The sequence below is a fragment of the Tamandua tetradactyla genome, chromosome 5 (genome assembly GCF_023851605.1).
Source record: "Tamandua tetradactyla isolate mTamTet1 chromosome 5, mTamTet1.pri, whole genome shotgun sequence".
NCBI classification, from domain to species: domain Eukaryota; kingdom Metazoa; phylum Chordata; class Mammalia; order Pilosa; family Myrmecophagidae; genus Tamandua; species Tamandua tetradactyla.
Window position 1 is genome coordinate 170,516,830 of NC_135331.1, and position 288,358 is coordinate 170,805,187.

The 288,358-nt window shown below is 41.7% G+C and overlaps 1 protein-coding gene and 2 pseudogenes across 7 annotated transcripts; 1 reads left to right on the forward strand and 2 right to left on the reverse strand.

The window, feature by feature from the left end:
- Positions 1-1,350: 1,350 nt before the first annotated feature.
- On the reverse strand, positions 1,351-217,575 carry FYN (FYN proto-oncogene, Src family tyrosine kinase). 7 transcript variants are annotated; one of them, XM_077162687.1, is made up of 14 exons: positions 217,460-217,575; positions 191,325-191,364; positions 130,635-130,704; positions 62,994-63,251; positions 59,439-59,535; positions 53,160-53,258; positions 50,319-50,422; positions 49,206-49,355; positions 45,754-45,909; positions 43,110-43,289; positions 41,411-41,487; positions 41,160-41,313; positions 18,818-18,949; positions 1,351-2,022 (listed from the first exon to the last, which is right to left on the reverse strand). In XM_077162687.1, exons 4-14 carry the CDS (start codon positions 63,238-63,240, stop codon positions 1,814-1,816), a joined length of 1,605 nt encoding a protein of 534 aa, XP_077018802.1. In that variant the 5' UTR covers positions 63,241-63,251; positions 130,635-130,704; positions 191,325-191,364; positions 217,460-217,575; the 3' UTR covers positions 1,351-1,813. The 7 variants fall into 7 exon arrangements, with proteins under 7 accessions (XP_077018802.1, XP_077018797.1, XP_077018801.1 ...); XM_077162682.1 differs by lacking the exon at positions 45,754-45,909 and adding an exon at positions 46,316-46,480 and having other exon boundaries at positions 217,460-217,574; XM_077162686.1 differs by lacking the exons at positions 45,754-45,909; positions 130,635-130,704 and adding an exon at positions 46,316-46,480.
- A 32,025-nt stretch (positions 217,576-249,600) lies between these two features.
- On the reverse strand, positions 249,601-250,210 carry LOC143683382 (UPF0696 protein C11orf68 pseudogene; annotated as a pseudogene).
- On the forward strand, positions 250,209-251,588 carry LOC143683383 (inverted formin-2 pseudogene; annotated as a pseudogene).
- The last annotated feature ends 36,770 nt before the right edge of the window (positions 251,589-288,358 follow it).

Here is a 288,358-nt window from a genome sequence, read left to right on the forward strand (position 1 = left end):
CCCTCTACCACCCAGCTGCCTCTCTGCCTGCCCACTTCATGAAAGTCCTGGAGGGACCCTGGGAGACACACAGGTTGCAGGACAAGAAAGGTGCGCCTTGAAATTCTCTCTTTCTCCTGCAAGTGGGACACAGCCATCTCAGTTAGAGGAAACTTTTGATAAACTAAGACGTTAAGAAATGCCTAGTTTTGCTTTATCAATTCTCTGAATTAGCTAGACAATAGCCCAACCTTTCTGGATGTTTGGAATATTTCTGTCATTCGGAAATCGCCGTGTAATGGCCAAATTCGCAGGTGAGTCTTTGCCATCTGGTGTGGGATGGATATGTCACAGAACTACTTAGAGTACTTTCCAGGAGTTAAACAAACGAACAAAAAAAAAAAATCCAAACGTAAAATGCTCTCTTTTTAATTACTAAATTGAGAAAGTTAAACAATTTAAAAATGTAAACTCACAAATAAATCATGACAAAAAAAAGAATTAAGACTTCAGAGTTGCTACTCGGTATTAAAAACTCAATAGAAATAGGATTTTGATCTGTTGTTAAACATAGGTAATTCAAGCTTGGTACAAACAGCAGCTAAAAATGAAATATTTTTTGTGCATCCCCATGAAATGTAAAGTAGTGCATAGTTATTCCATTGGAGAAACTCTTGGACATATAGAAAATCATTTCATTAGCAGTACAGGACATTTAAAACACTTATTTTACAATGGGAAATGTACAACCCTCCCACCCTTACCTTCCCCATAAAATTTTAGTTGTATGAGAAAATTTAGCAGGTCGCCGTGACTACAATGCGACGGGTTTTACACCATTTAAAATGTGGTTACAGGGTTTATTAAATTAAAAAAAAAAGTCTGAAACATTTCAGCATTCGTATTTTTATGCAAGAAGTTTGTGTGGCTTCCGTCTTCCAGTTCCCTCTGGCGTACTGCCCGCGTGCTCGCTCACATAGCCTCACTTTTAAGTTTTAAGAACATATCACAGGAAGGCAGAACAAATATTGGAAACAGAACGTGTGAATTCAGCTTGGAGTTCCTGAAGAGAGTCTGTGACAATCAGCTACAGGTACGGTCATGAACTGAAGAAGTACAATCCAAACAAACAAACAAAAAGAATCATGCTTGGCAAAAGCCAAAAATGGAGGTCACTGGCCTTGAGAGTGACACCAGTGCTTTTATGTGGACTTTGCGGTAAAACCCTCACCGTGGGCCCTGCAGCTTTGAGGCCCAGGCTGGCCACGGTCTCCACCTTAGCACCCACAAGGTGTATGTACAGGGACGTAGATATTATATATATATATATTCCTATTTTTAAAAAAGCAAAAAAACAAACACCTGTCCTGATTGGTTTTTGTTAAAACATGAAAAAAAATTTTATTGTTTTAGACAAAGAGGCCACTTTTGGAAAATAATACTTTTTTTTTTTTTTTTTAGTTGAATCAGGTGAAGACAGAGTTAAAATCACATAGGATTTGCATTTTAAAAAAAGGAAAGCACTAGGGTCGTTGGCACTGGAGTAACTATTTACACTGAACAGAGGTTTGGCCTTTTACATAACATCGATACAATGCATTTTCCAAAGTCTGAGAAATAACAAGGTTCTGTCTCATATGCTTCACAGAGGAGGTTCGGATTTGGGGACAAGTGTCATTAATGAGGGCCGTGGAAGTTCGTCAGCTTCAGAGTCACATGCAATCTGATCCTGGACAGTTCTCGCTGCTGGGAGCAGCTGGCTACGGAACTGAAAGCTAATGGGGAGGGGTTGGGGAAGCCTCTCGGTCAAGGCCTCTCTCTGTAGATCCAGGTCTTACAGGTTTTCGCCAGGCTGATACTGGGGCTCTGTCGCGGTGAAGTAGTCTTCCAGGAAGCCCTGCAAGTACTCAAAGGTGGGACGTTCTTCGGGGTCCTTTTTCCAGCAGTGGATCATGAGCTCGTGCAGAGAGATGGGGCAGTCCTGGGGACAGGGCATCCTGTAGCCACGCTCCACCTGCTCCAGTACCTCCCGGTTGTTCATGCCTACAAAGACAGGGGCAGTGAGCACAGGCACCTCCGGCCGGCTGCAGCCCGGCCCTCTCCCCCCAAACCCCTCTCTCTTCTGCGCTGGGTCTGCAGATGGTAAATGCAGACGCTGAGAGCTCCCACCTCCCTCAGGAGGCAAACTCTGCCTTGGATGCTACGGATTGAGTTGTGTCCCCTGCGAAGAGACATTCAAGTCCTAACCCTGGTCCTGTGGATGGGAGCTGATTTGTTAGGCTCTGAAGATGTTTTTAGCTAAGGTGCGGCCAAACTGAATCAGGGTGGGTCTCAATTCAAATGTCTGGAGTCCTTATAAGTAGAGGGACTGTGACAGAGGAGACAGAAGGCCAGGAGATAGAGGCTGATTGCCCGCAAGCCAGAACCCCCCGGACTGCAGAGAAAGTGTACTCCTGCTGACACACAGAGTTTGGACTTTCAGCCTCCAAAACTGTAAGACAGTAAATTCCTGTCTTTTAATCTGACAGTCTATGGTATTTGTCATATCGCCCCTGGTAAACTAAGACAGCATAGCACTCAGAAATAAAAAACAGAATGTACTTCTGACCCATGCAAAAACAAGGAAGAGGCACGCCTAAGAGTCACCTCCAGAGGACCTCTTTTATTGCTCAGATGTGGCCTACCTCTCTGTGAGCCCAACTCTGCAAGTGAAATCATTGCCCTTCCCGCTAAGTGGGACATGACATCCAGGGGTGAAAGTCTCCCTGGTGGCGTGGGACTCCCAGGGATGACTGTGACCCAGGCACCATGGGATCAACAATGCCATCCTGATCAACAGGGAAAAGAAGTATAAGAATAAGGTATCAGTGTCTGAGAGAGTTCAAATAGAGTGGAGAGGCTACTCTGGAGGTCACTCTTATGCAAGCTTCAGTTAGACATTGCTACCTATCATAACTTGCCAAACTCCAAACAATACCATCCCTGCCAATCCCAAAGAACAATACATAAGATTCTACAAAGGTTCCAGGGACTAGGGTAACTTTCCAGAAACCTACAACATCCAGATGGGTCCCCGGACCAGATAAGTCCTGAAATGGAGAGGGGCCAGCCTCTCCAGAACATCACCTAGTTCCATTCCCATCCCATATTATCCACAGCCCCTTCCAACATGAAAAAGTTAGAATGGGCATAGCCCAAAAAGCCCTAAAGACTGGGAGAAAGGTCAAAAGTGATGGTGGAGTAATACAGAGAAGGTCAGGTTTAACAAATAAGTATAACTGCTGAATCATTACACTGATATTTCTTTTAGTCCCCAGTACCTTAGAGCAGCTAGAAGTAAAACCCTAAAATTGTAGAAACTCTGAAATCTGTTCTACAACTAATTGTTACAATGTACTTTGAAATTTATTGCTTTTTTGTATGTATGTTATTTTTCACAGAAAAGAAAAGAAAAGAGAAGGAAGAGTATAGTGGCGAAGATAGGATTTAACAAATGAGTATGACTGCTGAATCATTATATTGATATTTCTTTTGGTCTCCAGTGTCTTGGAACAGCGAGAAGGAAAAATGAAAAATTGCAAACTGTAACCCATACCAAACTTTAAAATCTGCTGTGTAACTACTTGTTACAACACTTGGAAATGTATTACTTTTTTGCATATATATTTCACAATAAAAAAGTTAAAACAATACAAAACAAAACAAGGAAAAGGGGCCACAAAAGCACCATTAAGTGAAAAAAAGCCAGATACACAAGACAACATACTGCATGGCTTCATTTATGTGAAATTCTAGAAGAGACAAAACTGCAGTGCTAGGATGCAGGCGGCGGCCAGGGCTGGGGATGGGGCGGCCTGCAAAGGGGCCGGAGGAAACCCTGAGGCGCCCTGGAAAAGCTCTACCTTGGGGGTAGGCAAACTTCTTCTGTAGAGGGCCTGTCAGTAAACATTTTAAGCTTCTCAGGCCGCATATGGTCTGCCACCTGCTCTTCTTAACTTTTCTTTTAAACAACCCTATAAAAAATATTTGAAAGAAAAACAGGCGGGGGGCTAGATCTGGCCTATGCACTGCAGTCTCTCAACCCCTGTTCCATGTCATGAATTGGGGGTCGGGGGTGGGGTGGGGGGAGGTAGGGAACAGCCTGACTGTTTATGTCTGTCAGAGCTCAATTAATTTTATTGTATGTAAATTATACTTCAATTAAGCTGATTAAAAAAAAAAAAAAGCAGACCAGAAAAAAAAAATGGCTTTTTCATGAAATGAAAAGCATATTGTCTTGTTTACTGCATCTATAAGCTCCATATATGAACTTCATAGATTCCTTTCTTCCTGCCTGGGCGAGCTCTTGGTGCCCCATTCTTCCAGATGTGCCATCACACCACCACAGCTGGGGACTGTCCGGCCTGGTGATCCCACAGTGACCGAGGTTTGGCCACCTGGATGTGGAGACAGGTGGTCCCCCGGAGCCTGTGTTCACTAATGACCTCTGCCAGGCCATCTATCATTTGAGACCTTCCTGCCTCTGGGGGAGCTGCCTAATCTTGAAATGTCAGGCTGGGCAGTGCTAACAGACTGCTAACCCTTTAGAGGCGGCAGCTTTACTGCACACTGGCCTTCTGGACAGCACAGGAAATTCCACACTCACTGTGAGGCAATGCCTTGCCTCTTTTCCCCACCACTGCCAGGCACACGTTTCTAGATTTCCTTTGCTTTTCCACTATGTCGCCTTCTTCCATATTTTGGCTACTCCTTAGCCCTGAGCCTGTGATCTGGAATCCTCCCCAATTTCTGATGCGACTAATTTTTAAAAATAAGAAGCTGGTTTCCAGCCAGTTAGAAATAGACATCTTCCCCTATCTCTCAGGGATATAACCGGCAGGAGAAAGCAGCATATGCACACAGCTCCATTTAGTTCTGGAGAAGGCAGGGACTGCTTCTGGAACCCTGTAAGGCCAACTCAGAGCGCAGCACTATCCCCTGTGGAACGGGACACCCAGGCTAGTGGATCTGTTGTCAATTCTCTTTGTTTTGTTGTTACTTGGGGAGCTGGGCGGATGCTGGCTCTTTCTATCAGCCACAACCCTGCTAGTCCCCTATTTGTCCAAACCCTTTAAAAAAACGTTTTTTTAAAAAAAATTTTATTAATAAAACCAAACAACATACAAACATGAACATTCTTAACATACGAACATTCTATATTTGGTGTGCAATCAATGGCTCACAATATCATCACATAGTTTGTGTAATCATCACCATGATCATTTCTCAGAACATTTACATCACTCCAGAAAAAGAAATAAAAAGAATAAAGAAAAAACTCATGTATACCATTATCCCTTACCCCTCCTCTCATTGACCACTAGTATTTTCCTCCACCCTATTTATTTTAACATTTGTTCCCATATCAATAATATTAATAAATATTATTTATTTTTGACTCATAGTTTTTGCTCATCTGTTCACACCGTAGATAAAAGGAGCATCAGACACAAGGTTTTCACAATCACACAGTCACTTTGTGAAAGCTGTATCATTATACAATCATGTCCAAGAAACATGGCTACTGGAACAGAGCTACAGTTTCAGGCACTTTCCTCCAAACTCTCTAATATACCTTAAACTAAAAAGGGATAGCTGTATAATGTGTAAGAATAACCTCCAGGATAACCTCTTGACTCTGTTTGAAATCACTCAGCCACTGACACTTTGTCTCACTTCTCTCTTCCCCATTTTGGTCGAGAAGGTTTTCTCAATTTCTTGATGCTGAGTCTCAGCTCATTCTAGGATTTCTGTCCCACGTTGCCAGGGAGGTCCACATCCCTGGGCCAAACCCTCTTTGATTCATCACTCTTTGCCATTACAATTTCTTGACGTGGTAATGTCCATATAATATCCTCTCTACGTGGATGTAGGTCTTCAATTTGATTACTCTAAAATAACTTGCTCACATTTCAGAGGGTGACTCCTTATTTTAGTGAGAGGTTTGGTGAACAGGTCTGGGTTCCCCCATATCCACCCCCTCCTTGTATGTTACAGGTGCCTTTTCCCCTTGGGTGTCAGATGGGAGAAACATCAACTCTGTGGTTAATTAGTTTAAATCCTCCTCCAAATGCTGAAAACTTATTTTTAAAACTCAGGCTCTGCAGAAGGGAGCTAGAAGCAAGCAGAGGAACCTGGAGCTGAATGAAAAGATCTTTCCTACGGGCTCTAAACGAGCTGGGGAAGGACAGGTCTCTATTCCCTTATCTGCGATTCCAAAATCTAACAAGCTCTGAAAACCTTAAGTTTTTGTAACTCACCTGGCAGCAGAAGTGATCTGAGCTGACCTCATCTGGCCACAAATCCTGACTTGAACTGACATGAGGCCATTTACTGTTTTTATTTATTCACACTTACTGTTGCACAAGGACTAATGTGCTTGAATACTGATGGCTGCCCCAGACTCCCGGGGTGTTACATAATATATGGTTTATGCACTGCATGGACTGTCTAAAAAACAATAGAAAACAAAACAAAAAACTGATACTGAAGCACATCTGGCCACCACCACATCCCAGACAGCTCAAAAAGGCTAGGGAGAGAATTTAATCATATGTCAGGACTGGGATTCTCTAAAGCATTTGCTTTGCCACATATTTTAGTACAGTTCTCTTTTCATAGTATTTCAGAAACCACATAGCCTGAACCTGCAGGAATTTCCCATGTCCCCACTCCCCGCCCCCTCCAGGAGACTACACCAACTGGAGTGTGATGGATTGGTTCATGGCTCCCAGGAAAGACATGTTCTTAATCTTAATCCATGTTCCTGCGGATTTGAACCCATTGGTGATGGTTAATTTTGTGTGCCAACTTGACTAGGCTATGGAATCCAGTTGTCTGGTCAAAGAAGTACTGCCTTATTGTTATTCTGAGGGTATTTCATGGACTTAAATCATTGGTCAGTTGGTTTCATCTATGGCTGATCACATCTACAATCGGCCAACGAGCTTTTCTTCTCAGCGAGAGATGTCTCCTCATCCAATCAGTTGAAGGTTTTAAAAGGAATACTGAGGATTTCTGTGGTCAGAAAGAAGAATTTCTATCTACTTCAGCCAGCCAGCTTCTTCTGGGGAGTTTGTCATCAGGGTTCCCAATTTATAGCTTCTTCTAGGGATTCCATGCCGCTGTCAAGTTCCCGACTTGTGGCTTGTTCTATGGAATCTAGGTTTGCCAATCCCCATAGTGGTGTGAGTCAATAAATCTCTTCACATTTACACACACACACACACACACAACTCTCTGCCAATTTTGCTTCTCTGGAGAACTCTGAGCAATAAATATACTATTGTAAATAGTTATCTTTGAATATCTTAAGATGAGTGAGGGTGTGGATTCATTTGTGGGTAGGATCTTTGAAGGTCTTATTTAGATGTGGCCACCTGAATCAGGATGTGCCTTATAAAGACAACCCAGAAGTCACAGAAGTCAGGAAGCAGAGGACATTGGCATGTGATGGGAGGCAGAGATATAAGCCAACAATGCCCAAGGACTGCTGGCAGCCAGCACAGAATGGTACAGGTTCCAGAAGAAAACAAGCCCTGCTAATAGTTTGATTTTGGATGACGTCTAGCCTCAAAGCCATGAGCCAATAAGTTCCTGCTGTTAAGCCAAACCAGTTTGTGCTTTTCTGGAAACAGCTCTGGCAAACTAAGACACGGAGGAAAGACGGGCGGAAGGTCTGAATCCCAGGAAGTATGACTGGCCCCTCTCGAGGTGGTGACAACCCCCAGAAAATGAATTCTAATGTTCACTGTAGAGCCAAGATTCCCCATCCAAAATGGCACCACGGAGTTTAATTAACAATTTTCCTATTACTCTATGAAGCTTATGCCAGTAAATGTTTTATTATATTAAAAAAAAAAATCAACCTACTCACATGGAAATATTTTATTCTATTTTTTCTAACTTTCAAATTCATTTTCCACCATTGGAAAGTTTCATTGGCCACTTGGGTCAAGCCTATTTTTTTCAGTCAAGCCTGGGAACAGCAGATACAGCACATAAACCTCAATGTGGGACATCTCCTGAGGCAACCAGCCCACGCAGGTCCCTGGCAAGTCTGCACTGTCAGCTCCTCTGCAGGCTCCTTTGTCCTCCGTCTTCTTTTCTCTCTGAATTCCTCTTCCCCACTCCCCCTCTTCTTTCTCTTCTCAGGCTGCCTTCTCTCTAGGCCTTCTTCCCCAGAAGGGCATACTTAACAAATTCCATGCAATGGGCCAAGTAGAAACATACAATGACAGCTTTGCTAGAAAAGTGGGATGTAAGGCAATATATGTGGCTGGCAGTGACACTCTGAAGCTCACAGGGACTCGCTCTTTTCTAACCATCCATCTGCCAGGGTCCTAGGGCTGACCTGAGGTCACCACATACCTCTCCGATAATGGCTGTGCAATCAAGCTAGGCCCACTTTGCAAGGCTTAGGTCAGTTTTTAACTTTACAAACAGTAGCTAAAATAAATAGAACATGTTGATATTTTTAAAAACAGCATTCTCAGCTATTAGAACTTTGAAAATCACATTTATTTCAAGAATTAATTTTTCAGCAAAATGGGGTTTACTCTGTGCACTACTATAAAAAGGGTCTATTTCATTTTTTTTTCCTTTTTAGATAGTTTCAAATTTTTGTTACAAAGAAAATGGTTATTTTCTCTATTTTAGCCAGACATTGACTTTGTCTAATCCCTGGGAAGTGAAGAGCAAGGAATGGAAAGCGAATATATATGAGCTGGAGCGCCAGCAGAGAAGATGGAGGGACATGGGGACACTAGCAGGGAAGAATCCTTTTATTGTATTTCCAGGTTAGGAAGGGGGCAGATAGAGAGGAGAGGGCCTGGGAATGTCCTTCTTTTTCTCCTTTCTCAGTGAGGGAAAAGGCAAGGAGAGAAGAGACAGATACTTTAAAACAGGATGTATGGTAATGTTTCAAGGAAACACTGTCATAGACCGTTTGGGCCTCCAGATATCCTAGCAGGACTGCTGATAAAGACCATTTTCCAACAGGAGGGGTGGTCCCCACCAGCCAGTGGGGTGTGGCTGTGGGAAATGCCATATTCACAAAGTGTGGACCCATTTCCCAAACTCCAAGTCTGAGAAGAGGCTCAGGGCCGGGCAGCCAGGAACCCCAGTGATCACCCAGGCGCACCCCACCAATCTCCTCCTCTGCCCTCCCAGCCCCACGGGGGCAACCCGGACACCCCACTCTCTCACCAGAGTCACCTCCAGTAACGTGGCCACTTCAGCGGGTCAAATTTGACGGTAACTCAGTTCATTAAAAAAACGAAGCAGGAGAAGGGTTTGCTTGTAGGACTTGCCTTCAGATTTCTCCTCCCTGAATTCCCCAAGGGGGGCTCCTTTCACCTTGGATTTTCAGTTTTCAAACATGGTCACTGATAGCATTGTTTCCAGTCCATCTGTCCCAAACACTGTAGCTCAGATTTTCCAGCCAAGTGGACTGGACTCATTTCCTGCCTTTATTATGACATTATGCTTTCTAAATCATCCTGCGAGCTTCCTCTTGGTTTTCGAATGAAGGTCAAGTTTCCTACTTTCTCTTTCAAACCTTTCCTCTGCATGGTTACCAACAGTGCCTCTTCTTAGATATGTGTGTACGTGTGTGTGTGTGTGCACACGCGTGCACTTTCTTTCCCTTTCTCTCCTTTTGGCGTTTCCCTTCCTTTTCTGTTAAACTTTCCTATCCCTTTTCTTTGAGCTATATAGTAATGCAACAGAGCCTCCCCTCTTTTCTTTTAGATCACTTTCAGTGGTAGAGCGTGAGACTCGATGCCACTTTTCTACTTCCAGCTTTGCATCTCTGTGTGTGTCTCTCAGTATGTGGCTGGATGTCCCTTGGCCTCGGTTTCTCTACTTGTCAACACAATACCTCAGCACTCATTGTGCTTTCAGCTATTTGAAAAAAATGCATATGAAAGATGAGCATTTGTGCTTTATAGCTTTACATTTGTGCAGTTTCCCAATATAGATCTCAGAGCGGCCGTATCTGCACAAACAGGGATTTTAACTGTTATCTGTTCAGGTTTGCATGTGCATTTGACTATGGGCTGCAAGACCCTTGATTTTTGTGCCCTATGAATAATTAAGAGCTGTAATAAGGGGAATGACACTCAGGTTATCAGATCTCCAAATACTTTTGCAAACCATGCTTTCTATTCAAAGGAAATTATACACCATTGTGCACAAGGCCTTCCGTCAGAGGCTCCCCCTTCCCTCTTCGCATAAATCCTGCAAAAAGCCCCTTGTGTTTATTCTGCTGTTACGCAGCACCCCGCTAAAGCTGGGAGGCAGGAGGGGGTGAATTAAGGGGGCTTGCTCAGCATGAGCCTAAGCCATTGCTATGGGATTATCATGTGCTCTCGTGACCTTGTTGGGCAAAGGGCAGGAAGTTCCAAGTTAGGTTTTGGTACAGGATCAAGGTAAGAGAGATGCTGAATAAGGAGAATGGATGAAAATAAAAGACTGATTTCAACAAGGCATAGTAATGATTCGTTTTGTTTCTCTTTCCCCATTTAACCGGGATAACCTCAGCACAGCTGTTTTATTAAACCCACTGCATTAATAAATACAGAAATGATGATTAGTCAGGTACCATAATGCACAAAAGTTACTGAGAGTTGATATACCATAAAGAGTTCCTTTCTCCCAGAAAAGGGAAGTGAAAGAAGTTGAGGGTGCCTATGAAGGAAGCCAATAAAAGGCAGTGGGATAAAGGAGCAGCAGAAGGCAGGACTCGGCATGCAGGACTTGGAAGCAGGATTTGGAATACAACATCCCTCTCCAGCAGCCCTTCCCTGCCGCCCATCCTCCTCCTCTTATGGGGCCACAGTGGCCAAGACCAGCCTTGGAGGGGGAGGCGACATGACCACTGGGCATTCCAGGCAGGGTTCCCTCTCTGAGAGTGAATGATGAATGGAAAGGAAAAGTCCCAGGAGGAGAGGAAGGGGCGGGGAAGGCCCAGGGTGATGCACTCTGGACTGAAGTTAAGGTTTCTTCAGCTTCCCAGTCTCCGCTTGGCTGGAGAGTCCTGAACTTCGCAGGAGAATACCGCTCCTGCCCGTGAGGCACAACACGGACAAGCACGCAGGGGACGACAGGGCTGCTGAACCCAGAAGATGTCCAGGGGGCCAGGTCCTGCAGAAGCATCTGGGTGGGAAGAGGGAAGACAGGGGTGCGGGGGTCTAACGCTTTAAGGGAGGTGCTCCTACTTTCAATAATTTCCCTCACTGCTTCTATTCACTGGCAAGAAAATACATATATTCAAGAAAGTCAAGCAGCTGTTACTTGCTGAAAGAGTGAAAGTGCTTCCAATGCATGAAAAAATGAGATTTGCTTAAGAGAATGGGCCTGCTCTGCCAGAGCCTGCTGATTTCACAGGGCAGGTGCTCAGTTACGAGCCAGGACACGGAACGGCTGGGACAGTCTGCCCAGAACGTTACTGGAGAGTGGCGTCTGAACTGACCACAGGGTCAATTTTCTGGAACAACTTTAAGGACAGAAGCTATCTTGTGGCTGGGAAGAAGAAACTCCTACTGATACTGATGAAGCAAAACTGACAAGCTTTGCAAGCTGTAGTTCAGATTTTAAAAACTTGCTTCAAAAACCTCATAGGAATACATTTTTTTTTCTGTCTTTTCCTTCTTTTCTTCCTTCCTCCCTCTGTCCCTTCCTTCTACCTTCTCTCCCTCCCTCCTTTCCACTTGCTAACACTTATTGAGAGTCTAGTGTGGGGCAGACACTGTACTGGGCACTGGGAGTACATTAAAAGAAATCCTTCCTCTCAAAGAGTGCAGGGCTCATGGGAAATGCAGACACAAAGGCTCTTCAGCAGAGATGGAAGCAAGCAGAAGGGACGCCCATTTGGTTTGGACTTGGGGAAGGCTTCGTGATGGAGGTGACATTTTGGTTGGGCTTGAAGGGTTCTCAGGCAGAGAAGCAGAGAAGAAAGACCTGCGTGCTCCAGTCTCCTGGTGAGTCTGGGATGGTGGGGTGGTGACAGAGAGATCCTAAAACAGACTATGTCACTCTCCCACTCAAAGGCCCCCCGTGGCCCCCCCCCACCCCATCTCACTAAGAACAAAAGCAGAAGTCCTAACAAGGACCTAGGAAGGTCCTTTCTGGTCCATCCCTGGGGGTCCCTGGGACCTCCCCTTGGCTCTGCTCCATCCACGCTGGGTTCCGTGAGGCTCCTGAGGGCCTTTGCCCTCTGCACCCGCTGCTCCCTTTGTAGGAAGGTCCTCCCCCAGACCCCCCCCCTGGATTGCGACTTGCTTCCTTCAGGTCTTTGTTCTGTTGTCACCTTCCCAGTGAGGCCCTCCCTTGTCCCTTCTCCTGACACCCCCTACACCTTTCCCTGTTTTATTTTTCTCCCTTCCAGTTACCAACAACCAACATTCAACGTATTTTGTTCATTTATCTTTCTTTATTGTCTGTCTCTCCAAGAAGAACAAAAGTTCCACAAGGGCTGGTTTTGTTTTTTGCTTTTTAAAATTTAAGTCTCTTAGTTCACTGCTGTATCCCTGGTGCCTGCAATACTACCTGGAATATAGTAGCTGCTCAATAAATACGTGTGGAATGACTGAATGGAAGCATTATGAAGGTCTCTGCAAAACTAAGGCTTTTGGAGTCATCTTGAAGGCAAAAGGAAGTCAGGGACAAAAACATTTTTAAGTAGCAAAGTGAGATAACCAGGTCTGTGTTTTCTAGGATAATAACTCTGGTGGCGATGATGATGGAATAGTAGTGGTAGGTGGAGGCGGGGACAGACAGGAAACAGAAAGTCCCATTAAGAGGCCATTCCACAGGCACGTAACAGGCTGATATGGGCAGTGACCATGGAAGTGGAGAAGACAACAATTTGAGGAGGGTTTGAAGGTGAATCACAAGTTAAAATGCTTAACTCTGATTTTATACGTTGATCCCAGAAAACTGTTTTACTTAAGTGCTTTACTTTTCCTCTATACACAGCAATCCATGAGTATAAAATCAGTTCTAATCTTCATAAAAGGAGGGTTTTGCTCCTGTCTTACAGAAGAACAAGCTAGAAGGCCATGCTGAGAATGTATTCAGGGCAGGCCGCTAGCAGGGACGTTATAAAACGGAGCTATTCTTTGGAACCCACCATTTTCATCTGGTTAAGGTGGCGGGACTCCTTTCCACTACGTTCCTGTTTATTTTAGCATTCCGTTTCAGTTTCTCTTCCTCAGTTTGCAGGTTTTCATTCAATTTGAGATTGTCCTTCTTTCCCTCCTTTCTATCCATTTCTCTCACAAGACTTGCTAACTAACCAATCAATTCAACCTTTTATTGTCCCCTTGTTGGGGACTTAACCGTGTCCCCCACAAAGACCACATTCAGGTCTCACACTGCATTCTGTGGGTGCGAAGCCATTTGTCAACGCGACCTGTGAATAGGTTACCAGTTAAGACGTGGCCAACCTGAATGAGGGTGAACTTTCCTCCAACATAGCTCAAGTAAGCCAAGGAAACTGGTCATGGAAGTAGAAACCAGAAGTCTGCGGAAACCAGAGGAGCAGACACAAAGAGAGCTAGAGAGCGACTGCCAAGTGATGCGGGACTGCTGGATGCAGACTCCGGAAGAAAGCAAGCCCTGCCCGTGGGCTCGATGGTGGGCTTCTTTTAGGCTCCCAAATCATAAGACAATAAGTCCCTGTTGCTTAAGCCAACCAGTCTGTGGTACCTGTCACAGCAGCCCTGGCCAACGACATATCCCTCATTCCTTTTGTCTCTCATTCTGGCCACACCTCACACACTCCCATTCTAAGTTCCTTTTCTGAGTCTTATCTCTGGCCCTTCTTTCATGCTAGGGAAAAAATGCCTGGGAAACCTTTGTAAAACCTATTTATGCATCCCCTCCACTTTCCCCCACCTCTTGTCCTCACCCACCAGCCAAAGTACCTTTCCTAGAGGCAACAGAAGGCCATTCTCAAATATCAAAGAATTCGGAAAAATATTCTGCCAGCTTTCGACTTTAAAAAAGAATTACTTGAAAATATGCTCTAGCCCCCAACTGAGAAATTAAGCACATTAAAATGTAAGAACTGGAGTGTGACGTAAACGGACCGGGAATCTGTGCCAGGCTATTTCCAACAGGCCAGGGAGACTAGAGGCGGGACAGCAGGGTCCGAGCCGCCGGCTGTCCACACACGCTGCCTGACGGGGCCACACAGCCACGGCGGCAAGGCGGAGGGAAGGGCCTTTCTTTCTCAGCGGCGTCTGGATGAAGCATAATGAAATTGTTTGTTCCTTAGGAATTGTTATCCTTCATTAAGGTAATAATCTTATAATTGGAACTCCTCTGTAAAAGCTGTTCCCTCAAGAAGAGTTTATTGTGAGATTCAAAAGTCCAATTAAATAAGATTACAGCTATGTCAAAAGAAGAACAAAAACAAAGACAAAAAGTACCCATGCCTAGGAACAGGCCTGGGGACAAGTTTCTGTGGCTTTCTGTGGGTGAAGAGCAGCCCAGGTGACGCAGCTCTCGGGATGCTACTGCTCACTGCGTGACCCCCAGGCCTCCCTCAGCCCGACGGGGCCCCCCCCCCGGCCTGGCCTACCTTCCCAGCTGCACCTCCAAGCCCTTCGCCTCTCATGCCTTCTCAGACTCAGTCTCCTGCAGCTCCTCTCCGGGCCTTGTGCCTTCCATGTGCCTGCCCTTGTCTGGAATGCTTTCTCCTCTTCCTCTACTTGACAAAAACCCTACCCGGCTGATTTATTAGCCTTCTCCACGAAGCCTCCCAGAGCCAACACCCCTTCTCCGCCTTCTCCAAAGGGCAAGGGACGGTTTTCAAAACGACACTGCATATCCACAGTGGCTCACAGTATATGACTGTGCATATTAAACCAGATTTAATTCTCACTTCAAATTCTTTTGCCATGCTTATGAGATTCTGAGTGAAAGACCCCTGTTGGTCCCTGTTGCATGGAGATGCCTGAATCAGGAGCCCGTGGCCCCCCTCCCCACTATCAGAATTAAGATCCGGGGTCCACAATGTTTATAGCAGTATTATTTACAATTGCCAGGAGATGGAAACAGCCCAAATGTCCATCAACAGACAAATGGCTAAACAAGCTGTGGTATATACATACGATGGAACACTACGCAGATGCAAGACAGAATAAAGTTATGAAGTATGTAACAACATGGATGGACCTTAAGGACATTATGGTGAGTGAGATTAGCCAGAAACAAAAGGACAAATACTGTATGGTCTCACTGATGTGAACTGACATGAATGAATGAACTTGGAGAATTTCAGTTAAGAACAGAGACCATCAGGAGGTAGAAATAGGGCCATTATTGGGTAATTGGAACTGAAGGGATACAGATTACGCAATGGAACTGATTGTAAAAATTCAGAATTGGATAGCACAATACTACCTAGCTGTACTACAATAATGTTAGAGCACTGAATGAAGCTGAATGTGAGAATGATAAAGGGAAGAGGTCTGGGGGCACAAATGAAATCAGAAGGAAAGAGACAATAAAGCCTGAGATGGTATAATCTAGGAATGCCTAGAGTGTATAATGATAAGTGACTAAACGTACAAATTTAAAAATGTTTTGCATGAGGAAGAACAAAGGAATGCCAATAATGTAGGGTGTTGAAAATAGATGGTAATATTTTAAAACTTTAACTTATGGGTGAGACTAAAGCAAAAATGTTTATTTGATACAATATTTATATTTCCACTAGTGCATTTCCTAATATAATTTATGTGGACAGCTTAACTGAACACCATAAGTACAAAGAACCTTGAGTAGGGCATGAGATTTTGTAAGTTTGTCCAGAGTAATGCCTCAATAAATCCCAGAAAAATTTGAACAGTGAATAAAAAAATATTTGCAAAGTTCCCTTGGGGGAATGGTGAGCAAAGGGGAAAATTCAACCTCCCCAAGTAGAGAATTCTTGATATGTTCACAAGCAGTGGGGACAACCAAAGCAATAAGCTGAGCCCACAGTCTTGGGGTTTGTTCATATGAACTTAACCCCACAAAGGATAGGTCAAGCCTACTTAAAATTAGGCCTAAGAGTCACCCCCACGAAAATCTCTTTTGTTGCTCAGTTGTGGCCTCTCTCTCTCAGCCAACAGGACAAGCAAACTCACTGCCCTCATCCTCTCTATGTGGGACATGTCTCCCAAGGGTGTGGACCTTCCTGGCAATGTAGGACAAAAATCCTAGAATAAGCTGGGACTCAGCACAAGGGATTGAGAAAATTTTCTTGACCAAAAGGGGGAAGTGAGAAATGAGACAAAATAAAGTGTCAATGGCTGAGAGATTCCAAACAGAGTCGAGAGGTTATCCTGGAGGTTATTCTTACGCATTAAATAAATATCACCTTTTTAGTTAAGGCATAACAGAGAGGCTGGAGGGAACTGCTTGAAAATGCAGAGCTGTGTTCCAGTAGACACGTTTCCTGAAGATGATTGTATGATGATATAGCTTTCACAGTGTGAATGCGTGATTGTGAAAACCTTGTGTCTGATGTTTCTTTTATCTACCTTATGGACAGATGAGCAAAACATATGGATTAAAAATAAATAAATAAAGGGGGAACAAATGTTAAAATAAATTTAGTAGATTGAAATGCTAGTGATCAATGAAAGGGAGGGGTAAGGGGTATGGTATGTATGAATTTTTTCTGTTTTCTTTTTCTGAATCGATGTAAATGTTCTAAGAAATGATCATGATGATGAATATACAACTATGTGATTAAAAAAAGAATGTTCATATTGTATGTTGGTTGGTTTTATTAATAACAATAAAAGATCCGGGGTCCACAGGGGTAAATTCAAATTCTTCACCCCCTCAGACATGCTCAGAGGATGATTTCCTCTCTAAATAAATGAACAGATAGAGAAATAGATAAGTAAGATAGATAGATAAATAAGTAAGGAAACAAATAAATAGCAGATAAGGCCTATTTCTTTCAGGATTAGAAGCTTACTCCGTGATACAGGGGCTACGTTTATCTGTTCACTGTTGTATTCCCAGCATTGAAAACCGCCTGGCCCTGGCACGCTCCATCAACGGTTGTCGGGAGTATGAGTGCCTTATTTGCAGTTATTTTCCTGGTAGAGCACAAGACCGGGCACAGATCATACTACCTGAATGAATGAATCCTAACCTAGGATGTGAAATGAGGCCATTTCCTTTATACTAAAACCACCAAACTTGACAAAAGACTCCCCTGCAAAGAACACACCCGCCTTCCTTCCCCTACCCCCACCCCTTCGCCTTGGTTTCTGTGTGCGACCCCAAGAAACAAAAAACAGCTCTGCATTACGGGAAGGGAAGACTAGGCACACAAAAAACGGCAAAACAACATTAACCTTCTTTCCCCAATTGCATTTAACACAGCGGGTGATTATAAACCTGGGGGACCGAGGAAGAAATCGGTTCAACATTCAGACAATGAGAGGGGCCTTCACATCTTCAAAATCCTGAGCCACGTAGGCCGCCCCCCTGGAGAAGCAATTCAGAGGCGCCCCACGGTGCCCGGCCCCCCCCCCCCCCCCCGGCCGCCCTTCCCCGCCCCCCGCGGGCCGCGGTCCCGGCGCCCGCCCACTAGCGCGTGCAGCCGCTGCCGCAGCAATAAAACTCGCGCCCGCCCGCGCCGCCTCTGAACGTCCCTGCGGGCCCCTCCCAGACCCGGGGTTTGTCAGTTTTGCCTCTGCGCCAACCTGACTCTCCTAGGAGTCTCCTAGCCTCCTGGGGGCTACCCCCTCCTGGAAAGAGAAATTCCTTACCTGCGCTTCTCTGTGTTCTTGGAAGAGGACCAGAAACAATCATAAAAAATGAACAAAGGATTACAAATTAATCTGCCCTCGCTGGTTCCTCTGACTGCAGAGATCCGATTACAAACCTAGGATCCGCAAGAGACCTAAATTCCTCATTAATCTTCACTATCCTTCCTATCCCTGCTTTTTTTTTTTTTAAGCTCCTTTCCTAGGCAGGGAATGTGGGGGAGCTATGTTCTTTCTTCACCCAGCAGTAACTGAAAAATATGTCCTTAACATTTTACAAAGCAGATCGTCCCTGTGTTATAACCGCTTAAGCGTGGAGGTGAAATGGCACTAGTGTCCTTTTATCACCATCTGTCTAAATGAATGAATTTAAGCATGAAAAACCTAACCTGTGGTTTCTTTGAAGAGCATGAATCTGATAATCCAAAAAAATTCCAGGGCCTAGGAATCTCCAATTTCTTTGCATTATAACTTGCTTTTGTATAGCATATTTCAGCTGTTCAGAAACAGGGAGCAAATGGCCTATAAATCGTGTTTTGTTTGTGCCTCTGCTCTCTCTGGCCATCTGGAGCCGGGGCCAGCAGAGAGTGCTGGTCCTTGCATTTCTGCTGGGCTGACTCCATGGGTTACTGCTACATTGGAATCAAAAGGCCATGGGGACCTTTCTTTACCTCCCAGACATGCTGCAAACACCATCTGGGCAGAGGCGCTAGCAAGTGACATTTCTGCTTGGGGAGCTACGGATGTACATTTCCATCAAGAGAAGCATATTCCACGAAGCAGCGTGGACTCAAGTATCCACACCAGCTGCTAATGACATTAAACCTGGCCCACAATTCATGGTGGCCACTCGTTTATGTACTGCGGTAGCATCCAGTTTGTTCTGCTTTTCTCTAAATACCTGATGCTGCTCCGAAAGCTGAGAATGGGGCTTAGAAGACGAACTGGGTGGGTCTTCTGAGAATGGTGGCTAAACAGCATCCCATCAGAAGCCCACTCTTGCCGGGCCCTGCTCTTACCTGGGTATGGCACTCTTCCTTTGGTGACCAGCTCTGTGAGTAAGATTCCAAAAGACCACACATCCGACTTGATGGTGAACCTCCCGTACAGGGCTGCTTCGGGGGCCGTCCACTTGATGGGGAACTTTGCACCTGCAGAACCAACACCTGGTTAGTCATTGGGTAGAGACGGCACATGGTGCCAGAGCACCGGTACAAGGAAGGAGGTGACAAGCAGGATGGCCTGGGATCGAGAAGATGTGGGTTCTAGCCTTGGTTTTGTGGTTGCGAGCCAGCTTAATTTTCCTATCAAAGGGTTAGACTTCAAAGTCCCTCCAAGCTCTGTCTTCTGACTCGAGTCTATGACTACACCAAATGCCCCAGGTTTGGCCTGGATGTAGGCTAACCTGTGATTCCAGAAACTAATTTATGTCTGTTTCCCTCTGCTCTGAAGCACTGTAGTTTAATAAATATATATACAGGATTAAATTATAACGTTACCCTCATGAGTCACGTGTACAGCAAAACCCTAATTTGGTCTTATGAGGTCCACAAAACCCAAATCAAATCACGATGCTTTTCCCAGGGGAGACGATTTGCTGCAGCCCACGTGCTCTGCTGAAACGGAACTACAGTTTCCCATGGCCACCCCACACCCACGGAGAGGTGATTCTGCCTCTGGCTACTTCCCCCCATCACTCTCTTTCCTCCCTTATCTCTTTAGAATGGCCATTTTTACTCCTGGGGTAGTTTTTTCCTTCTGCACTGTTGGATCCCTTTACCTCCTTGCCTTTCTCCTACTGGGCAGAGAGAGTGCTGTTAAATATTTGCTTGCATTTTAAGGAGTAGTCTTCCTCGATGATTTGTCTTACGGTCTCTGACTTCTCAAGATCAAGGAGCGAGCTCCTGGCCAAGACAGATGTAGTATCTTTTCTTTTCATTTTCTTTGATTAATCAAAGAATCCTGTTTCCTACACAAAGGGAAGGGTGGGGTCCACTTTGCACTTACAATGCTAGCTTTGTGTACTGGGAATTAAAACTGATTCAGCAGCCTGTGCTCTCACACATTAGGCTCAGCAATGATAAAGTAGTTCATTGAACAAACTAAAAGAAAAGCACAAAGAATTTTTATTACTGATGTAAATATAATTATGTTTAAAGTATGTTAATTCTATTTAGGTGCTTCTAAAAAAAAAATCATACAAAAAAGGCTGACAAAATCAGGAATTTCCATGGTATCTTCTATGAAAAGTGACTATGCACAGAAGTGGCAAACAATTAAAAGTTTTAAATTAGCACAGTTTTAATAACCAGAGGTATGATATATTGTGGCAATTATATTTTTGTTTTAAATACAGTACATGATAACATCCTTAGCAAATCCACCCTGGCATTTCCTTGAAATATAATTTTCCTCTCCATCTCTTCTTTGCCAGGGTGAAATAAAATAATCATAAAAAATCCTACTATTTCATTATGTGACACCTCACATTAATATCCAAGTACAAAAGTTATTCTACAGCTTTCTTCTCCTTTTGAGCACTGAGTTATTTTTTAATCAGCTGTTTTTCTTAGGCATAATTATTTTTATCTTTCCTTAAATGTTGGATGGGTCCACCTAAGACCTGGTATTCTCTGAACAGACATTTTGCTTTTTAAATTTCAAAGCATTCTTCTCACATCTCCTATCCTGGAGCGTTCTGTTCACGCAGTGCTGGACTCTGAGCCCTTGGGGTTAATGTGATAGATTTTCTTCACGTGGGGAGCAGACTGTACCTTGGACCAGAACTCAGCTCGAACTTTCTCACTTCGAGGAGAATCAAAGGTATATTAAATTCATTCCTATTTAAACCACTCTGAGCCAAATGGCTTGGAAATCTGTGTCTATCTCTGAAGCAAACAGAACATAGCTCTCTACTGTGCACAAAAAATCCTGTAAATAAAATGAGAAACAAAAGGAACTTTTTTTCCCCTTCCAGTCATTTGGCATTGGTGAAGGTGTGTGCTACTGAAAGTAAATTAGTTGAAATTTGCATGTCATTTTGAATTTTCCAAGAGTAGATTTCATAATTTCATATATATTTTAAAAACAAATGTCAACATATATTCAGTTGTGCCAGGCTGCTTTCTTATTTTCTAGTTTTATAACCTACAACAAGGATTATAATCTATAAATCTTCAACAGAATAAATGAAGACAAAAACTGCATAATGCAATGGATCTTTGATAGGAAATCATTTGTAGATACGCACTTTGACTTATTAGCAGGGGCTTACTTAAATATATTTATTTTGCATTAGTTTTCTTCCTAAGACAAGCAATGATTTTGCACCTGATACATTTGGAGGGGAAAAATGGAGACTTTTTGTCTTTTTTTTTTGGCATGGACAGGCACCGGGAATTGAACCCTGGGCCTCCAGCATGGCAGTTGACAACTCTGCCATTGAGCCATCGTGGCCCACTCTAGTTCTTTTTTTCTGTTTTAAATAGCAGACACTGAAACTTCTCTAAAGGTAACTCATTTTCTTCTTTTCAAGAAAGGCAAGGTTTTATTAAAGCAGTGATAAACTGGTAATTATTAACTGAGGTTTCAACTGAAAAGCACTAATCAATTCTCACTTTTTTACTCAGTCCATTCTCTCTTTCCCCTCCACTTGGTTTTTTTCCATTACGGAGGATACAAAGCTATTGGTCCTGAAATGTAGTTCCATATGGGAGAGGGTTAACCAGTGGTTTGGGTCCAGGGTCTTTGCAATGGCCGTGCAGGCTGCACACTGTAAAACCACAGTCTATGAAAAGGCGTCCCTGGGGTTGCCCGGAGTGTGACCTCCATAGGCCCACAGATGGCCTGGCTTGGGGCTAGGAGGGGCTCTCTCCTTGAAGTTATGGAAGCAGAGAAACTTGGAAGGAAGTTCTGCCCCCTCAGATTTTTTTTTCACGGATATCAGGCAAGCATGAAGTCAGGATCAAGTTATCTTCTAAGCAGTACAGATTTGAAGAAGAGAAAAAAATATGTCAAAAGACCTCTGTTACTATTAACTTGGTATTGTTACATAACTCCCAGAATCACTCTGAAATTCTCCTGTTTGGGAGCAGGATTCATATGCCAGCATAATTATATCTCTCTGCATTATAATGGAGAAAGTATATCAAATCATGCAGGTAAGGATGTGTATCACTGATATCATGAGCTTTTAGAGGACTCAGTATTTTTATTCAATGTTTAGACGATTTAAAAAATTATCATAACTATTTTCATTTCTTACTGAATTACTTTCATGGATTAGAATTCTTTTAAGCCAATACACGAAGCCCATACACAATATGTATGTACATATCTATATCTATATCTATATCTATATATGCACTTGAAAGTATCTTTTCCACTGAATGTTTTCCAGGTAGTATTTGCAAATTTTACCAGTCTCCAAAAGTCAGGTCATTGCTGAAAGTAAAAGAAAAGAAAAAAAAAAAGACTTTATACTTTAGTCATTTAACAACCTGAAACAGCATAGAAGACCAATTAGCCTTAGGCTGAGTTATATTCTGTGGTGAATAAGTATACTAGTGCTTTAAATAAAAACATCTTATATACATCTTAATCTTATTTCTCTAAATTCTTTTAAAAGAGGCTTGAAATGAGCAGCCAGAACTCTGTGCAACAACAGGAGCTCCTATTTGCTCCCGTGGCTGACACAACTGGCTTGACTCCAATGGCACATGTATCACATCGCCAGATGGGTCCTCTCTCTTGAGTTTCTCACCTGGAATGTCCAGTTCTCTCCTCATTGTCTCCATTGGGATGTTTCAAAAGGTCCCACAAATACAACATGCAAAATGATATTCCCCACAATTCTACCCCCCTTTCCGTCTTTGCTGCCATTGTAAACCAACCACCTGATAATGCCAGAATCCAAGAATCACCCTAATCTGAATACTGTGTTTATTTTTTCATTACTGTGCACTTGCCAGAAACAGTGCCTTGCATTTGGAAGGAGCTCAGTAATGAATATCTTTGCCCTTCCCTCATCTTACTTTGTCACTCTTCACACTGAGTCCACTCTTCAAATCCCACTGATTTCAACCTTCAGCTGTGTTAAGGCTTCTCCAGCCTCACTATCCTCTCTCTAGTCCAAGACCCTCATCACCTGCCTGGACTTCTGCAATGCCTTTGAACTGGACCTACATGCATAAACTGGCCCCTACCTTCTTCTCCAGCCTCTTCGTGATATCCCAGACCTCTTCCTAATCCCCAGCTTCTCCACTGAACTGCTTTGCTTTGCCAATGCCAAACTCCTACCTGATTCAGGGCCAAAAGGACAGGCTGTTGCCTTTGCTAAAAATCCCCACACCATGGTTAACGCTTACCCCTCCTTTGTTTTCAGCCTAAGAGATACTTTGCCTGACCGGACTGGTCTGTGCTGCCAGAACATGATGTTCTTTTATGTAGCTGATACTAATAAAGTGCAATGAATGCATTAATTGTTTGAAATGTGTCTCTCTGAATAGGTGGTACAATCCTTGGGGTCAGGCCATGTCTTCCTTGATGATTCACCATATTTCCACTTCTGAGTCCATGGCCTGGTGGACAGAAGGCACAGATAAACTACTGTTGAGGGAAGAAGCAAGTGAATGGACAGCAGATGAGCCCTTCTACTCTTTTCAGCTGAGTAACCATGGATCCTTAGGGGCCTTAATTACCAGCCCTCCCTGCTGTCTCTGCATTCTCTCCTTGTCCTTGGTGACCAGTGTCACTGTCTGGGTGCCCTTCTACGGTTCTAACAACTCGCAAGTAAAATGGAAAAGCATCTCTTCATGAATTAATGAAATTTAAAGCCACCTGGAAAACCCTGTATTTTTAGTGCCAAATGAAATGTGTTCAGACCCCCTTTGGGTCTGAAAGGATCTGTCTGAGCTGGAGCCTGGGGCCCAGTTCACTGGGGCTGCAGCTGGAGATAGTGTTTATATCGCAGAAAGACAGGGTGTCAAGAGGTTTGGGAGTGTTCACTGCAAGAGAAAGCAGAAAACTTTTCCTAATAGATTGTGATGACAGCAGGTCGCTACACAGCAGACACTTCAACTTCACAGGGCTCTGGACTTTCTCATTTAAAATAAGATAACCATTCATGCTTCAAGTAAGAGAAGGAAGAGGGGTCTGGAATTATTGTTATCAAAGCGTTTCCACAAAACGACAATTAAATCCTCCCACTTGCCACCACCACTGGGCTGCAATTTGCCCTCATCCTCTTCCTACCTCTTCCTACATGTCTAGTAGTGTACTTGATGCCAGGGATACAACAGGGCACAACATCTTCTGTTCTTACAGGGTTTGTGCTTTAGTTTGGGAAGGAGCTGCAATAAAGGTATGGCTCATATATATGTTAGACAATAAGTGTGATAAAGAAAAATAAAATGGGTTACCAGGACAGATTTTGTGGCTCTCCATAAGCTACAGTAAGGACTTTGGGCTCCGCCCTAATAGTGATGAGAGGCCACTGCAGCATGTGAAAAAAAGGAGAGGGGAAATGATGTCCCACTTCATTCTTTCTCCTTGCCTTTAAAGCATGGACGATGATACCTCATTACCCAGAGAATGATCTCATTCTGTTAAGAAAGAATGTGAAAAGCATTTTAACCTTTCAAAATTCCTAAAAAGCATCATGACATCTCAAGGCCCCTGGATGTCTATTAGCAATCGGGCAGCTTATGCTTCCATTGTCACTTCTGTCATCACCTGCTTAACTAGTAGCTCTAGCCACATGTGGGCTATTTTGGCACACTTCTGCCATTTGAATAATATGAATAATCTCAGGAAAAAAGAAGTAAAACTCAGCATACGCCAATACTTTGTAAAGCTCAAACATTTCTGAGAAATAAGTGATCTGAGTTTATTCTGAATTTATTCTTCCTTCACTCTCCATTTATTCTCATGAGGAATATACCCTTTCTAATAACTAATCCTGTCCACCATCTCCATATGAATGAAGCTAGATACATACTCAGACTTTGTCTCTTAGCTAAAGCCGTGGTTCTTTATTTCCAAATGTTTGTGGGATAAAGCTCCTAGGTGTCCCACCTTTATTTCAAATGTGGCAACTTCAAATCTAAATTATTTTTTTCACCACATCATCTTACTATGAGTAGACACTTCATAAAGGAGATTCTTACATGAGGTGGAAAAGTACACTAAATAAAAGTTCACTCTCATTTTAGTATTCTAAGATACAAATGGATTCCCATTTTTTTTCTTTCCCTTTTCTGGGAAGTGGGTCACTATTTCTCCAGGCTTCAAGTTATAAAACCTGAACGCCATTTGGAACTCCTTCCTCTCCTTAGAACTCCTTCCTCTCCTCTCAGATCTAATCCATCATCAAGGTCATGCTGCAGAACCTTGGAGAAAGCAAGCCCTGGCAATACCCTAATGTTAAATTTCTAGCCTCCGAAAGCATGAGATAATCAGTTCCTGTTGTTAGGCCAACCCATTGTGCAGTATTTGTCTTGGCAGCTCTAGCAAACTAAGACAACACGTCTCTAAAATTTATCCTTTCCTCTGTTTATGCTCTCTGCCAAGGGAGGGAGTTTATGAAGGTGAGACTTAACTGATTAGTTGGAAGGACAATGAGCTGTGTGCTCTGCCTATGGCTCTTTGTCCTTCCACCGAATCACATGAAGCCTCACCTTCAGAGAGTCCCACCCTCCCTAACCGCACAGTGATTCCCAATTGCACTAAGTTAAAATTTCCCACTTAACCTTCAAGGACCTGTGTATCCATTCGGTTTTTGCTACCTAAACACCTAGTTAATCTAGTCTAGTTTGCCTGCCATAACCTGTCCCTTTCACCTGGCAGGGTCATGCTTGGTTGAAACACCTTCTCTTTTTCCACCTGCTTAGCTAAGGCCTACTTATCTCACCTTCCGCCACTTCTAGGAGGTCTTGGAAGTCATCTTGGATTACTCCAGCCTTCACTGATTATCCAACTGCACTTAGAGACAATGCTATAAACAACTTAATGCTTGATAACAGTAGCTACAGTAACAGCTAAGCACATATCGTTTGCTAAGTAGTAAGCATCATGCAAAGTGCTTTACATCTATAAGGTAGCTACTAATAATAACCTTGCTTTATAGGTAAGAAAACCCAATGCTGAGAGGTAAAGCGACCTGTCACAGGATACCTGTAAATGAACTGGGATCTGAACCTAGGAATCTGGCTTCAGAGCCCAAAGGCTTAAACACTACACTCTGCTGCTATGTCAGTGTTTTCTCTGCATCTTCTTACTAGTTCTACACTTAAGTAAAATGTAAATCCTTTGAAGTTAGAGACCATGTTTTATAGTATACACACATATTCCTCCACCATACCTTGCCTTATTCCGGTTAAATAGCAACTGCTCCATAAATGCTTGTTGATTGGCTAATAGGTCAACCTAGGCTGTAATTTACCCAACACCCTGATGGCCAAAGAAATTTATTCTTGATAGATCCTTTCACCCTTTACACAGATTTAATCAAACCAAATACAAAGAAAAAAGTGACATTATAGTGGTGTAATAAAGTAGTAGTTATTATTATTATTTTTTTTACCCTTAGAATTATAGCAATAAAAATTACTCTTACCATCCTTTAAAACAGCCTGACTGGATGCTCTCAGTTTTTAAGTGAAAATGGGAATGGTTAAATTCAATGCCAGGATGGCCTGTCCCAATCCCCAGGTCACATTCCTGTGAATGAGGTCCCTCCATCCCTCGTGATCAGGCAATACGCTTTTCATTTCTGCTTCAAATAGAAACAGTACTCTATGAGTCTTCTGCATTATGATGATGGCATTGGCACTTCAAATGTGCAGATGAAGGCCACAGGTACATCTGCTTCAAGTTCCTACACTAACTGTAAGTAAGCTGGCCAGGAAACAGGGAGTACAATTTTTTTGTGTGTCACTCTTTGGTGACAATGCAAAGAGTTCCAGCTGTGAACTGGGCTGGATCGAGCAGTCATTTATGGAAGACAGAATTAGGCAGTCGTTTAGGAAAGGGGCTTCCCAACATTGGCTTTGGACACTGGTTTTAAAATGGAGTGACAATTTAAAACCTTCTCAAGTTTCGGTCTCCTTGTCTATAAATTTGATAAATTTCGTAAGGTCATGGTGATAATTATAATAGATAAAAAAATGCTCAGCACAGTTTCAGGTGAAAATGGTTAAATAAATTCCAGCTATGATTTTATTTGTTTAATAATGCGCCTAGATAATGCACTCAATCTGAAGTCTAAGCTCATTTTAATAAGGTGCTGAGCTGTACTGGCAAAGCCACCAGTTTAGTCAAAGCTTTCCAAACTTTGAGAGGGAAAGAGGAGGAATAAAACCCAATGCCCTAATCAATCGTTGAGAATTTAACTGAGTGTCTTTTAAGTCTCCAGCACAGTGCTAGCAACTCCTGAGAAATCCAAGTGCAAGTTACCTCCTGCCCCCAAGACTTTCCAGGCAGCTGGGGGGAGACAGCACTCACACATGGCATGGGCCTTAGGAAGGAAAGGGCTCAGAGGAGAGAGAAACAGATGGAGTGAATAGGGAACGGGCACTCCCAGGATAGATGGCCACACCAAAACGATGCAGTGGGACCCTCGGTTTTCCCTGGGGCGGGTCTGGGGGCTCCAGCTCACATCACTGGCTCTGGAAGAGAGCTGGGCTGTCAAGCCCTCTTTTTTTTTTTTTTTGCCCTGCAACCAGGCCAAATCTACAGCCCTGACTCAGAAACTACCCTCTTTGGTTGAAAACTGGGCCAAGATGAAGAAAGTGAAGCCGGTGCCGACTAAAAGACGCCGAGTTCTTCCTACAGAGAACAGAAGCCCTAATCCAACAGCATTTTCAAGGAGGAAAGGCATTGGCTTCAACAACAGACACTGTTGTTTTTGAACCAAAGACCCATCCAGAGCCTTCTTTAATTATGAAGCCACAAACTCTGCAAATGATTACATTCAATATTAAATAATGCGCAGTACTTCAACTTGAATGTTACTCTGGGGAGTAGAAGAAAAGGACTCAGGAACTATACAAGTAACAGGAAGCCTATTACACTGGGGGAGGTGACAAGGCAGGACACAGGACAGGATATCCTGAGAAAAAGGCAGAATCAAAGCTGACCTGACCTGGAACTTTGTGGTTATTCAAACAAAGCAGTGGTTTCAAACCCAGTAAAACTTGGCAAAGCAAAACTCTGACTTTTCACACTAGGTCACATGTTTCTGAAGTAATACAAATGTGTATATTTTCCAGCTATTCCGGGTGACATAAAGTTCCACTTTTAACGTCATGAAGTTTTAGCACCACATTTGTTAAATAAGCATAAATGAAAAATAAATGGTACAATGGATTGAGACATTGTTCCATATGAAAGTCATAATGGCAGGGGGAGGGCAGGGAGTCTGAGAGGAAAGGAGACAGGAAGCAAGAAGGAGGGATATCCCACCGGGGACTTGGGGCAGAAGGGACACGTAGGCCAGGGAAGATTAGAACCAAGGACCAAAACTTGGGCCTGAAAATACTGCAAAGAGAAGGGTTGATTAACTAGGCACATATCCAAAGTCTGGTTGGGTTGAATCCATGGAAGGAATAGTCAAGCTGAAAGTGGTGAGCAAACTTCTAAAGAGAGTACAAAATTGAGATAGATAGACGAGGGGTAGAAGGTCCATCAATGGATGATAAAAATCTAGTCCAGGACACTTGGAGGACAGAGGGAGCAAAGTCAGCCATGAGGGAGAATGGGGGCCCAAGGCCAGAGCCGAGACACTGATTGTGGTGTCTTGAAATCAAGGAAGGATAGGCATGAAGATGTGCTGTGGAAGGGCATTAGATCCTTACATGAAGGATAACAGAAAGCAGCCTGTGACATGTGCATCAAATATGAAGAAGCCAGAGGGGAGGGGAGGAAGGTCCGGGCTGTCTTTCTTCATTGCCCTCCTCCAGATAGTGACCAGTAAAACTGTGGCCAGTCAGTCCAGAGCAGTCCTACTGACAGCACAGAGGTAAAGAATGAAATGAATGAGCATATTCAGAAATTCTGGATATTTGGTCTCTTTACTCTCGGGAAGGAAATCTAAGAACAACCAAGGGTAGGTTCTTCCCTGAAGGTCAATGATGTTTCCTCAGTGCAGCCTGTGTTGGGGAGCTTGTTTACATGGTGGTTTACGTTGTAAATGTAATGGTTTACACTGGGTGGAATTGAGAAACAGAGGAACCCTACCTGCTGTTTCTACCGAATTGAAAGTGTTGTGTACCCCAGGAAAGCCATGTCTTTTAATCCTAATTCAATATTGTAAGATGGAAACCTTTGTTAGATTCCATGGAGACGCGGCACATTCAATTGTGGGTGTGGCCTTTTGAGTAGATGAAGGTATGACTTTGCCCATTTAAGGTGGGTCTTGATTAGTTTATCAGAGTACTTTTAAAGGAGAAACACTGTTGCTTCAGAATCAACAGAGACGCAGACAATTGAAGATGCCTGAAGTGCCAACAAAGAGAGCAGATGCCTAGACATGAACGTTTGGAGATGAAGTGCCCAGGAGACATCACCATGTACCTTCCCATGAGATGCTAAGCAAGCCATAACCCAGAGTTGTGTCCTGGAGGAGCTAAGTGAAGGCCCACAGGTGCTAAGAGAGGAAACTGCTGGCATCAGAACCTGGAAGCAATGGAATAGAGAACAAGGACCAGCAGACGCCAGTCAAGTGCCTTCCCATGTGACAGACATCAACCTTCCCTAAGTTAAGGTATATTTTTCTCGGGATGCCTTAGTCTGGACATTTTTATGGCCTTAGAATTCTAAATTTGTAACTTAATAAATTATCTTTTTAAAAGCTGTTCCATTTCTGGTATATTGCATTCCAGCAGCATTTAGCAAACTAATACACTGCTCTATAATATCAAGGTTCTGAATAATTCTAGTTATCCTTCCAGCTTTCCAAGGGCCAAAAATGAAGTAGCAGAATAAAAATTCCGACTCAGGGCCCCAGTAGGATGGACACTACATCTCTGGATTCTCTAGAACAAAAGTCAGGAAAGCTGCGTGTAGCTCTCTCTAACCATCCGTATGCTACTGCTCACTGTAGTAAGCAGAACCCAGGCGGAAGTAATTAATTTACGTCTGGGATTTAGTTCAACACAGAAATTATTCCAAGAATCCAGTCACCCCCAGGAGGGCCAGTGGGCCTGGGGCAGCTCGACACTGTGCCACCCGGTGGGTGAGGCAGCCTGGACAGCTTTGGGTTTGGGGATAATGCTGGGGGAGAGTTGCAGATCGTGCTGGGGGTTTGCTTGGCAATAAGGAAGGAACTGAAGGAACAGACTGTACAGGGAGGATGATCCCACTTGGGTGTTTTCTGAAGCACCCTCCCATTTCTGGGGCATCTGTGGGGGAGACCAGGTCGCTGATGCTGAGTACTTCCTTGGGCTGGAGGAGAGAGAGAGAGGCTCTAAAATGCCAGGCAGCTTTCCCACGCAATGCCTTTCTCCGATTATCCAGATGAGATGCAGGAGTTCCTTTTGCCAGCAAAGCAAGACAAGGAAGCCAAATGACATTTTCGATGCTTGATGGCAGTCTGCAGTTCCTATTTACACACTTAAAAATCACAGTGTGACCATCTGCTTCCTTCTTGACGATTACTAAGAAACGTGGGATCTACAGACCAAGGACTTGCTCTTGACCATTCATAAACAACCGCCAAATTGCTCTGCCCAAAACAGCACAAAGGAGAAGCACCCACAGCGAATAGCAAATGGGACTGCCCAGAGCAGACAGAGCGGAGAGGCATCACGACGCCAGTTCTGAGTGACCAGAGCTTTTATGTACCCATCTGTTTCCTGTGGACAGGCAGAAAGCCGCCCAAGGAAGGAGATGGAAGACACATCTGCCTCCTTCCAGCAAACAGTTCTAATCTAGCAGAGACCAGGGAAGGAAAGGGTGATTTCAAGCCTCTGTTCTTTTAGCTTTCATCTGTGGCTCTCCACGTATCCTTCCTTTGAGGGACATAGGTGATTGGCACAATTCATTTTCATTTCCCTGCCAATGCGACCCGCTCCTCCTGACTATTAATCTGGTCGCCCCCCACCCCCTGGCTCCACGGTGGCTCAGCAGATAAACAAAGCAGCCCCGCAGAGGAGCCGGTGGAGGGGGCGCCTTAGGCGGCGGGAATGCACACGAACGTGCCTGTCTGCCTGGGGACTGGAGTGGACCAAACGTGGGAGCTGGGAAGGCTTGATCACAAACAGGCATGGTTCAGGCATGTGACTCCTTAACACGATCTCTCCTCTCCTAGGGGGTTCTGCGGGGGAAATTGACCCTGGAGCCTCTCCCCAGACATTCCCTGGGGGTGATAAGGTCTGGCCGTGGGCACGGGGGCGAGGCTTGTGGTCACCACATGGCGGCAACGCTCTAGTTAGAACAGAGGCGCTTCCAGCTCGCCACTTAGAACAATGGCTGCGTTTGAAAGGGTTTGCTTTTCATCAAAGGACAGTTTGTTTCTCTAGCATGGGAAGCGTGAGATTAAATTCAATAATTACAAGGTTTTTTTCCCTTCCCTGACATTTGCTGCTCAGGCCACAGCACGCTGTGCAGGAACTGCAATCCGCTGTTGACAGAGAACAAGAAATGCATGTGCAGACAGGGGTGGGGGCGGGTACGGCACTGTGAGACCAGCCTTGCTCAGCCCCCAGATCACGGGCTGCTGATTCATAATTCCGCAGGAGCCCCCCGAGCCTGCAAAGCTGGCCTTCTGAGACTCAAAATGCCCTGTCGCGATAATACAAGGGAAGGACAGCAAATGAATTCATGATTTTGAATTGTGAAATTCAAAATTTGAAAGAAACTGGGATCCGTTTCTCCCTGATGGTGTTTGTCAACCTCACTGCCTGCTTGTTTGTGTTCAATGACTACTGTGCTTTTTGAATCCAAAATCTGATTACATTTAATTAGTACAGGCATCTGGGATTCCTAATACACAAAGAGTTATTAAAGTAACAAATCTTTCTAAAATATGTTCTCCAAGAAAGAATGTGTTAATTTATGCAGCAACAATTTTTAACATGAAATAATTAACATGAAAACTGCAACAATTATGAATTCTTCCTAGTCTAATTTATATGTGAATTTTCCTCCAGACAATAATCCATTCAACTTAAACCCTCAATACTGGGACTATTTGAGCAGACACATCTTTCTTCTTCAGTACAAATCTAAACTTACAGCAATCTTACACAAAGTTCAGGATGTCCCTGTTTCTACATACATTACAAAGATCAAATATTAAACTGCCTTGACATTCGTTTCCTCAGAAACAATCCTGTTATTAATTTGGAATTTAAGAAAAAATCCATCACCAAAAACCCGAAAAACAACTCTAAGTTCCATCTTCCATGATGATTCAAATTAGAAGAGGAGAGTTCTATAGGCAGGGCCTCCAAAAGGGAGGAACCCTGATGGGAGGGGATTAAAAAGGCCCAGTGTGTCCAAAGGGTCTCTAGAATGGCCTTTGTGAACACTCATATCCCTGGGAGGTGAAAAGCACAGCCATTACTGCCCATTGGATATTACTAATGATAATATTAGTGCTACTACGGACAATTATCAGCTCAGTCTTTGCTTTAAACTGGGTGATTTATCGTGATTTATCTATGTTCTCATGAAGTCATACAAAAATTCTGTGATGTAGATAACTATCATAATCCCTGCTTTCAGAAGATGAAACAGAGGGCCAGAGTGGTTAAGAGACTTGTCCAAAGTCTCACAGTTAATTAATGACAGTGCCTATATTTAAACCGAGATAAATTTGATTTCCTGGCTCCTGCTCATAATCAACATAATGCCTGCAATGTATTTTGGGGAGGGGGAGAGAGGTAGAGGGAAGAAGGGAAGGTATCTGGCTATTCCAAAAGACATCAAGTAGAGTGTTGCCAGGAGTGGGTGGGAATGAGTAAATAAAATCACTGCCTTACTGACTATCTTTAATGTTTCCAACCACCGTAAAGGAAGCAAATATACCAGCCCTACTTTACGGATGAGGAAGCGGAGGCGCTGAGAGAATAGAGCTTACGTAAAGTACATGGCCTGGAAAAGGCAGTCAAAATTGAAACACAACAGACTTATCAAGCTCTAAGGCTCCCATGCTTCCCATTACTCCAAAGACAATCTTGCAGTGTACAGGGAACACTATGTAACAAACAATCCTTTCTGGAGGTTTTCGCAGTCACAACAGTACTTGAGTCCCAGAGAGAGGAGTGCATGTTGCTCAGAGAGTGTGGAGAGGTGACAGTGACCTCAGCTATTTCCATTCTGGTAAACAAGTATTTATTAAATCTCTAGGCCAGATCATCCCTACAGAGGAGTAGCATGACTGTTCCCACAGATTCTCAGGGGATCCACGCTCCTGCAGTTTCTTCTGACGTGTGCGTATTTATGCATGCACACACATCACTGAAACCACTGAGAATATGATCTCAGAGTGGACAAGATCCCAGACAATGGCCGTAGTATGGAGGCAGGACTTGTTTTCGGCAGAGAAGAAGGAAGGTGAGTGGACAGCTGCTCCTGGCTGTGCTCAGGGTGGAGGGCCCTTGGGGCCAGCAGGTAATGTCAAAGTGGTGACTGTAAAATAATGAAATGGTATTTTTCTGCTCTTTAAAGATCGATTCTTCTCTATTGATTACTAAGAGATTTTTCAAAAAAGATTTTTTTGGTCAGAAAATAAACGCACCTTTCAAGGAAAATATATACCAAAAACAGAAAGATCAGGTTATAAAAATGATTTTATATTTTATAATCCTCAAAGAGCTTTCATGAACAGCCCATTTAATTCTCACATTAATTATGTGGGTAATTATTTTTATTATCTCCATTTTACAGATGATAAAAATGAGTCCCACTCTATGTAATACAAAATAAGCCAGAAACAAAAGAGCAAATATTTTATGGTTTTCATTTAAAAATACTTATAAGAAAACTGGAGCCTAGATTGTAAGCTCTTACAGCAGTCACATTTAGTCTGGAGTGGTAAATGTTATTCTAGGTTTCGAGAGGCTGTGCTATATAGGTATAAACTGGTATTTCCCTGGAACTTTGGGTACCACTGTGACACATAAGACTCCGAGTAGGAGCTCTGCAGGTCTGAAGGTCAGTATTGCCACATGCAACAACTGTTAAAGAAACTGAAAAAGAGATCAGGCTTCAATTAGAGATATGAAAATAGCTGATCGGTAGAGACTAAGGTAAATCAGAATACAGGGGTAAGGGGGACATTATCTCTATTTTAGAACTTCACCTGCTTTGTGAGACAAAAGGCACAGAGGTTTGTCTAAAACCTAAATTTTCTGTAGCGCATAATCTACTCAACCTGTCTGTCTAGACCATTTAAACCCCTAAACACAGGGAACCCAGAATGGGAATGAGGGCTTGTAATTCTGCACAGCTTAATGTAACGCTTGGATACATCCCAGAGTATATTGAACAGATAATTAAAATATATCGGCTCAAAAAAAAAGGGTGGGCAACGGTGGCTCAGTGGCAGAGTTCTTGCCTGCCATGCTGGAGACCCAGGTTCGATTCCCAGTGCCTGCTCATGTCAAAAAAAAAAAAAAGTATTGGCAAAGTCCCCTGAGAGATGGGAGAAAAAAAATATGGAACTATTAAACGATACCACTGGGGAAACCCTTGATACTTTCTCAAACATTAGGGACTCCTAAGTCAGTAGGCCAGGCCTTTGATCTTGAGGCTTCCTCTTGCAAAGCTTATTTATGTAGCCGAGAAGCTTAGCCTACCTATAAGCTTAGACTAAGAGTACTTCAAGAGGACCCCTTTTTGTTGCTCAGATGTGACCTCTTTTTCTCTAAGCCCTAATCTTGCAAGTAAAATCATCATCCTCCCCCCTATGTAGGACATGACATCCAGGGATGAAAGTCTCCCTGGCAATGTGAGATACGACTCCCAGGAACGAGCCTGCCTTGGCACATGGGATCAGCAATGCCTTCCTGTTTATAAGGGTGAAAAGAAGTGTAACAGATAAGATATCAGTGGCTGAAAGAGTTCAAATAGAGTCGAGAGGCTACTCTCGAGGCTACTCTTGATCAAGCTTCAGCTAGATATTGCTATTTATCATGGTTTAACAAATCCTAACCAAAACTATTCCTGCCAACCCTAAAGAACACCTAGGGCATTATCTGAGATTCGACAGAGGTTCCATGCACTATGACTACTTTCCAGAAACCTGTGACTTCCAGATGGGTTCCTAGGTCAGATAAGTGCTGAAACCTAGAGGGATGAGCCTCTCCAGAACATCCCCCTATCCCATATTATTGACAGCCCTTCCAACATGAAAGAGTTGAATGGACGTAGTCCAAATACCCCTAAAGACTGGGAAAAAGATCAAAGGAGAAGGTGGAGTTATACAGGGAAGATAGGATTTAACAAATGAATATGATTGCTGAACCATTATATTAATAATTCTTTCCTTCTCCAGTGTGTTAGAGCAGATAGAAGGAGAAACCTAAAATTGTGGAACTGTAACCTGTACCAATCTCTGAAATCTGTTCTATAACTGATTATTGAGGTGTGCTTTGAAATTTATTTTTTTTGTATATATCTTATTTTTCACAATTAAAAAATAGCAATAATTAAAAATTTTTCATACAAAAAAATGAATCCCAGACAAAGTTAAGTGATTTGCCTGGGGACACCAAGCTTCTAAGTGATAGAGCTGATTCGCCTCCAGGGCTTTTAACTTCCAACCTCAAGTTCCTCAGTGCCAGGGGGCAGCCTCGACAGTCTGTAAGGGACATACAAATCTATCTGGAGTATGGGTAAATCACAGAGGAACTGCGTATCTATTTTAAAATTATATCCACAAAATCTGTAAGGCAGTATCTCCAAATGTTAACCATAGGCTTGTCCTGCAACCAGCAACCAGCAATAATGCTCTTTGCAATAATATACCCAAAAGAAATGGAGGCCTCTGTCTATCATATTAGCAGCTTCAATCTAGCCCCAAATTGGCAATAACCCCCAATGCCCATTGTGCCAGTCTGAAGCTATTATGTATCCCAGAAAAGCCATGTTCTTTAATCCTCATTCAATATTGCAGGGTATGATCTTTCTGATTGTTTCCATGGAAAAGTGACCCACCCAATTGTTGTTTCCTTTTGATTAGATGGTTTCCTTGGATTATCTATATCCATTTAAGGTAGGCTTGTTTATTGGAGCCCTTCAAGAGGGAACCATTTTGGAAAGAGCAAGCACACACCTTTGGAGACGCATAAAGAAGGTGCCCCAGGGAAAGCTGTTGAAGAAGCCTGGAGAGAAAGTTAGCAGACTTCGCCATGTGACTTTCCAGTTAACAGAGAAACCTTGAACATCATCAGCCTTCTTGAGCCAGGGTATCTTTTACTGGAAGCCTTAAGGACATTTTTATAGGCTTGCCTTAATTTGGACATTTTCATGGCCTTAGAACTGTAAACTTGCAACTTAATAAATTCTCCTTCCATTTTGGTATATTGCATTCTAGTAGCTTTTACAAACGAATATACTCATCAACAGTAGAATGGATAAACTGTGATATAGACACACAGTGGAATACTACTCAGCAATGAAAAAGAAATAACTACGGTCACACACAGTAACATGGATGAATTTCCCAGTCATAATTCTGGGAAGGAAGGCAGACACAAAAGAGTCATGCTATTTGATTCATTTATGTGAAATTCAATTACAGGTAAAACTAATCTGAGGTTATACAGATAAAAATATTGGCTACTTCCAGGAGGTTACTGATTGGGAGGGAGCATGAAAGAGACTTCTGGGGTGCTGGAAATGTTGTATGTCTTCATCTGTGGGCTTGGTTCATGGGTATTAACGTATGCAAGAATGCACCGAGTTGTACATTTAAGATTTGCTCATTTTAGTGTATACAGTGTAACAAAAAAATAAAATCGCACAAACAAGTCATTCCTATACATAAACCAGGTCTATCAGAAGCCGTTAGGTTAAGTCAACATTTATCATCACTGAACTTCCTGAAAGTTTACAAAGAAAAAATGAGAGTCTGTGTAGAATTCTTCTACTGCTTCCCAACTGCTTGTGTGAGATTTGATGGAATTAACTGCTGGAGGGGCTGTAAGCTCTACAACAGCTGCCTGTGCTGGTGGCCATGGTAACCACGTATGGTTAGGCGACAGGGTAGACAGCAGATACCCGTGGCGCCCTGGTAGGGGTGGTGGGGGGGAAGTTTGGCTCTGGAAGGATGCTGGGGTAAAGGTGCAGTACTGGATAGGGAGGTGACTGTGAGCAGATCTTGGGGGAGGGTGCAGGGGAGATGCCAAGAGTCAGCTGTGGGGTCATGACATGGGTGGGGGAAGGCTTGGATTCTCTGCTTGGATATAACACCACAACTACCTCAAACTCAACAAATTCAAAACCAACCTGACCCTCTGTTTCTGAAAATAAGAGTTTCTTCCCAATTCACTCATTTCTGTTGCTGGTAACTCTCTTCTCAAAATTACTTACATCTGAATACTCAGGAATAATCTTTGATTCCAATTCTCTCCCCCTACCCCACATAGTGTTTCAGCTTTTTCATCATATCCATAATCCATTCATGTATTTGTATATTCCACAAGAACTTAGTCTTGTATAGGATGTAATGACAATAACATTGATTTACCACTTGCTATGTGCTGGACCCTGAGTTAAACACCTTATAAGCATAAGTTTACCTAATCTTCACAAAAACGCATGAAACAGGTACAGTTACTTCCCTTTTACAGATGAGGAAACCAAGGCACAGAAAAGCTAAATAACTTGCCTGAGGCCCCAGTGCTGCTAAGTGGTAGAGCTGGTGAATATCAAACCTGGTCCTGTCTGACTCCTCCTGCCAACTGGCCACCAAGCAGTCTTAGGCTCCTTTAAATCAGTAGCTTCTGGGAGAGTCATAGACAGGTACTCAAATACTTAATGTTGGCATTAGCTGGAGACCCTGAGTGGGTAGAATTTAGCAGAAAGTTTATGACTAAAGAAGAGTTATCTGCTACAATTAAGAGATGTAGCAGGGCTATGGAAAAATGAGATGAGGATTCCCAACTTTCTAGTGGTCTCCAGCACGCTGCTGGCAGAGAACCACCCTTCCAAGCTCTGGGCTAGGTGCTGATCTATTTATTCCTTGACATGGGGCTTCTGCTCTCAGTCTGCAGTAGAAGTGGGGTGGCGGGTGGCAGCAGGAAAGGAACCCAGGAAGGGCCGTTTAACCAGCTCTGAGTACCATTTCTGTCTGCACTCTGTGGTCTGTCAACTCATCCACCTGGGGAGTGAGGGGAGGGGAAAGACATTTCAGTGCATCCTTAGATAAGAAACTCACAACTGTGTTGAAAAGCAATTGTCATTCCTTCCCAGTCCTAAAATAGCTCTGCTTGGCACATGTGTCTGAACACAGCCTGTGCTGCTATAATCAGGGGTGCAGACTGGGCTTGGCCTGTGGGTACCATAAAGCCCGACTTGCAAATATTATTAGGCACATGGACCAGCTGTCCAGAGGTGCTGATTAATCCCCAGCAGGAACGTCACATGTGGCATGCAGGCCATCTGCAGAGGACACCAGCAGTTACATGCCAGGGCTTTTCTGCCTCATAAATGGGCTGGGGCTGGGCAGACCCTTGGGAGAAATTTTATGAATAGCTGGGCTGCCCAGAGCCTGAGAATGAAGGTCTTTCCCCTTTTCGCACATGCATATTAAAAGGTCCCCTGAAAAACTTTTCCATAAAATAAAGGGAAAAAAAGAACTACACCCAATCCTCTCTGTCTCTCCCCCACTCCCCCCCCCTTTTATAAATTGCTGTCTTGATGAGAAGCAGTTAGTACAGCTTAAGAGGGAAGACAGAATAGGGGCAGCCATACCTGGATTCAAATCCTGATCCTGAAATTTATGACTGTGTGACTTTGTATAAGTTACTTAACCCCTCTGAGTCTGTTTTTTTGTGGTATCCCTCCCCACTCCTCTCATTTACCCTCTCAGGCCTGGCATTTGGAAAATTTCTATGAATGCCCCAGCCCTCCCTTCCATCTCTTGCTCGAAAGTTCCCTGGGAATGTGGGGCTCTATAGAGTTCACCCCCACTCCCCAGTTCAGTTCTCCAGTTCATTTACTTCTCCTTACTTATCTTATCTCATGTTCGGCACAGGTTCAATCATATTTGGGAAAGGGAAGAGAGAGGGGAAAAAAATCTTCCAGAGGGAAGGGTCGACCCTTCTACTTAGAAATTAAGTAAAGGAAACATGGTACAAAGGGTTCAAGGCTGGCCCTTGGAAAGGGGTTCAGACAGTGGTGGTGGAGGTGATGGTGGAGGTGAGGATGCTGGCAGGCAGGCATTTGGGACAGCTAACCCGGGAGGGAGGAGGACCTGAAAGGTGAGGGATGAGGGCAGCAGCTCAGAGCAGCAGGGGGATGTGAGAGACCCAGTGAGGGGCCCCTTCACACCTCCACTGGGTGGCGATCACCCAGGACCACAGCATGATGGGTTCCACGCCAGGAACTCTCCGCAAACTAAATGCCCAGGCCCTGGCCACAGCACCTCTGCCGGCATCCTCACCTCCACCATCACCTCCTTTGCTTCTTGGCCTCGGAACCTCCTCATTTACTGTTGGTTTCTGCAGAGTCCAAAGTCCAGAAAAAAAGGGGAGAAATGGATCCCAAGTCACTCCTTCCAGCACTGGGACCCTATTTCCACCCAGAAGGATGCACACATCACACCCAAGATGCTAGCCTTTTCCCAAATCAAGCACTCACGCCTCCCAGCCTTCATCACTCTCTGCCTGTGCCCGAGGGTTTGGCACCTGACAGGTGTGTCCCGGGTATGCACCCTCATTTAGGACCAGCTCTCAGATCCAGTGGCACTTCAGACTCTCTCAGTTCACCTTGCCTCAAAATCACATCCGTGCTTCTCTCTGGAGCATTAGCGCCAATCACAGCAGTTATATGCCTTTGATTAGAGACACTGCGTGCCATCTGGCCCCACACTGTGGTGTGTGTGTGTGTGCAAAAAGCACAATTTGTAAGCGTGCTTGTTGTGTAGGCATTTGGCTCTACGACAAGAGCTGCCACGTGCTGGGAAAATACAAACAGCTGAGCTGTCTGACCTGCAGTATCTTTGCATTTGGGCAGTATCTGCACCAGCCAGGGTCTTAAATGAAACATTTTCCCTCATCGTCAGAGTCAAATGAAAGGAAGGGAGAATTGGCATGAAATGAAAAAATCCAAAAAAAAAAAAAAGGGAGGAAAAATTCCAGAGGCAGCCATTATAAAATCCAACAGAAAGCACCACCTCTAATATATTCCAGTCACTGTCCAGACTTGCTTGGAATAAGAATAGGCTTTGGTTAAAAACAATAGGAAAGTTACCTACATCCCCCAGATATGAGCATTACATTCCGCATGAGGAGCCTAGTTCATGTTTAATTCCACAGCATTTACCTGGTGACTGTTATGTGAACATCACAGGAAGAAAAAAAGTCCCAGGGAATTTCCTCCTCAGTATCTGGCGCTTTAAAAGCAGAGAAAATTGCCCCCCACTGGAGTGGCCGCCGGTTTGGGGATGTATTTTATCTACAGGCTAGCTTTCTATGAATTTGTCGTAGGAGTGGGGTGAAGGGAGATGATCAAGGGAAGAGAAGCTTTTCAAGAGACGGCCCCTGTTATCCTCCCTCGCACCTCTGGTTCCTCTCTCCGCCCTTCTTCTCTGGCTCTGGACGGAAACAGACTGAATCAGTGGGCTCCACCGACCTCCAGCTCTGGCTGGGTTCAGCAGGAGATCTCGGGCCTGCAGGCGAGTGCAGCGGGACTGTGTCGCCCGGAGCGCGCCCCCGGCCAGGTGTCTGCGAAGGGAGCCGCCCCGCACAGCCGCTGGTCCTCAGTCCGGGGCCGCTCCGCCCGCCACTGCTGCCGCCAGCTCCGGGCCAAGGCTTTCCCAAACCCCGCCCACACCCTTGCAAATAACGCCTTTTCAGGAAGTTCTCCAATTTGGGTGTACCTGCTGTTTTCCGCTGGTGATTTTGACTGGTGGAGTGACAGGCCCCTTGCCTTTCCACAGCCCTCGTTTTCCAAAGGCAAAGCGCCCCGGGCCTGGTCAGGACATGGCAGCTTTCACTCACAGCAAAGCAACGACAGAATCCGCCTACAGAACCCACCACAGCCTCCCACCTGCAGGGCTGTCAGATCCCTGCCTGATGAAGGAGAAGAAACCCAGCTGAGCAGACACTTGCAGGGTTTCCCGGAGGAGGGGGAAGGGCGGGTGTGTGTGGGGGGAGTTCTCGGACCGGCCCGCGCAGGCGCCCGCGCGCCCACCTTGTCTTGCCGTGTACTCGTTGTCTTCGATCAGTCGGGCCAGTCCAAAGTCAGCAATCTTGCATATGAGCCCGTTCCCCACCAGGATGTTTGCTGACCGCAGGTCTCTGTGGATATAATTCATGCGCTCGATGTAAGCCATCCCTGCAGCAACCTGTGGAGACCGGGAACAGGACACATGTCACCCCACGAGACGATGCACTTACCTGTCATTAACTCGAAGGCGTGAGTGAAGGCACTGCGGGGCCTACCTGCGCTGCCATGTCCACAAGATTTGGTAATTTCAGAGCTCTTCCTTCTCCATCTTTTAAGAAATCAAGTAAGCTTCCTACAAATGAGACATAAAACCATCTCAATTCACTTCGAAAGATCAAAATTCTCAGCACAGGGCTGTATTTGGTCTTCCTTAGAAGTTGAATAATTTGATAAAATACTGCCAGCAATGAAAGGAAAGGCTTATATAGAAAATGAGGGTAGAAAAAAGTCTTGAGCATTGAAGGGCAACAATTTTACCTCTTAAAAATGAATGATGTTGGGGCAGGCCAGGGTGGCTCAGCAGGCAGAGTTCTTGCCTGCTATACCACAGACCCCGGTTCGATTCCCGGTGCCTGCCCACGCAAAAAAAAAAAAAAAAGTTGTTGACTCCATTTCTAAGGACCATAACAAAAAAGTTGATGAAGCTCGAGGAGATGGGACTCAGTCTCCCTTTATGCCATAAAAAGGAATGTGTGAAGAATGACCACTTCCAACTCACTCCCAAATCAGCCCCATACAAAGGAGTGAGGTGGGAAAAATACAGCCCCTGACCAGCAATAATAGTGCCCCCTGGGAGCTTGTCAGAGAAGCAGGTTCTAGGACCCCACCCTACACCTAATCAGCCAGAAATTTTGGAGGTGGAGCCAAAAACCTGTGTTTTTAAGAAGCTCTCCAGGTGATTCTGATACATGGTAAAATTTGAGAACACTGGCCTAACTTATTTGTACATTTTATATCAAGAAAAAGAGTATTTGAGGAATACAGAGTAGGGGAGATACCTCCCCCTAATTAGATAACAACTTAACTCTTAAATCAGACTTCTGAAGCAAAACAGCTATAGCTTCAGAGTCATTATTATAACTTAGCCTGAGGAGGCTCAGAATTAACAGGAAGGCTGAAATGACCATTTGCAGAGGCTGAAGACTCACAATGGTCATGGGTAACTTTTTTCATGCTTTAATCACAAAGTTATTTACCAAATAGCCCTGGATACAAAGGACAAACAATCCTCCAAGAAAAAAAAATCCAAATATATTTTAAAGACAGCATGTGGAAAAGAGAAAGTACAGTGGCATCCTGTGACATACAAAACATTGCCTATTAAGGTTGTTCCTTTTGTGGCTCATCATTTTTCCAAGACAAAGTGATCTTTGGCCTTATCCCCAGCAATATTGCTTTGATTAGAGAGAAAGAGGACAGGGGAGGGATGAGAAAGGGAATGAAATGAGAATAAAATGTGCTCTTTTTAAAAAAGCATGCCATTGCTTCATCTGATGTTTGAGAAGAGAACTGACAAAAAATAAGATGTCAAAGTGATGGAAACTGAACTTAGCCCAGAGAACACTGCTGTTTACTGGTCCTGCAAAAAGGAAATGTAATACAAACTACTGCATTCAAAATACTAGTAAAGTATCATGGCCCTCTGCACCAGCCACCCCCTCCCCCAATTAAAAATGAGTATTTTATCTATGGAGAGGGGCTTGAATTCCTGACACAGGAATTGCAGCACACAATAGATACTAGTTTTGCAAGGATATGGAGTCTGTTTTTAAAATGTTTTCATTAATCAGCACACCATTGGTGCTTCCTGATGGGAATACTAGATTCCTGCAGAAGGTGGGGAAAAAGCAAGCAGGCAGCCCCATTCCTCTCCCCTTGCATTAGTCCCTGAGGTCGCGGGGAGTAGGGCCCAACCTTTGTTCATATACTCCGTGACGATGTAGATAGGCTCCTCGGACACCACCGCGTACAGCTGTACCAACTTGTCATGCTTCAACTTCTTCATGATCTGGGCTTCCTCGAGGAAGGATTCAGGGGACATTGTGCCTGGTTTGAGAGTCTTTATGGCTACTTTTGTGTTTCCATTCCAGGTACCTACAAATACCACACAACATTAAGTCAAATCTAAGATTCCCTGGTGACAGCAGAAAAGTTTTAACCAATAGCTATTTGCGTATGTTTAATTTTAAGTTAAAAAACAAACAATAATGTAGTTTTACTGAAGCAAGGAAAATCAATTAGTAAGGACTCTGTCAAGTATCTTCAAAGGAAAAAAAATACTTTACTTATAGGACAGTTTAGAATTCTTTTAATTTTTCCCCTTCTCTTCAATATATGCCATTCTCCTTTTTTGGTACAGACATGGGATTGCAAATTGATACCAAAACTCCCACCCTTTCTTCACAAAGCACAATGATGAAAGTCCAAGGGCTAGAAAAGTCTTGGTCATCCCACAGCCATTTCTCAGGTAGTAGAGTGAGCGTGGAAAGAAATTAGATTAAGTTCCGTTTTATGGGAGAATGCCATTTAAAAAATATATGGTGACACACCTGAGGATGTTTGGAAATTACCTGTAGACTTTGAATTGTAATGGATGAACTACTTGACAGGGTCCCTTTTAAGAGTTGAGTCAAGCATTCCCCCAGCACTGGCAAGAAGCTCACACTCTACTTGCCAATGCTACAACCAAGAAAGGGAAAATTCCTCAGGTTTACTGATGGTCAGCCACGATAAGAACAACTTCTATCAGCTAAGACTGGAAAAATTAAACAGCAGCTAAGAGGGAACGGAAATATTAACACTCAAAAAATGTCAAAAAATTTTAGTCTATCTTGGAGGCAAGGTCTGGTTTAATAGCATCATCAGTTACCTCATCTGTAAAATACAGGAATGAAAATGGATTATCTTCTGGGACTCTTAAAAAAAAGTATCTAGGTTTTATGTGTATTGTGTTATTAGTCGGATGACTTTGAAGTATAACTATTATTCATAAGGGGAAAAGAAAAAAAATCTGCTAAGTTAAATTATGCTATTTTCTATTTGAAAAAGAAGGCTGGTTTAAATTAAGATTTATTTATATATTTAATCAACTTTTGAATGAAAAAAATTCTCAAAATTGGAGCAGCTCTCTAATTACCCCATTAGATTACAACATGCGACCTACAAAAATAAAAATTATGAAAGAACAAGTAGATTAAAGAAGAGTTCATTTTAAATCTCTGAAAATATTTCACCATTAAATGTAAGTGGGAAATCTGACAATTGTAAGTGATCTTTTGCTGAGTGTTAGCTCCTCCAATTTTTACATACAGAAAGATCTTCCTATTTAATTTAAATAACCCTGTTAATTGCATGGTCATTGCACCCCAACTCTGAATACCACAAAATGATATTTTATGTTCAGTGAGAAACAAAATCTTACTGATACATGTAGAGATTAAAAACTGATAATAACCAAATGTGAAAATAAATGTTCCTTGAGGGTCCAGTTCTTTCTGAGAGGGTGTGGTTTGATTAAAAACTTTAGAACGCGGAGCTTCAACACTAAATTGGGTAGATGAGGGAGAGAAAGGCTGGACATACACATTTCACTATACTGGAGTTAAAGTCCAGAGAGAGATGGACACAATAATGTGGACTCAGAAAAATTACTACATGTCAGGTTCTGCTCTAAGTGTTTTGAATGTATTAACTCTGTTAATGCGAATCACACCCCAACACCCACACTCACATATTATAACCCGTACTCATCTAAATTGTTTTTAACGGGTTTGGAGGAAGGAGGATTCCACAAGCATTGCAATGAAATATTCTCTTACTGACAGACGTGTTTGGTTGGGGTCTAAACCCATGGATTATCTCTAAGCAAAGCTTCAACTGACCCAAAGGGTATTATAAAAGCACTGGGGAGAGCCCAGTGCAGACAACCAAATTAGAGTAGTGTGTGTCTAGTCAGCACCTATTATGTGTAAGGTACTTTTTTTTTTGCATGGGCAGGCACCAGGAATCTAACTCCAGTCTCCAGCATGGCAGGTGAGAACTCTGCCTGCTGAGCCACCGTGGTCCACCCTGTGCAAGGTACTTTAAACAAACTGACCCACGTAATCCTCAGAACAGCCCTATGATGGAGGTGTCATTCCAATTTTACAGATTAGGGAACTGGGACTCAAAGAGGTTAATAAGCCACTTGCCTATGGTTAATCAGCTAGTAAACATTCAAACTGAGGGCTGCTGGGCAAAGAGCCCATGGTTCTCCCTCCAGCATCTTACCATCCACAGCTTCTTACCTTTCCATCTCTTAGCAAGAGGAAACACCAGATTCATACTGTTTTGGTTTCCTGTTCTGTGGGTGCCTTAATTAGCCACATGAAGTAGGATGGAAGAGCACAGCAAGGAATCACCATATTTGAAAACCTTGATGGCCTATACCCATCTTCCTATCCAGGTTAAAGTCTTGGTCCCAAATGGCTGGGTATGGAGATTTGTGTGTTTTTGTTCAAAACCATCCTTTTAATTGGCTCTAAGATGCAGCCAAAACAAAATGTGCCCTCTGCCTTACCAAGCCACACTTCAGCGAAACACCCCTGACCCAGCTTCTTCTCCAGAAACAACGAATCACGGATAACTTCCCAGGCATCTTTAGCCAATCCAGAAGTTTGTGGGGTACAACTCGGTGCAATCACAGTTAAGTTAAAACACAAACCATCAGCTTTCTCTACAGGAAAGGGAATTAATAAAGAAAACACAGTCCTTATAATCAATAATCACGCATGCACTAGGAAAAGATGGAAGGTGACTCGACCATTGGGAAGACATTGAATTTATCAAAACATTTGCAGTTCAAAATGAAAGGCAAATCAATTTTATGCAGGTTGGGACATTTCTTATACATTTACTGGCTTATGAATTGAGGCTCAGGTAAGAGTACAATTTGAGCCAGCTAACTCTTTCCTAGAAATTCCAGAATTCCAAAATAAAAATAAAAATCATTATTTCCCACAGTTAGTGATTCAAACTCTCCCTTCCTAGTTAAAGTCTTTATCTTCACCTTCCATCTTTGACCTTTGGGACTTCCCAAACCAGGAAGCTCATAACAGAATAGTAATTGAGTCTCAGCATACCCATCCATACTTCCCCAAACTGCCCATTTCCCAGCCTCTTGATCAACTGCAGGGATTCTCGAGGGATCTCCCAGACATCTTTGGTTTTGACAGACAGATCGGTAAGCCTTGGCATCCCTTTGTGACAGGGAACTACCAGGCGGCAGCAGAGACCTGCAGCTCTCTCTGACGGAGCGGGGGTGGAGACAGCCAGCGGCAGCAGGGGAGAGAAGAGCAGAACACATGAAACAAAACACTCACAGGTACACGAACCCACACCAGCACACAGTGCTACTCAGAGCAGTGCTGCGTCAGCAGAGAACTACACACACCTTGCAAGATTAGACACCACACACTGAAACGTTTATTTGAGGTAGAACAGGAGACACTTTAAATATAGACTATTCTATACCCCCAGATGTAACAGAGTCTCTAGATTAGATACAGTCTGTTTTGGTTTCTGTACTAAGAAAAACATTTTTAGTTCATTGTGCTAATAACCTCTTCTGGAATTCTGAAAATGCCCCTAGTGATTTCAAAAGGTACATTTAGACTATAGAATGTCAGATGACTGTCCTTTCCCTTCCTCTAATACCTAGATTACCCAGGGGGCTGGGATCTCTTTATGAATGCATGGAAAATTATACAAGATTCTTCTAGAGGACACTAGATTGTTAAAAACTAGTAAAGCTGAAGATTATACTCGGCAGGGGAAAAAAGAGGTCACATTTTTCTAGCAATTTCTTTGGCATTCTAACTGACTCTCTATTCTGCCAGTCAGAGATACCCTCCCACTGCTTCTTTAATATTTCCCATTTTAAAAAAGATTTATAATAGCTTCTGACATATAATTTAGGAACCTGGTTTGAAAGGAGAAAGAATGGAAACAAAATTTTGCAGAAACTCAAGGATGTGAAAGAACTCCATTCTCTTTGAATAAAGAAGGAAAAAAGGAGTTATCACTTAGAGGTTATTTGGAGATTTTTGCTTTGTTCTGTTGTTTTTTGTTTTTGGGTGCATGGTCTGGGAACTGAACCCGGGTCTCTCACATGGAAGGTAGGCATCCTAACCACTGAACTACACATGCACCCCTTGTTCTGTTTTTTAAAATATGCTTTTTAGAATCTAATAGTGGCAAGCAGAAAATGCCTAAATGTCAAGTTGAAAATCAGCCAGGTGAGAAAAGCTAACAAAGAACAAGGAATCAGGGAAGTGACATCAGCTGCACAGAAGCCTGGGCTGGGGGGTGGGCAGACCCCCCTTCACTCCCCACCCCACTGGAAGCCTCCCAGGCCCAGGAAAAGCAAATGCAGTGCTGCCTTTTCTTCAGGAACTAGCTGTAACTTAACTTTTATTCCTTTCTTTTTGATGGAATCATCTTCTGAGATGTTTAGGCAGGGAATTATTTATGTGTCAATATTTCAAAGGCATTTTATTGTATGAGAGAGAGAGGGAAGAGGAAAAGCCAATATGAAAACAAATCTACTCAAGATGGATTTTTTTTTTTTTGAGATTAAAAAAATGTCTCTTGCTCTTCATATCCCTTCTCCCCTTCCAGCTTTATGATGTTATTAAGGTGCCCTTTCCCATACAATATTTTCAAATGACCCAAACTCTAGGGAACCTGCTGATGTTTGGCTGTAATGAAATATATTTCAGTGCTTGAAAAACCCCTACAACATGCAGTCATTTTGAGTATATCATTTAAGCTTGGGGAGATGCTCTGCTCCATTTCTTCAAAATACGTCAGAATCCACATAAACCAAAGCTACCCAATTTCCTGGTCAACGAATACTCCAAGTGTTATTAATTTTTTAAATTGCTAATTAGAGCCCAGCTCAATATACAGGCTTTTCTCATTGTCAAAAAGATGGCTTTTTTTGTGCATTTTAACATAAATGTGCATATGACAATAGTAGAGGTCAAGTTATGTACTATTTTGGGTGCTTGTCATTGTCCTGTAGAAGAAAAAAAATGCACCCATGGGTGGAACAAAAACTACTGGGCTTAATGGGAGAATCATCTATGTCTGTCTGTGTTTGCTTATATCCATATCCACATGTATATATGCAATATAAAGTAGGATATACGTTTTAATCTAGGAAAGAAAGCTATTATTTTAATGAATTGCACATAAAACCAAATTCTTTACTAATATATACAAATTGCATGTCTTAACATCTAATAATTTTATGTTCCCAGGAACAACAAAATAGTGGTGACATTTGTGTGTTAGGATAGAGACTGATTGATCTACTTTTTAAAGTTTAATTCGACATGACATAGCTGTAAAAGTTGTGGGTTGTGTAAGTAAGGAAACAGAGATATTGGTGGGTAAGTAGGACATAATTATAGAATGCAAAATTCATCGGGTCACGAGAAGGCAATGCATCTACAGCAATTCCTGCAACAGTGTTAAGAGTTATTATGGCAAAAACATAATATCCCCAGCAGAAATCCCACCCAAGTGCCCTCCTAGAGATGACTCTCCATATTCCTTTTTTTTTTTTTTATATGCTATATGGTGGGGGTCACATTTCATTCTTTCTCCATGGAGACTACCCCATTATAGCAGCACCATCTGTTGAATTTTTTTTTTTTTTATTAGAAATGCATTGGCCAGGGATTGAACCCAGGTCTCCTGCATGGCAGGCAAGAATTCTGCCACTGAACTATATCTTCCATCTTCCTTTCATGACTTCTGAATTATATAGTGCAGGTAAATGGGGAAAGATATTTGCAAGGCTAAATTTAAGCTACTGCTTTCTATTTGAACTGGATTGTCACAGAATCTACTGGCAAACATAATGGAACTAATAGTAACTTTGGTAGAACAGCAGCAAGAGAATTTATCCAGCCAAGTCCCTCACCAGTGTGTGAAAGGTCAGTAGCTAATGAGAATTAAAGTTACCTGAGTAATGCTGTACAAGCTGCTGAAGCGTTTCAAACTGGGCCCGGGTGGTTATATAGTAGCCACCATTGTCAAGTTTACGAATTTTATAATGTTTGACATGGTCTCCTTTCATATCGTCCCAATCACGGATGGAAAGTGAATAGGCACCTGGGTAAATATGTAAAGCATTAGCAGCTTCAATCATTTTGAGTACTGATTTATTTTTTAGGACTCATTTACTGAGTATTCTGATTACTAATTATCAAAGGGAGACACATGCATGTGTGCATGCACACGCGCGCACACACACACACACACACACACTCATCATTTCTACTCAGTACGTAGAAAGAAAACACCTCTTGCATTCCTGTAAATGTCAGAAGATATTAGCACTAAAATGATGTTACCCTTGAGACTAGGAAGCTGCTTGGATTTTTTATAAAATACTCTATTCAGTACACTTGTGTTGCCTATTATGGCACAGACCCAATTCTCCATGAGCAAGATCAAGGGAAACACAAAGATTCATGGCTGAGTTTGATTTTCTTGTCTCCTTTACCCATGGGAGATAGGGACAGCATGTACAGAAGAAATCTGAGGATTGTTTCTCTAGGTGAGCTTCAAATTTCTGCTTCACAATACTTCTTATAGGATCAGATAACCAGTGCCTGGCACATCAAGTGAGAAGGTCACCCCCCAACCCCTAGCCATCTCTTGTGGACTCTAATGAGTTGTTAAATACTGAAAAGGCCAACCGTTACAGGAAAAGAAGTAAGGTCCTCAGTTACTAAAAACAGAAACAAAACATAAACAAAAGAGTAACTAAGAGTTTCAGAAAATAATAATTTTAATGGATTTCTGAAAATTCTATGATCTACTTGCCCAGAGGAGTGAGGCTACCCAGTTCCTGTTTTGGAGGAATGCCTTGATTTTGAACTTCTGTAGTTTTTTTTGAACTGTCTGCAGTTCTAAAGCCTGGAGGGAAAGCTGCAAACAGGACTTCACTTGCAAGGTAGGGAGGATATGTGCCATTTTAAAATCCTGTACATTAAGTGATGAGCCTTTCATCTCCTCTGACTAATTCACAGATTTGAATGACAGGCCAACTTCTTCAACTCCTTATCTTACCTTTGGTGGTTTCACTCTCGCGGATAAGAAAGGTACCTCTTGGGTTTCCGAAGGACAAAAGCTGTCTCTCAGCATCTTTTCGGCCAAGTTTTCCAAAGTACCACCTTTAGATAAGATCAAGGAAAGGAAACATTTTGTCTCAATCATTTGAAAAACTGCAATAGAATTGGCCTTTTTGGCCATTAATACCCTCATTTCTGATTCTGTTCTTGGCCTTTTCCTACACATTTTTTTCTGAGTTCATCCAGTTTCCTTTCCATCTATTCCTGACTCTACCCTTAATCCATCTCTCTCATGCCTTAAAAATGCCAGATTTGAATTGTAGGCTATTTTATTTCCCTCTAGAGGCAGCAGGAACTGGTCTGTGATAAAACCACTATCTGCATGCATAAAAGCAGAAATCTAAGATCTTGTTTTGAAATGGAAACCACAAGAGACTCTTCCCATGCTCATCTACAAGATGATTTCTAAGCATAATTACAACTCCTGAGAAACAACACAATTCATTCTTAGTGAATATAAAGATCATTAATTAAGCCTTTTTTTTTTTAAATGCAAAGATCAGAATGGATAAAGAATAAATGCATATGATATTTTTTTTAGGAACTTTCTACCTTTAGGAACTCTGAAAGAAAAAAAAAAAAAGGTAAATACTACCCCTGATTTGCAATTACTGCTGTTCTTGGATGCTTGTTTCTATTTTTAATTCTTATCCGGCAGGTGTGAGGGCTTGGATAAATAAAAGGCATTTAGCAAGCATCTGGATTCTGATGTGCTGCATGGCATCTCTTTGGGCACAGCTGCAGGGACTGGTTACCGTGCACTTTTGATCTGTGCGGTCAATAAACACATCCTTTTAAAAATGCCCTGGCATTGTAGACATTTTAATATTCTCCGCAAACAAATTAACGACCCCCTTGTGCCACCTGAGCAGGCCTCCCACCAAGCCACCTCCTGACCTCTGTGATGTGCCTTTTCTCTCCCCATTTGCACCCTCAAGCCCTAACCTTTGTCTGGCAATGAGCTAACAGTCCAGCCCCAGGGGCTGAGTGAGCAGCAGGTCACTCAGCACCCAAGAGAGAACTTTGGGGCCCTCCCTTGGAACTTGCTCATAGGAACAATTTTTAGAATATTCCTTTATGAAAGGATACGGTTTCTAAAATGAAATTTCAGTTCATTATACATGAAACGTAGCTATTATGGGCTCATTGTCAAATCCTTTTGTGAATGAAAGAGCTTCACTGAAGATAAGAAAAGACACACCGCATGTTAACTCCTCGGTGTCTTTTAAGGGCATCAGACTGCGACAACCCCTTTTCTAACACTAGTTGGTATAAAGAGAATTACACCCATTATTTGTGAAAAATGACTTTCTTGGTTTGTATCAATAGCCCAATTAAAATGCTGTGTAATAAAAATTCTAACAGTGGATTGCACCAAAATAATAGTATTCTAAGATTAAATAATAGTATTCTAAGAATTAATTGCATATGTTAGATCACAGACAGCATTTTAAAAATATGATCTTTTATTCCTTAAAAGCAGAATGTTTATTTTTAAATTGACCATTCTAAATATAACTTAGATATATAGCCACAGGTTCCCAGTTACACAAAAGTTATGCTACATTTGGGGGGTTCCTTTTATCCTGAAAGAACAAAAAGATGTTTGCAAAGCCTGAAAAATCAATACAAATTCCTTTATTCACTGATGATTCCTTTATTCACTGATGATGAAACATCATAAGTAGGAGAAAAAAAGAGCTCACGACCACTGAATATTTGAGCATTGGAAATAAAACAGGGCTTCTTAGAAGAAGGGAATTAAAGACTGGAGAGTGATCCAACTGGGAGTTGGCCAGGGTGTGGAATCTAACCCTCCTGGTATCGCTTAAACACACCCATGGCAAAACTTGATATTGGAGCTAAAGGCTGGACTCAGTGACTGCTTCTCTCAACTCCTTTTCTGGTGAGGCAAGACCAGCCCTACCGAAGAGGAAAGGCAGCTTCCCTGGTGCCAGGGAAGAGGCCAGTTTCAGGGTTTGGGCCATGGATGCCAGCTCCCTCTCCCTCAGTTCAGAAGTAAGGGCGGACACAGGAGTTAGGCTGACGAGCTCAGTGCTGGAAGTGCCCGCGAATCCCCACGGTGGCAAGAAGGTTCCATGGTCTTCGAGGGCCCCTTGGCCTAGAGATCACCTACTGAAACTGCTGCCAGTGGAATCTTTGGGCCAATAACTGCTGGTCACTTTAATTCCAAAGAAACAGACTGAAAGCCCAAATCGAAATTCATCACCACAGTACTTCCCAAATTGTGGGACACACACCGTATCAGAGATACCTTTACCTGGGACATGGACAGGGCACTGGTGAGGAAGGTTTGCCTTTTCAGTGCTCTTTTAATACTTCTGATTCCATCACGGACAAATAGCTCCGTTTGCTCTTAACAATTACAAACTGCAGGGTTAGAAATTTGGGTTGGCAAGAATATACGCTCTCGTTAGAACTACATGTTCTCATGGTTACTTCCTACCTATGGCAAATAACACTGGGTTTTCATTTAGGGTACTGACATAAAGTTAACTTTCCATATGAACTAAAGTTTTAAGAAAGTAAAAGCAGATGTAAAGTGCAACACAAAGTGAACAGTAGTACTAGTATTAGATAGATACGGCAAAAAACAAGGCATAGAGGGGGGGGGGAACCACTGTTAACCTTATTCACTCAACCCTTAATCATGCTAATGAATCTATTCTCCCTCCTGCACACAGTTACTGGCCCTTTGTCCTTGCAACTAACTTTTAGAAGCAAGTAGTGTACTGAGAAACAATGAAACAAAACCTACTCTTCTGCCTGGATGGAGTCAACTGGAGCCACGTAATTGCTGGGAATGTATCCTGTCTCTCCAGTCGTCAAGGAGCGTGCTTCCCACCAATCTCCTTCCCTGCAGAGAAAAGAGATAAATAAGTAAGATGACGCCTTCTGTGTCATGGGTTTAATACGGTAAGCTGTAGATGGTTGCCGTCTAGTCATTCTACCAACTGATTGTCTCCAGCCTTGCTCCCTTTCTCTAAACCCTGACAGAACACCAGGGAAGGTCAGAGGGTTTACAATCTGAGTAAGCCACAAGTTGGACCCAGTTTTCTTTCTTGCCTTCTCTGTGAATTAAGATTGTAGAATCCTGGTCATGAGAGGACATTTTTTTTTCCTGGAGGGTGGACGCTCTATGCTTGGGAAGTTTCCCCAATTTGGATAGGGGGAAGGGATCCCAGCTTCAGTAAGAAAAGCTGTATACATGCAGATCTGACATGAAGCCTGTCAGGAGTCCCAGGAAGGGACTAGAGCATATTCTAAATACCTGCCTTACTTGTTTCCAGGAAATAGGGAAGATGCAACTTTCAGCAGGTAGAATGATAAAAATTATGACGGGTTAAACCTTCCTTAGACATTATTAACCTGTGGCTATCTCATGAGCTATTTATGGCACTGAGCTGAGTCTGATGGGTGGGAGTGGAGTCGTGTAAGTGTGGGTGGGTGTAGCAGTGGGTGTGCAAATACAGGGGAAGAAAAAAATGCATTTAGCTGTACTATCACATATTGCCAAATGCCCCTTGAAATAATAATAAGGTCTCAACTTGTGCAGCTCCCAGAGCTGTGGGTGGATGGATGGGCAAGGGGGGCTTACAACACCACTCTCAGTTTAAAACAAATTAGTCGATTAAATGGTTAAAGTTCACAGGCCCAGGTTCACATCGCATTATGTGTGACAAAGAGCAGGGAAGGAATGCGTGCTCTTCCTATCCACGATGGTTAGCAGACAGAGCTGGGGCCTGCAGCTCTGACATTGACTGAGGATCCCCAGAAGCCTTCCCCAGCCTCGGGTCGGGTGTGGGAGGGGAAGGTGAGGACACAATTGCCTTTGAAAAAAACTGGGATCTCTCAGATTTCTGATCAATAGTGCTGAACTACAGGGCCTAATAACCAGCGCCCTCTCTCCCACCTTTTTTGGTCCTTGGAGGCAGCAAGGGAAACCACAGGTCTTTTCTTTCTTCTACTTAAAAAAAAAAAAAAATCACTTTCTGGCTCGGCTCTGTGTCAAAGCTTTCAGCCAGGGAAGAAAATGTATTGGCTTTTTGCCCTAGTAAAGGTCCTCCCCAGACTGCTTTAATTAGGTGGAGAATAACCAGCCTCCAGCATTAAACTCAGGCCTCACTCCAGAGTCCCATTCTCTAAAGACATTCTCTAAAGACCGGTTCTCTCAGCGAGGCAACCAATGCACAGGAGTCCAAATAGGACCTCATAAGGCAGTGGAACAAATGGTGACAAGCTAACACGGGCTGTAGGTGCAGTTGTGGGAAAGTGCACTCTGAGTAAGTTAACAGAATAGCTCACAAGAAAACAGGGTGCTGGCAAAGGTTTTTAAAAACTTCTGTTTTAATTAGTTTCTTAAGCTCCCATTTTTCACCCAATTAAACAAATTTTAAACAGATAAATCATCAAAAGAAAAAAGTAATTGTTCTCATACCCAGAAAAGCCTTATACTTAGTTCATGTTTAGATTTTATTATGAAACATTTTATACATACAAAAGAATATGTGTATATGTGACTGACGAAATGAACACCTGTGAGTCCACCGCCAGCTTTAGAGTTAGCGCGTTACCAGCTGTGTGGAATCTACACCGCTACTCCCCATCTCATCCTTTCAGGTTCAGATTTCGTGAAATTAAACACGCTAATATTTTAACAGCTTAGTACTGGTCTTATTTCTATGCCCCACAAAAGAAATACATATGTTTGTAAGTATTTCATCTAAGCACATATGTGGAAGTTTTTTTCCTTCCTTTAAACCCTGAATGCTTAAGGAAAATGGCTTTGCAGACATGATCTTCACTCTAATATAGTGACAATGCTCACTACTGAGAAATACCACTAGATGGAGACATTTCATCATAAAAAATAGCAACACCCATCACACCCTTTCCCTCCTCCCCTCCCTGAGCTCACTTGTAAGTTCACACACACACACAACCCCTCCACACACACCACCTGGGAAATACTCCAAAACAGTGAGGAAAAAATTAAGTGTTTGTAGCAGAGGATTATTTTTTTAATGCAAGATAACCCTCATCAGGTTCATCCTAATTTATTTAAATTAAGAAAAAAAGAAAGGTTAACATCAATTTAAGAGAATGTGGGAATGCCAAATGGAGCATGGAGCCAACACATTTTGCTGCAGGCTGGCAGAAGCCAAGTCTTATTCAGGTGACTTGGCATTAACGAAGTAATTTCCAATTCAAATCCAGCATTGACGATTTCATTTTGGTCTAGGCACCTAAATAGTTTAGAACAGATTAGAATCCAACTATCAGCTCATTCTGAAGTCATGTTTCAAGAATTCATGATTATCTTGTAAATGACCCCATTAATCTCACAAGGGTTTTCAGTTACTCATGAGAAAGATAAAATACTTGATTTCTTCTCTAGGTCAGCCGGGGTCACTTTCTCCATCAAAGGAGACAGGAGGTGACAAGGACTCAATCTATTATGTAGTAAACTTCACACGCTGTGTCCCCAGAGGCTGGTACAGACTCAAATAATCCATCAAAAAAGTCTGTTGAGCAAATTAAGTATCTTTTTCAATACACTAGAAGCACCGATTTCACCTACAAAATGATACACTCTTTACAACTCATTCATGTTGAGACTACATTAGGAAAAAGAAATATCTTTTACATCCTTACTTGAGTTATTGTGGGTAAATGGCATTAAAGCTGCATTTCTTTGAACTGTTCTTATAGCTCAGATATTTCATTAACTGAGACTTGGTGAGATTTTCTTTAACCGTAATTAACCTGCTCTGACTCAAATACATGATTTAAGCCTGACTCTGGTTAGAACGGCTTTTAGATTTTTATAACAGTTCTCCTTGTTACTCTAATTAAAAGTCTTGTTAAAAGAGCCCGTCCTTAAATCCTTGGGTCCCCAATCCCCGGAGTTGCTCGCAGCGTTTGTGATCCAGCAGCTGGGGTCTCCAGCCTGGATGGAGCCAGGGAAGGTGCCTCTGCCAACACCAGGCAGCCTCCATCTGCCCTGCCACGGAGGACTTTTATTTCAAATGCTGGATTCTTTCTAAATTTGGCCAAACCCCACCTTACTTTTGGATCCATAACAACTGTATCAAATGTCTGAGTGAGGCTCCAAATTAGGATTTCTTTTCACAGGGAAAGCAGCCTTAAAGGAGTCACTGGCCCAGGCAATGACAACTACCCTGCTCTGCACAAAACACTTATTTTAGAGTCACTGTTTCTAGATGGCAACACTCTAGTCATGAGGTGTGAAAATAGGGAATAAAATGGATGACCAGAAACATTTCACACGATGGGCTCAAGCTGAATAATGCCCGGCCACGCAACCCTGAGCCTTTCCCACCGGCCTGGGCCTCTGTGAGCAACCACCCCCCCCTCCGTGTGCACACAGTCACGTGGTCGCCTCCGTGCTTTAAAACACAAAAGTCCGCCCCAGCTTCGGGCCCCCCCCCCCACACACCCATGGGAGGGGAGGGGGAGGCCGCAGGAGGAGGGGTGGCAGCTGCCCCAGCCCGAGCAGGGCCCCCTCCTCCCTCCCTCGCAGAGCCAGAGGCGAGGGGGGTGGGTGGGGGAAACACGCAGGCCATATGGTTCCTTATCATTGCTTTGTTTTCCCTTCCATGGTTTTCTCATCTCTGTTATTACCCTTGACTTCATGATATTGTATTCGTGATAAAAACCTTATTTTTTCCCCCATAACCTTGACAAAAGGCATTTAACTGGCACACAGGATGAGGAGTTCCACCACCAAGAACATCAAGTGGGGAAAAAAAAAAAGACCTTTGCAATATTTTCTTCTAAGAGAACAGGGTGAGAGGCTCAAAGCCCTCTGTGAGCGTCACAGGCCAAGCAAGCAAATCACAAAACGCAGACGGAGAGGGGTTAGATCTTCCCTAATGTTCCTCCCAAATTGTAACTGTACAACAGTGCTGTTCCCGTTCCGACTGACAGAGGAACTCGTGGATTTGACTTTGGTGAGGGTGGCTTTCCCGGTGCCCTACAACCTTCCCAGAGAGACACGTGCAGCGTGTGGAAAAGACCACAGAAGGGCTGCGTACGCTGCTTCCTACTGCTCCTTGGCGCTTACCTTTTGGAGTTTACACATGGTTTTCAAATTTCTAACCAATCTTGGCATTGAGGGAATATTGCATAAAACAGGGGATGGAAGTGGGATGTATTTCAGAATTTAGAGTTACTAGACTCTGACAAAAAGCATTCATTCGAGAACCAGACAATGAGAGATGCTTACAGCTAAGTGCTAACAATAAGGAATCATAAATCAGCATAACTCCAAGCCAAATTCCCTCCTTCTCCGTCTCCCAGTCCACCCCTCCAAGCCATCACGTGACTGGAACTGCTGGGGTCCCGCTGGCGGGGGGAGCTGGCCCTCCACCAGCCAAACCTGACAGTAGCCAGGGTTCTGTGTGCCCGCCTCAGCCTCGGCTCTGCCTCCTGCTGCACGTGGGTGGTTCCCTCACCTGAGCCTCTGGCTCCTCGGGTGTAAAATGATGACTGTGAGACGGACCTCGCACAGTTGTTTTGAAGAATAAATGGGAATACTTATAACTAGCACATGGCTGGCACATAAGGAGCCTTCCATAAATGGCAGCTGTCTTACTATTTAAAAAAATCCCTGCTGTGAAGAGGGCTGGGGGAGGGGAGGGCCCAGAATGCTCCCTTCCTGAGCTGGCTGCTGACTGCACAGGTGTGTTCAGTTTGTGACAAGTCAATTCAGCAAACCATACGCTTATGATATGTGCACTATTCTGCATGTATTTCAATAAAAGTTTAAAAAGAAAACCTACCCGCACCCCTGCCAATGATGACGATAATCATAATTTTAAAAAATCCCTGTGGCTATGTAGACAGCATCTTCAGATGTCCAGAAGAAAATTACTGGCCTCTTTGCGGAAGAGTTCAGTTCTTGCTGTTGAAAGCTGGCATATTTGCAGGGGATGGGTCTGGGAGCGGGAGGTGGGCAGGGAGCATCCCAGGGAAGGGGGGCACTTTCCAAGGAGGCAGTTTTCCGGGCCGGGGGGAGATCCCTGTTACAACAACCATTTCTCTCCCCTGGATGGGCAGTGTAAGCAAGGTGGCCTCTTGCTGCCCTTGCTTGCTTGCCTGGCCTCTTGGCAAAGCCGAAGAGCAGGCCGGAAATCTTACTGCCATCATGAAATCTAGTTTGCTCAGAGAGCAATTCAGACTTGGCTGCAGAGGAGAACTTCCCAGTGTGTCCCCAACCCCCAGGTGGCAATTTTTCCCAACAGCCAGGGGGTGCTCAGAAGGAAGAGTTGAGGGGCAGGGAGGAGGCCTGTGGCGCTGGCATGGGACCCCACCATTTTCTTCTACTCATGCTGCCTCCACCGACAGAGGCAATACGCTGACCCCACCGGGAAATCTGACCCAAGGGTAATCTTCTGAACAGAGGTGTTAAAAACAGGAGCTCTGAAAAGTGATTCTCATGGTTGAAATTTCCCCACTGCCTGTTTAATTGTGGTTTCTAATGTCCACATTTTAAATGCGCACGTTGCAGGCAATTTCCTTCACCTCACAAAGATTTTAGTCAGTCACAAATTTTCATAACGGGGAAACGCCTCCATAAACTTGGCCAAACCGAATGTTTAGTAGTATTGAAAACAGAAGGAATTTGTTGCTGGCCTTAAGTGAGGGCTTAGCTAGTGCAACATTTAAAATGTGAAAATACACTGTGAATAGCCAAGTTTTGTGCCAATCTTCTGAAATTGTAGGTTTGTGGAGGGGAATTCTAATGCTTTTACAAGTTTAAAAAAAAAAAACAAAAAACAACCAAAACCAAATTGATACTTGAAACCAAAAGATTTCCTGTGCATACAGTATCATTAAATAGTGCATTGGGCCATTGCCTCTTCTTTTCTCAAATGATACTGCTTTGAATGACCAAATTTAGCAAATGTTCTTTTAGTATGTCAGAGACAGAAATATATGCAGGCTGATAACAAAAGACTTCTTTCCCAAAATGAAAGGCACACATGCCTTCCTCCTCCCTCTCCGAACTTACGAGCTGTTCAATATTTGAAATTTTTCCCCTTTGTGAAAACTCAGGTCATCTTCTGTCCGTGCTTCATAGTCATAAAGGGCCACAAACAGGGTCACTCCTGACAAAACAAAAGAGGAGACACTATTACACAAAGGGAACTTAATCCCAAGAAATTAAAATTTCAAAATCTGTATCTTGCCAGAACCGATAACACGATGCAGTACTGTATAACTAATGTGTGTAAAACAGTGTCAGAGTTGTATCTATGCCTTGGTCTTTGTAGGGGAAGCGTTATTTGATTTGACTAAAACCTGGAATTGAAGAACTTCTATCTGTACACCTTTGAATGAGTCCTTGGGAAGAGGCAGCTATTAATATTTTGCCCCAAAGCAAAGGGCAGCAATTACAGACCCCTTTATCTGAGACACATTCTTCTCCCCTCAGGAGCCCATGTCAGGTTCCCAGCAAAATGGATCACTCTTTCCTCTGGCATAAAAGTAATGTGGAATATGATAGGAAACTCCTTTGGTAGCTTGGGGACTTGAGAACCTTTCCTGTAATGTTGGCATTTGCAGTTGTTTTTGCAGTGTCCAGCAGCTTGGTCCTTCTACTCAAAATGGACTCCCTCTCCCTTGCTCTCTTCTCCCTCGATCTCACCTACCCTCACGTTGTCTTGCAGTAATCATTCTTTCTCACACCTACCCAATGTCTTCTCATCTAGCTGATTCTCCAAAGGGGCTCTTCTTCCTTTGCAGTAGTTTGCCATCAACAGCAAAGAATGTCCAACTTCCCACTGGGCTTAGTATGGTTTGCTCCGTGTGCTGGGCAGTGTTCCAGTGGCCCTCACCCCCTGGTATGCACACCCTCGTGCAATCCTCTGTGAGTGGGGGCTGAACTGTGACTTGCTTCTCATGAACAGAACTTGGCAAACTTGATGGGATATCACGCCCATGAGAAGGCTACAAAAGATTGTGATTTCTGCCTTATTAGCTGACTCGATTTCTGTATCAGCTTGCACACTCTGATGAAGAGAGATGCATGTTGGAGAGGATTACATGACAAGGTGCCCTCAGTCCCACAGCCCACAAGGAACTGATCTTGCCAACATCACACGGGCTTGGAATGGATCCTTCTTAGTTGAACCTCAAGGTGACAAAAGCCCAGCCAATACATCTTGATTCCAGCCTGTGGTGGGGGAAGGGGGGACCCTGAAGTAAAGGACCCAGCTAAGTTATTCCTGGATTCCTGGTCCACAGAGACACTGATGTAATAAATGTGTATTATTTTAAGTTGTTAAGTTTTGTGATCATTTATTATACGGCATTTGATAAATAATATATCTCATTTCACTGCTCTGGCTTCTCATTTCTATCTCTACAACTTCGAAGTGTCTGGTATGGCCCAAAGAACTCAAAACAACATGGGGCCTGCTCTGTGAATAAGCTGCCATTTTGCTGGGCAGGTAGATCCAAGGGAAGAGATGTGTCTGCAGAACCAGAGAAGCTGGCCTTGTCTTTCCGCCGCTTCCCAAGTGGGATTTCCTGGGAGAAAGCTGGCTCTCAGAAAGCCTGACCACGCCAAAGCAGGGCTCATTTGGCAACTGTCCTCCTTTATTCAGATTTCTTTGAAAGGTTAGAAAAGAGACTGACTTAAAACAAAAACGTAGGAGCCTGTAAGGTCATGCTTATTCTCATTTAACACTCTATTAACACATTCCCTTCATTATATAACATAAAAACAAAACCGAGCCCTTGAAGACCTGTACTCCCACTTCCCTCTCTCTGCATGCATGGCTGACAAGTCCTCACTGAATGTCTTTATGTTCCAGGGATTGAGGGGTAAACCAAAGGACGTTACAGAGGAACACAGGCACTGTTTCTGGCCTGAAAGAACTGAAAGCAGAGAAAGAACGGGCATATACAATAGAGCCAACTAATATGAGGCAGAAGAATCCTCCAGCATTTGGGATTATTAACTGTGCTTTCACTTTCAAATTTTACATAGAATCAGATGGCTTCCTATACTCACAGTGCGCCTGCTGGCAGCAGTGCCAGGCAAGTAGCCCTCTTTGCTGACTGAATGACTGATACCTGCTGATCGGATTCATATCCAGCTTCATGAATGAATGAACAAAGATGAAGCTTGTGTCAGCAGAATAAAGAGTCTGGGCTGGCAGAGAACTCATGCTTCCCACAGCAGGGGTCGGGAGGAGGTAAAGGGGTTGCTAGATACCTTCTGGCTCTTTCTCTCTCCTGTATCTTTAAGAGACAGACTGCCCTACACTGCCTGTCGGCCTCTCTCATTCATCCCTCCATTCCAGGTGCCTTCTAGGGAGGCAGGAGGAATGGGTACGTGCACCTAGCATTCATTCATTCATCATGTAAGGGCTGAGTTAAAGGGAAAGCCAGGGCTACTGTAACCCAAAGATGAACACAGATGTTTTCTCTACTAGGCAGAGCTTGATGTCCTAGCTGAAAAGAAGTAGCTAATGCCAAAGGTGCAGGGTCTGGTCACTGGGCTATACCTCCACTGCCATGTGTTGAGTGCAGAGGGAGGAAAATCCCTGCTAATGCCTCAGCAGAGCCAACAACCCAGACAAAAAGGCCCAACGGGTCATGATATAGGACATCTGCTCCTGGATAAGCTCAGTGCTTAATGGTTGATGCCACATTCTTTTAAACTTCTGTAATAAACAAAACCATTTTGGAACAAATAATTCCAAATATCTAGTCAACATGGTTCATATTCTGGGAAAGGATTTGGAAGATGAGCGGTGCATGAGATAACTTACAAATATTTAGGAAAACATATGTCTGAGAATGTATGCCAGATTTTTTCCAAAGTATTAGCTAAGTCAGCAAAGGCGATGGCAGTAAACATAGCCTTGTGGTGTGAAAGAGAAGGAAACTTCAAAAAAAAAGAAGAGTCCCTTAAGGGTACCTGAAACTAGATTTTAAAATATATAAGACAAATGAAAATATTTGAGGGCTGATAACCTGACTTATATGGAAGCTGATGGGTAAAGAGAGACAGTGAGAACAAATGGCCAAAAATAATGCTGCCGCCCGCCAGCTGGGAAGTGAGAGGCAGGCTGAAGATGAGGAAGACAAGGGAAGAGTTACTATCCCCTTAAAGTGGTTCTTAAGATCTCTAGATTTTAATGCATAATATTATCTAGGGAACATTAATATCTTGGGAACTTAAAATCCAGAACCAGTCCTGGAGCTTCTGAGTCAACAGCTCTGGGAGGGGTCAGCCATCTGAGGTGTCCTGAGCCAACTGGCCCGGATTGAGAGTTCCTGGCCTAAAGCATCTCAGTGGAACACCGTGCCTCACTAACCCATGAACAATTTTCAAAGAATAGCCACTGGGGACCCCCAGCCCCCACATCCCTGCAGCCAGCATTTTGATTTGTACAGCAAAGCTCTGGCTTTTTTATGGGGATAGGTGGAGACAGATGAAAAGTGAAAATGCTAAATCCTTAGGAAAGGGAGCTGACAGTAGCACAGATGTTCAGGTGACCAAAAAAAAAAAAAGCGAAAAGCAGCTGCTCCCCTCCCCACTGCCAGGGCCTACCTGTTCCTCCTCTTGTCCGCAAGGTCCCAGTATGAGACGAAGAGTTCACACCCCCAAAGACGGTGAGCCCTTGGCCCCCGGCCGCGTGGAAGTTGTTGTAGTTGGGAATGGAGGTCACGCCGAAGCTGGGGTAGTGCTGAGGGGTGGGGTCCGTGCCATAGCGGTACCCGGAGCTCTGGGTCAGGCTGCCGTCCCGCTCCTCCGTCAGTTTTGTTGCTTCTTTGTCCTTACATTGCACACAGCCCATTATCTAAATTCCTGCAGGAAACGAAAAGAAGCCAAATGAACTTGGAGGTGCCCTCCTCGCTGGGCTGCTTTACTACTGAAGAGGAATCTCCAAAGCTCACCCGTGGGTATTTCAGGCCTTTGAGGGGCATGAGGAAAAGCAGGGTCTAGGGCTGATGGTTAAGGGGAATGCCTGTTTCTTAACTCGACAATCACATTTGTTCCCCATATGCTCAGGGAGATGGGATCAGCGTAGAGTAGAGCGTTCACGGTGCAACAGCTTTCCCCAGAGGAAGCCTGCCCCTGGATTATTCTGTAGCATCACCCCTGTCCTCAAACAGCCCAGTCAAACTAATTAGGCTTTTCTCTAGTTATCTCAAAATATAATGCACACTATAAAATGAGTCTCTAGCAACAGTAGAATAAAAACCTCCATCATGGCCAAGGAAATTTAAGAAGGAACACTGGAAGGCCAGATAGAGCCCCTAAACAACTCAGCATACTTCTTTCTGGCACAAATCTGGTGCATTTTAAGCAATGAAATGATGCTGGGCATCAAAGTTAATAAATAAAAGTTAAGATGCTAGGTAACAAAGTGATTTACTGGATGAAAAATAAAATTGGCAGGAACAAAAGGCCTGAGTATATTTGCAGGATGTCATGATAGTCTACAGAAACACAGTCATTTAAAGCTACTAATTAACTTTTCAAATGGTCATTAGCTTTTGCCATCTTTCAAAAACACTAAAAGAAACCATTCCCATGTTCTAGCATTGGTGGTAGATAAAAATTCGACTCACTGTCACCCACTCACCTCCAAATCCTGGGCTTCCCATTCTCAGTAAATGGCACCCCATGACCCAGGTGCTCAAGTCAGAATTCTGGGAAGCATCCTTATTTGCACCTCCTCCTTTACTTCTCGCCCTTCCTGACCATGCTCCATTATCCAAGCACGCTGGATTTTGTTTCTCACCTTCACGCCTTGGGACTTGGCCTTGAATGTTCTATCCCCCTTCTCTTTGGTGCACAGCCAATCTTTCATGTCCCGATTTTCTGGAAAGCCTTCTCTGACTCCCCTGGCCTCCCCTAGGCTGGGTAAGTTCTCTTCCTAAAGGAGCCCACGCACCTTGATTTCCCTCATCATGGCACAAGTGCACCATATTAAAATGTGACCTGTCCTGTTGCCTCATTGCCCAACAGACTGTGAGTTCCAAAAAAAAGCAGGGCCATGCGCATTTTCATCATGGCTATATTGCCAGCACCTCACACATAGCTGGTACTCAATAAATAACAGCTGAATGAGTGAAGATTCTTTAGCCTATGATGTTTCTCGATTGACCTTTCTCTCTGTATCAGAGCCATTGCTTTCCCCAGTCTTCCTTTAGTGACTTTATTTTTTATTTTTCCAGTGACTTTTATTGGCAGTATGTCTTGTATTTTTTTTTAAGGTAACATCATTTAATTAATGATTCCTCTATTTTGAACATTTCGGTTTTTGCAGTAAACATCTTCCTACATTCAATCTTTCCTTTCATTGATTTAAAAAAATGTGTATTGATAAAACATAAAAAACATATTACCATACAAACATTTCATACCTGGTGTACAATCAATGGCTCAAGTTGTGAATTCCTCACCACCATGATCATTTTTTAGAACATTTGCATTACTCCAGAAAAAGATATAAAGGGAAAACAGAAAATCTCATGCATACCATTAGCATTACCCTTCCCTCTCATTGATCACTAGTATTTCCATCTACCCAATATATTTTAATCTTTGTTCCCCTATTATCTGTGTATTTTTTATCTTTTTTTTTTTTTGCATGGGCAGGCACTGGGAATCGAACCCGGGTCGCTGGCGTGGCAGGTGAAAATTCTGCCACGGCCACTGTTGCACCACCCTTTATCCATATTTTTTTACTCATCTGTCCAGACTTTAGATAAAAGAAGCATCAGACACAAGGTTTTCACAGCTATACTGTCACACTGTAAAAGCTGTATCATTATACAATCATCTTTAAGAAACAAGGCTAGTGGAATATAGCTCTACAGTTTCAGGTACTTCCCTTTAGTCATGCAAATACACCATAAACTGAAAAGGGGTATCTATATAATGCGTAAGAATAACCTCCAGGATAACCTCTAGACTCTGAAATCTCTCAGATTTCTTTATTTTGTCTCATTTCTCTCTCCCTCTTTTTGGTCAAGAAGGTTTTCTCAATCCCTTGATGCTGGGTCCCAGCCCATCCTGAGACTTCTGTCCCACGTTGCCAGGGAGATTTATACCCCTGGGGGTCACATTGCATGTGGGGGGGAGGGATGCCCTGCATTTTTAAATTTGCCAGTGTATGTGAGAAGTGAAGATTCAGAGATACGGAGTGGCTGATCTACCCATTTTGGACTGTAATACCCTGTCAAGCTGATGGGGGAGGACATGTTATGGATGTTCCTGCCAAAACTCTGACAAACAGCCCCTTTGGGACCAGAGAACTGAATAGGAAACACATGACATCATGTGTAATTACATGTATTCACTAGGGAAGGCACAGCTGGCATTGTAGGGGAAGAGACTTGCGGCAGTGAAGGAGAACGAGAGAGTCAGTTTCTCTATATTATCTTGCAAACCAAAGTGGGGGTGCCACATCAGATAGGGTGTCTCCTGGGGGCATGGTTCTAAGCTCCACTAATCTGCTGGACCAGGTCATGGAAGCCACACCAGACTGCCCCCAAACCCTCTCACATTGTATGTTTCAAAAAACTTATTGAATTGAATGTCAGTTTCTGAGAATGGAAATGTTTGGAGATGAGCCGCCTACTGCTGGAGCTGAGATCACCAAATCTGGAACACATTTATATGTAAATCATTTGAGATTAATTTACAGTATACTGTGTCCAACATGCTTTCTAATTTACGGTAAACGAATAAGATTTTAACAAGTTTCCAATAGGAAATGCAAAATACCTCCAAGGCATGATTTACAGAAGGAATTTCATCATTTGTTGTTGGTGTTGCTCCATAAACCTGATAAATATCTTGCTCACTTTTTATTAACTCTTTCATGGCAGAAAGTTGTTCCAAGTTTCTATGAAGGCTGGATACAACATTTCTTGTCTCAGGTGCTTTTCTCAGGGATTTCACTGACCTACTGCAGTTAGAGGAGGTGAGCTCTGATGTACAGAACCGTATCACTGACACCAGTTGTTTTCAGCTGGGGGTGACTGCTCCACCCAGGGGACATAAGAGACAGCATCTGGAGTCATTTTTGGTTGTGACGACTCGGGGAGAAGTGCTGCTAAACATTCACCATTAGCAAGGTAGGACCTGGCCCCAAGTGTCAGTTGTTTTGAGGCTGGGAAATTCTGATTTATGCAAAGGAAACAGCCTAGATCTAGATCTCTGAAAAATATATAAAGATGGTCTCTCATTGTATATACATGATTAATATGCAATTCAGGGCGTTTTCCTTAGGAGTGTAGGCATGCTAGTTTGAAGAAGACAATGAAAAAATTGACAAGAAATGCTCTGATTTTTCTCTCAAAGCTTGTTCACTGTGACAGAGAAGTCGAAACTAAAAAACAGTGAGAACTCGTTACTAACCACTCTTCCAGCGCCAAAGAAACAAAACAAAACTACATTAAACTATCAAACTAAGAGAAAACAATCTTTCAAATTCCCACTAAAAAAAAGTAGCAGCATTGTCATGTATGACTAACAACTTAGAAAAGATTTTTATGAAATAATGCAGGAGAAAAAACGCTGCTCCTTGAGGGCGGGGATTATTTTTAGTTTGCCGTTTCACTACTGCATCTGTAGTATCCAGAACAGTACCTGGCACACAGTAGGTGCTCAATAATATTTGTTAAATGAATAATAAAAAAGAGAACCCAGCCAAAACTATTTTGGAGAAAACATATACTTTCCTAAAGGGACAGCTGTATCACCATCTCATGCATTTGCAACTTTGAATTAAGTAATGTTTCTGCAAGGGCCTTGCTTACTCTCTCTACTTTATTAAAAATGAGTTTAAAAGTTGAAAGACACAGAAATAAGCCCAGGGCATTGAAAGTAAATTACAATGAAAATATTTGTATAAGAACTTATGCTCTTCTTCCTCCCCCTTGGGGCAACGAGACTAGTCTTTCCCTGATGGAAGAGTCCAAAGCTGCTCAATGAATTGTCCCCATGTTCCATGGCATGAGATAATCTTCTGAGCATTCAGGTTAAAAGAAAAACATCCTGTTACATACTGTTACGTGGCTTTTATGTCCAATGCTGTGGGCCCAGCGTTAACACCATGCATGTAACAGATTTGCTCTCCAACTGCAGGACAATGAGAAACCTTGAATAATCACTCTCTGAAAGCGGGGCCCTGGGATTATTCTGATCAGTTAAAACATCACACCATGGACTCAGGGCCATTATCCTCTCCAAGACGCTGCGCCTCAAGAAACTGGCGAGGGGGCAAGCCACGGCTCAGCAGGCAGAGTTCTTGCCTGCCATGCTGGAGACCTGGGTTCGCTTCCCAGTTCCTGCCGGCAAAAAAAGAGAAAAGAAAAAAAACTGGCAAAAAAGCACTTTGCCCAATAGGATCCCGGCTGCACCTGGGGACGCGGTGTCCAGATTGCAACTGTGAAATCCCTAGTCTCCCATTCTTCTGTGAGCAGAGGGGGCCCTGCTTCCACCAAGCAAGTAAAACTCAGCTTACTTGAAACTTCCTTAGCACTGTGGGTCTTTTCAAATGTGCCAACAGCATTAAGCAACAGCGGGAGGAGTTGCCAAAAAGAATTCAAGGGCTGCCACACCCTGCTCCCAGGAGCATGGTGGGTGTTATCGATTGATGCCAGCATTTTCTGCTTCTGCATCATTGGGTGGTTTCACATCCTCCTACCCATGGCCCTCTAGCCATTGACTGAAGCTGACATGAAGGATGGAATCCATCCCTGAATCTGGGCATAGGATGCTTGGCTCCAAAATGAATCTGGCAGAACATACACTTCGTCCTCCTGATGCCACAGACCACGGTCCAGTTGGCCAGCTGTGCATTAAACGCAGCTGTGCCCACATTTACTCATGTGCCAATCAATAAAGCAACGCCAACGCACAGGGGTATGATGTCACAGTACTTATGAGAAGATTCCAGGTGTGTGCGGGAGCAACGTACCAGAAAGGGGCAAAGGCCACAGGGAGTCTTCTGTACAAGCAGATTACTTTCTCCTGAGACACACAAACTCCCAGGCAGAGGAGGGATGGAAGGAGGATGAAGGGTGAAAGTGACCACAGATAATTTTAGTTTCAGCAGTCTGAGCTCGTTTGGCTCCGAAACCAACCCAGGTAGGTGGGAGAAGTGAAAGCCCTTAGGTATAGCTCGCCGTCCTTGCTCCTGGTGGACCCAAGCTGACCACCGGGACTTCAGAGAGGGACAGTACAGCCACATTTGGCCCACATTCTGACATGGCCCCTTTCCAAGTGTATTATTCATTTCCTTTATCACCTGTCCCTGCTTTACCTGGGCAGGTATCATGAAAGTAAAAGAATAAGGAAGGGAACAGAACTAAGCATCGAGAAAGCAAACAAAAGCAATAGAGACGGGGACAGTTGAAAAGATAAAGTGGTTTGTGGCACCCCTGCACAGTGTCAGAGGCGTCTCTGAGGACAGCCCAAATTTGGAAAAAAGCTTAAAAGGAAAACCCTCGTTTTTGGTCTACTGTAATGACATGAGGAAAAAGGATAAGATATGACAGAGAACCATCAGATATTATTTGACTTCAGGGTCCAAGATTCACGGCAGGGGGCTCTTGATCTTTGAAAATTGGAAACACCCACAAGAAGCAACCTAAGGTATTTTGCTATATTCTCTGTGAAGAAAGCTAATTCCTGGAAAGTCTAGTTTTCATCAGTTCACTGCCAACAACCTGAATTTAGAGACGGATGAGTACCACATCAGTGGCAACGGTAACCAAGCCGCAGAACCTGCTACCTGATTTTCCAAATTTCCCGACACCCTTCAATCCTTTGCCATGGGGCTTCCCTTCTTTGTAGGACATTAGGTCAGATCCTGCCATCCCACAGGTGAGTGTCCCCTTCTGGGGACAGCCTGGACAGAAGGGCCAGGGCTGACTGGGGAGGCTGCAGAGAAGGCAGGACTGGGCAGAAAATGCCCCGACGCACAAATACTCCCCAAGGTCTCAGAGCAAGTGAAGAGGCTCAGCTGGGTGGGCACTCTGGAGATGTGCACAGTTGAAGGCCAAACCAGATATGGTCTTGCTGCTGGGTCCATCCACTGCCCCCACCCCAGCCCAGCTATATATAAAAAGAACACCCAGGATTCTGCTAATGTGGGAAAATTCTCTTTGTTGCCCCGTGGAGGGAAGGAGTAAAAATATCTGTCTTGCTAAAAAGGTGATGTGCTGGTCTGAAATGTCATGTGCCCCAGAAAAGCCATGTTCTGCTAATCCATTCTTGTAGGTGCAGGCCTATTGTTGGGTAGGGCCTTTTGATTAGATTGCTCCCATGGAAATATGACCCACCCAATTCAAGGTGGGTATTATTCCTTTACTCGAGTCCTTTATGAGAGGACACAGAAAGCTCAGAGCTCAGAGGCATCTGGAGACGGAGAAGGAAAACACCCTGGGAGAAGCAAAGAGACAAAGAAACGTCCAGAGACATTTTGGAGACAGCCATTGAAACCAGAAGCTAGGAGTGAAGGACCAGCAGATGTTGGCCACACGCCTTCCCAAACCCCGCACGCCACTGGCCTTTCTTTAGAGTCAGGGTCTCTTTCTCTGGATGCCTTATTTTGGACATTTTCATGGCCTTAGAACTGTACATCTGTAACCTAATAAATTCCCTTTGTAAAAGCCAATCCATTTCTGATATATTGCATTCTGTCTGCTTTAGCAAACTGAAACAGGTGGTGTGAGAGGCAGAATTCTAAGATGTCCCTCAGGATTCCTGTCCTGGTGTACATACCTTGGATAATCCTTGGTACAGGTCATTCCTGTGATTAGGTAAAATTAAATGGTACAGTTGACTTTAAGGAAAAGGAGATTATCTTGGGTGGATCTGGCCTAATAGGTGAGCCCTTAAAAGGGACGGAGCTCTTCTTGGAAAAGTAGATTCCAAATGTGACAAGGATTTGATTTGAGGGACAGCCTCTATTATTGGCATTGAAGATGGAGGGGGCCATGTGACAAGGAATGTGAGTGGCCTCTAGGAGAGGAGAACAGCCTCCAGCTGATAGCCAGCAGGGAAACAGAACTTCAGTCCTACAACCACAAGGAACTGTGTTCTGCCAACAGTCTGCATGAGCTTGGGAATGAATTCTTCCCTAGCGAAGCTCTCAGAAACAAGAATATGGCCAGCTGACACCTTGATTTCAGCCTTGCTGAGCAAATAATCCATCCATACCATGACTGAACACCTGATCCTCAGAACTAAGAACTAATAAATGGTAGATGGTATCAATGGTAGATTGGTACATTAAAAATAAATGTGTAGATTGGCCACAGTAAATTGGTAGAAATTTGGTAGCTGACAGTGGAAAGGAAAACAAATACATATTCTACTGGATGAGGTATCTGGAGTTGAAGGCAGTGATCCTGAAGTCTGTAGGTTTCACTTGGGCCAGGTAACTTGTGAAGGACTGGACATGGCATTTCACTGCTTCTCATGACAACCTGAAGGAGCAGGCACTGTTATCCCCCACCCCGTGGTACAGTAGAGGGATCTGAGGCCACAGAAGTTGGAAAATTTGCCCACAGCTATTTCAGAGGTGGTGATGGGACTTGAAGCCAGACAGCCAGAGGCCATGGCCAGTATACCGAATCTCTATACTAGAGCTGCCTCCTGTACCATGGAATCCTGGCCGTTCCATGCAAGGGAGGAGTATGAGAATGGGATCAGGGTGGGGGTTGCTGGTGAAGAGACCTGTGGGGAAAGGTCCCCCCTTCTGTAGAATCCAACTTCACATGCATGACTCATGGGGGCCCTAATTTCAGGGACTGGCCTCACTCTCCGACATTCACACTCCACCCATTCCCACCCCCTCCCCAAGACAGGGGACTCTGGAGAGATGCCAGGACCACACAAGGGGGTAGGTCACCAACCTCCCTGATGTGCTCTAGCATCTTACTCAACACTTGAATCAACGACCCAAAGCAACCGTTAATTTCCTCATCTTTCCTTGATGTGGCAGGGGTATTTACATGCACCATGAAGGATTCAGCACTGATTTTCTTGGTATAAAAGTGAGCTTTCTGACTGCATTTCAAAATGATTTGCTTTTCAGGCAAAACCTTCTGGGACATACTTATTGCATCAACTAAGGCATAACTGTAGTGTATCCCCCAACCACAAAATGACAGATTTTATGGTCTTGGTGGACTCTTGTAATGGAGATCCCCCCACTAAACATAAGTAATAAAATTCTGTTGTCTCTGAGATAAGAAGTCTGCTGTAAAAGTTATAGTATATACAATGCAGCCACAAGCCACATGCAACAATGGGAGAACAGAGCCTGTTTAAAAGTCAAATCTAAGCTTTGCTTCCAGAAACAAAAAGAAGTCAGGCCAATCTGATCACTTATGCACACCTTGGAAAGGCCGTGTGGATGGCTCTTACTCCATACCACACAGCAAGAGAACTCAACTAATATAAATCACTCTTAGAACCTTGCATTACATCAGGAAACAACCACATTCCTGCATCTAGAAAATATTGTGGATCCCCATCTCTGGCTAGTCTTGTTCAAATGACCCCCAGGCTAAGAAGCAGCAGCTCATCTTGGCAGTGTTTTTATTTTGTCTTTCGCTTCTGTATAGGTTTCCATTCTCTAATGCCTGGAGATTCAAAAGCACTTAATAAAAAGGAAATGGAAGCATTAGTCCCTGATGGTGAGATTCAACACTGCGGTCCACTAAATGCTGGAACCATTCCCAAACCCAAATGGCCAAATGAGGTTTTAACACCAAATTGTGGAAAGGTTCCAAAAGAAGGTAAGAACACTTTCTTCTTACATTTGTTTCACTTTGGATCTCAGTGTCAGGACAAGAGTAAAAATGGCAATGAAAGTAAAGATGATATGTTTGTGCCAAAGGGTTCAGAAGGAATTAGAGTACAGGTTGAAAAATTGTTCAAGCTTTCCCTTCCCAGCCCACTGCTTAGAAATGACCCACGTAGTTAAAATTTTAATTTTTATTGAGATATAATTCATATACCATAAAATGTTCCCTTTTAAAGTGTACACTTCAGCCGTTCTTAGTATACTCAAAAAGTTGTCCAATCATCATTGCTCCCTAATTTCAGAACATTTTTATCACTCCCAAAAGAAACCCATACTCACAGGCAGCCTCTCCCCATTCCCTGCCCACCCCTGCCGCTGATTATCACTGATCTAACTTATGTCCCTATGGATACACTGCCTGTTCCAGTCATTTCCTATTAACAGAATCATGCAGTATATGACCTTTTGTGACTGGCTCCATAGCATAATGTTTTCAAGGGTCATTCATGTTGTAGTATGTACCAATATTTCAATCCTTTTTATAGCTGAATAATATTCCATTGTAGGGATATCCCACCTGTTATTTACCATTCAGTAACTGGTGAACATTTGGGTTGTTTCTACCTTTTGGCTATTCTGAATAATGCTGCTATGAACATTAATGCACAGGTTTTTCCGTGGACATGTGTTTTCAATTTTCTTGGGTTAATGTTTTAATATATAAGGAACTTACACAGATAAGAAAAATTCTAAGAGTAGGTAAATGGGAAAGCATCTAAACTGGAAATTTGAAAAAGGAAACGACAATTTGTTAAACATATAAAAATATTTTCACTAATAATCAAAGAAACACAATTTAGATTGGTGAAAAGCTTTTACCTCTAAATTAGCAAAAAAAAGTTTTAAAAATGAGATTACCCAATAGGGATGAAGGCCCAATAAAAAATGAATATTTTTATATACAGCTGATGGAAGACTGCAAATTTGTATAACCTTTGGTAAACCAATGTGGCAATATTATTAAAAAAGCCTTAAAAATGGGAACATTCTTTGACTTGTGAATTTGTGTTAAAGAAGTACTTTTTTTTAAGTGACACATGAAGAGGTTCTATGAAGTGTTATTTATAATTTGAAAATTCAGAAAACCTCCTAATTGTTTAGCAACAGAGCACTGGTTAAATAAATGTTAAGGTATGCCCATAATGAAAAGTGAAGCAATAATTGAAACTATGTCTACAGAAAATTAGTGATAATATGGGAAATGGCTCATATCCTAAGGATCATACAATCACAACTATTTAAGAAATGCCTAGAAAATTCTGGACGGAAACATACCAAGATGCTTATGTAATAACACTGTGGATGACTCTTCTTTTATCACTGTGTCTGTGTTTCTCAAGTTTTTCTATACTGGGAAATGCACTGCTTTTTTTTTTGCATGGGCAGGCATGAAATGTACTACTTTTATAATGTGAATAAATCATCTTGATTTTTAAAATAAAAAGTCCCTTTAATTTTATCAGTTACAGATTTTATTCATACATAAGATGATAAACTTGCATTGATAAAGAGTGGCTTGAGAACTGAAAAATTAGAGAGCAAGAGGGCGAGGGATCCCAAAGCCTGTTAAGAGCAACCTCTGTCTCTGGAAGGCATGAACGTGAAAGGGGCTGGAGGACACTGAGGCTGTTCTGAGTGTGTCCTCACAGCACGTGTGCTCGCAGCGGGCTGCGAAGGAATGCACAAACCAACGGCAAAGCCACGTCCAACCAACTCAAGGGCTGTGCAGGCAGCAAGGAGCAGAATCAGGGATAACAACTGAGAGGGGGGTGGGTGGATTAGGTTTTTTTTTCCCCTCAATATTTTTATTGAGAAATATCCACACACGCACACTCCAACCATATTATACAATCAATGGTTCACAATATCATCTATGTGATAATATGATAAACAGTTGTGTATTTATCACCATGATCATTTTTAGAGCATTTGTATCACTCCAGAAAAAGAGATAAAACTCATACATCCCATACCCCTTACCCCTCCCTCTCATTGACCTGTAGTATTTCAATCTACCCAATTTTTTACCCTTTATGCTCCCCTATTAGTTATTTATTTTTATCCTTTTTAAAAAAATCCATCTGTCCATGCCCTGAATAAAAGAACCATCAGTCACAAGGTTTTCACAATCACACAGTCACACCATAAAAACTGTGTAGTTATACAGTCTTCTTCAAGAATCAGGGTTACTAGAACACAATTCAACAGTTTTAGGTATTTCTGTCCAGCCACTCCAATACACCATAAACTAAAAAAGCATATCTATATAATGCATAAACATAACCTCCAGGATAACCTCCCAACTCTATTTGAAATCTCTCAGCCACTGAGACTATTTTGCCTCATTTCTCTCTCTTCCCCCTTTTTGTCAAGAAGGCCTTCTCAACCCCATGATGCCAGCTTATCCCCTGGGGTTAGGTCCCATGTTGTCAGGGAGATTTACACCCCTGAGAGTCATATCCCATGTTGGGGGGAGGGTAGTGAGTTCACCTGACATGTTGGCTTAGAGAGAGAGGCCACATCTCAGCAACAAAAGGGGTTCTCTTGGGGTGACTCTTAGGAATAATTTTAAGTAGGCTTAGCCTCTCCTTTGCAGGAATAAGCTTCATAGGGGTGAGCCCCAAGATTGAGGGCTGAACCTATTGAATTGGTTGTCCCCGCTGCTTGTGAGAATATTAGGAATTCCCCAGATGGGGAAGTTGAAAATTTCCTCCTTTCTCCCCAGTTCTCCAAGGGGACTTTGCAAATGCTTTTTTATTCTGTGCCCAAATCACACCATAACATATTGAGGCATCACAGAAACCTATACAAACCAACAAGAGCTCACACAGATCAGGGTTTGTTATCTCTTTTGAGAATTTTGGGGTCCCAAGCCCTAGGTACCCAGGACACCCACCAACCTCAGAATGATAGCACTTGCTCAAGTCAACCTCTGAATCCAACCAAAGTGCTCTGATGATTTAGGTAACTGCAGGACCTCTGGGTGAGTAAGGATCTGAGGACCACATGTGGCACAGTTCTGAGAGGCTGGGGAGAATGAGGCAAAGCCCTTCTGTTCCTTGGATGCCTGTTGGTAGTAGACTGCTGGGCAGGGAAATTCTGCATTTTGCTCTCACTTTTCCTTTTGTTGCCTGCAGTCTTTCCTGTTGGGACATTCAGCCTGGCATTTTAATGCTTCAACTTTTCAGCCACTATCTCTAGAACTTGGGGGGTATCAAACAGGGAGCAGAACAGCAAGCAACACTGGTTTATATGACCGGAAATTTTTCATATACATAAAAGATCTATCCAAGATGTTTCTTCTTAATGTTTATATCCGGTCAAGCAGTTTTCTACCCTCCTTGCCCCTGCTCTGTAAAAACAACCAAGAAAAACAAAAATAAAAACAAAAGCATGGGCTCGATTCATGGACCAGGAAAGAGAAACAGGAAAGCCAGTGTCACATCTGGGCTGCAGTGGCAGAGATGGCTTTCTGGGCTGTGCCTGTTGAAGGAACAGTTGTAGCAGAACTGGCTGGAGGCCCAAGGGTCAGGGTATCACCTGGCAGAGTCACGGGAAAACACATTAGCACAAAGCAGCTGTTTGAGAAGGCATCGTCAACACCCCTGCCTGCCAATGCTGAGAATGAGAGCTGAGGAGGCTCTCTTTCGTGGACTGAACAAAAGCCTGCTTTGCCAATCTATCCATTCTCTATAGAGGGTCTTTGCCAGATGATTCTGTAAATTTGGCCTCATACTTTCAAAAACTGAATTCTTTTTTTTGTTTTTTTTCCCCTTAACTCGCCAGCTCCAGTCAAGAAGATCCAATTCCTTTAAAGAAATGGAATGGTTTTTGAGTGAAGAAATTTTACTTTTACTTTTTTTTTGTCACGCTCATAAGACTGCATTTGTGGTTTCTGCATCTCCCCTTTTCACTGTTCATCTGGCTATGAAGTCAGAGCCCACCAAAACACGCTGCCTGAGACATCTGGTTGGGAGGCCATTTGCACTGCGTTTTTGGAACAGAGGCTGACATCTTTACTTAAGAGAATGACATGAACCCCGGTCCCTCTGGGTCTGGATTTTCATGTTGGCACCTCATTCAAGTTACACGGAATCAGCAGCACTGGCAGTGGTAACTGTTGCATCCTTTGCAGTGGTTTAGAATTTCAAAGTTTCTTGGCAGCTGTTTTGGTGTGAATGCTGATAAAGCAGGCAGTCAGAAAGCACGACTCTCTCTAACCCCACAGTCTCTAGTAGGACAAGGAACAATGGTGGTGACTGGAGCAAAGCGAGCAGAATGGGCAGCTGACTGGCCAGCTTCCGCCTATATCCCCTCATCGCCTGAAGGAAATGACAACAGTCTCTGCTTTCCCCTTGAATTTAGTTTCCCTACCCCAGCTGAGCCCAGGTTGGTTGACTATGTGGCATCTGCCTCGGTGAAGCTTTTGGAAGAGGTCTACTGTCAGGAATGTAAGTCGAGTGTCAGCACAAGATGCAAGGCAATTAAATGAAGGGGGTGGTGTAAGAGGAAGAAAACACAGAACCCACTGAAGCCAGTCTGTGACGCATTCCCCAGTGGCACAGAAACAAACAAAAGTCACAAATAGTGGTTACTTCAGGTGGAAGGAACACAAGTCACGTGAGTTAGACCACTTGTTATTGACCTACTTCACGCCTGAGTGTTGTTTGGATTTGTTGCAAATCCAAAACAGAGATGATTTGGTTTGTATACTAGTAGTAGTTCCATTTTGTAGATTGTAAAGCAATTCAATATTAACTTTTGGTTTAGAGTGTTGTCTTGCAAGGTAATTAAACTTGAGGTTACTTCCTTAAAGAAAGCACAGCAGTTAATCTTCCGATTTTTCTTGGCATTTGCAGGATTCTGGTATCAGATAGGGTTGTGCTGGGCCTGAAAGGATACAGCTTTGACAGTTTGGGGCCCAAACTCACATCACTAAAAATAAGTGAGTAGGGGGAGGATGAAGGCAGGCGTGGGGTCGGCAGGCTGTGCACTGTTCCACCAAAATCATTTCCTTCTTTCATAGTTAGAGTGTTTCAGTTAGGCTTATGGCTATAGGCAGATGAAAACTACATTTTACAGACTTTTTACAAGTGGGCGTGGCCGTGTCATTTAATTTTGGCCAACTGGCTGTGAGTAAATGCGAATATATGCAACCAAAGGGTCATGATCCTTCAAAAGAGAGCTGGTTGCCCTCCATTCTTCTTCCCACTTCCTGTGGACTGCAAAGGGGATGTGGTGCTTGGAAAATGGCTTGAACCAGGCATAGGCTGGCCATCCAGCAGGGAACAGCACAGCAGGAGGCCAGAAGGAGTCACAGCTGCTCACCCACCCTAAAGCACCAATTCTTGACAATAACAGGTGAAAGGCACGAAGTCAATGTTGTGTGAGCCACCTTTTCTGGGAAGGGGGTAAGGCCTTTTTGGTACAGCAGGTAGTATGGACTCCAGCACAAGGAGGAAGTGAGTCTAATGCAGTGGTTAACCGACAGCTCTGCTGGTCAGGAGTTTTTCCCCTGCCTCTAAAACCAATATCTGTCCTCCTTTGAGGGCAAACAGCCAGTCCTGAACTAAGGCAGGGTGGTAGGATAACAAAACTAAGAACGAATAGGGACAACAGCTTCCAGTAACTGAGAACTTAGTTTCTATTTGGTACTTTACATGTGGTGAACTGTTTAATCCTCAGGACAACCTTGCCAAGCCAAGAAACCTTGGGCTTACAGAATTTAAACACCTCGCCCAGTGTGACCCAGCCAGTAGGGTCTGCTTTGAAACCATGTTTGATGGCAAGCCACATCCTCTTTCTACTACACCATGCTACTCTTTAAGAAGAAGGTTCTGCTTTTAGCCATCTTCTAGATATAACTCAGGATTGGTTCCTGAGCCTCCAAGACATCCTCATCCTGAAGCATCAGGTCTAGTTTGGAGATCTGGAAGTCACAGCACCAGGCTGGGCCAAGCTGCCAAGAAGCTATGTGACCCCAAACACGCCATGCAAACACTATTCTAGAGCCTGGTTTCCTCATGAATCCAGCACTGAGCTCTCCAGGGTTCCTTCCAACTCAGCATTCCTGTAGGAGACCTGCGCACTCTGTACATGCTCAAGCAGAGTCCCCTGGGCTCACAGACAGGCACAGCACAGCTTTTCATGTCCCTAGAGCCCTGGTCTAAACCTCACCAGTCATGAGGACTCACGGTCGAGTTTGCGTTTGTCTAGGCCAGAGCCTGACCATGGCATTTATGAGGGTTTTGATGATGGGATAAGCTGGGCTTGGCTCTGCCATAGTTTTATTTTAGTTTATATTTTGTCCTATCATTTAAAGTGCCCTTTCTTGTTAGGGTTTTAGAAGGCCTGACTATGCCCTCCACTTCCCTTTGTTGCTGAGATGAAGGACAACTTCTAGTCTGGCTCAACCAGCTCAGGCATGTGTGACACCCTCTGGTCTTGACACCTCCTTCCTCCTCCTGATTCTCTCTGCCTCTTCTCTAAGGTTGATGGGTATAGCTGTTTACCTCCTGAGCTGCTGGAGATGAAGAAGTTAAAATAAAAACAAGAACTAGTCATTTAGTTCTTATATATGAAAAAGTTTCTAAGACATCAGCATAGCAACAAATTACCAGTTTTCAACTATTTCTTTTTCCTTCCATCTTGTCTCTCTGCATTTATCCTTTTATTTACATTTAGCTCTGCCTCCAGCCTTCATTCTGCAAACATATTCTGATCCCTTTTATGTGACATGCATTGTGCAAAGCTTTGGCTGTGAATATAAAGCCAAGTAAACATGGCCCCTGCTCTCAAGGAGCTTATACACACTGAGGAAGGAGACAGACAAACAAATCAATGGACTCCGGTTGAGGAGAGCAGCAGGCCCTGAAGAGGAGCTAGGACAATATGAAGCATGCAAAGAACCATAAGTGGTTTATGGTTTAGCTTTTTAGATTGTTTTCAATATTTATAGAGCGCTCAAACATGTGCATATTGCATAGACATTCTGCAAGCCTCTGGACTAGAAGAGTAAAGAAGAAAGGACCCTTAAAAGGAGCTTGCATCAGAATTGTGATGCGCAGCTGGGAACGTAGCTGGAAATGAAGCTTGAGAAGCAGGGAGAAGCTAGATCATAAAGAACTGAGTGCCAGTTCTACTGAGTACTCACTACTTGCCTGACGCTTTGCTATGTACAATACGCACATTTTCTTCTCTGGTCCATCAATAGCATTGTGAGTTGGGTGTTATCATCAGCACTGGTTTACAGATGGGGAATGCCAGAAGGCAGGTGAAGTTCTTTGCTTAAGCCCGGTGACTAGAAAATAGTTGAGCTGGATTTGAACTCAGCCTGGTTGAATCCAAGCCCTATGCTCTTAACTGTGCGCTAACAAGCTAAGGCATCTGCATGGTATCCTATGAGTTATGAGGCACCGAAAGCTATAAATGATGGGAGCAGATCTGTGTTTTAGGAAGATCATTCTGGCAGCTACACAGAAGGCAGAGTGGGGTGTGGGGTGGAGTTGGGGAGACGGAAGGCAGTAACTCCAGAATAGAAGTCTGCTGCTGAGTAGACAGGTTTAGAGTGGCAGGCCTGGCGGTGCTTAGGACTGACTGGATATTGAGGGTAAGGAAGAGAGGCGTCCTGTGTTTCTGATTGGCTACCAGGAGGACCACAGCTCCCTCCACAAGGTAAGAGACCACACCTCATGCCGATTCCTGTAGGTGACACAGGCAGTTCTGGGTCAGCATGAATCACAGACTGAAGGCCAGTGCTCAGGCATCTGGGCCAAAGGCTGTAAGGGCAGACAGAGAAAGAGAAAGTTTAGTAAAAGTTCATCATCAGGGGAGAAATCCTTTGAAGGACATTAATGGGACAGGACAGATACACAACCCCAGGGGGCACCATTCACATAGAACACAATGTGATCAGCAATCTCTGGAGTTGGAGCAAGATAACAGCCCTGAAAGGAGGTCTTGTCGGTGAGCAGATGAGCTTGAACTGGGAGTGGGCACCAAAAGATCCATCTGATACAATTATTAAAAAGGAATGAAATTGGGCAGTGATACATACATGCTGAAACTGGGGAGAAAAGAGAGAAGTATAGGGGAGCCAGATGGAGAGGCCAAGGTAGCTGGACATAGATGAGCACTGAGAGGCATCTAGGTAAGATGTGATTCCTAAGCTGGACAAAAACTCTACCCATTCCAGCTACCTGTCCATGCATAAGTCACACCTTGTAAATCACCTCCAACTCTAGTTAGGCTGTAGCTTTTATTGCACGTAAGCATAAAGATCTGAAACCACACTGCTGCGGAGGTGATGTACTATAAGACTAAATAAATCATACTATTTGAGAACCCAGGCAGAGAAAGAGCCCCAAGACCTTTTGGGGCTGGTAGCAATGGTAGAAGGCAGTTTGTTGTACAACTGCATGGAGCTTCCCTAAACATGAGGACACACAGCAACAGAAATGGACAGACAGAAACTGCAAGGCAGGAATCCGAAGAAAGGCAACAAGCTGCCCACCCAAAAGGGCATGTAACAACTAACATGCAACAACAGACTCATGTCCACAGGGGAGCCTGAGAAAGTGGTGAGGGTCAGAGGACAGTCAACACGAAGTGAAGCGGGGGGCCAACTTTCCCCTCCGGCTGCAGAGAGTTGACTCCATCAAGTCACACAGGAGAGCCCTTCTCATGATGCAGAAGTGGCAGTTACACCTTGGGTTTGAGTGAATCACCTAACGGTAGTAAATTCTTTGGGCTAATGTCAGAAGAAGGCTTATTTTTCAGCCGCGACAGCTCTGTTGATATAGAGAGGCTCAGCATGGACAGAGATGGAACTGGCCCAACCAGCAGCAGGAGTCACCAACAGGCTCCTCTGAAGAGAGCACTTGGTCTCCGCACTAAGCAGGAAGGATGTGGTCTGAGGCTCATGCTGGGCTCCCGTGGAGCTGCCTTATAAGACTCCAGGCAAACAAGGACCTGAGTGTGGCTTCATGCTCTGCCCCAGTTCATGCTCAGTCCAGTCCAAATGGACTCAGTGAGGAAACCATACTACAAGTTTGGAATATGCCAGGCAACAGCTTTGCCATAATTCATTTTGACAAAGACTGACCCGACATTTTTACCTAGCTCAGGTTAAAAAAAAAAAAAATAAAGGTCCTGCATATAACTAGTGTAAGCAATCTTGGGATTCATTGTTGACCCAGGTTTCAGCTTTAATCTGGACTCACTTTTCTCGAATACACACTTCTCCACCTGCTTCATTTCCTAGCCAACTTGCTTTTCTCTTAAGATTTGCATTTTCTACATAGATTCCTTTGCTAAAATAAAAACATCGCTAAACATCGGTGGATCTATGTGGATTTTATAGAGCAGATTGTTTATTTATACCAATTTCTGCCTTTTCAAAACCCATGAAACTACTTACTTTTTCTTAACAATACTTAACTGTTAAAAATCTCTTTGTGTTCAAACAAGCTTGCTGGCGAATCTTCCTTTCATTCTTCTATTTCTTTTGTGCCTCAAATACATGACTTTTTTTTTTTTAGGTGAAAATAATGGCTCAAATTTCTCCTCTTTTTTTTTTTTCTTTTCTTGTACTTTTGACCCTTTTGCCCCATGGCAAAACAAACAAAAAAATAATTCTAGCATTCTTTTGGGTACCTGAGCATATTTTGCTTTCCTGTCTGGGCCAAGTGACAAAACTATCATTCACACTCAAGCGCACACACACACACACACACACACACACCACAAACAAAACAAACATAAAAAAAAACCAGAAGCACCCATCTAAAACTTTATCCTTTGCTTCTATATTGTAATTCCAATATACAGAAGCGATGCTACTGACAGAATTTCTAGCCTGACAATTCCAAGGACTGGTGAAATGTGAAACAAGAGAATTCAAATACACTGTCAGAGGCGAGTAAATCGGTACAACCATTTTGGAAAAACAATTTTACAATACTTAGTAAAGACGAAGGTGCACCTATCCTGCGAGCAGTAATTCCACTCCTAAGGCACACCCTAAAGAAACACACCCGTGGGCACCAGGGGGTACGTGTGTCCTGAAGGACGAGGCTGAGGCCCTGGGGTCTGCACTTCCGATGGCTGCACGGCTAGGCTGGGAGCCTCGCTGCCCTGCATGGGTCCGGCACTGAACATTTATAACTTTAACTCAAATTTGTCTTCGGAGCTGGTCCCCCAAGGTCCTGAGGGGGGAGAACAGGGAAAGGGACGTGAAGCCCATTGGTTGTGCACCTATTCTTGCGGGCGCTGATCCCTTGGGGGTGCTAGTCCCTTAGCTAGACTAAGAACTTGGGAAAATGTGGGTATCTCTGCCATTTCCTGGCCACCTACACCTCCTTTTTGTTCTCTGTCACCCGGCACCATCTGGGCCAGATGGGTGTTTCCTCCTTCAAACCCCACCTCATCTGTGGAGGGAGGTGGGTGAGAGGGGTCAGCGCAGCCTCATCTTCACCACAGAGCCCTAAAGTGCCTGCCCAGCTGGGGTGCTGGTCTGGACTCGGGGCTCCCTGCCCAGGTGGCCGGGCAGCCCTGGGAAAGGACTGTGGAGGTGGCTCTGTGGGGCTGCCGCCCTCGTGACATGGGCCTCCGTGCCTGTGATTCGTGGCATCCCAAGCCCAGTCAAGTACAATATCTGTATTTTTTTTTTCAGAATGCAGTTTTATGGAGATTTATTCACACACCATTCAGTCCATCCACAGTATACAATCAACGGCTCACAGTATCATCACATAGTTGTGCATTCATCACCACAATCAATTTTAGAACGTTTTCATGATTTCAGGAAGCAAAGAAGAAAAAACAAACAAACAAAACAAAAAAAGAGAAAACCCCAAACATCCTGTATTCCTTACTCCCACCTATGCAATTTGGTTTTTAATAAATACTTTCACATGATAATGAGCAGGGAGTGAGACATGGTCCTCTTTTTAGGGAACTGAAGAACACTCTGCCCTCCTGCGGGAGGTGGTCCAGGTGCCCGGCGCCCTGTCCTGCTAGGGAAAGCTGTAGGTGGAGGCCCTGCCACCCTCACGTGCCCTCGCTTCTCCTGGTGCCAGCCACAGTCTCATTCTTCCCTCCCTCCCCACCTCTAAGCCAACACTAGGGAAAGTGCGTGGACTGGCCCCACAGCCTCCCTCTCTCCAGTCCCACAGTTCTCCAACAATATCTTCGGGGCAAAGTACTGATTACCATACGGCCAGAGTTCCTTCCTGTTTTAAAATATCTTCAAGGTGTCAAAGCTGACAGATTCTACTGGGCCGCTGAAACCTGCCCTGCCTTTTTCAGCACCATAACATACTAAGAGTGGGAACAATTTGTAGTTTAAATTATCAGCCAGTACTAATGTGGGGTTCTGGTAAGGTGCACGTATGTGGGAAATGCTGGATTATGTTGAGAGAAAATCAGGAAGAAGAGATGATGTAAAAAGAAATGCAGTTTGAACTGGGTTCAAGGAAGCCCCAGGACTCATCTCGGCATGACTTGGCCTCGTTTCTGTGGCACGCCTGGCCCTTTCTGCCTTGGGTGCTGTGGTCCCTGCCGCCTGCCCAGCCCACCGTCTCCCAAGAGGCTCTGGCCAGGAAGTTGAGTATTTCAGGTGGTTATGTGGGAAAGAGATGAATCATTTTCTTTTAATGGTTTTAATGTCAGTCTGTTGGTCCTGAGATGAGTTTCCTTCCATTTCTCTCCTTGTCTTTCTTTCATTTCCTTTCTCATTCCCCCAGTGTCAGAAAGGGAGAAAGCCATGATCTAGGTGAAGGGCTTATATTTTGAGAGGGTGGCTAAAGCTATTCTGGTTACTTTCCTATAAAATGTGAATTATGCTAACTTTTATAGGAAGAGATATGTTTTCCTATTAATTACCGACAGGGTGATATGCAAACGTCTTTGACCTAAAAAAAGAGAGTAAGAAATGGCAAATTCATACAGTTCAAATGATTACAAAGCCTCTAGACCGTTGCTGACCACATGGTAGGTGCTCAGTAAACATAGTCAGTTCTTTATCCAAGGCAGGAATGAGGCCCAGTGACTTCCGGGCTGCCCAGGAGACAACCAGTCTGCCATCTCTGGCATCCAGCCACACGGCCAAATTAAGCTGTGTGGATTTGGGAGAGCATCTAAGGTGCTTAGCTGAGTAGACAATGAAATGAATTATCTTGATACACAAGAACACAAACTTGAACACAAACAAACAAAAAAAGGAAATGAAAACGAAGAAGAGAGAAGAAAGCTGCATTGCTGCCTAACTTTCATTTGGTTTCAACTTAAAAAAGCATCCACTACCTAAAATTTGCAAAAGGAACCACAGCCATCCTATAACCCTCATGTTTTTTACTGTATTAGTTGGAAGATGGGTGTGGAGGGTTCTTTACCAAAAACAAACAAAAGAGGACAAATTGAGCTTTTAGTACAATTTACAGACTAAAAATCTCAATCTGAATCACACCATAGAAAAGGCCAACCGAGGCACTCCTGTCAGTCAGCATTACTGTATGTACTGAGCATTAAAGTTTCAAACACAGACTTTTCAGGAATCCTATTCTGAAAAGTATAGCTGATAACACAGGGACAAGCTTATGGATCTCAGGGCAGAAGGGGTTATATTTAGCTCTACTTCCTCAAAGCCACGCAGGGACAGTTCTGAATACCCTAGCATTTTAGGCAGAATCCTTCTGCTTAGTCCAGTGTGATAGCAAATCAGGAAGTTTAAAGGGAAGAGAGAACACCCGAGTTTGGAGCAGACACCTTCAGATTCCTTATGGACCACGTCCATGGCTCTATGAGGTGTCCTCAGCCTCTCCCATCACACTGTTCCTGGGAGGGCCAGACCCTCCCGACTGCAGTTCCTCTCAACAATATTATGGGAGAAGTGGCTCCAGAGACCTTCACGGACCCGTGGAGCTGCTGGGTTCAATCAGCTACCTGATGTGATGAAAGGTCCACCATCTCAAGGTCATCTGAGCCAGTTCACACTGGGCCTTCTCCTTTTACCTACAGCTAAGGAAGAAACAGAAGACTCCTTCATCCAGATTTGACAATGACCCTTTGACCAGAATTGGATCAATTGGAGGGATGTGGGTTTGCAATTTTTTTATTTTTGTCTTTTTCTTTCTTTCTTTTCTTTTTTCCATAATTTATTTTATTTATAAAGACTCTGTAGTGACCTGATGTCAACTCCCTTTCCCTTATGTGCTGGTAACCTCTATCCTCTGCTCTGCAAATTTTCTATTTCTAGACACCTCTTATAAGTGATAGCAGACAATATTTGTCCTCATGGTTCCTGCTGATTTCACTGAGCATAATGTTTTCAAGGTTCTTCCATGTTGTGGTATGTCTCAGTGCTTCATTCTTTCTTACGGCTGAATAATAGTCCACCAAGTGTATGTATCACATTTTGTTTATCCATTCATTTTTTGATGGATACTTGGGTTGTTTCTACCTTTTGGCTATTGTGAATAACTCTGCTAATAAACATTGATATACAAATACCTGTTTCCCTTTCCTTTAGGTATGCACCTAGAAGCAGAATTTCCAGGTCACAGATTAATCCTACACTGAACTTTTTGAGGAACCACCATATTGTTTCCCACTGTGGCTGCACCATTGTACGCGCCTACCAACAATGCTCTAGAATTCCACTTTCTCTGTATTCTTTCCAACACTTATTTTCTGTTTTTTAATTAACAGCCACCCTTGCGTGTGTGAAGTGGTAGCTCAGTGTAGTCTGGGTTTGCATTTCCTATATGGTTAAGGAAGTTGTCTTGCACCTTTTTCTGATGGTAACAGTTTTTGCTAACCATCTGTCTACTGACCTCTAGGCCAACACCTACTTGTGTGCTGTAGATATGCTTACCAGATTCAGTTATAAAAAGGAGGAGGTGACAGAGCAGAAGGACAGTGCACCAAGCAGTGCCAAGAGAATCTCTGATGCACGGGCTGTGCCTCTGGCTCTGTGGGGTGTTGGCTGCCCAGTCCAGGGGCTGTGTGAAGAGGACACCTAGCTGTGGGATGAGGGTCCATGTAGCCAGGGTCCTGTGGGTGTACAAGCCTTGTGGCTGAGAGGTGGGAGGGCAGGGGCTCATAACCTAGGGATTCCTTCCTTGTCTTCAATTATTCACTGAAAGAAGACTATGATCCTCCTGATTTTGGGATGGAGACCAAATACAGGAATGGCTATAAATAGAAGGGAACCAAAATAAAGAATTCAAAGTCCATTTGGTTATTTGAAGAGTTTTCTTTTTTGGATGCCGGCCAATTTCCTTTTTCTGGTTAAAAAAAAAAAAGTTGATCTTCAAATTACCCAATCTCTAAAGTTTTAGATCCCCTTTTTTTTGAGAAGGTAGAGAGAATTAAAGGGTCTAAGCAGAATGGGGAGAATAACCAGCTGCTATGTAGACTATGAGATGTCAGATTAAGCCAGTTATACACCCAAGTTCATGGTGAATCCCACAAGGGAGCCATGTTGTAGAACCAGGAAGTACATATATGATCACTGTGTTAAGGTGAAAGGTGACAGAATGCAATATATCAGAAATGCAGTGACTTTTATAAAGGGGAGTTTAATAAGTTAGAAGTTTACAGTTCTAAGAAAGACACAGCACCCAAATGACCGTACCAACAAGGGGGTACCTTCACTCAAGAAAGGCCAATGGGTCAGGAACCCCTCTGTCAGCTGGGTGGTCATGTGGCTGCATCTGTTGGTCTCCTGATCCTGGGCTCTGGTGCTTTCAGCTTCTGTTCCTGTGGGGGATCCTCACTTTACTTCTTCAGGACTGGCTTTCATCTCTTGGCTTCCCTTGGCCCTCTCCTGGTTCTAGCTTGCTTAACATCTCATGGTGATGTCTGCTGGCTCCAAGCATCTCCAAATATCCTTGTCTCTGTTCTCTATGTGTCTGCATCTGTGTCAGCTCTGCTGTGAAGTTTCTGTCAGTTCTGAGGTTTCTGTCATTTCTGGCTCTCTCTAACATGTTTCCTCTTTTAAAAGATTCCAGTAAACTAATCAAGACCCACTTGGAGTGGGTGGGGTCACATCCCATCTAATCAAAGGTCACACCCACAGTTGGGCACACCACATCTCTGTAGAGATAATCTAATCAAAAGTTTCCAACAGAACTGAATTAGGATTAAAAGAAGCAGCTACTGCCACAAGATTGGATTAGGATTAAACCATGGCTTTTCTGGGGTACATAAAACTTCCAAACTAGCACAATCATAGCATAGGGAAAGTAAGTTGCTTCGGGTTACTGCCCACTTGCAAATCTGCAAATAAGACCCATCACCTGCTACATAGCTGCGTTCTAATGATTTGAGAATGAAGATGATAATGGAAATGTGTAGTGTTACTATGCAGCTAACATTTAAGTTAATGATGCAATTCTGTGACAGGAATAAGCAAAAAACCAGATGCAAAGCCAAGAGTCAAATCATTATTTTTAAAAATGTTTTTCCCATATAAAAGTACCAGGCTGGGAGTAGGGTGGGGCAAATGAGGCACTCACTCTGGCAGCAAAATGTAAGGAAGCAATCAAAATCTCAGTAATCAAGATGAAAATTATGGTATTAATATATTACTTACGGTGATTACTGAGTTTTTTGGGGGGTGCCTGAAATCATATGCCCCAGGAGAGTGCCTCACTGGCATTCCTCTGCTCTTAACCTGTTAAAAAAATCCATCAATGAAAGGCATTAAATGATTAGAGAACATCCAACTAAATAATTATGGCAAAACCAACTAAAAGCTTCAAGAATAAGTCTTCATTTGTGGCCTACTCTTGGCCAAGGACTCCCACTTCCAGGAATCATCCTAAGGAAATAATAAAGATGTGCACAAAAATTTAGAAACATTCATGCAATGTTATCCATGCTGATAAAACATTGGAAATAATCTAGGCGCTTATTCACAGGGAATTAACAAAAGGTATACCAGATTCCCAAGCTGTTAAAAATGATAATGTGGCAGAATATCAACAACCCTGAAAGTTGTTCATGATACGATTAAGGGAAACATGGAAGTTACAAAAGGCTGGATGAAAATATGATCCTACCTCTTCTGTCCATTCGTGTCCTCTATAATCCATTCTCTACATGGCAGTCAGAGCAATCTTGAAGTTACTCTTAGGCTTCAAATGGCTTCTAATGGTATTTAATATACATTTTTATCCTTAAGGCCTCTGCGCCTTTGCTTGAAATGCTCTTCCCCCAGATACTCACATGGCTGGGTCCTATCCAGGATTCAGGTCACCTTCTCAAAAAAGGATTTTCCTGGCATCAACCCTCCCTGTCAATATCACTCTGTTTTATTTGCCTCACAGCATGTAACACTTTTTAGAAATGATCTTACTTATTACCTCCTCCCATGAGAAGGGAAGCTCCAGGGTGGGGGTTTTGCCTGATCGTCCTTTGCATACCCACACTGTCCCCAAACTGCACCCAGCCCAGAGCAGACACTCAGCAGATCAATGCTGAAGGACGGGGTCAGCTGTTTAGATATGTATACTTACATTAATTAAACACACACATTCACATGAAAAAGGGACTGGAAGAACACAGCACAAAATAACACGGTTGGATACTGAAATTCTGTTTCTTCTTTTGTTTACATTCATTACTTTACAACAATAATGGATTACTTTTGAAATAATGAAAACAAAATGTTTTTCCTGTTTATTTTCTAAAGTCATACTAAGGAAACACTGCCACACTGGACTGAGACTAGCACCACAAAATTTTGGGATTGGAAGAGCTCACAGAGACCAAGCCTAACTCTCACTTCAGAGATGGGAAGCTAAAGCCCAGCATGGAGAATAAGTACTGGTTTACAATGGCCTAACATGCAAGAAATTAGTACAGAGTTCTTTTTACTAAATCAGTGGTTTTCAAACCTTAGTGTGCATGAGAATCACCTGGAAGTCTAGTGAAATAGATTGCCGGGCTCCATCCCCAGAGTTTCTGAGCCACTGGGCCTGGGGCAGGGCCAGTGAACCTGCATTTCAAATCCCCAGGTGAAGCTGATACTGCTGGTCCAGTGCCACAGTTTGAGAACCACTGGTCTATGTCACACGGCCTCCCACAGCTCCCCGAGTGCTAGCTGCCCTTTTTGTAGGAACGGTAGCGATTAAAACAATACCTCCAACCAAAGGATTCATAAAAAACCCCTCTAGATCCCCTCCCAGAATTTTCTACTGAAAGGAAGGAAAGTGGACAAGATAAACAATTTTTGAGAGCCTATATATACCGGGTGTTATACTGGATGGTCTACATTTCTTTGTTTGTTTAATTCTTTTGATTATAGAAAACCTAAAATCAGAGAGGTTAAGAAACTTGCCCTTAGGAATTCTTCTTAGGAAGTGGTGGAGCCAGATTTCAAATCCATGTCTGTTTGATTACAATGTCCACCCTCATTCTCCACCAAGCTGTCTCAGGGGGCATCCAGAAAGGCAAACTGGTCTCCTAATGTAGAAATCAACACCTCTAAGAAATAGTAATATGATGTCATGTTCTCGATGATGTCAAAGATGTACATACTAATAATAACATCCAACCTCTTCTCTGGGCCTGCAACCAGAGTTTACTCATTTACATGGTATTCAGCAACTTCTAAGAACCTAAGTGCTAAAGATGATCTGAATGATGCCTGGCTCACAGCATGTCATCTGTGAAATAAGTAGGAGAAAGAGAATTTATCACCGAGCTCAGCTTCCAGCAGAGGGAAGAACTCACACATGCCCTATGGGAAAGAACCAAATAGACTCAGTAACTGTGAAGAACTGGCCCATTATTTGAGAAATTAAATTTGAATCAAAAGACCAAAAGTCAAACACAAATAGGGGAATGCATTGTTTACCATTTGAGATAAAAATAAAAAATAGTAATTGCTTCCTTTTCATTTATAGATGAGAAAATTAAATTGAGGGCCGTGAAAGTTTAGGTAACAAACGTCACAGAACCTACCAACATTCACACAATCAACCTGTTAAAATTTGTCCCGGATTTCGGTTACATATGACCCAATTTTTTAAAAAATTTTTTATTAATTAAAAAAAAGTTACAAGAAACACAAACATTCCCAACACATACACTCAGCAATTCACAATATCATCACATAGTTGCATATTCATCATCATGATCATTTCCCAGAACATTGGCATCAATTCAGAAAAAAAAATTAAGACAACAGAAAAATATAACAGAGAAAAAAAAATTTATACATGCCATATCCCTTACTGATCCCTTTCATTGATCACTAGCATCTCAAACTAAATCTATTTTAACATTTGTTCCCCCTATTATTTATTTTTTATTCCATATGTTCCTCTCATCTGTTGACAAGATAGATAAAATCACACAGTCACATTGTGAAAACTATATTATACAATCATCATCAAGAAACATGGCTACCGGAACACAGCTCTACATTTTCAGGCAGTTCCCTCCAGCCTCTCCATTACATCTTAGATAACAAGGTGTATCTACTTTATGCATAAAAATAACCTCCAGGATAACCTCTCACTCTGTTTGGAATCTCTCAGCCATTGACACTTTGTCTCATTTCACTCTTTCCCCTTTTGGTCGAGAAGGTTTTCTCAATCCCTTGATGCTGGGTCTCAGCTCATTCTAGTGTTTTTCTCAATCCCTTGATGCTGAATCTCAGCTCATTCTGGGATTTCCGTCCCACGTTGCCAGGAAGATCTACACCCCTGGTAGTCATGTCCCACATAGTCAGGGGGAAGGTGGTGAGTCTGCTTGCTGTGTTGGTTGGAGAGAGAGGCCACATCTGAGCAACAAAAGAGGTTCTCTTGGGGGTGACTCAGGCTTAATTTTAAGTAGGCTTGACCTATTCCCTGTGGGGTTAAGTTTCATAAGAACAAACCCCAAGACTGGGGGCTCAGCCTATAGCTTTGGTGTCCACACAGCTTGTGAGAATATCAAGAATTCAACTTGGGGAAGTTGAGTTTTTCCCCGTTCTCACCATTCCCTGAGGGGGACTTTGCAAATACTTTTCCACTCACTGATCAAATCACTCTGGGATTCATCAGGGCATCACCTGGACAAACCAACAAAATCTCATGTTTTTTTTTTTTTGTTTGTTTTTTTAATACATATGACTCAATTTTGAGAAAGTTCTGTGAAGACTGTGATCGCAAACGGGGCTTGCTTGATGACGTTCTTTATCATGACAGTTTTAACCAGAATGTCCAAATTAAGAGCAAGTTAAATATTAGTGAGTTATCTAAGGAACACACACACACAAATGTGGTTTTCTGTATCTGCCTCTCTTTATTTCTTATTTTACTTCATGATTTTCCTCCACGGTTTTACGCCAGAGCCCTGAAGCAGCTACATAAGTGGATTTAACATGAAAATAAAGGGAAACACTTTCTATGTAATTGTGAAAAATGAGGGCTTCAACCTAAACAGCGCCTAAACTCCTTCCTGAGTCCTTTGCCAAGGGCCACTGGTGTCTCCTGTTTCACAAGCTCATTTTTCTAACTATGACCAGAGAAATGTCTGTACATTTTGGTTAGCAAAGACAGCTGGTGGAGGCCCTGAAAGGAAGACAGTGGGAAAGAGGAAACAGGGCAGAGTGAATGCAAACACAGGACAAGATTACAGGGATGGGCACCCAAGGGCCATTACAATTTGATTCCAAAGGAAATCAAATTGTTCTAAACACTTTGAATAGAGCGACTGATGTCCTCTGAGTAGAGAATCAGTAAGGTGGACCAGATACACAGTCCCTCATTCATTAATGTCTGAAAAGTTCTGGCTCTCTCACTCCCAATAACATGCATGGGATCGTATTTATTATAGACAAAAGCATGTGTGAATAATCTTGGGAGAACTCTGAGGCTCAAAGCCAATGAGCTATCACTGCGGTAGGCTTCAGAGTTAGGCATCTAATGGGGGACTGGGTTATGCAGTATTAAGAGGGAATAAGTTTTCTTTTTGTTTCCAACTCGTGCCTTTTATGAATAGTTGGAGAGGAGCCATCTTGCCTTCTCCAGAGGAACGATGCAGCTGCAGCTGCAAATATAGGTTCAGCAGCCATTATCCTACAGTTAAATGTTTGCTTTTAAATATTAGACTGGCCCGGCAAAAAATAGCTGTGTCGTTGCAAACACATTTACACGGTGACAAAGCCCCATATTTGCCTTGATACTCAAACCTGGATGCTAGAAGGGATTTTAGAAAAGGCGTTCTCAAATTTCCATCCTGTCTGTTGGAATGGGTGGTTACTTATTTCATAAATTTAAAATATATTTTTGCAGTCTGTGCCACTCTTGGTTCTCACAGGCTTCACAACCGCCTTCGGCCTGGGGTGGTTTCTGCTGAAGACAAAAGACCAGCTACTTGGCAGATGAGACTCCTCAGGCCTCAGGGAGGGCACTCAGCTGGAAAGATCTGTTTTCCTAAGAGATCGGAAGTGCTTTTCCAGCAATTATTTGATCTTTCCTGGGAACTTGTACTTTTGAACACTCTCCCAGTCTGGTGGGAGCACATGGACTTCTATTCTGGTCCCAGTATTATCACTAAGCAGACGTGTGACTTTGAGCGAATCATCTGGCCTTTACTTCACCTCCGTTTTCTCATTTCTCTGCTAGGAATAATTATCCCTCTCCTCCTTAATTCATGCATTTTTTGTGAAGACAAAATGAATTGGCATATGTGAAGAGATCTGGAAAACGTTAAAAAGAGCTAAATTATTGTTAAGTGATATTTGTATTATGCTCTTCATTTTGTCCCTGCCCTGGTTTGCATTCTCAGGGTCTGTTTTCATGTTCTTAGCTTAGGACTGGGTAGGAATTTCCTCATACAGGAAGAGAGGTAGAAAGTGCAATCCAGGCAGAAAGCATCGTTATGTTGTTGTTGTCACTTGGAAAAATAGAGCAAGGAAAGTAAGACCAAAACACTGGAGAACCTTATCCCAGAAAGTCTGCTTTTACTAGGAGCACAGGACATTATGGTCCTGATTTGTCTCCTCTACAGACATCTCACAAAGAAGCCTACTGCTGCAGGGTCGAACGAATGAATGAATTCATCTGTCCATCCACACTACATTCATAGGCCACTTCCTAAAAACCCAGCAGTGTGCACAGAATACAAAGATACAAGAAGCCCTAACTACCACTGAAGAGTGTGTGACCCCTTGGAGAAGGCCTACAAAGGAAGGACTCATCCTGCTCCAATGTGCTAAAATACACATGGTGGCGAGGGGGTCACTCCCACCCTGAGGAAGCTGGGAAAGGCTCTCAGAGGATGGGCTCCTGAGCTGGGCCTGAAGGAAGGACTGGTACAGGAGGTGGCCCAAGGGTCTGCCTGAGGAACAGCATTTTCGAAGGAACCGACTCAGGAAAGGGCATGCAGCACTCCAGAGAGCAGTTTTGTGGGTGTGACAAAAGACACGACAGTGCAGGCAGGTAACGGAGAGTCATGCAGGGACCTTGGCCATCAAGGTATCTGAGCAAGTGAGTTAGACAATAGAAAGATCATTTAGCAGGGAGGATAGATTGGAGAAAGGGGGCAAGGGGGTGAGAACAGATTTAAAATTTAATGTAAATACCTGCATTTCATAACGCCGGACACTTTACAAAAAGCCCTGCTTTAAGAGCATTCTCTTCTAAATTCTGAATGAATACAACCAACAAATTCATGGGTGAATATATGCATTCCAGAGAACATTCATCAAGCAATAGATTTCCTTTGCACAATTTATAAACACTGATTTTCCATATAACTTCTAGGATAATCGTTCATGAAAATTAAGACACTCTATGCTTCTAAGTGTGGTGGGTCATCTATACACTGCAGCACTAGGAGGAATCCAAAAGAAACTGGTGATCAGTGTACCACTGCAAGCCAAAAGGGAGCTACCAGACAGTTAACACTGAGTAAAATATCTCATAAATAAAAAAATAATTTCTGATAATTTAGGGAATTTAGCAAGACCTGTGGGTTTTTTAGGTTCCTTCCTCTTTTTTGGTAGTAACTTTTTTTCTTTTTTTACATTTAGTTATAATTTACATAGAGCGCAAAATGCACAGATTTTAAGTGTACCCAGTCCAATGATTTCTGACACATGTATTTACCTGTGTAATCAACACCCCTATCAAGATGTAGCTCATTTCCAGCACCCAGAAAGACCTTCAGTTCCCCTCTGTAGTCAACCCTTCCCTTCCCTACCCTCCCTGGCAACACAGGTCTGACTTCTATTACCATAGGTCAGTTTTGCCTGGTCCATGAAGGCCATATAAATGTAATCAAAATGTATTCTTTTGTGTCTACTTATTTCACTCAACATAATGTTTGTGAGATTTTACCATGATATTGCATGCTTCAGTTGATCACTCCTTTTTATTGCTGAACAGTATTGCATAGTTTGAATATGCCACAATTTGGCAGATTTGTGATAACTCACTAATTTGCTAAATAAAATATGCAACTGTCTACCCAAGGCAAAGCAAAAGAGAAAAGGCATGGGCAAATATGTTCAAGTAAGTGGCTGACTGTTCTCTATGCTCTCAGGCATTAATTCTTTTCTTTTTTTTTAACACCTTATTTTGAATTATGAAAACAATATAAACCTCAAATAGACAACTCCAACATAACCCTACATCCTGCAGATACCCAGACCCACCAATTTTAACATTTTGTGATATTTGCCATATCATTCTTATCCTTCCTTCCTTCCATCCATCCATCCCATTTTCTGAACAACTGAGTGTAGGTTTTATTTATCATTATCCTTGAACACTTAATACTGCCGTAAACATTTCCTAAGACCAAGGATATTCCCTTATGTAACAACCTTAAGAGCAGTTATCAAGTTTAAGAAATTCTCATTAATTTAAAGCTTACAGTCTATATTCCAAATTTTTCATATATCCCAGTAAAGGCACTTTGAACCTTTTCTCCTCCCTTGCTAGATCCCATCCAGGATCATGTATTACATTTAATTGTGCTTGTCTCTTTATGTGCTCTTTATTTCTTTATATTGTGGGAACATATACACAACATAAACTTTCCCATCTCAGCCTCTCCCAAGCATACCACTCAAGGTGATTAATTGCCTTTTTTTAATCACTTCACAATATTGCAGTACCCTTGCCACTTTCCATTACTGAAATTTTCCCCTCTCCCTAAACAGAGACCCCCATATGCATTATGAATTGACTCCCCATTTCCCTGGTCTCTGACCCCCAAAACCTGTATTCTAATTTCTATGTCCATGAGCCTGCATATTCTTGGTTATTTTCTTTATGGTTACCATGGGGCTTAAATTTAACATTCTAAATCTATAACAATCTTGTTTGCTTTGATACCAATTTAACCTCAATAGTAAACACAAACTATGTTCCCGTACCCCTTCTTTCCACCACCTTTATGTAGTTCGTGTCACAAATTACATATTTATACATTATGAGTCCAAAGATCATTGATTTGTCATTACATTTTATGCATTTGCCTTTTAGATCCTACAGGAAGCTAAAAATGGAGTTACAAAAATACAATCATACTGGCATTTGTATTTATCTGTGTCATTACCCTCATTGGAGAGCTTTATTTCTTCATGCAGCTCAATCTATTGTTTAGTATCCTTTCCTTTCCACCTGCACAACTGTCTTTAGCATCTCGTACGGTTGATCTAGTGGTGACAGACTCCTCCTGCTATTGTTTATCTGGGAATGTCTTAACCTCTCCCTCATTTTTGAAAGACAAGATACAGAATTCTTGGTTGGCAAAAATTTTATGCTTTCAGCACTTTAAATATGCCATTCCACTGCTTTCTTGACTACATGATTTCTGAGGAGAAATTGCCACTTAATTTCATTGAGGCTCCCTTGTACATGACATGTTGCCTCTCTTGTGGCTTTCAGAAATCTCTTACCTCTGGCATTCAACAGTTTGAATATAATACGCTATGGTTCGGGTCTATTTGGGTTTTTCCTGTGTAGAGTTCATTGAGCAGTTTGGATGTGTATACTTACATCTTTCGTTAAATTTGGGAAGTTTTCAACCACTAATCATTTGAATATTCCCTCTGTCCCTTTCTCTCTTTCTTTTCCTTTTGGAGCTCCAGAAGAAAATACACTGATGGTGCCCCACAGGTTTTTCAGGCTCTTCGCACTCTTCTTCCTTATTTTTTCTTACTGCTCCTCAGACTGGATAATTTCAATGATTTTATCTTCACGTTCATTGATTCTTTCTTCTGCCCACTCCAATCTGCTGCTGAACCATGTTATGGAATTTTAAATTTCTATTACTGGGGTCCTCAGCTCTGTTTGGTTCCTTTTCATAATTCTCTTCCCCCTACTGGAATTCTCTTTGTCTTCATCTACCGGTTCCCTGATTTCCTTTAGTTCTTTGCCCATGTTTTCCTTTAGATCTTTGAGCATATTTAGGACCAGTTTTCAAGTCTTTGTCTGGTATCTCCCAAGTTTCCTCTTCCTCATTATTGGTTTCTAATGCTTTAATTTTCTCCTTTATCAAGGCCATCAATCCCTGTTTCTCTCTATGCTTTGGAACCTTTTGTTGAAACTTGACATTTTGATATTTTAACGTGCTATTGATGGAATTTAGACTGTGGGGCTTCTGTTCCTCAATCCTGTATCCAGCTAGTGTTATGACAGAGCTTTCCTTGATTACCAGGAACAACAAAAAAGAAAAAAGGCAAAAAAAACATGAAAGAAAAAAAGAAAACACCTTTCTTAGGCTTTGCAGGTTATCTGTGTAAGCACTTTCCTTCAGGGACTATCCATACAATGAGTTTAGAAAATAGCTCCAGGGCAAAGTGTAGGGGCCTCCCTGGTCTTTTCTGCATACGCATTTTGTCTTGGACATGCATGTGTGGTCCTAAGAATTCCCTCATTTATGCAGTTATGTCCCCATTTCCCTAACAAAATTTTCTCATGGTCTGGGGCACTGTGACACTGTATGTCCTACGGTCAGCGATCCCTTGTCCCAGGAAGCATGACTGGACTATTATCACACAGCATTCTGTAGGAGAGTTCTGTGAGCCACCTTCTACATGTAGGGCAGGATCTGGGATAGTGAGCCCCTTAGGCTCACTCAGATAGAGTGAACCAGGCATACCAGCTTCCAGTATAGTATGAGAGTTACTCTGCTCCCTCCAGAACCAGGACCAGGAATCTGCAATGGGAGCATGCATGGGCTGACTCCGTGCAGAGCTGGTGAGGGTTAGGGGAGTGGCCTGCTAGAGTGCCATGGGATTCTACTGCTTTTAAGTAGCTCTTTTCTTGTTATTGCTCTGTTACTGAAGTCCCTTTTTTTTTTTTTTTTAAATATTTGGGAAAGAAGTTTCTACTGGTTTTTGCTGGTTGTTCAGAGGTTCTACAGGAGGTGGGGATGGGGATGGAGCTTAGAAGCCTCTCTCTCTGCCATCTTGATCAGGCACTAACTTTTTGAATGGACTTCATCTTCAGAATCTTCTACCAGCAGCAGAGACTAAAACCTCAGGTAAACTAGGACAAACAACAGAAAAACCAACCCCTTGCATTGTCTTACTGATAAATATTTGGATGACAGGAGCTGATGAAAAATGGCTACTGTGGGAGAAAATACCAACTTAATGGGAATTCTGGAACTCAGGGTGAATGGTCAAAAAAATAATTTAGAGTAAGTGATAGATTCATGAAAAAAATTAAAATGTGTCCCCAAAGACCTGCACATGACCTAGGATTTTATATTGTTCTTTCCCTAAGGGTCAATATTCTCCAATTATAAACAGTCCTTCAGTGAACAGACTTAATCAAGAAGAAAAAGGAAGTGAATCAAAAAGTATTTTAAGAATTCACCAGTTTTCTATGAAAGACTTGCACTCCTGAGTGCCAAGAACCTATTTGGGTGTGATTTTAGTTGTGTTCAACCAAGAGGTAATACCTGGAGCTCCAAGGACTTGCCCCAGCTGAGGCAAGAGGCAAACGCCAAGGGAAGAAGGCAGTATTCTAGATAATCTAAATGGGATGTTTGGCAGTCTCTAAACACATTGCTGAAATTGGCTGCCTCTTTTGTGATTTTGAAAGTCTTATATTCTAAAAACTCTGTTTTCTTTTCTTGTGGAAATGCTTAAAGAACCATCAAAAAAACCCCAAACGATCGATACCCAAAAAGCTTATTCTAATTCTGACCTCCCCTACACAGTTGTCAAAATTCACTACAAAAACCAGATATGATTATTTTCTATGAACATTTTTGATGACCTGAAACACATTATCTGGTGTTAGTGCCTCCCTCTGTCATTGCATTTTGCCTGGCCTTTCAATCAAACTAGCCATTTTGGCCCCAGCCATCCCATCATCATCGGAAGTGCTGCTGGTTTTCACTGTCCCAGTGAAGGCATATTGGAAACGTAGAGCGCTCAGCTCTGGTGGAGCCTGATTGGATTATATGAAGTATGTGACTACTATCCTAAAAACAAAAGAAACTAGTAGGCTTCCTTTCCATTTTTCAGACTAGCTATATCTTCTTGCTCTCTATTTGTCCACCCCATTTTTTCTGAAGTGGTTGCAAAATTAATAAGAGCTATCATTTTTGTTGAGCACTAACTATGTGTCAGATACTGTGCTTTATGTTTAACTCTGACAAATCTCTGAGGTAGTTTCTATTATTAACCTACCTCAGATATGAGGAAGACAGAACATAGCCTCAGCTTCTACAGTCGTTCATTATATTCCTTGTGTTGTTTTTGCCTAGCTGGTTGGGGGTGGGCAAGGGGTGGAGATGTGAAAGATGATGTGTGAACAAATAGAAAGCAAAATGACTTTCCTCTTTTATCTCGCTCCTTACATATTTTAACATTGCATTCTGTAATTAGGTCAAAGTGAGATATGGCACTGTTGCGAGTTGCTGCTAAAGTTTAGCAATTATTTCTTAAGAAGATGGTTAATTAGACTGATTTGGGATACAGACTTTGGAATACATATTCATTCTGTTAGCAGTTGTAGTATACAAGAACTCTCATAAATAAATAAAATCTCATTTGGAACATTATCCACAGGAAACAGCTGCAGCTGGAAAGGGAAATTTTGACATAAAGGAAACGTGGTACTTCATGGAATTACAGAAAGGCAGAAATAATTTACCACAGGATAACTCTATCTTTAGTAAGAGTTGGACCATGTTTTCAATAGATAATACTCATTTTATAGCAGTTCATGCTTGCTTAACTCTCTGAATCTTCAGGAGACAAGCATACCTATTAAGAGCAAAAATTAAATGCGAACTAGTGGTCAGAGACATTTATAATTTCAGGGATTAGGGGCCCGTAGTTTAACTCGCAAGCTTAAGTCTAATCAGCTTCAAAATGGTAAGCACTAACTACATGTGGCTGGTCCAAATGGAGATGTGATGTAAGTGTAAAATATATACTGGGTTTCTAAGACATACTATGAAAAAAAGTATGTAAAATATGTCATTAGCAAATTTTAAAATATTGACTATATGTAGAAATGATAACATTTTGGATGTACTGGCTTGAACTAAAAATTATTAAAATCAATTTAGCTGATTTTTTTAATGCGGCTACAAGAAAATTTAAAATTACATGTACTGTCTGCATTTGTGGCTTGTATTACATTTCCACTGGACAGTGATAGCATAGGTAATAATTGAAAAAATTAACTCAATTTTAAGATGTGGTGCATTTGATTAAAAATGGTGAAATATGTTCCCTCAGAGGCAAGCAAAATGACTGAAGCCCTTTTCTTGCAGATTGCCATTCTGCTCCAATCCAGTGGTGACCTAAGGCAAACCATTCATCCTTCCTGAGCCTCAGTCTCTATGATGGTTTACCCAGATAATCTTCAACATTTCTATTACTGCTAACATTTCCAGTCCGTGGCAAATTCTTAAGGGCTGGTAATTCATTGGGTGAAGGTAAAAAAATCCATACTTTCAGTATTTATAGTCCCAGATATTGCCTGCTGACCTCCTATATTTGATGTATCTTTGATTAAGTCCTTCTAGAGCAACCTCTAAATTTCAATCACAATAATCACGTTTATGATGCACAAGCTGGGGTACCCTAAAGAAAGGATATCATTTGCTCTCTGTAGCCAAATAAGTGAGTTCTATACAACAAGATTATACTTCAAACATGGAAAAATCTTAAGAGCTCCTCAATAATCCAACAAAAGTTTATTAAAAGGTAAAGCTGGAAAAAAAGGTAAAGCTGAAATATCCTAAAATACTTGGGAAAAAATGCAGAACCAGTTATTTCTCTGAGTCCAGGTTCTACCATGTTTCTTTTTATTTTCAAAGCATCTAATTATTTGTTGGAAGTTGTTCTGCATCACCCAGGTAAATTATACACTCTTCACATGTAGAATTTTTGTTTCTTTTTCTTTTAAAGGTAAAAAGTTTAAATTCAGATAATCCAGTAGTAACTAACACAGTAAAGTTTCAGTGTAATACTATATAAATAGTATTCTGCTCACAATCTGTGTGTGGAAACTAATGGAATGAAGAAATGCCCCACAAGATGGAAATCTTGCTTATTATAAAGATGTTATATCTACTTTAAATTCAATGATTTTATTCCTGGCCATAGACTGACAGCGTGCACAACTGCTGCTTGTCCATTGTGAAGTAGCCCTTGCTTTTATTTATTTGGCTCCAGATTTCTTGAATGACTTTCTGTTGCCTGACTATAAGATCACCAATGTTGATAAGTCTTGCTTGTACAGAAATAACCAAAGAAATACTCAGTGGGAAAATATATTTTAGACACGCAGTCCCTTCTCCTTTCCTCCCCTCCACTCGTTCTTGTATCACTTCCTTTCTTTTCTAGTCAATCCATGCACACTATGCCAACAAAATTCACGTCACTTTTTACTAATCTTGAAAGCAAGCTGGCAATTTTGACTGGATTGCTGAAACAAATGGCTTGTGTTTCAACCATTCCACACTTTGGGTCAGCTTGTTTTAAAAAGAAAGAAAGGGGCTTCAAAGTCACAGTGAAATAAAAGAAGCTGCCTTCACTTTTGAGATTGGTGGAGCAGAGTGGGTCAACACATGAATGGGAGCAAGTGTCAGCAGGTCTATTAGGCAAGATAACAGTTTTACTTGAGAATGGAAAAATGACCCTGCATTTCTTTCTCTTCGCCACTATCTGTGGAACCACATTTGAGAAAACCCTAAGAGAAGCAGATTAAAAAGAATTCCTTCTGACTGGTTTTTCCTCAGCATTTTATACCTTTGTTCTTCTCTGGTTGAGTCTCATTCCCAAATATTTCACTGTTTTGGGAGAACAGATGACCAGGTGACTGGGGAATACAACATATCAGACCATCCATTTTTTTCTATGAAATCTTTCTAGCTTCTTTGCATGGCAACAGGATGGATATGGGCTCCTTACCAGATTCAAATGAGGCAAATCAGCCCTTCTCAGGATGACAACATCATGCTTATGTCACACTGTAGCCTGAGAAAGAACCAGCCCATCCATCTACATGGGGTGATCATTTCATCCTACGGTTTAATCTCTATTTTAACATCAGGTCCCTAGCCCACCCCTCACTAAAAGGAACAAAACAAAACAAAGATAATATGTACAAAATTTCAAAAACCAACTGAAAACAAAATTGCTGGCACAGTATAACCCTAGTGCACTATAGTACTAAGGGGATTCTGATGTTCAGAATTGAGGAATACCAACATTTCCGATGTATTCACAGACGTTTTACATTGTGTTGGTCAAACGTTCAGAAATGGCAGTGTTGTCTTCTTTCAAATTATTTCTAAGGGTTGAAGAATGTGGTAGGGAAAGTCTACCATGCCTTCTTCCCAAACAAATATTCCTAAGCATGCAAAACTAGAAGGAATACATTTATAATGCTGCAAATAATCAAATAGGACAATTTTGGTCTAGCTCGTAGAACTGGATGTTTATTCCTAATGCTTCCATAAAAAGATTGAAGCAATCCATGGGAGAGAATGTGGAGTGGTGTTGAACAAATATATTACTGAATTCTGGAAATGACTCTATTATTGATTATATTAGTCCAAAGCTGTGGTCTTGGCAGGTTACTTATTCTCTCCTGAATCTCAAATCATCCATTCATCTAGTCAACAAATATATCCTCGCTCTCTATCAGGTACCCAGCCCTTGGTGGGCCAGGATTAATAAGCAATCACCCCAACTGTTAAGTACTTTTTGATAAAACAAATACACAAAATAAGTCTACAAAACTCGAGGGTCACTTGGAAGAGGCACAGCGCTGACAGGAGTTCAACAACAGAACAGATGATCTCCAATGGAGGGATCAGTCAAGGCTTGATGGAGGAGTAGCATTTAGTTTATTGCTTAAGGGAAGAACAAGATTTCTAAATCTAAGGGACATTAGACATATTTCTAAATCTAGGACATATTAGGGACATTCCTGGCCACGAGAACAGCTGGAATAAAGATGGGTATCAGGGGGTCAGGGAGGCATGGGAAATATTTAGAGGAGGTGATGAATGCACTAGGTGGTGGAGGGTCCGAGGAAGGTGGTAGCGGATCTTCTGAGCAGAGCTCTGACAGCTAGCCTCAGGAGTGGGACAGGACTTAATTCAACACACAGAGGGGCGTCCCTGAAGAGTTTTGATTAACTCTTGATCTTACAGCTCCATGCAGGACAGCTCAGCCAAGGCAACTCCTGGCTGATGGACAAACAATTAGGAAGTGGTTTAACGGTATAAACCAGAGTTAATGAAGTCTGATATGGGAAGGTGGTAGTGAAGATGGGATGGATGATAGACAGAGCTGTTGACTGGTAGAATAGGACTGGGGGATCTGATTTATCTCTAACGTTCTAGTTGAAAGACTTTAGTATTTGATAGCTTAGCATAAGTGAGGAAAACTGTTAAAGTGCAATGGCCACAAACAGGGATAAAAAGGTTTAGTGAAATTCAATCCCCTCCCTGTATGTAAAAATCTCAATGTTGGAAAAAGTGTCAAGGCATGCTAAATATATAAAGAAATATTTGAGTAATATTACAAAATTGTTTCAACATTTGGATGGGTCTCTCTTTTTTGGGAGTGGGTGCATGGTCTGGGAATTGAACCAGGTCTCCCGCATGGAAGGCGAGCATTCTACCACTGAACCACCCGGACCCTGGATGGGTCTCTTTTATAGGATGTTTTTACAGGAGGAATATTTAGCCCACTTTCTACTTAGACAGGGATCAAAGATATGTGGTCCTTTCTGGACTTCAGCAAGGCATCCAAAAAGGTCATGTATTATACCCGTGCGGCTAGGGTTAGAAAATATGCTGGAATACTAGGATAATGGAGTGAATGATATTTAAATGAACAGACGAGTGAGTTCACGTCCACCTAGAAGATGGATTCTAGAGGAATAAAACAAGGCCCTGAGCTTTCCCACAACTTTGCACAAACTTTTAGAGGAACAAGAAACACTGTACATGACAATCTCAAGACACAAACATATCTTGATAGGCTGAAGTAATAGACCACAACTGAGATGATAAAATTAGTAAAGGCAAATGTGAGGGCCTGGGCAAAAAAAAGTTGCATAAGTACAGGATGGGGGGGAGGGATGTGATAAAGCAGCAGCATGTGTGAAAAAATACAGGTGGTGGTTAGCTGAAAGTAATTTCAATTTGAGTCAACTATTTGACACAGTTTCTTAAAAGACAGTGTGATCTAGTGTGGTTTTTACTGAAATATAGCATTCGCTCCAGCCTCACTTAAATTAAGGCTCCAGAAACACTGCGACATATAGATGCTTTTCATGTCAACATGTTGGGTAAAGCTGCTTAACACATCTAGCTCAGCTTAACCAAGGGAAGAGGTTTCTCTGGTGGTCACGGAGGGCCTCTTCTGAAGCTCGGTCAGGCTGAGCTAAAGAGATTAATAGAAAAGATCACAATTCAGGATCTGCCAAATTAGAGGCTACACTTACCCATTCTAAGCAGGGTTTAGATTCTTTGAATTACAATGATATGGAAGTTTTAGTCACCAAGTGACAAAGACCAGTCAAAAGGGCAATATTGCCCCTTTATTCCTTATCAAATAAAATACACTGTCTGTCTGAAGGGGACCTCTTCCCCCTTCGGAAGAGTTGTGGCATACCAAAGCTGGGGTATATTTTTACCATGGTTGAAGAGTCTCAGGAGGTAGAGGCAGTGGAGCACCATGACTTAGTGCCAACTCCCTGCAACACAGCAGGCTACCCTTCCCATGGCATAAACTGTGGATTCCTAGAACTTCCTAACATAACATTTTCTTTATTTAGGTAATGATGGGCAAGTTTCTTCCTATTCTCTCTTTGAAATAAAGAAGGCAAGCCAGTATACTTTCCTAAACAAGGTGGGATTTTTTTTAGAAACAGGAAATTTGTGAAGTGCATTGTTTATTTTCTGGAGAAGGACCCCTGTGGATGCTGGCATACATGCCTACGAGCAACAGGGAACAGTCACACGTCTCTCATGCCCATCTGTGTCCCTCGGGAGAAAGAAATCATTACATGAAGGGGGCAGCTGGTTTTAGCCCTAATACAGCATATTTTCCTGACGGAAAAATTATCCAATAAGCATCCAATATAACTTCTCTTAAAACATATATGTGTGTGTGTGTGCATATGTGCATATGAGTTGACAGTCTCTCAAGCCATATATTCTATATAGAATCTGGACCTTGTTCGGAAAATGGTAATTAGGAAGTTGAAAGACCAGGAATTATGCTGGGAAAAACTAACTTGAAAATTTAAAATTGTTTTATTTAGAGAAGAAAACATTCAAGATATCTTAATAAAAAAACGGATGGACTGTTACATACAAGAATAATTCTCTTATAAACTCCAAAGGAAAAATGAGGAGAAGCCACGGGGAGATGTATCTGGCTCAAAATTTTAAAATGTTTCTAATAGTGAAAGCTTCTCAGAGATGGCAGAGAGTATTTTGACACTGGAGATGTTCTGGCAGAGTTTGGATGGACAGATGCTGGCTGGACTAGATGAACTTCAAGGTGCCTTCAAGTCCAGTAGCTCTACGATTGCATGTTACTTCATTTCCCCATTTCTGGAATAACCCACAGTGTTGAAACTAACAAGGCAATATGAAGATGAACGCATTTTGAGAATCTGAATTTATAGTTGTTTAGAAGCCAAAGGAAGGAATCCATGTTCTGTGAGGGATAATTTCAATTAAAAGTTCTTCAATACTCTTTCTAGGTCATGGAAGTAAAGTAAATAAAGAGAATTATCAGAATTATAAGGACACACTGATAAATACAGTGGGATATTTTGTTCATACCTCTTTTAGTGCTTGATGGATTAATACAAACATAGAAAATTTGAACAAAATTAAGAGATTTAATCTAATGGACATATTCAGAACTCTGTCTACCTAACCCTATCAAAGAATATGCATTGAAAATATATTTGTGGGATAATTTTTAAAATTTGAGACCTACTAGGTCATAAATTAAGTTTCAAAAAATATTGTGGAACAGATATTATACAGACAACATTCTCTGAGTATAACAGGTATTTTAAATTTTAGAAATCTGTAGCAAAATGATTACTAAAAGAAATTCATTCATTTGGGAATTAAAAATGACACTTTTAATAATTCATGAGTCAAAGAAGCAGCAATTATGGTAATGATAACATTCTTAGAACTAAGTGAAGATGAAAATAGTTCATATTAGAACTTGTCAAATGCAGCTAAAGTTGTGCTTAAAGGAAAATACATTAGAAAGGAAAAAGACTGAAAATTAATGAATACCCATTTTAAGAAATTAGAATATGAACAAGGGTAGATCCAAAGAAAGCAGAAAAAGGAAATAATGAGTAGAAATTCATAAATCAGAAAACAAAGATTTAATAGAGAACATTATTAAAGGCCCCAAAATACTTATTTGAAAAGATTTATAAAAGAGGCAAATAACCAAAAATAATCAAGAAAAACACAGATAGGGTACATGTAATAATATCATGGATGAAAGAAAGGACACAGATGCAGAGATTAAGACATAAGAGTATACATGAACAACTGTCTGCCATTAAGCATGAAAATTTTCAATAGAATGAAGTTCATAGGAGAATGTAACTTATTACTGAAACAAGAATAGACAGAAATAAGAAGTCTTATAACCATTAAAGAAATTGATTCAGCAATTAAAAATGTACTTGTCCAAACTCCCAAAGAAAACAAAACAATAAACATTAGGTTCAGATGGTTTTACAGAAGACACAGGCAATTCTAAGAGATAGAAAATGAAAAAACACTACTAAAACCTTAGTACCAAAATCAGGTAAAACAGCATGAAAAAGGAAAACTGTAGGCCAATCTTAGATATAAATATCAACGCAAAAATTCTAAATACTAGCAAACTGAACCCAACAGTGCATAAAATATATCATAACTAGTGTAGATTTTTTAAATCAATAATGAAAGGATGGTTTAACTTTAGAAAACTGATTAATTTCCCCACTAACAGATTAAAAGCAGAAAAACCCTATGAGCATGTCAATAGTTACAGAAAAAATGTTCAATAAAATTCAACACTCATTTTTGATTAAAAAATAGAAACTATTAGGATCAAAATGGAACTTTCTTAACCTAAGAAAAGTATTTTAGCAAAATCCAATAGTAAGCATCATACTCAATTCTGAAACGATAACTTCCCTTTCAGGTCAGGAACAAACTAAGGATGTCTGCTATTCCTGCTTCTCCTAAACATTAGTTTAAACATTGGTCCTAGACAGAGCAGTAAGACAAGAAAAGTAAATAAATAAAAGATTAAAAAGGAAGAAATAACAGAAAAAGAAATAAAACAATAATATTAAGAAAATCAAGTAACCTAATCATACTGTGAAACTCCGAGAGGCAATGAGCATAATTTTACGGGACGCTTATAAGATTCCTCTCTAATAAATGGTTACCACTGAAAAATTCCCCTTCAAAAAACAAGGTATTGTATGTTAAAATAAATTTAGTTTGAAATGCTAGTGATAAATGAAAGTGAGGGGTAAGGAGTATGGTATGTATAATCTTTTTTTTTCTATTATTGTTTTATTTCTTCTTCTGTTGTCTTTTTATTTCTTTTTCTGAATTGATGCAAATGTTCTAGGAAATGATGAATATGCAACTATGTGATGATATTGAGAATTACTGAATATATATGTAGAACGGAATTATATGTTAATGTTTGTTTGTTCTTAATTTTTTAAATTAATAAACACATTTGAAAAAAAATAAAATAAAAATGAGGTATTGTAAATGGGGTTATCTTGACCTGTGGTGAATCACAGCTACTGCTGGAAAAGAAACACAAACAGGAAGTTTCAGCCCTCTACAATTCAAACTCTGCCTCAAAGGAAAAATAAGGGTGATGCCCTCTGTTCCACACAGTTTATAATGAAGTAAGCCGGAAGTAGTCTTCCAATAGGTGCCCACATTGAGAAGAAAATGGGTGTCTTGAAAGGAGACACTGATCAAGTAGTAGGAAGAAGAGAAGTTTAAGAAAGTTCTTGAATGCTTTGCTCCTCATTTACATGATGATATATTGAGGATCTGAAATAGTGGAATGGTAACCCACAACAAACTCTGAAATCTGTTCTGTAACTGCTTATTGAAAGTGTTCTTTGAAAATTATTGCTTTTTCTTTCTTTTCTTTTTATATATGATATATTTCATAATAAAAACAATGAAAAATTAAAGAAAGATAATGAGGGGCACTTTAAAAGATATATTGACATTTCATTACAATGAAGAATGGGATAACATTTAAATTTTAAGAAGAAAAGAATATATAAAAACTACTTGATACAACTGAGACTTCTTACTCTATTTCACGCATATCCATCAGCATGAATTCTGGTCTCATGGTTCTTAGCATCTTAGGGAAGCATACTATGGCACCTATTATGTTTTTCCACTCAGGGAATGATTAATGGTCATTTTTGATGCGATGACAATAAAAAAAAAAGGATCCAATTTTGGGAAGAATTTCTTATATTCAATTGGATCTGACTGGGCAATATACTTAATGAAAACAAGGTTATCTGAAAATACTATATTATGGCGTTGCTTTTTAAATATGTTAAAAACCTAATTCACTGGAAACAATGCAAATGAGCAAAACATATGGAATTGGTTAAATTAATTATGGTACATTCTTATAATGGCATATTATATAGTACTAAAATCATACTGCATAAGAAATTTATTGACACTGGAAAACATTCATGGTACACTGTCAAGTTAAAAAAGAAGCATGATATAAAACATTATGCACAATTTGAAATCATTTTTTAAAATTTCTAAATTTTTTAAGGAAATAGAATTATATGAAATATTTACAATGTATGTGATGGGATAATAGGTGGCTTTTGTTTTTTCTTTTCTTCTTTTCTAGTATTTTACAACAGGAGCTTATATTACTGTAAATACTGTTTTTAAAAAGAACCATGCTTTATGCATGATTTTTTCTGTAAACCTGTCAATTCTCTAACTGGAAAAAAATATTTTTTTAAAGCAACCATGATGAAAACACCTAGAGTTCATATACCCATCCTGGAGGGCTCCCAAACATTCACAAATTTGGGAGCCCCATGGAGACCAATACACACCAGTCAAAATAAAGTTCCCCTACTGATAGTTATGCTGGAAGACAGTCTTACGACTGTTCTACCATGAGGCACTGGGCCTGGATTATACCAGTGCCTCCAGGAGACAGTGAAAAGGTTCAATCCCCACCCCAAGAAGTCACTTACCCCCTTGGCTTACTCTTGCACTGTCAGTGGGGGACAGTGCACAGCCCAGATCGGCATCTGAGACGGTAGATCATTAACAAGATTTCTGGGCATGAACAAAAATTCCATTTACACCTTCATACTGCCACTTCCTTGCTCAGAAACTTCTGGTTCTAAGCCTTAGAAGTCCTACACGCCAGGGTCCCTACACAGCATCCACCAATCTCCACTGCCCCCAGTATGTCTCCAGTCAGGATGGTACATATCTCCGTACAACTGTCCATGAACTTGCCACATTCCTGTCCATCTGCCAGGCTCCAAATAAGTCTTATCCTTCCAAGATGCCTTCCGTTCAGTTCCTCAGTTGCCCCTCTCTCAACGACTTGAGTGATGAGAGAATCACATTTCAGTTTCCTGTGTATGGCAGGGTCTAGTATTCTTTTGACTTTCTCCATTGCCTCCTCCCAAGCCCTAGAACAGGGTTGTAGTCATAGTGGGCTCTGAAATCCAGTAGACAGATCTTTTAAGGCAGGGTGACTTTGCTGGCACTTTTTCCAAAAGCAATTTTATGAGTGCTCTCTCCCTGTTTGTCTATCTCCCTCAATCCCTCCCTCCCTCTTTTTCTGCTGGTCACATTCGAAGAGAAGAGAATGGCATTTTCTCTGCTCACCCTTCTCAGCTTAAATCTATCCAGGTGGCTTCCTCTTATACATTCAATTCTCACTTAGCTGCACGAATGGACAGCAGATAGTGAGTGCAGACAATCTACAAAGGTGCCTGGTCCTTGCTTTCTTGCTCCCAGGCACTCAGAGGCTGCTGTTCTCTCAGCGCGGGGGATGTTCTCTGGTCTGCTGGCTGTGCCAGCTCCAGTACCTCCCTAAATCTTCTCCTTGCTTCTCAAGACTTTGGTAGGTGATTAATTTATTCACCAACTCATTCAACACCTAGCTCCTCAGAGCCTTCCATGTGTCAGGGGTTATCACGATGGTATGCCTTGTTTTCACAAAGGGATTGGAAGCTCCCTGATTGCAAAGCTTTTCTGCTACAATTATATAGCAATTAACAATCATCAGAGATTCCAGCCCTGTGCTCATAAAGTATTTGAAAAATACTTTAACTGATTGTCTGAAATGAGGAAGAGGAAAAGAACGGAGCAGAAGGCCATAGCTTTCTTTTGATTACTCTCCCCTTACTGATTTGACTGTAGAGATGTTATAAAAGACAAGGGGAAAAAAATGTATTCTAGTAGAGTGAGTATAACCATAATTTTTTTTCTGATCCTCTGCCCAGACCAAGAAGACATTAACATATGTGAAAGCACTCTAAAAGTTGCAGGATATTTTACAAATATGATATGTACCATCCATACCTCAGTGAGAAAAGTTTGATTCCAAACACTAAGCAATCAAGCCACCCCATTTGCAAGTTCCTGCAACCAACAGCAAAATACAGCCTGGAAAAATGCTGACAGCCTGATGAAACCCAAACGGAAAATAAAAATGAGCAAGAACAGCCACACACCCAAAGAGAGAAAACCAGCATTGCTTGGAGGAAGAAATCCTCTAATTGCCTCCACACTCCTCCTGTTCTCTTCCATCTGCTTGCATTTAAGGGGGTCCAACTCCTGGATCCCTTGCAGCCGTGGAGCAGGAAGGCCTGGGCAGCTGCTGCAGGCAGGAACCAGCAGAAAGCATGGAAAAGCCACAAGAAAGGGTAGACTGCAAAGCTGACTTAATGTATGTTACGTAAAACTCAGCAAATAGGCTCTCCAGGTTGAGAGCCCACACGAAGTTGTAATGGAAATCATTCTGGGGGGGGGGGGGGGACGGAGTGTGGGCAGGAACGCTGCAGAGCTTTCCTCATCCCGGGACACTGATGTGTATTTCCCTGCAGGAAGCCACAAGGGACCCAGCCTGCCATTATCTCTCCCTGTGGGGAAGGGACCTGAAACGCAGCACCCACAGTCCTTAGTATGGCAGAACTAAGCCTCCCCTGGGGCCCACCCACCCTTGGCTAAGTTACCCATGCAATCTTAGTTTTTAAAAATGAGATTTTTGATTTCTGCCTCACTTCGCTCATTTCTCCCCTGCTCTCCCCACCTTAATCTCAGCAATCCTGTCTTCAATCTGCTCCAGCCCTGACGCTTTGTGGCTGCCCATGACCCATGCTCTGGACCTTCCTGCACCTCCACAATTGGGGACTGTGGGGTGTGGTGGGGCTTGAGGACCAGGTAGGTAGTATATACATGTATTTTTAAATCATACATCTTGGAGAACCTGCAGTCCATTTTCAGATGAGGAAACTGTGATGCAAAGAGACAGTCCCAGCTAGTGTCAGGACTGAGGCCTGAAGGCAGGGCCTTCCCATTTTACCTATGACATATCACACACATGACAGAAAAAGGAAATAAGTGTTTCTTGTGGCACTTGCTATGAGCCACAGATTAGGCTTGGTGCCTTCACATGCTTTACCTGCATTTAAACCCCATGATGAGCCTGTGAATGGGGGTCAAAGAAGTTAATCAACTTTCCCCAAGTCTCATAGCCAGCTGGGATTAACACCCGGGGCTTAGGACAAAGCCTGCTCTTCCCTCCACTGTGTAGTGCTCAGGGGTTGCAGGATGAAGGCAGCTTGTGGAGCAGTGAAGGCACAAGAAGGGGATTTCTTCTGGCTTTAAACTCTGTTCAGTGTACGGCGAAAGGAGACCAGTATAACAGTGTGAACATCAGGGAGTTACAAGGGCCCCAGGATTCAGTGGGAATTCGGGAAGGGGTAGCTAGAAAAGCATCTGGAGAGGCTGTTCTCGGAAACACTGTTTTACAGTTTGGGGGGGCCCTGGAGGATTCCGGAGGGGTGGTTTTAGCATCAAGCAGGTCCCCCCTTCGTGGCAGTCTAGAGTAGAAGTGTCGAGCCTCCCTTGGGCCGGAAGCAGGGGTGGTGGGGTAGCATGGGTACAGTCAAACTGGGGAAGGAGAGCCATGGCGGCTGGGATACACAGGGCTCTCCAGGGAGCTGCAGAGGGGCGTGCTGGCTGTCCACCTGCATCTCCTCAGAAATCCCCTGAATAGGATACCTATAGCTCCAACCATCACAGCAGGCTCCGCTCGGCAGCTCCTGGCCAGGCCACTTACAATCCAAGTGAGACTGGAACCACATAATGGAGCTGAGTGGGTGGCTTTACATTTTTCATGCCATGGAAAAAAAATGATTATGCCCTTCCACGCAAAGGAACAGCTTCAACATGTAGGCTGTATGCACGCAAATGTCCCTTTGGGTCAACGATAAAAGATCAACAAAGAATCACACCTTAGTGGTCTGAACAGGGAGAAAGGAATTGTCGACCATTCTGCCCACTTGGCACTGGCTTTCGTGGAGCAGCAACAACAAGGAGGCGTCCTGAACTGTCGGCCACGGTTGAGGAGGCCGCCCGGAGAGGCTTTGCCGCTGCATCTGGTTGGCTGAGTTCTCTAAGACCTAACCAGTTAATATTGACTAGTTACAGGTCCAAGAAATATCTATCCCTTGCTTGCATGGTCCGGAAATTGAACCCAAGTTTCCCACGTGAAAGGCAAGCATTCTACCCGTGCACCCTTGCTTGCTATTTTTTAAGTTAAAATTCAACCAAGCCCTAAACCTGTCCGTTTGGAACAGATATCAACAGGACAGGCATCTGGAAATAGCTTGTAAAAAATCCAGCCACGGCTTCATGCTTAAGACAAAATTTGTTTCTGTTAGAACCCACCCCCATACTTTAATGTGAAAAATTTCCAACATAAAGTTTCAACAATTTTACCAGCAACGCCCATATACTCACCACTTAGCTTATAACATTAACATTCTACCATTATTTGCTTTATCGCATAGCTGTTCAAATAGCCATACTGTTGTACTTTTAACGGTTTATATATATATATATTTAATGGTCTTTATTTTTCTAAAGTGTAGCTTAGAGGGGAGAAGATGCATCTGGGACACTTTCTACCTGGAAGACTTAGAGCATGTGTGTAACTTCCTAGAGCTTCGGTTTCCAGAGTTACACGATGTAGGTACGAACACCTAGGGCCGTGAGCTTGGGAGATGGACAACAGTCTAAAGCCCCTGGCACACAGCAGAGGCAATTCGTGGTAGGGACATGTAACCTATTTATAGTTCACAGATTGTGCTCTCTCTTATCTACCAAACAAAACTGAATTAGTTAAATAAGTAAATAACAATAACCGAGGTATTGATGAACCTGTACCTATATTATTGGAGAATACCGATACTCATTGAAGGTGGGTGAGGGGTCTGTGGGAGTCCACGATGCCACACTGTTTACTTTCTACACATGTGAAAACTTTCCATAACAAAATATTTAAAAATTGAATTGATCATTGGATTTTGTTAGGTGAAAAAACTGTATCTTCAATGATGTTGTTGGGAGAGTAGAAGGATTTTCAAAAAAAGTTGTTACTGTGCAGGAAATGTACATTTGAAAAATTTCATAAGAAAACATCTGAGAAAATAATAAGCTAAGAAGTGAGGGCAGTAGTGCTAAGATTGCCAGGTTAGGGAGGGAAGGTGAAGACATCATCTCACTCCCATGGGTGTGTGGGGAGGGCAGAGACAGGGGCAGGGTGTTTTATAAAAGGTTCCCAGGTGATTTGGATCACTCTTCGGTGAGAACCTCTGTATTGGCAGAAGAGTGTGAAACCACACTTTCTAGCATATTAATTGTGAGAATAAACACTGTACATAATGCAAAGCTTGTGCCTCCTGCTAATTTGCAGGCAGATGACACAGTGTGGGGAGCCTCTGATTTGGCAGAATAAAAATGATTTGTAACTGAACAGTCTCCCTCTGTAAGTGAGGGGTGGGTTAATGGAGGACTCAATTAGACTGCTTTCTCCCACGTCATTTATCAACTGTCTACACTTGTAGAACTAAAGGGGCTCCCTTAGTGGCTTTCAGAATTGGGGACATGGAGAAATTTGGAGGAAAGAACCGGTGAACAATGTTAAAACACGAAAATAAAAGGGAAGGTTTCATTTCTTTCTTTTAAAACAAAAACGCCACCCTCCTGTTCCACTTTCCTAATTCCTTCCCTTCCCTGCTGTGGTTCATTCTCTCTTGTTCCCTTTCGCTGGCAGCTGGAGGCAGGGAGGCGGACGTGGTGGAATTGCTGCGTGGGACTGTATCTGTCCCTGGGAGTCTGCTTGGTGGGGATCGAAGCAGTGTCATTCACTGCTGGGCGGGATCACGCGGAGGCAGCTCGATTGGGCAGGCCAGGCTGGGCCACCGCAGGGTGGGTAAAGCCATTTGCGCTATTCTGTGGGTTTCCTGCATGCAGCCAGGAGGGAGAGGGACGTGGCACATGGGCACACACACGCACACACCCACACACATGCATGCACACACACCCGGAGGCTCTGATAGAATTTTTCTCACCCATGGCAAAAGCCTTTGCAATGACAGAAATGCCCACCTTGACAGTAACCTTTATCTGTGTGCCTGGCTCGAGTTATCTGTTATAGGAAATATTCAGTCCTTTTCTTCAGGTTTTTTTTTTTTTTAGCACTTGCAATGATAGAGACACAGTGTGGGGCGAAGAGGTGAGTTTTCCTGCTTAAAGGGCTAGGAAAGCAGGCATTTCAGATGAGCCTTGCAGTGGATTGGGTTGAGAGGTCCAAGGGGTGGGAAGAAAGCAAGTGCTGGAAACCCAAAGAGAGTCCAGTGACGGTTTGGTGATGTTACAGGATGCAGACAACGTGAGAGTTAGATGTTGTGGAAATGTGGGTTGGAGAGACAGGCCATAAAAGCCTTGATTGTCAGGTTAAACGTGCTTAAATCATAGTTAGTAGCTCCTTTGATCCTCAAACCAACTGCCATTTTGGAAATTGGAAAGTTGAGGTTCACAGAGGTTAAATGACTTGCCCAAGACCCCACAGGTGGTAAGTAATAGAGCTCAGATTCAAACCCATGCCCAACACCAAAGTCAGGGCCCTGTTCATTCTGCCATGTAATCCCCCAAGCGCAGCTATCACAAGATCACGTACTTTCCTTCTACCCAGAATGTCTTTTAGGAGTACATAGTGCTTGTAGGGTTGGGAAGCAGGCAGATGAATGGCAAAAATTTACATTACACAGGGCACCTCTAGAAATATCTTTTCGCCTTTTGAACAAAGCAATATGTGAGCTTTTTTGCTGTCCTTAAACATTCAGCATAGTTAAAAGGTCAAGCTAAAGTTTTTCCTTCTATATCCTGGAGCATCAAAGTAACCAAAACAATTGTAATTTGCACATAAGCTGCAAAAATGTGTAGGGAGGCCAGTTGCTCGGAGTGATCAGTATCAACTATACCCAGTTATCAACTACATTTTTCAATACTGGGTATATTTTCAACCTGAGAACTAGCTGTTCTCAATACTTTCTGCTCCCCAAATCCTGAAGGAGCAGCCAATATCCAGGAAAAAAACAACGCTGCCCTCTGTGTCTACACAAATACACTGTCTTAATAAGGAAAACCACAATCATGTGACCCTTGGTCCAGCTGCTCTTACAAAAGAATGGTAAAGAGTGAAAACTGAGCTAGAAAGAAGAACTAATACTCCTAAAATATAAAAATGAAATCATACCATGGTGTATATTCTCACATGTGCTCTCCTTCAAGGGCAAAGATTTTAGTGTTTTGGAGTCATTCCTTAACAGAAGTAATTTAGGTGCTATCTTGAAAATTCTGTGCAGTGGCATTGACTTTAACATACAATTGTGTTTAGCAGTATGAGGAGAGACAAAACTACTCAAAATATCAATTCAATTCATATACCTACTAAGTGTCAGGCAAGTGACTCCTGCTGGGACTGAACAGATCAAGATAAAAGAACCTAATCATCGAATCATCCTATCAAGGGTTGTTGATTCACCTTAACAAAACAAATGGTATCATAAAGCAAGTTTTTACTTTAGAATCAAATTGTGAGAGCCCTTCCTCAGAAATGCAGAATGTTTTCTAGTTCCATGCTTACTCATGCCTCAAGACTCATGTTCTGTGGCTTCTCCTCTGTGAAATCTTCCCAAACACTGCTTACTTTCTTCCACATTTGAGAAGGCAAAGGGGTAGAAGTGGGAGTGTGGGAGTGTGGAGGTAGGAGGCTTCTCCTTTCTCTGCGTTCCATAGCTACGTTCATACCAGACTTTTCAGACTGCACTGTAAGGGCAGGTACTACATGTGTCTCATTGTCCGTGTTTCCCCAGCAAGAACAGTGCCTACCACTGGCCCTTAAATGTTTACTAAGTGAAAGAAAGACTGTTCTGACTGCAAAAGTTTTATCTGCGCACTCCAGCACATTTGATAGTTAAAATATTCTCCATGGTGGTGGATGTCAAAAACTGTAAAAATTTTGATGCGTATAAACAGAATCCAGGACAACAGGTTTATTGAGGTAAATTTACATATATCAAATTCTCCTTAAGTTTGTTTATTTATTTTTATTTTTTTTTCCTCAAATTTTTACAAAGGGATGCAATGAATTAAGAGTAGGTGGTTTTTATACCCTTGCCTGGATCCCAACCCTGCAGGATTGTGACTGAGAGGCGGTGCCGTGGGGGCTTGGACACTGGGAACTGTAAAACTGCAGGCGATGCTCTGCCATCGTATTCCCTGTTCCTTTCCTTTGCTCTTCCCCAGTCTCACTCCTCACTCTCCAGCAGCAATTAGTATTGAAGATGAAACCAAAACATTTCCACTCGGCACCATACTTGGAAGCAAACCCTAGGTAGTCAGCCTCTTGGCTGTAGTCAACTATAATTTCTGGTTATTTAGCAGAAATATAAACACTAAACCACATTTTGAAATGAACATTAGATAGTCACTCAAAGAAATAAAAATGCCTTTGAATAAGAGTGAACAAAAGGCTGTGATTTTGGGGGCCCAAGGGAGCATTTCTGTAGGGGAGTGGATGGGTGAGAGAGGAAAACAGCCCTCATAACATATTGTTCTAGTTCAAAACATAACCCTAGACCTAGAGTTTCTGAAGTGACAGATTTCAGGGGTCTGTGACTAAGTAAGGCTGATTTCAAGTCAACATTTTAAGACCACAGCACTGCAGGAAACTAAGGAACATTCCCTTATCTCTTAGGTGAGGGGTTAGTGTTGAGGTGCCATCCTTCAATTGCTGGAGAAGACTACAGGATAGCAAAAGAGGTACCTTCTCTTATCTTCTTTTCAACATCTCTGGAAGACGTGATCGTCTGGATTCTAATTAAGAACATGGAACAATCTCTCCCCTATTCAAATTTCAATTCTTACTAATCAGAGTTTGTATTTGGGTAAAGTCCAACATATCACACTCCAGGAGCCTGTTGCCATTCTTTGCCATTTTTTTTTTTTCTGGGATAGTGACTATATAGTCTAAAACTTTGAGTAACTGGATCAATAGCCAGGGAATTGACATTTAATGGGAATGGAATCTGATCTTTACTGATGTTTCATTTGTGAATAATGCTTGACATGGGACTGAGATATTGGGGGAGTACTTGGCTAGTTAAAAAAAAAGATTCATTATTAATCAAAGCAGAGGTATATTTGGTGAAAAAAATAGATAAAAAATGTATAATGACTACGTGTTCTGCTGAAGTACTGGGGAGACTACCGATTAGTATGTATTTAAAAAAATTGATTAGGATAGGTCTTTTAAGAAAGAATGAATTAAAAAATCAAATCCTGGTTTTGAGAAAATGCCACTGAGATGCTTCTAAAAGAAAGAAAATTACGGAAATTCTGCTGTGGAGAAATTTGGAAGTATGCTTTACACTATCATTTACAAGGCAGTGTATGTTGGTCTTGCCAGCTGCCAGGACTGGTGGAAAACTGCTGAGCTAGAGGTTACAGCCAAACCAAGCATCTCCCTGTAATTAGAGTTAGCTGAGGAAAAAAGTGGCACAAAGAGGACAGAAATATGTAGCTTCAGATTAGGAAGAAGGCAAGAAAGCTGATTAAAAGTTGCTTTCAAGAGATCCAAATTATAGAACCTAGCTGGGTGTGACCTTGGACTCTGTCCTCTAGAGACTGCTGTGCTGTCCATTTTGTTAGCCACTAGCTACCATGGAATACTCGAAATGGGGCTAGCTGGAATTGAAATGTACTGTAAGTATAAAATACACATTGGATTTTGAAGACGTAGTACAAAAGAAGTAAGATATTTCAATCATATTTAATATTGACTTCATGCTGCAATGATAATATTGTGGATACATAATGGGTTAATAAAATAGTTGTGAAAACTAATTTCACCTATTTTTCTTTTCACTTTTGTTTTCCTCACATGGCCATATAATGTTTTAAAAGCAAACGTGTGATTTGTAGTCTATTTCTGCTGGACAGTGCTGGTTTAGACCTTCGCTTCTCTTGTTAACTGTGGCTTTTGTTGGCGACATGGTGGTGGAGGGACTGGAAGAAGAAACATTCTGGACAATGAGGAGGCATGCCAGGGTGAAGCAAGAGAGTCACCACTTGCTGACTGAAAACTTAGCTTTTGGGAGTGGGAGGAAAAATCACAGGAGATCCAGGCTAATTGCATCTGACCTGGACACCATTCAATCTCTCTGTGCTTCTGGCTGTTAATTTGTAAAATGGGAGGGTAGGACTAAATTCTTAACATGATGAAGTAAGACCAGAAAAGGTTTTTACCTGCAGCATCTCCCCAGCCCACCAACTAAAGAACAATTCTGCTAAAAACCACTAGAATTAACCTAACAGGTCTTTATCCTCAGCCAGTACTATAATAACCGAAGATCATCTTGAGAAGTACTGCTATTTATCTGTGTTCTGCTTCAGTTCCTCTGACGAGAAGAAACTTGTTAACACAGTTAAATATACACAAAGAACAAAGAGTGCATGATAGGTTAAATGGGGAGATTTCATGCCCCTGTTAAGAACTCAAAACAAATTGAAAAGGAAAAATCCTACTGATAATATTCAGAGGGAAACATATTTGCTTTCTTTCAAATCTACAGATGGAATAGCTGCTATTGAGAAGTTAACCCCACCAATTAGAAAATCCAGGATTTTATAAAATATCAGTTAATAATACTTCCATCAAGCTCACCTCTACCCCTTTTCAAAATCACATAGCCCCTAAATCAAAACAGTATTACACCTCAAGCATATTAATTTCTGTTGAAATGAGGATGCTAAAAGCAAATTCCATTTCTAACCAAAGCCCTGGCTGGTGCCAAAACTGGCAAGCCCTGTGGTTAATTTCAGAATATAAAAATTAGTAGTTGCCAAAATTAAAAGGTCGGGATAGCTAGCATAAATCAAGATTTCTGGTAGAAAAGGGCCCACGTTCATCTGAGGTTCAGCTGCCCCTTTTAGATGTGGGAGGCTTGTCTCTCCTGTTGCACAGCCCCCACCTGGGTTTTTTCCCTTTTGTGTGGACCTACATGGTCACATAGGCATTTGTAGCTTAAAGCGAGAAGGGTAAGGTGGGAGGCACAGTTGGAGAAGAGGATAGGAGGGGGCAGGAGGAGGTGAAAACCTTGGCTTTAATTCCAACAGATCTGGCTTGATCCTAGCTCCAGCATAGGAGTGGGTGACCTTGAGCAAGTTACCTTCCTAGTCTCAACTGTGGCATAGAAGTCAAACAAATTCTCCATATAAGGAGCTTGTGAGGTAGCTGGTGTGTTATAAATGCTCTGCTAAAGCTATTCCTTTTAATGCAAAGGCAAGAAAGAAAAATGTTTAGCATAATCAATAATCGTAGCAAAATCAAGCTTACCACCAATAGCTAAAAAAAAAAGTCATTGTAAACATCTGAGGCCTATACTATGAAGAATTCAGGAAGAGAAAGCAAAGGGCAAAAAACCAAACAATATCCTGATGCAGTAACTGATGCAGGCAAGGATCATCTGTGGATATTCAAATCTCTGGGTGAAAGGTACATGGGACAGGATGTTCACAACGGACCCAAGTACCAGCCCACATATGACTTACTAATTACACCGACAGCGGTGAGGCCTGGGTCTCCCTCTTACCCAAGAGATCAAATGAGAAACCACAGATGGTGGGACAATTTGGTATCATGTGCTTCCTGCTGAGATGCACTATCGTGCACACAAAATCACCCATGAAGTATTCTTGGCAAAAGATGTTTAATGTGAGTCTAGATCTAACTTCAAATTTTCAGTAGGACCAAGTTAAACAGATCATGAAGAACCACACAAGCACCGAGTGTAGACATTCCACACCACAGCCAACCTGGACTCTTCAAGATGTCATTAAGAAGAGCCACATAATGTTCTATACTGTAGAAGAAAAGCCATCAACCAAATAGGTTAAGAGAACCTCATCAGGTCCCGGAGTGTGGTGGTGGGGTGGAAGTGGCAGTTATAAAAGATATTTTGGGACAACTGGGGAAATTTAAATGTGGACTAGATACTAGATAATATTGTGGAACTACTATTAAATTCTTAGGTGTGATACCAATATATAGAAGAATGTTCTTATTCTTAGGAGATACATGTGAAGTATTTAGAAGTAAAGTGTCAAGATGTTTGCAAAATACTTTTGAATGGGTCAACAACATTTTTATGTAAGTATATTACATATATAATTGAAAGAGGGGAATAAAGGAAGTGCAGCAAATTTAGAACAATTGGTGAATCCAGGTAAAGGGTATACAGGTGTTGGTTTGTTCATTCTCCTGACAAGCAGGTTTGAAATATTTCAAATTAAAAGTTGAGGAAGTAACTGGAAAAGAAAGGAAAAAATAAAAAGGAAAGAAAAACAATATCTAGGAATACCATTACCTCCCCCTTTTAGAAACTCCTTGATATTTACATTTTGGTCAGCACTGCATGCCTTTTCATTCAATATTTTTTTGCCACATTAATAAATTTCATGTATGCTCATTAAAACCAAAGTTGTCACTGGCTCAGCTTCTTTGCTGGCTGATATCAAAACCAAACTTTAAACAAAGCTCCAACAGCAGGCTGTAGAAGCCCATTTTTCTACCAGGTAGGTATGATGCCTGAGATATCACATCAAAAACTCCTGAAATTGAAAGATAATTCTCTATCTGAATGGTTTTTAAGCTAGTAAGATCAGATCAAAGGCTGAGGATGGAATGCTTCCAGGCTCAGTATTCACTCTCCACCTGCCCTGGTCACTGACAGAACAGTGGCAGATACAAGTTGCTGGTCAGCGGCTGCTAAGGTTTCTGAGAAACTGCGTCCATGTAAAGCAGGCTGTGCTTGAGTTCTGGTGCATACACTAGCAACGGCATAACCCTGAGAACAGGTACTCTGAATTTAATTTTTATGTAGTGAGAGTTCCCAGTGAAGAGGGAATTGACTCTGTGATGCCTTAACATGGAGAGCAGTGTAAAGAAACTGGATTCAGACAGCATGGGTATAAGTCTTGGCTCTCGGTGGGGATGCTATCGATGCTGTGCCAGGGACAGCTCTTCACTGGGCAGGACGCTTGCCATCCCTGCACCATTCCCTACTCACCATATGCCAGCAGGCCCTCCCAGTGGAAGACAACAGCCATTATTCCCGGCCCGTCCTCCCCCCAACCTCAGTTCCAAACATCCGTGACTGGTCTACCACCAAAGAAGTGGTTTGGTAGGATCAAGTATACAGGATCTCACAAACCTAAAGGATCTATACAAGTGATGTAACATGCATCTATCTGCACAGGCTGCCTGCCGCGTGGAGCCAGGGCCGTGGGGTGGGTCCCCGGACACCTCCAAACCAGTCCAGGGCTACATTACACAGATCTGTCTCTCCAGCTCTTGTGGAATACACAATAGCTGCCAGAATAAGACAGTACAACTACCTGAAATACATCATGGAAGTAAGTGAGGAAGCAGATGGCCGGCCATACAATACTAATAATTCTTGATTATTTCAGAATTAAGAAAAAAGTAAAAAACACTCAAATTTACCGTAATGTGAAAGTGTTACATGAATACTGAGAATATTCTTACTTTGTATTTTTAAAACCTCAAATGAAATAAGTTAAATGCTTTAAATACATTCCTATCCCATCTTTTAATAGAAAAGCTGGTGTATTTTTAAAAATAACATTGCTTCTGATTGTAAAAGTGATATATACTCGTTGAAAAACACTATTGAATATTTTTAAAAAAGAAGAGAGCAGAAGAAAGATCACCTGTAATCCTACCATGCAAGGTAAACAATAATAATTTTTGGTGTCTATTCTTCTAGACTTTTTTTCTAAGTACATGCAAGTTCTTAAAACAAAATTGAGTTCAGGTTAAACACCCAACTGCAACCTCCATTTTTATTCAGCAGTAATATATCATGAGCATTTTTTTTCAAGTCTGAAAAACTCTTCACAAACAGAAAGCTAAACCTTTAAAGAGAAATGGGCAACTCATGAAAAATACGAAACATTCTTGTTTTAATTTCTACAAAGCAGCTGTTTTTTCATTGTCATCACTGTAATACAACTATAGAATACATCAAAATACATATTAAATAAAATATTTTAAAAATGAATGTCTCAAATAGAGTAGGACCTTACCAACAAAAAGAAAGTTATAATAAAATACCTTTGCAGAACTGATTATTTTTTTTACAATGCAAACCATTCTAAATTTCTAATTCATCAGTTTTACAAAGTTGTATTTTTCACACGTATAATTTCTTAAAACGGGGGTAGTAGGGCAATGTTGCAGAGTCCCAATAAATAAGAATGGACCTACAGATGACAGAAACCTCAAATAAGATCCAGCATAATAGAGGCAGGTGTAATATGGTTAACTCCTTAAAGGAACATCACCATAGCTATTTAAAAAAATATATATTTTATTGACAAATCTTCACACACATACAATCTATTTATGGTGTACAATCAATGGCTCACAATATCATCACTTAGTTGTTTATTCATCAACATGACCATTTTAGACCATCTGTATCAATCCACAAACAGAAATAAATAGAAAAAAGAAAAAAACAAACTCATACATCCCATACCCCTCACCCCTTCCTCTCACTGACACTAGTATTTCAATCTACCTAATTTATTTTACCCTTTATTTCCCCCTTTTATTTATTTATTTTTATCCACATTTTTTACTCAACTATCCATACCCTGGATAAAAGGAACATCAGATACAAGGTTTTTACAATCACACAGTCACACTGTAAAAGTTGTATCTTTACACAATCGTCTTCAAGAATTAAGGCTACTGGAACACAGCTCAACAGTTTGAAGTACTTCCCTCCAGCCACTGCAATATACCATAAACTAAAAAGGGATATATAATACATAAGAATAACCTCCAGGATAACCTCTCCACTCTGAAATCTCTCAGCCAGTAGAACTTTACTTTGTCTCATTTCTCTCTTCCCCCTTTTGGTCAAGGAGGCTTTCTTAATCCTATGACACCAGGTCCTGGTGAATCCAGGAGCTCTGTCCCATGTTGTCAGGGAAATTTATACCCCTAGGAGTCATGTCCCATGTAGGGGTGGAGGGCAGTGGGTTCACCTGCCAAACTGGCTTAGAGAGAAAGGTCACATCTGAACAACAAAAGAGGTTCTCTGGGGGTGACTCTAAGGTATAATTTTAAGTAGGCTTAGCTTCTCCTTTGCAGGAATAAGCTTCATAGGGCAAATCCCAAGATTAAGGGCTCATCCTATTGATTTGCTTGTCCCCACTGACCACAGCTATTTTTAAATCATGAGAACAAGTTAATATAAAAGACAGTTTAAATATGAATAATATTCCATAATAAAAAATGTCAAAAATATGAGTAATTAATGTAAAAAATTATAATTAAAAAAGGAGGGCTCAATTATCAGGACCAAATGAATCAGCAGTTAAGCTTAAGCAACAGAGTCATACTGAACAAAGAAAATTTTTAGAATACTGAAAGTACGATTTAGCTTTCAAACTAAGCAATGAACTCAAAATGCCCTAGAAAGGAATCTTACCCTTTGCCCATTCTGGTTACCCAGTGTACAAGTAACTTCCTGCTTTTTCTCTCTGCTTTTTATGGGACTTTATGAAGAGCAATGAATTTAAGACAACAAAAGATGTAGCAGAAGATAAATGCTTAATAATTTTTATAAAATTAAGTAACTACATAATACATTTTTTGAAACAAAATGCAGTTTAGGATTTAACTGAAATTTGAAGTTCCTAGTTAGAATTTACAAGTTTTGATGTTGTTATAATTTAAAGTAGTTTCTGTGCCTAAAGACACATGAAATGGGATACAAAAGTCTGTTATGTGGGGTGCACGGGTGGTTCAGTTGCTCACCTTTCATGTGGGAGACCAGGGTTTGATTCCCAGACGATGTAACCCCCTCCAAAAAAAGACTCGGTTATGTGGTTAAATAAATATCAACATTAAAAAAAATAGACTTAGAAATGAAGAGTGGTGGTTTTTATCTTTGGCTTACCCATGCATGGACTTGTGGGCCTTATTCTGAAAATTCCCTTAACAAATGGAAGATTTTAATTTCTTAACGTTGTTACAGGTAAAAGCATACCACAATGTAATTTTCAGGGTGGATGTACATGGCAAATACACAGCTTTAAATAATCTGGTTTAGGATGTCACTAAAACTAATGTGCAATGAAAACGATGCATCTCTTAGTGAGTGACAGAACTACTGCGGGAATTACTTGAAGGATCGGGATGACAAAGTAACGAAGAAGACCTTGATGCCTCACCCTCCTCTGCACAACACAACAAAGACCGGCATATCCAGGTCTGATTACTTTTAGAGATCTGTCTTTTCCCTTCTTGAGTGGTGCTCATGGAAGCGAACACTAAAGGCTGGGGCAGGGTTGCTGCACCCAACCAGAACCACGTAAATTGTCCAAACTCATGTGGAACTGTAAGCCTGGAACTAAAGCAGGGCATGGAGCAGGGATTCCTGGAGTTTAAAGTGCATAAGAACCACCTGGAGAGACTAAGAATGAAGACTCACACACTCTATGGCATTCTGATTCTGTCCCTCTAGGACGGGTCCAGGGATCTGTACCTTTAAACAGGCTCTTCAGGTGATTCTGATGCAGGGGTACTGCCTGGGAGACACTTGGGTATCTCTCCAGAGATTGCTCTGCTCAGGACCTTTGCCTTCAACTGTCTCATGGAACATTCTGAGTCTCATTTTATTGCCTTCAAGACTTTGCATTTGGGTAAAAGTCTTTCTCCTGCCCTTTGGTCTGGTTGGCTTCTAGGGTTACAAAATTGCTTTTTATTCTTTATCAATGTTCCTGGTCCCCTCCTCCCTCATCCTGTGAAAACACATGGTTAATTTTATTTTGGTAATCTAATTGCTCCATTATTTATTTATTCATTTTTTTGCATGGGCAGGCACCAGGAATCGAACCCGGGTCTCTGGCACAGGCGAGACCACTGCTTGCTGAGCCACCGTGGCCCACCCTCTCCTTTATTTTTAAATGAGAACTAGGAAACACTTGACTGGGCAGAAAATTCTGATTCCTTCTTTAAGGCCAAAGGCCCTAAGGTGTTAACAGGGAAGTGAAGGAGTCCACAAAGGCTGGGCCAAGGAAAAAGAGCAAATGAAGGTTCCTCAGAAAGTTAAAAATAGGATTGCCACATGACCTAGCAATTCTACTCATCAAAAAGAACTGAAAACAGAGACTCAAACAGATACTTGTACACCAATGCTCACAGAAGCATTATTCACAATAGCAAGGTGAAATACCCCAAATGCCCATAAACAAATAAATGAATGGATAAACAAAATGTGGAATATATATACAATGGAGTAATTTTCAGCCATAGAAAGAACTGAAGTTATGACGCATTCTACAACATGGATGAACCTCAAAAACATCATGCCAAGTAAAAGAAGCCAGATATAAAAGGACATACACTATATAAAGCCAGTTATAAGAAATATCTAGAATAAGTAGATTCATAGAGACAGAAAATACATTAGAGGTTACCAGGGGGTAGGGGAGCAAAGGAATGGAGGGATATTGCTTAACAGTACTCATTTCTGTTTGGGGTAAAAAAATTTGGAAATTTAGTGATGATGGTTGCATATAGCCTTGTGAAAGTTATTAATACCACTGCACTGTGCATTTAAAAATGGTTAAAATTGCAAATTTTACGTCATATATATTTTACCACAAGTTTTTTAAAAAAGTGACAATGAGTCTAGGACATGCCCATAAAAATGAAAATGGGCCATGAGAATTTTCCACAGGTTGGAGAGGGGGTGTGGGCGCTAAGTGGCTATACATGCAATAGTTTCTCACAGATAGATGCTTACATAAAAACATTTAGTTTTGCCAATGCAGTATTTTTATACTTCCACTCAACTCTGATTATTATTCAGGCTTGGTACATTCCTCTAAAATCCATTCATCTAAAAAATAGCAGACTGATAATGTAGAGTACCTAAATCTCTGGGCTTGGCCATCTGAAATGAGATCTTTTATCCTTCTCTTCTCTACCTTTCCAGAATGCATTTTTATAGCATTCTTGCCAGAGGCAAGATTACTAAAAAAAGAAAAATGACAGAGAATAAAGTCAAAAGAATATTATACCAAAGCTTTTGGTAAAAAATACTTATGTCTACAAACATACCACACCCTTTCTGGGAAGACATTATTGGCCTAGAAGCTTAGGTTAGTGCATCCCAAAATATATCTCACAAGAGGCACAGTTATCCTCCCAAAATAAACCCTATAATTAAGTAAAGTCTTTTCAAGTGGATTGCCCTATATCACAACTTGACATATGTTACTTTAATCGCCCAGCTTCTTTGGCAAATGTGCAAAAGCTCTCAACGACTCGCATTTAAACCAGATTGCGGTGGGACTAGCAAACAATACAAATAAACAGCCTTGTGTATCAAAATACTCAATCTCAATCATCTGTAATGAGATCTTTCTCCTCTGTAAGTACATTTTCATCACCCTAGAATCGCTACCCTTGATTCAAAAGGAAGGACTAGCCCAGATTGAAATAACATTTCACCCTAGAGGTCATCGGAAGACAAAAACATATGAAGAAGCTGGGGTTGAAATTTAAAACAGGAGACAACCTCTTTCGTGCGGATGCTGAAATCATGTTGTGTGAGTTTCGCTTTTATCTTTAGTTGACAGTCATTCAGTATAAGCTTCAGACGCCCATCTGTCTGTCTGAATTCATTTAGGTCATAATTTGGAGATGGGGTAATGGAAGACATGGCCTCTTAGGAATCCTTTAGACACTATGATTCTCTGAACAAACTTCTTTATGTTTTCTAGTTACATATTGGCATAATTAAATTTGAAAGTATTTAATATTTTAAGTCTTCAAAAATGATAAGTATTTCAGACATTTAAATTTCTTTATTACCTCCTTATCAGGATTTCTCAGCCTCAGCACATTTGGGACCAGATCATTTACAATAGCAGGGCAATCCTGTACGCTGCAGGATACTGAGCAATCAGTAGCATCTCCCCACCTCCAATCCCTGCAGACCTTTACAAGTAAAAAAATCTTCAGACAAGGCTGAATGTCCCCAGGAAGGTGGAGATATGGGGGACAAAAATCAAGTCTGACTGAGAACCACTGTTCTGTCTCTATTTATGTATTTATATATCTCCTCTTTGTATGACCAGGAAAAAAAAAATCTAGTCTTTTTTTAAGCCCACAATTTCTAAGAATTTCAAATATCCTGTGATTCATAATGAATTATCAGGATCTGTGGCACACTAGTACTCTAAGAGATTTATTAACAGTGCTACTTTTTTCTCAGGCTAAGGCTGTCGAGGTCTAGTTCCATTTCACTCGAGACACTTAAAGAGGATGGATTTGCTTCCACCCGATCTCTTGGACCTTTTAGGAGGCCCATTCTTAGAAGACTGCTCTTAGGGACTCCTTTGCCACCCATTACCAGACACTTAGTACTGATTGTGAAGGAAAAGGGTTAGGGTTACAAGTCTATTAACATCAAGTACAGCAGCAACCTTACTCCCAGGCCAGGGCCAGATCCCCTCCAGCGCAGCGTTTCCAGCCTGGCCCCTGGTATAAGGTTTGATAGAGCAGATGCTTCCTCAAGGGGAGGCACTGAGTGGAGGGGTGTGGTAGCTTGGAGGTATATACCCCCGAAAAACATGTTCTTAAACTTAACTCATTCCTCTGGATATCAATCTATTATAAATAGGATCTTTTCAAGAGGTTATTCAGTTAAGGTATGGCTTGTATTGATCAGGATGGCTCTTAATCCTTTATAAGCAGAATGAAATTCAGACACAGAGAGAGAGAGAGAGAGAAAGCCACAGTAACAGACTGGGAGTCAATGAACTGAGAAGCCAGGAGAAGCCACCATGCGCACTGCCATGTGACAGAAAAGCCAAGGGCCAAGGATCTACAGCAGCCAGCCCCACAAGGCCACCATCTTCAGAGAGAAAGCACTGCCTCGGTGACACTTTGATTCTGGACTTCTCCTAGCCTCAAAACCATGAGTCAATAAATTCCCCAGGTTTTAAGCCAACCCAATGCATGGTATTTGCTTTAGCAACCGAGAAACTAAAACAGTAGGGATGTGAAAAGAACATCAAAGGGCACAGAGCCCAAAGAACTGGAGATGGTAAGTTTGGCCTAGAAAAGAGAAGCTGAATGAGGAATGGGTGACATCTTCAAACACCTGGAAGGCTGATGTGTGGGAAAGTGAGTGGACGTGCTTCTCTTCACTTAGAAATGACTAGGAGCAGTGGTTATTTAATAATAATTGTCACATGTGCCAGGCACTGGGGATACAGGAAAGGGATAAGACCAAGTCCCTGGCTCATGGTGAGCATATTTCTGTTGAAGAAGGAATATACTGCTTTTCTTTTTTCCTATCCCTCCTCCCTCTCCTATCCTCTCTTTTTCTCTCCCTCTCCCTCCCCTTCTCTTCTCTTCCCCTTTTTCCTACCTCCCCTTTCTTTTTTCTCCTTCTTCTCTGCTTTCCTTCCCTCCCTCTTTCTTTTTAACAATTTGAGCTAATTGTCCCATTGTTTGTCTTTTTTTCCATTTTGAAAATTAATGCTTAATTTACATATAGCAAAACTCACCCTGACTAGTGTCCAGTAAGTAAGAAAACTTAGAGATAAGTTTTCACGAAAGCATGCAGTTACGTAAATACCACCGTAATTGAGGTATAGAATGGTTTTATCATCCCACAAAATTTCTCCATGGCCCTAATTGTCTTTTTTAATTGGAACAAGCTGCCTATGCAATACCTAGCTCTTCATCTCTGAGAGATTTTGAATTTCCCTCTATTAGGGATTCTGTAGAAGAGCTTTTTGCGGGGACTCAGTGGGCAGCTGGGTCAGCTAACCCGCAGGGCCATGCAGCTGGCCAGACAAACAACTAAACATCAGCCCATTTTTCACTCAAATTTTCCCCAACCAGAGTTAAAGGTCCTGCCTCAAAGCCAGATTCTTTTAGTCAGAGTTCAAAAATTTCAGTCCAATAACAGGGTCTCTGTGAAGGCTACAAAATAGGCATAGGAAAAAAAAGGCAAAAGAAATATTTAGAAATGAAAACCTAAACATCATAATTAAGGCTTAAACTGAGGATTTAATCTACCCCACCCTTTTTTTTCTTCTGGTTAATTTTGTTCAAAATTACATTAACTCCAAAACAGAACAAAGCTCAAAGTGATCTCACTTAGTATCCAATGTGGCAGGAAGGGAAGTTCAAGTAGCCAAACTTGTCTTAGAGTGGACTGCCAACGTTGGAGAATGAGGCAAGTCTCTGGGGTTCTCACAGTTCAGTATGGAGGAAATGTCAGAGGATGGATGTGTTGACCAGCGTGCCATCAAACAGGGTGTAACAACCCACCCAGCCCTCCTGCTGGAAGGTGCACACACCAATTTGGCGGTGTGATCTCCCTGGCAAATACCCAGTCTCCAAACAGGACACCTACTATGTGCCAGCATTATCTGGTTCATTACATTCTCACAAAAACCCTGTGAGGTAGGTAATATTACAAATATCATTTTATAGAGGAAGAAACAGAGATTCAGAGAGGTTAAGTGACAATCCATAACTGCCAAACTTAGATTTCAACCCAGGTCTCCTGAAGGCTGTACTCTTTCTTAGTGTGAGAAAGGTCTTTGGGGTGGCTGCTGAATTGGATGTTCTTGCTCTCACAGGCAGCTGTTACGCTGGGCTGTGTACCTATTCCCAGACACGCTGAATTCTTCACTCCCTCTAATTTCCCATTCCCCAAGCAGCTAGCTGCCTGCTTCTCTCTCATTTCAACATATAGACCACGAGGACTTCTCTGCATTGGAGACTTTTATTTTATTCCTTTGGTCTGCAAGTATATTATTCTTATCGTACATGGATGCATCAGAACATAAATTAAGTTGTCAAGGATAATCTTTACCCGTATCCAGAAGCTCTACTAAATCTCGATTTATTATAATCTTAGGAAAGCCTGTATTACTTTACATCAGCAATAACAAGAAAAAAAATCAGTCAGAAAACAGCAATTCAAGGTCACATTTAATTACAAAATTTGATTGTGTCTAAGTTTAGTGCAGATTTAAACAATGCACAGAGCCAGGCAACAGCTTTTCTTCATGAGCACCATTTTACAACAAAACATATTAGAGATAAATGCAGCAGCACTTACCAAAATTTCTCCCAACTATCACAAACTTTATATACACCACATGTCTTCTAAAACAGCTGTAGGACGGGTCCTGAAAAACAACATCACAGCAAAAACAAAAGATGCATCATTAAACAGAAATAATTTAATGTATATTGTGTTTTTTTTTCTGGAGGCAAACTCTTCCCTCTGTTTTGGGCACCCATCCATGTACCAAATCCCTACTACCAGATTTTTCTTTGTTTTTCACAGGAAGATGAAGCCAATTTACAAGTTACCTCAGTGCTCATTTATCAATTAAAAAAAAATATCTGGACAATGAAATAAACCAGTGCTACAGGGTGAACTGTGTTTCCCAAAAAGAAAGGTTGAAGTTCTAATCTTCAGTATCACAGAATGCGAGCTTATTTGGAAATAGGGTCATGACAGATGGCATTAGGCAAGTTAAAATAAGGTCATAGTAGAGTAGGGAGGGTCCTTAATCCAGTATGATTAGTGCCCTTATAAGAATTGAAGAGGGGGAACGGACAGACAGACAGACAGACAGCAGGGTGAACGCTATGTGACAGGAGTATGCCACGTGACAGCTGAGGGTGAGCCATGGACCATCAGCAAGTCATTGCCGGAAGTCAGGAGAGAGGCAAGGAGCAGATTCTTCCAGAGACTTCAGAGGAAGCACGGCCTTGACAAAACCTTGGCTTAGTACTTTTAGACTCCACAGCTGTGAGATAATAAATTTCTGTCACTTGAAGCCACCCAGTTTGTGGTATTTTGTTATGGCAGCCTTAGGGAACTAAGACAAGTAGAAACCATGTTTACATATAGCGTATGTGAATTTTTACCTCTTTTAAATAAGTGAAGACAAGAGAACAATGCAAACATTTAAAATAGAATTTATTCCTTCTCCAAACCAATTCCACTTCCTATTTCTTTCAATAACATCCTCCTTTCTCCCCAGCTAGCTGTGAGGGCTTGGTCGATTTCCCTGACCTTTCTTTTATAATTTTATTCCGTCACCTGCAAAATAGAGAATCTAACACTGACCTCACGGGGGTGTTGTGAGGATTAAATGATATGATGCACATAAAGGGTTAAGACCTGGCCCACACATGGTGGACACTCAACAGGCCTGAGCCATTATCATCGTGTCCGTGCCACCAGCTAGAAACCTTAACATAACCTTCTTCACCTTCCACTATGACCCTTGGCCCAAACCCACCCTTCTACTTCCACAGTGATCTGGAGCGCGCTGCCTTCTCGCCACTCCCATCACTACACTCAGGCTGGTGCATCCCTCCTTGTAGAAACCCTTCTCTTGGCCTCTAGCTTTTCCCCTTCCAATACGATTTTCACGATGCTGCAAAGAATCCTTCCTAAACACAACTTAAAGCTGGTCCTTTCCAAAGGAGACACCTTCCACAGCTTCCCAACACCCAAGAACTGATGGTGAGATTAAGTCAGCCTTGGATGCCAGCTCACCTCGGCTTTATTTCCATATCTTCTCATGAGGTGCAAGAGAGCCCAGGCACCTGAACCTATGCTCCTGCCTCTGAGCCTTTAGGCATGCAGTCCCTTCTGAGGGCCTTCTTGCCCATGGCTGCCCTCTGGCCCGAGGCTGAGCCATTTTCTAAGGCAGGGGTTCTTCACTTCCTTGTGCATGGCAGTCTAGGGACACATTTCTCAGAATAATGTTTCTAAATGCTTGAAATTAATACACAGGATTCAAAAGAGGCAAATTAAGAGGCAAATGATATTGAAATGATTATCAATAACAAAATTAGATATATGGCAATAAAAGTGCTTTTTTCAATAATTAAATAAGATCTGGCATATGTCAGATAACTATTGTAATTCTCAAGGAATGCAGTACAGCAATGATATTTCAGGTTATCTAGAGCTATAATGTGACGTCAAAATATCCTTAATTTCTATTGCTGAAAAATAGCTAAAGCTATTTTCACAATAGAAGGAAATGTTACATTTCTATTGAGGGTTAGTGAAAATAAGGAAGCAATTTTTTTCCCAGCCAAGTTCACAGGCTCCCCCTCTTCCCCCTCCCCGCCCCGCCCCGCATTCCATTCACAGACTCCTGGTCTAGGGCCCTAGCTTTGGGGCCTATTTTAACTCTCATATCCTTCTTGAGGCTTTTCCATCTTGATTTTCTCAATTCTGTATCTGCCTTCTTTGTTTTTCACTCCCCCGCCCTGCACCCCGCCCATCTTTTTATTCCTCCATGGCTAATAACGCTTTGCTCCATAGCAGACACAGTAAGGAGGCATCCGGTAAGGATGCTTTGAATCGATCCGTGAATAGTAGTGCAATCTTGCTTACCCTCCCCCATCACTAATATTAATATTACCTCATCTGTCTTTGGCAGCCTATGAAGTCCTACATATGCAAATGGGATGCATAAACATTCTGTATACAGATGATAAATGTACTTAAGTTAGGCAACAAAATGTTCCCTTCTCTTTACTTCTTTTTAGAGAGTAAATCCTCAGCCCTGCTGGCTGACAGCCTTTCTGGTAACAGATCCCCCCCTTTCAATCATCCCGTCAACACAAATCCTGCCTTCAAGGCGCTTCAAGTCTAGCAGCTTTTCCCTAGCTAGTACAGAGTAGCTGAGGGGCTGTGTATAGATAAATAATAGGCAGCCGTTTCCTAAGAATGGGGGGGCCTGGTGGCCCACTTTGCTGAGTCAGAGTCGAGTAGCTCTGGCCTCTGCCAGATCCTGTCCCAAGCACCATCTTCCCGGCCATCGCACAGACCTGAGCCCGTGATTACAGGGCAGGCAGGCCAAGGAGCAGACAGAGCCATGAAATCCCATCTCCCCCTGAGTACCCGCCTGAGGTTGCAGTCCTGCACAGGAGGCCGGTGAAGGCAATCCCACCAAAGTCACTGTTCCAGGAAGGTCTACTTAAACACAGCCTGGCCGCACACTTCACTCGGAACCCCCGAGCCTGTGATGGCTCAGCTTCAGGGTAGACACTGTCCTTCTGAGCTTATCAGTCTTTTTCCTAAAAGCTGCAGCTCGGGACTCCTGTGTTTTTGTGTTTGCCAAGATGATTAAACATAATAATAAAAAAGAAGCACTGGGAATATTTCTTTTTAAAATGAAGAAAGCATAATAGTTTTCTCCATTGAAAAACACTTCTAAGGGCATCGCGATCATTTGCTTTGGCAGAAATTCACAACTGGCAGCATTTTTCAAGCTTGACATCATGTCAAGTGACTTTTAGGATAAGTAGGGATGAACTCTCTCCCTCCCCAATAACTAAAACTGATGAGATAGCCACTCAGAGAACAAAGACTGGACTTGGCACACTCTTTTTATGCTTAAGGACATTTAAATCCATTTCATTTGAATTTGTTCCATTTGAGACACACCAGATAGATGGCATTAATTACTAATAAAAATAGCAGAATGATAATGAAGAGAACATCACTGTTTCATGAATTACAATGCACCCACTGTCATAATCAACATGCAGCACTTGTTTTCAATACATATCGCAGGCAACTGTGTGGTTCCTGGTTAAAAAAGTGGCATCCTCACTACACACTGAGAACGCATATCTCTAAGGCAGTCCTCATGCACAAGGGGCCATTCCCTCTTCCTTCTTCCTAACAGACTCCTCATGTGTGCCTCGGGGCAGGTGACAGCATCCTCAGCCAGGGGTAGGGATCTGAAAGGTCTAAGGCTTTGCAGCAGCATCCTAGAGCTTCTTCAAAATGCAGACTCTGAGACCCCACCCCAGAGCTCCTAAATCAGATCTGCATTTTATAAGATCCCCAGGTGATCTGCTTACATGCTAAAGTTTGAGATGCACTAATCTTAGGGAAACCCATTACTGGTTTCAGAATAGTGACCCAATTCGGGCCACTGAGATGTGAACAATGGCTCACCAGGAGAAATTCCCTCCTTCTGAAAGTGTGATGCCCAGAACTTCCCTAGCTATCTTGCCCCAGCCTGAGAATATGAGAGGTAGGCAGAGAAAGAAAGGAACACAGGGAAACAGAACAGGGGTTGCTACATTAGGTCCATGCTTCTGGACTTCCAATGAAATTTCTTAGTATTTAGGCCTCCTTGAGGTGGGTTTTCGAAGACCTGCAGCTAGAAAACATGCTGACTAATTCAGTCCCCATAAAACATGACAAAAGGTACAGAATACAGAGCCTGGGCTCATCTACATGTTCAGATGCCAGACAAGTCAGTGTGTCCAGAGACCACAGCAACAGTTCAGAGGCTCATTTTGTTCAGAGAAGTGACCCAGTAGACTTCTGGTCTTGGAATCACTGTTCACTTTGCACATTTCAAAAGGCTTTCTAAGTCAGCCAGTCTAAATGATCCACCAGAGGAAAGGCCAACACTCAGATGATTTTAACTGGAGTGGTACACAGGTGCCTTCCCCAGAAGTCACACGGATGTCATTTCCTGCAAAGACAATGGGAGACTAATTGCTCGGCCTCAGACTCTAATAGGGAAGACAACCTGCGACATGTAATTACTAAAGGGTAAATAAGGAAAAGCTTGAGGCCCTCAGATTTGCTTCTGGATCTGCTCCAATTAATTGCGGAAAAGAAAAAAAAAAGAGCCATCTGGTCTGGAAAAAGATCCGATGAGCAGGCAGCTTAGGCAGCCCCCCATACCTTTTTTTTTTTGCATGGGCAGGCATCAGAATTCGAACCCCAGTCTCCGGTATGGCAAGCGAGAACTCTGCCACTGAGCCACTGTCACATCGCACCCCCCCCACACCATTTTTAACATATGAGTGGTACTTATTAAAGGTCTTTCTGAGGGAATCATATATGGCTTTGATGTAATTTTGCTCATATAAAGGACTGACATCATGAACTGAGTATCTAAATTGACATTATCTCTTTGGTGTGTCATAACATCTTATCCACAACAGGATATTTCAGGAACTGAGTTTGTTGTGTTGGCCTCCTAAACAGAAATTGAACTTTGTTTTGGTTGGATAAATGAATGGCCTCACTCAGACTCTTAAGATGCCTCACAGAAGCTCCTGTTGCCTCCTAACTGGCCGCTCTGACTCTGGCCTTTCCTTTCTCGACTCTGTCAATACACATGAACCCTCTGGATACACCACATGGACACAGGATCATGTCACTCCTAGAATTTCTCAGTGGGGATGCACTTAGCAACCCAGCCCAGTCTTGTACTTTACAGGTGAGGAAATTGAGCCCAGAGAGGCCAAGAGATTTGCCCAAAGCAGTCAGAGACAGGATTATAACTCAGCGTGCTGACCCAGTGCTCTTGCTACTGTGCCCAACGCCAGTTTAAGAACCTTTCATGTTTTTTCGGCAGAATCTAGTGCAGGGCCTGGTACATAGTAGGCATTCAATAATGAATATTTATTGACTGAATAAATGAATGGGTCTCTTTTGCATATAACAACAGTTTCAGTTTTTCTTCAAAAGAAAGACAATCTCCCCAGTTATCAAAATGGATACTCTAGAACCAGGGACACAGTTGGGGTGCTGGACCTCTGTGCCTGCGTACCTCTGAGCCACCTCTCAGAAACCTCAGGGCTTAGTGACACTGCTAGGAAGAACAACTCTGCTTTACACAGTCAAGCCCAAGCTCTTCAGCTTTGCACTCAAAGCCACCACCACCATTCCTAGCCTGCCTCATCAGCCTTCTCTTCCATTTCTTCATCAGCCTTCTCTTCCATTTCTTCCTCCCTCATCACCAGCCTTACCAGAGCACTTGCTGTTCTCAGCACTTGTCCCTCCTCCAGACTTTTACCTGCCCTGTTTCTACCCTCTTTTATGCACCCTTACTTTCACCTGCAAGAAAGCAGAACCAACCTGTCTCTCAAGCCCAATTTTAATATAAATCCTTCCCTAAAGTTCTTGCCCAGTTTCTTCTACTGGAACTAATCTCACTCTATTTACACCTCTACTACAGAATTTATCACACTCTATCTGGTTCAAGGGAAACAGGCAGGGCCTTGAGGGTGGGAATCAAATCTCAAATTACCTTTGGATAGAGAATCATTGGTATCTTTCCTGGGCCAATGCTTTGCACAGAGGAGACTTTTATTCATTCTGTTGCTTTATCATTTTTAGTTCACTCTGCAATCAGGTTCCCAAGCTTTCTTCTAGACTGTGTAGGCTGATGAGCCAGCACACACTTGCAGAGCCCACTTGCTAAGGAACAGCTAGCTGTGTGACTCTCTACTGACTCTTATTTTTAAAAGCAAAGAATGGGGGTGGGGACAGAGAGAGTAACTCCCCAACCCCACCTCAGCTCTGTTGTGGTCAAGACCATCCTGTGCTTCGTAGAGGTACAGCTGGGTAGTTTGTGCACAAAAATAACAACAGATTTAAAGCACAATACTGAATCCTTCCATGCCTACAATAGTCTCTGCAAGCCCAAATTCAACTGTTTGAAAAATTAAAGTGCTCCAAATGTTGGGATAATATATTATTACATATATAGCAAGCACACAGACAAAGCTGAATTGCTACGGAGGTAGAAAGAAACTAGAAAATACAGGGTTCCCTGGGAAACTGGAGCCTACTTTTTGCCTGGCTGTGGCCTTCCCTCTTCAGACATGCTCTGAGAAGGCACCACCAACCCACCCCCTTCACTGCTGGGCCCTTAATTCCTTTTGTATTTAGGCCAACAAGTTGGGCAAACTTAAGCAAAATCGTGGTTACTGTTTGTCCTATTGTTTGCTAGGTATGAATAGAGGGAGCAATAGAGGGAGAAGAGGAGGAGATAGAAAAATAGACAGGCAAGGAAGGAGTGAGAAAGCACTCAGCCAGCAGAAAGGAATTACTGACCATAGAGGCAGGAAGGTGAAGCTACAAAAGCTGGCTGCTCCTTTCTTGTCAGCTACTGCCAGGATGAGTGCGCACTGGGGGAGACCCACTGCCCAGCAAGGTACAGCAAATGAGCTTATCCTCAGCTATCCTCAGAGGCTGGGTGTAAAGCTCCCAAATCCACGGGGGACACAACTGGATGCATCAAACTGCGGATCTGAAGTAGAACTAGAGAGGCCTTCAAAATAGTAGCAATAGTAGTGATGTAAAGTCATGTTATTATAATTATTATTACTATGCTTAAACAGTAGGCAGAGAGTGTCCTGTGTGTTTGGGGAAGAAATAAACCACATAAATGACATTAGAATTACTAGCTGTCAGGAGAGAAAAAATAAGATTTTTTGAGTCTATAAGACTCAAAAGAACAAAGTAAATATTTATAACAATCATGTCTTTTTTTTTTCTGGTAATGAGATCCTACCAGCTGATTATATCACTTATATGTCAGGTAAAAATACAATAAAGTAAAATAGAATTTTAAAATTCTGCTTTTCTAGTATACTTAGCATTATTTTTGACTGGCTGTTTTAAACTGGTTTATTTCTAGGGATCTGCAGTCCACAGTCTGAATTGAAATAAAGCCTTGCTATGACGCAAGAGCAGCTCTGGACAAGCCCTGAGCTCTCTTCCAACGAGATTACCACTTCTAAGACCCTTCAAACAGACATTCTGGAGAGGCTCCTGGGAAGGCCCGTGAACTGCACACAGCATCATAATGCTGCCAAGATCAAGGTTAATAATGATATGGCAGAGTCCCTAGAGTGTAGACTGGCTACAGTATCAGAATTCCAGAATCTCAGGGTTGAATGGAATGTTAAAGAATACCTAGTCTGGTAGTTTTACTAGCAGAGCATTTTGGATATTTTTTTTTCTTTTTGCTTTTTGCTTTCTTTTCTTTTTTTTATTTTTTGTACTTTGTTTTTATTGGATATATTTTTAAAAAGGCTTATGGTAAACCCAATATGTTAGATAAAGTGTAAACGAATGGCTCAGGTTTAAGCGGTAAAGACTCAGCTGCCACCACTTTGGCCATCCTCCTGGCCCTTTCAGATACTTCTGGGGAAATGCAACATTGTAAAGACACTCACTGAAAATCCCCCATCTAGTTCCCTTCCCCTCATCCCAAGTCTGAAATTTTGTCTCCAACGTCTCTTCCAAGCTGGAGTCTGGACTGTGCCAGGGGTCTCGATGTGTCAACGTTGGAGACCTAACCCCTTCTCCACCTTTTCTCTACCAAGAACTTATTTCTTTATCCCGAAGGACCCCATGTTTTAAAACCACTTCATCTTTCACAAAAATTGCTTTTTTAAAGTTATTTGCCCAGGTCTGATTTGGAGTCCACTGAAATCTGGATTTAAATCTCAGTTCTGCTAAGCTTGGTAAAGTTGGAAAAATTCCTTAATAGTGTAAATAGAAAATCTAGTACAAGCTTTCCTTCTCTCTTTCTCCTTCTATTTCATAAAAACAAATGTCTAATAAAAAAATATCAAATACCTAGAAACAAGTCCAACAAGAGACATGTAAGACCTTTAAAGTGAAACCTTCACAACAATATTGAAAAAATGAAAGCCCTAAATAAACAGAGGGTTATGCCATGTTCACAGACAGAAAGTCTTGATATTTTTAAGATGTCTGTTCTTCTCCAAATTGTATCTTCAATGCAATTTCAATTTAAAAAATCTAGAGTGTTTTGGGTACATATTGACCAGCAGATCTTAATATTTTATGGAAATGCAGAGAGTCAAAAATTAAGAAGAACAAACTGGAAGATATGCTCAGCTACTAAGATACATTATAAAATAATAATAATTAAGGTCAGACAAATAGATCAAATGAACAAAACAGAAGGTCCAAAAACAGACCCACACAGATAGTCACCTAATTTAAGGCAAAGACAACACTGCAGTTCAATAAATGGTGTTGCATTCACTGCGTATCAATATGAGAAAAATGACCTCAACCTCAACCTTACACCAGGCAAAAATCATTCCCAGATGGATGACAGAGCTAAACCTGAAAGGTAAAATAATAAAACTTGTAGAAGAAAACAAAGACAATACCTACACGACATTTAAAAGGATTTAGGATTTACAAAGATTATTTTTTTAATAGAACACAAAAAAGCATTAACCGTGAAGGAAAAACAGAACAATTTGTACTATATTAAAGTAAGAATGCTTTCTCATCGGATGACATCAATAGAATCAAACATCAAGCCAGAGTGGAGAAGATAATTGAAATGCATACATCTGACAACGAACTCCTACAAATCAATAAGGAAAAGGCGGACAACCAAGTATAGGAATAGTAAATACTCGAAAAGGTATTTCACAAAAAGAAAATCCAAATGCTCAAGAAGCATATAAAGATGCTCTAGTTCAGTCAACAACAACAAAAGCATTAAAACCACAATGCATTGTCACTACACACATGCCCGGCTGGCTAAAATGACAGAGATAACACCACGTGTTGGCGATGACATGGAACAACTGGATGTCTCAAATCCCGCTGGTGGGGTGCCCCTGTGGAAAACTGGCAGTATCCACTAAAGCTGCACACCCACACAGAGCCAAGACCCAGGAGCTGATCACCTACGCCTGTCTCCCACAGCAATGCTGACACAGGCTCACCACTGTCACCAACCCGAATGCTCCTAGCAGTGTTATTTGTAACAGTCCCCAACTGGCAACAACCTAAACCCTTCTATACAGTAATACAAATAGATAAATTTTGGTATAGTTGTACAATAGAATATTGTACAGTCATGGGAATAAACCACAACTCATAACGATATGGATGAATTTCCCAAATATAATGTTGAGTGAAAAATGCCAGACAGAGAGTACATATGTATGATTTTATTTAGATAATGTTTTAAAAATAGACAAAACCAATCGATGATGTTAAAAATCAGAGTTAGTTATCCTGGGTGGGAGGGGGTGAGAGGGTTAGTGACCGGAAGGAGATCTGAGGGAGCTTCTGGTGTTTGGGTGATGTTCTTTCACAAGAGCGTCTACTTTGTAAAGTTCATTATCAGTGCATTTAACAATTTGTGTACTTTTCGGAATAAATGTTATACTTCAAACAATAAAAATTAAAAATTTCAGGAAAAAAAAAACCTCAGTGAATAATGCAGTGGAACCAGAAACAAAACAGAGCTCTTAAAGAACTGAAAGCAAAAGAGCACAGCAATTTACTTTAAGCAAGATAATTCAAAAATTTGCTTTGTTAAAAGCTTAAAAGTGCCATTTCATTAAATTGTGATTTTTATTCACTTAGGATGACTGTCATGCCAAAGCTATTTTATTATTATATGTTAGGATGGTATGTAGCAAACACGGTTTCAAAATAAAGCAACACAAATAATTTTAATTTTTATCTTACTGATTTTTTTAAAGTAGAATATTGTCTGTAGGATCCCTAGACAGGAAAGGCCTGGGGATAAAGCTGTCCGCCTTCTGTGGCACCCAGGAGGCACTCACAGTTTCCCTTCTTTTTGAGTGGCTGCATGAGCCACCTAAATCCTACCATGGAAGGGCAGCTGGGCTTGCCTTTGCAGCCTTGCTGTGGGTAAGTGTAAATTTCCACCAGACAGTCTGAGACACTGAAAATAACTCTGAGGACACCATTTCTGCGTTTGTGAATTTCTGGGGTGCTTTAGATCCTCCTTGGGAATGGCCAAGGCCATGAGGTCAGGCTGGAGCCCTGCCCCACAGAGCACTGGGCGTCCCACTGTGGGTCTCCTGGCCAGAGGCGAGCCCGTCACCATCAGGCGTGCGCTGGGCACTGCTGCGCCGCCTCCAGGCAAACGCGGCCTGGGAGCTGGACCCCTACGGCCGGACTAGCTCTCTCAGACAGCTTTGCTCTCTCGGACACTCCGGTGGGAGGCATTTACCTGGACCCTTACGCAGGCATCCCGAGACCTCGCCCTCCTCTTCCCATGGGGGCTGCCGGGCGCACACGCTGCGGGCTCCCCTGGGAGGAAAGGGGCTGCGCGGGCCCGCGGAGGCGGCGGCGCCCTCGGAAGGAAGCTCCTCTCCAGCTGCAGGACCTCTCTGCGGCCACTCCATTTCCCTGAGTCTAACTTCCCAAAGGAGACAGACCCCTTCTTAGATTCAAGCCCTGACGTTTCGGCGGGGACTTCCTGTCGCTTGGTCTACTCCTAACCTCACGGTCCGACAAACGACGGCGCTGGGGATCCTTTACAAAGGTTCCTTCTCCCCGTCAGAGTTCTACCCGGCAAGAACATGACATTTCCTTTTCTCCAGGACTTTTTTTTTTTTTTTTAAATCATTATTGGTCACAGAGATTTTACACAGATAAATCACAAGTCAACTATGACAGGTAAGAATTTACAGGGGCTGAGAAAGCCATGGACCCATCCCGTGCCAGCCTTTTGGCTGGACGACCTGCTCCACCCGCGGGGCAGGGGTCAGCACTGCCGCCCGCAGGTCACACCCGGCCCACCACCTGCTTCTGTAGGTCCATGAACCAAGAATGGCTGTCACATTTTTGAATGGTTGAAAAACGAATCAAAAGAAGAAAATTTCATGACACACATGAAGGACATGAACTTCAAATTTCAGCGTCAGTAACAAAGGTTCCGTGGGAGTTCGGCCATGCCCGCTCATTTATGTACTGTCTGTGGCTGCTTTCCTGCCACAACAGCAGAACTGGGTAGTGGTGGCAGGGGCCACGTGGCCTGCAAAAATGAAAATATTTACTAACTGACCCTTTACAGAAAAAGTTTGCTGACTGCTCTTTTTACTCCCCCGTAGGCGTTTTGAGCTTTGGGGGCTGCCTCTGCAATCAAAGGCAAGTTCTGATGCTGCGGCCCGAATTCACTCTAACCTGCTCAACCAGCACCACCATGAGAGCAGCGCCCTTCAACCTGCAGTCTGGTCATCAACTTGGTGGGTCTTAAAAGTCATTGAGCTTCTCACCTGCCTTGCAGGAGACCCGGGTTCCATTTTCAATCCATGCACTTCCTAAACAAAACAAAGAAGCCAACAAGAAAACCAACTAACAAACAAAATTCAACAAATGGTGCTGCAATCACAGGCTCCTCACATGGAAAAAGAATGAAATGTGACCCCACCATACAGCATACGATTAAAAAAAAAGAAAGAACCTCACTGAGCAAGCATTTTCTTGAAAGAAATGGAAGAGATAAAAATCAGTGATCTCACACAGTATTATTTTGTGAAAAAAAAATTATTTTTTTTAATCCTTCGCATGTATTTAATACATCGTGATGCACGATGTATTAAATTCTGGGTCACAATCAAAATAAATCGAAGAACAATGTACTGCTGATGGACAGACACATACTCCTGGTAGTAAAATCACACAATTAGAGGGGTGCTGTGATTGGATCAAGAGAAAGGAGGGAAAAGTGCATTTACTGAACATATTATGCATTCTATATACAGTATCTCATTTAATCCTTACAGTAACCCTCTGTAATGGGTATTATTATTTTCTTTATATTTCTTTAACTGATAAAGAAACTAAAACTCACAGGAGTCAAGTAACTTAAGTGGCAGAGCCAGGTCCATCTGACTCCAAAGCTTATATATGATTCCTTTTCATGAATCTATTTCTATTTCTATGTCCCTGAGAATATGTTCAAGTCTGACAATATTAAGGTATCAAGGGAAGGGGAAACATTTATAAATTTACAGAACATTTACTATGTGCCAGGCACTGAGGTAAGTTTTCACAAGTGATCTCATGGTGTTCTTATTAGGAGTCCAATGGGGTAGGTTCTGTTATGGATTTTTCAGTTAAAGATTCCAAGTCTGGGAGAAAGGAATTAACTTGACCAAGATTACAGAGCTGGTAATCATATTTTTTGCATGGGCAGGCACCAGGAATCGAACCCGGGTCTCTGGCATGGCAGGCGAGCACTCTGCAAAGCTGGTAATCTTTTGATCCAGAGTATGGATCCCCATTCTGGGGGGTTAGAACTCTTTCCCACCACAATCTCTCCTTTGAACCGACTATACTTATTGTCAAATAAGTATAGATGATAACTGTATGCAGGTAATCTCCCACTAATGAGAAAAAGACATACTTTTTTTTTATTAACACATTCAGTAAATATTAACCAGGCAGATGGTCTCTGCTGGGCCCTGTTCTGAGAGCTGGGGATTTATCAGTGAACTAAGCAGACAGAAATCCTGCCACGATGGTGATGCAACCACACCATGCTGATTGAAAACACCTCATGGGTAAGAGCAGTGAGACTCAGGTTTCTAAGGAGTGCTGAAGGCACAGAAAAACGAAATTGTAGAAAACTAAGAAATTTGACTTAACACCTCTTATATCCAGGTTTACTTACCATGTAGACTATTCTCTCCAAGTTGGCTCCAAGTTTTTTAATGGCAGGGGCTATGCCATACTTAAAAAAAAAAAACAACCCTTAGTACTTAGCAGAATACACAGCAGTCTAAACTTAAGGTTTTTGTTTTGTTTTGTTTTGTTTTTTAAATTGTGTACAAGAGAACTTACTCAGGGACTTTCAAAGCAGATGTAATGGCCAGGTAAGCCAATCCCTGGGAAGTTCCAGTACAGGACAGTTGGAATGGCTCCACAGTACCAAGGAGGGCACAAGCAAAGAACTATACATTAACTGGAAGAATTTTAGCTAAAAACTGGACTAATTTTAGCTAAATCAAATAAGATATTAGTACAATGTTAAAAGAATCAGAATAAGTGCTTGGTCACACCAATGTGAGAAATTACTAGGCTGAGTGAAAGGAAATAAGGGCATGGAGTGTTAAGAATTGTAATCATATTTGTAGCAAGTATTCTTCCTAAGGTTTCTTTCCATTAACTTTATTTAGGATTTTCTGATGTACAGAAATTTTAAATTTTTCCTTAGCTAAGTCTTTGAACTGACTACACTTATTGTTGACCTAACAATATAATAACTGTATGCTGGCAGTCTTCCACTGAAGACAAAAATGCATACTTTTTATTAACACACTGAATAAATAGTAACTTGGCAGGTACTATATACATGGCTATTTTATAATATCAAATTTAAGAACATTTAATTGCATAATTATAGGATTGTAAATGGTTAAATAAATTATACTTTGTTAATACAATGGAAAACTCCACAATCTTTCAGCACATTGGAAAATGGTTCCAATCTGATGTTGAAGAAAACATGCAAGATCAGAATCAAAACATACATATGATATGCATCACGCTACCCTAAAGAGGGGAAATAAATATATCCACAGTCAATCTTGCTAACTCAGGAGTATGCTCAAGAGGCATTTTTATTTTCTTTTTCACCAATTTTTCTACGATATGTGTTTATTGCAAAGTCAAGGAAAAAAAACATTTAAAATAAATAAAAATATACATAAAGTACCTCTATTGTGCATCTTTGGCTTGCTGATGGACCTGGCCACCAGAAGCCTCGGACCACACTGGAAAGTGTGGGAAAACCTGGTAAAGTTTTTTTTTTTTTTTTAATATATATTTCTAAACTCACCTGTAAACAGGTTTCAAAATAGATTCAGCAGTGGCAAGGGCTGTCATCAGGATGAGCTGACAAATTATAACTGAATGCTGTGGCTCTGACAATACATTCATTCATCCAGTAATTGCTGAGTACCTGCCATGCTGCAGGGGCCCTGTTAGATGCTGGAGGATCAAACTGGGTCTCTGGGAACAAAGGACCCATCAGGCTGATACCGGTCCTAGGTGACCACACACCAGCAAGATCCAGGGTCGCCAGATCTGGTCAGTAACTGTCCAGCATGTCCTTCAATCCTCCTCTAAAGCTCAGTCCTGCCAGGCCATCTCAGCTTTGACCCTCGCAGATCTGTGACCCCCGGAAAGCTAGCCTCACCTCCCTGGTTCCAGCTGCCTCATTGGTAAAACAAGGATAATTCTGACCCAGTTCACAGTACAGTGGTGAAGAATAAGTGAAAGGCATTCTGGGCTTGTTTTTTGTGTTTTTTTTATGTCTACAATGCCAGATGATTCTACAAGTTAATGGCTGGTACAGCTTACTTCCTTTGGAACTTATGTATTTATTCTTTAAGAAAAATAAAAAAGGTTGGAAATGAGATTCAGTGATTAAAGAGACATTCTGTAGTTTTCTTCTTCAGAATATCTAGATTGACAATTAAAGAAATGAATACCCTTTTTCCCCAACCCCAGACAAAAGCAAATGGAACACAAAGTTCTTGCAAACTTCAGTAACAAATCTAGGTGAGAAAATGCCAGTCCTAGGGAAATATAACTCAACTATGACCAGTACTACAAAAATCTAATAAAATTAACTTCTAGTTTTCCCCCTTTCCCTTTCAGGAAGGTTTTTTTTTTTTTTTAAGTAACAGTGAAAAAAATGGTAATCTAAAATTTTAAAATTTTAACATTTAAAAAAATGACTTAATGGCACTGAAAGCATACCAACCATTATGTCCAATTAAACATAAACATATAAATATCTTCCATCTCTTTCCCAAAATGAACTCATTTACCAAACATCAGGACATCTGTATAAGTTAATGTCATTTTATAGATGGAAGGGGAAGAGAAAGGGCTGGGAGGAGGGGTAAGAAAACACAGAGACCTAAAAATGGAACCTGTTCAGGAGGGAAATTTCTCTTTAACAACTATTAAGATGAATAAATAAACATTGTATAAATACATATGCTACAGAGAAAGCAAAGCTCTAACTCTTTACGTTCACATTTTATATGAAAGGGTAAGTAAGGGTATTTTCCAGTTACTCCAACATCTCCAGATTCTTTGTGTTCCTTCTACCATGCTAAGTAAGGATTAGGTCATTGGAATGTTCAGACAGTTTTACAAATACCTGGACTAAAGTCCCCTCACCCCTCCACTCTTGACTTGAGTGACGTTACCTGTCAACAACCACACAGGCAGGGCTGGGCATAAATGGCTCAGGTGAAATGAATGCCTCAATTTCCTTTTTTCATCTTGCGGGGTGACAATAGGTTTGACCCCTTTCCCACTGCTCCGGCTCCTTCTCACCAGTACACCCTTGTCATACCCACACGCTCCAGCTTTACCCTGGAAGGTAAAGGAGTGCCTGCCAAGTTGAAATTCCCAACACTAATACCTGCCTAAAATACGAAGCTCACAGGGTCCCACCTGGGTGGAAAGTATTGTACCATACGGCAACCATCAAAGTTTACTCCGAAGGACATGAGTGGGCCATGATATATTCAGTAATTGCTCTCCTTTTTAAAAAGCAGTTGTAAAAATTACACTCAAGATGTTTGTTGCTGCCCCGTGGCTACGAGTCGCTTTGTAAAGCAGGATCAAAAGGATCTTCTATGATGGGTTTCTGCTGGCTCTTTGAGTCTAAACAACTTCATTAATGTTAATAGGAGTTATGCACACATCAATGAGAGAATAAATTCCTTGGATTTAGTAGGGCTTCAATTAATGATTTGTAATAAGCAACATAAAATGCTTTCTAATTTTCAAAGAACGACACATTACCCCAGAAGAGCCACAAATTAGGCAGAGATCTCACCACAGGATGGGGAAGCCCAGGGGATGGGAGAGAAAAGGCTACAGCTTCTCGGAGTCCTGCAGGAGGCTCTGCAGATGTCCTTCTTCACCTCGTGTGCAGGAGGACACCAGGAGGGACAGATGCAACTCGCCCCAGGGATAATGAATGTGATCAAGGGAAGAAAAGAAGACTCACAGAAAGCAAGCCTGACGCATAAGGCATTTACTAGAATCTAAAATGGGAACGACTGCAACTGTGTGTCTTAACTCTGTCATGGGACCATTCCATATTTTCAGAGCTTAAGTTAATACCATTCATTGATTTCCAAAAATACCCACCAAAATGAAAATGGGATTTTAGGTTCCAAGGATGATAGAGCAGAATTTCTAATGAATAAGTTATTTTGCAGTGAAATTTCTGGAAAGTCATCTTCAGATTTAACCCTCTCTTACCCAGGCCTGCAGCTTTCTCCTCAATTCTTTTCACATGAAACCAAATGTGGGGTTACTTACAGTTTCTGAGGATGAGGTGGGATGCCAAGGGTGAATGCCTAAATTCAATTACTTGAAAAAAGAATAGATCAAAATTTCAATCTAAAAATCTGCTCAATGTTTGCTGTTCCATCCTTAATTACCTTATTCATTCTTACATTCTATACCAAGGCTTCTCATATAGTAAAAAGATCCCAGCTAATAAATAAAAGTAAGTAAAGATCCTATAGCACACAGGACTGCATACATGGTGACAGATGCATGTAAGCAGATGCCTGCTCTTAGCCACTGAGAGTCCACTGTAGAACCGGAGGGATCTGGAAACACTTTCTGTGTCACCTGTAATGTTGCAGGTGGGCCACCAACACTCATCTCTGGCAGCAATAGCTAAGTACCTCAACCACTGGCTCTAACCCTCGATTACTGGCTCAGCAGGCACCTCCCCCAGCAGGTTTTGGCACTCTTTGGGTTTGAGGGGCATTGTATTTAGACATTCCAGGGTAAACCAATCCAATCACAATCGACAGCCCTCCTACCCCCCACCACACACACACACTCACACAGAGACTGCATTTCATTTAAGATTAGGTGGCTTTTCAAGGGAATTCTGCATTTTTCCTTTAACACCTGTCTCGTTACTCTGAAACAGAAAAAATGAAACTCTTCTGACATGTAGTTTAATTGGACAAGTATTCACAGGGAGAGACATTTGTTGACTGGGAAAATAATCAGTTTCGGTAATGCTGAAATATCAAAATTCAAAAGAAATCCACCTAGCCAGTTAGACTTAGTTGCGAATACATCATTTACTCCGTGAATGATCAGAAAACTGGTGGTCCCAACCATACTAGAAAAATGTGCAACACTTGCACAAACATCAAATGCGTTTGAGACACTGACAGGTAAAAATGGTGTTTGGGCTGTCCATTGCTGTTGGATTACTCCTTCTCTTTATTTCCATTGGTAACAGAGATAACACTGAGGGTTGGACAACCTATACCGAGGCAGAGCCTCTGAGCAAATGGCTTCGCCTCCGTCTCCGCTCCCCACGCTCAACGACACAGAGTCGTCTGGCACCAGGTGACCATCTCTGTGTAACAGGTGACTGTGCAAGACACAGTTTAGGTGATAATGAAAAGAATAAACAGGAATCAGGCACCTTCTTGGCCTTCAAGGTGTTTATAGTATATTAGCTATCTGTACACAGCCCAAGTTCACTAACAATGTGATATATGGCCATTGACTATCAAGAAGGACACAGAATGGGTCTCCAGGCATTGAGTAAAACTCCTAGATTTCTCAACTATGCATGTTTTTCTTGGCTAGGAAACTGAAACATCTGGGACCAGAAGATGACCAGAATCCAGCTGAAGTTCCTATAAGTGAGAACGACGGAAATTAAGCAGCCTAGCTGTTTACTCAATTTCCTCTAGTACAAAGGCCCCACCCTCCTTGAGAACAGTTCTCAGGATTCCCATCCGCCTCAACACAGCAGCTTCTTGCTAACCTTTAGGGGTTACTTACTGGAACTGCCAAGGTATGCTGCTGCTTCATCCTCTAAGCACTATTCTTGGCTAACTAGTAGTATTTTTTGCTGCTCCAAATCAGATTCCTTTCAGGGGCATATATTTATTTGGCTTCTCTAAAAGTATATTTGGGCTTCATTAAAAAAGTTTTATTCAAAATACACAGCTTTTATGGGTGCCTGTACATGCAAAAAAAAAAAAAATACATAGCTTTTATGGCTTGAATCTCAAATAAATTCTCAACCCACAACTTTTTTTTTTAAATCTACAGATAACACTGATAAATGTCCAAGAGGTTTTATTATTCTCAAGCTAGCCTAAATTGATGACCACAAATTACAAAGCTGATCAGATCCTGGCCAGTTTCCCTCATCATTTGTCCTTGCTTTTTAGTTTCACATCCTTCAATCTGTGAAGAGCAAGTACAAATACTGTTAAAGTCAAAGAAGGAGGGACCCCACTTCGTAACGTTTTGAGCCCGTGACTGCTGGTGGGTGGGGTGAGGGCGGCAGGTATAGGGTCCCATAAGAACCTGAGTAACAGCATCTTTGTCTTTGGCTGCCTAATTTTTAACACTATCACTCCTGAGATAAAACTGAAACGACCCGTCAAGAAGAATTCCATTTCTGCAGCAAACGGTGCAAATGTAGAATTACCTGAAGAAATCCTCTGTAAAAGCACATGGAATTTCAGCCTCGCAGCCACACTACATGAGCATGCAATGATACTCTGCTTTCCAAGGAAACATCACAAAATATCCATCGTGGCAGGAATGGCACAAACCATATGAAGAGAACAAGAGTATCTTTTTTTTCCCATAAAAGACCTTTCCCCGTTTAAATAGCTTCCCACGTGCTAATTTACTGAGGGCATAAGACAGTGTGGACACACAGCTGGTTTCACTGAAGTAGTCTTATCCTCAAATCCAGAGTTTACATCAAAAGCTGCTAGAGTAAACCAAATACATTTGAAAAGAATACTTCATTCGCATATCTTTAAAAGCAAGAAAAGGCACCATGGTCCTGAAAATACAGGGCGGCTGCACTTAAGGATTCAGAAAAAAGATACACACCTCTTCTCTTAACATCAAATCTCCAGAGCCTGGGAGGACTGCAGCATGGATAGCTCCTCCTCAGAAGGAATTTCTTCCTACACTCCATCCTGCAGCTTCAGTTCTTCCCATATGACACTGTAAAGGCCTCTGGTAGCTCATAAATAGACTATTGTTGACTATTCCTCTACTACACTTCTGATTTCTACCCCAAACAGGAATGAGATACTATATTGTAAAACCATGGACTTTTTTTTTTTTAATCGAGAAAGAAGCAACATTTTAGGTTTTTCTTTCATTCTACTGAGCAGCAGGACTTTGGAAGCAAACATAACATGCTCCAGATAGCATCCAATTCACTGAATGGCATTTACCCAGATTTCGTTGCCCCGGATCTTCATTAACTGGGATGTAAAACCTCACACTTGTTGTCAAGAGGCTACCTATATACCAACAGAAAAGAAAGCAAGGACCATGACTCATAAGTCAATGTGCCCTTCCCACAAGGTAAGTCTACATGGGTACAGTATATAAAGTAGCATGGTGTGGAAACTTGGAAGCTTGAATAAGAATCTGTTTTGTCAGCACCACGTAGTGGAAAAAAATCAGGAGGGACTTAAGAAACCCTAATTCTGCTCTGGGCTTCACTGATCATTTTCCCTGTGCCTTGAGTAAGCCCTGTCAGGCCTCAGCTTTCTTACTATAGAATAAAGGCAGATGAAGTGATTCTTGAGTTCCTTCTGGCTCTGCACCAGCCCTGCCCTCCAGGTCAAGTCCCAGACCTCATTCAGCCCAGGGGCCCCAAGGCTTTCTGGGGGGCCTCTCAGAGTGGAATCCCCTGCAGATCTCCCCTCACTCTTGGGCCCTTTCTGGCTAGTCAAACAGCTGCTGGCCAAACATTTGTAAGGCTGCTGTTTGGCCCTAGAATGTCTTCTCCAGGAATGGTTTAGGCGTTAGGGACACCAGCTCTGCAGGGAGACAGGTCCTGGCCTGAACCTCGGTCCTCCACCAACCAAGAGGCTGCACGCCAAGTCACTAAAGTGGGGGGATGACCTCCTTCTTGCAGAACTACCAAATGTCTGGCACGCAGCCATCCTGAACACCACATGATAAAACCTGGGATGCCCAGCTAAATGTAAATTTCAGATGAACAACTGGGGCACACTTAGACTAAAAAGTTATTTGTTGTTTATCTGAAATTAAATTGGGCACCTTGTATTTTTTTATTTGCTAAATCTGGCATGATAGATACCGTTGTTGTTGGTGTTGGGAACTGGGGTCCCCCCAACCCCCATCTTAGATGGAAATAAAGCACTACTGGCCTGATTTTGGGGTCTTAGGAACAAGGGTGCATGTGGTTCAAGTTCCTTTCTCCTTAACCTTCTCCCCCTCCTATTACCCCCTTTCTGGTCCATCCGTGCTGCCTGGGGCCCCAATTTGGGGTTATTTATTACCTCTAAATGATAAAATTATAAACTGTCTAAAAATTGAAGTGAAAAAAAAAACAGTCTGTGTGGAAGAATGGCATTTGTGGGGAGTGGCTGGCACCACCCAGCAGTTGGCTCTTAGGACAGTTCCTCAGAAGTATTTTTTGCTTTTCCTAGTGTTTCCTTTTCTCCTGAGTCCACACAGCCGTCATGCTGGTTGAAGACCCAGTAGATAAGGGCAAATGAAAGGGGTAAGTGAAAAGGGGTGAGATAAGGAGTTGGGGTCTCCTTATAAATTCCCTGTAGTCACCCCACTCTCCCCGGCTCTAGGAGACCAGTGTGGTTCTCAGGGCCCATGAGTACCAGCATCCCGATCTGACTGTGGAGGAAACAGAGCCTGACTGAATTTTTCCCTTTTTTGCCACCTTGTATCCAGAGATGAGACAAAGTCGTACATACTTGTCACGCCTGGCTCCGGAATGCCAGTCAAACGTGACACCGGGGGCCGGTTCTGAAGGCTGGTTGGAGGGAAGGTGATGGATTGAGAGGGTGGGAAACACTCCATCAGCTTTTCTCAGGCACTTCCAACAGTGTCAGGTGGCTCCTCGCACCCAGCTCTGGGCTCCTGGAAAGGACTTCTATTCCTAGGTCATTCTAGCCAAGAGACCTAATCTTAATTTCCACAGTCTATCAGTCAAAAGGATTTAAAACAACCACTAAAAAGAAAAGGCTTAACATGAACTAAATGGCAAAATATTATATAATAGAGTGTTTACTCTCCTTCTCAAGCAATTAGCCTTTAGCAGAGTAACCCTCACTCAACCCGTGAAGACAAGTGCTGCATGTCCTTGCTTACTATTCAAGGTGAAATGAATTAATCTAACTTGGGATTGAAAACTTTTATCTTATAATTTTGTAATACCCACTGCAGGGCAGCTGGATGCACACTTGGGGTCTGTCCCACTGACTCAGCAGAATATACACCTACCATTTATCTTTATACCCAAATTATTGCTAGATCTTTGTAACTGCCCTGAGATTAGGATGTGAGTCTTTTAGATAATAATAAGAGTTCTGGGGGGGGGGGGGGGGGATGAGGTTGAGGCTGGGGGCAGGAATTAACACTCTGAGAATCCCGTATATCCCAAGAGCTTTACATGCTCACTTAATCCTCTCAGCAGCCTAACAAAGAGAATTGAACCCCCTGGTCAAAGCGTGGTTTGAACTCGTCTTCTTGATACCAAGGCCCATTGTTCACCTATCTGCTTTTTTCAGGGTATGGAACTGCAATTTCATTTTCCCCTTCGGAGTAGAATGCTGATGTTTTTGCAGGACATGCTCACAGACAGGGACAGACCAAGCATTTCATGAGCTTATAACAAGGGCTCTACTGAAAGGATTTATGTTAACAGAGGACTTATTTATAGCCCTTTTTGTAGGAAAACAGTCTTCGGTATTTAGATGATTACATTTCATATCTTGAATTGTACTTGGTAGCCTACAAGAACTTTTCCTTAGCAGCTGATGAAGAGAGCTCCATAGCAAGGCAGGCAGTGGGCTTTGCTCCTGGAAGCCAGAAACAATCTGCCTGCTACACAATCTTACACAGTGAGCCAGGGGAGCTGCATCACCCCTGCTAATGGTACATGAGTTCACTGTGAATAAGGAGTTAAAAGAGCCTTTATTTCCCTCTTTCTCAAATCAGTTTTATTTTTTTCTCATTATATCGCTGTTTTTAAAGAAAAAGTCTTATTTACAACAGCAGGTGTTTTTCTCATTCACTCCCTTCCTCCCTCTGAGGTAAGAGTAAATAAAGGGCACTAAAAAGGCAGGGCTCTAATGCTCTTTCCCTGATTATCTGTTCAGAGGGTGCCCAGGTTTGGGCACTATAAATTACCATATCTGTGCCTGCTGAATTAACAAAGGCAGTCATTGCAAAGCTAACAGAGACTTCCTTAGAGTCCTCCTTAGCATTCCCAAGTAAGGAGGCCAAGGGGTGGGCCCAGAATCTGCAGTTCAATCTCCCCAGGGGATTTGGAAGCCCAGCTCAATTTAGGAACCTTAAAGGTAGAGAGCACTTGCTGTTAAAGCTGAGGTCGGAAGTCAGTGGAACCAGTGATTCTGCTGTGTTATGATGTCATTGAAAAGGCAAATCAGCAAATGTACCTACTGTGTATCAGCCAGGGTCCCAGCCGGAAATGGGTGACACCTTTGAATTGTGGTAATCTGAGGGGAATTTAATAAAGGGACTACTTACAAAGGCATCGGAGCAGGGAAGCCTCAGGCTCTCATCTATTCCCCTGGCTAGTAACGTTGGGGGACGAGACTGGGGAGGTCGCTGTTATACCCAAGGCCTGAAGAAGTGAGATGAGGGGGCAGATACCTGAGCCTGGTGGAGAAATGCAGGTGGAGAGGGCCACTGGCAGGTGCTGAGGCCATCTGTGGTCCCCACTGCCAGTCAGAAGAGATGCCACAGGCAGGAAGCTGGGGGAGCAAATATTCTGACCCCATTCTCCTCCTCTCTAATCTCCCGCGGGCCTCACTTGCTGAACCCAATGAGAAACAGATGCTAAGGACCCACTGATGCAGTCCCATAGGAGTCCATTTTTCTGGGGCACAGAGCAGAGTGGAGAAGGGTGGAGATAGCTTGGAGTCAGAGGGGTGAAGGTAAGATGCCGATACAATACCTCTAAGGAAAGGAAAACAGGGAGTGTCAAACCTTCACCATTATCACAGAGAACAGCATTACACACACACACACACACACACACACACACATATCTTGGAAGCTTCTGACGCTTCTGCCACACCCACTGACTAAAGCATCTGCTGGTACTACTGGTAACTGCAGAACCATACCAGCGATTTTCAGAAGGACATAATGATGTCCAGGGAAGTATTTAAAAAATAATTCACAAATGCATTTATCAAATATTTACTGAGCACCTATTTCACGAAAGAAACAATATTTTACTTTAGCCATGTAGTAAAAGCCTTGGTGTATTTTAAGTCACACTCAATAGGGCTATCACCTAGAGAAAGGTTCATCCGGCTCAGAGAAGCCCTGGTTGCCATTCTTCCTAAAAGAAGCAAAAATAAGTACAGTACAGAAGACAAAAAGGCCTCAGATGTTTAAGGTGGGAAAGGTATTAGCTTTAATTGCACCCACAAAGAGCCTATGGCCATTTTTCTTTTTAACATGCGATTTTCCTGTTGGGTTTCATTTTTGTATTAGTGGACGATTAAATGCATAATGTGGTGCTAGGTGACTTGAAACAAATGGGTTGAGGGATGGATTTATCCCATCTTTCAACCTCCACAAAACGAATGCTAGCTCCATTAAACTGAAGAGGTTCTCAGGAGGAATCATATTTGATCGCCGTCCTCTACGACCGCCTTCAGTGGGTTTTCCAACCAGAGACTTGCACATTGTCTGTACCCACGCACTCCTGTTTCGCTGGCCTGAGTGGAGGAAGCGGTCCTGAGACCTCTGAGTTTACCGGGAGGCGTAGCGCAGGACAGGAAGCGATGTTTGCGACTTGGGACACACCAGATGATTTCAGGGGTCGAAGGCAGACGGTAGGTGGTTTAAGTAACACCGAGACATGCTATGAGAAAGTTGTTTCTTTTTAAATTCTCTTCAAACCTTCTCAAACACCAGTGTCTCAGCTGGATGTCAGCACCTGTGTAAACACCCCCATTCTATCACCTCTGCTCATCTTTCCCTTCAGTAAAGAGGTGTGGCCTTAGGCTCAGAGTCTCCCGCTGCCAAGGACATGTGTGAGAATTTGGTAACACTTTTTCTTTTTTTTTTTTTTTTACTTATTTTATGGTTATCTATTTCTATCAAATGATACTGGTTTTCTACTGGAGGTGGTCACAATGGTTTTTTTTAAATAAATTTAAATTTAAAATACATTTATGGGAAATATAAATATAGGTGGACAGAGATATGGCAAAAATTATAAAGGTGGTATACAAATGACTACAGTTTGAGAAACACGGATCTAATGCTAAGTATACACCATGAGTCAGGAGAACTAAGTTTTAGTTCTAACTGCCACCTAATAGACAATAATGACAAATTTTATTGCCTTATAAATAAGAAATTCTTTTATTGAAAGTACTAGCTTTTCTGGCCAAAGGACTGCAGCTCAGATAGTAATACTAATCAAAAAGAAAAACCTGCTTTGTAATCTGAATCTTATCTTGTTCATACAACATAACTGAGATGCCTGTGATAAACTATTAAACATTAAGGCTTAAAGATTTATATCAACAGGATGAAAACAGAGGAATATAAATTATGAAGTGAGAGCAAGATAAGCTAAATGCTGTTCTTAGTCATAGCATCAGGTCCAATGGCAGGGATTCTGGCTGTCACGGTATTGTGAAAATAATAAGACTTCTCTGATACATACGAGGCTTTTGTATTCTAGAGCCATCTGAGCTAAATTGAATTACGAATGCAATCTCTCATAGTATGTGAACTCTTCTGATATCGGTCTGGTAAAAATACTGTATATTTTGTGGCACTGATCAGGGAAAACACTCTCAACAGCTACCTCCTACATGAACTGCAAATCTCTTAAGACATTTTATTTAGTTCAGCTCTGTTTCATCTGAAGTCACCCAAAACCTCAAATTCTAACCTCCTTGAAAAATTTGCATTTTATGTCCATGTTCCTTTCAAGTTAAGAACTCAAACAACACTACTAATTGAACCAAAATATGGTGCCTTTTTTCTTAGTACAGACATGAGCCGGGAGAAGCTGCCTACCTGCTCACTTGCTCCTCCCCCAGCCCACCCTGGGGGGCACAGCCAGAAACTAAAGCTGGGGGACCCATGCCAGGAAGGGGATTTTGAAACAAGGTATTCTGTCCTTCTGTACTGCTACTTATTCACGCTTGCACTTTGCTAAATATCACATATCAGACCTCATCTGGAGCCTCCGCCCTTTTCCTATGCAGGATGTGCTGTTGACTGGTTTTAACGTATTTCTACAGTGCATCCATTGTTCTCCTATTTAAATGAATGATACAGCAACTGCTCCTCATGGAATAAAAGTGCGTTCACCAAAGAATAACTGGAGCTGCCAGGCACAGAGAGCAGACCTTGCTAGGAACATAGATAATATATATATATATACACACACACACACACACTATCTATGTTTTGGGGTGATAGTATACTATCTATGTTTGGGGTGACTGAACCACCCTGTCCCTTTGCTGGGAATGTGTCCTGCCCACAGCTCAGCAGCTAGGCCACGTGACCAAAGCTCATCCAGCCATACTGATTGGACAGGGATTAACGAGACTGTGCTGTCAGGAATTTGGGATTAGGAGAGACTGTTACTGGTTGGCTGTGAGTTACTAAGTTGACAGATCATGAGGCTGGGGAGGGGGCAGTCTATTTTGGGTTGTAGACAAGCAGAAGGTGCTGGTCTACAGCTCTGGAAGAATGGAGCAGATCAACAGGAAAATGCTGAGACAGGAGACCTAGAAGGAGAATGGGTTCCATTCCTAATGGGTCTGGGGTGAGAGCTGCCTCGCTGCTGTTTCCAGGTCTAAGATTCTGAGATCTTTCCATACGGTAGCAACAAACTCTCTCTACCTGAATTATCTTGGGGATGTCTCTGTTCTTACAGCTGAAAATAAGTGTTGAACAAAATAATGATGCACAGAGGTTCTACAGGCTGACCTGCAGTACTAATGATTACAGTAAACATGTCTATGGTTTTATGAATTAATATAACACTAAGTGAGGAAAAAAAAAATACTTGTAAGCCCTTCAATGCCAAAAATCAACACTCAGAGTGGGCCACAGTGGCTTAGTGGCAGAGTTCTTGCCTGCCATGCCGGAGACCCAGGTTAGATTCCTGGTGCCTGCCCAGGCCAAAAAAAAAAAAAAAAAAAAATCAACACTCAAAACCAAGAAGTTATTATTGTTATGGCTACATTTAATGTCTTTTATGTAGGATTAAAAGAAAATTACTTGCACAAGGCCAGGATGAGGGAAAACCAGGCAACCCAGGACGTTGATATCTTACTGTACTGTGTTCTGGTTGGAACATGTCTGGAGTATTTGCCTATTTCTTCAACAGTAAAATGGGGCTAATAAGCTTGCTTGGTCCATCTACAAATGAATAAATGTGTGTGGTAGAACACTGAAAACAGCCTTGCCCTAGAAATATTGCATTTATTACTAATATGTGGCCAAGAAAACTTTCAAGCTAGGTCATCAGAACTGATCTGCAGAGCCTCTTTCAACTCCAGGACCCTATCAAAAATAACATTCTAGTTGAAAGATTTTTTTCTTCACAATTTTGGGCAGGGGGAATAGTAAACAGAAATAGCTAGACTAGTCGTGTACATCATCTTTTCCCCCCCGCCACCCCCCACCCCGGCAAACATTTTCGATAGAAAACTTTTCTGAGTCACTGCTCTTTAAGTATAATTAGTAATAATTTAACGAGAGAGAGTACTTGGGAGGGAATAAAACAATGTCCATAATTCTTTGGTGAATAGTATAGAAAGTGGAGGCTGTGCTGGTGCATCTGATACTTCCTGTCTTGCTGTCCAGCAGCTGCCGGCTCTCCAGGTACCACAGGTGACAAGAAAGCTGCAACCTTGGAACTGCAGCAAAAAGGAAGAAAAAGTGCATGCCAGCTCTCAGGGAACGTGTCCTAGGATTGTCTGCTCTCCAGTACCCAGCAGAGAGGATGGTGGATGGAAGGGCTCAGAAATGTCCCCGGAATTATAGTAGGATTGAACTCAGTTCCCACACAGCCTTTCAAAGAGCCTTCTACATCCTTGGGTGGAAGTTAAACAGGCTTAGTGTTAAACCGGCTTACGTGGACAACAGAGAGCAGCTGCTATCAACGCTGCATCTAAAGGAGGGAATAGCTCTCTAAAGGAATAGGGCCAGCATCTGGCCAGGCGGGACAGGGGGGAGGAGTGCCAGGTCCTATGCAAGGAAGCTGGGTAGATGGTGATATGTTAGGGAAGTGCAGCAGAAATGCCCATGGTGAAACCCCAAGACTCCTTCATCCCAGTGGATGTCTCAATGGCTCCCATGGAGCAGATTTAAGAGGGGTTAGCACATATGCCTGTCTACTGACTGGCTGTAAATAAACCATGTGCTTGTATGCACCATCTGCTCTATGGAACTATGTGAAGAAAAAATATCTGGGGCCAAATGGCCAGAAACGCTTACGTTGTACACTTTTGAACAAAATATGCTATACAACTAAATTATTACATCCCCTTTAAAGTGGGTAATTAAACCAGAAATGCTCCCTTTTTTATAGAGGGGGGAGGGGCTGGACAGTAGGAGGCCACACAGCTTTCCAAAGGTCAAAAAGAGGGTCACTGGCAGAGAATGCAGCTGGGAACCAGGCTGCTGCCACTGGAGTTAATTACTCTTGAGTTGGTCAGACTTAACCAGTCTCAACCGCAAATTCTTCATCTGTGAGTGAGGGGTGTGGCACTCATCTTCCTCAGAGTGGTGTTTAGAGAATTAACTAGTGTCTAAAACACTAACTTCTTTAGATAAAAGACATGTAAACATACAAAATAGTTTTATGGAGACAGTCATGCCCTCTATAAAGTACCAGATGCACAATATATATGATTGCTGCCCTTATGTACACATTGAAATGGCTTATCGCTCATTTATTGAGTTCCTCAAAATAACATATAATGTCATTAATGCATTCATTCACTAAGCAACTATTTAATGAGTATTTACTATATCCCAGACCCTGAATAATTCTGATCCAAAGTAAGTCAGATGTAAACACATCAATATGTGGGGTTATATTGGAAACTTAGTGTGCTGCAAGTAATTTCCAAAACACAAGTCGGATTTGTGTTTTCAAAGTTAAACAGCAGGCATTTTCTCTACTTTCAGATTTGTGATTATCTAAAGTTTAATGATTTTAAAGAGTACAAAGTGCTCTCCATCTAACTTGAATGAACAGCAGCAATTTGAGGCTGGATGTTATATACAACATCAGAAAACCCCACCACTTAAGGAAAACTATAAAATACAGCATGAGCAAATGACCCTGGTTTATGAAATGCAACCTTCAGCAAACAGTCACACTGTGTCAGCTGCATTTACAAACTATACCTCATCTTGATGGAATTCCCTGAAATGATGTAAGCCAAATCCTGGTAAAATGAGTTCCCAGGGCTGCTCAAATACTTTTCATGGCACCGAACTTTGACTCTATTGGAATATGCTTGGAAGAAAGAAGAGGTAGTGAGTGTGGTGGTTAAGAATGGCCTTAGACAACCCCCCAATCCGCAAAGTACAATGGCAGACATAGATCAACTACTTCACCTCACTGGGCTGTGTATTTTTTTGCATCTAAACAACGGAGAGGATAACAGTTCTGATCTCCCAGGACTGCTGAAAAGTGTCAATGAAATAAGTCAAGTTCTCATCCCAGGATAAGTACTCAGTGAATGTTAGCTATTAGTATTAGTGTCTTGTGAGTCTACAGGGATTTTTCATTGTGAGGCAACAGAATTGGCATGGAAGCCAGAGTGCCCTTGAAGAGGTAGTTACCTGAAACTTGAACGTAGGTTGATGGTGGGTTAAGGATGGGTATGGAACCCCTGCTACTTCTAAACTCCTGTAGCAGCTCTACTATTCTTGCAAGGAAGTAGGCACAGAAGTGCCCAGAAACTTGAGGGAATGGGATCTTCCTTCCAAACCCTCCCAGCAACACATGAGCTGAAGGAGAAAGTAAGGCCACCTAGAAGCAGCACTGGAAAACCTTAACTGTCAACACATCACAACATGGGCCTCAATGCCACCTTGATTTATGTCAATTCTGTAAAGAGAAAAAGCAAAACATTTGTTCTGCAGGAGTTTAAATACTAAAAATAGGGCGGACCATGGTGGCTCAGCAGGTAGAGTTATCACCTGCCATGCTGGAGACCCAGGTTTGTTTCCTGGTGCCTGTCCATGCAAAAAAAAAGTGAAAAACTAAAGATACTGATATTTCTTTTAACTTCCAGTGCCTTAGAGCAGATAGAAATAAAAACCTAAAATTATGGAATTATAACGCATATCAAACTCTGAAATCTGTTCTACAACTTATTGTTGCATTGTGCTTTGAAATTTATTGCTTTTATGTATATACGTTAAAGAGGAGGAATATAACAGAGACAATAGGATTTAACAAATGAGTATGACGGCTGAAATCATTATATTGATATTTCTGTTGGTCTCCAGTATCTTGGAGCAGCTAGAAGAAAAAAGAAAAATCATGGAACTGCAACCCATACCAAACTTTAAAAGCTGTTTTGTAACTACTTGTTAAAATGAATTTGGAAATTTATTGCTTTTTGTATATATGCTATACTTCACAATAAAAAAAATAAAATAAAAAAAAACTAAAGGGAAAATTCCCCCACCAACAATGTACTTCAAGACCATTCTTCTTAAAAGCTATAAAAATCAATCAAAATGGTGGTGGTGGTGGTGGTAGGGACAAAACTGATGACAGGATAAAGTTTCAGAAGTCTTTGGTTTGATGAATTAAATTTTGTTGCTAAAGACAAAAGTGGGGAGGAGAATAATAAAGTGATACACTACGATGAGGTCTCAGATTCTCACCCCAAACAAAACAAAGTAAAAACCTAAAACATGAAAAAAAATGTTTTCAATGCAAGCTTTTAGAATTTCCTAGGTAAAGGATAAAGAAATAACTAAAGCTGTGAGCTAGCATGAGTAAATTTCAATCTTCCCTTTTAAATTAAGAAAATAATTTAGATAAATTAATTTTAATAAATTAAATAATGAAAATAAGTAAGACCTGATATGGGGAAAATTTATACAAACCTTTTATATACATAATATAAAAATGTTTATACAATACATAAAATAGTTATATAAATATATATACTCTGTGTAGAATTAAATTAAGAAAACATTAACTTGAATTATGCATTTCACTCAGTGGCCAGGATATTTTCAAGGATTAATGCTAAAAACAATAAATATTTTTTAAAAATTCTATTTGGTTTGAGCCCTGAAAACAACCCTGTTCTATAATAAAAAATAAAAATGGCAATAAAATAAAGACAATAATTCTTCAACTAAAATGAACTCATACAAAGTCCTACTCAAAGGGAGTCAGAAATGCAAACAAGGACTTGACTGTTGAACACGAAGCATCAATGCAGATAACATGTGAGTTCCCTATTCTTTGAAATTTTATGAAATGTAATTCATGGAGAATCTCAATAGGTAAAGTAGACAAATTGGTGAATTCATAGTTTTGTGTATGTGTGTATGACTGTGTGCTTTTAAAAAGATTCACAATGGGGATTCTTTAGAGACTTGGCATCCCTTAAAGGGAATTTAATAAACAAATATTTAATTTTGACACTATTCAGAAACACAGCTATCTTATGCAATCTAGCTCAGCCATAGTGGATGAGGCAGAGAAAGCTGAGAAAATTTCCAAGCAGAAGCCTGTTGGGGAAGTCTGCACTTGGACAGTGCCTGATGCCTCACTGTTCTCCAGGGAGCGGAAGCAGCACAGACACAGCCTCCTGCAGTCTGTAAACTGTTAAACATCTTCCCAAATAACAGAGCAGATACGCGTATATTTCTGATTGCATAAGAAAAAGCATATTTAAACACTGAATTAGGAGGAACCAAAATATTTACAGCTTTAATTGTCCAAAATGCCTTTCAAATACATGTAATCTTCATCTAATAAAAAATATATTACACATAAATATCAACACAGACAGAATTCTCCACTAAACTAGTATAAAAAATGAATCTGGGTAACCACTCCCTCCTATTGTTGAATAAGTGCATACAGATGAAATTCAAAATACGTCAAGTTTTAGTATATCCTCAGTTTTGAAAAATACATATGTAGAGGGAAAAATACTAGAATAAAATACTCCAAATATTAATAATAATAATATGGTCATCCTTGAGTGGTAGAATTTCAATTAGGGAATTATGTCCTTCTCTGAGTGTTTCTGATCTTGCCAAAATTTCCTACAATAATAAGTCTAATACTTTCAGTATGTATCAGATGCCAGGCAGTCTGCTACCTATTTATTTCTTAGAAATGAGGCAGATGTTATTATTTCCACAAACGTGGAAGCAGAGACCAAGGCAACAAATAGTGGAGGGGTGGGAACAGTCTCATAATCATTCTGCAACAACTGAATCTCATTTTTGGCCAGAAAAAAGTATTTAAAATTAAATATGAATTTATCAAATTGCTAGGTGATAAGCTAAATGGAGAAAATAAACTTCAAGGCATTTACCTTTAAGATTTTCATTTGGTATTCCTTAAATGCCTCTAAGATTTTTTTATATTTTCAAAAATGGTGGCATCTACTTGAAAACAAAAGGAAATCACCAAATTTAATTCATACAAATAAATAGATACAAACTTAAAAGGTGTTATTTTAACTAACTACCAAACTTAAATCTCTAATAATATTTACATGGCACTAGTAATTAGATTTAAATTGGAAATAATATTTACACAACAGCCTTTCAGTGAGGTTTTAGTTGCCTTTAATAGCCATCCTTTCGTTGATTTTTACATGACCCGAAAGAATAAAGTAGAAAAAGAGTCTTCCCTTTTAAGAAGGATACATTTAGGACTCAAAGAAAATGGTACTCCAAAGATCAAATGATGATCATAATTTCTTAGACATTAAAATTCACATTCCAGGAACACTAGAAATAAAAGACATGTAAGCTAAGTTAAAACAGTGGAACATCATTCTTCATCTATCATATTGGCAAAGATGATAATGAAAAATATTAGTATAAGCATATGGAAAAATTGGCAGAATTCGACACTTTGAGTAAGAAAGTGGTTAGGCAATAAACATTAATGAAACTTCAAAATGTGCAAACCCACGATCTGCCATTCCCCTTCCAAGAATGTATTCTAGGGAGAAAAATAAATAAGCATGCAAAGACATATATTGAACACTGTTGGATGTTCAATGCAGTGCTGCTTATGAAAAAAACAGATAAAACCTAAATATTCATTGATAGGGAAGTTTGTCACTGTACTCAGAACTTAGCTTAGTGTCTATTACACAGTAGATTGTAATATAAAAATAGCTGTGAATGAATGACAGAATGCATTCATAATGGATGCAGCCATATTACTGAATTTTATGAGCCATTAAAATGACTGATATAAACCTACACTCAACAACATAGAAAACAGTTCTATTTTGTTAAGTGACCAAGGCAGATTATAGAATAGCCTGTGTGGTATGATCTCATTTACAAATAATTACATGTATCTTTTCTCATGTATACATGTGCGGATGTCCAGAAGGAGAGTATAGGTGAGATTTAGACAAATTTCACAAGTTTTTAATTGGGGAGAGTCCTATTCTTTAAGTTTTTATCCCAACCACTCAAGCTGTGGAGCAGTATAATACTATGAAGTTCCAGAGGACACTCAAAGGATGAAGTTTTCAAGGCAACTTCTTCTTTTGATTTTTCAAATACCATATGTGAAAACTATTATCTGCATCTTACTCCTCCAAAATCCCTGAAACTGAATGAATACAAGGCACATCTGGTTTAAAACAGCTGCAGTAAATGCCCTGGTACCAACGACACTGAAGAGAGAATCTCAATACATGATATTTCACTATTTTGACTTTCTCTGTGCCTAACCCTTCTGAGCTTACCCTTTTTTTTTTTAACTTTCTGGCCAACACAATGGCCCAAAGAGGCTCTCCTGGGTGCTTGCTTGTGTGCATCCGAGCGCATTTAGCAACAGAGTCCATCTGTCAGATCCACACACAAAGACCTCAAAGAAATTGGTAAAGAAACATTGGTTTTCTTGAATTTTGGATTGAGTTTAAAAGTGGACAACTTGTAATAATAAATAATGGTCTCTGGTCAGTTTTGTTTTCAATCCAGGAGAAAACACAAACATCCCTGATAAAATAACAAAGTGTCTCTCTTCGGATTCCAACAAGGACAGCGTGACTTCTCCAGTGGGGCACTGTCTGGTTACAACGGTGCCTGGTTGTGATTTTGGCTAGCCTCTGAAAGCAGGATTCAGGGCCAACAAATGCTGCTTCTACGCACACGTGCCCTGAAGAATCAGCCAAATGTGAGAATGGCAAAGAGAACACATATGAGCTGCGGACAGACAAGCGCCTCCTCTGGATGCCATTAATATGAATAACAGAAATCTGCTGACATTTATCTCATGCCATGCCAATGCATGAGTTCATTAAGTCAAAAATAAACTATGTATTTTGGTCTTATAGCATTTTCTCCGAATAATCATACACAGAGTAAGAGGAAGATAGAGGGCCGAGGGAAACATGAAACACTCATGCTTACTACTTTCCTCTTTGTAATTCCTGGGTGCATTCTAAATCCAGGTGGGTGCCGAGGACAGCAGAATCATATACCCAGCAAGCAAAGCACTCTGGAAAACTCAGACTGGCTTCATCTAATCAAGATGATTAGGGACTTAATGCTACAAATATTCTTAAGAAAACAAAAGGCATATTTTTATATGAAGAAACACTACTGACATGAGCTGTGAGGCATGTTCTCAATGGGGAGATGGTTCGTAATCAAACTCACTTGATTCCGGTACCACTCACTTACGAGCCGGTCAGCCAGCCTAGTGGCCCTGCGCTGCTCAGGCCTCCTGAGAAAGGAGCCCAGACCACAGCCCTGCTCCGGACGTGGCTACATCCGTGGCGACGGGTGCTTCACCTTCCACCTTGATGCTGACACTGCTGATTAGTTTTCTCCAATGCTGCTGTAATGTGCCTTGTCTGCCCAGCGCTGCCTGTATGTGGGCCACAGCTATTTCCTGAGGGATATAAAACTTAACAGACTGCAAACAAGTAACACAAAACATGATCTCATGCTGTCAGGCCGCTGTTTCTCTAAAGTTTCGTACACTGGCGGCTCCCTGATTTATAAGTATCATCTGACCCTGGCTTTTCCCTTTCAGTTACTTCTTTTCTCTGTCCGCTCCCCACCCCCACCCCTGCAAGTCCATCAGCTCCTTCCATTTCTTAATTACATCCCTCTTGGATGGCCCTCCCCACCTCACCTCTACCAGAATTCTGGCTCTCAGGTTCACCAGGCTACAGAAAACATTCGTGCACATTTCACTAGCAACATGCTCATCTCCCTTGCTCTCGGCCACCAGGACCTGCCTAACACTGTCGAGGGCTCTCCCAGCCAATCTGGGCTAGGTCTGGTCATCCCTCCCAAACTGTCTCTATTTCCCCCTTTGATCAGAAGCACAGATGTTCTCTTGGGCCCAGAAACTTGGAGTGAGTTATGGCCCACCTTTTTCTTCTCTCTCCTTAATCCTCTATATCCACACAGGATGTCACCACCATCCTGAAGATGAGGGATTCAAAAAGCCTTGTACATTCTCATCAAGATTTAGTGAAGATAAAATAAAATAACATTCTCAAAAGTGGTCTGTAAACTACAGAACACTAGATAATGCAAGATATCATCAGTATGCGCATAATCATCTTATTTCTTTTCTATTCCCTGTAGAACTTAATCTCTTATTCCAGCATTTAAATCCTTCCATAATCTGGACTCAAAAAGGTGTCTCCGAGCAGATTATTGTCTTATAACAGTTTCATGAAACTGACTATTTTTTCTACTCTGAAACCTAGAACCTTTCCCTGAACCTTGAACCACCTTTCCAAGACCTTTCACCAATTAAGATGAGTTTTAGTCATTCCAGTAACCACGTGGGCAGAATTTTAATTAATTTCTCACACGTGCATTTACAGAGGTTTTTACATAGTTTCAATTTTTCCTTTTTCTTTATTTTCTAATTTGGGTTTGTTTAATCCTCAAATTTCTGCAAGGAGGGATCATTTCTTTATATGGGCTATTAGTGACCCACTGATTTTAGCTTGTTCCTGATCATACATTAGTCCCATCACCACCACTTTTTAAAATGCCCAAATACATTTAAAAAATAATATCCCCACACACTCACCCCTGGTGTCTCTTCCAGTGGCTCTGGCAATGAGAGAGTTATTAAGGGTATCAAAAAGTCTCATTTCAACTCGGGAGCAAGAAACTCATCCACTCTTGGCAAAAACAGCTCAAGGATAAATCCCAAAACACCCAAGCGTTATTTTCTTCCCCCCACAAACCCCGGGACATTACGCAACCATGACACAAGCTTGGATGACATTCCACGGCAATCAGATGGTAGAGGTTTTCACTGGTTTCTCTTTAAGTCAGGATTATTAACTGCACCATAATACTGAATGGGAACCCTCAGCAATAGAGCTCAAATTGTATTTGACGAGGCTCACACTTCTGAACCTCAACTATCCTCTACTGAAGAGATGTTGAATTAAGAGAATTCTGTTTATACAACCATTATGCATTTATATGCCCTCTAAAGATAAATGACACTTTTATGAAGAATGAATTGCACACAAATGACTGTCTATCTTGGAAAGATACCAAGAAATACACTCATTTAAAATACATTAAAAAAAAAACAACCAACAACTAGCTACCAATACTTTTCCCACCACAAACAAGCAGCCTAAAGAATTCTCTTTTGCCTAGAGGGTAATCTTAATGGAGGCAACAAAAATATTAAATATTACTGTTAAGGAATGCCCTGAGAAACAGAAAGTGTACCTTTGCAAGAATTTGTACCAATAAGTTTACTACAGAGCTTAAGATATTTAAACTTGAATTTAAATTATGGTAAAATTTAATATTATGTGTATAATATAAATTAGAATGAGCTCATGAAATGGGGAAAAATACCAACATTCATTCAGTCATTTGTTGAATATGTGTTGACAGGTGCTTGATACACAGGGGAATGTGAAGAGATATTGCCCCAACCAGTTCAGAGTCTTAGAGAAAACAGACATAAATCATAAAAACGACAACATGATAAGTACTATAATTATGCAATGTTCTATGCTGGGAAACAGCAATATTTAAGAAATGAATGGATCATAAAATAAGTAAGGTAGAGATCTATTTATACTGTCCACTGTCATCCCAAGTTAAAAAACAATAAATGTATAAGTGATTCTTTTTATTTTAAGCAACAAACACGCCAGAGTACACGGCAAAGGGTCAGTAAAAGGGACCCAACAAAGAGTGAATGTGTGTCACCTCTGGGAAAGGGACTGGAAAGGAAGAAAGCAAAAAACAAAACAAACAAACAAAAAACCCCAACTTTATCTTTTAATTTTACACACCTCTGGATTCTCTGAATTTTTCATAAAGATACGTTCATGTGATACTTGAATAATGAAATAATAGTAATAATTGGAACAGGCAGCAGAGGAGAAGCCAGCTAAGCAGACTGAGTGATGAGCCATAGTAGAAGGAAACCCAGAAGAGGGTGGCGTCCCACAAGCCCTGGTGGCAAAGAACCGAGGGAGTGGGCTGTTCAACCAAATCATCCGTGGAGGAGGACTAGACCCACGAGAGGACTCACTATGCAGGAGGAGGAGTTTGCACGTGAAGACACGACTGTTTCAATAGCACAGCAGCCATGGAAACAAGATGGCAGCAGGGTGAAAAGTAACTGGGGTGGGAGGGAATCAGGTGGCACGTGGTGCTCAAAAGCTACGGACAGGTAACACACATGAGTGAAGTGGGTAAAATCATGCTGCCCCCTCTGTCTCTTTCGTTGTGCCAAGTATGGAAAAATACTTCTTCATCTTACAAAAATCAACAGTGCAAAAGTGATTATGAACGGCAACCGGCACTTGTGGCCATAAATGAGGTGTAGGGAAACACAGGGAACTGGACAGAAGACCTGGGAACCCCCTAGGTGTGGCCAACAATGCTGCCAAGTGGCGATACTGGCCCAGTGCTAGCAGATCACCCTTTTAATAGAGAGAAGCCAGGAATCGGGGTTTTTTTTTTTAAATGTAAAATATTGTGACTTTTAAGGTTGGCTCATTTTTCAAAAACATTGGACTAGGCAAACTGGGTCTGGGGGCCACTCCATCATTGAGTCTCTAAAAGATCTGCATTGAAGATATGATGTCAATTAAAAACTTTGTTCCTTTTCTCTTTTAATAGGACAGTTTGTCACAAATTGCTAGGTTGAGAGCAAAGAACTAATGGATAAAAATCATCCCCTCTTCCTTATTTTTTAAATACTCAAAATTTAAACTAAACGGGATGCTGCTATTCTTCAAAGTTCTACACACTTACACTCTCTGTTGGTAAACATTTAATCCAAACTCTTATGCCATGCTAACATAACAGACCTTGGCTAACTGTTAACAGTTATGTGATTGGGTGGGAAGCACAAATTATCTGGTAATTTTTAAAAGGAAAACATGAAGGAGGACAAAAAAATTCTCACTGAAAATCATAATCACATGAGTCGACTTTCAGTTTATCAAATTTCCTCAGGAAAGAACTTCCTATTTGCAACTGACTTATATTACAACAACACGCCTGACGATTCCACAGGAATGCTATTTTTAACCAGTCCATCATATCACTACGCCTCAGGAACTGAAAGTAAGAAGTACATAGTTGTTAACTATGGATATGGGACAAATTAGACATCAAATGACATTTTTAACTGGGGAAACAGTTTGAAAAGCATGGCATCTCTCCAAAGGAAAGGCATCAACAGTTAATACTCTTATGTGGGAACATACTCATTAAAAACTTCATTGTAAACTTTTGAAAATGGAAAAAACATCTATTCTAAGATGTGAAGAATCTGGCAATGACTCATCTGACAGTGTCACTGGGGGGGCCACTGCCACAGAATCTATTTTAAGCTCACTTAACTTTGCGCAGGTCTTCAAGGCTTAGAAAGAGGTAACTTGGGCAATTACAAATGTTGTACCTCAACTTTCTAATGATTTTCCTCCTGCTCCAACTGGTACACTCTGAGGCATACAGAAAGAGAACTTGTGGGAAAGCCCTGCGCACACTAAGCTTAACTTTTAACTGAAATTTGGGAGACGGTCTCAACACCATCACAGATTAGAACAGAAACCTGTACAGCATCTTATTAATACCTGGTGACATTCTACAGTCCTGCCTGTGGCTCTCGATGTCTTTCTCTTTCCATCTATGCTCTGTTCCTCTGCCTTGTGCTCCTCGTACGCAGCTCACAGAGAGTTCTGGTCTGGCCTGTCTTTCCCTCTTCACTCCATCTCATCTGTTTTGTCTTCCTTGCTCTCATTCCTTACTCTAGATTTCTCTCTGCATTTTCTTAGGTTTGGATTTAGCTGTTTTGCTTCTCTGGTGTCTTGTCCCCACTTCCATTTCTGACCTTTCCCCTCCACCAGTTTCTGCCCAAATTAACATCAGCGTTCAGTCACGGTGTTACCATGTAGCCACAAAATGCATCTTTGTACAGTCTCACCCTGAGGGCCTTCCTTGTATCAAGTTCACAAGTTCACAGACTGAACCGACATGTTTGTCAGAAAGCATTCATTTTCTCCTACTTGTGACAAACGAGCTGCTTAAAGTTCCCTGGATTTCTGAAGCTCCTCCGAGCTCCCACGTCTGTGCATGACAGGCATTCCCTCAGATTTGGCCAGACCCAACATCAGCCTGTCTTTAACCATCGTAAAACTTGCTAAAAGACTGAAGGAGTGGGTGAGTCACGATGCTGCGGCAGGCAGAGTTCCGGCCTGCCATGCCAGAGACTGGGGTTCGATTCCTGGTGCCTGTCCATGAAAAAAAAACAGCAAAAAAGACTGAAGGAGTCTGATGTGTCAGAACAGTGGGCCATAGGGCTTAGGAGGACAGTGGACAAAGAGGCCGTGGCTATGTGCAGCTCTGTTTCCAAACCAGAGCAAAGGCTGTGTTCTACAAACCTTTGGGAGAACACCCCCTTTCTGTTCAGCTACTATGCGTTCATGATCTTTACTGAAAACACTTAACTGCCTTGATGCCAAACACCAACGAGTGAGTTAGTTTATGAACTGACAACTTCAAGATAGTATGTAATTCCCACCCAAATAAATTGGGCAACTTAAATAGTATGGAAACCCTGAGATTTACATTATTTAGAGACAGCATCACATAGGAGCAAAAGCACAGTATTGATAATCAGATCTGGGCTCAAACCCTCACATTTTCCCTAGAGCATGTCACTAGGCAAGTTACTTTACTGCTCTGATTTCCATTTCTTTTTTTTTTAATCAATAAAGTGAAGCCATCAATACCCACCACATAGGATTCCCATGAAGATTAAATTATGTGAGGCAACACAGAAAAGTGCCTGGTACAGCACAGAAATAGTGATGTGAGGGAAAGAAATTTAATACCATGTTATTCCACCTCTCTCCTCCTGCAAGCTACTAAAGCGGATTCTGCCTTTGCCTTCCCGAGTCTTTCTCACCATTGCGGGCAGGTCTTGATCCTGGCCTGCTCTGGGGGCAGGATGTGGTGCAGAAGCAGGAGAGGGGACAAGCAAGTGGGCCAGGTTAGGAAAAGCTCTAGGGCTAGTCCGCAAGGGCTGCGGAATACGAGGCGAGGTGCTGGGAGGAAAGGGAGTTCAAAGACATAGCACTTGAGATTCCACATCTCCACTATATCAAAAAACCATCAAGAAGTTGCTATTTTTTTAATTATTTTCATAGGACTGTGCATTTCTTCGACTCTAACTTCATTCTGAAAGTCGATCATACGGGTCTGGATACATAAGGATTAGAGTGAGTTATTGTATCAGCTTTATTAATACTTCATCATACAAACTTCCGATTGGAGGTGAGTCAGCCTATAAGCAAGAAGGAAGAGGAAGTGAAAAACAACTGAGCTCCTGGCTTCCATGTATAAGGAATATGTAGGGAGGCCCTACGAGGTGGGGTGGGGACCAAAGATCAGAGGGCTGAGCCCCAGGGCCCACTGCCTATCCCTGGTTCCCTCTGGCTCTGGTGACTCAAAAACATCTCTGTGTTTCCATCTTGTCCCTTGTAAAACAGCAGGATGGGAAGCCTGCATTATTATGCCATGTCAATTGGCCTTTTAAAAGTTAGCTAGGTCTGCCAGTAGCTAGTTTTTCTTTCTGGCGTCTACTGTGCTTTAAGCACATGTAAAATTCTGGAGCTAGCTCTGGGTAAACCGTGAAATCATTTAAGAAGAAAGCTTTCAAAAGGATCATCTGGTAACCCTTCTCCATTCAAATAAGAATATCCCTGAATCTAGGAAGATATCTGAGTAGACTTTTCTTAAAAGCCTCCAAAGAAAAGAGGTACAGTCCCCCATTAATTATGTACTGGATTTTCTAACAAGTCATAATGAAAAAGTTCCTCTTCGCTACATTTAAAAATTACACACCTCCCCTGCATTCCTGATTCCTCTTTCCTTACTATTTTGTTTTGAACTTATGACCTTCTAACAATTATTATTTACTTATGAATGATGTGGATTGCTTATTGTCTAATCACCCTTCCTCCAAATAGAATAAACTACCTTCTTTATTAATTTCTCTCAAGTACCTAGAATATTCACTCACTAAACCAGGTACACATACTAAGCACTCACTAAATGTTTGTAACTTGAAGTTGAATTATTTTTGTTTAATTTTCGATAAAAGAGTTGGAAGAGATGTTAGAAAGTTCTCTCACTTCAGAGGTGAGAAGACTGAGGCCCCATGAGTAAGCTGCTTGCCCGAGGTTATATGAGTTTTCCAAGCCCCGAGTCCTCTTTCAGCCTCATCTCAGTGCCTCCATACAGAACTGCCATCCTGTGGAAACAGACTGCTTGGGAGGCAGCCTATGAAAGAGGCCAAATCTCAATGCATTTAAAGCAAAGGAGTGAGAGGGAATAAGCTATCACATTTATTTACAGAACAGTAAAATCTCACATAATAATACCAGTTTGCATATCAGTAGCAGCTTTCATCTAAGGATCTCAGGGGGCTTATGAAATCCTCATCACACAATATGAGGTATCATTATCTGCTCTCGGTCAAGGAAGCTAAGAAGCTGGGTGTTCTATCGACTTACTGCAGATGGGTTGGAAGTCTGGATTTACTGGCCTTTTCATAGTTTTTTCTCATCCCTATCAGCAGTAAAAACGGCTAAATAAAGTTACAACAGCAGCAGTAACCTTCTCAGTTCATTTTCTTTTAGGCTCTCCCTAAAGCCATTCAGACCGATATTAATTTTTAAATCAGTGTGCAGAAAAAAAATAAAAATGACAGCGGACATTCAAGCAGCCCTGTAATGTCTTCTTCCAGGCCACCAGTGGTGGGACTTACTGAGCTGGTCCTAGAGCAAAGCTGACCCCACAATGTTTTCAGAACACAGAAGCTTTCGGGGCTAGGGGACTTTTTTCTTTCCTCAGTTTACTGCCTTTGCCCCACATACCCTATCCATCTGTGCAAGACAAATCAACACGGTTGGAATCCTTACCTACCCACACTATTACAGCATTTACAATTACCCCCAATTATTAAAGTACCACGTTAAGGGTCAATTAGATCGAGTCAACACAACAAGCCCTCCAAAAGAGCCCATTAAGATTTAACTAGGTGGCACTCTTCCTTCTTCCGGGAGATGAGGAAACTTTACTCAGTGGTTCTTGAACTCTAATAATTTCATCATAAAACTTTACCAGTCCTCTCATTTGGCTAAGGCCAGAGGGCTTGCCCTTCTCTACCATCTTTTCAAATGAAGAAGCTGGTCTAACCAGTGTAGACTAAATGGCTTCTTCACTCCATGCCAAGGTTAAAACATTAGTTTCAATCTGAGGAACTTTTGTTCTAGGCTTTCTAGGTACTCCTTATGTTCCCACCTCTTCTGAAGCTCCTAACACTGCACTGCTGACCCTGCTGGTGGGCTGGCAGCTGGGTGGCCACTCCACTGCCGCATCCTGACGTTTGCTGGCCCTCGGGACTAGCGGAAATCTTCACGGAGCTCAGGATTTCCCACAGTGTCTTCTGAGAAGCCTGTTTCCCGTGGGATATTAATAAGTAGAGAAAGAATTCTGGGATCAAATAAGTTTGTGGGACTTGGGTACAAAATTAAGTTAAACAGTCTTTACACCAGGACTTGTCCAAGCCTTCAAGTGCTAATGTGCATTGGGAATACCCAAAGGGGGTGGGGAGGGATGTGGCAAGCAGCTTTTCCCTGTTTATCAGGCCACATAATCCATTTTTCACAGGGCATCCCATGGGACCAGTGTGCTTCAGAACACACTCTAGGAAATGAGCTACTAAACTGAAAGCTGTTAGAAAATAGGAAACCGTATTTTTTGCATTTACATAAAGGAAGTCAAGATTCTAAAGCTTGAAGCTGGATGATCAGAAGTTTTAATCACCATCGATCTTCTGTTGGAGGAGCACCAGATTCTATCCTCAACTGTGCTGCTTACTTGCTGGGAGGTCTGGACAAGTCATTACTCTCTCTGGGCTTCTAATTTCTCATCTGTTATATGACAGTAATACCTGCTCAACCTACCACATAGATCTGTGGTGAAATCTCATGAAAAAAACATATGTAAAAAAATCCTGAAAAATACCAAGTACTATTAAAAATGTAGCACTGTGCTCATTAAGATAAAGCAGACAACTTAGGGCAGAGAGGCAGAGTCTTTCATGTTAACAGCTCAGAGTGTTTACTAAAGTACCAGAGAGACACCAATAAGCATGGACAAGAAAGAGGGGGAAAGGAGGATCACAGACTGAGCATTAGCAGCATAAAAAAAGAGCAAAGGCCTGGGTAGTCAGAAAACAGTTTCCAAAGCTGACTTCACTGCTGCATGACCCTGGGCAAGCCATTTCACCTTCCTGATTCTCAGTGTGCTTAGCTGTCAAATGAGGCGGTTGGAGGAGATAACCTCAAAGGTCGCTTCCAGCTATTTCATAAAATACCGAAACAGACATTTCCGTGGGTACCTGCAAGATTCCTTCATCAGATACCTCCGGTCCTTTCCTGTGGCTCTTTCTGCGCTTGGACGCAGAGACAACAGACCTCTGTCCCTCTCACTGCTCCTGCATCTGCAACAAGGGAGCCACTGGCCTCTTCCTCAGGCCACTAGGAGATATGGCCGCTCACATAGGAGATGGGAGGGACTTACTTTCCTTTGTATTATTCTCCTAGTCCCTTCCCCACACTTTTCCAAAGGTATTTCCAAAGTATATTTACTTTGACAGACTCCATGGAGCCAAGTGGGGAAAAGCTGCTAAATGAACAGCTTCCGGAGACATGGGGGGGGGGGGGGGCAACCTGGGGAGCCAACCTCCTGCAGAGTTCTGTGACTACACAGAAAACGTGAGGTGCCAAAGACGGCTTGGCGGCTGACTGACAATCTGTCCAAGACATCCTCTTGGAGGGGCAGTGTTGGGGGAGTGCAGGGAGATGGGGGAAGAGTGGCTTTGGGGGGACATGCAGGGAACCATGTTTACCTGAAGAGAGAAACTACCCCTGTGGGCAGTGAGAGTAGGGGAGCCAGCCCCCATGGAGAAGGGTCGATTTTGAGCTTGCCATGAGTGGTGACAGCGATCCACTGAAGGAGGCCAAGGAGGCATGGGGTAAAGTGAAAGTGCACCTGTGTGAGCTGGACCACACAGAAGGAAGACTCTGAAGTCTGAAATGGGCAGGAGGATGGTGTCTGGGGGAAGAAGCCCAGGGAAGAGGAGACTGGGTCAGTTTAAATGACAGATGTTTCAAGGCCCACCTTAAGGTGGTGTTGATAAACAACAGCGTTGACAGAGCATGTGATAAAAAGTTATCAATACTATTAGGTGCATGGAGTTAGAGAGTGGGTTTGGTCTAAGGGAAGGGCCAGCCTTCTGGGGGGTGGGCAGAGGGAGAAGTTGATGACATCCTACAATGACTGAGGAGACAATGGGATGGGCTGGAAATCAGTGGTAATGGAAAAGTGATCTCAGTTTCTGCCACGTTTAGACTGAACTGGCAATGAAAACATTGAATTAAAACGTCCTATGGAGAAAAGGTGCAAGTGAGATGGAGCTGACATGTAGACAGGGGAGAGAGTAGGCCACCGAGGGTGTTCATAGCAGAAGGGCTATTTATATAATTTACATTTTGATCAAAGATTCATATCCTTGGAGTCCATGAATAGGCATTCAGGGGACCCAGAGACCTCCTGAAGTAGCATACTGTAACTGTGTGTGTTTGTATGTGTGTTTATGTACATTTTTCTAGTGGAACGTTTCTAGTTTTCATCTGACCCTCAAAAAAAAAGTCTCAAAATCAGTGGTTTAATTGGTATTAAGATCCTCAATGTTTGATGGACAGTTTCTTTGCTATCTGCTTGACAAACCTTCCATGTTAGAGCACATTAAGGATAAGGTACTAAAATTATATTTATTACTAAATTTAAGTGCCATAGTATAGTTACGCTCCTATCACCCTGTCAAAATTAAGGTACATTATAACAGTCCACAGACTATTGACTATTAATATGCATTAAAGCATTATGATTAAATGCTTATTATGATTAAAATCATGTTTGAAACTTTGCAAGTATAGGTTCATTGCAATGGGTTTAATATGTACAGTACTTCTTTAATGAAAGGGTACCTGGATCTTTTAATATACACAGTGGATTCAAAGGCCCTGTCAAAAACAGTTATTGGAGCTACTTTTAACAGTATGACCTTCTTCTTCCCCACAAAAGAAGATGTTATCAAGTTATCGGTACAACAATGACTACAAATATATATGACATACCTACGTTACTATAAATAAATATTGCACATTTTCTCAACCCATTTAATTACCATTCACCTAAAGCAGTACAATTAAGAAACTGTTGAACTCTGAAAATGGGAAAATCCCTCATCTCTCTCTTCAGTAGTTTTACAATCTTAACAACAGACTTAATGAAACCTTTTAAAAGAAGGACGAATATATTAAAATGGTCAGGGCATGTAAAAATTTATTGCAAAGATCCTCTTGGTATCTGATGGATTAAATGCCTCATCAAATCCCAGAGAAAAGTAGAAGCGAAGACTAAAGACAAATCACAACTTTCTGAGTAGACAATTTATGCGTGAGATTTAATCTAGCCATGTTTGTCAAGACTCCATTCCAAAGGCATGCTCGGATCAGATAAATTATGAAATAGCCCAGAAGTGCCACTGGCTTGCTGAATATGAATTAACATCATAACCCATGTCTTGATGATGCCAAACAACAATCATACAAGTTAATATAACTTTTTCCCTTGGAAAAAAATACATGGGATACAAAGAATAAAGTCCACTCCCTAGGGAACTGTCTGGAACTATAGCACCCATTACCTTCAAGTGCTTCCAGAGATACCTCTAAGTGACCGGTTTTTGTTAAATTTATTCCTAAGTATTCTATAGTATTGTCATTATTGCATATAAAATTATTTCTTTAACTTCATTTTCCAGTTTTCTGCTGCTAATACACAGACATATAATTGAGTTTTGTATATAGACCTGGTATCCTGTGACTTCACTAAGTTCACTGTTTAATTCTTTCTTGTAGTTGCTTCATGCATCCCTTAGGATTTGTTTATATAAACGATCATGTCACCAGCAAATAAAGATAGTTTTACTTCTTCCTCTGTGATCTTTATGCCCTTTGTTTCTTTTTCTTATCCTCCTCCTTTTCTTAAAGAGCTATAGCAGCCTGTTTTACCAGCAGGGCAGTTCTTGTTACTGCACTCTGGGTTGCCCCAGGCCATTTTTGGCCAGTGCAGAGGCCATGAAGACTGGGCTTGGGCAGAAATATGCAAGCCACCCTCAGAAGACAAGGATCTTGAATCAGAGCCTTAGACTTTAAGGAACAAGAATTTATAGTTGATTTCCTGTGGCTTAATTATCTGTACTGCTCAAATGACTGGAACTTGAAAAAAGAGATACCCAAAAGAATAACTGAATCTTTGGACTTTAGAATTGGAAGAGATGCTGGGTCAAACCCTTCATCTATAACAAAACCAAGGCTCACCATGCCCTGTTACTTGCCCAAGGCAAGTTAGAGGCAAAGGAAGAGGTGCCATTCTGGGTAGGCCATGAGATGGGAGTCCGGAGACCCAATTCTAGCCTGAGTTGACCATGAATGTACTAAGGTCTAGTTTTCCTCATGTGGGAAAGGCAAAGCACCCACCAGATGGGTGATCTGTAGGTTAAGTTTTGCCTTTAACAGATGGTTGGTCCAAGAGCGTAGGGGAGAGCTCAGATCTGAGTCCCGCTCCAAGCAAATGGGATGACTTCAGCCCACGTGAATATGGGCATCTTTTCTCAACCCTTGCTAAAGTTGTTCCCTAAAGCCAGGAAGAGCTGACATTTTCCTGCTGCTGGCTATTTCTGTTAAGAATAACTCACTGTGAAACGGGTTTGAAACTAGGATCTCAGAACATCTCTGGCTCTGTTTATACCAACTGCTAAACCCAAACATGATCATCTCATCACTGCAAAGTCTTGAATGCTTGGTTTAACATGTTGGAGCTCACACACAGCCCCTGAGGATCCTGGCTGAATTCTTCTCTTACACATTATTTGTACTTTTCTCTCAGGCAGCAGAAATGGGCAGTGTTAAGAAAATTACCAGCCTGTTTAGCAAGCATATAACATGTTTCCTCCCTACTAGGCAAGGGAAGTTAGCAAGGATGTCCTCAAATTAGCAGGTACATTTCTGCCAATAAAATACATATATTTGAACAGCTGAGATTCTAGGACTTTTAGGAAGTCCAATTCTTCAAATTTCATCACTTGTCACATTAAGGCCAAACATTCTGATTCATAAATCATTGCTCTAAAATAGCCATCAGTTGCCACTGCTAAAACAGAAGCTCTGAGAGGTCATCTGGGTTTACTGAGACCAGAGGTAGGCCACAAATGGACAAAAGAGAAACCAGAAAATAAAGGGGCATTACTCATGGCTGTTGGGCGTGCGCTGGGCAAAGCTTATTTCACCAGGGAGGGGGAAGGCAGGGAGGGTGGGGCTGCCATACATAGGGTCTCATGGATACGATCTCATTTGACTGGCAAAAACTATGGGGTATTATAACATCTTTTAGCTCCCAAGGAAGGCTCCTCTATAGTTAAGCAGCTTGCCCATGGATGGTTAACGGTTGAGTGGCAATTTGAATCCAGACTGAACTCTCCTAAATCCATTCTTTTAATTAATTTTATTATAAAAATGATATAACCACATTAACAAACAAAGAGGGGGAAGCCTCCATAATCTCATAACCCAACTACAACAGTTAGCATTTTGTTATAGTTTTTGTAGGCTTTTCCCACACATGTATTTCGCATTCAAAATTAAGCTCATATTCTACATACAATTTGGTATCCTGTCTTTTTCTACTTAACAAGCTAAATATGGGTCCAATGTATTTAACAATTTTTATAATCATCATTTTAACTAATATGCAATATTACCTTGAGTGGCTGTATCCTAGTCTACTTAATGAAATCTCATTGTGGAAAAGAGATTCTTTATGATTTTTTGGTAAGGGCAGTTATTATTTCCAGCATACTATGTTCCTTCCCTAAATAATACTGTCACTACCAAAAGTCTCAAAAAGGCAATACCAGTCAACAGATGATGAAAAACTGTGATTGAAATATTTTGAAAATGTCACCATCTCTGATCTGGAATCAAATAAATTTGATGACTGCTATTCATGAAGGGTGACCCAAAAATAACAAGTTAAAAAAAGCTGCACTCCTGAGACTCCACAGAACACGTGTGCTTTTAACGGTTCAGTGCTCTACTTTCAGTTTCACAGGAATGCCATCAAAAGAAGTTTTCCTCACAAAAATCTAGATTGGGAAATAATGGAAATTCTTCAAGAAGAAAAACAAATCCCATAACCTTTATGTATCAGGGTAGTCAGAATTTTCAAAGGAAAACCAAATGCTCACCAAGGACTGGGTCATATTTCATTATTTGCTATTCAAAATGCCACAGACTCATCTTTTTCTGGTCAAGTGAATGAGGAACCACAGAGCAGCTCTAAGGTCTCCTGAAATAACCCTACGAAGCAAAAGAGACAGCAACGTCAAACCCTTTGTAAGTTTATTGAATTTAGAAAATACAAAGCATGGCTGTCAAGAAAATACCCTTGTGTTTGGAGGAGAGTAAGCTCCAAAATATTTGTGTGGCTCTTTGTGGATATCTGTTTTGAAAGCTTTATTAGAGCCCATGTCACCATCAGTTTGATGTGGAAACAGCACACTTAAATGCCTGGCAGCATCTGCTCCCAATGTAACACTAAATATTATTGCTGATCTGGGAAAACTGAGTGAAAATGGAGAGAACTGGGTATTGCCTTCCCTACCAAGATGGAATCTGCTCTGTGCTAATAATGTGACTAGGGCTGATGCAAGATAACCTGTCACCCTCTGATAACGGCTTTTTAAACCTGTACCTTTCCCCTCATACCTCAGCTCTCCCACCCCACACTTGGACGGGTAGTTGTATGTCTACTTCTCTTCAATGTTTAGCTAACTTTGCACATAATCATTCCTTCAGACTTCCCCTTCTCTTAAAAGTTAATCACTTTACTCATGGGAACATCAGATGGTATGACTACTTTGAAAAACAATTTGATAATATCCAGTAAAACCAAAGATGTACGGACTTGTAAAACTCAGAAATTTCTTTTAGACATACTCTAGAGAAACTGTGGCAGGATACACACTGAAGAATATTCATAGAGTACTATTTAAAATAGTGAAAACTGGAAATGACCCAAGTGTCCATCAAGAGGAGAACGGGTAAAAAAGTTGCGATATATTCATACAATAGAAAATCATATAGCAGGGAAAATAAATGAATCATGCATGATGCTTCATGCATCAGTAGAAAGCGAATCTTAAAAAATAAATGCTGACTGAAAAAAAGCAAGTTGTACAAGAATACCATTTACATATAATCCCAAGGCAAACAAAGCAGTAATAGATTGTTTAGCAAAACACGCCCATACAGAAAAGACGGGAAATGGCAAACACAAAATTCAGAACAGTAGTTACTTTGAGGGAGCAGGGCTGACCAGGGATAGATATGCACACATAGACACACAGTGCATGCATAGCTGCATCATAATAAAAACCTTTTTTCATGTTGCCTTGTACCTCGGACTTGCCTCCTCTCAGTGGTGCTCTGGCCCTCTGTGAAGCCCTCGGCTTCTCCTACAACCCATCTCTGAATCGTACCCAGAGAAGGGGCACCTGCTCCAATCAACCCACCCAGAGTGGGGCTGCCTCATGTTAAATTATGCCAAATGAGGTGTAGGCAGCAGCAGTGGTGGGTCTCCCTGCCCCTCCCGTCTCCCCCAGTGTCTCCTGCTGCTCCACAAGCTCCTCTTTGCATTATTGCCACCCAGCCTAATTTCCCTAAATCACTCTTTCTTAATTCTTATAAAGTTATCTCAGCTCCAGCCAGCTCTCAGACACTCAGACTCCAACCTTGGCATGATTCTCCACTATGTTTTCCCCTTTTAAGAGTACATCCTGGGATTATTTTTCTGCTCGACTCTCAGATGATCATATTCAATGTTCCTAAGGGTCCCTGATGTTGGTACAAGCCTTTAAGTTATACAGAAAAAGAGTTCTTACCAGATTTATTCTATTTCAGGACTGCACATTCTAAAATTCTTCCTATTTCCTACACAAAATGTAAAACCTGATAAAGAAATTAATTCAAAAGAAAATGAATTCAGCAAACAGTTTTCCCAGTTCAATTTTCCTCTTCTGTTTAGTAGACTACTTTTGAGGGGGGGAAAAGGGGGTGGGGGGACTATAACCACTGTCCAGGAGATCTAAGCCTAGGTAACTTGATTTTTCCAAAAATATTTCACACTGTCCAAGCTGTAATATGAAAAGAGAGAGTGGCTCAGCAGGCAGAGTTCTCGCCTGCCATGCCGGAGACCCAGGTTCGATTCCCGGTGCCTGCCCATGCAAAAAATAAAAAAGAAAAGAAAAAAAGAAAAGAGAACAGCCCATCTCCATTTTCACTTTAATGTATCTATTTTCATTTGATCACAGAAGAGATACTAAAGTGAAGAATGATCATCAAAAATTAAAAATAATAATAAAATAAAATTAGGGAAGCTTTATGCAAAGCAGTAGTGGGATACCGTGAAGCAAACTCTAAACTCAAGCCATAGGGCTAAAATGTTACATTACTGTTATAGGTCCAGGTTAAGAAGAAGACTTTAATGATGGCATTCTGAATTCAGGAAGAGATAGAGAATGTGAAATACAAGTCTGAAATACCAGGCAAGCACATGTGATTCCAAAACGTAAGGTTGACAAGAATCTGACTTATAGACTTGGGTGTGGAGAAAGAGGCAAAAAGGAGGATCTCTGGAGAAAAAACATCCAAGTCTGCCAATCTCTTTAATTTTAGTGAAGACAGTTCTCAATAATAATGGGGCCTGGGGATATGGTGATTTGAGAAAATGGAGAAATATTTCATTCACCATTTCAAATCTGAGCCAATAAATTATAGTAGTTCATGATTTATTATAGCACCAGGCGAGGGGATAGCTGCCTAAAACCTATTTACAAACAGGTCTCTGGCTCTATCCCAGAAGGGAAAAAAAAACTCAACATCTATATATCCAACAAACAAGAAATGCTTTTGCCTGAACTGACAATTTTTGCTCTTTTAGTTTGGAAATGACTAGTTTCTGACCCTTATTACTTTTTCTTTCAAAAGATATTATATAGGATCTTTTGTTGTGATTGTTAAATATCACCATTTAGAAAACACAGAAGCCTAATTATATTTTTCTTTGGACCACTGTAAAAATAGAGTAATGAAAACGTTATTTAGTTAGTAGCAGATATTTATAATACCATATATGAGAAAATACAGTAAATATTATAGAAACTGTTAAAAGGTTTTAGTTCTACCAGTTAATGGGCCATATATGAAAAATGACTTCTGACCCATGAAGTTGCCCCACATTTAAAACTTCAGAGTGTCCCTGGTACCTCTTCATGAGCAGGTTTTACAAGTCACTTTATTTTCAACATCCGAGGCTTGCTTGTTCAAAATTTTTGCATTTTCAAATTTACTTTATTTACCTATCTAGCAATAAACATCGACCCTGATGCAACTTCAGGCTCACTGGCTGATGAAAAAACATTTTTTTTTTTTTATCATCTGATAGGGCAAAGTGGTTGCTACTTTTGTTTTTCTAAACTACTATTTCTGCCATTCACGCCTGGGAGGTCTACTTTTCAGAATACTCTCAAAGTTTTTTTTTTATTATTACCACAGCATTACATCTTGATTTAGAACAACAGAAAAAAATACTGCCATGGAAAGAAAGCTTCTCCCCCCGCCCATCCTTCTACTTCTATGTGTGAATCCACTCTACATCATTCTCGAAGGCTATCCAATTCTTGGCCAGTAGGTACGGAAGTGGGGAATGGCAAGTAGAAGCGGGTAGATTATTAGTAGTTCTTTTCCTCATCAGCATCTCTTGACTTAAAGCCTATTCGGGGTCCCAGCTCAAATGTCAGCCAGTCAGCTCCCCTCGCATGAATTTCACAACACCCTGCGCCCTCCCCCTCAAGCACTCACCACAGTTGCAGTTTTACATCTGATGACTATCTGTTTCCCACAGTCCGCGCCCTGCAGCCCTGACGTGGTGCAGTCGGGACTTACTCAGGGCTCTGGGGCCCACACACTTTCCACTAATCACCTGCCTCGGCCTCACGCTCTACCCTGAAATCTTCACACTTTCTCTTGGTAGTCTCATTTGCAAGGACTACGAACATGGATACACTGTTTCATCCCTTCTTCAGTTAACGTAAGCGGTCCACACAGCACCTCACTTTCTTTCTTTTCTCTATCTGCTCGGACTAAATGCAGTAGTGGCACATTTCAGCCCTGCATGTTCTGAGATGTGGTCGTGTACGGACTACACACAACCCACAAGGGAGTATTAGTCTTTGGTAGAGGTGAGATATTAACGTAATGATCAGCATTCCACACCTGAACATTGGGTCCTATATTCTTACCCACGGGCTAGTACTCAGGTAGGCTCCAGAAAATGGGGCCCTGCATTTAAACCCACTGACTCTAAAAAACACATCCAACTGCCTCTATGTGCCCTCAAAGCGGGGACTAATCAACCCCCTACCAGCTTTCTCTTCTCACGTTCCTGATCCATCTCAGGGTATGTTTCACGTGGTTTCAGAGAGAGATTAAAGACAAAGCAGAGCACCCTGATGTCACAAGACACCTGACAGAGTCACTCAAAACTGATCTGAACAAGATGGGAAAACCTGGGCCAAGTACTAACTCGGTTTAGTGGACTCAGCATTGGCTGAACGGCCTCCCAAAAGGCGGTGAAGAGCAGCACCAACTTTGAGGGGTCCCTGGCACAGCAGAGATTTGTAAGTTCATCCCTGGTCAATGTTTTCACCAAGGCGCACTTACAGAATTCACAAGTAACTCACAGCTAGAAGGGAACAGTGACTTAATTGAAAATTAACAACAAAAAATAGAGATTTTTAAAGATTCCAGCAGGCTGTATGACCACAAGTGATGAAAATTAAACAGAACAAAAAATCCCCAAGACTCACAGACAGAAAAATCCTGCTTTTAATTACAAAAATATCTACTGCCTAAATATAGGACACTATCATTAGCTGCCTCCACTCTACACTCTACTCAGCTGGGAGAATGCAACCCTGTTTAGGAGTTTTGCCCGCAGGTGAGACTCCAGGCCATGGGCACTCAGAATCCCACTGATTGATGATTCTGACTTCAGACCTGGGGCTTGCTTTTACTCTGTGGGTTTAAGCTCCTGCCTTGAGCCCCATCCCATTTAGTAGCTGACTCGGTAACTCATTATTCTAGACCCAATCTTAGCATTAGCTTCCTGACTGAAATCTCGTCCCTCTTCACTAGCACTCCTTTCTTCTGGCCTCTCCACCTGCTCAGCCAAACTACCCTGCTTCCAAACACCTGCCAATCTAGATCAATATCGTCAGAAGAATGTCCCAGGGTTATGACTTGCTGAATTATCCCAGCTGCTTTCTGTTGGTACCATCCCCACGAGTAGGCCCCAGACCAAGGACCTATCTGTTCTGTGAACGCCTTTCTGGTCTTTGGATATTTTAGATGTCATGATGATTTCATCCTGCTACTGACAGAGACCCCGCTATGCACCATGGCAGGAGGAGAGGGCATGAGTTTAAAGAAATTCGTGTTTTAAAATGAAGGGTTCTTACTGAATGCAATCTCAGTGCAAGCTGAAGGTGTGATAGAGTGGCTAAATGAGAAATGCACTAGTGGTCTGCATTAGGATAGCATATGCTGTCAAGGAGAACATGCCCATTTCATGAGAGCTAATAGTGACCCCTTCCTTACTTTACACTGGTCAAACCATCTCGGAAGTATTATGTTCAGGTCTGACTAACATGTTTTCAAGGAGACAGTAACAAAAAGCAAATGCGTCCAGGAGGAAGTGATCAGAAAGAAAGAATTCCTGACACCAGGTACTGTAAGAATACTTGTAAGATCCAGGACCGCTGACCTAGAAAAAGAAGTTTTGCAGGGGTGGGAGCTTCAGGTGCTGAAGAGTTCTCACATGAATGAAGACCTAGAGGTTTGTAAGAGGCATGAAGTAACCAGAGAAATAAGTGACCACAAGCTTCATAGTTCAGTTAGTGAAATACAAAAAAAAATGAGTTATTATAAGTGAAAAACACAGAAATTTCCAAATAGAAGGTTCTCTGCTTAAATGAAATTTTTTTGTGTGTGAGTAAAAGCAGGCAGAAGTGAGCTTCTTTAAGGGAAAAGCTTGAATTTTCATGTATTTTTGTGGTCTATTCCAGACCAACCTCAGAACTAGGGTAGCTCTGCTCTTTTCAGTGTTTAAGGGCAGTGACAAAAGCATCTTTTAAGATACTCTTCATACATATTTTATTAATCGCCTCCCTTTCACGTGAGATTTTTAACAGATAATAAGCCTATGCAAGGCAGACAACAAAGTGATTCCCACCTCTACCCAGCAAGCATGGCTGCAGCCAAACAAATTATGCAGCATCTCAAGGCAACAGAAGAAAGCTTCCGTGTAAAAATAAATGGTACCAAATATGTAGGAGCATGTCTTGATTCTCTATTGTAATGTGGGCAGGTGTTCTTCCCACTCTTTGGAAAGCTCCTGACCACACGCAGCTCCTGTCTTGTGGAAATAATGCTACTGAGGTGAGAAACACAATAAAATGGTCCCCAAACCTGGCAACCAGCACTGGAAAGAGAATGAGGACCCTCCTAGCCTCCCCCACCTCCCACCTGCTGTGGAACCCCATCCAAGGGTCATTTTCACCGTCACAAGCATGACCGCCTCACTGAACAAGGTCAGGTTTAAAGAGATGGCTCCTTTTCTATGCTTCTAATTTCTCCTTGATAAAAACATCATGACTACTTTAAAAACTACAAATAAGGGAGAAAGCCTTTTTAAAGTCAGTGAAGAGAAAATCAAAGATGTGTATAAAATTACCAGTTATATTCCACAAGGGCGATAATTAATTCGTTTGTCTTCTGGTTAACTGAACTTTAGTACTAGAGAACACCCAAGAGAGGGAGCTTCAGATCTGAGACCTACTTTTAGATCCTGCCACTTTCTGGATTTAAGTCCCTGAGTAGATCATTTCACTTCTGTTGAGTTTCATTTTCCTCATATGCAAAATAGGATAACTGAGTAGGATCATGTGGGGCCCAGAAGAGTGGTGGGCTCGCAGGTATTCATGAATGTCTGAGGAAGGAATGAATGAATAGACTGTTTTGTATCCAAGAACAAAACAATCCTCCCTAAATATTTCAACTCTTACCTTGAATCACAACGTAAATATTATTATCTGTTCTTTCACATATCATCAATATCTGCCTAGAGTTTATAATGTCTAGGAAAAGTTACCTTTATTATCTTGGAAATTCAAACTGGCAGAGGGCTTGTGTTCATTTTTCTAACAGCAGCACTTAGATTTACAATCCAGAAATTTATGTAAAAGAAAATTGGTATTGGAAATCAATTCAGGTTCCCCACAAAACACATGTTCAAGTCTTAAATCTGTTTTCTTGTGGGTGTGAACCCATTTGTAACTAGGACTCCTGGAAGATATTATAAGTTAAACTGTGGCCAAACTGAATGAGGATGGGACTTAACCTAATAAGGCTGAAGTCCACATAAGCAAAGGAAATTGGACATGGAAGGAGAAGTCAGAAGCAGGAAGAATGCCATGTGACAGAGGCAGGGGTGCAAGCCAAGGAACCCCAAGGGCTGCCAGCAGCCAGCACCAGCACCAACAGCCTCTGTGAGAAAGCAGTGCCTGTCGAGACTCTGATTTTGGACTCCTAGTCTCTCAATCTCGTGGGACAATAAATGCCCGTTATTTAAGGCAACCCAGTGTATGGTATTTGTCATACCAGCCCTGGCAAACTGAGACAGTTGGTAAGTTACCACATATGATGCATCACAGCTATTTCTGGTGTAGAGATAAAATGTTTGCTCTTCCGTTTAAAACAGTACCCTAAGCAAGTTCTTCTCACCTACGAGCACACACACATGTGCACAAATACGTACCTAAGGCCAAAAGTGGTCTGTGTGAAGCCAGCCATTTCTTGGTGATAAGCTGAGGTCGGGTCTTTCATGATACCTGATCACCATTAATATGAGTCAATCTGTATGTGAGAGGCTGGGCAGGTGGCATCGAGGCTGTCAGATGCCTTGGCATCTGGTAGTCTCTGGGGCTCACAACCCCAAACATTTATCAAAGAGGGCCAAATGTCAACTTCCTCTACACCCCAAAGTTCCACATCCAGACTCCACTAGCTGAGAGTTGTAGTCCCCACTGCAGATACCTGGTGACCTTTCCCCGCAGTTCACACAAAGGCTTCTACAGAGGGCAAGGAGTTGTGCTTCTGCTCTTACCTTCCTCCTCTCCACTCTCTCTCCCACCTACGTAAAGTGATCAGCACACACAGTGACACGGTGCACGAGAACATGGGTCCTCACTACCACCCCCCCTCCCCCACCCAAGACACACTCTCCTGCCATCCTGACCACAAGCAGTCTCCACCCTTTGGACACCCCAGGTAAGTACTATCAAGCCTCCTGATCCCTGGAAATCCTGTTCCACCCCCACCCTCCCTAAAGAAACAGGTTCTATGGATGAATTTTTCAACCTCTCAACCAGCTGTGTAGATATCACACACAGATGGCTTTAAAGCCTGATTCCAGATGCAGCCTTGTACTTTGAACTCTCAGTCGCTAGAAGCAGATTATTTTTCACGAGAATTTCTAACATTTCTCTTGGAACTTGTTAACACCAAAACAAAACCCACTGAAGGATGGAGGAATTTCCCTGTACATTCTACATTTTACTGACAAACACATTTCACATGATTCACTCGGAAATGGGTACAGCAAGCCAAGTCTTCAATTCATTTCCTTTTTGAGTGGTAATTTTGTTTTGGAAGGTCACGGTGTCTATCAGATAGGCAACAGTATTTGTGGCCTGAGAGCAGCTATCTAAGTCCCGCAGAGAAGATGGCAAGACGGGGGTCCCTGGTCTCACCGCAGCCGCCAGAACGATGGGCACTTCTCAAGGCAGGTACTGCAGTACTGTCAATCACGCTAGACAAAGGACATCAGGAAGCAGGAAAATCAAACCTCTCTCCTCAATCTTTTGATAGTGGTTATGGCAAAAGTAGAAAATACTAAAAAGGATGACTCAATTTGATCACTTTTTATACAAAAAGTGCATTTTTGTTCTTCTAACACAATCTGATTACATATTTTTCAAAATTTAGATGAGTACAGGCTGTGTTTTTAAGGGTACACTTTAGACCCATAAAGAAGTGATTTATGGAAAACATACTCAGAAGTGCATCCCTCAAGAATTCTAGAAGATTTGGGGCACTAAATATCTTTATGTTCTTACTACTACTTTCTTTCTTATCTCCACATACCTATTGATAACTACAGAATTTATGCTGACATCTTTTTTTGACATGTCAAAATGAAGCTGATTTTCCATATGGAATTCTGGTTTCACAAAAGTGTTCAACGGAAAAAGAAAACTAAAAAAATACACTTTAAAAACAATCGCTATGATTTCAGCAGTTCCTCACTCTGGTTGGCCAACGAGTACCATTTACTTACACAACAGAGGCAACACCCTATACTTGAATCTTCTTTACAGATACATAAGCACAGGCAAAAAGGATAGCTGATGTGTCTGCATTCACCAGCTTTCTATCAGCATTAGAAAAAGATTCTAACTGGAACTTTTTGAATTAGGGATTTTTAATAATGAACTTCCTCCCCCAAGATGGCTAAGTGTTTTATAGGTCATTAACTATTTGACTGAGAGGGTGTGGGGCAGAGCCCTGAAGAGGCTGCTCAGATTCACTCTGTCCAAGAAGCATTTCCCACCCCATGTTAGCTTCTATTATTCCAAATTCCCTTAGTACTTCCAAATAGCCAACCCACAAGACATGGGCGGTCGCACTTGTTCATTTGTTCATTAAGCATTCTCTGCAGCCAGAGCGAGGTTCCTGGAAGTACTGCAGACAAGGCTCCACTTTCACCGACCTCCTGCCAATCCATGGCAGACCTCACCAATCATTCTCTAGACCAGGGGCAAAGAGCCTCAGAAAATAAAACCTATGTATGGTTACATTTTTAAACTAAAAAACGAGTAATTTTACTTAATCTCCTCAAAGGGAAACTGTGTATTTTTACAACCAAGAATCCCTTCTTTAGGGAATGACAAAAGTCAGTTTAAAAACTGACCCCACTTTTAACTATGAACTGTTAGTACTTGCATGTCTTTGAGACTGATTACGTAGCCCTATAAAGGCAGCATTTTCTAAAGCTTTGGAATTCAAAACACACATTCATATGTTTAATAATATATCATCTTCTAAATGAACCAAATTGTAATCCCATTCAACGGATGAGAAAACAAGGCTCAGAGAAGAGAAATGATTTGCTAAGGTCAAACAGCAAGTTAACAGCAGAGCTGAAGCAAGAATTTAATTCATTCCACTTAGGACCCCATTTACTGAGCCCTGTCGCCTGCCTGCTTTTGGGCTGGTATTGAGACCCCAGAATGACTGACACTCATCCCTCCACCAGCTGGACCTGCCGGGTTGTGGTTGTAGGGGTCAACTCTACCTAAGTTGGACAGGGTGGGGCAAGTCGTGTGGCCTGAAGCAATGACAGATGTTTCCAGGACCGCCACATCCAGGAGCCCTGTCTCTTCCATGCTAGGAGCTCTGAGATGGTTCTGAGCACCCGAGGCTCCAGCCTGCTGTGGCTTCCCACTAGCATGAGAGAGCCTGTGCCAAGCCCTGGCTTCCACAGTACCAAACCTAAGCATACAGAGATCCTAAAGAGGCTCCCTTCTGCCTTACCCTTGACTAGTCTTTTTATTTCCCATAATCCCTCTGGTTTATATGAGCTGAAAAGGCCACAACTGAAAGCAGATCACAGGCCATTCTGTAGAAAAAAGGCGGTTGCATGGGGTCAGAGGTCAAAGGTTGCTCATAACTATTCTAGAACAATCAGATAGTAAACTTCCTCAACATAAAACAAAGACACATTGGCTGCATACAGAACAGCTTTAGTCCAGAGAGAACCTCTTTTTCCTCAAATTCAAAATGAGAAATAACCCCAAGTCCTTCTCCAAGGATGAAGTGGCAGCCCCTGATTGACTAGGGGTCCTCTAAACATAACTCACAACAGCTGAAAAATCACAGCCAAGGCAATGTTCCTGGGCAGAGCAGCTTGAGGTAGGAAGCATTCCATGACTGGCAAGAAAGACCTGTGTGAAGCCAGCCTTTCGTGAGGAACGAGAGGTGCCTGAGAGATAAGAGAGAAGTACAGGCAGAGAAGACTTGGGAAATGTTTGCAGAATGAATACTTGGCTCCTTTGCACAGTGCTCCATCAAGCGCTCTTTCAGCTAGCCCAGCCCTCAGAGTCTTGAGTTTCTGGGGCGCCTTCTGCAGAGCTCTATCACACTGCATCATAATTATATCTGCACTCAACTGTCACATTCACTTTTGTCTCAACAGAGCCCAGCATGGTATCTAACATCCGGGGGGCATGAAAAGAAATGTTAAGTGAATGAAAGAGTGTCCTGTTAGCAGGATGACTGCAATTCAAAGGTACAACTAGGGCAGTGGTAAGCAGGAGCCCAACTGAGAGTAGAGGGGAAAACAACAGTAGATCCCCCATAGCCAGCCCCCAAAGGCACATCAGCCACATGGCAGCTGTTCAATTCTATTTCTGGAAAACTGCAAGATCAAATCTACTCCAGAAAGCAAGTTTGTATCCAATCTTTACTGCCTTTCTTCTCCCAAAGTTAATTCACAGATTCAACCCAGGGTTACAACAGGGGTGACCCAGTGATACCTATTCTTGAAATAAAGAGGAGGCACCATTCAAAATCCTCATTTAAACATTTGAAATGTAATTATTTGTTTATAATTTGTACCCTACTCACTTCCAAAAACTACTTGGCATAGCTTACAACAAGTTTTCATGTGTCTTTCATTACCATGTTTTTCTTCCATCAAATCAAAGGGGGTGGGGGGATATAATCACAACTAAAACATATGTTCCCATAATTATCAAAATTGAATGTTACAACCAAGGGAAAGGGGAAAATAACAGATTTGCTTAAGTCAGCTATGATTTTCTTTCTATTTCATATGCCAGGTCCGTCTCCAACTCGATCTCTCCTTTAGACACTTTTGGACTCAGCATCACAAGGCAGAAGTTGGAAGTTCACCTCATGGGACCCAAGGAGAAACCTTCTTTCATTTACAAGTCACATGCTCGCCGTGTGAAAGTCTTCAACTTACTTTTTCCACATCTAGATCAGCATCATGCTTCTTCAAAGAACTGCAGAAGAAGGAAAAAAAAAAAAAAAAGCAGTGAGAACTCAAAAGAGAACTAAGCTTGTAAACCACCCACAAAGCACTGCCATGGAATTTCCATTTGCTACAGACAATCAATTTGCCCACAATTTTTTTCTCATTCACACAATTGTCGCTAAGTCACAGTTGCCGCAAACACCTGCCTGAAACTGCAAAGCCCTGGCCCTGCACCCCCAGAGGAAGCCAGCATGAGATGTTAGCTTTCCGGAGCCAGGGAAGATAAGGATGGAGGTCTTGAATGTGCACACACAGGCATATACACACAGTTGCTTTCTTCAGAGTGTCTACAGTTATTCATGGCTGGGACATTAAAAACTAAGACTTCCAAGATCTCTCCACGTGCCCACCCTATATCAACCCCACTTCCTGTCTGACTGCGATGGGCCTCACTGTCAAACAAACTTCTTGGGGTGGCCCTGCTTTTCCATAACCTGGGGTATCTCTGCCTGGGAGGTCTGCCAACCTACCTGTACCACCCTGTCCACAGAACTCCAGCTCCAGGATCATGTCAGACCCTTGGGCCAAGCCCCCAGCAAGGCTGAGGGCCAGTTCTGAGGGAGCCATGGCCACTTTCATCTTTGCAGCACCAGGAGCAGGATGGCAGCTTTCCAGCCTGCTTCTGCACGCTGCCTACAACCTGCCAGTATCATGGTACCTCGTTAATTATTTGCATGTTTAGCTGTCTGAACAAAGCTTCAGTTTTCATAAGGCATTTGAAGATAACAATAAAAATGGTTGAATGGAATTAGTAGAAAACAATATGATAGGGCAGAAAGTGAAAGGTTTAAGCTGGAACCTAGAGGAAAAAAAGGAGAAACACTTTTTCTTATCTTCGTAGAAACTCTCTCAACTTTTTCAAGGTGATTCTTAACATCTTTCTCTTGATCCATGGTGCAAAAGTACACCATCATAAATTACTATCCTCATCAAAACCCTTTCCCCCCATACACAAACACAAGAGATTTTTTGTACTGTTTGAAAAGATGAGTAATTAACAGTAACATCTTTGTTTTGTTTAATCAAAGATGACTCAGCATGAGGGAGACAAAAAAAATGGCCACATGGAAGAGAATTAGAAACTCATATATTGTTCTATGCAGATGGACACTCAAATCATGAACTCACTGCAGACAAGCAAAGGAAGCACTGCGCGGGGTCAGAGGTTGAGAATGTGCCAATAAGAATGCACTGCAGCTCGTAACCTAGCAAGCCACATCACACCACCTCTTCCTTCCTTCTGTGACACGCCGTCCTGTCGTAACCAAGAAGACACCACAGGGTGATAAATGCCTTTTCTCCTAGCCAACCCACTGGGGATCCAGACACTGTAGAGCTGTACAAAATGGGAATTCCCTTTGTCCAGAACTTTTAACTTGCCTCCTTATAACCAGAAAAGGGAAACTGAGTACTGTGAGAAGTTTTCACCAAAGGGAACATATACACTGTGGAAGGGTGACTTCCACCCTTGAACCCTTCCCTAGAGATTTAGGAACGTTGTCATTCTATTTACAGGTCACAACAAGGAATCTTCCTTTTGCAAAGTGAAAGATTTCATCATCTGCCACATAGAGGGCAACTGGAGAATCATTACCCCTTACCAAAGTTGTGATGGAATTTAATAATATCCTTCCCTCAAAAGGAAGTGGGCGTCCATGCACACAGCACAACTGCAACAACACAGACTGCCCGTTTCACGACAGGCTCTGAAAAAATAAACCTCCATTCCAGGCACTTGAGCAACTGGTACCAACAGGAAAACTGAAAACCCGTTTGGAGCTACTGGCTCACTGTTCCACAAGGAATCTTTTCCATATATACATACAGATGGCATCATCTGATTTCTTTTTCAGTCTTACTAAACAGATGGAGTTAATTAACAAAGACAATACATATATGCATCAGCCTGTAGCCAAAAACCAAAAGAGGGATGCCACAGCTTTAACTTCAAAGACTCTCAGCAAACACAAATGACTCCAGATATTTTTAGGTACCAGCTCCTTTGTTTCAAGGAGGATAAGGATGGATGAAATAGAATTGTCTAAAAGTAAAATTTATATGGTAACAGCTCTAGATTGAAGAGTGGCATTTGTTTTTAAAACCAGGTATATTTTTCTTAAATAAAGGCTGTGTTTCTGAAAAGTCAAGAATAAATAAGTTTTGGACAGCCAATGTGTGAAACAGAGGATACTTTTAATTTAAATAACTCCTACCTTTAAAAAAATCCTTTAAAAATTGAATTCATTGTGGGCATTATGGCATTTTCCATGCTTTGTTCTTCCTGCTGAAGAGATGCTGATGTTTAGTTTGAGACATTCGACTGCAGGGACCCAGATAATCCCGTGGAAAAGGCTGATCCATAAATGCTGCAGAGTGTGATTAACGAGAAGAATGAAGCCAAAGGACAATAACTAAGACCAAACTACTCTGTCGTGCTCCCAACCATTTAGATTAGACCAAACCTTCCACCTTAAAATACAACTTAAAGTACTCTAAAAACAAAACCAAGGGGCGGGCAACAGTGGCTCAGTGGCAGAATACTTGCCTGCTGTGCTGGAGACCCAGGTTCGATTCCCAGTGTCTGACCACCCAAAAAAACAAAAACCAAGAAGCCCTCAAAATTGACTCACTCTGGATCCACCTATCTCTCTAGCCCCCACTGTTCACATATTTCCAAGTACCTGCAGAACATCTCTCCCTGAACGTATTGCGGGCACCTTGGGAAAGGGCAGGACTGGCAAAGGGAACAACCCATTCACAGTCGAGGGGGCACTGGTCTCAGGTCCAGAGAAAGACAATGGGCTTGACAGTGCTGCAGGGCAGAGAGGTGGGTGGGGAAGGGTGGGAAACTAAGGCAGAGGCCAGATCACGAGGACAGTGTATGCCAGCCTAGGAGTCAGCCAAAGTTAGGGGCATGCTTCCACACGGTGCATTCATTATGTTTTCAACCTGCCTCTATCCCAGGAAGGGGTGGAAACGTAGAGCCCCAGGCGTAATGTAATTCCTGGCACTGGGCTAAGCATCATTAGTCCAACCTTACCAACACGACTGAATAAGTATAATTTTCTCATCAGTCTTCAGGGTCCAGCTCAAAAATCACTCTTTCACTCTTTTGTCTCCACTTCTATGCAGAACTAGATTTCCTCTCCTCTGTGCTTCTGCAATGCTTTATGCAGAACCTGTTTCACCATCCCTCCTGCCAGACAGTCAGCTCGCTGGTGGCCAGGACAGTTCTTTGAGCAGCAGCCCCCATATGGAGCACAGTGCCTGCAATACTCCAGGGGCTTGAGCCATCTTTGCTGGTGAGGGAGTGAAGGGGTTAAGAGGGGCAGTGGTGGAGTAACGAATGAAGAACTAGCAGACAGAGTGAAGGGAATGAAACTGCACAAATCAGAACCACCCTGCTCTCCCTGCATGTACGGGGAGGGAGGTGGGTGTGGAGGGTGTGGGGTGTTTGCATCCACGCACCATGCACAACATACACGTAACCGATGATGAGCTTTGTCATCAGACTGGCTCTTGTGTTTTTAGCTGTAGATACAATGACAAAGATCTGATCTGGAGAGAGTCTGCTGTTATTTTTAATATAATCCAGTGTTTCCTTTTTATTAAAAAAAAAAAAAAGGTGGCTGAAACAAAGGTTGTGCTGCTTCAAAAAGGAACAAAGTTATGAGGCATGCAACGATGTGAATGAACATGTGGGACATTTGGTGAAACAAAATAAGCCAGAAACAAAAGAACAAGGGTATGGTCAACTTTAGAAAATGCTTATAAGAAAACAGGGGCCTAGATCGTAAGCTTTTAGAGCAGAAACATTAAGTCTGGAGTGGTGATTATTATTTCTGGGTTCTGAGAGGCTGTTTTATATACATAACCTGATATTTAGAGATAAGAACAAAGCAGAACAAGTTGGGGTTAAAGTAATTCAGAATACAGGGGTAAGGAAGACAGTGTCTATATTTTAAAACCACACATACTCTTTGAGACCAATGGAAGAAAGGTTTATTTGGCCTGGAACTGAACATTTCTGTAGTGCATAATCTAATTCAACCTATCTGTATAGCTCATTTGAACAACTGAAACACAGAAAGGACAGAATAAGAAAGAGGTCCTTTATTCCTGTACAGATTATTGTAATGCCTGGATATATCCTAGAGTATACAAAGCAGATCATCAAAAAGTATTAGCAAAGTCCCCTGAGGGAGGGGAGAAAGAATATGGAACTATTAAACCTTACCATCAGGGACATCCAAATCAATAGGCCATGCCCTTGATCATGAGGCTTACTCTTATGAAGCTGATGTAGGTAGCATAGAAGCTTAGACTACCTATAGACATGCCTAAGAGTTACTTCTGGAGGACCTCTGTTGTTGCTCAGATGTGGCCTCAGTCTCTCTAAGCCCAACTCTGCAAGTGAAATCATTGCCCTCCCCCCTACGTGGGACATGACATCCAGGCGTGAAAGTCTCCCTGGTGACGTGGGAGATGACTCCCAGGGATGAATCCAGACCTGGCACCATCGGTCAACAGTTCCATCCTGACCAAAAGGGGGGGAAAGAAGTGTAATTAATAAAATATGCGTAGCAGAGAGAGTTCAGACAGAGTCAAGAGGCTACTCTGGATGTTGCTCTTATACAAGCTTCAGGTGGACCTTGCAACTTATTATAACGTGCCAACCCCCAACCAGGACCATTCCAGCCAATCCCAAAGAACACCTAGGACAATATATAAGGTTCCACAAGGGCTCCAGGCACTAGAGTAACTTTCAGATGCTGACAATCTACTTAGCCCCGCCTCTCCAGAACATCAGATGGTTCCATTTTCCTACCCCATATTAGTGACAGACCCTTCCAGTATCAAAAATTTAGAATTGCCATAGCTGAAACAACCCCAAAGAGAGGTATGGAAAGATCAGAGGTAATGGAAGAATTATACATCGAATATAGGACTTAACAAATGAATATGAATGCTGAATCACTAAATTGATATCTCTTTTAGTCCCCAGTATTTGAGAGCAGCTAAAAGTAAAAACCTAAAATTGTGAAATTGTGACCCATGTCAAAGTCTGAAATATGTTCTACAACTGATTGTGGTGCTGTTCTTTGAAACTTATAGCTTTTTTGTATATATGTATATACATATACATACACATTGTTCATGAAAAAAATGGGGGGGATATTCATTTGTGATGATAGAAGGGTATTTGGGCCCTCTAGCCTCCTGTATTCTGGAGCAGCTAGAAGGAAAATCTGAGAGGATCGTACGGTAGCCCATGACAAACTCTGGGATCTGTCCTGTGACCACTCATTGAAGAGTGCTTTGAAAACTATTGCTTTTTTTATTTCTTTGCTTTGTATATTTGTTGTACTATACAATAAAAAAAGTTAAAATAAATAAATAAAAGTGTGGCTGAGAAACAGACCCAAAACACTGGAATCATAATGATTTAAAGGCCATGGTGAATCTAAGACTTAAATCATGAACTAGTTTTTTTTGATTGTTGGAAGAAATGGGAGATTGAGAAAGAAATGAGGTACATTTTCCCCTCACCACAGTATCTTCTCTATTCCCAATCAATCCTTTCCACTACTTTCAAAAGATTTAAAATATTCATTGACCTGCCAGAAAACATCTGCCCATTACTGGCCACATCTCCACATATTCACAGCTGAATGGCTCCTTTCTGCTCCACTGATCATAGCTCTTTTCACTTGCAACTGATGTGAGAACCTCTGAACTGTGCGTGGTGTGATATCAGTGATGGCTGAGAATAAAACACCCTTCCGATAGCGACGTCCATGTCAACTGTGTCAACGGGGTTATTCTTAACTTAGGATCCAGGGCACCAAAAAAAAACACCTGCCAGGCAGGGCCAGATTCTGCTGTAATTCCCAAGAAAGCAGAGACGCTTACTGAGCAGGCCCAGAAGCTCCTCAATGCTCTCTGGAAATGGGGCAGCCCCTGGCTCCCTGCCTGAAGCCTGGGAACAGGTTCCCCCTCACGGTGGCCCCCCGAGGCCCATGCAGCTGCACGGACACCTACAGTAGGAGGGTGGGGGGCGTGCATGCTCAGGGTGGCCACAATCTCCCGTGTGCCGAACGGCAGAGGCAGGCCCCAGAGAGAGGCCCCAGCTCCGGCAGGCCCTTTCTTAGGGAATTTCTCATTGCTCTGTTTCCCCAGGAAAAACTGTTCGCCTCTGGCCGTTCCCACACTCGATCATCCCCCCCCCCACTTCCTGCACGCACAGACCTTCAAACGAGGTTCAAGATGGCAGCAACTACAGCCTCTTCTCTCTCTTATCCCACCCCCGGAGAAGACTGAGTGAGCAGCAGGCATTCAAAAGGGCAGAGACACGTGGTTGCCACTGGGGGGGGGGGGGGCTCTTCAGCACGCGGCTCCGAGGAGACCCCTGAAGGAATTAGAAGGCAGGGTATCTAGCCTGGTGAAGGCAGCAGAGGTGGAGAGGAGCACCGCGTATTTCCCACACAGGGAGTATTTCGTGGGAGGATGTCTCTGCTCAAATACACAGAGCAGGGTATCATGTTGCTTTATTTTTTTTAAATCTGGGTCCATATAAACTCTCATCAGTGAGGCCTGGTGCTCTGTAGTTATTTGAAATGTACCTTTAGGCGCATTAGCTTGTAAATAAAACAGGTAAATCATAGTGGATATAAAGGATGGGGGCGTGGCCAGCTGGATCAAGTGCAGCTGATGGGTATGGAAGGAGGGCTGAGGCACAGGTTTCACAAAGAAGAGGCCGCTGGTGACCTTGATTAGAGAAGTTTCAGAGGAAGGGTGGGGTGGAAGCCTGGCTGCAAAGGCTCTGAGCTTTTAACAAACTCTGTGTGAAGACAGAGACAGCCTTCTCAAAAAGTGCTACAATAAAGGGTAGCAGACAAAAAGGGTGGTATCCCGGGAGAATGTGGGGTGAAGAGAACGTAATTTTAAGAAGGATGAAGTTACAAATGTTTATTTGTTGATGGGAATGATCATCATGTTAAAGCAAGCAAGCAAACAAACAAACAAAAAAACACCCCACATCCCAACTAAAGGAACTGTGTCAGCAAAATATGAAGACAGTGTTGGGTGCAGTAAAAATTTTATTAGTAAAAATTCAGAGGCCAAGATCAAGTTATACAGGTTTTCCTAAACAAGAAGTCATGGAGAAAAAAAAAAGCTTTACTACAACACACACTGTCCCACATTTTACACTGTGCCATTTCTGTTTTGTCCTTTTTAGCCTACTTTTATCACAGCCTCTCTTTGCTCAAATATACTAGTTGCCATGGAAACGATGTCATTGCATGTAAAACCATTTACTGTCCTTGGAAAGGTATTCATGATAAAATTGAATGCTACCATGTTGAGAAAAGAGAAGCTACAGAAGGCAGTTGTGTAAGAATACAACAAGGTTTCAAAATCGTGACTTCAAAGTATTCTGCTACCAACATCACATGTCCTTGACATAGCTATACCAGCTTTTATATTTTAGTTTCCCCCAATCAACCAGAGGAGCCTCTTTCTTCCTCATATGGGCCAAATACATTTAAAACAAAATATATGATGTGATGTTGGTTAAAGCAGTAGTATTATAAGTAAGTTCCTATAACTCACACTTACCTCCTCAGTCTGCTCTGGACTGAGAGACTGAAAGCTGAATGGTTTGTAGGTATCATAACACCTCTGCTAACAGAGAGGATTTAGTTCCATGATACATTCAACTCTGGTATGAGAGATCAAAATAATATTTGGGATATAGGGATTTAAACTTGAATTTCATTATTGCCAATGATTAGCAAGACACTCTTTCTCCCTTTCATCAACTCACAGTAGACCACATTCACTCCTTTAAGAAATATATATTGAGTAGCTCTCAAGTGCCATACTGGCAAATAAAACAGATAGGCCAAGAGTGTGTTGCCTGGAAGCCTAAAATCTAGTGGGGAAGAGTGAAGCATGGACAAGAGTTGAAAAGGCCTCATAGTGAAGAACTGGAATTTATTTCAACTGCAGTAGGAAGACAGTGGTGGGCTTACCACAGGAGCTGTGTGACCTCATGCAGATTTTTAAAAGCTCACTCAGCTATTGCAGGAAGTAGGATTAGAAAAGCCAAGAGCAGAGGAGAGCAGAAGAGGGCACAGCAGTAAGGAGGATGATGAAATAGTCTAGACAATGGATGATGGTACAGTGCAAATGGTGAAACGAGATTTCTAACTAGGAGGCTGTATGCTTTGGCTTGTCTGTGAAAGGGCTGGTGTATGCCCTGCTGTCCTCTTGTCCCAGTAGCCTACTAATTGCATTTGTCCAAGATGTTTCACATTTTAGACAAAGTATTATTACTAATAGTAGCATTAAAATATGCCAGGATTGGGCCTGGGAACATCCCACTTCTGCCATGGTCCTGCCTACCCGTGTGTATACTGCCTGTGCAGTGAAAAAAGTTTTCACTTCAGTACATGATTAAATCTGAAATAGAATCAACAGTAATCCATCTCTTTTCCAATCTTAGCACACATAACATCGCCCTTTCAAGAACAAGAAGGAAGATTCTCAGCAATAAAATAAAGGGCCCTTCGACACGAGTGGCTAAGAGCAGCTCACCCCTTCCAGTTTCAACTGGTGGTGGGAGAGGCCCCAGGCAGACACTGAGTGCACCAACCAGTTGTGTTGCAAGCCATGCTGTGGCCTGTGAGATGGGCAAAGCACTGGGCAGCAGAGGCAATGGGAAACAGAGAAAGTGACAGGATAGGTATGCAGGACAGAGATCTACTATAGACTTCCTGAAGAAAAACAGTGTTTTTGTCATTTACTGAATGGTTGTGCAATTTTATTTTGTGATACCCCTTTCGGCAACAATGAGCTAAGAAATAAAAAAAGGAAGTGCAAGTTTCATGAAAAAGTAAGCACTGAATTCCTGTTTTTCAAGGAAGCTGCCGATGAACGTATAACTTGGCACAAGATGTTTGCTAATATTTACTATCCACCTCGGGCACTATAATGATATCACTGACCACACAAACCACAAGTCACAAGTCTGCTAAAGAAGCACCAGCAACTACTTGACATGCCTGTCATTATTACAAGAAGAACTGCGCCTTGAGATGGCTTAACACATGTGCAGTACAGAAGACTCAACGACAGCATTCGAGGAACTACGACTTTTTTCTTTAGATCAAATGACCACTCCAAATTAATTTTGCTTATTCTTGATTCCAGGTTTTTTTGTGCATATATGAAAAATGAAATGATAGCTTTAATGAGATGGCTTCACTAGCATAAGAAAAAAAACTTCACAGTTAAATGATTCCAGTTTTATATTAATTATTACCAGATATTTTAAACAGGAAATAAATTAATTCAAATAATGGTTTAAGAGTTTGCTTTTGCTTTTGTTTTTGTCTATTTCATGGGATCAAAATAAAGCTTATGGAAATTCATTCTGCCACAGTTGAAATATCTCACATTATTGTGAATGCTACTGTAAATTTTTTTAAAGTTCACCACTGGAGATGAAAGCATTTGCTTCTGCGGTGATGATAAAAATATAAATTTTGTGATGGTAAAAACAACGCTCTTACTAAATCAAGAAACCTAGGGAATAGAAAGTTACTTGGATTGGGTATGGCACATGTAAATTCATAATGGCATTCAAAGAAGTGGCTTATCCTATCAACTGTAAAAGAAACGTTAGATATAGAAATTGACAATAGCTTTGTATATGCCCAGTTATGAGAACTAAACTACTGGATTTTTGTGCTAAAGCCAATGCTGAATACAAAAACCACTTCAGCATGGCAGCACACACCTTCCCTTTTGCCACCTGTCATCATCGACAGGTTTTAGAAATGTCTGAAAAGTGACTGTGTAAATAAACCTCAGTGTGCTCAGGATAGGTGAGTCCTCTAAAGTTTGGATGCATTTCATACCTAAAACAGTTGGAAGCATCTGATCAAGACATTCCCTGAATAAAGTGCCAAAACACCTCAGCTTCTGAAGCTTTTCGCTTATTGCAGTTATCGAAAACAAAGCTCGCAAACAGGAAGAAGTTGAAATTTATCCCAACAAAATCAAAGGAGGAAATTAAATAATGAAAAACTCCGAGTGGCCAATATTTAATTCTGAAATTATATTATGATGTTGTAAAATGTCTTGACATGACAATCTTTTCATACAGTTCCCATCTGATACATTTATATTGTGTTGAAATGGAGTAAAATTGGGAAGGCCTATGTGCTGGTTTGAAAGGAAGTATGCCCCCTAAGAAAAGTCATGTTTTAATATAAATCCCATTTCTTAAAGGTAGAATAGTCTCTATTCAATGCTGTGTATTTGGGACTGTGATGGGATCATCTCCCTGGTTGATGAGATTTAGTTAAGAACGGTTGTTAAACTGGATTAGGGGATGATATGTCTCTACCCATCTGAGTGGGTCTTGATTAGTTTCTGAAGTCCTATAAAAGAGGAAACATTTTGGAGAATGAGAGATTCAGAGAGAGCAGAGAATGCTGCAGCACCACGAAGCAAAGAGTCCACCAGCCAGCGACCTTTGGAGATGAAGAAGGAAAACGCCTCCCGGGGAGCTTCATGAAACAGGAAGCCAGGAGAGAAAGCTAGCAGATGATGCTGTATTTGCCATGTGCCCTTCCAGCTGAGAGAGGAGGCCTGACCGTGTTCACCATGTGCCTTTCCAGATGAGAGAGAAACCCTGAACTTCATCGGCCTTCTTGAACCAAGGTATCTTTCCCTGGATGCCTTTGATTGGACATTACTATGGACTTGTTGTAATGGGGACATTTTCTCGGCCTTAGAACTGTAAACTAGCAACTCATTAAATCACCCCTTTTAAAAGCCATTCCGTTTCTGGTATATTGCATTCTGGCAGCTAGCAAACTAGAACAGCCTATGTTTTGTTGCACCTAAATTTGACAAAACATTCAAAAGAGCCATGGAACAACTTATTTTCATGAGTTTTGTCTCATAAAAATATTTGTTGAAGATAAGTATTCTGGATGATGGCAAAAGAGTGGAGAAGATGAAGATATTTAGGCTAAAATATTTGTATATTTCAATATAAAGTCTGAGATGAACCTCCACGCAGCAGAATTTGCTGTGAGTTTACTAGGGACTCTGTACCATAAAAAGAACCATTTTTTCAACTAAAAAAGTCAACTGAAGATATTAACAACTTCAAACATGAAGTATAAAATGAAACTTTGATGAGGACTTCAGGTAACTTTATGAGAAACTTAAAAACAATATATTATTCAGAAAAAAAATCAGCGGCATGGGTATTAGAGATGAATATAGCTAAAAAACTGTTTAAACTGAGTAAATATGTACCAAGAATAATGACTATTTTATGTTCTTTTTAATGTTCAGATAATCTGAATATAAAAAGGTGGGTTTTTCGCTCTAATGTACATGGACATGTTTTTAGTTTTTAGAGATTTTACTTCTGAAAAGACCTTAGAACTATTTCATAGTTTCAAAATATCATAAAAACGATCTGCCAGTTAATAAACAATACATTTTTTAGTTCTATCATTTTAATTATTTTAGTGACTTCTTTAAATAAATTATATGGTCCCCCCTTCTCTTAACTCTCCTGGATCCCACTGACAGACAAGGAAAATTACGAGATGTATTCATGTTTTGAGAAGATTTGCTGAAAATGTCATAGTGATTGTCTGGTAGGGAAATACATAAGCAGGATAGTGTTTCAATAGGCAACTTGCCCCAAAGGCATATTTTTTGAAACCAAGACTAAAAGTCTTCCCTTTCAAAACTACTAGGTGTTTCAAGAAGCAGCAGGTTCTGAAACACATCTTAAATGCAACATCAGCCTCTTACGAATGTCAACGAGAGATGAAATGTAATTAAAAATGAATCAACTGGTTCTCCCCCTCCCTCGCTGGAGTGTTCTGGTAACTACTTATGAATTATACATGGAAATGAATCCCTTCCTAAACCGATGCTTTATTTAGTACATGAGGACTGAATAAAGATGAAGAGTTTTCAGAGACTGTAATTTCTAGTATTTACCCTGTTACCTTGAAAATACAGAATGAAGGTGCCTGCACAGTAAAAATCCTCCTGTAATATTCAGCATCCCAGTTAAGTCCCTTAGAGAAAGTCTTGACTTTCTTATGATCTCCACTGACCGGAGGACCCCCAGCAACATAGTTCTTCCTTCCAGGGCACTCAGATGAACTGTGACTGCCAAACAAAGTGAAGCCAAAAACCTAACTATACTTTGGAAGAGTGAGTAGACAATTTGGTCTTAAGCTCCTCTGAGAGGACCAGATCTTCCCACTTCTGGTCCAGAATGGCCCTGGCACCAGTCCACCAGGCCATGATTTACTCAAAGGAAAAACAGCATACTATTCTAGTACAAATAAGCAAATCTGCCCCCGCCCCTGCCCCCAAGGAGTTAAATACAGTTCAAATGCCATGAAATTTATTATTATTATTATTATTCAGTTGTATACAAAAGATATTACTTTATTTCTCTCTAATTGAATTTAATTTGATCAGGATCATCGCATTTCTGTATATGTTAGAAAAAACAATCTTCACATTTCAGGATACTCAGTTTCTTTGGATTTAAAACTTTAGTTACTTTGGGATAATTAGTCAAATTAACTCATTTCAAACTGCCTCTCCAGGTTGCTCCTTTCGCTTCCCCTCCTCCTCCCAGGAGGAAGAGTGCACAGCCCATCCCAGTGAAAGGGAGGGAAGTCCAGTCCGGGCACTGTCCTTCAAGCCCTCCAGGGGATGTCTCCTGCCCTCATTTGGGGTGCTGGCCTGTTCTGTGGCCAAAACTGGTTGATGTCTCACGGGTGTGTGGCAGTACCTGCAGCTGTTGCCATGGTCCTGGCTAGTTTCCAGTGGCGAGACAGGCATGCTGGTGGCCTCTTCATTCTGAGCCCAGGCCTCTCACACTCCCAGCTCACTCAGCACCTCCACCTGTGCCCAATGGGGCGTGCAGGACCACTAAGATTTCCCCCACACCACAGGTGGGGAAACCATCTCAGGCCTTGCCTCTGCCTAAACCTGCCCCACTGCAGAGCATGCCACAAAGGGATTTCCCTTCCATACTTCCAGATAAGATGTGGGGTAGATGCACCATCTGCTGCAGATTCCCTACCACCCTGGGGTTTCCATCATCTCAGTGACTCCTCAGGTAGAAGGCCAGGGCAACGATATGTTGGACTCAGCAAGTCCTTCATTTCTTAATGCTATTCTCCACTCAATCTCTGCAAGCTTCTCCCTCAACCCAGGAAGGGGCTCTCTCCTGCCTGGGTGACTGAAAACTGTTCTCTGGCCTCTCTCTTGCATGGCTTAACATATAACATATGCCAGGTCTTCTGAGATCAGGCTCCTTGGAATCCACAAATCAGTTTCGTTCTAACACAGCCTGTGCTTTTAAATGAAGGCCTTAGCTCTGGTAACGCTGTTCTCTGAAACGCGCTTCCATTCAAGGGTCTGTTTGGGAAGTGAAAAGCTGAACACTGTCTTCTTTGTCCTTGATGGTGTTCTGTCCTCCCTTTGAAGTAAGGGCAAGACTCCCAGGCAACAAGAATTACCAGGAAGAGAAAGAAAATGGAATACCACTTCAAAATATTACCCTACCCAACCAGCTGGTCATAATGCAAGATCCCAGAGGTCCCAGAACATGATGACATGTCACTCTTCCAGAAGACACCACATATATATAACCCAGGGGCAAAAGGACCTATACTTTCAGCTTCTTGGATTCTTCCTGTTTCATGCCCTTCATCTCCATTCTACTCCATCAGCTCACCAGGATGCTACCTCTGTATCAGAATCATTTTGGCTCTCTACATCCTTGAGTTTTATTTATCCCAGGACCTCCTAACTTTACTCTATTCTCTTCCGTGCCTACTGTGATTTCTCTTCACCTCCTGAGACCTGAGACCCCTCTTATCCTACCCAGCACCCCCAATCTCACGTTGCTTCTCTATCTAGCCCGAACCTTTGGCTGCTTCCACTGATGCTGCCTTTAGTCTTTTAAAACATTTTCCTCACTTGACTGTTCAAATCAATTCCCAACTCAAGGTTACCATCAAGGTCAGATTTTCCATTCCAAAGTGACAAGTACTACCAGGCAAAGTCACACTGGGATAAGGAATGGTAACATTTAAACATTAAAAAATTGCCTACAAATTTCATGAAGCCTCACCATTTCTCTGCAATACATTTTATTCAACTATTACCACATTATCCTATATTTTAGTGACTGTTTGAACTTTTCTAGATTCTCCAGTTGCCACTCTTGTCTCCAAATATCCCATCCTTGGCCAACGGCTCAGCCTCCAATGTCACTGAAAAGTTCTAAGACACCCCACTCCTTCCAACTTCTGAAAATTTCACAGTATCTTCATTTATCTCGTAGTTATGGGTAAAATCAAACATGTAAAGCACCTAGGACTGTGCCTGCTGTTTATTGGGCACATGACCTTGTAAATACTTCTCCATCTTTTCTTTCTCCCTCCTTTCGTTTCTTACTGCTACCTTTCATCCCTCTGAGGGCTGATTCTATACATATGATCTCATCCCTGCCTAACCTCTGTTGATCCCCTTCTGTCCATCATCTCCTCTTTCTCCTGTCTCACCAACCCGACCCTCTTTAGTGGATTATTTCCACAGGTTACAACTCCCTGAAGAGAACTCTAAGAACCCAGATGAGTGTCGAGGTAAGGGGCTTGGCAGCAGGCTCTCCCCACGGTGACAGTTCTGGATCTCAAAGTGAGTGGGAGCCTGACCTGAGGCTGGAGGCTGGGGTCTTTCATCACTGGAGATAGAACATCTGTCACAGCTGGGGACTTGAGGATCAGAGGACACTGTAGAGCTCATCTTATACAATGCAGATCTGGGACTCCAAAACTTTCATAAGCTGGTCTCTTCCCATGCAGCATAGTTGGGGGCTGCCATTTTCCATGTGCCAATCCAGATTCCTTGTATCATACTTATGAATAAAATAATCAGAACTTATCCCCTTCCCAGGGACTACTGGTCCTGTCGATGACACCATAATCATACAGGTTCTTCTCTGCCTCTCCTGACTTGTCTTCATTTAGCCATTCTTTGCCTTTAAGAAAACTACCTCCCACTTCTAGGCTACTGAAATCAAGACTCGATTGAATTATTTTCTGTAAATCTACAACTTCTCCAATAAAAAAGAAAAGCTACTGAATAATGACTACAAGATAGCAGGAATTACATGGTCAACCAGACTTGCATGAAAAGAAGGGTATGGTGTGGCACAGTGCTTTGGCCCTAACTTGCAAGCAGGATTAGAAAGAAGGATCACAGTGTTTTCATCCAAGGAGGTAGAATATAAGGTGGAACTTAAAACATTATGTGCAAACAAAATGTGGATTATAAACCATGACTCTGAGGAATTATTAATACAGAGGACTTAATTCTTGCTACTTACAGGAAGAAATTTATTTAAGATGTATCTTATTCTAGAAGTACTGAAAACACCCGTAAGACCTCCCAACTTGGGAGCTCAGAATCATAATAAACAAGCATGTAAGAAAAATGCACAGCTCAGTGTAGTGTTACACAGCACAAGGCAAATTAACTAGGGGCACTTTCAGCTTTCTAAAAGCTTGCTACTGAAAATGGACAGTATTGACACTGACATGTACAAAAGTGACTAAACATGAACAAACTAGAATAAATACATGACATGAAATGCTGACATTATAAGAAGCAAAGGGGAATGCACATTTAGTCAGAGAGGCCTGTGAGCTCCCACATTAAAGAGGTAGTTGGAGTGGTGGGGAGGGGATAGGCAGGAAAAGTGTTAAAGTGATAGAAAGCACATGGTTAAGAGGAAGGGGGAAAAAATCACTACCACTTCCCCAAGATCATAAGGGCATTTCAAACAACAGTGAAGTCCCAGGTGCCTCTCCCTGCCCCTTTGGCTGCTGTTGGCCAATATCACAGAAAGGGACCTTCTTGCTCTCCATTCCTAGGTATACTGCTGGCACCCAGGTGAGAACTAGGAGATGTGCAGGGAGCCATCAATGAGGAATTGCAGCAAGCTTTTCACCGATGGCAGAGGAAGACCTAGTGAGGGCCTGACAAACACTGCCTGTTGTGCAGCTGTCTTTTGTTAAATGAAATGACTCAGTAGTCCCTCTCCCAACCATGGAAAACATTTTATAAAGCCTATTTCCAAACAATCATTCTTTTGAAGGATACAGAGACAGAGGCTGTGGCTGGTGATGCAAATCATGACAATGGAGGGCCCTAAGTGTAGGTTAGAACTAATATTAATATCCCCCTCCCACCCTCCACGTTAGGGAGATTCTTCAGCTGATGATACAACAAAGCAGACAAACTAAAGCATGTGGAGAAAGGCACGTCCACAACCAAAGCTGAGCTATGTACAGCTGAGGGACTCAGTAAATGCTACTTTGAGAGATCCAGAAATGGACAGATGCATAAATAAGCAGTCAGCTGCTTCTTCCAGTTCCCCCAGGCCTCCCGCACTCTCAGGCACAACACTGGAGCTCCCACCTGCTACTCTACCCTCTCCCATCCTTCATCATTACAGTCTTCTAGCTTCCTCCAGATGTGGAAACATTCTGAATTTCCCCCTGGTCTTGGATGTCATTCTACACTATTGGTAACTTTCCTTTTTTTTTTTTTTTTTTAAGTGAAAACCCTGTTGATCAAAAGCTGAAACAAAAGGCAAAGAAGTCACTATTTCTCTGATCACCCTAAATTTTTAAACAAAAAGCTCAAGATTCTGAACTAAGGATCTTTACACACGTAGTATTTTCAAAATTCAATGGTGGTTCCTAAGCAGTCTAGAACACAGCGACCAAACCTCCTAAATATGTGGATTGGTAGGGAGAGAAATTACAGATGCCCAGGAAAACAGCTATTCCTCCCAGTGCCTTGATACAGGACCTGTCTAAATAAACATCGGCTGAGTATCTGTGCTGTGAATGGTACTGTGCAATGTGCTACAGAGGGACAGAAGGAAAAAAAAAGGAGGAGTCCTTTTTTTTTTTTTAATCCAAGTGGGGCCAACAGTCTCTTGAGAACACAGGGCCCATACATGTAAATTGCTCTGAGGCCTGGCTTCTAGTCTAAGTTAATTAATAGCTGAACGAATGACCTTTGGCACGTCACAAACACTCTGAGTCTTGGATTCCTCATCTCAGAATTTAACTAACAATGTGAGGCATCATTTATGAAGATGCAGTTGAGAGACACAAATGTTCCATGAAAGAGGAGGAGGTGACCAGGCGACTCTTCCCAGAGCTTGGATTCCAACTGGAAGAACTCTAAAGGAAAGGAAGGGCTAGGGAAAGGAAAATAAAGGTCAGACACATATTCTATGTAAAAGAGATAGTAGACTGACATCTGACAAATTAAGAGTTGTAGTAGTGCGAAAGGAGGTGAGCTGAGTATGCCCAAGTAAAGCACGGAGACTGCGGGAGGTAGCAAATGCCAGGCTAAGGACCACGACCTTTCCTCTCCTATTCCTTGGGTTGATAGTAAAGGGCTAAGGCAAAGGAACCAGCATCTACATCAGCATATGCATTTTGACATGGCTCAATACCCCCTCTCAATCTAGAGAAATTCTGAATGTATAGAGAATACAGGTCTGAAGCAACCATAATCCTTATTTGTCACCCATGGGGAAGGCCTGGGGACATTCCATATCAAGAGATTACAGAAAGGGCCAATGTCTGGCCATAGGACAGGCATAGAACTGACATTCTAAAGAATGTTTGAAGACAAAGAATGGCAGAATGTTAGAATTCACTGCTTACTCAGCTCCTTTTGCATATGAGAACAAGGAGGTGCCATGCTTGTATTTCTAGGAGACAAATAAAAGAGACCAGGAGAGGTGATACCCTTCAAACTTTGAGAAAGCAGGTAGAAAAACCATTAACAGAAATCAACATTTATTCCAATATACTTGGGGGTAGGTACAGACCCAACTACAGGCAACATAGCACACAATGTCTGGAATAAAAATAAAATTGTAACAACAATCAAATTTTCTAAGTGACAATATTTGAAATTGTTATTGTTTCTAAGTATATACTACATTTGTGTGGAAATGAAACAACCTGTTGGTTGGTGTCTATTTGCCTTCTCTGTACAATTTAAATTGGGCAGGATTTCACAGAAATACAAACTCAGCAGCATTTTCTGGAGATTAAAAGAGGAGAGGTTTGGGAAAAGGGCCCCGGGTTTTGTTGTGGGAAAGGCGATCTGGCCCGATTTTAATTTTCCATTAAAGCCCTACTTCTCAGTAGAAAGCAGATGGAATCCTTACACAACTCATGTAAAGCACCTACTATTTTTGGGTACCTCAAAGATGGAAGCTCTGAAGAAAATGAAAGTGTTTGAATTTATCAGATAAAATCCCACCAGCACATTCAAAAGAAGCAGGTACTTAGAAATCTTTAAAATACCAGTTAATTGGTCTTCCCCCTCGGGCTGCTGCTCCCTGGACTCCGGCTGACTAAAGATTTTCTACCACTTCAAACCGCCTGCTCCCACCCCTGCTGAGACTCGCCATGCTTGCTGCAAGATGCCTCCCTGAAGGCCCAATGCTCACTTCCATTCTCGTAGCCAGAAAAGATTTCAGAATGTTAAGCCCAGGCCCCCTCATATCTACTGAATCAGAACGAGGCCTGGGGATAAGCATTCAGTTAGGAGCTCAAAGGATATTCATGCAATCCCTGCCTTAAGGCTCTCCTCCTATCAGGAGATAAGACCTGGTTCAATAGAGTCTCTGTTTCCTTATCGTCCCACCAGGGCAGAAGGAAGAACAAGAGAACTGACGTTTATTGTGCACTGGCTGTGAGGGGCTGTGCTGGACATGGCTGTCTCCGCCCTCACACAGTTTACAGTCTCACTGGAGAGATGGAACAAGTTCCACATTAAGGGCACAGATTCTGGAGACACACTGCCTGGGCTCCGATGCCAGCTCTGGTGCTTCTTGGATGTGTGAACCTGAACAGATAGGTTAATCACTTAACCTCTTTGCCTTAGTTTTCCTATCTGTTGAATGGGGATAATAATAATTGTACCTCCTAGAACAGTGCTGGGTGTTAGTAAATCAACCAAGAACATGATGCAGTACCTGACTTCCAAAGAGCTCACAAGGGAGTGAAAAAGGTCAGCAGCCACCAACACTCCCACCCAGCTGCCTCCACTCTGCTCTGCAAGTCAGGGTGCAGGAGGGAAGGGAGGGCTCCCCAGGAGGCAAGTCTTGAGTGGAGCCATCAGAAGAAGTGCGGATTCCACTGGGTGGGGAAAGGTGCCTTAGTATCCCCCCCAACCCCTGACACAGCTAACTGCAAAGCAAAGACAAGGAGATTTTTAAAGTAGGCAGGGACTGGGTAACTAGAGCTTTGGAACAAAAGCATACGTGGGTTTAGGAGTCGGACCGTCACTGTTCATCAACTGTGACAGCGCACAAGTAGCTTCGCCTTTCTGAGTCTCGGTCTTCCCAGTCGACCAATGCAGATAATAATACCTGCCTCCTAGGGTTGTTATGATTAAATAAATTACTCTGTAAAACATTTAGGCCAGGCCTTTGAGGCTCAGTAAAATGGTAGCTATTATTATTTTTACAGTGTATTCAGATAGGGTCACAGGGTTGGCTGTGGTGTACTGCTCTTTTTTTTTTTACACTAACACGGAAGGGGGCAGAAACACGTAAGTCCTCAGAAGATGCTTTTAGAATTGAAGCTAGAACATACTACGATTTTCTGGTACCCCACTGCTTTTCCCAAAACTTACAGTTAGTAGGTGCACAATACGTATTTACCCAACCCAACTGGGGACTGCTTGAGCTCACGGGTTTTCAAGGACACAAAGTGTGATGATCTCTGCTTCCTAAAAATACCCAGAAGGACCTGAGTCGTGCTTTGCGGTCAGAGTTAGGCACAACGCAGGGTCATTCTGGGAGCAGGCAAATAGGAAAGCTCTCTCATCTAAATATTATGAGGACACAGAGCCTTACAAACATTGTTAAAGTTTCATGAGTCAGTAAGCATTATCTTTTCTTCCCACGTTTTTATTAGACCATAAATCCTGTTCAATTTACATCCTCCTAGAAATACCACGTTCTAATCAGGTCCAGTGTGTCACTTATTTTGAAGTTGTCTGCACTGCCTGTCACCCACGTCCATTTGGATACTACTGTTCAGGATACCCACATGTTTTAGTAGCTGAATATTAGATTTGCTCAAATAGAAACACTCCAAAAAATCACTACATTCCTCTAAATCACTTAAATCAGTTTTTTCATATAACCGTGTGCATGAAAGTTATAACCCATGCTTTCCCCCCCCCCCCATTTTGCAGTTTGTTCTAGCTTCAGAGAGTCAGGATAACATTCTGCAATGTTACACCTCAAATTCAAGGGATTTACATTGAAAATAGGTTAAAGATTCTGGTTATCTGACTAAACCAAAGAAACCCCTTCATAGGGCTAAGTTCAAAGGACTGTCCTGTTTCCCATTCTCAAGAATAAAGAAATCTCTGCATTTTCCTAAGAAGACTTGCTGAAAATACTGTTTTCAATCACACCATGTAATTTCCCACCTTTTCCGACAACTCTTGAACTGACAATCACCCAAAGTTCTCTTTCTAAAATATTCAAAATTGCCTTATATGCACACAATACAAACTCACCCTTGCTAGTCTGCCTGCTCTACCATTTATTAATTCATTGACTCCTCACGGCCATCCTTTGAGGTGGGAACTATTACCTCTATTGTAAAGACGATAATAGGCAGGCGCAGAGAGATTAGGTAACTTGGCTCAGCTCACACAGCTGAAAGGAGTAGAACCAGCATCCTCGCCCAGAGTCCATACTCCTAATCACACCCCTTACTTGGCAGAAAGGCTTGGAACCTGGCTTTAAGTGGTGACTCTGCCACCTTAGACAAGTCATTTAACCTGTCTGGGCCTCATTTTTCTTCTTAAGTAAAATGAACATATAGAATTACATGTTCTCCTAGATTCTGGGTTCCATGACCTTGAACCCTTAAAAAACTTCCCAAAAGTCCCTTAGGGTTGTATGTCCTGTGGGTATGTCCCAGCCCACAGGAGCAGCAAATTTTTAGACTTCCACTGACAATGCTCCAGCCAGGTGGGTTCAGGTATATTTGGCCTCGATCTCCCTTTCAGCCCCTATACTGCTTAACATCTCAGTGGCACTGGGTAACTCTCCCTTCCTGGGGACCAGGGACTCCACTGTAGCCCAAGCCCATGCAATGCCCTAGGTGCGCCTCTCCCGTTAGCAGGTGGGCTCCTCCTCACCTGTTTGCGGAATCATCCTCAGTAAAGTCCCCTCGGGGATCCTGCCCTCATCCTGACTTCAAGTATTTTCTGATTTGCTGTTAAATTTACTTTTGAGGCCTAGTCCTCTTCACTCACTCTAGACCATCTATCCAACTGCGTATAATAGACCTGAAGGCCAAGATGCTCAAGACCCTGGAAATCACAGCATTTGTTGCAGTGGTCAGGAACTTCCCTGTTCGTCTGCCAAACTAGAAGGTAAGCTCCTTTCGCCCCTGAAGCACCTAGTAGAACGTCTGGCAATGGTAGGCATAATAGCTGCTGAAAGAATTTGTGAGACAATTCACAAACTCATCCGGCCCCATTTGGGGACTACAGAGGGACCCCACTAAAATAAAGACTCACATAGAGTAAAATCTATATTACTTACATAGAGTAAAACCATTTGTTACAGCTGCTAATATCAGTCTAATCAATACACAGTGCCTATCATTTTTCAAGGACCTAATTCACATTCATTGAATGTTAAGTAACAATTTTCAGTATTGCCATGCTTCACTTCCCTCTCTTTTCATTTTTAAGGTTTTGGATATAAAGTTGTATTCCCATGAACCAGAAGTCTCCATTTCCATGCATGTTAGCTATACCCCTTACAGCATTAGCATTATTATTGTTTATATAGAAAAATAGTACTTTGTATTTAACATAGTGGCCAAGGACAAGAGCTTTGGCACCAAACTAAGTGGCCTCAAATCCTGATTCTACCACTTACTAGCTATATGATCTGGGGGTAGTGACTTAACCTCCTTGCTTCAAGTTCACCATCTATAAAATGGGGATGGAGAAACCCCATTTTATAAATGCTAGTTATTATTATTTATTTGTATTCCCTTTGTAGACTGAGCTCCTGAAGAGCAAGGGCAGTGTAAGTATTCATTTTCACTTCCCCATCGCCCAGAGCTGGCTAATGTTTGCAGACACCGATGAATATGATGCATTGTTTATAGCAAAAATCTACATTATTATTTATGAGGACTGGTGTGGAGAAGGGAGCCAACAATTTGAATAGTTACTGGTCTAGAATGCTATCAGTCTGCCTTATTTCTGGAGGTCTGGAAGCTGACTTCACCTCCATGGAATACTCAGGGCTTACAGGCATGGAGTCAAGGTGGCTAGGTGATGGAGGGGACCCAGCTAGGGATGGAGAGCTGGGCTGGCTAAGACTCCTCCCTTGCCATGAAGAAGCTGCAAGACGGGGGGCAAGGAGTTTGACAAAGTCTGCTGGATGTCCTATGATTAAGAGAAGATTGAACTGCGATTTCTAAGGGCCCTTCTAGCCACCAGATAAAAAATCAGGCCAAGGAAGGTGTTCCTTGCTTGAAATATGACAACAACAACAAAAAACAAAAACAAAAACCAGCACCAAAGTTTCTGAAACATGTTTAAAATGAAAAGATCTGAACTTATAAAACCAAAAGAACAAAATCAAAGATGGAAACAGACTATAGGTTTCCATTTAACTTAATTCCCATCTGCCTACAAACTCCTTAAGGGCAGGGACTGTGCTGTATTGGGCGGCGGTGGCTGGCATAGCAATTCATCAAAAGTACATTTTCTTCCTGTCCTTTTTACTGGGCACATGGCTAAACTATATTTAACTGAATGTGACCATATAACTAGCTCTCACCTATAGAATGTGAGTGGAAGTGATGGGTGTTATTTCTAGGCCATCTAGGGGATGTGTTTAAAAAGTAGTTGCACACCCACCCCCCCAACTTCCTTTGCCCCTTTTTTCCTGGCTGGAGGTAGGTTAAAATAAATCTCTATGGGGCGGGCCGCGGTGGCTCAGCGGGCAAGAGTGCTTGTCTGCCGTGCCGGAGGACCCCGGTTCGATTCCCGGCCCCAGCCCATGTAAAAAACAAACAAACAAACAAAATATAATAAAACAAGAAAATGTTTAAAGATGTTTCCCTTCCTTCCTTCCATCCTTCCTTCCTTCTCTGTCTTTAAAAAAAATAAAAAATAAAAATAAAAAATAAATCTCTATGGAGTGGTGGAACTACATGATTGGAGCATGGGACCCAGAGGAAAAACACCCACTGATTAGAAACACCCATATTGAACTTTTACATGCGCAAGAATAGATGTCTATTGCTTTTGAGCCATTATATTTTAAGGGCCCATATGTTACAGCTGCTAACATCAGTCTAATCAATACAGTGCCTTGCACTTTCCAAGGACCTCATTCACATTCATTGAGTGTTAAGTGAAACGCTGAGGACCCACTAAGGTACCACTTGGTAGGAAACCCGGTTAGAGCAGTTTCTTCTCTCGGTGGTGCTGGCTAACTTAATGGAGAAAACAGATTCATGCCAAACATAAAGCCTGCTATTAACATTTGCAAACAAAATAGTGTGGTTGTGTGTGTGAGCAGAGGAAGCATGGGGATTCCTTTGAGGGGCGAGAGTGGGAAGCTTCACAGAAGAGATGACATTTGAGCTGGGCCCTCAGGGTTAAACAGGACTTCACCAAGCAACTCAGATGGGGCTAGCCACTCCAGACTCGGAGCAAAGGCACAGAAAGCAGTGTGTGCATTTGTTCAGATTCAACCTCATCATGAAGCCTCTTTAACTTGGTCAACTGTTTATTGTGCACTGACTCTCCTTCCTGGGTCTGCGATCAAACAAACACCCCTTTGTTTTTATAGTATCCTCATTAACCCTATTGCTTTTTCTAATATGAAAAGCTCCATGATGAACATCCTTAAAAAGTGCAGAAGCAAATCTTTAATGAGACATATGAGCTGTTTTCTGGTAAAATTCTTTAAGAATAAACTCAAGACCATTCTAATATAATAGTTGAGGAGGCATGCATGCTCTTAGGAATGAACTTACGTTTTGACATGATCAAACTAAGCATGTAAGTCACTGGCTTACAAAATGGAACATAAGCCCCAGATTTACAGTAATGTTTCCTCTTTCGGAGGAACATAAAACAGACAGATTAGAATTAAAAGATTTTCTACATCCCCTGTTCATAGTTATAGTTAACAAACCACTTCCTCTAAAAGTCTGTGAGTCCCTTCATCTGAAAGCACAGTTCCCATGAGGCAGGGACTCGAGGAGAAAGAAGCACAAAGGGTGGAAAGTGTTGCAGTTGCTTGGGTGGTGAGAGAAAGGATGTGGGCGTCTGCAGGCTCTGCTGAAGCAGGGAAGAGAAACAGTCTCCAGCCCTCTTCCAAATGCCACTTCTACATGTTTTACCAAGGTCCCCAGGTATTTATTTAAATGTAAGTGTACCAACCACACTGGGAAGACAAGATTTCCTTTCAAAAGACTTCAACACACAACACCGTGGCCCTAGACTTGAGAGAAGGAAGTCAGGGTGCCTCATTCTTAATTAACACCAATTTAATGATCTGATTCAGAAACAAAATTCTGCTGCCCCACACCAATTTATCCAACCACAGATCAAGGTACCCATCCTCAAAAGGTGGGGGAGGTGAGGACGGTAGCCCTCCGAACAGTAAAGCAACTCGAGACTACTGCTGAAATCATTTCCCCCTTAAATCTAGGAAACACTGCAGCTGCCAGTCAACACTACCGGTTCAGTGTAGAGCACAGCAAAATGCCGGCACCTGCTCCCTCCGCCTCTGGGGTCCTTTTATATTTTGGTACATGTGGCAGGAAAGACTCTCAGACAGATGACCAACTGCTTCATTTGGGAGGAAGGGAAGCCCCAAGGAAGAGAAACAAAAAACCTCGGGTTCATCCTTGGGTACTCTGTGCACTGCCTCTCTCTGCGCTCAAAGGGCCCTTTGTGTCACACACACACACATACACACACAAACGGGGAGCCTGTGTGATTTATTGGGAGGAGGAGGGCCAAGAAGGGTGATCTTATTATCCCTCTTCTTAGTGAGTCCCAGCAAATCTCTACCCTGGACTTAAAGCTCAGTGGCCTCTTTCTGGCCCAGTCCCCTCCGCCTGTGGCCGCGGAGATAAGCGAAGGGAGGAGACCAAACAAAAACAGCCATCGATCTAGGGAAGTAGAGAGGAAATCCAGCGAGCGGGGAAGGGAGGAGAAAGAAGCTGGAGAGACCAAGACCAGCAGGGGTGGGGGGGCAGAGGAAGAGGAGGGAAGGCTCCAGCACGGGGGAAAGGGGAAGGGTGGGTGGGTGGTGGCACAGGAAGAGTGAGAAGGAGGATGGGGGAAGCGCAAGGGAGGTGCCAGAAATAGGCAGGAGGATGCGATAGGGAAGGCGACGGCCGCAGAGGGAGGAGGCCGAGAGGTGGAGGAGTGGGGCCGGGGTGGGGTGGGGTGGGGAGGGAAGCAGCACGGGGCATCAATTATTAAGTGATTACATCATCCCTGACATTAAAACAACACACAGAACCCCATTCCCCGCGGGGGGCACCGAAAGGAGGGCGGGGGCGGAGCCCGAGCCTGGGCCAGCCTCGCCCCCAAGCCAACCCAGCCTCGGCCGGCGCCCGCTCCGGGAGAGGAATCGCTTCCCCCTAGCCCTGCGCTACCCACCCCTCGCGCCCCCCGCAGCGGTGTCCTCCCGCGCGGGAAGACCCCGAGCACAGGCAGCTCCCCGGCACTCTCGGAGGCGGCCCGGAGGCGGCGGCGGCAGGGGGACCGCAGCGCGGGGCCCCGCGGCAGGGGTGACGCGGCCCAGGGGCGCAGGCGGCCCGGCGCCTCTGCAGCATCCCCGCGGCCTCCAGGGCTCCTCCCCGGCCGCTTACCTGCGCGGCGCTCAGGCTCCGGAGCCCATTCACATGGTCCTCTCCGCGCCCTCCTCCAGCGCGGCCGGGGCGGCTCCGGCTGCTCCTCGGCGGGCCCGGGAGCCGGGGGGCCTCCGAGAGCGCGGAGGGGGCGGCGCCGGGGTGTCCCCGGCCGGGCTGCCGGATCCCTCTCAGGCGCGGCGGCGGCTTTGTGTGCGCCGGACGAGTCCTCCGTGCGCCGGGAGAAGCGCCGCGCGCCGGGTCGGAGGAGGACGCACGCCTCCGAGGGCAGCCTCGCCTTTGCTCCCGCGGCCGGCAGGCGGGCGGGTCTCGGCGGCCTTCAGCTCGCGGCGACCCCTCCTCCTCTCCCGCGGCAGCCCCCTCCCCGCCGGCTCCACTCCTGACAGATGGCGCAACTGCAACAACGCGCGCCGCCGCCGCGGCCGCTCGCTGCTACTCTCGCTGATGCTCCAGCCCCTCCAGAGCAGGAGAGGAGCGAGGCGGGGGCGGGACGCACCCCGAGAGTGGCGGGCGCCGCTGCCCTATCACAGGGAGCCTTTGAGAGCTGCGGGCGGCGACCATTGGTGGCGGGGGCGGGGGCGGGGCGGCGGTGGGTGGGGCCGCGGAGTGGGTTGAGTGTTACTGTGGCAGCTGGCATCCTGGCGTGCGTGCAGTGTGGGGTGTGCGGGCCGGTGCGAGGTTGGAGCACTTGAGGGTTTTTTGTTTGTTTGCTGTAAGGTTTGTGCGTGGTGGTGAGGTGGTGGAAGGATGGGGATAATGACAGCTGCAATGCCATTCCCCTAAACCATGGGTACCTGCTCGAAAAGGGAGTGTCTTGCTTTTCTCGTGTCTTTTTATGTGAGGGTGGGAGGATGAAACGAGAAAATGTTAGGGAGGTGATAGCAGCGTGTCTGATCAAAGTGAAATGAGTGCGGAGCGAGGTAGAATCCCAGCACAAAAACTTAGAAAAGCTGGGATAACCCTGGAAATGCACAACGAATAAACAGTAGTAGCAAAAAGTCCAAAAGTTAGGAATTAATTTATTAGTTTCCCATTTTCGTGGGTACACATATCTATTTATTTTCAAGCAAAAGTCTCGAGAAAGGATTACTGCAGTGGGGAGCTGAAAAAGTCTGGGGGTTGAGGAACCCACAATCACAGGGTAGAGATTTCTGTTTGTACTCCCACCACTCCCCACCCGGAACCAGGGTTAATTTTAGCCACTGGTTGTCTTTGGTTTCCCATGACATTCAAACTTTTCGTGTGTTTTTTTCCCTGCACTGAATCTGAGCTTTTGCTTTTGCTCAGATTTTCCTTGATGAAATAATTGCTGGTTTAGTATACAGTTGGGAGTGCATCAGTCTTTATTTCCTATCCAGCTTTTCTATGGCAGGATGTAACTTCATAAAAAGAAACACTTTGGCTTCCTGATTTTCTTTATAGGTGATTCCTGTTTACTGAACGTTCTACTTCAAGGCGTGCTCAGAGTCATTCTCCTTAATGATTTTGGCAAGAACCCTAGCATCCCCTCTTAGCAAATCCAGTGTTCTTAAGAAATGTAAGGGAATCAACTTCTGAGTCCACGCTCAAAATCTATTATGTTACTTCTCATTGCCTACAAAAAAGGTCAATGTAGTTTTTTTAAAAAGTCACTCACTTTTGCTGACTTTCTTTTTGTACATGGTACATTTTGAAAGAGTTCTAAACGTTTATCAAACTGTCCATTTTATGGTTGAAGGAAAGAGAAGTAACTAGTGATGGCGGTACAAGGTGGTTACTGGTCAGGTTTTTCTGTTTTCTCCTTAATCAAAATTAGAAGTTAAACTCCATGTAATTCGTTACATAGTTCCAAGAAATGGAACCACAACCAGGAAGTGAAGATTTCCAGGCAAGAGAAGGCCAACCTTATCTACCAAGAATTACTTATGTCAAGAGAAGGGGCTCCGCTTCTTCAGTGCTTAACCTGGCATGGCTCTCCTAGGTTTATATGGGTTAGAATGGACAGGCAGTTATCTAGAGCAATGGCTCTCAAACTTTAGTGTGCATCAGGATTAGCTGAAGGAGCCTGGTAAAACATGATTGGTGAGCCCCACCCCCAGACAGCTGATTCTGTAGGTTTGTAATGGGTCTTAAGAATGTGCATTTCTCTAAGAAGTTTCCAGGTGATGCTGGTGCCCCTCTTCTGGAAACCACACTTTGAGAACCACTCCCCTACAGCTGGTCTGTCTAGTGCAGTAGTTACTAGCCATATGTGGCTATTGAGTATTTGAAATGTCCTTGAGTACTTGCAATATGGCTAGTGCAAATTGAGGTGTGCCATGGGTGTAAAAGACATTGGATTTCAAAGACATAGCACGAGAAAAAGAAAGGAATGTAAAATAGCTACTAAGTTATACATCGATTACATGTTAAAAGGATAAGATCTATTATTGAAGTTAGTTTCACCTGGTTCTTTTATTTTTAACGCAGTTACTAGAGAACGTTAGATAACATGTGTTATTGTCCAATTTATTTCTATTGGACAGAGCAGGTCTGGAGGAGCGGAGTTGTCTTAATTAGCTCCACGGTGCACTGGCAGAAGCCTCATAAACAGGCAAGTCCCTTCCCCTTTCTGGACCTTATTATCCCCATACATAAAAATGGGGAAATAGTAAAACTGATCTCGCGCTATTATCATAAAGACTAAATGCATGTGGAAGCACTTGGCGCATTCCTTCCTCCTTTTAGAAGACAAACTCTTACATATTCCCAGAAAAATCACTCTTAGTATATAGAACTCCTTGGAATTCTGCATTAGAAATCTGGGGCAGGTGGTGTCAGGCATCACATTGTTTATGACTTCTTCCTGAGGAGCCACTTTTTAATGTCTGTAACTCTAATAGCCTCTTGATCTAATTAGTGGACAAAAAAAAAAAAAGACAATGCGACTTAAATGACCTCCTCAGATCAAGACTTCATCCTGATTTTGTCATTTTTCCCTTGCCTACTTTTATCTGCTGCCCTTCTTAAATGTAGCTTTAAGTGGATTTGGCCTCCTCAGGAGGATTTACAAATGGTCTGAACAAGTGTGTAGAGTTGTGCAAAAAAAGATCGGATACTAATGTTCACTTTAATCCAGTGTGTGGATCTCTACAGAGAACACGATTCAAGATCCACAACCCCATTTCTGACCCCCTCAGGCAAGTCATATTGTCCTTTCTATCCACACACCCCCTCCTCAATTTTGTTAACTTGTTTCCTTGTGGACAGCTTCAATTATACAAAACAGAATTTAGGCATTATTCTAGAACATCTCTTTGACTTGATTGGTACCGGTTATTTTAGTTTTTCTATTTCATCTAAAATGTCCTCTTTTAATCTTTATTTTTTTCACATCTGAATTTCTTATTCTCTTCCTTTTAAAGTAGCATTTTTCTTATTTCAACTTATTAGTTCAAATGTTTTCTTGTCTTATTATCACATAATCAACAAGGAAATAAAGATACTCACTATAAATGAAAAAAAAATGTGCAAAGGAAGTGTGTCCCTAAATGGCAAAGAGGTTCAACCTCACTTGTAACCATAGCAATACAAAGATGTAATTTTTTCAACTACCTAGTTGGTCAAAGACATAAAAGGGTCTAGAGAAATGGGTGCTCCCACACTACTGCTAAGAGTGTTAATTGGTACAACTTTCCTGGTGCGAAACTTGGTAGCACCTGTGAACAGGTGAATTAAAAAAAAACACATACCTTGGAACCAGCAATTCTAATTCTGGGAAAGAATGGAGCAAATCAGCAAAGGTATACCTTTGAAGGAGTAATTGTGCATTGCTCACAATAGTGAAAAATTGGGAAAATCTAAAAGTCCATTAATAAAGGATTCGATATGTAAATTATGCTACATCTATAGTGGATCACTCTTCAGCCATTAAAATGATAATGCTGATATTTATTTATTTATGTGGAAACATTTTCTCAATAACTAAAGAGAAAAAAGTGAACAACAAATTAGCATGTGTGTGCATATATATGTACAGTGTATGTAATATCTATTATGTAACAGTGTCCCATTATTTTAAAACTTATCTCTGTTTATAAATTATCATGGAAGGAGAAGCATATCAGAACACGCACAAACGTTTTAACAGTGATTTTCTCCAAGTTATCCAATTGTAGGTCACCTTTATTTTTTATACTTTTCTGAATTTTCAGAATTTTTCTGCATTGGGAGAAATAAACTGTCCTTAAACCTTTTCCTTCATTTGCTACCTTAATTTTCCCCTTTCTCTTCCTCCTCCTCTTCTCTGATGTTTTTTCCCTTGTGAAAGAGCAATGCCGCAGGGGTGGTATCCAGAAGAGACTCCCTGCCAGGAAACTGGAGGGAGTCTACCTGCAGTTAGCTTTCTAACTTCTGGTGGATCTCCCAGGACTTGTAAGGATGATTCTCGAAAAAAGTTCACTGAGAGAATGGGAGACCACTGAGAAACTGATCTCAGGGCTTACACTTTCAGTACTTAGCATACCTGGTTTGCTGTGATACCTCCATCTCATCAAATCCTCATATAGAAGAGCTACATTTTGTTAAATCCACCATCTCCAAAATACAACCAGTAGATTTAGGACATATTGGGTCCACAACTTGCCTCAAGCCAGCAGGGGATAGTTCTGGAAAATCCCATCTGGAACTTTCACACACCCTGGCCTGAGTTTGTGGGGAGAGGTGGGGGGTGCTGAACCTGCCTTTGGAAGAGGCCCAGCCGAGGGTCTGAAGCTGGGACTCTGGCACTGCTTTTATACCAGCTTCTCTTTTATTAAATTTTTCCCAGATTGGCAGGGTCCAAGAACCTTCTTAGTGTGTCTCTCCAGCCCCGTCCCTCTCAACAAGGTGAAAAGTGGCCTGACTAGACAGGAGTTATTTTGAACACAGTTTTAGAACCCAGATCCACGAGACCTCTGCCAGATGCTCTCGGTGGGTCAGGGTCAGTGCTGGGCAAGCCAGGCCTGCCAGGGAAGGCTGGACCTGTAGAAGGAGAGAGGCCTGTTTCACAACCATACTGCAGGCGGGGCAGAGAGGGGTGATGGTGATTGAAGCTGGCCTTCTTTGATTCTTTTTCTGACTCCCCAAGGGAGGCCTGGATTATTATCTGGCGCGGTTCAAGTGTCTGGAAATGGGACTTAATCAACCTCGAGGGCCTAGATGAAAGCACTTCTAATTTTATGCAGTTATCTTACAAAAAGATCTCCTGCAGGCACCCTGGTGGGAGTCTAACAAGAGGGACTCGCTTGTCATAAGGTGGCTTGTCTCTTTCATTCACATCCTGTCTTTACCTCCCACTCTAGCCCTTTCCTGACCACCGACTCTCTTACTTCCTGGATCAATTGTGTGCGGTGATGGCACCTGAGGCTCTGCCTGTGTGGCTGGCCCCAGAAAGCTCCCCCGCTGTACAGGTTGCTGGATCGGAAAGCCTACTGCCTCCCCTGTTTGCAGACACAAGCTGGGTAGCCTGGTCTTTGGGTGAGGGGAACCTGCCTTGCCTCCCCTGGGAGAGACACTCAAGAGCCACACACTGAAGCCAGCAGTTGCATTTTTTTGATCTGACAGAGCTCCTAGAGTGTGTCCCTCAATGATTTTCCTGGTCCTAGCACATTGTAGTCCTAAAGAAAAAAAGGTAATGTCTGCTTTCTAATGAGTTTTAGTGATTTATGTATGTATGAGACATGGATTTTCTAACATTTATCTTGCCACTTTCAAGGGTTCAAATATTCTGTCTGTCAGGTTGTCAAGGGTAAAAATGAATGGAAAGAAGAGAGTATCATTGTATCAGTCAAGGTTCTTGACTGATCCATTAGAAACTGTCTAATTTAGGCAGAAAAGGAATTTGTTAGAAGGATATAGAATAGAGGGAAGACTCGAGCACCATCACTCCATCCTGTCCTGATTCTATTCCCAGCAAAAGGATGATGACAGTGTTTGTCCCACACGTACATCCCCCGCCACCCCTGCAAAGTACACAATATCTGCTCAAACATAATGTCTAACATGAGTGATCTTTTAACTTGCATTTATTCTACATTTCCCATGGGAACGTTAATCAGCTCAGAAGTGAATGCCAGAAAATAAGCAGAAACCATGAATCACTATCCAGGGCACAGCCCAGGACTGGTTGGGATGCTTCTGCTGGGGCCCCCACACTGCTAGAGACTTCTGCCGCTGCCCAGGGACGCCACCACTGGGTGTGGGCTCCAAGTTATCCCTTCTTTCCTGTCCCACTTGCTGAAGATTCAAATTCCTGGGTGGCAGCATCCAGTTGGCTGGCCCTACCCTAGCTCCTGGGGTGGGGGCGGGGCAGAGAGGCAGAGGAGGAGGGGGAGGGGGGGGGAGGGGGAGGGGAGGAGAGGGGGAGGGGGAGGGGAGTTATCTGGCGTCTTTCAGCTTCTGTAGAAAATGGTGAAGGTTTGTCCCCAACCAACTCAGATAGTGTAACTATCCCAAAATAGGCAGGGAGGTGGGATGCTAAAGCAGAATTTTAAAATGACACAAGCCCATTCCAATTGTCCACCCAGATCTCTGTCAACCACAAGGTTGTCTTTCTGAGCGTTGGTGCTCATTCAGCAGGAATTTCTTCCACCCAGTCCTGATTCTGTTCCCAGCAAGGGGATGATGACGGAATTTGTCCCACACTTACATTCCCCCCCTGCAAGGTACACAATATCTGCTGGAACATAATGTCTAACATGAGTGATCTTTTAACTTGCATTTATTCTGCATTTCCCATGGGAGCATTAATCAGCTCAGAGATGAATGCCAGGATTTATGGCCAATCTTACAGCCATATGAAGCTTTGAATGAATGGGAAGATTGAAGGAATTTTTCCCTCTTTCTCCAACCCTGAGAACCAGTATAGGGAGCTCTGTGGATTTTAGTCTCTTTCTGTTTATTATCATTCTTTGGGTAGGAGACACTTAGATAGCAGCTACCCAGCTCACACTGATCCCTCTACCCTCTTTTTTTTTTGTATGCTGTGTGGTGGGGTCACATTTCATTCTTTTTCCATGTGAGTATCTCGTTATTGCAGCACTATTTGTTGAACTTGTGTTTGTTTGTTTGTTTGGGAAGTGCATGGACTGGGACTTGAACCCGGGTCTACTGCATGGCAGGCAAGAATTCTACCACTGAACTACCCTTGCGCCCCAATCCCCCTTTTTTGATAATAGTTCCCAGTGCTGAGAAGTGGGGTCCTGGAGGCCATGCCTATATGAAATGACCCTGTAACATCCTGCCTTAGCCATCAACAAATGGATAGGGCAGGCATTTCTCTCAGAAGGGGCCAAGTATTATCTACTGAGAATTTGAAATTTGGATTGGAGATATTCAAAACCTGGGTGTGTATGTTAGGAAAAACCAACCAGCTGCTGTAACAAACAATCCCCAAATCTTGGTGGCTTTACACAACAAATGTTTCTTTCTCTCTTAAGTCATAGTCCAGTTTCAGTGGGCAATATTTCACAAGGTGATTCAAGGATCCAGGCTCCCTTTAGCCGGGTGTTCTCTCATCTTCTAAGCAGATTATTTCACTGGATTCTCTGCATGTAACTGGGTGACAAGGGAAGAGAGAAAATTGCATGGCAGTCTTTGGGGGTTAGACCTAGAAGTGACATTTATCATTTCTGCTCACACTCTATTGGCCAGAACTAGTCACATGCCCTCACTATATGCAAGGAGGCTTGGAAATATCATCTAGTGATGTTCCTAGGAATAAGAGAAAATGGCTTTGGTGAGTGTGCTGGTTTGAAATTGTTGTGTACCCCAGAAGAACCATGCCTTTTAATCCTGATTCAATATTGTAGAATGGAAACCTTTGATTAGATTGTTTCCATGGAGAGCAACCCACTCAATTGTGGGTGTGGCCTTTTGATTAGATGGAGATATGACTCTGCCCATTCAAGGTGGGTCTTGATTAGTTTACTCGAGTCCTTGAAAAGGAAGACATTTTAGAGAAAACACAATTGCTTCAGAGCCAACAAAGACACAGACATTTAGAGATGCCTGGAGTGCTGACAGAGAAAGCAGAAGCCTAAGACATGGACATCTGGAGAGGCAGAGCACAGCAAACATCACCATGTGCCTTCCATGAGATACTAAGCAAGTCAGAACCCAGAGTTGTGTCCCTGACGAGCTAAGTGAAGGCCCATGGGTGCTTAGAGAGGAAACCACTGGCATCAGAAGCTGGAAGCAAGGGAACCAGGAACAAGGACCAGCAGACATCAGCTATGTGTCTTCCCTGTGACACATATTGAACTTTCTTGAGTCAAGGTATCTTTCTATGAATGCTTTAATTTGGACATTTTTATGGCTTTGGAACTGTAAACTTGACACTTAATAAATTCCCTTATTAAAGGCTGGTCCGTTTCTGGTATATTGCATTCCAGCAGCATTTAGCAAACCAATACAGTGAGTATCTAGCCAGCACGCCACATTGGGAGTTGGCAAAACTGAGCAGTGCTCTGGGGAGACAATCTACAAATTCCTGTTGCTGAGGCTCCTCCAGCACTATGGTTCTAACTTGGATAGTCAAATCCTCCTTGGACCCCCTAGGATATCAGAGCATCTGTTCAATACATATCCTCTTAAGTTCAAGGTAGCCAGATATGTATGCACATGTGCAAAATGATGTATGTGTAAGGACAGCAAATTCAGCATTTTTGTAATCAGAAATGATGAAAAGCATCTTAAATATTCATCATAGGAAACTAGCTTGATAAATTAAGCTACTTGCAATTGATTGCAGCTTAAAGTGACCCATATATATATATATATTTTGGACCTGGCAGAAACAGTTTATCACTCCCCCCCACCTTCCATTTTATCATAACTCTCTTGTGATCTTCCTTTACTAATCTAGTGAATATCGAGGATTGGAAAATAATATGGTGGATTGAGGTCATCCCTTTCAGTACTACTATTTAACATTATTCTGGAAATTCTAATAAATTTAATAAGGCAAGAAGAAGGAACCATATGTCTAAATAATGTAAAGCAGAAAAAAATTCTTATTTCCTTTTGATGTGACATTTCTTGACCTGGAAGGATCAAGAAAATCAATTGAAACCCTACTAACTAATAAGTGAATTTAGTAAGGGACCAAATTGCCAAAGATCTTGAGGTAGATTCTAATAGTGAACAAGACTATGAAAGTTGTTCATACTCAGTATCACCCTTGAAAACCTTCCAAATTGCCCCCAAAGTGTATATCTATGCAGTTAATTGTATGCATGGGGTTTGGGTTGCAACACTATGCATTCTATCTATACAGATATATAAAATATGCACAATTTGCACCATATATGAAAAACATTTTAATAATACCAGTTCTTTCATGCTAAAAGCTTGTGTTTGAATATGTTGTTTTATGCACATATATCTCTACATAGTGAAATATCAATAACTTTCTTATCTATCCAGTTAGAAATCATAATTTTTAAAAATCCCATTTGTGAGGGATACAAGGATAGTTCAGTAGTAAAATTCTCACCTGCCATCCAAGAGACCCGGGTTTGTTTCCTGGTCCATGCACTTCCCAAACAAACAAGCAAACAAGCAAAAAAACCAAACCAAACACACAAAACTTGAGCAAATGGTGCTGTAATAAGGGCTACTCACTTGGAAGAAGAATAAAATGTGACCCTGCCAAAAAAAGAGTCCCATTTGTGATAGCCACCAAAAATAGGCAGAGGTTATATTTTGGTTTGGACTTCCCCAGAAGTTGACCATGAGACAAGGATGAGCATTCAAGTTGTTTATTTAAGAGTGATCGCCCCCTCCCCTTAAAAAAAAGGAGTAATCCCAGAAAATCCAGTCAGGAAGTAAGGGTGTGAGATGGAGAAGGGAAATAAGTCAGTTGAGGCTGCATCGTCATTGAGCCAGTTACCCCTGGTGCTCCGAATAGAGCACCATCCCACTGGGTATCTTCTGGGAGGCAGTGCAGGGCATCCCTTAGTGTCAGTCCAACAGAAGGCAGAGGAAGCTGCGGTATTTATTTACCCACTCTTGTTGTTATTGGTCAACGGCTATTTCTAGAGGCATAAGCTCTAGATTTCCACCCTGCCCTGAGAGCTGGCCAACTGGCCAGAGAAGAACCCACATAGCCACTCAGGGATGCCCAGGAAGCAACCCCTGGCAGGTAGATGGAATTGCCAAGGGTACTGGTGATCGGGGCACTGGCTAGGTCTACTACAGGTTAGCCTCAAAAGAAATGAGTGGGACCTATATATAAAACTAAAAATTTTTATTGAGAATCATTACTAAAAAAGATTTAAATGGAGAGATGAATCATGTCTTGGAAGGGAAGACTTAATAATGTAGAGATTTCAGTCTCCACCCCCTGCAATTAAACTAAGACTCAGGCACAATTCCAATTAAAATTCCACTGATATATTAATTTTTCTTTAAGTTTATCTGGAAAGAAAATAAATGAGAGAGAATAGCTAATAGCATTTGGAAACTTGTATATATAGCCCATAACCCTGGAAAATTCTTTAAATCAAGAGTGGTTACTGGGCTTAACAGATAATAAAATGGTACTGTTACGGGATAAGCAGACAAATAAAGGGAGCATTCTAAAAATTGCAGAAACATATCCAAATATTTATAAAAATATAACATATGAAATATGACATTTCAAATCAGCAGTAAATGAAAGGAATATTGAATAAATATTATCAGGGCAGGTTATATTTTATGTCATAGAACAAAACAAATTACATATGGTTTTAAGAATAAAATGTAAATAACTTAAAATGTTAAAGTACCAGGTATAAGAAAAAGCGTGTAACTATCTATGGACTTTTAGAATAGAAAGTCCAGCCTCAATTTGACACTTGAAATAAAATTACACTCACAATGTTGGGTTATCATCACCACCATTCATTAATAAAACATTTTCATGACCCCAAATGGAAAGTCTGTGCTTATTAAGCAGTAACTCCCCATATCCCCCTCCTCCAACCTCTGATAATCTGTAATCTACTTTCATTCTTTATGAATTTGCTTATTCTGGATATTTCATATAAGTGGAATCATACAGTATTTGTCCTTTCGCATCTGGCTTTTTGCATTCAACATAAAGCTTTCAAGTTTCATCCACGTTGTAGCATGTATCAGGACCTCATTCCTTTTTCCTCATTCCTTTTTTACAACTGAATAGTATTCCATTGTATGGATATACCACACTGTGTTTATCCATTCATCTGTCAGTGGATATTGGGGTTATTTTTACCTTTTGGCTATTGTGAATAACTCTGTACTCATCCATTATCCAACACATATTTCTCAAGAGTCTGTTATGTGCCAGGCACTGTGCTAGGCACTGGGTATGTGTTAATGAATAAAATGACTAGTCCCTGTGCTCCTGGATCTTAGAGTCTAATAAACACTTAAGACACTTAATTGGTAAGAAACAAAAACGCTTGTCATTACAAGCTGTTGTAATTTCTGTGAAGAGAACAAGCAGGGTGGAGTAAGAGAGTATCAAGTGGAACTACTTTGGTAGAGTTCTCTGAGGATGCCTTATAAACCAAGATCTTTAGGATGATATGGTGCTTACCAGATGAAGAGGGGTGGGAGGAAAGTGGGAAAAGCATTCCAGTAGGAGGGAACAGCAAGTGCAAAGATCCAGGAGTGGCAAGTTTAGTGCCTCAAGGAACAAAAAGGAGGCAAGTGTGTTAAGGGAGAGGGCAGGGAGTGTAGTAAGAAACAAGGTTGATGAGGCAGACAAACGTCCAATCACGCAGGGCCTTCTAGATCATGATCATTAGTTTGGAGTTTATTATATAAAATTATGGAAATCCAGTGAAGGGTTATGAATGAACAGGGGAATGATGTGATCAAATTTTACATTTTAAAAAAATGTGCTGCAATTTCTGTATGGACCATAGATTGGAGAAGGCAAGGATAGACATAGGATTAGATACAGATAGGAAGTTATTGTGGTTGTTCAGGCTGGGCTAGATGATGTTGACTTGGACTAAGGTTTATAGATAGATGGAAAGACCTAGACACATCAAGATGTATTTTTGAAAGAGAAACAGTAGGACTTGCTTATGAGTGGGAACAGAAGGCCCAGGTGGGAGGGAGAGAGAGTAATCAAGAACAATCCTCAGATCTTCTGAATCCTCTGGAAAATGGTGGTGTCATAGGGAAGATTGGGGAACAGCAGGGTTAATCAATGTTTGTTGTAGAGCATGTTAAATCTGAGATTCTTGTGAATATGTACAAATAGTCACGTTACTATCAGTTGAATGTATGAGTCTGGAGTTCAGGGGGGACGTTTGATTGGAAATATAAATGTGGGTGTCTTTAATGCAGATGGAAATTTAAGCCATGGGATGTTTCTGAGATCACCAAGAGAGAGGGTCTAGTATTGGGTTACAGGGGGTCAGGAGAAGAGGAGGCTGAGAAAGAACAGCTAGGGATGTAAGAAGGAACCCAGGAAGATGTGGGATCTGAGCAGGCAAGAGAGGAGAGTGTTTCAAGGAGAAAGTGGTAGATGATGATAACTGCTACCGAAAGTTCTAGAGAAGTGAGATCAGAAAAACTCTCCCTGGATTTGGTGAAGTGGTGGTTATTGGTGATCTTGACAAGAACAGTTTCAGTGGCTGGGGGCGGGGGAGTGGGCCAGGGGTCAATGGACAGTGAGGAGGTAGAGACAGTGTGTGTACAACTCCTTAAGAAGTTCAACTGTGGAGAAGTGCTGGAACAGGCAAGTATCAAGGACAAAACTTCAATGTCCAGAAACAAATGAAAAGCATTTTACCTCAGTAGTAACCCATACAATGCACATTGAAACATAAATGGTAAATTCAAACTGTCAGATTGGCGCAGTACTGGATATTTTCAAAGAGAAGGGTCATGAGCTCTTCCACATAATACTAAAGGGATTGTAAATTCATATAACATTTCTGGAAACTTAATTTCTATTAACACAGGAATTTCATTTGTAAGAATATATCTGAGGGAAATAGTCATGGATTTGTGCAAAAATTTGGCTGTAAGTACTTCAGTTGTTTCCAGCAACTGCTTTGCAATAACTGAAATAGTGAAATATTGGAAACAACTGAAATGCCCAACAATAAGAGACTGTTTGAATGATGATATAGTTTTACGATTAAATTCTTGGCAGCCACTAAAAATTATGTTGTGGAAGATTATGAAATAACATGGTAATATATGGTGAAATTAAAAAACGATGTTACAAAGCATTATATAATTAAAAGCTCACATCTATTTAGAGCTTATTATAGGCTAGCATTGGTCTAAGTCCTTTGGAGACACTAACACATTTAATCCTCACTAAAAGGACTATGAAATAGGTCCTATTATTATTCTCATTTTGTAGGTAAGGAAATTGGGACCCAGATTGGTTAAAGTAATCTGTTCAATGTCGTGTACCTTGTAAGTGGTGTAGCCAGCACTCTATTCCTGTCTTATCAGGATCCCATGTTTATTGAAAACACCATTATAAATATTCATATAGATAATGAGTAGCTACTAAAATGTTGCCATCAGTTACATTTTGTGGTGGTAATAGTATGGGTGATTTTTTCTTTACTTTTATTTTTGCTTGTCTGTATTTTTAAGATTTGCTATAAAAAAGCATATATTGCTTTAGAAATAAGAACAATTAATTTCAGAGGGAAAAAAATGAACATTTCCAAATGCAAATGGTAAGGTTTTCCTTCTTTAATAAAGACATAGTGCCTTTACAGAATAATCACGCATAAAATACAGGAATCCCATATACACCCTATAACACCTGGTTTGGTGTTATTGGTGCTATAATACTTTTATAATTGTACTATTATAACAATTTATAAGTGTCCATGGTTTAACTTAAGGTTTACTCTTTAAGTGGTATTGTTCCATGGATTTTTAAATAAATTTATTCTGTCACTATATAGACAACCTAATATTTCCCCTTTTAATCATTTTCAAATATGTATTTCAGTGTTGTTAATTACATTCACAACATAGTGCTACAATTACCTTCCTCCATTACCAAAACATTGCCATCACTCCACATAAGAACCCTACACATTTTAAGCCTCAACTTCTCCTTCCCTATCACTACCCCATTCCCTGGTAGCCTATATTCTAGATTCTGACTCTTACGAGTTTGCTTATTCCATTGCTTAAAATCAGTGAGATCATGCAATATTTGCCCTTTTGTGTCTACCTTATTTCACTCAACAGATTTCAATCTTCAAGATTTATCCATGTTGTCGCATGTATCAGGACTTCATTATTTTTTACTGCTGAGTAATATTCCGTTATATGTACATAGAGGGTAAGGTTTTAATATCATGAATTGCAATATGCCTTAAGAGGCAACTGAAACTGTGGCCTAATTTCTGCCCCATAAAAAGAACTTCGGGTCATAATTGATCACAATTTCCAAACCAAAGTAATCTTTTGGTTGGGGTCCCCTAAAATCTTGCTGATGTAGTTAATAACCTAATATGGCCAGTGGATTCATCCAGTTATCTAGTGTGGATTTTGTGGTTTATCTTAGCTGTATAGCAGGAAAAGGCATCAAGGCAGCCCTTCTATGTATAGGTCCTTTCCTAGATTTCTTTCTATGACACAGGTGGACATGTGACTACTCATGCTTCCAAAATTCTTCCAAACCAAAATAGTTGTAGACACACTTTATGGTAGGGGACCCCTGTGGCTCAACTGCCTGTTTGTGTATGTGCCAGAGTAAATTCAAAAGTCTTTCCTTAGTAGTTTCAGCGCATCTCTCTATGAAGGTGGTGGAGAGAGCAGGTGGGCATATTATTATAAAACTATTACACAGTTTTGTTTATACTGTGGGTCAAATGCTCTCTCTTCATATGAAGACCAACATCTCCAAAGGGTCTGTGACAATAATGACAAGATGAATTTCTGCTGCAGTCCACTGGGTGGTGAGTAGCTTCGGGTGCTAGAAACAGACCCGAGTGACTGTCCTGGAGCCGCCACTCCCTCACTGTGTTAACCTCTCAATCACGTTTTCTCAACTTATAAAATGGGACTTGAAGGGATTGTTGGAAGGATTAAATGAGGTAGTGTAGACAAACCCTTAGTACAGAACCAGGTAAGATCTCATAATGTGGTAAGCAGGAATTCCAAATACGTGTTTTTTATTATGTTTAAAATTTAGAATATTTTGTTGATCTTGAAAAGGCTATAGTGATTTTTGTGCATGTGTTATTCCTCACTTTATAAATAAGAAAACTCAGGACTTTAGATATACTTTTATTGTGTTTTGTTTTACTAACAAGGCCATTTATTTTTGTTCAAGGTCATACTACTTCTTGATTTTAGAGCCAAGACTATAATGCCCATTATAATTAGGATTACTTTCAGCAGCAAAAAGAAAACAAAATGGAATTTATTGTCCTCACATATAAAATATTCTGGAGCTAGACAGTTGCTGGCATTGGTTTGTCTGCCAAGTGGAATGCCCAAGGACCTTGAACTTTCTATCCTTCTGCTTTACTACCCATGACATGGTGGCTTTCACCTGAGGACCTGTCACCTCATAGTTGCAATATAGCTACCACAGCCCCAGGCTTCACAAAGGCCAGAAATGGGAGGTGCGGAGGTTGGCTCAGGGACAGCCAGGCAGAATGAAACCTTCTCCTAACATACCTCTAGCTTTTTTTACATCTCATTAGCCAGAATGGATCACATATTTATTTCTCCCCAAACCAGAGGCCAGAGCTATCTTTCTTGACATCACATGCCCTCTGCCAAATATCTGAACAAATGGCAGGTCTATCAAGTATGCAACTATCAGCCCTACCAGAGTCCCCATCTCATGACACCTGGGCCACTGTGCCTTCCCTTCTCCCATAATGCCTCTCCGCTCTAATGCCTGCCTCTCAGAACATCTGTTTTCCTGCCTGTTTCCCACAGCACCTGACAGGGAGCCTACAGGCAAGATTCCTGAGTGTCTATTCTAGACAAATCTATTCATCAATTAGATTTTTTAAATACTGATTTATCTTCTTTATTGTCCCCAGTGTTCCAAACACTTAAAAAAGCCAGTAAACCTTGAATATTTGATGAGTGTTTCTGGTTTGCATCCAGGCTATTAAAGTTTCAGTAAACTTCACATTGTATTCTGAAACAACCTGAAGTTTATTGAAACTTGTACATGGTCACACACATCTGCAAAATGAATCTATCTTTGCAACCTTTAAGGAAAAGGCCAATAAATCCAGATTATAAATTAAAAGGGCTCATATGTTGCCAGGGCCCAAATGGAATAAAGGAAAAATTTATTTCTGAATGCACCCTATTTTTCTCAAGACATCTTTAGGCTGATTCTTCTTATAGCTCAATTTCTAGTGCTTTCTTTTCTATGAATATATTCCTCATAAATTCATAATTCATAAGATAGAGAATAATTAATGAGGACACAAGTGTGGTCTAGTCAAGCTATAGATTTCAATATTCCTGGGAAAACATAGCCATAACTTAAGACATGCTTAGGCGATGCACCTTTAGGAAATGTGTGATGTAAAAATAAAAAATCACTGGAAAACTCATATCCTGTACAGGGTTTGGTTATCCGAAAGGCCTGGAATACATGAAGTCATTTTATGAATGCGGTAATGCAAATCCTTTACTTTAGCAAAGTGTTACATCATATTTACTCCAACTAGCAGATAACAAGGTTGTATCACATTGCTCTTGTTAGGACCTTGTTAACAAGAAGCCATAAATGAACTTAATTATTAATCCTTTTGGGATTTCTCTTCTTATCTTCTATCTCACAATACTCAACATCTTGATTTTTTTCCAGCATGTTGCAGTTCTCCCTATATTTCTGGTAAGTCTTTTAAGACCCAGGATTCATTCTAAGATTTATTCTTTTGAGGGCTTCCTCCCTGCGAACCCCATGATGTGTGTTCTTTCATTCTTTGTGTTCCCATAGCTATTTCCACTGTGTCTTTCAAGTAACACAATGCAGTGATGAGGAGAGGGAAACTGGCTGAGAATTTTGAAGATCGGAAAACTGGGTCAGTGCCAAAAAGTATGAGCTTGTTTTCCTCCTTTGCTCTTCTAATTGCTCAGGACTGGAAAGGCTGTGGCCGAGAAAGATGTGAGAGTAACCTTGTGTCAACAGAAGCAAGCACGCGCAGAAGTTTGCACATTTTAAGCACAATCATGACAATTCAATATGATGAAAGGGGGGTGCCTCCAATAGCAGCTCTGTGAATGTTGATATGTTGGAAACAGCAAAACTTTCAGAGGATTTTAAGAGAAAGATTGTTTTTCATTATTTTTAAACTGAAAAAATCAGCTTCTTTTCATTTACTTCCTAGTTCTTGAAGTTTTCCACCTCAAGTCTATACTCTCATTTTCAGAAAAGAGGATTGGAGCTTTCTGTTTAGATTGAGACTTGCGATAAAGCTCAGCCAGCAGCAGGATGCTTTCTCTGTTCGAGGAGGAGAGGGCTCTGGCTGAGAAAGGACAGGGCTTCTAGAGAGAAGCTCAAGAGGGAGCTTAACTCTTCAAAGCTGTTCTCTTTTGGAGGAGAAAGAGAAGGATCAGAAGGTCAAAGTTCTCTCACAATTCTTCTAAAACTTACTTACAGGACTGAACCGAGACTACAAAGTATGGCTAACATGTCCAAGACACAGAGTACTTCATATAGCTTGACGCTATTTATAGAAATGTAAATATGAATACATTTATAGATCTGGGGAAAAAGTGTTTCCTCTAACAGAATTAGGTTAGTGGTTAAGTATGGCTAGAGAAGGATAGAGAGATTGAGAAGTGACTGCTAAGGGATATTGGTTTTTCTTTTTGGTCTAAAAAAATGTTCTAAAATTATGGTGATGTATGCACAAATCTTAATAGACCGAAAAGCATTGATTGTATAGTTTGGATGGACTGTAAGGTATGGGAATATATCTCAATAAAAAGGCTTTTAAAGAAGAGATCAAGAGAAGGAGTAAAAGAAACTGCTTTTTCAACTCAAGACTGAAACACCACACCTGTCTATTCAAGTAGAAAGATGGACAATATAATGAGGTCACTTTCAAGCAGGGATATTTGAATTTTGATAGAGTGATACAAATATGCAAACATGGATGCATCTTATTGGATTTCTTCTTTTCTACGGTTTCCTCATTTGTGTTATTTTTTCATAAACATTTTCAAGTGTACAATTCAGTGGCATTAATTACCCTTACAATATTGTGCACCATCCCAGCATTCATTGGCAATGCTTTTTCATCACCCAAAACAGAAAGTTTGTACCAGCTAAGCAATAATCCCCACTCATATGCTTTTGAGTCTGGTACAGCCTTCCTGTAACCAGGAGAAGCTGCCTGTCCTGCTTTCTAGAATCCCATTGTTTCACTCATGCTTCCCTCCCACAGGCTTGCATGCATGGCTTCAATGAGATTTCTTTTTTCTCCTTCAGTTTCTGCATGTAAATTGAAAACTAAAAAGCTCATGGGTTGGAATGAATGAAGACTTGGAATAGATGCATCTATTTCTATTTAGAGCCTTGAATACAAATCATGGTTTAGAGTTCAGGGAGAGAGAGATAAAGAGTAAGACAGAATAGATAGAATTAATGGGCATAGACTCCTTTTACAATTAAAAATAGGAAACATTTAATGGATATTTCTAACAGTTAATGGAGGTACACCACAGTATTTCTTGCTTTCTACAATAGAGGCACTTCTGAAAAGAAATGCAAATCTACTTCTTTTGCAAATCATATAAGAATTTATAAGTCCATGGGGGGTTTCCCTTTTAAAGAATTCTAATTAGGCGCATTTTTGTAAAACTAATTTCATTTATTGTCTCCTCTCTCTGATAACCCTTCAGCCTTTTTCTTTGTTCTATTTCTTCCTCTCATTGAATAGACATAGTTATGACATTTTCATCTTAAAGAAAGAAAGAAAATCCTCCAGCTACTGCCCTCTTTCCTTCTCTCCTCTTCCCATCTAAGGTCCTTCAAAGGGATGACCGCCCCTTAAGGAACCAGCACAGTCTCCCCTAGGTCACCAATTATCTCCTTGATATGAAATCCAATAAACATGTTTCAGGCTTCAACTTACCTGACCTTTCCGTGTTCCCATGACTTCATTTTCTCCCATGTTTCCTCTAAACTTTCCTATTATTCCTTCTCACCCTTCGTTGTACCAATACTCAATTTCAAATGCCAGCATTTCCCAGGAATGGGCTTCTATCTTCCTTTGGGATCACGTTCATCCATTCATTCAAATATTTCTTGAGTGTCTGCCGTAGAGAAGGCAGAGGACTGCTCACTGCACCTGTAGTCTAGGTAGAGGAAGGGACTTTGACTTATGTGCTAATGACCATTGTGACTAGAATCCAGTCCAGAACGTTTTTGAGCTCCAGGCTTCTATAACCAACACCTGCTGGACGATTCTATGTGTATGTCTCATAGCCACTTTGAATTTAAAATATTAAAAACAGAATTGTTCCTCTACCCATCCCTACCCAAACACTCTTCTTTTAGAGGCTGGTGATTTCATTTACTCAGTCACCCAAGTTAGCAATTTGGAAGACTTTCTTGGCTTCTTTCTCTCCTTTAATCTATGCATCCAATTTGTTACCCTAGTTAGTTGTATCTTTTTGAACATGACTCAGATTTGTCCTGAGTTCTCTCCATTCCCAGGGTGTTCATCCTAACTCAGGCCCTGATCATTTCTTGCCTCCTAACCATTCTTCCTTCTTCTATACCTACCCTTTTATTTATTTTCTTTATGCTTTCCATATTTCTAAAGTGCAAATATGATCATGTCACTTGCTCATTTAAAAACCTCTGTTTTCTCTTGTGTGCTGGACACCATCCAAACTCTTTAGTGTGACACACTTAGCAACATACTAAGCACATCGAGTAGATTGTGCTCTGCCCTTCACAAATTCCCGTACAAGCCATATTGTACCCACCTGTGTTGCCTGAACGTATTGGCCACTCTCAGGCCTTTGTGCCTTTGCACAAGCTCTTCCCTCTTTCCACAGTTAGCTTCAACTGTCTGATTTCCACGTTTTCTTTAAGACCTAGCTCAAGTATCTTACTGACCAGGAATCCTTTGCTGAACCACCGGTCTGGGTGAAATGCTATATATATTATGTTCCTGTACTGTAGGCACTCAATAAATATCAACTGCATGAATAAATGAATGAATGGTGTCCTAATTTATTTTAGAATCATAGATTGGTAAAGCTAAAAGGAACCTAATCAAGTGTCTAGTCGACCACAAAAGAAACCAAAACTAGTAAGCAGGCCTCATGACTCCAACTCCTTTATTCCTTTACAAGCTTTCTGAAATTGGTATTTCTTAATTCCAATTTGATTAAAGTGAGGTGTCTGTGTTAGGAAGTTTTAACTAGAAAGTGACCCAAACTATCCAAAGGCATTAAAATACTGAGTGTCAGAGAAGATGTACAACATCCCTTGCTTTTCTAGGCTAAAGTCATCAGTACTTACTTACAAATGTGCAGTAGTAGCATGTACTGCTGGTATTTGGTATATCCCCTTTCTTTGATGGCATTTTCATTTTAAATCTATTCTCCCTTAAAGGGGAGCAGGTAATAAATATTTCCCAACTAGGAGTTTTGGTTTTCCTCTTCCTTTTCTTTTGTAGTCTTTAACTTCTAATAATCATTGTTTCATTGTCATCAGCAACACCATCACCACCATCATCACCTGGACAATTAAACTAACGGTCTAAGAGGTTAATGAGACATTGGAGAGCAGCCAAAGAACCACAATATGGGTTAGAGGGCATACATTTAAGAAGAAACAACAATAATTTGGCATGTACAATCTAGAAGAATGGCAGGAAAACAAGGATATGGTGATTTAAAAATAACTAAGAGCTGCTAAAAAGAAAGGAGGGGATTTTATTAGACATGTCAAAGGCATCAAGGTGGAAAAATAAAATAAGAAAAAGGACAGAGTGTGTAAAAATGATGTTGGTAAATGAGCTCAGCAAGAAAAATAAGTCATTAAGCTAAAATACTGAATTTTACTGTCAAACACTATTTTAAGAGTGTTACATGTATTAACTCATTGAGTCCTCATAACATAGAGAGGAAGGTATTTTTTTATCTCAGAAGCTGAGCCCGAGAGATGTTAGGGACTAGCCAAAACTCTCACAAGCTTCACAGCCAAGCAACCCATTTACCATGTACAGTTAAATAGTCATTAGCATTTATAAAATGTTTACACTTTTCAGAAGAACTTCCATACATGATTTCATTAATCCTCGCAACAGCCCTGTTACTATTCCTGTTTTTAGATAAGGAAACAGAGACTCAGAGAGGTTAAGACTTCTCCAGGGTCACTCAATCAATAAGTGGTACAACCAGGTTTTAAACCAGTTTGGCTGACCTTGGATCTCACAGCCCTTCCACTACACCATGCAAACCTCAAGAAAATAAATCATAACTATAAATGGATAGCTCTAAAAAGATACAAGCCTTATAATGATACAGCTTTTACAAAGTGACTGTGTGATTGTGAAAACCATGTGTCTGATGCTCATTTTGTCTAGGATATAGACAGATAAGTAAAAAATATGGATAAAAATAAATAATAGGGGGAAGAAAGGGTAAAGTAAATTGAGCAGCTTGAAATACTGGTGGTCAATGAGAGTTAGGGGTAAAAGGTATGTGATGTATGAATTTGTTCTTTTTTCTTTCTTTTGCTGGAAAGATGCAAATGTTCAAAATAAAGATCATGGTGATGAATACACAGCTATGTGATGATATTGTGAGCCATTCATTGTAACCATGTATAGAATGTTTGTATGCTTTTTTGTTAAGAATTGACAATAAAAATATATTTTTAAAAAAGACATAAGCCTGAACCTCTTTTAATTAATCTTTTTTCCGCACAAAGACGTGCATTTTTATCAGTTGTTTTGACAAACCTTAATATTTCCCCATTTAAAGTACGCACTTCAAGAGTTGTATGACCATCACCATAATCTAATTTTGAAACATTTTCATCACCTCCAAAGAAATCCCACACCCATAAGCTGTCATTCTTTATTATTCTCCACCCCCAGTCCCTGGCAAGCAGTAATCTCCTACTCGTCTCTATGGATTTACCTATTCTGGACATTTCGGGTAAACAGGACCACATGATATGTGGTATTTCATGGCTGGCTTCTTTCACTTAGCATAATGTTTTCAAGGGTCATTCATGTTGTATCATATATCAGAACCTCAATCCTTTTTATGGCAGAATAATATTCCATTCTACAGCTATACCATACTTCATTTATTATCGAGCTGATGGACATTTGGGATGGTTCCACTTTTTGGCTGTTAGGATTAATGCTGCAATGAACATTTATGCACAAGTTTTTGCGTGAAAGGCATGTATTTTAAAATAAATAGTCATTTCCAAAAGTTTTTCCTATGGCTTATTTGTCTGTTTGCAGAAACAGACAAACAGGTTCTAGGGTCTTAAAGTTTGGTTAGTGCTTCATAATATATGTCCCTGCCCATTTAGGGCCACTACACAGAATGACACAAAAAAGGAACCGAGAAAACCTGCTCTAGAAAAACCTGTTTAACTTTCCAGCCTAACTGGAATTCTGTAATGCTGAAATCCTCTTTCACTGAACTAGTGAACTGTTGAACGCACTTTGGGAAATGCTGCCCCAATGTTTGGCAGAGAGAGCTTTTCAGGGAGTGAAGTGAAATGCTTGGAATTCATTCTGAGCTGCTCTCCTCCCTTAATTGGATCCAACATCTTTGCATCTGACAAACTCATCATAATAATAGACCTACCATTATGGCCCCATTTCTATTTTTAGGTTGTGGAAAATAGGTTAAAAATCTCTCTTAAAATAACACCTTTTTTTTTTGTAAAAATAGTCACTAGATTGCTCTGGCAGCTTTGTCAGCTGTCTCAGCAGCACTCAGTGTCAATCAATGACCAGTGAAGCTAGGAATAAAGATTCCTTGACCACGTGGGGTGTGTGCTCATCATCGCTGTGATTTCCCTAGCACCCAGCAGAGAATTTGACACACAGTAGACGCTTAAACTCTCAATGCATGAATGGGTGCTTAGCATAGAGTGACAGGAATCACCATTTTGCAGATGAAAAACATGAACCCTGGCAGGGCTAAATCACATGCCTAAGCTAACTAACTAACTAACTAATCTAACCAACATAGCTAGTGGCTGCAGCACCAGGACAGGACCCACGTCTTCTGGGTTATAATTCCATATTCTTTCTGATTAAGTATAATTTAGGAATAGAAGCATATTTTTAAACCTAAATTTCAAATTAAGAGTTGGTTAAACTTTTTTTTTTTTTAAATTTTTTTACTGTATAGTATAACATATATACAAAGCAAAGAAATAAAAAAGCAGTAGTTTTCAAAGCACTCTTCAACATGTAGTTACAGGACAGATCCCAGAGTTTGTCATGGCTTACCATATGATCCTCTCAAATTTTTCCTTCTAGCTGCTCCAGAATATAGGAGGCTAGAAGGCTTACATATTTTTTATCACCACAATCAACTTTTTTTCTTTTTTGTGAAAAATAACATATATACAAAAAAGCAATAAATTTCAAAGCACAGCACCACAACTAGTTGTAGAACATATTTCAGAGTTTGACATGGGTTATAATTTCACAATTTTAGGTTTTTACTTCTAGCTGCTCTAAGATACTGGAGACTAAAAGAGGTATCAACTTAATGATTCCACAATCATATTCATTTGTTAAATTCTGTCTTCTCTGTATAACTCCACCATCACCTTTGATCTCTCTATCCTTCTCTTTAGGGGTGTTTGGGCTATGGCCATTCTAACTTTTTCATGTTGGAAGGGTCTGTCACTAATATGGGGTAAGGAGATGGAACTATCTGATGTTCTGGAGAAGCTGGGTCCTTTAGGTTTCAGGATTTATCTGGATCAGGGACCCAGATAAATCTGGAGGTTGTAGGTTTCTGAAAGTTACTCTAGTGCATGGAACCCTTGTGGAATCTTATATATTGCCCTAGGTGTTTTTTAGGCTCAGCTTGAATGGTCCTGGTTGGGGTTTGGCAGGTTATGATAGGTAGCAATGTCTAACTGAAGCTTGTGTAAGAGCAACCTCCAGAGTAGCCTCTCGACTCTATTTGAACTCTTTCTGCCTAATAAACTAATACTTTATTAGTTACACTTCTTTTCCCCCTTTTGGTCAGGATGGAATTGTTGATCCCACTATGCCAGGGCTGGATTCATCCCTGGGAGTCATCTCCCATGTCTCCAGGGAGACTTTCACCCCTGGACGTCATGTCCCTCATAGAGGGGGGAAGGCCATGATTTCACTTGCAGAGTTGGGCTTAGAGAAAGTGAGGCCACATCTGAACAACAAAAGAGGTCCTCCAGAAGTAACTCTTAGGTATGCCTATAGGTAGGCTATGCTTCTCCACTACCTATATAAGCTTCACAAGAGTAAGCCTCAAGATCAAGGGCATGGCCTATTGATTTGGGTGTCCCTAAAATTTGGCACAGTATCAGGGGATTTTCTGATGGTAAAATTTAATAGTTTCATATTTTTTCTCCCTTCCCTCAAGGGACTTTGCCAATACTTTTTGATTATCCGCTTAATATACTGTAGGATGTATCCAGGAATTACATTAAGCTATACAGGATTAAAGGACTGCTTTCTTATTCTGGGCTGCCTGTGTTTCAATTGTTCAAATGAGCTACACAGATAGGTTGAGTTAGATTATGTGCTACAGAAAATTTTGATTACAGACCAAATAAGCCTTTATTCCCTTGGTCTCAAAGAGTATGTGTGGTTCTAAAATATAGACAATGTTTTCCTTACCCGTGTGTTCTAAATTACTCTAACCCCAACCTGATCAGCTTCGTTCTTACCTCTAAATATCAGGTTTTATATATATATATATGAAACTGGCTCTCGAAATCCAGAAATAATAATCACCACTCCGGACTAAATGTGTCTGCTATAAAAGCTTACAATCTAGGCCCCTGTTTTCTTGTAAGCATTTTCTAAAGGTGACCATTCCATTCTTGTTCTTTTGTTTCTGGCTTATTTTGCCTCACCAAATGTCCCACATGTTCATTCACATCGTTGCATGCCTTACGACTTCATTCCTTTTTTGTAGCAGCACAACATTTGTTCATAAGTATACACCATCGTTCGCCATTCTACTTCTCAGTCAGTGCATCCTTCAGCCACCTACATTCATCAGGGATTACATATAGTGCCCAAAGTTCAGTCCATCAATGCTCTCAATTTTAGATAATTTCATTGTTCCCAAGAGATAGATAACCAATAAACACACCTTTGCCAAATAGGAAATCTAAACCTCCTCTTAACTCTTGTCCCTCCCCCCATTATTTACCTCTGCTGTTGCTGTGGTAGTGCTGATGGTTTCCTTTTAAACATAGAGCATAGCATGCAATAGCAGTTTTCCCCTGTACCCTGTATTTAAGCACTCTTTGTACACGAACCATACCTTTGAAGTAGTTCTTGCAGGAATTAATTTATATTTCTAGTGTTAATCAGTGTGACACGTGGGTCCACGCAACCCCTTTCAATCTTGTTCATCTTCAGTATGGTAACATTACTTATAGACCCACTAGAGAACCGCCTTCATGTCTATCTATTCCCTTACATTGGAGTTCAACCTCATTAGCTAACCGTTCACTCATCTCTAGTTTCTATGTATCTCTTAGCCCCCTTTATTCTGTATTATAAGCCTCTGATTTTACCTATACCATGATTATAAAAGTGGAATCATACAGTATCTATCCTTTCGTGCCTGGCTTATTTCACTCAGCATTAAGTCCTCAAGGCTCATCCATCTTGTCATGTGCTTCAGGATATCATTTTGTCTTACTGCTGCAAAATATTCTATCATATGTATATACCACATTTTGTTAATCCACTCGTCTGTTGATGGACTTTTGGTTTGTTTCCATCTTTTTGGTGATTGTGACTAATGCTGCTATGAATGTAGGTGTGCAAATGTCTGTTTGTGTCATTGCTTTCAGCTCTTCTGGGTGTATACCAAGCAGTGCTATTGCTGGGTCATAGGGCAACTCGATATTTAGTTTCCTAAAGCACTACCAAACGGTCTTCCATTGTGGCTGCACCATTGTACTTTCCCACCAGCAGTGCGTAAGTGTTCCAATTTCTCTACATCCTCTCCAACATTTATAGCTTCCTATTTGTTTAATAGCAGCCATTCTTATAGGTATGAGGCGGTTATCTCATTGCAGTCTTGATCTACGTTTCCTTTATAACCAATGAAAATCAGCATTTCTTTTTTTCACGTGCTTTTGAGCCATTTTTTTTGTATTTGCTCTTCAGAAAAATGCCTATCATATCTTTAGCTCATCTTATAATTGGGTTGTTTGTCCTTTTGTTGTTGAGTTGTATGATCTCTTTATGTATACAGGATATCAAACCTTTGTCTGATACATGATTTTCAAATATTTTCTCCCATTGAGTTGGCTGCCTCTTCACCTTTTTGACAAAGTCTTTTGAGGTGCAGAAGCATTTGATTTTGAGGAGTTCCCATTTATCTATTTTTCCTTTTGTTGCTTGTGCTTTGGGTGTAAAGTTTAGGAAGCTACCTCCTATTACTAGGACTTGAAGATGTTTCCCTACATTTTCTTCTACAAGCTTTACGGTGCTACTTCTTATAAACTATTTTTTTAATAAACTCGGCTTGAGCTAGACTCAAGTGAATTGTGCCAAGAAATCAAGTTTTGAAGTCTTCCTTCCTTGGAATGGTGAAATCTGGGAGTGAAAGTAAGCACTGTACCCAAGTGGAGGGCAAAGCTGCTAGAGTATGGGCCTCAGTGTGAACGGTTAAGAGAAATGCCAAGGCCAAGACACAAGATAGAAACTGGGAATGTCACATGGAGTATTGTGGTACTGCTATGCAACTTCAGCACTAGGCTCCAGCTTTTGGAGTGCAAAGCTGTCATTAAGAAAAAAAACCTATCTAAACATGGTTACATGCTAAACAAGCCTTGAAAAAGATGGACAGCTTGTCTTTCCCTCGTGATTTTGTTAGGCTACTCAAACCTTGCTATATTGCATGAATTTCATATGCAGCAATGGAGAAAAATATAATTTATGTATTACAAGAACAAACATTCAAAACACATTAGACACTCCCAAAGAGTGAAAAGTCTGCTTATTATTTAACGATATTCATAAGACCACTCTAAAAAAAATGATTTGGTTGCAAATTTTTTAGGAAGTCGAGTTTGCATTGGAAACTAAATGCAAACTCAGGAATCTCTTTTGTCTCTCAAGATTTATCTTGATCCCTTTTGCTTTTTAAGGTATAATTGTGATAATCCTAGATATGGAGACTTTCAAGTCAGTGGATTTTTATAAAGCTTTCTTTGAATTCATTTTGTTCTTTTTCACTAGAAAGTTTGAAGCTGCCAAATGGTTCATCAGGGTCCTTTTCTGCGTCCCCAGTTTTGCCCTCTTAACCATTTACTTGAATTAGAAGTAATGCCAAGTGTTTTTTCTTTTCGCTTCTCTGCTAGCACAGTGTAATTCCCTACGATTTAATTTGTGTGACGATGATGATGATAATGATAATAATAATTATAGCAACTCCCCTAACGCTGGTGAGATGGCCACAGTGTTCAGTATAAGTACTTGCTGAATATAACCCAATACCTAAATAGAAGTTTCCTTTCACCACCTGACAGCATTGAAGCGGTGCTGATTCTACCCCAGAGGGCAATGCTTTTGCCAGTGCAGAGAACCATAACCTCTGCTCCGTTCCTCCACCCCACCCCTTGGCCCACTCAGGGAAAGGGATTTGGTCCTCACCAGTAGAAATAGCTGGACCTGGGCCTGCTCTGTGGTTCTGGATGCTGGGTCACTCAGATCCCTCCGTCTCTGTCTCCCACAGAGCTTACCCTGCAATCCTTCTGGGTGCATTTTCTCAGCAGTGCAGGACCAATTCCTATCCTGTTTTGTTTCCTGTTGCTGGATAACGCTCTTTATTACCCTGATATCTGATGGAATCAATTTAGGTAAAACAACATTTGACGCATAATGCAGCCCCTCCTTAGGAGCCAGCATCATCCTTAATATCAAAAGGAGGCCCGAGGAAATCTGGGAGGTAGAAGGATGCTTGACTCGAAGTGTAGCTTTCGCACTTGGCCTGACTTTTGGGAGGGGTCTTAACTTCCAGGAGCTTCATAAGGTCAAGTGGGATTGACTTCACCAGTCCCAAACCACAACTAACAGTCCTGCCATAACTAACAGTTTCCTTGCTGTATGAAATAGAACATTGGAGAGTGAACCCAATACATTGAAGAATAATGGGGGAAAAGAAAGGTTATGGCCTTTGGAAAAATGGAGGTCTGGGTTTGAGTTTAATCTGTGTAACATGGGCAGATTATATAACCTAACTTTCCTCAAATATAAAATGGGGAAAATTTAGGCCTGCTTCAGAGCACTCTTGCGAGGATTAAATGAAATAAGGTATATATCATGCTAGCTGAGGTGTTTGGGGTTAGCCATGTCTGTGATGATGTGTTCCTATCACCTTGCAGAGTAGGATTTAGAACCCAGTAAATGTTCATTCTTTTTCCATTTTACAAATTCTTACAAAGAGTCAAAGTTCCCTTTTAAATAAAATCCTGGCTCTGTCTGCGGGAAACTTTATTGCCCACTATCAGAACTTGCTGAGCGAGTCTTGGGTCTAACTGAGAATAGAATACACCGTCTTTCCCATGTCTGCCATCTAAATTATATATGGTTCTCACCTTACCAAAAAGATGAATTTTGCACTACAGATTCATTTGAATTAACTCTTCCAGCACATACTAAGGGCTCAATGGACTCAAATTTGAAACCAAAACCTTTTAAGGACATATTCACTATAAATTTAGTGAGTTTAAGTTCTAGCCCTCCTTTCCAATTTAATCAGAAAAGGATTAATCCAAGAATCAGGGGTGAAATGTCTGAGAAAATTGATCTGTTCAGCCCCGTCATCTATGGATGAAGAAGTTGAAGTGACTTGTTGGTACAGAGCCCAGGCCTCTCACTCCCAGTCATATGAGGTGAGTTTTAGACCTGCTGTGTCCTAAGTTCCTGGGCCATTTACTTAACCCCCCTCTTTCCTCTCTTCCTTCCAGAGACTCATTATCATTATCATTATACAAGGAAAGACACATGCACTAAAACTTTTTCAAGTTTTGTTTCATGAAAAATGTTGGTCCTTCCTGAAAAAGGGTGTATGATTTGGAGCCTAAACCTAAAAACCAAAATAAAATAAAATAAAAAAACTCACAGTTTGCCCTGCAGAACTCAGAACCCACATCAGGGCTCAGTAACAAGACCAGCTCTTCTCAGAGGCCCAGAGACATCTGTTTTTTCTAGGCCCTTTGGGGGTCTCTGTTTTCATTTCTGAATTGTGTGCTTTAGCTTAATCTGATCAGCACCTCAAATCCTTTTAAATGTAAGCAGGTTGTCAATCCTAAATAAATACAACTGTACCCACTGCCAGCCTGGCTGTAGGTCTCCTGTCAAAGACAATGATCTACAACCTGTTCCGTGTGGTGTGGACACTGTGACGGCCTCCCTGGGGCCCAAGGGGAGCTGTGACCGCATGCCCTTGAAAGCTGTGAGTGACCTGGGGAGAAATAAAGTGTTCCAACATTTTGCTTTTTCAAACAAAAATGTTTGAAAAACTGCTGTGGGGATGGGCAGTATCATACACTTTCTCATCAATTTAACTGGATATGCCAATTTCTGTCCCCTTTTGCATGGAAGGTTGGGTAAAAATTAGTTGCAGTAGTATGACTCAACCCCTTAACATATTCTTGAGATACAAGCTCCATTCAACCAATCACCCAAACGAGAAAGTTGGTGATAGTTCTGAAGTTTTCCCTCTTTTTTGTGCCCCTAAAACAATCACTTGGCCAGTTCCATAACTTCTGTCATCTAAACCAGTGGTTTTTAAGGCTAGATGCATATGAGAATCACGTGGGAAGCTTTTAAAAATACTGATGCATAGGTCCAACCCTCAGAGATTTGGATTCAATGCTCTTTGTGTGGGACCTGTGCATCAGCATTTTAAAAATGCTTCTGAAGGAATTCTGATGTGCAGCCAAGGTTGAGAACTGTTTGTCTAGACCATACAGCTTAAATCAATCTTACCCTGTCTACAGATTCTGCCAATTTTGTTTGGTTCATAGTTTCATTGTGCTATCCTTGGACATTGCAATAGCCCCAGAACTGATTTCCCTGCCTACTGTCTTGGGAGTCATCTGTGACTGATGCCTCTATAACACAAATTTGATACTTTTGGCCTTGTGACCTGAGGTTCCCCTTTCCATCATATGAAAATCCTTTTTTTAACCTGCTTAATGACAATCACTAACATTTGTTAAGGGTTCCCTGAATGCCAGACTGTGCCAAGCATAAACATTTCACTTAATCCTTATACCCACCCATTGAGACAGTAGCATTATCACCATTTAATAGAGGACATCGAGCTCTAGATAAGTAAACTGTCCAGTCTTAGAGACTGCATGTGATGGAGGCAGAACTTCAATATAGGTTTATCTGTACTGTTAGACATTAAAATGTTTTACCTCTCATTCAGTTCAGGTTAAAGGTAATTGAACAAAGACAGAAGTGCATATCCTCATCTTCCTCATCTACTGAAATATTCAAAAGGATAAAAAAGGTTTACACTTGCAAGTTCAAAGAGAGTAGAAGAGAGGACACTAGTGGATAAAACATTTCAACCACATTTTGAAAGACAGCAAAAGAATGGAGGAGAGGTGTCTGCAAGAGCTGGACTGAGGATGCCATACCTGAAAGGATGAGCAGGGAGCTATCAACGAGCAGACAGTAGTTAGAGCGGTAAAATCCTGAAGCAGCTCAGGTCTTAAGGAACCTGACACAGCAAAGCATGGGGGGGAGGGGGCTTTCAGGAAAGATTCATGGACCCACCTCATCGCAGCCCAGGTGTAGATTCCAAAAGCAGCTGTGGAAACACCCCCTAGGCAGGAGGCAGATATGTTTTCTGGAGAAACAGAGGAGATAAGAGGCTCTGGATTTGGGGACAACAAGCACAGCAAAGGCCACGACTTAGGCATAGGGCTGACAATGGGGAGACTCATTGAAAATCTCCATATGGAATACTCAGAATCCTCTATGCCTGCCCTCTCCCCAGCTGCACAGTTTCTGACCCTGGATTGTGAATACAATGTGGCAGCTTCACTGGTAGTGGCCATATGCTCCTTGAACCTGCCCACTTCTGAAACTCTTGTTCTTAATGATGAAGTGGCTATGTGCACTGGATATAAATGTACTGTGAGCTTCTTGGTGTAGTATTAGGTTCATTTTAATTTACTTATGCTGGAAGTTGTATTGCTTCCCCTCCTGGACCTATTTCAGTCCCATTTTATGTTCCCCTTTGGGGTTTGCTTTGTCTGTTTTTGTTTTCTGATTGTCACTTGATGTCACAGCACTTTAAAAGGGTGACAACCAACTCAGGAGATAGTGATGACCTTTAGCTTTTTTTTTTCTTCCCCCAAATCCAAGCTGGGCTTTATTGAACTGCCAGGAGCAGGCACATGATAAGGAAGCAGGTGGTGCAGGCTGTGAGAGTAGGCAGGGAGGGGTGGGCTCATGTCCACGCTCCTGGCTGAGTGGGCACCACTACTTTCCACCCCCAACACAAAATGGCATGGTAAAGCCTGCAGGGGCCCTTCCCCTGGACTATGAAGGCCCCAACAGAAGGGTCTGGAAGCACTAAAGGAGGAAGGCAGGGGTAGGGGAGGTGCAGCCAATGTTGGAGGTGGCCAAGGAATGTTCTTCCCCAGGGTGTCTGGAGCCAGCTGGTGGTCTTGGGAGGTGGAGGGGAGAAGGAGTGAAGAAGAAACCCAGGGCCCGGCCCTTAGGGAACCACAGTTCCTAGACTGTGGGGGCTTGAGCCAGCCTTGAGCAGAGGGCAGTGTCAAGGGTTTTGAAGATGCAGGCAGTTCCTTAGTGAGCTGGTCCAGTCCTCAGGGTGTGGAGGGCTTGGCCTGCTTGGGATGATGGGGAGGAAGATGGGAGGACCCCTCCTAAGGAGGGAAAGCAGAGGGTTGCCTCCCCCACCTGGCCCCACTAAGTCAGTTCCATATTATTGGTGTGGTCCAGCACTTGGGAGCTGTGAGCATTGCCCCCAGTAGGAAATGGCTCTCATAGAGAGTAGGGTAGAGGGGCCAGCAGTTGGTCTTGTAGATGCCAAGATAGGTATAGATGTCAGGCTTACAGATGAGTAGACACTTAACTCCTGCCACATGGATGGTCATGAGCAGTCCATGAAGTTGTCTGTGTATACACAGATGAAACTAGCACCCATTCTCCTTGGCCAGTAAGCTTGGCTACCTGAAGTTGGCCTTTGACCAAAGCCCAGGCAATGCCAGCCTAGGAGTGGTCCAACTTGAAGGCAGATGCCAGGTACATTAAGCTACTTGCTTAACAAAGAGCATATGGTGGGTAATAGCCAGCTAGCACAGGGTACTTGGTATGAAGGGCTGTCTACTGTTCTACAGAGCCTCCCAGGCTGCCTCTAAGCCCTGCACATCACCCAAGGTGGGTGCCCTACAGACTCAGAGTTGGGGGAGGTGTGGTCCCCATAGCTGGTAATTTAGGATGGTGGGTATTTGGCTAACCAAGTACCCAACTTGGCAGTGGGTGTGGTCCAGGTGTCAAACAGCAGCCAGGAGCCCATGTCAGTCACCAGGTACTCAGTGGTGAAGCCATCCTCATGGCTGCTAGGAGACTTCTCTTTGTACCCGCACTTGGCTCCGCCCTCTGGCCTTCATTCCACCCACGATGCATGTGAAGCAACTCAACTAGAGAAGCTGCCATCCAATGTGGCCCAAGGGCACCATTCCATGTGGGCTTCCCTGAGCAGCCCGGGCTCTGAGGGGTGGAACCCTATTTCTCAAGCAGCTCTTTTCCTCCCCCATGCCAGGAAGAAACTCAAGGAAATCACTTTTCTTGACTACAGAAGAGCCTGAACTTGAACATCTTCCTGAAGCAGATTATGTGCTCCAATGAGGAGGTAACCATGATGATCCAGGCTGGACACTGCCATATTCGACATGGAGTTGCTCAGACAGCTCCTGAAACTCTTTCCTAAGAAGCATGAGACTGAAAACCTGAGGTCATTCATAGAGGACTGGGTTAAGCTGGCTGATGCTGACCATTACTACCTCCTCCTGCTGGACATTCCCTGCTACCAGCTGCTGATGGAGTCAAAGCTGCTGTGTGAGGGCACAGCTGTAATATCGGACACTAGAGCCTACTCACCAGACAGAAGCCAATCCTGAATATCAGAAACTTCCTCAACGATGGCAGCCAAACTGGGGACATGGCTGACTTCAAGATTAGCTCACTGCTGAAGCTCATGGAGATCAAATCTCAGCAAGTCCATGTCATGCTGCTCCGCCACACAGGAGGGGAAGTAGAGAAGAGTCACCTGGACCTCCTGCAGCTGCACCTGGACCTGGACCTGGAGCTTGCCCCCCGATCAACCTCGATATTACCCAGTTGGAGGCCAGCACAAACCTGAAGAAGCTTCTGAAGGCAGAGTGGAAGGTGTCCATCTCCCTACGTGACATGCAAGAGCATTATGCTGGTTCCCTCCAGGTCAGTATCACAGCTTCCAAGGAGTTGGATGAAGTTTCAAAGCCATCAAAAAGAAGTTGAAGCTAGTTGACTGCTTGTGTGAGGACCTCCACAAGCTCTCCTTGGAAGACATGTTCAGCACTATGAAGACCTTCCAGAACCTCTTCATCTGCACCCTGAAGGAGATCAAGGACTGGAAAGAGCTGGAGGTAAAAGCAGTGAGGAGGAATAAGCAACTGGCAGTGGAGGAGACTTGGCAGCCAATCAGCGAGAATGGGAAGCCTGTCAGGAAGGGTGCCGGGAAGCAGGAGGAGGTGTTTGTCATTGCTGCCTTGCTGGCTGACATCAGGAAAGGCTTTCAGGTGCAGAAGATGGCCCACGGCCAAGGAGACATGGAGGGGGCAGATAAGGCTGCCGCAGCATATCACCCAAGCCTCATCCCTGTCCAGGGACAAGGAGCCTGTGGCCACCTGTGACCCCATAGTGGCCCCCAGAACCCTACACTTCACAGGCAGGCCTTGATACTATGGTACTGTGTGATCCCTAGCACTGGGACCTCATGGACACTGCCCCACCCAGCCCATAACCCCACGGGTGCATGGATGCCGGCCATCAGCTTGGCATGTTTGGGGAGACCAGTTTGCATTTGTGAACACAGGTAGATTTCCAGACAGGTCAGAAATATGAGAAAGGAATTGCATTCATAAAATAAGAATAGAATGCTATGAAGAAGCATGACCAAGACAAGAAAATAAGACAGAGATTTTGGAAATCAAAAATATCATGCCCAAATTAAAGATTCAATAGAGGGGTTAAATGATAAAGATGAGAAAAATCTTTCAGAAAACAAACAAACAAAAAAGATGAGAGGAAGAAACAAAAGATAAAAGTTTAAGAGACTCTGAGGATCAATCCAGTTGGGAAATCCTACCTCTGACCAAAACATGTCTTAGAGAGAAAGCAAGAGCTCAGAGAGAACTGAGGGTAGAAAATTATCACAGAGAAACCACAGCAAAATTTCCCAGAACTGAAGGATGCTGGTGTTCCATCTTGTTCTTAGTTTAAGAAATGAAACAGACCCCCTCCAAGACACATCATTATTAAATTTCAGAATACTGAAAACAAAGGGAAGATTTTTAAAAAATTTTAGACGGAAAAAGGGTTATATACAAAGAATTGAGAAAGAAGCTTCCCACTAGCAAACCAGGCTTCCCAATAGCAAGCCACATGCCAGAGTGAAATGGAGCAATGCTTTCAAAACCTAGGGAGAAAAATAGATTAATCTAGACTTCGATACCCAGCCAACATATTAGATACGTGTGATGCTGGCACAGAAACATTTTTAGATATGTAAAAGCTCCCATGTAATCTTTCTTAGGAAATTACTAGAAAATACTGCAAAATAAAGTCATAAACCAGGAGATAAGTAAATGTAGATCGTGGAAACAGTGGAACCAACCCAGGTAAGTCATGAATAGAGGTTCCTTAGTGACAACTGTAGCAGGTCCAGAGAAACAATCCTTGATTGGAGCAGGAGGAAGGAGGAGTCCAGAAGGATCATTGTGAATGGCGCCAGGTGCATGCTGTGAAAGCTGGGTGGTGCACCAGGAAGCTCAGCCCTGTGTTTCTGGGAGCAGTGAACACCGCATATCAGAGGCTCACTTACCTGGAGAAAGCAGTGCCACACACATACACATACACACACACACAAACACAATTTCTTTAATACTAAGCTGCCTGGAGAAAAATTAAACTGGGCAGTAAAATACAGAAAGATGACTGGATGGCTGTGAGATCTGAAAGATAGTGGTCCCTCTTTTTTAAATCTTAGCAGAAAAAAAAACAAAATGTTTACACAGACATTAAAACAATAGTTTGGTAAATAAGTTAATTTTAAAAATACTCTTTTTTTGCTTTTAGATAATAAAGCAACTGGGTCTATAAAATAATAAAGAGAGATACCTTATTAAAGTTGATTGAATAGGAAATAGAGACTTAAGAATATGATTTTAAGTAACCAGTAGAAATCTTGAAAAGTATATTTATGAGGATGATGGTGGGAAATGCATAGGTGAGTTAAATTTAATCTCTCAGAATAGGAGGTTGATAGACAATGTTTAAGGTTGATTGAATAATGAAATAGCAATATATGCATATTATTTAGCAATATAAAGGAAACTGCTAGAAGAATTCAAAACAGAAAGTTAAAAATGGTTGCCTCAAAGCTGAAACCACTGCACATGTATACTAAATCGAACAATTAAGTAGAATGTAGGCTGGAGACAGCAAGGTTTCTTACTGTTGGAGCGGGGTGTCTACAGATAAGCAAGGGGAGGAGGATCGAATGATCTAAGTGGTGATGGATTAGAATTGGAGGCATTCATTTCCAATAATATTTTACTATTGTCTCTTGAATTGCAAACAATGTACCATTCTGATGTAAGATATTAATAATAGGGAAAACTGGGTGTGGGGTATATGGAAAATCTGTAGTATCTTTGCAACTTTTCTGTAAATCCAAAACTACTCTAAATAACCAGTTTCTTAGATAAAAAGAAGAAAAGAAGAAGGAATGAAGGTTATGAGGGAGAAGCAGAGGATAGTGGCTTTTCATTATAATCCATTTTGACAACTGAATTTTTAAACCATGTGCATGTATTATTCTGATAAAAATAACTAAAAATACATATCACCCCTTCTCTTTGCTTGTGCTGTTTCCTCCTGCTGGAATGCCTTCTCTTCTCTGCCATGTGACATCTTTCTCAAATCCTTGAGATCTAGGTCAAATGCCAATGCCTCTGTGAAGTTTGCATCAGTTCCCTCAAGCAAAATTTACCCCTCCGCTCACCAAGTAACCCGTGCATTTTGTGCACAGTACTATTATTGCAGCACTATTTGTTGATTTTTTTTTTTTTTTTTTTTTTTGAGTGCTTGGGCCAGGACTTGAACCTGGCTTATTCTTTCTTTCTTTTTTTCGCTTACACGGGCAGGCACCGGGAATGGAACCTGGGTCTCCAGCATGGCAGGCGAGAACTCTGCCACTGAGCCACCGTGGCCTGCCCCCGGTTTATTCATTTTTATGATGTTCCCGGTGATAATGTAATTCGTGGCCTAGAATAGAAACTAATGAAATATATATTGAGTTAATGACTTGGAAAAATGAATCAACGAATCAATGAGTGAATATATTAATGGGAAGTGCAATCTATCAGAGGGCCATTGGTTTACTCTCAGCATTCTTTAGGTCAAAGAAGGAAGAGGGAAATGTACCCAGTATTCCTGGGAAATACAAATGTTATAAAGTCTTAGTCTGAATATGAGATCAGATCATGAAAATTACCATCCTGACACACACAAAAGAAGGATAAACTGGTCCCCAAACACTGGGCTTATCTGCCGAAGAAGAGTGGATGATTTTCATAGAAGCTAAACATACAACATTCATAAAATACCCATAAAAGAACAAAATAATGTGTGTATGACAACTGTGAAGAAAATGCATAGTTTTGTTGTTTAAAATACCAGACAATTACGGCAATTAATTACATAAAATATATGTTGAAAATATCTGTGCAATTAAACTTAGTGAGTCAGGAAGAGTATTCAACAGACTCAAACAGGAAATGGCTCTGTTTAAATAGCGTTTTAAAATCCTGCTCTCCCGGATCATGTATTTCTGTAGCATCTGACTGTGCATTTCTCGCGGACTAAAATTCAAAGTTTTTAGCACGGTTTATAAAGCCATGCAAGATGTGTCTCCTACCTGCCGCCCTCCAACCTCACCTTCTGCCCTTACACTCCTGCCACTTGTGCCTCCCTGTTCTTTGCACACCCCCAGCTCTTTCCTGCCTCCGGAGCCTTGATCTTGCTGTCTCCTCCTGCCACGCTCCCTCCCCTCTGCTCCTTGCGTGACAGATGGGCTCCCCTCCATCTTGCATGTTTCAACTCAAATGTCACCTCCTTAGGAACATCCCCTCTGACCCTCTTATCTTGAATAGCATCACCCCAAAGTTCCTCTTTTTTATATCATCCTTTCTCTATCCTTTATCACGTGGATCGCAATAGGTGATTATCACCCTTGCTTATTTACTTGTTTTTTAGGCATTTTATTTTTATTTGTTTGCTTGTGGTTTGCCCATGCTGAAAAAATAAGCTCCACCTCTGCTCCAGATAACTGACATGTCCCAGAGTTCAAGGTTAAAGACTGAGAGCGTCCTGACCCTCTGCTCTGGCCCCTGTAAAGGAATCAGGGAAGGCACACAAGCGAGTGGCTTGTTATTCTCCGTCAGCCACTGAGCGCCCAGGCTGGAGAGAGGCAATGCCTAAAAGATCATTAATTAAGGATTTCACTATTTTTCTCTCTCTGGGTATGAGCCCCCCTGCCCCCAATCCATAACGTGAGCTCCAAAGTATGATTTTCAGATATTCAAAATCAAACTCCTTTTCAAGAACGCAGCATGTGCAAAAATGGGAGACCACCTGCGTGGTGTGCAAATTCACGCTAGTAGGTGCTTAGCAGGGTCTGGGAACAGTTTCTTGCTCTCTCTCTCCTTTTTTGTCTCTTTGCTCTCTATACTTGTTTTTCACTTGGTTTCCTGCTCCCTGCTGCCTCTGGATTCTGAATCCTGCCATCTCTGTGGGCAACAGAGAGGACTTCTGAGCCTGCTCCTTCTGCTAGGAAACACCTCCCACACGATGGCCCTGGCAGATACCTGGATTTCCAGTGGAGAAGAAACACTTTTTTATGCATCATTATGCTTTCTAAGAAATACTGTTTTTTAGCCCTTTTCACCGTCATTCAAGCGGGCCCTAAGAACAAAGCAAAGCCTGGGAAGAGAAAACCATCTGTAACACAAATTTCAGATACAAATTTAGGGTTCAGAAGATAAGAGGCAGTGATGCAAACTTACAACCCTGGTTTCCAATTGTGCTTAGAGTACAAAAATATGTGTGGGTATATGACTGAAAACATAAATGAAAAGTAAGCATGGAAAATGTTCAGCTTCGAAAAATTGTAAAGATATTCAAACTCTAGTAAATTAGTAATACCACCTATCCTCAGTAAACTAGAAATGATAAAATGTGATAGAAATTTGGATTTGGCAGGGCTAAGGGTTAAATAATTTCATTCAAATGGTGTAGATATATTGAAAATTAGAGAACTTTCTGGAGAGAATATGGTTATACACATTAGAATGATCAAAACTGTTCATTGCCCTGATAATCCCATGTTTAACAATATATTCTAATATATATATATATATGTATTCTGGAGAAATATTTGGACAAAAGAAATGCTTTTCAAGATGCTTTTTATTATTCTAGTTGTAGTGACCAAAACACACACACAGAGAGACACAATAAAATAAAATAAAACAAACTGGAAATAATGTCCTGTAATTGGTAATATAGATGTAATTGGTATATTGATTCAGTTCTTATCATCAAATTGGTAGGTATGTGAATTAGGAGGATGTGAGATAGTCTATTTTAAATATTGTTAAGTGAAAAAAATGAACACGCACAGGAATTAAAATTCTGGCTGCACAATTTTAGGAATATAGTCACATGAAATTGAATATTGAAGGAGGTCTTAGATGCTTGTAGATACTGGATATTTACAGATGAGGGATACTTTAGTTTTTGTTTGGTGATAAATTTAAAAGATATTTTAGTTTTTAATGTAATTGTTTTGATGTTTGCTTAACTTTTACTGTAATGTTGATTAAATATAATTTAAAACTATAGATTTGAGGCACTGGCAGAGACAGAAAGTTATCCCTAATATCTTTTCTCTTCTTCTTCCTTAGTGACAGGACTTCTCATTTTCAGCTGTGCACAGAGTCACATGCAATGAAGATGGTATTTTCCAGGCTGCTTTGGATTTAGGTGTAATTAGGTGTCAGGATTCCAATAAATAGGGTGTAAGGAGGTGCATTGTGATTAAGTGGCCTTAAAGGGAGGGGATGATGGGCCGTCTCCGCCTTCCACTTTCAGCTCTCTATCATGCAGATATGACGGCTGGACCTTCTGTGGTGATGTTGGTTCATGGTGCAGATTCGAAATGCTGAAGACAGTGAAGCAAAAAGAAAGACTCCTGCTTCCAGAGATACAAAGAGAAAGACACCTGCTTGCAGAGATAATATGGAATACCACTTCAGTGCTCGCTGCTGAACTCTGGAAATTTTACTTAAGAGAATAAAATTTTGTGTTCAATTGCTGTTAATTTGGGTTCTCTTACTCCCAGACAGGTAATATGATGGTCTTGGTCAATTAACTTAAATCTATATACTTTGTCACTTAATTTTAACAAGGAGGAGTTGGACTAGATCATCCCTGAATTTCTTTGCTGATTAAACATTTTTTAAAATCTGAAGTGGGTATTTCCTGTTATATGCCAATGAGTGAGTGGGGTCCTGTTTTCAAGATTTATCAAGGAGTGGTTTTGTTATTTTTTATTACTTTCTGCTTGAAACAAAAGTAATACAAGCTCTATGCCAACTCACTGCCCTCCCCCTGTGTGGGACATGACTGGCAACATGGGACAGGATTCCCAGGATGAGCTGGGACCCAGTATATGGGAGTGAAAATGCCTTCTTGACCTAAAAGGTGGAAAAGAAATGAAACAAAATAAAGTCTCAGTGGCTGAGAGATTTCAAATAGAGAGGTCATTCTGGAAAATCTCCTTCTCCTCCTCCTTCTCCTCCGCCTCCTCCTCCTCCTGCTCGTTCTTTTCACCTCCTAAATAGCTCTGGTTTATCCTCTTGTCCAAATGCACTATCCAGGCCTTGCCACTCTCACTTGGACCCCGGCAGCAGTCTTGCAACTGGTCTCTCTTCCTCCAGACGGATCCCTACCCCTCAATTCATCCTCTGCCTTGCCTCTACACCCTAGGATCACAGGAATCATTCTAGAATGCAACTCTCATCACATCACTCCCCTACTTAAAACTCTCAAAGGCTCTCCATTACCGAGACCAGATTATTTCTCAGAATGGCACGCAAGGCCATTCCTGGTCTGGCTTTTAACCTTCTTTCCAGCCTCATCTCTCACTTTGCTTCACTAGGAGCACAACACTACCCTCTCCTCCCACAGATGGTTGCAATTCCCTCATCTCAACATGCTCTTTGAAGCTCCTGTTCTTTTCAATGAAACTTTTAAAATTAAAAATGGCAAACAATTGTAGATTCACATACAATTCTAAGAAATAATGCAGAGAAACCCCTTGCACCCTCTGTGTAGTTTCACCCAAAGGTAACAACATGCAAAGCGTTAGTATAATATCACAACCAGGATCTCAGCATGCATACAATCCACCCATCTTATTCAGATTTCCCCAGTTTACCTGTGCTCATCCATGCATATGTGTTTAGCTCTACACAAGTTTATTGCATGTGTAGGTCTGGGTATCTACCACCAGTCAAGATGCAGAACAATTCCATCCCTCCAGGATCCCCCTCCTCTACCTCCCTACACACCCTCCCTCTACCTCGACATAATCCCTGAAATCATTATTCTGTGCTCCATTTCTATGATTTTGAAATTTTGAGAATGTTATAGAAATGGAATAGATGTCTTATACTTTTGTGTGTGTGTATGTTCCCTCTTCAGAGAGACAACCACTATCTCCGTATTTAAAATAGGATCCCTCACTGTATGAAATTGTCTTGTGTGTCTGCTTTTTTTCTCTTTTATAGAATTTTCATGATGAATGATCAAGGTTAAAAATGTGAGACATCTTGTGAAGTCATCTGCATTCTCCAGCTGCAAAGACGCAACATCTGGTTCATTACTGTCTATGAGGATAGATTTTCTTCTGGGGCCATATGACTTGGAGTTTCTTCTCGTAACCAGACAGTCATAATAGTGAAACCATACTATATCTGTCCTTTTGTGTCTGGCTTATTTCACTCAGTATTATGTCCTCTAGGTTCACCCATGTTGGCACGTGCTGCAGGACCTTGGCTTCCTCTTACTGCTGCATAATATTCCATCATGTGTCTATCCCGCATTTTGTTTATCCATTTGTCTGTTGATGGGCACTGGATTGTTTCCATCTTTTGGCAACTGTGAATATTGCCACTGCTTTTAGGTCTTCTGGGTATAAACCTAATATTGGTATTGCTGGGTCGTAGGGCAACTGAACACTTAGTCACTAAGGAACCGCCAAACTGTCTTCCATAGCGGCTGTACCATCATACGTTCCCAACAGCAGGGTGTAAGTGTCCCAATTTCTCCACATCTTCTCCAACATTTATAGTTTTCTGTTTGTTTCATAGGAGCCATTCTTACAGGTACGAGATGATATCTCATTGTAGTCTTGATCTGCATTTCTCTTATAGCTAATGAAGATAAACATCTCTTCGTGTGTTTTTTAGCCATTTATATTTGGTCGTCAGAAAAATGTCTATTCATATCTTTTACCCACTTTATAATTGGGTTGCTTTTTTTTTGTTAAGTTGTATAATTTCTTTATATACACAGCATATCAAACATTTATCTGCTATATGGCTACCAAATATTTTCTCCCATTGAGTTGGCTGCCTATTCACCTTTTTGACAAACTTCTTAGAGGCACAGGAGCTTTTGTGGATATGTAATATATCTCAATAAAATTGCATTAAAAAGAAAAAAAGGGAGTAAAAGGGCCTTAAAGAAAAGGAAAACAGGAAATGTAGACAGGCAAAAAGGAGAAAAAATAGTCTGTAGTTCACTTCCCCCACATGATCACTGTTAATATTTTGGTATAGCCTGAAAATCATTTTTCTCTGACTATATGAGGCATCTACTCTTTGCTTTTCCCACCTAATAAAGTGTGCACATAATTCCAGTTCATTGCAAACATCATTTTTAATGAGTGCATTCTATTCAATTTCATGTATGTACCATATTTAACTAACTCCAAAATGTTGGATATTTAAGACGCTTTTGAATTTTTGCTATTGTAAGTAGTATTGTTATGGCTAGCTTTTTAGCTAAATCTTTTCACACTCTCATAATGTATTATATATTCCTAATAATAAATTTTCTAGGTTAAAGAGCATGCAAAATTTTTAGTCTTACAAGATGTTTTTTCACATTGCCCTCCAGAAATTTATACTAACTTATCCCTCTTCCATTCCTCCTTCACCAATGTATGCTTTATTATTTCCTGTAACTTTACTAACACTGAATAGCCTAATTTTCAAGATCATGCATCTATGTGATGATGTTAAGAATTACTGATTGCATATGTAGAATGGTATGATTTCTAAATGTTGGGTTAATTTCTTTTTTTCCATTAATTAATAAAAAAAAATAATAATAAGTAACCAAAGGTTGACTCTGCAATTTACAATTAAATACCACATTAAAAAAAAATTAATGCCAATTTGATAGATTACCAGTGTTTTAATTTGCATTACTTTATTAGTGAAAAAAATAGAAACTCTTTTCATGGGTTTATTGGCCATTTGCATTTTTTTCCTTTAAGAATTGCACTTCATTTTCTTTATTAATTTTCTCTGGGCGAATTTGTGTCTTTCATGTTAGTTTGTAAGATTCTTTATATATTAAATTCATTAACTCTATACATTCAGCAAATATTTTTGCTGGTTTATCATTACTTTTATGTGTCTATTTTTTAAAACTTATTTTTTTGTAGTTTAGTTCATCAATCTTTGATTTATAGTGAATTTTTGTTTCCGGTCTGGCAGTTCCCTCAGTCTTCTTTTTCAGCATACTATTGGCTGTTCTTTGTGTATTTCAGAATCATTTTCTCAAGTTCCTTCTGACTTTGTAAAAGTATACTCACACTCCTAATGAGATCTTGACTGGTGTAAGTTGATAGATCAATTTAAGGGAAATTTGCATCTTTTTAAGATCAATCCTTTCATCTAGGAAGTTGGAATAAATGCCTTAGGTACTCTGTATTTTTTGGTTGCTATTGTGAATGAGTTTCCCTTCCCCTACTCCAATATACACTATCACAGCTGCATTTTCTACTGCTTCTTACTGGTTTCTATGACATCTATTATTTTTGGCTACTGATGGCTATATAACTGAATTCTCTTATTAATTCTGACTTCTTCAGTTGAATGCCCTAGAATACTCAGGTAGACAGAAATACTATTTGCAAATACTTCATGAGATTTGGAAAACATTTCTTTGCCTGTGTCTTATTTAGAAAATGGAGTCTCTTACTTTCAACAAAAGGGAACTGTGATTCATCTTAACACCGAGGACATATCTGCTTTGATTGTGTAGCAGTCAACCTGGCACATCACACAGTTCCTTTATTTCTTTGCTTCTAGCACCTGGCTACTCAAAGTGTGGTCCCCAGACCAGGAGCAGCAGCATGGGAGCTTGTTAGAAAAGCAAATCCTTGCCTGCCCTGCCCCCATCCCACCCCCCCAGATCTAGTGGTCAGAAAATGCATTTTAACAAAGTCCCCAGGGAATTTGTAAGCCCACAAAATTTTGAGAAGCACGGCTCTAGAGGGTAATGAAATTCTTCCTTTCTGCTTTAAGCTTTTCCTGCATTTTTCCCCTTCAAGCCACTGGATATTATAGAACACTAGCAAAAGGTAATTCAAAAATGGCAATGCATAGACTGTGAAATAATAGGGCGAAAGAAGTGAAAACAACCTTAAGAAGGACCTAGTTCAGAATTTCCAAAACTCAGTCTTCATGGCTGCTCCATGATTTCAGACATAGTGGAGCATCCCTTGTTCAATTAGTCCCCTAATCATTTTCATTACGTAGACCTACCTTTTTTTAAACTGAAATAATTTTATGTGACAGTTTTATAACTTCCACAACTGACAACCAGTATTACTTGCCAGAAATAGAGCATAACTGCAATATTAAGTTAATGAAAAGAATGTTATTAAAATATAAAAATTAAGAATGCATTACAAGTAATAATGAAAATGTTTATAGGAATATATTTGTGAAGTTTCCTCAATGATGTTGCTAAAATTAAAACAAAGATGAGGTTCTATATCAATGAAAATATCTTAAAAAGTTATTTAAATCAGAGAACCTCCTGATACTATATCAAATATTAGGGACACCCAAATCAATAGGCATACCCTTGATCTTGATGCTTACTCTTGTGAAGCTTATGTAGGTAGCGGAAAAGCTTAGCCTACCGATAGGTATGCCTAAGAGTTACTTCTGGAGCACCTCTTTTGTTGCTCAGATGGTGGCCTCACTCTCTCAAAGCCCAACTCTGCAGGTGAAATAATCTCCTTCCCCCTACATGGGACATGACATCCAGGGGTGAAGGTCTTCCTGGCAGCATGGGAGATGACTCCCAGGAATGAGTCCAGCCCTGGCACTAGGGGATCAACAATTCCATCCAGATGAAAAGGGGGAAAAGAAGTGTAACTAGTATAGTATCAGTGGCTGAGATGTCAAATAGAGTCAAGAGGCTACTCTGGAGGTCACTCTTATGCAAGCTTCAGTTAGACATTGCTGCCTATCATAACTTGCCAAAGCCCAACCAAAACCATTCCAGTCAATCCTAAAGAACACATAGGGCAATATATAGGAACCTACAAAGGTACCATGCCCTAGGGTAACTTTCCAGAAACCTACAACCTCCAGATGGGTCCCTGGTCCAGATAAGTCCTGAAACCTAAAGGGCTAGTTCATCGCCTAGAACATCAGCTAGTTCCATTTCCCTACCCCATATTATTGACAGCCCCTTCCAACATGGAAAAGTTAGAATGGCCATAGCCTAATACCCGTAAATAGTAGGATAGAAAGATCAAAGGTGATAGTGGAGTTATACAGAGAAGGTAAGGTTTAACAAATGAATATGATTACTGAGTCATTAAATTGATGTTTCCTTTAGTCTCCAGTATCTTAGAGCAACTAAAAGTAAAAACCTAAAATTGTGAAATTGTAACCCATGTCAAACTCTGAAATATGTCCTACAACTAATTGTTGTGCTGCGCTTTGAAATTTAATTCCTTTTTAGTATATAAGTTATTTTTCACAAAAAAGAAAAAAAGTGATGATAAAAAAGATATATACTCCTTTTAGCCTCCAATGTTCTGGAGCAGCTAGAAGGAAACATCCAAGATGATAGTATGGTAGCCCATGACATGCTCTGGGATTTGTCCTGTAACCACTTGTTGAAGAATGCTTTGAAAATTCTTACTGTTTTCTTTCTTTGCACTGTATATACGTCATATTATACAATTAAAAAAGTTTTTAAGAAGTTACTTAAAAACTAACAACTACAGAGGGATTGCCAGGTGCCAGTCCTGGATTTAAGATATTTAATCCTCACCTAGAACTCCAGGAGGTATTTATTAGCATCTTCTATGTTTTACATATGAGAAAACTGAAGGCTTAAAGAGGGTAAGCAACTTGTCAGATGTTACCGAACTAGTCAGTGAGGCTTTGAACCCAGGCATGTCTGTCTCCAGAGCTCAGAGCCCACTAGTGCTTACCCAACACCGAGAAATCCAAGTTGGTTGTGCATTTAGATGGAAAGGGCCAAAATAAATGTTCTACCTTCTCCAATTATAATTATGTACTTTGACACAGACTTCTTACACTAACTGATTGTCAACTTTTGAAAGTGGTAGCTTGACCTGTTGCTGACATAACACAGTGAGGTTGTTAGGTATTCAGGAAATAAGATTCCAAGCCTTCAAAGAATAGCACCTACTTTAACTATACTCTGAACGAATATGGCAGAGGACCAGTTTCCTGGATCCTGTGTCCATCCCATGGCCACACACTGTCCTGTAATTTGTGTGTGCTTATGATTTATATTACTGCTCCATTCTAAGCAAGAATATACAGACAATCACAGGCTTCATCATATATATATTTTATATGATATAAAATATATTTTTTCTAATCCATATTCAACTATATATCAAATTACTAAATTGAAAAATGTCTGTCCTTGTACCCCTAAAGTCCAAGCTTTTGGAGTCATTGATTAAGCTCAATTGTAGATTTTAAGACAAGAAAACTGATGTTTATGACTACACAGCTAACTAGGGAGCTATAGGCCTAGAACTTGCTCTCTACTCTCTCACATCATTGTCCTTTCCTCATATTCAAGAATAAATTATTGTGTCCTTTAAAACTAACACAGCTGGTTATTCCTCATAGTGAGTTACAGCATGACCTTTTGGTAAAATTGTTGGTTTCTTTTATGTAGATAAATTACATAGTACAGATGAACTGCAATCCTCAAATTTAAGTGTACAAGACACATGGAATTCTGTAAATCAAATGATATTCCCACCTCGAGGTTGCCTCCCACCAGCCTGGCCAAGAATCTATTAGCAGCCATTCTTGGAGCTACTTCCCTAAACCACCTCCCCAACCCAGATAAGTGAGTTCAGGAGTCATAAGCAGAAAAGGCCCCCAGCCACAGTCAACAATGTTTGATGGGGGGGGGGGGGCCTCTGCCAGCCTGTGTGGCCCCTTCTCTGTGGGGCTCTGCAGCTCCTGGGCTGTCCAAGGGCCTGGAACTCTTTGGTTGAGCAGGAAGAAGGACTCTGCCTGGGCTTGGTTCCTGGGAGGCATTCTGTTGGAGATGTGCCCTCTTTGGTGCAGGCTGTGTGTATCTTCCTTAACCTCTTCCATGGGTGTAGGCATTCAGAAGACAGAGTCTTGTACTCCAGACTGTGGAGTTACAATACCCAAGGCAAGGAGTCATACAAGGGAATGCTTAAAACAAGGGAAAGGGAGAATATAGAGTACTACTCAGGGTTCTCTAGAGAAACAGAACCAACAGGAGAGATCTGTAAATATGAGTTTATAAAGGTGTCTCGTGAAACCGTGGGAATGGAAGAGTCCAAAATCTGTAGGGCAGGCTGTGAAGCTGGCAGCTCCAATGAAGGGTCTGGATGAACTCAACAGGAGAGGCGCACTGGCTGAAGAAGCAGTGAGAGTCTCTCTTCTCCCTTAAAAAGCCTTAACTGATTGGATTATCTTGCTGTGGAAGACCCACTCGCCTTAGCTGATTGCAGATATAATCAGCCACAGATGCAATCAACTGACTGATGATTAATCAACCAGCCACAAAATATCCGGCAACAACGGTCAGGCCAACGCTTGCCTGACCAGACAACTGGGCATAATCATTTGGCCAAGTTGACACCAGAACCTAGCCATCGCATGGGGGGAAAAAAACAACTCACTAGCAAATTACCCTGGCATACACTAAATAATTGAATTTTTGCCAAAGAACTGCATGGTAATTAAAAACCATGAACACTTCAGAGTTGGTCTTGAGTGTTGCGTCATTTGTGATCATGAGCCAGCCTAGGACACCTCTCTTCCCCCAAACCAGCTGGTCACACAACCTTCCATGAAAAAAGTATCACGCTTTGTAAGGGGTAAAATCTCAGGTCTTATATTAGTAGTTTATGCACAGAACTTGAAATCTAATATTGGGCAGCATCCATTGTAACTGGGGCACCTCCCCTTCTCATTCAATTTGAGGGGGCTCGCATTCCTGGTCAGTTCCCGAGCCTGGATGCCCTGAGGGATGGGTGCCCTGGCCAAGCTCGGCCCTCTGCTGATGGCTGGCTGCTTGGAAGGTGGTCTGAGTGCACAGGAGATGGGAGCGGACCAAGGAGGTTGGGGCTTGTTTTCTGCGATGGGGAGGGTGCAGGGGCTGAGCAGAAGCTAGCCTTGCAGGCAGAGGGGGATGCAACCATGTGCCATGCCCTCCTCTCACATCCCAACTCCTTTTACCTCCCAGTTCCAAGCTCCAATCTGGCAGAAAGTTTGCCTCAGGCCACAGTGTCAGATTCCAGTGACTGCCCACTGACCCAGTGACTTTGCTGGGGACAGCTGGGATCCTGTATGTTCTTCCCCTGGATAATTGAGCCACTTGCTCTGGCCCCAACTTTCAAAATAAAGCTGCATTCAATAATTCCTAGGAACTCACCACCCCCAGAACATTCCAAAAAAGTGGAGCTACCCTTAGTGGTTCCAAGATGATTTTCTGGCACTTTCTTCCTGAAAAGAAATGGAAAAACCATACAAATTTGATCTCTCTGGGCACACTCTTAAATGTAAAAAAAAAAAATTAGCCACACAAACAAACAAAAAGATCAGTGTTCAATGTGTAAGCCCAGCCCAGAGTGAAATGGATGGTATAGAGGGAGAAACTCTGAATTCAGAAGCAGAAGAGCTGGATTCAGGAGCTGGCCCTACCATTTGCTGGCTGTGGGATCTTGGTTGGGGAACTCATCTAACCTCTGGGAGCTCAGTCTTCTCATCGTTAAGTGGTGTTCAGGAGGGGTGAAGCGATTTTTACCTACTCAGTGCTTGCTTGGTGAAATCATGAAGTGGCAGCGTTTCTTTGTGGACAATCTCTCCTAACATAAAACATTACTGGAGTAATATCTGTGTCTACAACTATAGCACCTTCAAAATTTATTTCAAAAAAGACTGAATTTCAATTTATAGAAATGACCCCAAATTCTTGAAAGTTTGTATTTTTGGTTCTTTTGACAACTCAGAATTCAGCATCTATCATGCAAGGGGGAAGATAGGATGGCCTTAACATCTCTCTGCAGGGGCAGAGAGAATCTGGAAATATATGAAGTCACAGGTTCAAGCCACACATTCTCTCGTGAAGCTGCCTGGGGGCCTCAGGGTCTGCAGAAACAACTCTTTCCCTCTCTTGTCAAGTTCTGGCTCTTATTCCCCTCTCCTCAGCATTTGTCATTTTGTCCAGTTCACTTTCATTCCCGGGGCACCATCTGATGTTCTCCTGGATGGCCTGGGGCTTTCGGATCCCAGTTAGAAGAGGCCTGAACTGTGCTCAGGGGAATTGGGTAGAACCTGCAAAATAATCAGCCTTTCACCAGCCTTGGGAGAGTCACCAACCTTGTGAGTTTCTGCCTTCTGACCTAGGTTAAAATAACCGCCTGACCAGGAGAACAAAGGCGAGAGAGAAAAAGTCTGTTCTGTGTCATAAAAATTCAAGTCCTGGCAACATTCAAGTGAGGGAGCCTGTTATCCTTGGGGCGGGGGTGGGGGTGGGGCCCACAGGGTTGTGGGTTTGAGGACTAATTACTGTAATAATTCCTTTGCCTTAGAAAAGGTCACTTCAAAATGAAATCATTGGGAAAACTTGCAAATAAGTTGAGAAATATCCTTTGCAAACCAAGCAGGGGGCCTTCTAGAACACTTTTACTCCCAGATCAATAGTTTCTGAGCCATGCCTGTGCATTCATTCATTCATTCATTCATTCACCATTTATAAGGGCCTACCAGTACCAGATTCTCATCCAGGTTTTACATCTTCTTCTCAGCCCCATGTTAGGGTATTTAGAGATATTTACTTAGAGCCAGCTAGATTTTGGACTTCTTTCGGCTTCTTGTGACTTCTTATACCAACCCATTCAGAAACCTGGTTCAAAGAGCCACATTGTCAGAGGCTTCCCATTCTAATGTAATCACCTAATGAAGACCAAAGCAAGATTCAGTTTTTGTTGACAAAAACTAGCTACTGGTAGATACTTGTTTTGTGGTGCAAGTGCTTTTTAATTAAGCATTTAAATTCTGAGTGTCCCTTAGATGCTACTGTTTGGTAACGTGACTCCAACATTTACCAAATTATGAAGAAATTACAGCACAATAAGTATCTTAATCACTTTTTTGTGTGTGGCTTGCAATCAAGTTGATGAATAAAAAACAATTACTTGACATATTATTTTTTAAAACATCCTGTAATTAGCCTTCTTGTTTTCCATCTTCTTGGAACATAACGAGCTTTGCCAAGCCTGTTGTGTTTAACTATAAAGGAACATGTGAGAAGAGAGGTATCTTCTAGCCAAACATCTTTTCATTCCTTTGTTTAGATCCTCATGATGGATTTACCCCTTCTTGAAGGAACTTTCATCGGTATTCTCTTTATGAAGCATCCTTTCATAACCATAGTATGATCTTGAAGGTGCCTCCACAGCACCCCGCCCCCCATGGTAGGATCTGACCAACTACCCAACGCAATTTTACCCCACCCACCTTCCCTGTAACTCCCTGTAATGTCTCTTTCATCTGTCCATTTATCTTCTTTAAACCTTTATTCAAAACTGATCTAGATATTGAAGAAAAGTGATTAATATTTTGGTAGGGTATCTAGTAACTGTAATTTCCAAGGTTGCAAAATACTTTACTTTGAGTTTGCTAGGTAAACATTCAGAGAGAAAGGAAACCATCCGTCATCAATGAGTGACCTTTGGGAGGCCCGTGGTCACAGTCTGATTGAGCGTTACAGTTAGAATCTGATGAAATCGCAGTGGGTGTTGCAAGAGACATCCTTACTGAAATGGGAAGATTCTTCTGAAACTGCTTAGTTACTGGATTCTTTTAAATAAATACTCCTACGAAGAGCTCATGAATAAGAATCAGTGTGGGTTTCTGGTGATGACGCAAGTATTGCCTATGATTTTTTTTAATAAGCATTTGCTCATAATTACTCCATGTGACTGCATGCCAGCCACATACGTTGTCACCTCTAATCACCCTGCAGCTCTGCCAAAGACACCAGCTCTGTAACCCCTCATAAGGCATGTTGCATCATAGGATTTTCAGAGTTCATAACTGTTTATCTCAATTCTACTTACTTCTATGGATGTTGCATCCATTCCCACATTCACTCATTCCCTATTTATCAAGTGATATCTATATATACTGTCTATGTGTCATATAGAAGTACCAGAAAATGGTTTTTACAAAGTTTTCAGTTTGTATCCAACTTGAAGCAACTCAAAATAAGCCACATGTTATTGAGAGGGATCTGGCAAGCAACTTTGTGAATAAGTTTATTGCTTTAAAACTCTTATGCAGCAGCATCCGCCAGCAACTTCACACAACTGTGAGTGATCGTTATTGGAATTTTAGCTAAAAAGGAAAAAATTCTGGCTTCTTTCATCAGAAGATAAGAACGTGTTGTAAAAATGCTATGTGAATTCTAAAAAGCTACAGAAATGTAAGAAGATTTTGTTGTTAATCATCAATATTGCAGCACTCTGATTTTTGCTATTTCTTCCGAACTCTTGATTTGATTTTTTCAAAGAACAATGTAGAATGTGGAAATGAAGCTGCACTGACAGATCCAGGTCATGGTGAGACCAGAGTTTTCCTCTTTCCTTTCCCTCTTTGGACAATTGTACTCTCATCCCCATATGCTTTCTTCAGAGAAGCTCTTTAAAGGTCAACTGTATCTACTTGCCTCAAGCCATTACTGTGAGATGGACACTGGCAATTCTATAGTATTTGGTTTCCATAACACAAAAATAAACAAAAATTATATCCATTTGACTTTTATTTTAAAGCACTGCTGGGATGCTAGTCTTCTTCTGGAAACATAATTGTACATCAGATAACAATCCAAGTTAGGAAGAGCATAGGTATAATTTAAGGCAATAAAATGACTAGAAAACATGTCCTGTAAATGTAAACTGAAATGAAATATTTAGAAGGAACTAAATGACTCTTGACCATATCAGTGTTTGCCCAAAGCCACTGAAGATGATTGGTGATCCACCTGTGTAGCTATCTAGTTCTCTAGCATCAAGTACCCACTACCTATTGGGCATTGGCTATCACCTGGTCATCTGTCATTCAGCTAGCAATTATCAATCTGTTTAGCTACTTATTTTAGTGATCTACCTATCAACCCTCTTTTCTGGCATTCTAAGAAATCTGTAGATGTGTGTCTGTATCAGTTAGAATATAGAGTTGGTTGTAAGTGACAAAGACCCAAACTAACAGTGGCCTAAATACAGATAGGAGTTATTTTTCTCCTATATAAAAGTCCAAGAACGTTTGCAAGCTCTGTTCCTCTAAGGCATGGAGCCCCTGCTCCGTTTGCATAGTTCAACATGACTTATCACCATGTCTATATTGCAGCCAGCGTGGACAAAGAAGGTGGACATGAGGGGCCTGTTCGGTCTCTTTAAGGACATAGCCTGAAAGTTGCTCACATCTCATCAGCTGTAACTAGATCACACGGACACACCCAGCTGCCAGGCTACTAAAAATATTGTTCCTATTTTGGTTGGCTATGGACTCAGTTAATTGATCAGAGGTTCTACAACTGTAGAAGAAGGGAGAATACATATTAGGGAACAACTAGCGGTTTTTGGTTATAAATGTCTTATTAAATGCCCACTTATCCTCAAGATCAAGACTAGTGGTCCTCTAAGTGTAGTCCCTGGACCAGTAGCATCAGCATCACCTAGGAACTTGATGAAAATTCAAATTATTGATGTTACCACTGCCCTCCTCCCCTACCCTAAACTTCTCCCTGAATCAGCAACTCCAGAGGTAGAAACCAGAAATCTGTGTTTTAACAAACCCTGCAAGCAACTCTGATGTACACTTAAGTTCAAGTTCTACTGGTTTAGGGTATGCTTTTCCAAAAAGCCAGATGGGAGGAGGAGATGAGTGGCCAGCTCTTGATCCTCAGCTGCTCTGGTGCTCATGAAGTCACCTCTTGTAAATCCCTTTTCCTGAAGTTCTGCTCAGGGATCCAGCAGCCACGGCCACACCATATGATGAGAAGATCTCCTGGTTATGAGTGGCATACTCCTAAGGGGAAGCATACTTCACCTTTTTGGGGCTGCATTTTTCTCTATATTAAGTGAGTTGGGAATGGGAAGGGAGAGCAAATGCTGGTGAAGATCCCTCCAGCTATCTCACAGTTTTTGCATGGCTGCCCGGCTCACTGGGGGGAGGGGGAGGTGTCTCGTCCATTCTCAGCAGTTGGCTAAGAAGGTGAGCTCTGGGGTTTAGAAATTAGTGGCCCAGTGAAGGCAAGACTGCAGAGGAGACCCAAGCCACCCCCACTGCTAACTCTGTGATCTTGGGCAGGTTGCTTACTTTCTCTGGGTCTCAGTTCCCCCACGTGTAATTTGAGGATAATGATTTTAACTCATTGCCTGCTCCCAGGATGAATGTATGTGTGTAAAACACACAACAGAGTGCCTGGCATGAAGTAAATACCAAATAAATGGCAGCCCTTGCCATAGCATGCATCCTGTACTTCTTTGGGACCCATATCAATTCAATAGTGGCTAGTTCTCAGGTACCTCTTTATGGAGGGAATATTTTGTTGGGTTTGTTATTCAATTATTTTCTCTTTTTGTGAGCTCCTACAAACCTCAGAAAAGACAGAACAAGCTGAAACATAATTTTATTCCTCTGGAAATGTGAGACCTTCCCTACAGAGAAAAAGGCATGACTGCACTGAGTATTTGAATATCCTCTGTCTGAGGTCTCCCCAGAACTCAGGGTTTGATTATATTGTAAAAGTTGGTTCTCTTCCATTGCTCTTGATATCCTATAAACTCTTAACATCTCCCACTCTTCAGATTACCATAATCTGGCACTTGATTTGAAGGCGGTGCTAAACAAATGTTTATCGAATGGCAAAGTAAATGTAAGAAGGCTTTTGGACCTCCAAACCAGGGTTCTTTGCATTCCACTCATGACCTCTTTTTTTGTGAGCTTTCAGAGTCAATGCATGAATTTTATAGTTAGAAAAGCTTCCTCTGCTACTACACCTGCCACCTTGACCTACAGCTCAGTCTGCTCATCAGCAGTCCATCACTGGCCAAACATGGAATGGTCAATATGCATGAGGCAGGCATCTGTCATGTTCTCCACTGGTCTTTCTCCTTCCCCTTTCTTCCAGTGCTCCTCATTCCTAGCCTTCTCCTCACCAGCCTCGTGTTATTTTGTAGGTGTTCTATAAGCAGATGTCCCTGAGTGGACACCTGGTTTCTCTTACTGTAATGTTTTTTACACAAACAACCAGTTACATTGCTGATGTCTTTCAACTCCAAAGAAAGGGGAAAGAAAAAGGAAGGGCTGCCCACTCACCCAAATGAATCAATGCAATAAGAGAAGTCTGCCTTTGATATTGTACTTTCCCTTTCCCTTGTGTCCCCCTTGAGTTCCCTTCTCCCCACAGTAAATATCCACTATCTGTCACCTGGTGGCTAGACACTTGAACAGACTTTGCCAACTAGAGAAGTCACACCTTGTGGTTGGCAGGTCTTTCCTTGTGCCTGGGCCCCCAGCAGAGAGCAGTATGGCTTTTGGGAAAAGGATCGACCAGCCAGGATCAAGGGAGGGTCCCTGAGGGCAGCTAGTATTTTGTGGGAGGGCCCCTCCGGAGGCATGACTCAGGTAAATATGCCAGATGAGCTCTTGCTTCTTACAGGGATTTAACTCGGAGCTGTTTCATCACTCGAAATCATCATGTTTCATTCAGGAAGAGGCCATGCTGAATTTGTCTTGGCAGCCTTAAAATCCTCTGTGGTCAGAGCCATGAGACCCACAAGAGCCCACGCGGCCAGAGAGCTTTGGAGATGAAGAAGGAAAACGTCCCCAAGGGAGTTTCATGAAATTAAGAAACCTGGAGAGAAAGCTAGCAGATGTCACCATGTTCGCCATGTGTCTTTCCAGTTGAGAGAGAAACCTTGAATGTCATCGACCTTCTTGACCCAAGGTATCTCTCCCGGGGTGCCTTAGATTGGACATTTCTATAGCCTTACCTTAATTGGACATTTTCACAGCCTTAAATCTATTAAATTCCCCTTTTGAAAAGCCAAAAAAAAAAAAATCCTCTGTGGTTCTATTGTTCTTTATTACTCTTCTCCCCACCTTGTCCCCTTTTTTGCTGTACTCTGGGATTTTGCCTTTCCATATTGGGTCAGTCTAATAGGGGAAAGACAATAATAACTCCTTACAATTATGAAGTGTAAACCTCTCTCACATCACAATCTAGGGCTAAAAAATACCCAAGTTCCAGAAGGACTACATGACTGGTCTGGCATGGAGGGAAAAAAGGCTAGATGGAGAATTTTGCTTCTAATCCTGTTAGTCCACAGGCTGGCTACGTGGGTGGGATCACTCCCCTTGTCTTTTTGGCATCAACTTTCTCACCTGCAATTCGAAGTTAAAAATGATCCCTGAGAATCCATTGGTTTCAGCAGTCTTTATTTCTAAGATCGCTTAGTTAATAAGGGGCCTAAAGGAGATGAGACCTCCGTGTGGTCATGCCTTGCCACAGAATTTGACCCTTGGGTGATTTCATTCCTCTCCCCTTTAATTTTTATGATGGAAAATTTCAAACACACACAAGCCCTGTATGTCATAAATCAGCTTCAATACTGATTTTGCCAGTCTTCTTTCCTGTAACTTTACATATTTTCAAATATTTTGCTGCAGTGTCTTAATGTAAATCCTAGGTACCATGCTACTTGTTACTTCACTAGTACAAATTTCAGCATACATTTCTAATAGATAAGGGTATTTTTTAACATAATCTCCATGCCATTATGACAGCTAACAAAATTAACTTAATACCTATCTGTAATGCACACCATATCCAAACTTTTTGATTGTCTCAAAGATGCCTTTCTATAGTTGGTTCTTTCCAATCAGGATGCAAATAAGATTCACATGTTGTATTTGGTGTGTCTCTTCCAAGTTTGTATTATCTCACCTCCCACCCCACCCTTTTTGTCTTTTCATGTTATTGATTTGTTTCGGAGAAAACAGGTAATTTGTCCTCGAGAATGCCCCATAGTCTGGAGCTGACTAACTGCTTCTTTATGGTGTTGTCTAACTTGTACCCCTGTCCTCTATATTTCCTGGAAATGGGAAGGTAGAGCTAGAGACTTGATCAGAACCAAGTTCAGTTTTTCAACTTCTAGGTGTGGCTTTGTGCTTTCTATTCCATGACCTTTTGAGGCATATAAGGTCTTGTTTTCCTCTTCAGTGATTTGTTTTTTGGGGGCGTGGGGGGAAGGGAGGCATGGGCAGGCTCCGGGAATTGAACCTGGGTCTCCGGCATGGCAGATGAGAACTCTGCCACTGAGCCACCATTGCCCACCCTTCTTCTTCGGTGATGTTAAGAGGCAGACTGATGAGAGGATTCAGATAGTATCAAAGGGATCCCTCCATTATAAGTGAAATCATTTTTTATTTACATTTTCTTTTATTTATCACCTAACAGATCCATCATTTTTTAAAAAATCTGCCTTTCTCCTATTCTCTTTAACCTTTTTTCAACATTTTCCTATTTTCCATGGCAAATATTCATTTTCTTCCTCTCCCACACTGAAATATTAAAGAAAAATGAAAAGAAAACAACAAAAAACCCCAGCACACTTTAGAAAACCTTCAAACATATACCCAGACATTTGATTTGGTGTGAAGACAGTCTGCTACTTATTACAGCAGTTATCGATACCAATGAATTTTGGGTTACTGCTTTGTAAGCCTCTCTTGACTGAAATTCTTAAAAGTAACTGAGCATTGGGTGGTGCAACGGCGGCTCAATGACAGAACTCTCGCCTGCTGTGCTGGGGACCCGGGTTCCATTTCCCAGAGCCTGCCCATGGCAAAAAAAAATGTAACTGAGCATTCTAGGTAAGTTATGTAAATAAAGAGCTCTTAGTAAAAATAAGCATCACCTTTAGGAGTATGCTAAGGAGTTTTTTCTCCAGTGAAGGATTCTTAAAACATCCTTTTGCTCAGCAAGCGTGCTCCTGTTTTTATTTTCCCTCCGCCTGAGGTCTAAGACAAACATGCATAGCAGGAGGCAGGCCGCACTGGCTGGACAGGACGCCACCTCACTGGGCAGCCTTGCTGGCCTCACCCACAGTGGAATAACTCACTTATGAATTGCACAAAATGGAGTCTGAAATGTATCCTTCACTTTGCCTCATGGTTATATGAATGTAGATCAGGAACACTAATAAGTGTCACTTGGCAGAGACTGCCATTATTAAAGTGGTAGGAACCTGTCAGAGTTATTTCTGAGCCCTCTGTAATCGCAGCATGTTCTGCGTGCGTTCACACACACTCACACACACTCACACACACTCACACGCCTATAGAAATGCAACAGGCTTTTTTAAAGAAAGGCCTTTCACAGTAATAGACCATTGAAGTTGGCTTTTGGAATATAATACTGTCCTTTGTGCTGGCCTGCCAGACTGGTTCCCCGGCTGCCTGCCTTTCTTGACTGCTGCCTTCTTCTCTTCCATCTTCTTCGTCTCTATCATCAGATCCAGGACAAGAACCCTGACCCTCAAGGACGCCTGAGCTTAACCCTTCCAGCTGTGGCTGCTTCTTTGTGTGACACTAAACCACCTGAGCCACGGCTGCCTCTCCCTTACAAAGGAAGAGTTAGTTATTATGTTAACACCTAACGTAATACCTAACTGGGATTAATTGTAAGGATTAAGGAGATGGCATATCTGTGAAGACCTTGTCAACAGGGCTCACTACACGCTCCAAAGTCCTGCGCTCGCCTCTTATTCTGCCAGCACTTCACGGTTTAAAACCCTTGAATGGCTCCTGTGGCTGCGGATGGAGCAGAGACACTTTTAAGGGCTTACAGGCCAGCAGGACCTGACCTCTCTTCTCTCCTCCATCCTGCTGTCTCTCCACCCTGATCTCTCTCAGTCCAACCTCCAAACATCCTGAACTTGGTTCCACACACTTGTCTGATGCTTTATCATCTCCATTCCTTTGGGCGTGCTGTCCCTTCCCTCTCCTTTTTGCTTGGTTACTGCAACCCCAGTCTTTATGCCTCTGTTTAGATATCACCTAGTCCAGGAAACCTTCCCAGCTCTCCACAAATTATAGGGGCCTATAAGAGAGCACTTATCACCCTATGTTGTAATTCTCCATTTGCTTGTCTCTCTCACCCATTAAACTGTGAATTCTTTGAGGGCAGGAATCATTGCTAATGCAAATTTGTTTTTGCAGCTCCATTTCCTAGCTTAGTGTATAGCACACACTCGATGCTTAATTTTTTTGTGTGATAGATGCATAAAGTGCTAAATTCCAACCGTACTTTCTTTTTTGGCAAATTGACATCTTTCTCCAACTTATTTTTCATACCTTATCACTTCATTGTGCATAGTGTTTTTTTCTTGTCGTATAATTTACACACTATACTACATATACACCTGTTTTCTAATTTGTGTGGGTAACTTGTTATTATTCTGAGTCCCAGTGTAGGTAGATTAGGAAATCCACGCTTATTGTAAAAAGTATCTATTAATGTGTAATAAATTACCACAAAACTTAGCTGCTTAAAATGGCACACATTGCTTCACACAGTTTCTGTGGGTCAGGAATCTAGAAGCAGCCTGACTGGGTAGTTTCTGCTCAGGCTTAATGGTTTCAAGAAGGCAGCCAGGGCTGGAGTTATCTGGGAACTTAACTGGAGTGGGGCATTCTCTTCCAAGATGGCACCATGGAAACCTTGGTTCATCGCTGCCTGTTGACAGGAGGCCTCAGTTCCTTGCCACATAGGGCTGCTTGAGTGTCCTCACAACATGGCAGCCGGCTTGCCCCAGAGAGGGTTACCTAAAGAGAGAGCAAACAAGTATCTTTTAGTGACGTGCTCTCTGAAGCCTTATGCCATCACTTTTACTTTTCTTCTGTTTGTTAGAAACAAGTCACAAAGTTCAGCCCATGCTCATGAGGAAAGGAATTAGGTTCCACTTTTTAAAGGGAGTTACAAATAATTTGTGGATATTAAACTACCTCATCCATCTTAGGATATCATTCATTTTATTTATCTAATTTGATGTTGATGGACATCTGAAATGTTTCTTTTTTTTTTTTGCTACTACAAACAATGCTACCATGGACAGCTTTGGACATATTTTCTGGGACACTCATCAAAAACTTCTTTAGAGTTCATTTGTGGGAATAGAATGGCTGGGCATGCCAAATTGTTTACTAAAATGATTGTTCCAATTTACATTCCCACCAGCAGTAAATAACTGCCCTGTTTGTTCCACACCTCAGTAATTCCTGATATTGCCAGTTCTCTAATTTCAGCCATTCTGGTGAGTGTGGATGTGAAGTACTAGCAAGGAAGAGCGTCTGTTTGTATGCTTGGCGGCCCTTTGGCTTAACACTCTGTAGAAAGCCTATTCAAGATTTTGCCCATATTTTCTTGTGGGTTGATTTGTGGGATTTATACTCTAAGATCTGCTTACTATTCCTTTGCAAAGAATCCGTGAGGTTTGCGGCTTGTCTTTTTATTTTCTTCTGGTGTTTTTGATGAACAGAAGCTTTTAATTTTAATGTAGCTAAATATATCAATTTTACCCTTGTGCTCTTATTCTTGTGCTCCTATTTAAAAAAATTTTCCCTACACTGAGGTAATAATGATATTCTCCTATATTATCTTTTTTAAAAATCTTTTTTTTTAATTGTCTAATAAATATACAAAGCAAAGAAAGGCAAAAGCCATAGTTTTCAAAGCACTCTTCAACAAATAGTTACAGGACAGATCCCAGAGTTTGTCTTGGGCTACATATGATCCTCTCAGATTTTTGATTCCAGCTGCTCCAGAATATAGGAGGCTAGAAGGAATACATAGTTTTTTTCATCACAATTAACCTTTTTTCTTTTTTTGTGAAAAATAATATATAAGCCATCACTTTTGTCTTTACAATAAATTTCAAAGCACAGCACAACACAGTTGTAGAGCAGATTTCAGGGTTTGGTATGGGTTATCCTATATTGTGTTTTAAAAAGTTGTATAAGTTATCTTTAACATTTAAGTTTTTAATCCATCTGGTGTCGATTTAAGGAATGCAGTGAGGTAGGGCTACAGTTTCTCTCCCCCTCCTCCAATTTGGCTAACAAAGTTTTCCAGCAGTGTCCACTGGGGAATTTATTCCTTATCAATCCTCTCTGCACCCCTTTATCATAAACTGAGTTTCCTTATACGTGTGGTCTATTCCTGGGCTCTCTATTCTGTTTCATTGATTCAGTTCTCTATTCTTACCCCACTAATTTGCTTCTTCAATGTTTTCTGGATATACCACCTGGCCTGGAGTTTTGTTTGCGGAAAGATTTTAAGTTACTGATTTAAATGTTACAGTGATTAGAGGAATATTCAGACTACTCATTTCTTCATATCTCATGTTTGACAAATTGTATATTTGTAGGAATTTTCCATTTTGGCTAGGTTTTCAAATGTAATGTCATACAGTATTCACAATATCCTCATTATCTTTAATAATGTTTGTGGATCTATAGTTATGTTTCCTCCTCCCTTCTAATATTATTTGCCCTCACCTTCTTTGTCTTGGTTAATCTCACTAGAGGTTGAGTGATCATGTTAGTTTGTTCAAAGAAACAGCTTTTGCTCTTGTTCATTCTCTCTATTATATGTTTTGTTTTCTGCTTCATTAATTTCTTCTCCTAGATTTATTATTTCTTTCTTTCTTTACTCTATGTGCATTCTGGTATTGTTTTTCTAACTTCTCAAGCAAAAGTCATAGCTCATTAATTTTCAGTCTTTCTTTCTCTTATCCAAGCAGTAAAGACTAAATATGTCCCTCCAAGGGCTGCTCATAAATTTTGATATGTGGTCTTTTCCTTGCTTGTTTAGCTTTAAATATTTTCTAATTTTCATTGAAATTTCTTCCTTGATCCAGAGTTATTTGGAAGGATGTCTCTTAACTGCCAGACATATGGAACTTTTCTATTTATACTTTATTATTATTTTCTATAATTATATTGTGGTCCTTTATGGTTTCAAATAAAAGTATTTCAGTTTTTTGAAAGTTCTTGAGACTTCTCTAATGGCCCACTATGTGGTCAATTTTGTAATTTTTGAGTGCTTGAACAGATGGTTGCTGGGTTCACTGTTCTACATGATGTGAATGTCTCAATTACTTGTTTAAGTCTTCCATGGATTTACTTACATATTTTTTTTGCTTGATCTTCTGATACCAAGAGAATCGTGTTACAATTTCCTTTTGTGACTGTAGAGCAGAATTTTCTCTGTGTAGCTCTGTCATTTTTTGTCTAGTTGAAGATGATATTATAAGGTGCAGAAGAATTTAGAATTGTTATATTTTCCAGATAAATTTAACCTTTATTTCATTATACAGTGAATCTTTTTTATCTTTAGTTACGTTTATTGCCTTAAAGTCTGTTTTGGTGTATTAATATAATAGCTTTCTTTTGATTAGTGTCTGTCTGACAGACATCTTTCATTTCATTTCTTCTAACTTTTCTTTATTCTTACATTGTAGATGTGTCTCTTGTTAGAAGTATATAGATGGATTTTAAAAAGTTCTGTCTGATTACTTTCGCCTCTTCATTGGGGCGTTTAGTCCAATAGTACAATTAATCGACATGTTTTCACTCACTTATCTTATTTTGTGCTTTCTAGTGTCTCACTTTTTCTACATTTCTCTTTTTCCTCTTTCTTGCTTTCTTTTGGATTATTTTTTTTATTCCATTTTTTTCTCTATAAGTTAAGAAGCAAATCACTCTCTATTTTTTCAGTGATTACCCTGCATGTATTAACATGCATATTTGACTCATCAAATTTGGTGTTCTGCAATTTCCATTTAAGATTTTAGGTGCATGTTTCTTTTTGTTTACCCTGCTTAAGTTTCACTGGGCTTCTTATGTAAGTCTGTGGCGTCTTTTATTAGTTCTGAAAATCCTCAGTCATTATCTCTTCAACTATCTCCTCTTATCTCTCTCTCCTCTAGAATTCTAATTAGATTCCTCACTGTATTTTTCATAACTAGATAACCTCACTGTATTATTCATAACTCAACTCTCTTCCGTATTTTCCGTCTCTTTGTGTCTCTGTGCTTTATTCTGGATAATTTCTGGCTCATCAATTCTCTCTTCAGTTGTGTCTTCTCTGCTGTTAAACCTGTTCATTGCATTCATATTAGTTATTAAATTTTTATTTCTAAATTTAAAATTCTACTTGTTCTTTTAAAAATCTGCTTAGTCATTTTAATAACCTTTGCTCCAGGTTCAGCTTGAGGATTTTCCTCGACTATCTTGGAAGTGTAAATTGGGGCTACAGATTCTATATGAGAATCAGATTACAGTATCCCTAGGGGAGATTTCTCCCATTTTACTCAGCGCTAAATCTGAGACAGGCGATTTCCCTTATAGTTTCCTGGCATTAGAGGTGAGTATATTCCTAGTTTAGTCTGACACTGATGATGTCTATTCCTTAAAGCCTTCCAGGCCATGAAAATTGAAAATCAGGTTGACTGATTTAATGGAAAAAAAAAGAGAGAGAGAAAAAATTAACCTTTAAAACACTTCAAAAACAAGAGCAATATAGCAACTAGTTTAGGCTACTTACAAGGCATTTATTTAAATAAAGTCAAGTCATGCAAGGCAAAACTCCAGGCAAAACAAAATGTGGAATGTACAAGTTGTAGGTGGCCAAGAGGGATAATCAGGGAGATATTTTTGGGAAAGCTGCCAGCAGCTATTGCAGCAACCAAGTTTCTCTTAGACAAGAAAGAATGAGATGACAAGGCTTGTTTTAGATAAAGGGCTCAACAAATGAGAACTCATAAAGTAGATGATTCTTGGCACTTCAGCCTTTTTCTACTATGACTGCCTCTAGGGCAGAGACTATTTTAAATTTAATTTTTAATGAATTCTTTTCGGATTTGCGAAGCTGAGCCCCTCGTGTGACTTGGGTGGGACCAAATACTCACTGTCCTCCAGGCCCATCTTTAGGACCCCTCTAGGGATCTTCAGAAAGCTTCCACTTGGTAGAGGAAGGAGTTCCCCAGCCAGCCCTGAGCTGCAGCACCCCTTTGGGGATTCCAGGGACAGTGACCGATCCAGGGATAGCCCCCTGGCTAGCGCTTCCCTGACTGCTCTTGTACCTATTTTTCTCATGGTAGTAGCTGCTTTTTGTTTTCTTCGTCCTGGAAGAACCGCCCATTGAGCTGATTTCCCCATCAATCCTTTCCTTTGTGGGCAAAGAAGTACCCAACATCATTTAGCTTTGACAGGGACATTGGATAGGATCACAAAAATGACACCCTCTTTTTGAGCATTCACGGTAGTCCACGCACTATTCTAACTGCTTTGCTGGTCTTAACTCATTTAATTACTAAAACTCTCCGAGAGAATGTACAGTCTGATCACCCCATACCCAGAATATGAGCTGATAGCTCAAGGCCTCAAAAAGAAATGCCTAGAACCAAAACCCTAACATGACTTCAGATTCAGTACTCTTTTCACCACAAGTAACTGACATGCCTTAGAGAGGAGCTAACGCTCTTGGAGAATTTTGTCCTGTGTGTGCATATCTATTTATATACGCACATCCATAAATGTTTGACAACTGCAACAGACGAAAACTGTAGGCCAAACACTTCTTAACATTTGTAAAAAATAAACGAAGAGAGAGAAACATAATAGCAACCCTCCTTTCAAATTTGCTTGGGAACTCACTCAAATCCAACAAAAATTTCCTTTGCCTTTCCATTGTATATAGGCAGTTGTGCCATCCACTGGGGGTTTAGGTCTGAGAATTTCTAGATTCTGTACTTCGCTTTCCCATTGCAATATGTATTTTATTTAATACACACAGTACTTCTTATATATTAGATATTGTTTTAAACTCTTCATGAACTAATTTAATCCTCATAACAGTCCTTTGAGATGGTTCTTATTATAATCTCCTCTTATTATATCCCCATTTTAGCTGCAGATAGTGTAAGTAGCTTGCTGAAGACCACTCAGTTAGTGAGGGCTAGGATTTGAATCTAGGCAACCTTGTCTCCAGCACCCATCAATTTAACCACTTGGCCATGATATCCCTCCCATCTGTTCAGGTCAAGAAATTAAAGTCTACAACTCGGCCAGTACATTGGAATTCATGGATTAAGTAATGACAAGGACCACCTTATTGGTTTCTGGTGGGGCAAAAACAAAAAACAAACCCATTATCCCTTTACATTGACAACTTCTCTTCCTCTTCAATTACTATCTGTGCTAGACCTCAGGAAGCCCTCAGCATCACTGAGTGAACCAGGCTTTGTACTGAATAGGAGAAAGCCCATCAGAGTTGTTTGGCTTCACGCAGATACAGGCTCCCTGATTTAAACATCAATTCCTTCACTTGGCCTCTGTCTGCCAGCCAGCATCCTACCCTTCTATTCAGTAGTAATTACGAGGTAGCATCCTTGGAGGAGCTGGTGGAAGTCACTTTCAATGGTGATAATGATAACCTCCCTTTTCCCCTTTCATCTTCTCTCCTCCTCAATTATTTGGTATTAAGAATAGCATTTCCATTTAAAGGAGAGATATTGTGACCTCTCTGCCTGTCTCTGCTCACTGGCTGCTGCAGCATGACGGGGCCTAGCTCCTCTGGGGTGCACATATGGGAATATTCCACGAGCTTCAGTCCATAGGCATTTTTGTTTGTTATGTAATGTAGACTCTCCCACTCACTGGTCGAGAGGTTTCCTATTGAGCAGGTTTAACACCAAATAGTCCTTAGGAGGTGAGAAAGAAGATGGTAGAAGGAAATCTGCTCAATTCTTAATTCCCAGGTCAAACTGATGACCTTTCTTTCTTCATACAATGCCGAAACTGGGAGAAAACCTTGGAGAGCACCAGAAGGAAGCCTTCTTGTGGTAGGTGAGGAAACTGCAGTCCAAAGAGGTAGGAAGACTTACACAGGAACGCAAATTAATAGCACAACCAGGAGTGTTGGGAATCATTTGCTAGCCCCCATCCCCCAGATCCACCATCTGCCCCCTCTACCCTGCTCTCTGCCTGGGAAGCTCTCCAGACTTTATCAACAGACTGCCTCACCCATGGTTTAGCCAATGTTTCATCTGAGAGGGAGTAGGATGAGCTTAGGCCTTTATTTCCTTGCTCTCTCCCTACAGGTTGCTGTGAGCTGACTGACCCTCCACCGCAGTCACAGCTTCTCTCATGGTGATCTACTGAATGGACTCCCCTCCTGCATTCCAGTAATTGCTGCCTCTCCTCATCAACTTTGGGTCTAGGGCTGGTGACAACTCCATTGTTACTCACCCTGGGCTGCTGCACTGGGTCTTGGGATTGCTTGGGAAAACCTTATAATTTATCATCTCAACTGGACCCACCTGAGAGTAGAGGGGGTGCTTTAATAAGACACTGGGATAACAATTGTAAACCACCCCACTCACAGGAGACCTCTGGCCAACGCCCCCTTACCCTGCTCACAGCTTGGTATATCGTCTGTTTGGAAATAAACCCTACCCGAATTATTCTAATCTGAGCATGCCATTGGCTCCTATTAGGACCCTGACACATACACAGCTCTAAAGTCAAGCTCTGTTGATTCTCAAACCTGTGCTTCTTCAAACATTTGATTTAGATACAATTAACCCCTCCCCCCCAATAAACAGATGTAAAACTCCAACACTGTTCTTGACATGCAGTATTTTCCAAAGTATAGTATGAGACAAAACTTCAGGTGACATACATATCAATAGATGTTATTTTAGGTTATGTGCTGTGCTGGTTTAAAAGAATGTATGCCCCCTAGAAAAGCCATGTTTTAATCAAAATCCCTTTGCAAACTAGAACATGTACTATGCATGTGTGTTAGAAAAAATATAACTTGCTTCTAAGACCCATGATTTCATGTATATCATTACTTAGCACAAAAGCAGAGTAGAAATTACTTTTTTAAGTTAATGTGAAAAAATATTCAGTCAACAACAGAACAGGTAGTAGGTGGTTTTGTACTAATCACTCATACACACTGCGTCTAATAAACACACCTGCAGAGCTAGTTAACTCGTAGATACTGTGATTAGAGGTTAGAGTGACTCTTCTGGCTGGTACAGACTCACCTGTGACCCCACTACTGGTCTTGAGAAAGCTGAGACTTGGTTACAAGAGGCCTGAAGAGGGTGATCATGATTGCACAGCTTCATCTCCACTGGCGGAGGGTGGGGGGAGGGAGACTGAAAATGCACTGGCAGTGACACAGGAGTATCATCCCTTTAGGAAGGGGCAGCACATTTCAGAGCAAAAACAAGGGCCAACTCTGTGTGTGGGGGGTGTTCTCACTCTCTTCCAGGCTTGGACAATATTCTCTGATGATCTCTGCCTGTGAACTCTACTTTCTCACTCTCCTTGGTTCTTCATTCTCAACATGCTCCTCTCCCTCTCTCCCAAGACTTTCTCTGGACTACATGATTTACTATTTTTGTCTCAGTGGACTTCAGTGTTTTTTTTTCTTTTCTTTGTTTTTTTACATGGGCAGGCACTGGGAATTGAACCCGGCTCCTCGGGCTTGGCAGGCAAGCATTCTTACCTGCTGAGCCACCGTGGTCTGCCCTGACTTCAGTGTTTTGATGCACACTTCTAATTCCTCAAATGTTTAATTTTTCCTTTTATTTCTTAAGCCTAACGCTTTCCCTGAGAATGCTGCTGCATTTACCCACCATTTATAACCCAGCACAGCCTTTGCTGAATGTGCATGAATGAACCCGGTTCTATTTCCCTACCCTTAGCACAGAAAGACTGCCACAGGGTAGGACCACAGAATATGCCTGTTAAAAAAAATTGCTCTTGTCAGTGCCTTCATCCCAATGAATGGAGAGATGTTCAGCTGCTCTTAATGGTTGTGCAGCTTTGAGGAAATGACATCTCCAGAGCTTTCTTGACTCTACAGACAAGTGATGTCCAAACTCATGCTTTCTTCTTAGGAATGGAGTGAGAATTTAAATGCAAAACTCAGCATAAATGGTATGCCTTGAGGTTCTCCAAAAGGAGAGACTTTATTTGTCAGAAAAGAAATAGAATATAGTAAGAATGTTATGTTGGAAAATGGAAATGTTGTTTTGTCAAATAATGTATTTTACATTAAACGACATCATGTAAATAAAGGACTCAGTCTGGTCTCTGGTGTAGAGTAAGTACTTAGTAAATACTTAGTGTAATCTTCAGTGATCATCTTGCAAAATTCTACTCTAACATGAGATAATGGATTCAAGAATCTATTTGCCATCATATTATTGAGATGGGGTGTTCTGTGCCCATTTGGGGTGTTGCACATTCGTATTACTGTTTTTTGTTTGGGCAGAACCCGGGTCTCTGGCATGGCAGGTGAGAATTATGCCACTAAGCCACCGTTGCACCACCCTTCTATTATTATCATCATAATACAAAACAGCTCACGTCAAAACAGCTCATGTGGATAAGTGGGTTATGGTCGGGAATGTGAAGTTATGAGGATGGGGTGTGTTGAAGAGGACTTAGCCATGGAATATAAAAGTAGAAAACAAGTTGAAGAAGTAGTCCCTCCAGGAAGCTTGGCACCTTTTCTGAATTTTGATATTTTTAAAATAAAATTAAAAATCCTTGTTATAAAAGCAATGTCTGAACATTACAGAAGAATTAAATAATACAGTTGAATTAAAAAAAAAGAGGATGTAGAGTACCAAAGTCCCATCTTGGCGAACATCTATCGATTCCGCCTTTTTGCCAGCTTGTTCCCTAGGGGCACATGAGCGAGGGGCATTGCTGCAGCTGTCAGTCACGGTGCCCCGTGCCCAGTCTGGGCCAGTTTGACTCTCCTTCCTGGGGCTTTGAATCCGAGTGGGAAGAATACGAGGCATGCACACAGTAGGCTGCGATGATATTTTACCTAGAGGTGACTGTCCTTTTCTTTCTATTACTTGGTTTCCCCCCAACCATAAGATTGGCCCGCTTTTCCTTCCTTTCTCTCAGCTACACCTGCTCCTTCCAGTAAATCCTTCCCCTCCCAACAAACTTGCCAGAGTTGGTTTCTATTACTTCCTAGCTGGCTTATTCTCTTAGAAGCAATGACAATGAACACTTCAGTTTAAATACTTCCACTGTTGCTAACTAAAGGATTCTTGTTTATTATTAACAAAAATATTCCCACACGGATATTAAATAAACCTCCTCTCAGGTCGATAAATACAATTTCTACTACAATTTTTTGATTGTTGCATGAAATTCCATCATGTGGACTGTATCATAAGTGAACTAATCCTCTGCTGGATGCTTGGTTTGCGCTCAGCTTTTCAGTATTAGAAATAGCTAAAAGCTTGCACATCCATGGTTATTTCTTTACGATAAACTCCCAAATATGAATTGTTGATCCAAAGGACAGGGGATTTTAGAGGTTTTACATATAAACTGTCAAATTTTTCTGGATGTGTATTCCTTATCAAGGCACTTTCAAATGACTCTAATAGTATGAAGGCAATGCCTATGTCTGTTTTTATCATCACACTCTCAGGAGCTTGCCTGGCATATCCATGAATAATAAACATTTATTGAGTACTTATTACATGCCGGAGATGTATACACATACATTTAATTAACCAGCACAGCTATCATTTAGAGAGATGTTAAATAACTCACCCAGAGTTCTACGGCTAATAAGTATCAGAACAATATTGGATTGCTGGTAATTTAGTTCCGGAGTTGATGCCCCTAAGCATGAAGCTATTCAACGGCTGAGTAAATGACTGTCCTTTATATAACTTCCCCAGGGATGGTTTCCCTGGTTCCTTAACTGGGCTGGGTATTTTTCTTATATGCTACTTTAACATTCTGCACTGCTCTTTTGTAGAACTTATCTTACTTGCAACCATTTGTGATTTGCAATGATCTCTTCTCCACTGGAAGATCCATGAGGTGGGGCTGCAGATAACTTGCCCACAGCTGGACTTCTTGCCTGCCTGATTGACTGCCACCTGAGGGTAGGGAGCAGCAGAAGAGGATGCAGGCTACTTCTAGCTTCTACCTTGCAGAATCTAATTAGCAGGCAGGTGTGGAATTAGAGGCACTCATGGCTCAGCTGGAGTCAGACTATTTTTTCTGATGTCACAGGGCTCAGGTGGTCTGTAATAGCCTTTAAAGAGTGGGGTGCTAATGTTAATTATCTATTCAAGGTAGAGGATGAATAAATGGCAACTGGTGGTCCCACAAACCCAGAGATTGAGCAACAAGGTGAGAACCTTTCTGTAATTCCACTGGGATTTAAGAAGCAATTTGACAGGCAAGAGGATTTTTTTTTTTTGTATAAATAAAAGGTGCTAAAAACACCCAGCCAAGAAATACATAATTGTTATTAGCTTTTATGCACCAAATAACAGTATTAAATATATAAAGTGCAATTGTTCATTAGGATATGAGAATAAAACCAAAATTGAACCTCATTTGGTTTTTGAAAGATCAAGTTAGATCAAAAAATAATTTAGAGGATTTCAGTAAAATGATCAATAACTTTGATTTATTAGCCATATGGAAAACTTAGCATAGAAAAGCATGTTATATGCACATTCCCTATGTTTATGGAAAGCTTAACAAATATGATCATATTGTAAACCACAAACTGCAATAAATTCCTCCAAATAAAAGTTGCTTAGGCTGCATTCCTTGAGTACTATGTAATACAATGTGGAACTAATAGCATATGAGATGATTTTGTCTCTCAAATTATCAAAAGAATTAGAATAGTCAGTACTGGTGGAGACATTTTCAATACTCCTCTGAATATTCGAATTCTTTTGCCACATGGATTAAACTGCATTAGTCAGGATTCTCTCAGGAAACAGAACCAACGGGAGATAGTTATAAATATCACATGATTTTATAAAACTGTCTAATGCAACTTTGGGGATATACAAGTCCAAATTTTGTAGGGCAGGCTGCAAGCTGGCAACTCTGAAGATGTCTAGTAAATTCCCTAGCAGAAGCTGACTGGCTGAAGTAGAGATGAAAGCTCTCTCTTCTGACTGCTGAAGTCATCACTTCTCCTTGTAAAGCCTTCAACTGATTGGATCCAACCTCTCTCATTGCTGAAGACACTCTCCTTAGTTGACTATAGATGCAATCAGCCATAAATACAGTCAACTTACAGGCGATTTAAGTCCATAAAATGTCCTCACAGTAACTTTTAGGCCAATGCTTCCTTGACAGATAACAGGGCACCATCCCTTGGCCAAGTTGACGCATGAGCCCGGCCGTCACAGGAACCCAGCTCTGGGCTCCTGGCGCTGCCCCAATAGTATGATATATGGCTGATACACACATAGTAACTGGGGAGGTGAGAACAATAAAGGGTAGGCAGGCAGAGGGTGGGCATGGAGGGAGTATATCATTTAGGAGAATTTTGAAGACAGAAAGGAAAATAATTTAAAGGAGTGAGGAAATTTATTCTTGGCAGAAGGAATGGCTTATGTAATGAATGGATTGGTGCCATGAGTGTAAGTTAGTGAGGTGGAGAAAGTCATTCCCACACATCTTGAAACTGTGGCTCCATTTCATCTTAGCCACATATGTGGAGTGTGACATAAAACCTTTTAAAGTGAATAAAAATTAATTTCCTTTTGACTTTGTAATTTTAGAGGATTCTGCATCACTTCTTCCACAGTGGTTCTGTTTTCTTT

Bases quoted from the DNA above. Each gene is read 5' to 3' on its own strand.
- FYN (XM_077162686.1), bottom strand. From the start codon at position 63,240: ATGGGCTGTGTGCAATGTAAGGACAAAGAAGCAACAAAACTGACGGAG. The intron at 53,259-59,438 runs GTAAGTTCGGAG...TTTTCTCTGCAG, and splicing joins TTTCAAATATTGAACAGCTC to GGAAGGAGATTGGTGGGAAG. The intron at 43,290-46,315 runs GTATGCTGAGAC...TGGTATTTGTAG, and splicing joins GTTTGGGGAAGTATGGATGG to GTACCTGGAATGGAAACACA.